At 50.9% G+C, this 271847-nt stretch overlaps 1 protein-coding gene across 2 annotated transcripts; it reads left to right on the forward strand.

The window, feature by feature from the left end:
- Positions 1-6244: 6244 nt before the first annotated feature.
- GLIS1 (GLIS family zinc finger 1) lies at positions 6245-237475 on the forward strand. Of its 2 annotated transcripts, none has more exons than XM_047873787.1 (11): positions 6245-6310; positions 7364-7664; positions 145860-146037; positions 152547-153429; positions 215359-215520; positions 220071-220181; positions 223928-224054; positions 228642-228798; positions 233681-233859; positions 234479-234646; positions 236945-237475. In XM_047873787.1, the coding sequence occupies exons 2-11, from the start codon at positions 7406-7408 to the stop codon at positions 237100-237102; spliced, it is 2382 nt and encodes a 793-aa protein (XP_047729743.1). In that variant the 5' UTR covers positions 6245-6310; positions 7364-7405; the 3' UTR covers positions 237103-237475. The 2 variants fall into 2 exon arrangements, with proteins under 2 accessions (XP_047729743.1, XP_047729744.1); XM_047873788.1 differs by having other exon boundaries at positions 220071-220169.
- Positions 237476-271847: the final 34372 nt, after the last annotated feature.

Consider the following 271847-nt stretch of genomic DNA (forward strand, 5'->3'; position numbering starts at 1 on the left):
CCTATCCATGTGTGCATGCTCTCTCTCTAATAATAATAATAATAATAATAATAATAATAATATAATAAATGATAACAAAGCATCTTCAAGTTAATAAAAGAAGTCTAGAAGTTGTAAAAGAAGTATGTTGGGTATTTCATTTATCATCATCATGACTTTTCATTTTCTTGTGATTTGATCTTTTTCCACCTTCTCATTGAGTCTTCACAGAAGCCCTGGTGAGTCAGGGACTGTCATCTTTATTTGGCAGATGCAGTGTCAAGGAACCGGGGATGGTGACTTGGTCAGGGTCCCTCAGCTTAATAGCACCAGAGCTACAACCACTAAAGAAGTCATTCTATGGACTGTCCTCAATGAAAGCCCCAAAGTGCAGTGAAGGAAACCCAAGCTTTGTACTCAGGCACACAATCTTTAATTTTAATTAAGTCAAAAGTTTTTATTGCAGTAAAATTCATGTAACATAAAATTAACTACTTAAAAGTGAGTAATTCAGTGGCATTTAGTACATTCACAGTGCTGTGCAACCATCATCTTTATCTAATTCCAAAAATTTTTCCTTAGCCTAAAAGAAAACCTGTAGCCATTAAGCAGATAATCCCCATTAGCCCCTGGCTACCACCAATCTGCTTTCTGTCTCTACGGATTTACCTATTAAGAATATATCGTACAGGGGGCGCCTGGGTGGTTCAGTCAGTTAAGTGTCCGACCTCGGCTCAGGTCATGATCTTGCAGTCCATGAGTTCGAGTCTCGCATTGGGCTATGGGCTGACAGCTCAGAGCCTGGAGCCTGCTTCTGATTCTGTGTCTCCCTCTCTCTCTGCCTCTCCCCCACTCACATTCTGTCTCTCAAAAATGAATAAATGTTAAAAAAAAAAATATGTCATATGGGGCACCTGGGTGGCTCAGTCAGTTGAGTGTCCGACTTTGGCTCAGGTCACCATCTCACAGTTCATGAGTTTGAGCCTGGCATTGGATCTGTCTGCCGTCAGCACAGAGCCTGCCTCAGATCTTTTGTCCCCCTCTCTCTCTGCCCCTCCCTCATTCGCGGCCAGTCTCTCTCTGTTTCTCTCCGTCAAAAATAAGTAAACATTAAAAAAAAGATATCATATAAGTGGAATCCTTTTGTGTCTTGAGGCTCATCCAGGTTGTAACATGTAACAGTACTTCATTCCTTTTTAAGGCTGAATAGTATGCCATTTGTGTGTGTGTGTGTGTGTGTGTGTGTGTACAGTTTGTTCATTTATCCTGGTGAACATTTGGATTGTTTCCACAGCAGTGTTCTTTTGGATAGATAGTTAGGAGTGGAATTTCTGGGTCATATGGTAATTCTATGTTAAAATTTTTGAGGAACCATCAAACTATTTTCCACAGTGGCTGAACCATTTTACATTCCTACTAGAAATATATGAAGGTTCCAATTTTTCTACATCCTCACCAACACTTGTTTTTTAATTATAGCCATCCTAGTGGGTGTGAAGTGATACCTCATTGTAGTTTTGATTTGCATTTCCCTAATGACTAATAAGGGTGAGCATCTTTTCATGTACTTGTTGACCATTTGTACATCTTCTTTGGAGAAATGTCTGTTCAAGTCCTTTGCCCGTGTTTTAACTGGATTGTCTTTTTGCTGTTGGGTTATATGAGTTCTTTATATACTCTGGATACCAAACACTTATCAAATGTATGATTTGCAAATATTTTCTCCCATTCTGTACGTTGTCTTTTCACTATCTTCATAATGTCCCTTTGATGCACAAAAGCTTTTAATTGTGTTGAAGTCCTTTTTTTCTTTTTTAAATTTTGTTGCTTCTGTTTTTGGTTTCACATCTAAGAATCTATTGCCCAAATCCAAGGTCACAAAGATTACCCCTACATTTTCTTCTAAGCATTTTATGGTTTTTAGCTCTTGCATTTAGGAACATTTGAGTTACTTTTTGTAGATGGTACGAGATGGGGATTCAACTCATTCTTTTGCATATGGATATCCAGTTGTCCCAGGACCATTTGTTGAAGAGACTATGTTTTTCTCAAATGATTTGTCTTGGGACTCTTGACTGAGAACTTTAGTAAGTCACTTAATTTGGAACTACCTACAAAATGGGAAAGAGACTCTCTCTCTCAGAGTTTTCAGGATAAAATGAGATCACATATGAAGAGTGTCAGCCATACTATCTGGCACATAGTAGGTTCCCCAGTGAATGTTAATTCTTCTCTTGCTGCAAGAAATAGAGGCAGGGTAAGCAGTGCAGCATTCATCACCTCTATTCCTTCTCCTTTTGCATATCTCCAGGACACAGGAGACCCTTAGATACACAGAAATGTCTATTTTTGCCTCAACCATTTGCTGAGTATATTCTTAAGACTGTGGACAAAGATGGTGAGTGGGGAAGTCATGATAGGTTGAAGAAGCACTTAGCTAGAAATGCAGTTAAGCCAATGGAGTAGTGGTCAGTCTTTAATAATTCAATCAGCATTCCATAAACATTTATCTAGTACTGACTTTGTGCTAGAATCTGTTCTAGGTTCTGGAGTTACAAAGGCAAAAGGCTGCCCCTGCTCTCAGAGAGGTCTCACTCTAGATGAAGAGAGAGACTGTTAAATAGGTAGTTTTAAAACAGTGTAAGTTCTGAGATGGAATGAAGTAGAGATTTCTGTAAGAGTGTATGGGAAGAAAATAATTGTAGCCAGAGGATTCCAACAAGGCTTCTGGTAAAAGTGACACTTGAGCTGTGTATCAAACAATTCACAGGAAGGAGTATGAAGAAGGACAGGAGGGAAAAATGTTAGCATAGTAAGCATCATATACAAAACCATGAAGACATGAGTATATGTTCTGGGTTCTAGGTGATGAAAAATATTCTAGGGTTCCTGGAACATAGGATAGGGCCAAATGGTACAGTGAGAAAATGGTTTGACTTTATTTAGATGGCTGTTGGGATCTATTAATAATCATTGCCCTAAATAGGGAAATGATGTGATCAAATCTGTGCCTCAGAGACGGACAGAGAGACCTGTAGGGAAAATGGATGCTAGGGAAGAAGATGAGGCTGAGGCAGGAAGAGTTGGGAAGAAATGTTGGTGTGTGTGTGGGAGGGGGCAGGAAGGGTGGGATTGTTAAGTGGATTAATGGCAAATCAAATATGGGAGTGTGGGAGAAGAGGGACCTAGGCAGGGTCTCAGACTTCTAACATGGGAGGCTTGACCATGGGGACATTCATCTAGGTAGTTACAGGAATGAAGACTTAAGTCAGAGAAGAAAACATGATGTTTGCTTTTGCAGATGGACCCTGATGGAGATATCTAGTAGACAGGCTGTATGTGGGACTAGAAGGGCAAAAGTGGGTTTGAGCTGGAACACTGGTGAGTATAAAAAACACACATTATTGTCTGGCCTGCTAAAAGGAGAAGTGGGTTTTATTTGTTTTGCTTGGTTTTGTTCTTGACAATTAAAATATGAATGAGTTTTATTTTCGTACCAAAACTATAAAGAAAAGAAATATAGCTCACACTCTTAATACTCAAATAACCCCTACTGAAAGAGAGGGAGGATAATATATACTGTTAGAAAATACTAACAGTTCAGAAGAGTAAAAAATGAAAAGTACAGGATTCCACCCCCCTTCCCCCCCCCCCCCCCCCCGTCCTCCATTCCCTTAACCACTGTTAACACTGCCTTGTATTTCCTTCTAGGAAAAAAACCGCATGCACCCACTGGATTCTGTATATCCCCAAAGGGCTCCTGCAGTATACAAGTGTTTAAGAGGCCTATTTTATTGAGCAGATTAACCTTCTCATTGCTTTGTCAGGCTTTACAAACCCATCTGTCCTGGTGGGGTGGAGCTGTGAGCTCACTGGAGGAAGGGCAGGATCTCCATTTGTCTACTTCAGGTGTGGGGGCTGGCTCAGGGTAGGTTCCCAATAAAGAATAAGTGAATGAGCTGTTGGTGCACCTTGGAAATTGGAAGAGCCTTTGCCTGAAGTTCCAGTTGATTCAGTGACTTATTCAGCAAATGTTTTCATCGTCCTAAGTGTGCGATGCTGTATGTGAGTGTGCGTGTGTGTGTGTGTGTGTGTGTGTGTGTGTGTGTGGTGAGGAGGGAAGGCAGAGGACTCGGCTGAAGGGCAGAACTGGAAAGGCCAGCCATCTTCTTCCACCTGTCTTGATTTTGAGGTCCAGAGTGAGATTGTGATTTGCGAAAGCCACGTGGCCTATTGGTGGCACTTCCGAAGGAGGGTGTGTGGAGTAGCACCTAGTGGTGTGTCGGGAGGGCTTACTGAGTTACTCTTGCTCCTTTCTACCCCTTCCCCTCCTACCAAAAAAGTAGCAACAATCCCTGACTCCAAATCCCTGGACAGAGGCAACACCTTGAGATGCCCTATACAACCCTTGGCCCTTGACCTATGTGTCACAGACAGGTTGGTTGACATCCTATACCTAATAGAGGCAACTGGCTGGCATCGAAGTGAGGAAGGCTGGATGCTGGTGCCACACCCAGTCACATCCTCTCTCCTTTGAATGTGGGGGTGGGTCTAACTAAATCTCCAAGGTCCTTCTTAGCGCTATTGCTCTCTAATTGTAAGATGCTATATTTAGTCAATTACAGGAAATCAGACTTTGGAATTCTAGGATTCTAAAATCCTGGTTTCCCAAGATTCCAGGGATGCTGCTTGAGGTCTCTTACTCTGTGCAGAATCCTCTATTGTGAGACCTGACTTGTGTCATAGGGAGGGGTTCCATATACATTTTTCAACTTGAGAGCCAAAGAGGTCAGACCGCTCCCTTCAGAGAGTGTGAAGCCAGACAGGTCCCTTGGAGCCTGCCCAGGTCCCTAGCAAACAGTGCAGAGGGGGTGGACTGAGATGAAATGCAGAGACCACCTCAGGGGCCCCACTGGGCCCTTCCAGTAGCCCTGGCAAATAGTCCAGTCCAGCTGAACAGCCCGGTTTTGTACAGGAGGAAACTGAAATTCAGAGAAGGGAACTGAGTCACTGCTACCGGTCACCCTTTAGTCCTGTTTGTGCGGTGTTCTTTCTATACATTGGACAGGGATCCCTGAGACACTACTGTCTGTGAGGAGCCCGGAATGCAGGCGAACCGGGTTCCAGGCCCGGAAGGGACTTAGAGGAATGCGTCTAAGCCTTTACAAGTCTGTGAAGATCTGGGAGCTTGCTAAAAATCTGGGTGCTGGGGCTCTGTCCCCAGACAGATTTACAGATTTAATTAGAAAATATCGGGGCACCTGATGTCTTAGTCGGTTGAGCCACCCACTCTTGATTTTGGCTTAGGTCATGATCTGGAGGTTAGTGGGACTGAGTGCTGCCTCCAGGTCTGTGCTGACTGCACAGAGCCTGCTTGGGATTCTCCCTGTTCCTGCTCTCTCTCTCTCTCAAAACAAATAAATAAACATTGTGTTTTGAAAAAGAAAATATTGACCTGGGCATCTGTTTCTGTTTGTCTTTTTTTTTTTTTTTAAACAAACATCTTTACCTTTCTAATTTTTTTAAGTAAGCTCTACGCCCAAAGTGGGGCTGGAACTCACCATCCTGAGATCAAGAGTCACATGCTGTACTGACCGTGCCAGCCAGGCGCCCCTGTTTTTGTTTGTCTTTTAACTTTGGAGTTTGAGACCCTCTAGCCTGGACTCTAGGGTGAAAAACACCACAGAAACGAAAACGTAAGAAAAGTGGTCTGAGATCCCTGAGTTTGCGTCCCAACGTTGCCGCTGACTGGCTTATGAAATGCGTGCCAGCGAGCCGCTTGGATCCTGCAAGAAAACTTTTAAAGCACTTTTCACATGTTACCTCCGCGTGTAGGTTTCGCCGGTCCCATTTGGTGAGGAGAAAACTGACCTCGGAGGAGGGAAGGGTCCTGCCTCAGTCGCTGGGACAGGCGGGGACACAGCCTGGCTCTCCTGACGCCCAGTGCACTCCGCCGCCCGGCCAGTCCAGCTCGGACGACAGAGCCCAGCCTCTCCCGCCTGCGGCGCCGCCCTGCCCGGCGAGGCGGCCGGAGGGCAGCGGGCAGCGCAGGGCTCCGGCAGCCGCCGCCTGTCAAACCCTCCGCCCAGCCCCGCGCCGGGCCCTGCCCAGGCCCCCCAGGCAAGGAGGCCCCGCCCTCGCGCCGCGATTGGTCTCCGCGAGGCAGCCGCAGCTAGCCAGTGGCTGGAGCGGCTGTCTGGCAGGTCGGGGCCCCGCCCCCTCCCGGGATGCCGCCCCGCAGGACGCGGCGGCAGCGGCGGCTGCGGGGGCTGCGGCGCCAGTGGAGGCGCGCGGAGCGGTGCGCGCCGCGAGCTACAGCCGCAGCGGCGAGGTGAGAGGGGGCGCGGCCCGTGACCCGGGGAGGGGGCGGGCGCCAGGGCCTGAGATCCGAGGCTGGGGTCCCAGCGACGCTCGAATCCCGGGAGCTTTGGAATGGCGCGGGGAGTGCAGAGAGGAAAGGAGAGTTTGGGGGCCCCGGGCCCTTGCTCCAGGAGGGATGATGGAGGGGCTGAGACTCTGTGGAGGAGGACGCAGCCCGCGTGTTTGTGGAGTGTGAGCCAGTGACGCTGCTAGTGTTGCTGAGTGAGCGGGTGAGTGAGAGCAGGACGTGTGGCACACTGTGTCCCCGGCGTGCATTTGCGAGGGTGTATGGTATGCGTTGGAGCCAGCGTCCATGGGCGTTACAGACTTTGTGCGGGTTTGCGCGTGCGATGGGTTCATTTTCTCTGCTGCGCGTGGGAGTGTGCGTGTCTCTGTGTGCTCGTGATGGGTTTGTGTCGCGGGAGTGAGCGCCCATCGTCGGACTCGCATTCTCCTGGCTTAGGGGGGAGGGGGGGGGTCTTGGTAAGTCTCAGAGGGTTTGCGCCCCAGGCTGGTGGGTGCACAGTCTGTGGTCCCTACGTGCAGCCGGGTCCCCGGAGCGCTCAGGAGGCGCGCAGCCTCTGACCCACCTGGAGTAGCCTCCGTGGCTTCGCCGGAGCCCTGCCCAGGGAATACTAGTTGCCTCCCGCTCCTGCCTCACTGGGTGTCACCGCACAGCCACTCTCCCTTCTCCAGGCCTCAGTTTCCCTTTTAAAGCGGGCTGGTACTGGTGGAGGTGGATTTGAGCTGGAGGATACACGGGCCCCTCGTAAAGCGCTGTGGCAGCGGGTGGCGGGGGCCCTGGACGCACCAGAGAAGGAAGTGTGAGCCACTCTTGTGCCTGGAAGGGGCTTTTGCGGGATCAGGTGGGTGCGTCAGGTTAAGGTAAGTGTGGTGGAGCTAACTCATTTTAGAGACAAGAAATAAACCGAGGAGTGGTGACCTGCCCAAACCTCCCCCGGGACACCATAGGGGCTGTTCCGTCCGTTCCTACTAATGCGCTGATGCTTTCTCCCCTCCCCAGGAGCCCGGCGCGACCCCCAGCGGCGCGCCCTGCCCTGGCGCCATGCACTGCGAGGTGGCAGATGCGCACTCAGACAAGAGGCCAAAGGAGGCCCTCGGCGCCCCGGGTTCAGGCCGCGGGCCCACTGGCCTCGGCGGCACGCACATGGCCTTTAGGGTCACCGTGAGCGGCGGCGGCTGCGTGGATGGGGGCCCGCGTGACCTGTTGCCCCGGCCGCCCGTGCAGCCTCCGTGCGCCCACGACCTCCTCCGACCACGGAGCCCCAGAGACTACGGTCCGTCCAAGGCCACCGCCGGGAAGGGTAAGTCTGCCCTCGCCAACGTGTCTGGCCGGAGGTGTGGAGAAATTCGGGCTGCCTGGCCTGGATACCGCACACCTTGGTGGGAATTCTCCAGAGAACTTGGTGGAGCTTTCAACAGTGCTCCTCAGTTTCTTTCTAGTTGTTTGGGACTCGGTTGTCATTATAAAATGATGCCTGTTTAGGAAGCATCTCATTTAAAATCAGTAAGCCTATTTTGGAGAAGTGTGTGTATAGAAAGTCCAGATTACATAATTTTACTTCTGTGTATTTCTGATAAAAGTTGTGTGAAACTTATCAGAATCTTATAAATTAGGGTGAATAGCAACTCGAGGATCTCTGAACCAGTTGCAGGCATATTTTGAGTTATTTCAATCTCCCTAAGTAACAAAAACCAGAAGGCTTCAGCAAGACCTCTCCCCTCTTGGAACCTCAGTTTCCCCATCTTTCAAGTAAGGAATTAACTACATCAGATGATTTCTGGATTCCTGTTAGAAAATTTTATGAATCTCTGATCTGTCCTGAGTCAAGTTCTGACTTAGAAAATGGCTTTTCTCAATTTGAAGCTTCAGAAGCATAATCTTTGGTCAGAAGTTCCTTTGCAATACCTTTCCTCCACCCAGTGAAGCTGGTGGGTATAAGGTGCAGGCCCAAGGAAGGTTTATGGGCTCAAAGTCAGCGATGATGTGGGGATTCTCATGAACCTGTTCTTCTCATCACAGTTAATTATTATTGAGCCATTATTTATAAGTTTCATGCTGACAGATAATTAACCAGAAATTGAGGAAATTGTTAAGACGCTGTGTGCTCCTCTCCCCCTGCCCTTTTTTTTTTTTCCTCCCTGAGAGAAACCAAGGCTTGGGATTTCATTATTTCAGCCTTTGGAACCTCTTGGTTCTATCCAGGTGCTTCTCAAGGAAGACAAAAAGTTTATTTGGCTCTATAGACATCACTTCTTTAACATCAACCCCAGCAACTTAGGTAGGGTGTCTTGCTTTTAGAGATGAGAGCTTCTTCAGGGTAGAAAATATCCAACTTCCTAATTCAGGGACTGGTAAAACGAAATGAACGCAAACTGTTTTTCTTTTTAACAAAAACATCAGAGTTTGTTAGAAGAGTGCTATTTCTTGTCTCATTTTCAATGTCAGTCTCTTCTCCAGCAGATAGGGGTCCTGTTTGAAAGGGTAGATATAGAAAAAAAAATGGCTTTAGAGTATTATTACAGGGATACACATATAAAGTTCTCTTTTGCTAGGGAGAGAGAAGTGGTGTGCAAGACATGAGTAATATTTGCTGCCCTGAACTCCCTGCCTTGCCTGGCTCCACGCATAATCCTCTCTTAAACAGATACCCTCCTGCAACATTTTAAGTTTTAAAAAATCATAGCTGTCAACTGAAGATCGAGTTCTCGGCAGACCTGGTGAATGGCTCTCCTAAACATAGTCTTTGTCCCGAGCCTTGGTTAGAGACCTTTCATCTGGATGCTTTGCCTACGATCTTCTTACTTCCATTCTCCCAACCCCCAATTATTTTTATACATACTCCCCCGCCCCCACCAATGTCTTATGTATGAGATGTTTAAGTCAGGATTATATTTGGAAAGGACAGAGGAGGATAAAGGGATGGGAGGAACAACTTTTTTCTTTGTACCCTAAGGTGGTTGTTCTGGTTAAGTGTTTGTAAGAGCCTTCTGAACTGTTTTCTTCACAGCCTTCAGCAAGGCTGGTGGGGTAGGATTTATCACACCCATTTGAAAGATGAGGAAACTGAGGCCTGAGAGTGGAGAAAGTGTCTCCCATGTAAAAGGGCACCCAGCAGGTCTGGGTGGGAGTTCTCTGGTCAGCCTTTGCTTGCTGACCTGGGCTTGAAGAGGTTTCCATCCTGGTTTCTCTCTTTCTATGCAAGTTCTTCTTCAAGTCAAGCACTTCAGTGGCCTGAGACAAAACCAACTTCCAGCAGAGTGTCAGCAGTCCTCCTATAAATGCGTAAGGAACCGGCACCTCTTACCCCTACTCCCACCCAAATATTCCCCAGACCACGTAACCCTTTGAATGTTTGGTGTCTAGCTTCAAATCTTAGGTTTATTGGAAACAGACATAATACCAATTGAAAAATATTTATTGACTATGCCCTGCCATCTATGATTTGTGGGAGTTTGGGGGAAGTTATTTCCCTCTCTGAGCGCTTTAGTTCCCCCATTTGTAAATTTCCTGTGACACTGACTTAGAAAGCCTCAGTGCCTGGTTACTGGGGGGATTACTCTTGTAATGTGTTTAATGTTCTCAACCTCTGGTTTTTCATTTGCATGAGAGATAATAATGTCTTCCTCTCAGGGTAAATCAAACAATGGTTGTAAGAATGCTTTATAAACTAAAAAGCTAGAAGGGGTCACTTTTACTAATTCATGCCAGGCACCATGCTGGGGTAAGTGATCCTTGAGATAAAGGGTGCAGGGAAAAGAGGGAGAAAGGTTTGATTTTTAAAATGTTGGATGTGAAGCGTACTCACTGGTACGCTAGCCAGAGGAAGCTGAGAGGAGCGAAGCTTCAGGTCTTTTGTGGCCACGGCTGCCCAGTGACTGGAGAGAAGACAGTATTGCTTGGTCTGGGGTCAGGTTTCAGATGATCTGCCTTCTGCTTCAGACAGACCCTAAGCCGAGAAAGGGAGCGAGCCCTTTAGTCCAGCAGCTTATCCGCAAATGCTAGGGTCCTCTGTGTTTCCAGATCTGGAGTCAGGAGGCACTGGGATGATGCGACGTCATGGACTAACATTGTCATCATTTACAATAAGAATCACGATCTGTTTATGGCAGAGTCCCGTTTATCCAGATTCCAAGCAGCTGGAAAGGCCAAATTACCAGATGCTGCATTTTTCTTTCTTCTTATTAAACACCCAACGCTCTGCTTTTGGAAATACTGACAAGGAAAGAAGGTAAACATCTGGGCTTTATGGAGGCAGACAGCTTTGTGGCGATGGCCCGATGACGCTTGTTCCCCGTGCACAGCGTTTTACGGTTTTCAACGTACGTTCCCACACATTCTCTCATCTGCCCTCACGCCAGCTGTGCTCTGCCTACCTCGTGGGCTGTTCGGACGGAACAGATGGAGAGCACTTTGCAGTTTTTAAGTGCTGGGCAGATACTGGCTCTTATTACTATGGTTCCCATTTTATAGATGAAGACGTTGAGTTTCAAGGATGTGCCCAAAGCTACAGACAGAAAGTGGCAGTTTCTTAGCCTTCCACTTCCAAGTAGCAGATCCCGGTGACACGGGTTGTACCTTCTACATGTGTGTGGCGGCGGCTGAGGGCTGGCGTACTAGATGGCTTCTGAACGTGCCCGGGGAACTTAAAATATTTTTGCTTTTGGTGTTTCTTCTGTCTTGAATTTTTGGAAGTAGTATCTGTGCCATAGTTAGAAAACTTGCTAGTTTACTGTTTTTCCAGAGTTGCTGTTCCCAGACTGAACCAGATAATGAGCTCACTATTTAATTCACAACGACTCTCTGGGCCCTTTCACCACGTACTGAGACTGGACACGTCCTAGCACTAAAAAGAAGGCTGATGATCATGACAAATGTGGACACTGCCATTAGTAAACAGCCTTCATAACATGGCTGTAAATGCCAAAAAGGAGTCAATCTTGTAACTTAAAATAATAGCTAGTATGTGTGTGTATGTATGTGTGTGTATATACATATATTTTTTTTTTCTTTTTTCTTTTTTTTTTCTTGAAGAAGGAAAACAAAATGCCATTCTAGTTTGTCCGCATGGGCATTAGGGGCTGGTGACAGTGGAGAGTAAACATGATGGTTTTAGTGGTCTTACCTGGTAGAATTTCTTCATCTGAATCAGAAGCCACAGAGATGTCCTGGGGAGGCCTTGCAGGGGCTAGCACATCCATAATAGAAAGGTATGAGTTATTTTGAAAGCATTTACCCCCTCCGGCTCTGGTGGGCAATTTGCTTGCATTTCATCCATTTTAAAGTGCTGGTCCTGCGATCCGGAAATAATCAGATCCAAATTTTTTCGGTGCTTGAGGTTTCAAATAAGGAGGGGAGGGAAACCTGCTGGCCAAATGTCAGGCTCAGTGAGACAAAGGGAGAACCGTGTATGTGTGTGGGTACACAAATACGATAGGAACATGTTGCGTCTACAGGCATGAGAGTTATGTATCCGACAAATCTTTTATAGACGTGTAGCGGAAATATAATTCCCAAAGATTCCCTAAGAATCTTGTGCGGCTAGAATTTCTCTTCCCTTCCTGCCTCCCAAGCTCTCCAGAAGCTGCTAGGACTTGGCGTACAAATGGAGAGGAGACCATCACATGAGATCGTAACTTAATTTAGGCCTAGCTGCCTCTGAGCAGTTTACCTGCCATACTTGGCTGGGCCGAGGTCTCAGGACTCTTCTAGCTGTGGAATCCTATCGATAGGCTGTCTTGCTCCATCTGTGATTTGAAAACATAAGTTTCTTTATATGCTGTGGTTTTCCTTCACACTTCTCCTTCTGAGAAAAAAAAAAAGCAACAACAACAAAAACCCACCCCGTCTTTGAGTTATTCATCTCCCTGCGTTACATTTGCGTGAGAAGCTAAATGAGCCAGCACACTTATTTTTACAGTGCGTTAAAATCTCATTACAGGCATAAGTGCACAATGAATCATTTAAAAAAATATATTCTTATGTTCTTTGTTCTGAATGTTGCATAATTATCATCATTTTCTTCGGTTTTATTTTGTGGAGTTTGGCCAGCATCCTAGAAAAGGGGAGAAAAAGTTTTCAGTCCTTTTTTGGATAGGATTAGGAAAAAACAACATCAACAACAACAACAACAACAACAAACAAACAAATACCAACTTTATTTGTAAGTTGACCAGACTATGGCTAACTGTGGCTTTTGCCTAGAGAGGGTCATTTCCCTTCCTTGTCTCAGTTTTCTTGGGAAAAAATTCCCCTTTTTTTTTGAAGCCGATGTGGTAGTATTTCAACAATCTCACCTTATATATCCACGATTGTATTTAAAATTAAATTATGTGGTTTGGTAATTTACTTTCCTAATGCAGATTTTAGTTGCAATTAGTTTGGACCTAGAGACTTGTGTTGTTTCTTTTGGTAGGGGGTAGTTTATTTTTGTGCCTAAAGAAACAAAGACATTCAGTTCAAGGGGGAGAAGAAATGAAACAAATTTTGCAGTGGGCTTTGAAAAATTCAAGTGCATTATGCAGAAAGCACAGCTGTAATACCAGGGCCAGGAAAAAAAGAGCAAACTCCTGAAATATTTGTGCCGAGCGCCTTCACTGTGCTAATGATTCTAGCAGTTTAAAAACGGACTTCTTGTTTATCAACAGTGGCTGCCCGAATTAATAGTTTACAATGAAAAAAAAAAAAAAAAAGTGCTTTCAGCATTCGAAGCAAAGTCCGGGCTGATAGCTGAGTTAGTAAGGAAAGCAGAAAAGGGGGAGGGTGGTTGTAGCTGATTTGGTCTCCCTAGACCTTATTTATAAGAAACTGAAAGGAAACAGAGACCTGGGGTGGGTGGGGGTGGGGAGAATACATCCCTAACCCAGTGATCTTCTAGTTTAAAGTCACTGAAAGCATCTGTTTTCTTCTTTTCCCCGTCTTCCCCTAAACTCCAAAGGGTTATTCCTTCAGAGGGTTTCCGGCGGATTGAGGCGGATTGTGTTAGCATTACGAGCTGTGTTTTTAAAGTCAGCATTTGAGTCAGATGCACTGAGAGGAGACCTTCAGTCCGCTAACTGAATAATGCATTTCCTGTATGGCCTGAATTTATTTGGTGGTTATGGTTGGGCCTGTCTGGAGCAAACACATGCACCATTGTACAGCCTCAATGCATGCAGGCCATGCTCTTGGCTTTGAGTCTGTTTCCCCATCTGTAAAATGGGAAGCAGTGGGGACTGGATGATCTATACATAGTCCCTTCCTGCTCTGATGCTCCGGGATTCCCCATGAACTGGACTGGGAAGTTTGGGAAGGATCTAGGGTATGGGAAGAAGGCACTTTTGTCTCAGGTCAGGTTTAGACTTGATTTCTCCTATGAACACTTGATTCCTGAAGCTGACCACAGAAGAAAACAGAAGAGGAGAATCAACTAATCTTTACTGAGCACCTACTCTGTGACAGGCTGGGTACATTATAGTTGTGATTGCAGTTAATGATGCCCAATAACCCTGTGAGGAAAGGAGGCATTATTTTGGTTTTACAGATGGGGCAGCTGAGGGTTGGAAAGGTTAAGTCATTTGCCCCAATAATAAGCTCACTATTTAGTTCACAGTGACTTGCTGTACAGGTAGTAAGTTAGTAAAGCCTGGGATTTGAACTCAGCTCTGTCTTACAGCAAAGCCAATGCTTTCCCCCTAAAGCACAGCACTCTCAAGGACAGGCTTTAAAACCCAGGCAGTGGCATGGAGTTGCTGTGGCTGCAGAATGTGCCCCCATTCCCGGGGGAACGTAGCGGAAGGCTGCGGGCTGGGCCAGACAGCCATTCCCGGGAGCGGCCCTTTCCGAGTCCTGGCTAACAAGCAGAGGTGTGACTTTATGGGGAGACTCCCTGCATCCATCCACCTCCCTGCTGCAGAAATGGGAGAAAGACAGTGGTTCCCAGCTATGACACGGGGTCCTCAGGCCAGGCCTCTCTGAGGCTGCGGAGGGATCCTCTAGAAGCACCTCCTTCTCAGAATTAGCGGCACACGCATTATGGCGGGTTCTAGTCCCTTTTTGAGCCTTTCACGCAGCTTGGGGAGATTTTCTTGCCCAGACCCTGGTTGTGGTCTTCCTTCCCCTGCTTCTGAAGGCATCTGTTGATGTTTGAAGAGAATTCCTCATAAGCCCCTCCATGCCTAGGGTGTAGAATGCATGCTTCACTGGACACGATGGCTCAAGATCTTTTAAGCTATTTCTTATTCAATGATGGGACAGAGAAGGGCTTGGTGGGGAGAACAACCCGGGATCAGGGTCAACTTGAGAGTTTGCTTGTGGGAAGCGGGTCTTTTGATTCAGATGATGAACACACCAACTGACCCCCACGGAAGGAAAAGTTCCCGCTGCTGGTTTGTGTCTGTGGCCTTGCACGAGGGTGCCTGCGTTCACGAGAAGGTGGACATTCTCAAAGAATCCTACTTATCCTGAGGATGGATTTGCAGGAAACCTTGTTGCCCCAGGCTTCTTTGCCTTCGGATGTTGACCCTGAGTCTGAAAGGGAGAGGAGGAAGCAGTACCAGGATGGTGCTGGTTGTGATGTGGCCCAGCCCCTTCCTACTTGTGTCTTTTTAACCACTACATTACTCTTTTAGATGTTGTTGCTTTTGTTTTTAAATAACAGGTTTGATGGAAAATAGAGCTTTCGCAAGAAACCAGGGAGAATTCTAAACCTGACTTTAAAAATACAGATCCCATTTGCTGTTTTAAGCTCTCCGGAGGGCTGGAGAGTGGGTTTGTTTTGGAACGTTGCTGGACTATATGAATTACTTCTCTGAGGCTTGGGTATTTAATACCTAGTAGAAGTTTGTATAAGAGCTGATGATGTATTTTGCCGACTTTCCAACCCTGTAAATAAATTACATGTGCCGGCAGAGGCTGCCAGGATCCACTGTGTCAATTGAAGCTTAATTTTTATCCCAAACCACTTAATACTTTTGTCCTAGCGAGTAGGGAAAGTTACCCCGTCTTGTCCAGCAGCGGGCCCATTCCAAGACAGAGACAGCTTTGCGAGACCGTGAATAGGCCTCCGTGGATTCACCGATCTTGACACAGTTTTCTGTGATTAAGTAGCTTCAACGCTCTCAAACCCAACCCTCCAGGCAGAGGATGATAGTATAATTTTAAGTGTATCGTAAAAATGAAACTCAATCGCTTCCACTCCCAAACCTGCCTAGCTCCCCTTCTCTCTGGAGAAAACGGCCGTAATTATGTGTTTAATCTCAAGACCGCCTGTGCATTTTATCTTATTTGAGTGCAAAGCCCAGGTAATAACGTTGGCATTTCCAGCACGAAACAATATAGGGTTTCTAATTTGGAGACGCTATTAAATATTTCATGCTTCAACCAAACGCAATTCTTTTTTCCTATAATAAGTTTAAATATTAATTCTCTGGAATGTCAGATGCCTAAAGCTAGGCATTTAGTGATCTGCAGTTTCAAGTATCTCGAAGAAGGTTTATGAAACAGGATATTTCACTGGGAGGGATGAGTTGTGTGTTTCAGAGATATCTGAATTCAAGGCAGCGTCTTCTGATTTACTTTTTAAAGGGAAAAGGTCATAAAATAAGTTGCTTTATGTGCTGAAGGATTAAGTGGCTTAGGCTGAAATAACAGCAGGGACTTTACTGTTTTTCCCCTTATATTTTAACAATGCTTTCTGGGGGAGGGGGTGGGTCATTTTCCCGCCTGCTTGTCTCCTCCCCCATCAATCCCCCCCCCCCCCCCAACCAGCCAGATGGCTTTAATTCTAACCAAATCCCACGCCGAGGCCAAATGATTGATCAAACAGTCATTTGTACTTACGTAGCGCTCTTTGTGAGACTATCTCTGCATTGGAGCTTCTCGGCCGGGTCGGCTCTTCTTCGGGCCTTTAGATAGTTGACTTCCAGCAGACTGAGGGGCTCGGAGAAGTGGGAGTGCAGGGGTGGGTGGGGAGCAGAAACCCCAGACCTTGCCATCTAAGAACTCCTTGCTTAGAAACTTTCTGTTACTTCCCATCTCTGACAACAGGGGTATCCAAGTTTTCTAAATACAAGGACAAAAAAAATCTTTCCCCAGTTCACATGACAGCAGTTATATATTTAGTGTCTGTTGATGGATAAGATGCCTAAAGAGGTTATTAGTTTTAAGAGCTCTTTTAAACAGATTTGTATTTTATCATTCACTTACCTATCTGTAGAGGTCTCCATATTCTCCAGTCTTTGGTACATGCTTTACAGGTGGCCTCTGATATTACAACTTGGCTTATAGATTGGCAGCTGTTTGGCCAATGGGAAACATCCAGGCCCTTTGATGTGATGTTCAAGGCCTTCCCCACCAGTCCGCCTCATCTCTTGCTGATGCCTGCTTTGCTTGTTCTCTAGCGGTGTCGAACTTTTCCTTATGTAGCTTCAGACCCAGGATTTTCTCTTTACTTGTCCTTCTGTCCTTATACACTGTGAGCGTCTTTTTATTCATCTTTGCACCTTTGTGTCCGGTTCCAAGTCTGGTACAAAGTGCATATCCGAGAAACATAGGGTGATTCTGATTGAGGTTGTGCGCATGGAATTAGGCCCCCAGGTTCGAATCCTAGCACTGGGTACTAATGTGGGGAATGTGGGGCATGCTGTGGAGCTTTCTGGGCCTTGGTGTCCTTATCTACAAAATGGGGATAATAATATCGATGATCTCAAAAGGCTGTTATGAGGATGAAACGAGTTAATACATGTATGGGTGCTTAAATATGGGGATTGGACCATGGTAGAATGCTCAATAAATGTTGGGATTATTATTGTTATTGTTACTGCTAATGTAAACGTTTGGTAAACAGAACCTCTTAGAAGGGCCTTCCTTCCCTTCCTTTTCACCAGACTGACTCCTACTTGTTCTTTAAGACCCAGCTCAAGAGCCACCTTCTCCCAGAAGGCTTCCCCTTCTCCCTAGGCTGGGTTTTGCTAGAGTTCTGGCATACACAGCCCTTCTCCTTCCTTCTGCTATAGCACTAGTCTGTGTGATTTTCTATTTACTTGTGTGTTCTTGAGGACAGGGGCAGAGTCTCCTTATCCCTGCACAGCTCAGGGTCTGGCTCAGAGTGGGTGTCTAGGAAGGTTGGGAATGGAGTCCAATGCAGTCTCTGCCCTCCAGGAGCTTGTAGCCTACAAAGGAGGAGCCACGTTGTATGTTCTTATTTTTCCCACAAGGTTGAGCCCACGGTAAGCTCTCAGTGCATATGAGAGTCTGATTAAATGTACAAGGAGTTTTCACATGCACACACAGTCACATTCTCTTTCCAGCACCTATTTGGGGCTCTTCATAATGAAGTCTGCCCCTAGCTTGCTAGGTGACCTTGGGCATGGCCTCTGACCTATGTGGGTCTCCCCTTCCTCTCTTTTCTGGGAAGAGTTGGCTTCGGTGATCACAGACTCTTCTAGGTTGCAAGCCTATGGAGTTGCCGGGCCACGGACCAGGTGGAGGAGCTAGGGGCCTGATGGCTGTGCCAGAGTGACTGGCCCAGAATTGGAGGCACCTCCTGCTGCACACCTTCCCTCCCTCCTGGGAAAAATCAGACATTGTCAAATGTGTCCCATCATGTGGTTTAAAGAGCAGATGGTGGTGGTTGTAACACCCAGATTTCTCTACGATGAAGAAGAACCTCGGACCAAGTATTGGAACTGAGGGCCAGGAACCAGACGATGGCTCTCCGTAGTCCTGCTGGGGGGTGGAAATTGATGTACATACGCTGAATCTCCACTCGAGGTCAGGCTTAGACAGAGTCCCCCGGGGGCATTGTACTGGCCTACCAGCTTCTCTCCAGGCATTGTTGTGGTTTCAGCCCTGTAAACTGGAAAGCTCTGCCCAAATCATTACCGTTTGTTCAATCTGCCTTTGAACAGAGGGGAAGACTAAGTTCAAAGAGGCCATGTTGTTACTTGTGCAAATGTGGCCACGTGGCTTTTGGAGTCAGAACTGGATTCAGATTCCTAGTATACCACTTGCTGGACCTTGGGCAAGTTCCTCGAGCTGTGAACCCGAGTTTTCCTCATTTGTACAATGGAGATAATTTCTGTCTCACCGGGTTGACGTGGGGATGAAGATGAGAAGTCTGTAGAGTACCTAGCTCAGGGGCTAGCACATAGTAGGCGTGAAACAAAGGTGAGCTGATGCTGTTGGTCTTGTTGCTATTATTTTTTTTTTAATATTTTTATTTATTTTTGAGAGAGAGACAGAGCACGAGTGGGGGAGGAGCAGAGAGAGGGAGACGCAGAATCCCAAGCAGGCTCCAGGCTCCGAGCTGTCAGCACAGAGCCCGATGTGGGGCTCAAACCCATGAACCATGAGATTATGACCTGAGCCAAAGTCAGGCACTCAACCGACTTGAGCCACCCAGGTGCCCCGATTTCTTCTTTTTTCTCAAGTTTGTTTATTTTGAGAGAGCACAAGTGAGAGAGAGCACATGTGAGTGAGGGAGGGGCAGGGAGATTTGGAGAGCGAGAAAGAGAGAGAGAATCCCAAGCAGGCTCTGCACTGTCAGGGTGAAGCCCCACGTGGGGCTTGAAACCCACAAACCTCAAGATCACGACTCAAGCCAAAATCAAGACACTCAACCAGCTGAGCCACCCGAGGCGCCCCTGCTGTTTGTCTTACTGAGTGCAGAACTGGGACAGGTTCCCAGTCCTGACTTCATCTGACGCTCCTCTGTGGCATGGTAGCCTATCCCCTTACTCTGATTCTTGTTTTACTTTTTTGGTGAAGTTAGAAGAGTAAGGACTTCGGAGTCTAAGGACTGAGGTTCTCATCGGAGCCCTGTGGGACACAGATCTGATCGGCTGGCATCTGGGCTTCGCTTCGAGCTGGCGGTAGGTGAGGAGCTGTTGTCCTTGCCGAAGTGGGTGTGGGCTGCCTCAGTACAGCTGTCTGACAGGTCCTGGCTGTGGGTCAGTCCCAAACCCTCACTCGGCCTGTGGTGGCTCTGGCGTCCAGCTGGAGCGGGAGGGTGTCTGTGGGCCGGGTCAGGAGGCAGAGCCACCCGCCCCCTGTTGATTGGGTTGGGATTCGCCTTCTGAACAACGCCCAGGTGAATTACTTCCATTCTGCTTCCCGAACTTGTGATGCCATTACTGTTCTGCTCCCTGCTTCCCCATGCGTGCAGGTCTGTGCATTACTGTAGTGGCTTCCATTTGTTGAGCCCTGTTGTGAGTAGATAGCCTGTGAAGCCATTTAATGCTTTCTACATTTACTCCGTGTGAGGGGGAAACTGAGGCCCAGAGAGTGACCTGCCCAAAATTCTGGAGCTGGTGGCTGCAGGCCTGTCTGACTCCAGGACCCAACCTTTCTTACACCTTGCTACCTCTCTGGGTCCCCCCTTCAGGTCCTCTGGACCTCTCTGCTGCTTCGGGTCCAGTCTTATCTGTTCATCAGGGTTGAGAGGCTGCCTCTTCTGGCCGGAATTACCATTTCCCTGCTTCGGCTCCTGACTGCCTTTGTCATTTTTCTTTCTCTAAACAGGTGTTATAGATGCTTGGGTCTGTGTTTTCCTCTGTGATGAGACCATGCGCTCCTTGGAGTTGGGTCCGTAATAAACACATCTCTGCCTTGTAGAGGGAGTGTGGCAGAGAACAGAGTGAGTGCGGAACCCCAAGAGAATTAATCTGCCCCTTTCCAGTCCAGGTTTCCCAGGGGAGTTCCTCAGGCAGATTTCCCATTTGTAAAATGGGGACAGTGATCCCTGCCCAGGCAATTGTCATGAGCATATGGGATACAGTGTATGAAAGTGTCCTGAAAACGGGAAGGGCTGTACCTGGGTTTGCTTGTTGGTTCGTTTGTTCATCAATGTGTATTGAATGGCTGCTGTGTCTCAGGTATTGTGTTGAGCCCTGGGACGCCATGGTGGTCTAACAGATGGAACCTTCGCTTGCACGGAGCTTGCAGTCTCGAGGGCAGCGGACAGTGGGCGAGTGTGTGCAGGACCCCTCCCAGTCCTCCTCTGTGCAGCTTCACCGCCTTATCACCTGTTTACCGTCCTAAGCAGACTCCTGGGCTCCAGCCAGTCTAAGCCTCATGACCTCGGACAGTCTCTCTGAGCCTTGGTTTACAGGCTTATGAAACAGAAATATTTGCTAGCTAGCTCCCCTTGCAAGGCTAGTGAGCGAATCAGTGAGGTCCATGGGAAGGGGCTGGACGCTGTTGGAGGGGGATAGTCAGTCCCTTTGCCAGCCCTTTCCTTGTACCAGTAGCCAGTTTTGCTTGCTTAAGCTTTCCTCCTGGAGGGGATGCCCTTTCTCATTGTCTCTGGCAGTATAGGCCAAGAACTTTCCTTTTGCAAAATCTTCAGTCCCTCCTGTCCCAGCTCACACCCCTCCTTCCCCACTCCTTTCAGTCTCTCAGTGACTCTGGCTACTCATATAGGAGAGCTCTTTGCTAGGGAGACCTGGAGGCATGTAAATTTCCTACTGTGTGATATTGGGCACATAGATGGGGGCACTGGGGCTATTAGGGGCCCTTCTCCCCTCCCTCCCCTCCTCATTTTCAGTGTGCCGAAGTACCCATTTATCGAGTCCTGCCAGACACTGGATTATCTTTTTGAATCGACTACCTTAATAAAATTCTCCGCCCCCCCCCCCCCCCCCGCCATTTTGCATTCCCACATCTTTGCCAACACTTGGTCTTGTAATTCTTTTTAAAGGTAGCCATTCTGGGGCGCCTGGGTGGCGCAGTCGGTTAAGCGTCCGACTTCAGCCAGGTCACGATCTCGCGGTCCGTGAGTTCGAGCCCCGCGTCAGGCTCTGGGCTGATGGCTCAGAGCCTGGAGCCTGTTTCCGATTCTGTGTCTCCCTCTCTCTCTGCCCCTCCCCCGTTCATGCTCTGTCTCTCTCTGTCCCAAAAATAAATAAATGTTGAAAAAAAAAAAAATTAAAGGTAGCCATTCTGATTGGTGGATGGGTGGTGGAATCTTACTGCCATTTTAACTTGCATCTCCCTAATGACCAGTGATGTTGAGCATTTTTCAAATGTGCTGACCGGCCACTACCGTACCTCTTTTGTGACATGCCTGTTCAAGTCATTTACCTATTTTTTTGTTGAATTGTTTTATTACTGAGTTTTTTCTTTTACGAATTGATTTTTTAAAATATAATTTATTGTCAAATAGGCTTACATACAACACCCAGTGCTCATCCCAACAAGTGCCCTCCTCAGTGCCATCACCCACTTTCCCCTCTCCCCCACCCTCCATTAACCCTCACTTTGTTCTCAGTATTTAAGAGTCTCTTATGGTTTGTCTCTCTCTCTTTCTACCTTCTTTTTTTTACCCTTCTCCTCCTTCATGGGATATTAGGGGAGTTTTAAATGTTCTTCATATGTTCTGGACAGAAGGCCTTTGTCAGATATGTGTATTGTGAATATTTTACCCAGCCTGGGGTTTGCCTTTTCATTTTACTAAGTCTTTGGAGTTTTCTTTCTCCTCTTAATTCTTTTTTTTTTTTTTTTTTAAAGATTTTATTTTTTAAGTAGTCTCTATACCCAACATGGGGCTCAAACCCACAACCCCGAGGTTGAGTCACCTGCTCCACCTACTGAGCAAGCCAGGCATTCCTTTCTCTTTTTCTTTATTTTTCAAATGTTTATTTATTTTTGAGGGAGGGAGAGAGAGAGAGAGAGGGAGAGAGAGAGAGTGCGCACAAGCAAGAGAGGGGCAGAGAGACAGAGAGAGGGAGACACAGACTCTGAAGCAGGTTCCATGCTCTGAGCTGTCAGCACAGAGCCCAACACGGGGCTCCAACCCACAAACTGTGAGATCGTGACCTGAGCTGAAGTTGGACGCTTAACTAACTGAGCCACCCAAGTACCCCTTTTGTGTGTGTGTGTATGTTACAATTTACATACATACAGTATATATACATATAGTATATATTATATATATATTATATATATATATTTAATTTAAATCCAAGTTAGTTAACATATGGTGTAATAATTATTTCAGGAATAGAATCCAGTGATTCATCACTTACATATAACACCCAGTGCTCATCCCAACAAAGTGCCCTCCTTAATGCCCATCACCCATTTAACCCATCCCTCCACCCACCTCCCCTCCAGCAATCCTCAGTTTGTTGTTTGTATTTAAGAATCTCTTATGGTTTGTCTCCCTCCCTGTTTTTATATTATTTTTGCTTCCCTTCCCTTATGTTCATCTGTTTTGTATCTTTTTTTTTTTTTAATTTTTTTTTTCAATTTTTTTTTTTTTATTTATTTTTGGGACAGAGAGAGACAGAGCATGAATGGGGGAGGGACAGAGAGAGAGGGAGACACAGAATCGGAAACAGGCTCCAGGCTCCGAGCCATCAGCCCAGAGCCTGACGCGGGGCTCGAACTCACGGACCGCGAGATCGTGACCTGGCTGAAGTCGGACGCTTAACCGACTGCGCCACCCAGGCGCCCCTGTTTTGTATCTTAAATTCCACATATGAGTGAAATCATATGCTATTGTCTTTCTCTGATTGACTTATTTTGCTTAGCATAATACATTCTAGTTTCATCCACATCATTGCAAATGGCAAGATTTCATTCTTTTTGATGGCTGAGTAATATTCCATTCTATATAAAAACCACATCTTTGTCTGTTCATCTGTGGATGGACATTTGGGCTCTTTCCATACTTTGGCTATTGTCAATAGTGCTGCTACAAACATCAGGGTGCATGTGCCCCTTTGAATAAGCACTCGTGTATCCTTTGGATACAGCCCCCCCCCCCTCTTTTTTAAAGGATTATCTTGTGTAATCTTAAACTACCCTATGATGTAAGTGTTTTTGTGGAATACTCTTAAAATGAAAATTTCAGCTAATTACAATTCAGTGACATTAAAAATCCAATCCCTCAGTCATACTAGCCACATTTCAAGTGCTCAGGAGACAGATGTGGCTAGTGGCTACCCATACCGGGTAGAGCAAAGATAGAACATTTCTATCACCACAGAACGTTCAGTTGGGCAGCACTAGTTCTAGAGTATCATTCTTTAATTTATTCATTTGTTCAGCAAACATTTTCTGGAGCCCTATCGTATGCTGGGCTCTGTATCCAGCCCTGGATAAGTAGATGTAACCCAGGCTCAGGCTCTGCCTTGGGGAGCATCTGGTCGAGAGGGCAGGCAGGTGGACATACCAGCTTGGAGGTAGGGCCAGCATGCTTGTTACTAGGCCTGCTCCTGTGGGGGATGAGATGTGAGTCCTAGGGTCTGTCCTGATCTCAGAGAACTTACGCGTCAGCACTGATAGGAGAGATATCAGAGCAGGTTCTCTTGAGAAGCAGCGGCTGAGTGGCTGGTTTCTGCTGGTTCTGCAGAGAAGCAGCCCGGAGAGGGCAGGTGGTTCATGCAAGTGTGTCTCTGCTGGTGGAATCAGCCCAGGGCTTCCTCAGGGCTCTCTGCACAGCCTCTTAGACAGCAGTGGGTTCTTGACTTACGACCCATTGCTTGATGTTCGTTATCATCCTTCTTTGGGAGGTGGATTACCCTTTAAAGATAATTTGGCTTATTTTTATTCTTAATTTTTAATTTTTTTCTTTATTTTTTCTTACATCAGTAGTGCATACTTTAGAAACATTGGAAACTATAGAAACATATAAAGATGGAAATAATATTTGCTTAAAATCTCACACACAATGGCCCTCCCACACAACGGCCACCATTTACATGTTGGTATATTTCATTTGTCTTTTTTTATACTTATTGTATATTAATGTATTTTTTGTATCATTGAGATCCTTCTGAATGTCTTGTGTACTTATTTTTAAACGTAACATTATAACATAATAAGCCCCTTCCATGCTGTTAACATTCTTTGTAAACATTCAAAAATACATGCATTTTATTAAATCTGTCAAATCATTTTAAATAGGTGATACATTAAAATAGTTTAAAATTCAGAAGATCCAGGGGCGCCTGGGTGGCTCAGTCGGTTGAGCGGCTGACTTCGGCTCAGGTCATGACCTTGTACTCCGTGAGTTCGAGCCCCACGTCAGGCTCTGTGCAGGCAGCTCGGAGCCTGGAGCCTGCTTTCGATTCTGTGTCTCCCTCTCTCTCTCCCCCTCCCCTGCTCATCTCTTTCACTCTCAAAAATCAATAAATGTTGGGGTGCCTGGGTGGCGCAGTCGGTTAAGCGTCCGACTTCAACCAGGTCACGATCTCGCGGTCTGTGGGTTCGAGCCCCGCGTCAGGCTCTGGGCTGACGGCTCAGAGCCTGGAGCCTGTTTCCGATTCTGTGTCTCCCTCTCTCTCTGCCCCTCCCCCATTCATGCTCTGTCTCTCTCTGTCCCAAAAAAATAAATAAACGTTGAAAAAAAAAATTTAAAAAAAAATCAATAAATGTTAAAAAAAATAAAAAAAAAAATAAAATTCAGAAGATCCAAAAAGGGTTCTTAGGAAAAGCCTTCTTCTTTTACTTCCTCTGCCCCATTCCCATTGCTGGCAATGACCAGTGATGCCTGGCTGCTCAGAGAGAGTTTATGTCCATACAAAAAAATCTGTATGTGTATTACTTGTATACTGCATAATGCTCAGAATTTTTCACCGCTTCCCCCAGTATAGATCATGCTGCAGTGGATAGCTTTATGTAATAATCCCTATTTGCATCTCTGATTATTTTCTTAGGATAGATCCCCAACACTGAATTGGCTGGGCTTTATTATTTTTTTTTTTAAGTTTATTTATTAATTTTAAAAGAGAGTGTGCAAGCGAGGGAGGGGCAGAGAGGGAGAGAGAGAGAGAGAGAGAGAGAGATTGATTCCCAAGCAGGCTCCACACTGTCAGTGCAGAGCTCAGTGTGGGGCTCGAACTCATGAACTGTGAGATCATGACCTGAGCTGAAATCAAGAGTTGGATGCTTACCCGACTGAGCCACCCAGAGGCCCTGCAAGTTGGTATTTAGGTTGGGGTCTGAATATTTTACTTGTAAAATTTAAACATTTACTCTCCATATACATAGAAAGTAAGCTAAGCATGTTAATTAATGCTTCGTGCATCATATTTGTTGCTGATATTTTTATGAGTCTGCTGCTTAAACAAGTTTTCAGCGATGATTTTAAAACAAAAATTTGAAATTTTTTGTATAGTCCTATTTCCAAGACATTCCTTTCTCATTTCCTTCATTGCTTTCCTTTTTGTCATTCGTCAAGTGCTGTTGTTTGCTGTTATTACTATTTTAGGGAGCTTGTTTTATTAGCATTCTAAAAATAAATATTTTTAGCAAAATAATGCTAAGCAGTTTTTAAAATCACCTAATACTATAAGACTTTAAAGAGAGTGGGTTTCCTTTCCTTCGTGGTCCCACACCCAGGAGGCAGCTGCCTGTAGCCAGGGCTGCTGGGAAGTGCACCTCCAGGGGGCGCCACTTGTCCCCCATCTATGTGAATGATGCTCCCCAGGTTGTGCAACACGGTGGTGGCCCTGCCTTCAACTTACTTGCTTATCTTTTTCTAGTATTTTCTTCCATATGTCTAGTCACAAAAACAAAAACAGTGGCTAAACAGGGTACTATGGTCCAGTCCTGCTCTAAGCACGTTTCAAACATAATTCCTGTAATTCTCCCAACAACCCTGTGAAGGCGTTACTATTATTTCCCCTGATTTGCTGACGAAGAGATAGACCCAGAGGAGGAAAGTGACTGGCTTGTCCTGGGTTACACAGCTGGTGAGTGGCGAAGCCTTCACCGCTGTGCGCTGCGGCCTCTAAGTAAGATTTGTGTGGCTATTTCCGTATCAGCTGTACCCAGTTGTCTCCTGGCACCTTGTTATGAGAGATGAGGATTCCCATCTCTTAGAGCCCTGCCTCCAGCCCAGGTCTTTCCCACTTGCACACCTGCCTTCCGGCTCCTGTCCCTGGGCTGCAGCACAGTCTTTGTGTGAGCCTGTGCACAGGGGGGACTGTGCGTAACAGGATGCCCTGTGGGGATTTTGCTCTCTTGGTTGTGGCTGAGCCCCGACAAGAGATACGATGGGCACTGGCGGCTACCTTCTAAAGCGGGACTTTACTATGTTCTAAAGTGGGGGCTTTAGGTGCCTAAACTAAACTTGGGTTTTGAGATCCTTACCTGGCATACACGTGGGTTGGGGTGGATTTCTTCAAATCCTCCAAAGAGGGGATTTCTTTGGAGGGAGTTGTTGAGAAAGCTGTGACGTTTTCTTCCCCTGTGTCAGGCCAGCCGGGGTGGGGTTGCTCTCTCCTCTCTGCCACTCAGGGAGAGACCCCCTCAGACAAACAAGCACAGCCCCTGAAGCTGAACAATTGTGTTTCTCTGTGCCTGACAGTGTGGAAGAGGAAAGCAGTGGCGGAGTGAAGAGGGGTGGCTGCTGTTGCACCTGTGACGGAGCAGAGGGTTGTGTTCCGGGGGATCTGCCTGATGATTGTTCTCCCACCTACCCTCTCTGTCCAAGATGGCTTTTTGCCAGGCAGAGGCGAGAGACACTGGAGGTGTCCTGTGGCACGCAGTGGGGTAGGGGGTGTCTGCCAACCAGGGGAACTCTCCCACTGAACATCTGAGTCCACAGAGCTCCCACGGTACTGGGCAAGTCAGCCCCTTCCTGCCACCGCGATAGAGTAAGAGGACTGGAGACATGGCCCCTCACCCTGCCCAGAGCCCACAGCCCACACTGGGGGAGGGGAGGAGCTTCACTGTAAATGAAGCTCAGGGTTGAGATTACTAATCTGGATGGGGCATCTTAATTACAACTCTGAGACTGTTTCGGGGACTGATGTGTCTGAAAGACGTTTTATGATCGAAGAATGATCCAGCGAGTTAAGGGGACTTCCAGAGACGTCACAGGGGAGGAGGTGGGAGTGGTGGGGAGCAGGTCAGCAGGTTGGGTTTTAAAAGAGACCGTTGTGGGGGCGCCTGGGTGGCTCAGTCAGTGAAGTGTCTGACTTTGGCTCAGGTCATGATCTCACGGTTCAAGGATTCGAGCCCCGCATCCGGCTCTGTGCTGACAGCTCAGAGCCTGGAGCCTGCTTTGGATTCTGTGTCTCCCTCTCTCTCCGCCCACCCCTGCTTGTGCTCTGTCTCTCTCTGTTTTCCAAAAATGAATAAACATTAAAAAAAATTTAAAAGGGACCTTCTCTGGGAGGTGAGACTCGGGGAAGGGGGAGGTAATGATAAATTGTTTCAATAGCTCTCTCTGGGGTCTGCTTTGTCAGCATAGTGGTTACATTTGGAACACAAGTCCTGTACTATGGGAACTTTAACCTTGGAGTACAGCATCTTGTTTTCCTGGGGTTAAATATCACCTCTTTCTTCATTTACTTAGTTTTATATTTGTGTATCTGTTACCATTTCTCCCTAAATATTGCATCAGTTTTGTCAAGCGCCTGTCAATCATACTTTCCTAAATGCTCAAACGCATCGGGTTGTCTTGGCTCCATGCCAAGCACCCCAAAAAAGTAGGAGGTATTTGTGCTGTACAGCTGACCTCTGGGATTCCCCCTTTGAAGCTCTCCTATGCTGGATTCCCCATTTCTTGGCTCACACCTATATCATACACCGCAGCTGATTTAAGCAGAAAAGAGATTTTATTAAGAGGGTGCTGGGTGGCTCTCATTATTTCCTACTAAGGCTGGAGAGCCTTACTCCAAATCCTGCCACAGGGCCGTGCAGTGAAAAGAGTGGGTGGCAGACATTGGTAGCAGAGTCATGACCCCTGGTCACTGGCTATCACTGACTCCTTGTTTTTATCTGTGCAGATGGAGGCCACAAGGGAGGCTGGGAAAGCATGTCTTTTCTTCATTCGACAAGTTTTCATTGAGCACCTGCTATGAGCTAGGCACTCTCCTAGATGCTAGGAAAATAAGCAAACAGGCAAACATTTCTGCCCTCATGAAACTTACATTCTAGAGAGGGGAAGACAAATTATCAAGTGAACTGGTTAAATGTAAAGTTTGCTAAATGATGATACATGGTATGGAGAAAAAGAAGGGCGCGGGGGGCCGGCCGTTTCACAACGTGCTCATGATAGGGTGACGTAAAGCAAAAGCAAAGGATGTAAGGGATCAGATATTTCCAGCTTCTGTATGTATTTTCATTGTGTGTGTTTGTGTGTATGTGTTGAAGTGGAGTGGGGGGTGGGGTTGCCTTATAAGCTGAGCAATTTTCCCAGTAGAAGAAAGGCATTCAGATGCTGGGCACTCCAAAAGAAAGGCAAATGCCCTTTGCGTTGTGTTTCCTTTTTTTTCTTGGTTTAACCCTATGATTTGCTGGAGCACATCCTCCAATGACTTTGTAGGCAAGGTCAGTAAAGATGTTTGTCTGAAAAGTCTCTCATTCCTGATTGTTTGGCTGGGGAATTTTGATAAGAGTAAGAACTAACACTGAAGTGTTTATTACTGTGTGTTAGGCATAGTTCTGCATGCTTGACGTGGATCCATTCATCCTTACAACAATGCATTGAAGTAGGTGGGAGAGACTATTATTGTGCTCGTTTTATGGATGAGGAAACTGAGATCCAATGAGGTTAAGTAATGTGGCTATGGTCACACAGCTAGCGAGTAGCAGGGCCAGGATCAGAACTCAGGCGTCTTGTCTTCGGAGCTGATCCTGTTAAGAATTTTGACAATATGGGGCGCCTGGGTGGCTCAGTCGGTTGAGCGTCCGACTTTGGCTCAGGTCATGATCTCACAGCTTGTGAGTTCAAGCCCTGCGTTGGGCTCTGTGCTGACAGCTCGGAGCCTGGAGCCTGCTTCGGATTCTGTGTCTCCCTGTCTCTCTGCCCCTAACCCACTTGCATTCTGTCTCTGTCTCTTTCAAAAATAAATAAACATTAAAAAAATTAAAAACAAAAAGAATTTTTTTTAATTTTCTTTTTCAACTTTTATTTATTTTTGGGACAGAGAGAGACAGAGCATGAACGGGGGAGGGGCAGAGAGAGAGGGAGACACAGAATCGGAAACAGGCTCTAGGCTCTGAGCCATCAGCCCAGAGCCTGACGCGGGGCGTGAACCCACGGACCGCGAGATCGTGACCTGGCTGAAGTCGGACGCTTAACCGACTGCGCCACCCAGGCGCCCCAAAAAGAATTTTGACAATACTGTCCCATTTTCTATCTTTCGGCTTCCCTCCTTGCTGTTGAGAAGTCTGGTGCCATGCTGATTCTGCAGGCTTTGTATAGATAGGTTCTGCCTGATCCCCCCTCCCCGCCCCCAGCTCCTACCATCTGTTTTCTAGAAGACTCCTAGATATACCCTCCATCCCTGATGTTGTGAAAGTTTCTAGTGATGGGCCTTGATGTGGAGTTTTTCCCCACTAATTAGACTGGGTGCTTGGTGGGCACTTTGTTTGTGGAGATTCAGGATTTTTGAATCATGAATCTGGAGATTCAGATTTTTTTCCGTACCACTTCTCTGTTTTTTTCTGGTTTACTTTCCGTATCGATCCTCTAATTTTCTTATCTTTTTTGTCTGTGCTTTTGATCTGTTTTCTGAGAATTTACTTTATCTCCCATTTTATTTTTTATTTTAGTATTTTTAGTTTGCAAAAGCACTTTCTTCATCTCCAGTGATTCCTTTTCATGCATTCTGTCTCTGTTTATGGATGTAATATCTTACCGTGCCTCTCTAAGGAGGTGGGATTTTTTAGGAGGTGACGTTGTTAGGATTTAGAAATTTTTTAAATTTATTTTTAATTTTTTACTATTATTATTTTTTTGATGGTTAGGATTTTAAACCATCTCCTCTCCTGTGCCTTGTGTTCCTGTTATCCATTTGATTGACCGGGTTCACACTTCCAGGTCGACGGCTTTCCTCCCATGGTGTGACAATTGTCTGACCTCGTGAAGACATCCCATTACACTAACCTTCCCACTTTTCGCTGCCATCACCACTGCCCAACTCACCTGCTCAGAGGCCATCATTTTATAATTACCGTTTCCACAAAGCTGTTCTTTGCACCGTCAGGCCCCAGCCGTGGTGGAGACCTACCTGCCCCCCCCACCCCCCACCCCAGGTGCTCCCGGTGCCCTGCTTTTTTCACAGGCCAACCCATTTGGGGGTTTCCTCTCCTGCAGGGTGAGTTTCGCCTGCCCCAGTGGTCCGTGCCATCGGCGTCCAGATGTGCTGCAGAACCTATGGCCAACATCCCTGCCTCGATGGCACTCCCATCCCCCGCCTGCTCCACCTCTGCTTCTGCTGAGGGTGAATGAAGCTTCCTAAGGGAGTTGCCTCGGTTTGCAGTCTCTCTTCCCTCAAGTTCATGTCCGTGCCCACCCCGCCCACATTTGCTTGTCAGGGTTCCCTGTGGCCTTCACGAGGCCCCATCTAGCCATCCTGCCTGCCTCCGTGCCACGGCCGGTGCGGCAGTGTTGGGCACAGGGACCACTCCGGGCTCTCTCTGCCTGCTGCCCTGCACTGGCCGCCACTTCCCTCGGCCTCCAGACCCCGTTCCACACGTGTCTACTGCCACCTGGCCCAGGCCGCTCTCCGGTACCTGTCCTGTGGTAGCTGCAGGAGTCAGCCTCCTGGCCTCCCTCACCACCCTTGCCTTGCTGTAGCTCATGCTGTCCCCAGCAGCTGGTGTAGGTATGATTTCAAGTGTAAATCATACCATGACACCGTTTAAAGCCCTCCTTTGGTTTTCTGTGCTCCTGCCCTGGCCTTGCCAGGCTGAAGTGATGTCCGCCCTCAGGTACCACATCACTCTCTGCGTCCCTTCTGGCACATCAGCCATGCTGACCTTTCTGTCCTCGGAACTCAGTAAGCTTGTCCTTTTTTTTAGGGCCTTTGCACAGCTTGTTCCCTCTGCCTGGTGTGCTTTTCCAGCTCATCCTCTCGTGGTGGCCTAGGGTGTCTGCTTAAACGCCCCCTCCCTGACCACCAGGTTCTTTTGTCTGATTTTACTCGGTTGCATTTTCCCCAGAGCACTTGTCATTATTGCCTATTCTCTCGTTCAAGGTCAGTCATCCTTCACTGTCAAGAACGGAAACTGGGAGCAGCAGGCACCTCGCCGGGGCCTAGAACAGTGTTTGCAAAGAGTAGGCTCCTGACCCCGGGTGGGCCAAGCGCTCTCCCGTTGCCACTGCCCGTCTCCGCAGCGGTCACACTGTGTCGTCTGTCTCCCAGGCAGGCAGGACTGCTCTTCGTCCATGTCTGTGCCCATCTCTGCACAGGGCCTGGCACAGCATCAGTGGAGACTGGGTCACTGTAGGAAAAAAGTGCATTTCTTGTTATTCTTCTGTAGGCCTTAGTTCTGATGCTGCCTGCAGCCGGTCTAGGAGAAACAGTGGGGGCCCACGGTGGTCCTGGATTTCCACACGATCCTGAGGATGAGGGCTGCCACATAAAATGTCCCAGTTTTCTCTTCTGTAAAACGGGATGATAATCCAAGCCTGGGTTCCTGTGAGGCTCACGGGAGACACAGGATAGGAAAGGACTTTAAAAGAGCTAATAAAGAGGGTATTTATGGAACCCACTCTGCCGTTCAGATGCAGTGACCATTTATGAGGCACCTACTGGGGCTAGAATGAGCTGCTGTTCTCATGTTACCATAACTCATCAAATCTTTCCAACAGTCTTGTGAGGCTCCTGGTGATTTTGCTCCTGAAGCAGCTGAGGCTTGGAGGAGGTGATTGACTTGCTGGTACCTCGGGGAGCTGGTCATGGCTCTGTTTTCTTAGGCTCAGCTCAGTCTCCTACTAGTTTTAGATCTTTAGACTGAAAAACGAACAAAACAAAACAAAAATCCAAACTGCTGGGTTTTTCCTCAGTTTCTTTCTCTTCTTTCTTCATTTAGTGACTTTGGGGGGAGGGCAGGGAGGATTGGGGAAGGTAGGGGACATGAAGACAAGGTCTTAGGACTCGCCTGGCCCAGCCACAGTCCCGAAGCCAGGGGTGTATGTAGGTGGCAGGCACAGCATGAAGAGGCTGAAGCCCTCAGGGGCCACAGCGCCCTTTGGTGGGGAGGCTGCCTGATACCTTGTGGATTAGTGGCTTTCCCAATAGTTAGCTGCGGTCTTAGACACTACCCCCTCTCCACTTGTAAAAACATCTCTTCTTCTCCCTCTCTCTCCTTTCCTTCTCTCTCACACTCTGGCGTGTACTCTGTCTGCCTTTATACTTGGTTCCTTTTTTCTGTTGGCATTTCTGATTCTTCCTTTTTGGTGTGTCTCTTTACACTGCTTCTGTTTCTTTCCCTTTTTCTCCTCTGCAGCTCTCCATGTCTTTTTATCTAGGCTTCTCTCTGCCTCACTTCCTGTGTTTTTTCCTTCCTTCTCTCTGTCTCTGCCTTTCTAGGTCCATATTCACACTTAGGTTCCCGCTACCTGCTGTTTCTGGCAAGTACTACTTTTGCGGTTGTGTTAATGAAGAATCATCTGTGTGGTGACCCATGACGGCTCTTCCCTGCACCTGAAGTGCCTAGAAACAGAGGTCTGGTAGAACGGGACAAGGCCTCATGCGGTCCAGTCCTGGGGACAAGGTGGGAGGAGGGTAGACCTCTGTAGGTCACTTTGGCTCCTGACCCCTGGGGGCAGGTCTGAGAATGACCCCACTGCCCGCGACCCTATTCAGTTAGGGGAGGCTCACTGACCCTCCCTCTGTGCAAGTTCTGTGCCCGGCACTGAGATACTGCCCTGCCCTCAAGGGGCTTTTGGCAGGGACACGGAGTCAGAAACGGTTTATTGTGGGGAGCGCTGGGTGGGTGATTATCAGTTATACACACAGGAGGCCTGCAGGGGCTTTATGAATCCTGCTGCGGGTGCAGGCTTCTCAGCGGAGGGGTTGCTTGAGCTAGGCTTGGAAGGATGAGGAGACATTTTACTGGGTGGTGAACAAGGATGAGGCATTCTAGGCTTTCCTGTTCGAAGTGCGGGTTGCAGCCCAGCAGCATGGGCATCACCTGGGAGCCTCTTAGAAATGCAAGAATCCCAGTCCCACCCCAGGCCTGCTGTATCAGAATCAACCTTTTTAAAAAAAAAATTTTAATGTTTATTTTTGAGACGGTGCAAGAGAGAGACAGAGCACGAGTGGGGGAGGGGCAGAAAGTGAAGGAGACACAGAATCTGAAGCAGGCTCCACGCTCTGAGCCGTCGGCACAGAGCCAAATGCGGGGCTCGAACTCACGAACTGGGAGATCGTGACCTGAGCCGAAGTTGGACGCTTAACTGAGCCACCCAGGTGCCCCAGAATCTGCCTTTTAACAAGATTCCTGCATGATTCGTGTGCACACCAAAGCTGGAGAAGGACTGCTCTAGGCCAAGACTGTGCAAAGGCCTGGTTGCAGGGAGAGCCTGTGTGCTGGGCAGCGGGGAGGAATTTAGTGTTGCAGGAGCAGAGAAGTGGCTGAAAGTGGCTGGAGTGAGGCAAGAAAAGAAGGTTGGACTCAAACTTTAGGGGGCCTTGAATGACCCAGTAAGGATGAGAAGGGAGCTGAGGCCATGCCTGCTGCTTCCCAGACCTGCCAGACCCACAGACCGACAGACTTCACCGTGTCAGTGAAGAACTTTCAGGATCAGGAGGTCCTGTCTTCCCCTGAGTTGTATGGGGGGAACTGAAGCCCAGAGACCTCAGGTGACTTGCTTAAGGTCACATAGCAAATAGGAGGGATGGGACAGCTGGCGCTGTCTGGGAATGTATTTGTTTGTGATAAGAATGACGGTTACTTATTGAGTTCACACTATAGGCCAGGTATGGAATCGGGTGCTGGCCATTGGACGAATGAACTAGGTCTTTTCCCTTTTGTGATCTGCGTTTAACCTGTGGGGAAGTTAAGGCTCTGTGAAATAAAGTCACTTGCCTGAGGACAAGTGACTAAGAACAGAGCTGGACTCTGAATGTACGTTTGGCAGACTCCAGGGCCTGCTGTGGCCTGTCCCCCCTGGACGACAGGCCAAGAAACTCAGGCTTTCTTCTAGAGGCAGTGGGAGGCCACAGGAGGCTTTTGAACAGGTAGGATCTGGTTTGGGGGAAGATTGCATTAGGGCAGGGAGCACTCGGCTCTTTTGGGTGGCCTCGGGTGAGCACGTTCCTTGTTCTTGGTTTCCTCACCCGCGGGGTTTATGCGGCGCTTCGAGTAGAGGGTCTTGGAGGTCCACTCTGAGTCTGGCTTTGTGTATGTCGTGCTGCGATGCGTATGACAGAGCTGTTGGAGGGTGGCTTGGCCCTGATCCCGTGAGGGTTTTCCCGTCGACCTGTATTAGGGTGCGGGTAGTTGCCGTCCTAGGGTGGGAGGTATTGAAACAGGGCTTCAGGAAGACAGAATGGGTGGCAGCTGTGTCAGGGGAGGAGCCGGATGGGCCCCTCCAGCTCGGCCACCATGGCTGACTCCGTCCCACATGTGATTCTGATTAGGCGGCCTGTGTAAAAGTTACCTAAACACCACTCTAATTACTCTGTTTAGGAACATTCACATGCGTGGGAGGGTGCCTGGCACTGGCTTCCCACATGTGCTGGGGGTCTGTGGGGAGTACCACGTTTGCACGAGCGTGACAGGCACCGTGTCGGAGCTTCGCAGCCACCCGGGCTCAGGGGCTCCTGCAGGATGAGCTCAGGGGGTTCTTCCCGGGGGCCTGGCAGGCAGTCGGGTGAGAGCATTTCCTCTCGGCACTTGGTTGCAGAGGAGGGCTTGTTTCGAGGCTCTTGTCCTTCCTGTGAAGTAGGGGGTATTGTCCCCACGGGGACTGATTCAGAGTCTCGGGGAGCGTTATCAGCTACACAGCACAGATTCGGATTCCGAGTCAGTCAGCCCGATCCTCTCACAGGTCCCTTTGCCTCTTGGAGCCTCAGGTTCCCCATCTAAGAGCGCCTGCCTCGCGGGCTCATCGTGAAGGTAAAATGAAATCAGCGTCACGTGAGGGGACTTGAAATGTGCGGCCAGGGCCGCCGTGTGGCACCGCGCCACTTGCTGTGAGCACAGCCCCTGTGCCACACACAATTCCTCACGGTTGACGTGTACGAGGCCGTGGGGCTGTTTATTTCACTTACAGTCGTGTGGGGGAGACGGCTCGGCTGGGTACGATTCAGAGTGCCCCTGGAGATGGAGAGGGAAGGCATTTAGGGGCCTGGCTGAGTGTCGGGCAACACCCAGCCCCTCTCCGAGCTGGGTGGGCAGTTCCGGCAGGGGTCTGCAGCTGGGGGACTGTCAGTGTTTCCCCACTACGGTAGGCCTGCGTGAGGGGGTGTGGGCAGCAGTCTGTCCTCGGGAAAATCGGGACGTAAGTGAAGGTCTCTTGTGCCTTGAACTTCTCCTGCCCAACCTTCCTGTTCTGTCCCCGTACTCCACTCTTGTGTATATCAGTGGCTATTCCCATGTGCCTCTGCATGTGCTCCCAATAACGCCTTCACCCATCCAGCCCCACAACCATCTTCGTGCCCGTTTGCATGAACGTCATCGGTATTTTCATACTTCTACCCAGTCACCCATCCGCCAACGTTTACCAAGCCTCATCATGTCCCCTTTCCTTGCGCTGTACTAGATCACCCTCAGATGAATCAGAACTACCTCTGGTGAGGATTCATTGGAGGTGGGTGTGGCTTTCTGTTTTCGACATCAAAGAAGGCTGTAAATTTCTTGACTCTGCTTCAGAGATGAATCAGATGAGAGAGTGAATCTGAAGGAGTCTTTCCTTCCCAGCTTTCCTTTCCCTCCCGCCTACTTGTCCGTTCTCTCATTCACCCATCTTTCCATTCATGTATCCATCCATCTAACCACCTCTCCATCCACCCACCCACCTACACACCCATCTGTATAACCAACCATGAAGGCCTCTAACTGCCAGAGACCACCCAACTACCCTACTACCCACTTAGCTACCCTGCTGCCTCTCAACTCATTCACCTGCATACCATCAGCAAACACATTTTTAAGATTCCAACATCTAAGAAGCACCGTATTAGATTCTGGAATAGTAGCCTGATATATGACCTGCGTCAGTTGAGTTACTGGGACTTGCTTTTAAAGCTCTGATATTCTGGAATACTGTACATGGAAGCCCAAGATAGGGGCCCTACTCTCATTTATTCAACAGATTCACATACACAGCAGCTACTGAGTGCCCACTGCTAGACACTTTCTACACACTTGGAATCCTGTGGTGAGCAAGACAGACAATCATTGACCTCATGGAGTTTACATTCTAGTAGGGGAGCAAGTAAACAAAATAATAAAGATTGGTGTATGTGTTCCTGTGTGCCGGGTGTGGGCTAGGTTCCCTGAGGGAGTTGGAAGTGAGGCAGTCTGGGATTCCCAGGCTCTGTGCATGTGGGCTGCGTTCCAAACTGGAGTGCGCTTAAACAGGGTGGCCAGAGGGGCAGTCAGTGAGGACCGCCCCAGGATGGGAGACGAGAGTTAAGCCTAGGAGGTCACAGTACTGGAAAACCTGCTAAAACATGAGACCAAGTGCCCCTTGACCCTGAGGGCCATCGAAGTGCCTCGGTACCAGTGCTGGCCTCTATACCAACTTGCTGGGTGAAACTAGTCCCTTGCCCGCACTGAACCTCTGTCTAGAACCATGAAATGAAGGGGTTGTATTAGACAAGCTATAAAATCTCCTGGAGCATGACTCCAAGATCTATGAATTTAATTAAAAGGGAGACATATTTATATTATGTTTTATGATGGCATTCTTGAATATACCATTTTATTTACTTGTTTATTTGTTTTGAGAAGGAGGGAGAGGAAGGGAGGGGCAGAAAGAGAGAGAGAGAGGGAGAATCCCAAGCAGGTTCTGTAGGCTCTGTACTACCAGCAATGAAGGGCTCGAACTCACAAACCATGAGACCATGACCTGAGCCAAAATCAAGGGTTGGCCACTTAACTGACTGAGCCACCCAGGCACGCCTTGAATATACATTTTGAGTAATAATCTTTGTAACATTCTTGTGAGGGAGGAGGTTGCTACCTGCATTTCACAGATGAGAAAATGGACTTTTCCCACTCTGTCAAGCTACCTTCAGTCGTTACTTTCCTTTCAAAGATTTGGGAAAAGCTTTTCTAGGGGTGGGTGGATGTGTGTGTGTCTAAAGGGGTACCCGAGCCTGTCTTTGTCCAGTACCTCATCTAAGATGGCAAATGCTATTTTCATTTGTTTGAGGGGAAAAAAATCAGTAAATGGTTTTGATGTCTTTTTTTGTCTTATTTATTTATTTAGAGAGCTCATGTGTGCGCACACGAGTGGGGGAAGGGCAGAGAGCAAGAGAGGAAGGGAGAGAGAGAATCCCAAGCAGGCTCTGCACCATCAGCACAGAGCCTGTTGTAGGGCTTGAACTCGTAAACTGTGAGATCATGACCTGAGCTGAAACCGAGAGTCAGATCCTTAACCGACTGAGCCACCCAGGCACCCTGGTTTTGATGTCTTCAATTGCAGGAACACTGCCACAGAAGGTGTTATAATTAACTGCTTTCCTATCAGACAAGACCTTGGCAGCAGCCACTTGGTCTTAAATGACATAGCTGGGGTGGGGGGGGGGGCACCCAGGTGGCTCAGTTGGTTAAGTATCTGACTCTTGATTTTAGTCATAATCTCATGGTTCCTGAGATCGAGCCCCACGTCGGGCTCTGTGCTGAAAGCCCAGAGCCTGCTTGGGATCTGTGCTGGAGCCTGCTGGGGATTCTTTCTCTCCCTCCCTCTCTCTGCATCTCCCCGACTCATGCTTGCTCTCTCTCTCTCTCTCTCTCTCAAAATAAATAAATTTTTAAAAAAATTGGCAAAGTTGGGACTCGAACCCAGGGTTCTTTGACTCCGCAATCCTCATCCTCTTTCCCCTATCTCCATTTCAGAGCTCTCTATACAGTCTGGAAGAAGGAGAGTGAAAGGGAAGAGGGAAGGCTTTTATCATACCATCTTCTCCTACATCCTCTATATGAGAAAATTGGGGGGAAAGCTCTTTTTTAAAAAAGTCTTTTTTGGGGCGCCTGGGTGGCGCAGTCGGTTAGGCGTCCGACTTCAGCCAGGTCACGATCTCGCGGTCCGTGAGTTCGAGCCCCGCGTCGGGCTCTGGGTTGATGGCTCAGAGCCTGGAGCCTGTTTCCGATTCTGTGACTCCCTCTCTCTCTGCCCCTCCCCCGTTCATGCTCTGTCTCTCTCTGTCCCAAAAATAAATAAACGTTGAAAAAAAAAAAATTAAAAAAGTCTTTTTTTAATTAAAAAAATTTTTTTTAATGTTTATTTATTTTTGAGAGAGAGAGAGACAGAGCATGAACAGGGGAGGGGCAGAGAGAGAGGGAGACACAGAATCTGAAACAGGCTCCAGGCTCTGAGCTGTCAGCACAGAGCCCGACGCGGGGCTCGAACTCACGGATCATGAGATCATGACCTGAGCCGAAGTCAGACGCTTAACCGACCAAGCCACCCAGGCGCCCCTAAAAAAATTTTTTTTAATGTTTATTTTTGAGAGGGAGGGAGAGAGAGCGAGGGAGGGGCAGACAGAGAGGGAGACACAGAATCTGAAGCAGGCTCCAGGCTCTGAGCTGTCAGCATAGAGCCTGACATGGGCTTGAACCCCCAGACTGTGAGATCATGACCTGAGCTGAAGTTGGATGCTTAACTGACTGAGCCCCCCAGGTACCCCTCTTTTTTTTTTTTAATTTAAGTTTTAGTTAACATACAGGAAATGCTCTCTTTAAAAAAAAAAGAAAGAAAGAAAGAAGGAAGCTTCTTGGGCTCTTAGAGTCTTTTTGCAGTGGAAATAGCCAGGTTTTGGTCCAGCTAGGAATGCTTTGTGATTTAGCAGGTGCTGTATAGGCAGATTCTTTTGTTGAAGGGCTGTGTGCACTCACACTCTGCAAACGGGACTAGCTCCGGCCTCTCTATTAATTATGAACATTTAGAAATGTTCCTGACTATACCCAGAGTTCCCTCTCGTGAAACTCCACAGGTCAGAGGCCACACATGTTTTGATTTTCTTATTTGAGGTATTATGTGTTCAAGGTAGATTTATGCTACAACCTTTGTTTATTGACTTGTACTTTTCCCTGTGAACCTAATGGAACATGACAGACGATATTTACAAGGCACGTGTTTCCGATTAAATCATGTGAGACATTAAAGCCCGATAAATGAAAGCCCCTTTGAAAGGCCAGGTTCAGAGAGAAGGAGGCAGTCCCTGGTGGAGCCTTGACAGTGGAGTCACCCCCTCAGCTGTGACTGTAGGAAATGCGGAAGGTGGCAGGCAGTCCTTTTGCTTGAATGGGACCCGTTTGTCGCCACTTCCCAGCTGGGGACCAAGGCTGCATAGAGGTCTGAAAACATGGACACGAAGAACCCCTCTTTCTCTCAACTGTCTGGGGAAGAGAGAAGAGAAAAGAACACTCCTTTTTAGAGCACCTACTGTGTGCCAGGCTCTGTCACATAAGTGCTTTCCTAGAGAGTCTAGCCGAACCTCACAACAGCTCTGAGGTTATTACCTTCTTGAAGGGGAGTCAGTATGGCATGGGTTAAGAGTGTTGAGGGGCGCCTGGGTGGCTTGGTCGGTTAAGCGTCCGACTTCGGCTCAGGTCATGATCTCACAGTCCGTGAGTTCGAGCCCCGCGTCGGGCTCTGTGCTGACAGCTCAGAGCCTGGAGCCTGTTTCAGATTCTGTGTCTCCCTCTCTCTCTGCCCCTCCCCTGTTCATGCTCTGTCTCTCTCTGTCTCAAAAATAAATAAACGTTAAAAAAAAAAATTAAAAAAAAAAAAAAAGAATGTTGACTCAGCCCGCAGGATGGCTTTTCAGGTCCCGGATGGCTCTGTCATCCACTTTCTGTGAGTCTGGGCAAATTCCTTAATCTCACTAGGCCTTGGTTTCTTCACCAGCAAAATGGGAACAATGATAGTATCCATTAGTATCTGTGCTCCATACATTAGCCAATGTCACTATCATTAAATGGAGGCACGGAGAGGCTGAGTAGCCACGATCACTGCCAGTAGGGGGTTGTAGCTAGAACCCAGGCGTCAGGTTCCAGAGCCTCTCCAGTCGTGCTGAGGGTGCTTCGGTGGGTGGGGCTGTGTGGAGCAGCAGATGACCAGGGAGGGCAGCCTTCACCAGGACATGGGGTATTCCCTCAGCCTTCCCCAGACTTCCCCGGAGCATTAATGGGAAAGCTCGGTAGGCAGGATTAGCCTAATCGGGAGTCTTTCCATGGAGGTCAATTAAAGGATTTGGGTAAATACAAAAAGTGGAAACAGCTTGGGATAGAAGGCTTCCCCCATCCCTACCTCCTGCCTTCTCTCTCCCTCCCACCCTTCCTTCTCTCTCCTTTACCCTCCCCCCTCTCCCTCCCTTCTTCTGCCCCCTGTTGTCTCAGAAGGGGTCTGGGGATGCTGCTGACCCATGGGACTGAGTATTGCCTGAAGACTCACCTTTTTTCCCTTATCTGGACACCTGGTGGCAGGTGAGAGAACTAATGAGAACAGGTTGGATTTTTTTTTTTTTATGCTTAAAATTTCTTTTTATGACCTCTGAGTAGTTTTACTGCTTTATAGGAGTAGCAGTCGACAAAGAGGAGGAATGATACCAACTGTCCCCCCACCCACACATGGCATAATGAAAAAGCTTGCTTTTGGAAACACTGACTTCTTCTCTACTCAAAAGCCTTTATAAGAATAACCATCACCTGCCATTTTCCAGGACATGGGACTTCTGATTTCCATCCAGCTGCAGGGGTATGGGAGTAATCTGAGGCATCCTGGGGAATATGGCTTTGGAGTTGGCTAGCCTGGATTTACCCTCTAGATTTGCCACGTGCCAGCTGGGTACCTTGGGCAGGTTGCTCTCTCCCTCTGAGCCTCAGTGTCCTCAGATGATAAATAGTCTCCTTAGTTGATGTGAAGGTTCTGGACCAGGGTTGACACCAATACGACATCTGCCGTATCTTCCCAGGAGGCACCACGGGGCCTAGGAAAAGCCCTAACAAGCAAAAGTCCTCCTTCCTTCATTGCCCAGTATCCTGTTAGGTTGTGTGTTGGGAGCAGGTGTGAGTTCATGCTCACCCTGCTCATTTCCCTTCCCTGGCCTCTCTTTGCTCATCTGTGGAATGGGGAGAAGAATCCTTTGTCGGCCTCATAGGAGGCATATGAAAGCACTTGAAAACTTGCAGACCATACAAGTAACAGTAATGATGCTTCATGCTTCCCGTGGAAGATTACGAAGGGGCATTGCCTCCTTGAAACTCCTAGCATTCCTCTGGGGGGCTGGGTGGTGGTGTCATCTTTCTCATCGTGAGGCAGCGTTGGGAGGGGGAGGTGATTTGCTCAAGATTTGGGAACTACTGGGTCCCCCAGAGCCAGGCTAACCTGAAGTCTGTCTCCCTGTAGGTCAGGCCTGCTCTGTCCCTGTTCTGATGTCCACTCTTAGACCCTGGACTCCTGGAGTTGGAATGGCTCCTAAGCAGGTGGCTCCTCTAGCTCTCTGTCCTAAACATACTTTCCTCCTCGCCCTCTTCTCTTCCCCCTATCTTCTCCTCCTTCTTTACCACAGTCCATCTGCTCGCCCACACTGAGGGTGATATGTGGCTCAGGGGTACAGGATGGGGGTGCCCATCGAATGGAAAGCTCTATGAACAAGTGAATGACCCCGCTACTGACTTTGTGTGTCTGCAGGCAAGTTACTTTTCCTCTCCGTGGCTGGATTTCTCCACCGATAAGACAGGCTAGATAATACCTGCTTAATCCTGCCACAAATTTGTTACAAGGGGGTAACAGCGGTCTGACAGTGAGCAGGTGGGACCCGGTGAAAAGTGCTGTTAGGCAAGGCACTGGGAATGAGCACAGCGGTCCTGGGAGAATACCCCATGTTCTGCATCCTCGGCTGCGTGCAAACGTTTCTTCCAAGTGAGAAGGATTTTTAAAGGCCACGTATGGTCTTAAATGCACAAGTGGGACCGAGGGAGAGGGTTTTGTTTCTTTAGTGGGTAACACTGATTCTCAGCAAGCCAAACAAATCCCCCCCTTATTGAAGAATGTTGCTCCGGGCTAGGCTTGATTAAAATCGGAAAATCTAAGAGGCTTAAATGTGTGCGGTTTGGGTTGTGGAGGGATCTGGAGTGCTTTGCCCTGCCCTGGGTCTCCCTGGCCATGGTTATAGAGTTGTGAGGCCACAGAGGGTCTGCGGTGGTGAGCGGCCCATCCGGGACCCCAGTTTACCAGCAGGGATCTGGAAAACCTTCTGGGCTCTGACTGCCTTGGGGTGGCAGGTTTGTGTTGAGCGCCGCATAGGGACTAGGTTGCTCCATGGATTCTTTGGAACAAGGGCCATCCTAACACTCTCAAAACCCCCAAGACCTGTTCCCACCTACTCAGGGGAAGGAGAACTCATGCTTTAGAGCAGCGTTGGGTGCCAGGGCCTGTACTAGGTCCCTGTAGGTGTGTCTCCTGCCCATCTGTCTGTCATTCTTCCTTCTCTGAAATGTGGGTAATAATAGTATTTATTTCCTAGGGTGATGGTGAAGGTAAAGTGAATTAATACATGGAAAGAGCTTAGAACATTACCAGGCACAGGTAAATGGCAGCTCCCATGTGGACTCTGCCAGAAAGGGATGGAATTGCTTTTTACGCTGGCTGTGGCTGAAGCTTACAGAGGTGAAGTCATTTGCCCACGCTGGTGAGCAGCAGAGCAGGGGTTTGAGTTTGAGTCCAGTTGACTTTAAAGCCAGAGAACGTCTTGGAAGATGAGAGCTCCTATGCCACAATGCTTTCCAGGCAGCGGGGGCACCCCTGCAAGGGGACAGTCTGCAGTGGTCTCCTGTGCCACTTTCCCCCCGAAAGCCCTGTGGGCAGGCTTGGCTTCTGAGCCCTGTGGGAGGGGCTTATCAGACTGGTTAGTGCTGAGTCTTTGCTTAGAGTTTTATGACCATGCAGAGAATGACACAGTTGCTCCTCGTTAATTGGGCAGGGTCAAGTTTCAGAGCCGACTGCAAAGTGGCAGTAACCCCAGCTCTGGAGAGTGGCCCCTAGCCTTGCACCCCTGCCACCTGGGGGTGCCATGAGGGGTGCCCTGGTCCTGGGCAATGAATGTGACTTGAGGGTGAGAAGGAAGCTCTGGCCCACAGCCAGGGGCTCAGGGTCAGCCACCTCTTTCTCCCCTGGTCCTATTCCAGCCGGGAGGCCTTGCCCTCCCACCCCACACGCCACAAATCTGTGCTCCCCACATTTCGGCAAGGGGGGAGATGCAAGGGGAAGGCTCCCTATGGGAGCTGACGTTTACTGTACGTTTATCCTGCACCTGGCACTGTTCTAAGTGCTTTCTTTATATTAACTCACTTAATCTTCACCATAACCCTATACAGTAGGTACTCATATTATCCCCAGTTTACAGGTGAGGAGAGAGCCTTGGTATCCTTCTGGAGAGGCAGCTTGGGGAAGGGGTGGGGGAGCATTGATCTTGGAGCCGGGACTGGACTTCTTGCGCCAGCCTCTCCTCCTCCCCCTTCTCTTCCATCTCCCACCCCCCCCCCTTTTTTTGTAGTCACATCTGTCACCACACAAAGTTATTACTATGTTATTGACGACATTCCCTATGCTGTGCTTTTCATCTCCAAGACTTATTTTATAACTTGAAGTTTGTACCTCTTAATCCTCTTTGCCTGTTTCACCCATCTCCTCACCCCCTTCCCTCTGGCAACCACCACTTTGTTCTCTGTATTTATGAGTCTCTTTCTGTCTTTTTGTTTGTTTTTCAGGTTCCACATATAAGTGAAATCATACGGTATTGTTCTTTCTCTGTCTGACCTATTCACTTAGCGTAACACTCTCTAGGTCCATCCATGTTGTTGCAAATGGCAGGATATCCTTATTTTTCATGGCTGAGTAATATTCCGGTGTGTGTGTGTGTGTGTGTGTGTGTGTGTGTGTGTGTGTGTGTGAGAGAGAGAGAGAGAGAGAGAGAGAGAGAGAGATACCATATCAGCTTTGCCCATTCATCTATTAATGGATACTTGAGTTGCTTCCCTATCTTGGCTGTGATAAATAATGCTGCAAAGAACAAAGAAGTGCATGTATCTTTTCAAATTAGTGTTTTCATTTCTTCAGGTAAATACCCAGAAGTGGGATTGCTGGATCATATGGTATTTCTGCTTTTACTTTTTTGAGGAACCTCCATACTGTTTCCATAGTAGCTGCACCAATTTACATTCCCACCAACAGTGCACAAGGTTTCCTTTCCTCTACATCCTCGTCAGCACTTGTTATTTCTTGTCTCTTTGATACTAGCCATTCTGATGGGTATAAAGTGATGTCTCATTGTGGTTTTGATCTGCATTTCCTTGATGATGAGTGATGTTGAGCATCTTTTCATGTGTCTGTTGGCCATCTGTATGCCTTCTTTGGAAAAATGTCTTTTCAGGTCCTTTGCCCACTTTTAGTCCAATTATTTAGGGGTCTTGTGGGTGTTGAGTTGTATGAATTTTTTATATATTTTTGATATTAACCCTTCATTGTATATATCATTTGTAAATATCTTCTCCCATTCAGTAGGTTGCCTTTTTTGTCTTATTGATGATTTCTGTCCCGTGCAAAAGCTTTATATGTTGGTGTAGTTCCAATAGTTTACTTTTGTGTTTGTTTCCCTTGCCTGAGGAGACAGATCCAGAAAAATATTGCTAAGATTAATGTACAAGAGTTTACTGCCTGTGTTTTCTTTTAAGAGTTTTATGGTTTCAGGTCTGACATTTAGGTCTTTAATCCATCTTGAGTTGATTTTTGTGTATGGTAAAAGAAAGCAGTCTAGTTTCATTTTTTCTTACATGTAGCTGTCCAGTTTTCCCCACACCATTTATTGAAGAGACTGTCTTTTCCCCAGTGTACATTCTTGTCTCCTTTGTCAAAGATTAATTGACCATATAAGTGTGAGTTTATTTCTGGTCTCTGTATTCTGTTCCTTTGATCTATATGCCAGTGCCATGCTGTTTGATTACTATAGTTTTGTGATGTATCTTGAAATCTGGGATTGTGATACCTCCAGTAATCTCAAGATTACTTTGCCTCTTCAGGGTCTTCTGTGGTTCCATTCAACTTTTAGAAGTGTTTATTCTAGTTCTGTGACAAATGCCATTGGTGTTCTGATAAGGATTGCATTGAATCTATAGATTGCCTTGGGTAGTATGCACATTTCAAAATATTAATTCTTCTGATCCATAAGCACAGAATAGCTTTCCATTTCTTTGGGTCTTCTTCAATTTCTTTCATCAGTGTTTTATGGTTTTCAGAGTACAGATCTTTTACCTTCTTGTTAAATTTATTCCTGGGTATTTTATTCTTTTCGATGCAATTGTAAATGGGACTGTTTTCTTAATTTCTCTTCCTGCTAGTTTTTATTGCCCTGGCCCCATCTTCATCCTTTAGTGGGTGGAAGGGTCCACCTGCTGAAATAGAGTAGAAAGGGGTTGGAAGTATAAGTCACCTATATGAGCAAATGCAGGGAAGGAGAAATAACATGAAGGCTCTGCCTGCCTCCTCTAAACATTTATTAAATGCCTGCTGTTTTCTGGGCATTGTGCCAGGGGCCGGGGCACTGAGCTGACTGTGGAGGAGGCTGGACTTTCTGATAGCACTGAGAGCTAATGGTGCTGTGCTTGTCCTTAAGTTGACAAGCAAAGTGTGTTTCCTGGTATTGTCTTTATTGACTTGAGAGGCAGAAGATCCTGGTAGTTAAGAGCCAGGGCTCTGGAGCCAGGCTCTGAGGTTTGAATCCCTGCTCTACCAGCTTAGGCAATCACTTCTTTCTATGCCTCAGTTTCTGCATCTGTAAAATGGGGGACAATACTAGGGCTTAGACCAGTACCTGGTGCATCATGAGTACTCTCAGTAAGTGTTCCTTTGGGCAGGCGAAGAGGGTGTGGGATGGGAGGGAGATGAGGTGGAGCAGACTCTGGGAGGCTCTGAATCCCAAAGTTCTTCTTTAAGGAAGAGTTCAAAATCCTGCCCAAACCGCAATGAGACGCCACGGCACATCCACTAGGATGGCTAGAATCAAAATGACAGACAATAACAAGTGTTGGAGAGGAGGTAGAAAAACTAGAACCCTCCCACACTGTTGGTGGGAATACAAAATGGTGCAGCTGCTGTAGAAAACAGTCTGGCAGTTTCTCAAAAGGTTAAACGTAGAGTTAACACATGACCCAGCAATTTCACTCCTAGGTATATACCTAAGAGAATTGAAAACCTACCTCTTTACAAAGCTTGCACACAAGTGTTAGTAGCAATATTATTCATCATACTCCAAATTTATCAACCCAGATGTCCATCAGCTGATGAATGGATAAACAAAATGTAATTATCTATGCAGTGGAATATTGTTCAGCCATTAAAAAAGATGAGATACTGATACATGTTGTAGCATGTGAGAACGTTGTGCGAAGTAAAAGAAACTAGACACAAAGGGCCACGTTATTACATGACTCTGTTTATCTGAAATGCCCAGAATAGGCAAATCTGTGGAGACAGAAAGTAGATTAGTGGTTGCCGGAGGCTGGAGGGGAGGGGGAATGGAGAGTGACTTCTGAGAGGTATGGAGTTTGTTTTGGGGCTGATGAAAATGTCTAGAAAATTAGGTAGTGGTGATGGGTATACAACTCGGTGAACATACTAAAATCCACTAAATAACACTCTAAACAGGCGAGTCTGTGGTATATGAATTATATCTTGATTTAAGAAAAACAAATACGAATAACAAAAGCCCTCCCTGGTCTGACCCCTCTACCTCCCCTGGGGACATGCATCTCACTGTGTGCTCTGGGCAGAAGTACCTGGAATAGCCAGATCTGTGCTTATGTGCTGCTCTGTCCCGTTCCTCTCTGGCAGGCTGTCCAGGGCCAAGAAGTAAACACGTCATAGATGATCTCACGGCAAGAAATCTGGAGCTTTGGAGCCACTGAACCTGGCACTCTTGCCCCTTCTTCTGGGTCTCCATTTCCTTACTGGAAAACATGGTGTAGGATCATTGGGAGGGGACATAAGGGCAGGCAGCAGCCCGGAATGGGCATGAAGAGCAGAGCATCTGGGTACTTCATTGTTCATTTGTTCTGCCAGGCCGGGTACTGAGTACATTGTCAATATTCCAGAATGTTTGGGGTAGTGTAGGACGATGGTGGGGCCGAGGCCCTGGCTGAGCAGGTAGCTGGGCTCTGCCATCACCCAATAGAAGCACCCTGGCTCCTCAGAGTCCCTTCTGTGGGTCAGGGAGGCCTGGATTTGAATCCCCACTCTTCTTCTAGCTGAGCATCCTATTGCATATCACTCAACCTCTCTGTGCTTCGGTGTCCTCTTTAGTAGACACAGGTTGTTGTAGGTATGCTCTGGACTGCATTGTGTGTCCCCAAGGCCCCCGCCTCTCAATTCATACGTTGAAGCCCTACTCCCCAGTGTGCTGGTATTTGGAGATGGGGCCTCCTCTGAATTAGGCTACGGGTCCTCATGATGCGATTAGAAGAGACACCAGAGAGCTTTCTCTTTTCTCTCTTTCTCTACAATGTGAGGACACATCAAGGAGGTGGCCATCCACAAGCCAGGAAGAGAGTTCTTACCAGAAGCCAACCATCTGTCCCCCTGATCTTGAACTTTCAGCCTCCAGAACTGTGAGAAATAAATGTCTGTTGTCACAGCCCCCCAGTCTGCGATGTTTTGTTATGGTGGTCCGGTCAGACTAAGACAAGGCATTAACAACAACAGTGGATGTAAAATGCAGAGCCTGGTGCTTGGCATGTGGTCAGCAAACCTGCTGTCACTGTTAGGTGGCTCCGTGTATGACTGTGATGGTCATTCATAGCTGTGGGACCCTGGACGAGTCCCTTGCCTCGCTGAGCTGTCTTCTCTTCTATAGAATGAGGTCAAGATGCTGCCCACGCAGGGCTGTGGCAAGGCTCAGGCCAGATAATCTAGGTCGAGGGGCTTGTAAACTGTGCAATGGCTTGCCTGTGGAAGGGGCTCGGTGTTTATGGAGTAGAGACGATGGGAAAGCCGACAGGAACGTGTGGGAGGAAATGTGAGCAGTGCTGTACTGGGGGCAGGTCTGAAAGGTGCTCTCAACGTGGTCCTTTTAGGAAGTGACCGTGTCGTAGCAGCACATCTGTCTACCTGTACCCAGGTGGCAGCACTGAATAGAGATCCCTGGGCTCGGCCCCGCCTGCGGGTGTTCTGGGCTCACAAGCACCTTGTCGCTGAACAGGGAGCCAGGCGGAGGGGAAGCAGGTCCCATGCCCAGAGGCAGGATGGGGCAGGGACAACCCACAGACAGCTCGTGACCTTGCCACTAGGCATTGCCTGAACCCAAGTGGGGGAGAACCTTGGCTTACAGAGAAGCCTTGCCGTCAGCGGCCAAAAGCTGCCTTTAAGGACATGAGTAGACCTGGAAGGGCTGGCTGAGTTGGCTCCTGTTTCTGTTCTGTGACATCAGGGACTCGGAAGTCTTTGGATGGAAAAGCACCGTCTGGAGCTTCTTCCGCGTCACCCTGGAGTGTGTCCCGAGGGGCCCTTGCCGGTCACATTTATCTGCAGAGCTGCGGGCTGAGTTGTCCTCCAGCTCAGACATCCCAAACTGGAGTGGCGGGAGGGGTGTGTTCCCGAGGGAGTTTATGGGATTTTCTGGTTGGTTCTTTAATGGAAGTCCTGTTTGTTTGCTGTCTGGTCTGGGCTGATGGGGTGGGTGGGGTGGGGAGTCCTCGGAATGTTGGCCTGGGCAGCACAGAAGGCCTCTTTGGGGCAGAGGAGGGCAGACGTCAGAAAACAGAGACGGGAGGTTTTCAAACGTAAGGGGTAAGGTTGCTGGAATAACTGGTCTCGCCCCACCCCATGGATCCTTGTATTTCAGAGAGGCGTTGGCTGCAGTGGTTAGAACCACTGGCTCTGTGCCCAGTTCTACCTCTGATGGGCTCTGTGACGTCAGCAAGTTTCTTAACCTCTCTGTGCCTCCATTCCCTTGTCTGTGAATTAATAGTAGCACCTACCTCATAGGTTATCGTTAGGCTGAAGTGAGGTGATGTATACAAAAGCATTGAGAACAGTGTCTGGCACAGAATTAGTGCTAAATAAACGTTAGTTGGACTGTGCAAGAGGCATGAGGACGGGGAGGTCCTTCCAGTAGAACCGTGTCTCCTTCTTCCGAGTTCCTGTTTAGTTCGGCTTCACCGACACTCACTGAGCCCTTAGTGGGGCCACGCCCTCCACTGAGAGTGGAGCCTGTTCTCTGAGCCAATCCATCCAGGGGTGCTCACAGACTGGGCAAGGGGAGGCTCAAGAACAGACAGCCCCTCCCCCCCTCCCCTGCCCCCCGCCCAGGAGGCAAGGATCAGGGAGGTAACAGTAAATTGTGGTTTGAAGGATGAATAGGGGTTCCTTGGTGGGGAGCAATTGCATGTGTCAGGTGACTAGATTAGGAGGTAGAAATGGAGAATGGGGTGACGAGGCTGGTGACCGGCTCACAAGGACCTTGAATGCCAAGCTAAGGAAGTCAACTCTGCCCAGTAGGCAGGGGAACCACTGAAGGATTTCAGACGTTGTCTTTCCACTCACCTTGCTTAGAGGGCCAGTCATTGCATCATTCTCGGAGTCGTATGCCATGTGACTGCCTTCCCCACTACCTGGGTAGTGTCCAGAGGTTCCTTGTCCTGCCTTCTCCCGGCTCCCTTCCCCGGCCTTGAGGGAAGCAGCCTCAGTAGTTACTGAGACAATTTATTAGTTCACCCCGTAAATCTGGAGGCACCTCCTATAAAATCCTGGGCACCATGCTAGGCACAACACGGGGGGGTGGGGCAGCATGGTGTACAAAGATGCGTGTGCATGGTGGGATAGCACATCAGAGGCCTTCTGTTCCTAGTCTAAGGTGCTTCTCTCATGAGGCTATCATCCAGTATCAAAAGGAAAGGTCTTCACGAGACCGAGAGTATCCTAGGAGTTCCACGAGCAGATGGCCTGTTCCAGCTGGGGGTGTTGGGCAAGGCTGTAGGGGGGCGGGGAGGCGGGGCTTGGAGCACTGGCGGGAAGGAGATGCCAGGCAGCACCATCAGCGTGGGCAGAGGCACAGGACAGGGAAGGCAGAGGGCGTGTGTGAGGAGCAGCCATGAGCTCTGCTTGGCTTGAGCAAAGGGTCTGTGGCGGGAATAGAGAAATATATTAGCTTGCAGGGTCTTGAGTGCCGGGCCAAGTGAGGCGGGGTGTGGATGGAGAGGGGAGTTTCGTTTCCCTGTAGACACAGGGAGCCATGGAGAGCATTTAGCTGTGTTCTTGTTACACAGTTTAGTTCTTTGGGGAAGGGGCAAGAAGTGAATTTATCAGTCTTTAAGGTGGGGATGGGTAGTGTGGATCCTTTGTTTGCAGAAAGGTAACTTGTTAGGAAACCATTATAAAAATCCTCAGAAATTTCTGCCTTAATGAAGAAGGCAGTTTTTTCTCCCACAGATTCTTTAATACTTGGGTTTCAAGCAGGGAATAGCAACACATAATTTATTTCTCCTGGTGCTTGATCTGAGATCCCATGGGAAAGAACAGGAAGGAATTAGTGAGCTCTATATTACAATTTAATTGCTTGAAGGAAAAATATTATTTTTTATTGTTAGCCATTAGCTGCTTCTAGTTTTATTAAACTCAACCCTCTGCCGAGTGCAGCATTAGCCGTTTGGAGCTCTCCAGTGCCCCGAGGGAAGGAAAACCCTCAGAATGGTCCCACCTTGTAAAGCAGGGAGTTACTGCTGGGATCTGAGCAGCCTGGGATTCTTGCATTTCTGGCATCTCTGTAGCTGGAGCGCAGCCTTGTGATGGCAGGTTTAGTCCCCATTCTGTCCCTGGCACTGAGACAGAGGCCAAGGAGGGCTGAGGAAGGGTCCCTGGCCAGTGCCTGGGTCAGGCCCGAGTCTCTCCTAAGATGTGTGAACTTGGCTGTATTGCTCTGGTTTTATACGCGGGGTTTCTAGGGGTAGTTGCTAGGCCTAAATGAGACTGTATGTAAACTGGATACCCTGGTATTCAGTAAGTGCTTGATAAATGCTGGTTAATGGGTCCCAGTGCAGAACACTTCTGGCCATTGCCCTTTCTTTGTTTTGACTCCAGGCTCCAAGCTCTGGCCTACTGGAGCCCTGCTTGAAGGGCTAGCCCCACCTCACTCCCTATGCACTGGGGAGAGAGAGAGAGAGAGAGAGAGAGAGAGGCTCCAGCTCAGCCTGACTCTTCCACGGTGTTGCCAGCTCTGTGCTGGCCGTGTGTCAGCACCTGAGAGCCATGCCTTAGACAGGCCTGGGCCCTCTGAGAGCTCCCAGCAGGATGGGTGAAGAAAGATGCGTGAATTGTGATGGTGTAACGTGGCCAGCGTGGGACCTCGGCCTCCCTGGGGGCCTGGGGGAGGCTTCCTATACATGCGCCAGGGGTAGTTCTGAGGGACCGGGAAGAATGGGCTCACTGCGTCGGGGTGGGGGTGGGGACTGTCTTCATTCCCTGTCACACGGGTGTGTGTCCTGCCGTGACACACACCTTCTCCTGGTTGGAAGGTCTCCACTCACCCAGCTCTGCAGTGTCTCTTTTTGATCTCTATATCCTCCCTCACTCTGTTCCTTCACTCTTTCCCTACAGCTCGTGCTTTTTTGCACCCATCTTCTTGGTGGACTTGCACCACCGCCTTGGAGGCTTGTCACTCCCTTTTACAGGTGAAAGGTCACCCAGCTGGGGAACCTGGCCAAGGACTGGTAGAGTGCAGCCGAGCAGGGGGCTTCCCTGGGCCCTACCTGCCCTGGCAGACCACACAGAAGGCTTTTGCAACAGATGGGGGCCTACTGTGCACTGTCACGTTTTCACTGACTTACCTTCCCTGACCTACTAGGAACCACTTGCCACTTGGCCCTGGTCCATCGCATCCCTCTGGGGAGGCAGTGAACCCTTGTTTTCAGAGTGGCCCTTGTAGCACTGCACTGAGGCTACCCACTCCCCCTCCCTACTACCCCGTGACCTTCGCTGCTCTCTGTGTCAGAGGTGTCGTCTGCACATTTCCTGCTCATTGAGTGGCCCTATGACCTAGGATCTTCCAAGATAGCCTTCATTTAGTATGATAGAATTTAGTTCCCGCTGTTCGATACTTAATGGTGCGTGCAGGATGATGTTGAGAGCCTTGCATAACCTGGTCTACAAAAACCCTTTTACTGCAGGTCCAGGGTCTGAGCCCTGGAGTGACTTGGTCACACAGCTATTAAGAGGCAAAACTGGGGTCCCCACAGTGTCTCTCCAGCCTGGGCTTTCTTCCTGTATGGTACTCCTGCCTCCTGATGTCTCCCTGTGGCTTGACCTTAATGGGCTGGTCCAGAAGATCAGGTCAGCAGAGCTCTCCTGGAACACTGGGTCCCAGCCCTTGAGAAGGAAGGCAGAAAGCGCCCATCCAGACCAGGGTCAGCCAGCTTGCCGAAAGGGAGTATGGAGTCCTGAGCTTGGACCTGAATCCATGGGGATGTGTGGGGACAGGAAGAAAATGGCCATGTTCTGCCCACCTACTGTGTGCCATGTGCCATGTTGCCTCTCCTAGTCACCCCTCCCCGCCAGCGCTCAACTACCCTTACCCTGAAAGCACATGCTCCCTCTGTCTCTGTGCTTCTCCCATGTTCTCTCTGCCTAGAGTGCCCTCCTTTCCTTCTGTATTTGGCTAAGTCCTGCTGGTCTTTTAAGACTCATTTCAGGACCAGCCTAGAAGACCTGCCCTGACCCCCAGGCTGCGTTAGGACCCCCTTCTCAGGCCCCCTGAGCACCCCTCCTCACAGCACTGACCACCTGTGTGCTGGTCGCCTGTTCACCATCTCCCCCACCAGGCGGTAGGTCTTGAGGTCTAGGATCATGTTCAGTCTTCTCTGTCCCCAGTGTCCCCCATCCAGCTTGGCTCAGGGAAGTCTTGTCCAATTTGATGAGTAATGATAGAACTGAAGCATGTTCACATCCATTGTCGCTTTGAGTCTCACAGCTGTCAGTCAGAGTTTGGTAAGGCTGTGGTGATAAGGTGAGGAAACTGAGGCTTAGGAATTTGCTCTGGGACTGAGCTCCAAGTCCGAGGCCTGCTGCGCTCTCCCCCTGCCTGCGCCATGCCGTAGATGGCGCCTGCTTATGATGCCCACACCCTTGGCGACCCCGAGACCAGGACTGCTTGTAATCAGATTGCCTTCCTCCCCACTGAGCTCATGCTGCTGAGAGAATGGAAATTTGTATCAGTGGGTGGGGGTGAGAGGCTGGGTTGGGGGCGGCTCTGGCTGGGGTGCCGGGAGACCTGGACGGGATGGGGGTGCTGGATGGACACACCAGGACCAGACTTAGTGGTTCTGGCCTCTGGGCCTGGGGCCTGCTGAACACCATCCCAAGTGATTGGCCAGATGCCTACACACATGTCTGAGTGTCCTGAAGGTTTGGGATGGTCAGTAGCAGCAGGGAGATGGATCAGACTTCTTTGGCCTTTTGAGGTGAAGCTGGCCATGATGGTGGCTTCTGGGCACTGACTGCTCCCAGGGAGACCTGGGTTCAAGTTCTCCCTGGTCATGAATGCTGCTGAGTTGGCATAGGGGCATGTAAGTCACTTGCCTTCTCTGTGCCTCAGTTTTCTCAACTGTGAAAGGGGAATAATAGCATTCTCATAGGGGACAGTAGAGAGAATTACATTCTTTTTTAAATTTTAATTTATTTATTTTTAAATGTTCATCCATTTTGAGAGAGAGCATGCGTGCACAAGCTGGGGAGGGGCAGAGAGAGAGAGGGAGAGAGAGAGAGAATCCCAAGCAGACTCTGTGCTGTCAGCACAGGCCCCAATGTGGGGCTCAAACCCACAAACTGTGAGATCATGACCTGAGCTGAAATCAAGAGTCAGATGCTCAACTGACTGAGCCACCCAGGCGCCCCGAGAGGATTACGTCATTACACAGTGTCTGAAACATACTGAGTGCCACGATTACTTCCTTCTCTGTGAAGCGGATACGTATGCTGCCCTACTTATCTCCTTGGGTTGATGTGAAGTCCAGACGAAGCTGTATACATACTATAAAGTGCCATACGTTCGTGTTTCCTCAGAAGGGAGGTGGACGTAGAGGAGAGACCCTGGCTGTTGAGCAGCTTCTTTGGAAGTCTAGGCCACCTTTCTGGGGTGGCTAGGCCACTGGGAGGCAGGCTGACAAATGGGCCAGTCCAGCCAGCAAAGAATGGGCATCTTCATCCAGAGTGCAGGCAAGCGGAAGGCGTGTTCCAGGAAGACCGTGGGGTTTATCTGATGGCAATGCCAGTGGTTTCAGCCCAGTGGGGAGAAAGAAGGTAGAGCTGGGGTGGCCTGGATTTCCCTAACTTGCCTTCCCAGCCCTTTCCTCACGCAACCCCTAATGCTAAATCAGGGATAATAGTAGCACCCACCTTGCAGGTCATTGTGAGGGTTAATATAACTCTGTGAGATAAGGTAAGTAGTATGTGTTAATATGTATGAAGTAAGTGGCAAATGCTCATTAACTGTTACATATTTTTATCGTTACATTCTTCACATTATTATGCCATTCTTTCCACATAGGTCCCAAGTACATTGGATATGTCTTGTTGTTTTATGGTTGTGCTGAGTACTTTTATTCTTTAGGCAATGGGGAGCCATGCAGGGCTCTTGAGCAAGGGTATGGCATAGAGCTCAGCTTTTAGATGATTAATCTAGCAGTGGGCTTAAGCCTCATTGTGAGATTTGGATAGTTCAAAAAAAAGGATTTCTTACTTTATGGACTTTTTAAAAATGACTTCTTGGGGCTCCTGGGTGGCTCATTCGGACTTCAGTTCAGGTCATGATCTTTCAGTTCATGGGTTCAAGCCCTGCATTGGGCTCTGTGCTGATAGCTCAAAGCCTGCTTTGGATTCTGTCTCCCTCTCTTTCTCTGCCTCTCTCCAGCCAGCGTTCTGTCTCTCTCTCTCAAAAATAAACATTAAAAAAAATGACTTTTCAAATCATTCTCTTTTAGTTGGGGGGAAAAGAGAGTTTGGATGGGAAGGAAAAGAAAGCTTGTGTTAAGAAAAACTGAGACGCGGGGCGCCTGGGTGGCGCAGTCGGTTAAGCGTCCGACTTCAGCCAGGTCACGATCTCGCGGTCCGTGAGTTCGAGCCCCGTGTCGGGCTCTGGGCTGATGGCTCAGAGCCTGGAGCCTGTTTCCAATTCTGTGTCTCCCTCTCTCTCTGCCCCTCCCCCGTTCATGCTCTGTCTCTCTCTGTCCCAAAAATAAATAAACGTTGAAAAAAAAAATTTTGAAAAAAAAATTAAAAAAAAAAAAAAAAAGAAAAACTGAGACAGGGGCGCCTGGGTGGCTCAGTCGGTTGGGTGTCCGACTTCGGCTCAGGTCATGATCTCACGGTCTGTGAGTTCAAGCCCCGCATCAGGCTCTTTGCTGACAGCTCAGAGCCTGGAGCCTGCTTCTGATTCTGTGTCTCCCTCTCTCTCTCTGCTCCTCCCCCACTCAAGCTCTGTCTCTGTCTCTCTCAAAGATAAATAAACATTAAAAAAAATTTAAATAAACGATGGCCCCAAGTCAGGTTGTGAGTGTGGAAAGAAATCCCCCTGCCCCATCGGCCTCATACGTGTGGCATTTAGGAAGAATTCTAATATACATGATCTCTGTGCCTTCAGGGATGCAGACATTGGGTGGATCTGGTCTGGTGGAACTGGTGGCACTGGTGGGTGCAGCTGGATTGGGGTGGGCATAGGAGGGAGGTTGGGACTGACCGAGAAAGGAATACAGAGGCCACTCAGAGAAACTGGAAGTTCGATAAGGTGAGCTGTGTGGAGATGAAGGACCCTTTCTTAGCAAATCCGGAGCTCAGCCAGTGTATGATTTGATGCTGGCTGAGTGGCTGCTGGGAGCGGCCAGTGGAAAAGCTGAGGGGAGGCAGGGAAGAAGGGGGAACTGAGGAAGGAGGGAAGTTCAGGGAGCTGGGGGGGGTGGGGCAAGGCACTCGGCAACTCTGAATGTGTGTGCATGGGACCCTGGGCCCAGGGGCCTTCCCAGGCTTCATACCTAGTGACTTTGACTCATGGAGTCCTGGGTAGACCCAGAATCTGCATTTTAAACAAGAGTCTGTGGGCAAAGGGCAAAGTCACAGGCTCTGAGGAATACTGATTTAGGCCCACCTTTGCTTCCCATAGTGTGTAGAGGGGATGATGTGACAGGCAGCAGGAGGTAAAGGGCTGGGCCTAGGCCCAAGGGACTCCTACTGGCGGGACAGAGGGAGGGGTGGGCCTAGCTTAAGGGGGTGGGAGCAAATGTTTTGGAGGGCTTTGGTTAGAGGCTGGTCGCAAGAGATGGCACAAATAGAGGGTATGTGGGGATCCAAGATCTGGGTGGGGACTGGAGAGGGGGTTGTCCAGGGAATCAGACTGAAGGGTCAGAAGCGGAGGTCCACAGCTAGGGAGACAAAGGAGGGCCAGAGCAAACGTGACGATGGTGTGGGTGGTGAGGGCGTGGTGGCCTTGCCCATGGAGATAGGGCCGAAGTCAGGGCAGGACCAGTAGCCGCCCTGAGTGCCTCGCTCTGGGTTCCTTGAAAACCCTCACAGATCTTCCAGCTGGAAGCTGTTTGGGTCCCAGAGCCTGGGTGGGGGACGAGCATGCTCTCCTGTGTGGGGTAGGTGGTCCCAGCCAGTGGTGAGGATCAGGGAGCTAGTATTACAGACGGGGAGAGATGCTGAGGCTCTCCATTCATTCATCCACTTGTTTGCTCATCAAATATGAATTAAGGGCCAGGCTCTGAATAGGGTGCTGTCACATGCTCCCTTACTTTTTGAGAGGCGGTGATGCCTGGTGGTTAGGAAAGAACATGCCCCTGGAGCCTGAGTGTGCATCACCCCTGCTCCTTCACCTGCTGGCCGAGCAACCTTGGGAAAGGTACTTAATCTTTGTGTTTCAGTCGCCTCATCTGTAAAAAGGTGGGGGGGGGATACTGCACCTGCTTCAGGGGGTCATCATAAGTACTTGCAGTTTAAGTACCTGCAGAGTGGCTAGAGTGGCACCTGGCTTTTGTTATCCCCGCTTCAGCCCCACCTTGGACAGTCCATGCAGCGTGGCCAGCGTGTGTTCGTGCGACGCCAGTCCCTCTGCCAAAATGCCCTTTCCTTCCGTCTTTGCCTTCTAAAGGCCTGGTTCGGATGTGCTGCCTCTCAGTCTCACTTTCTTAGCTGAGAATAGGAGTTAATCCTTTCTGCCCTGCCGGCCTCACTGGGTGACCCAGGGAGAAGAGACAGCCTGGGTGTGCTGGACCAGGCCGTGCAACGTAAGCCGCTCTGCCGTCTTGTCCTTGGTTCATCTACTAGATGTGGAAACTGGAACTGAGAGGTGCTTGTTGCATTAAAGGGTCCTTCCTTGGGGTGCCTGGGTGGCTCAGTCGGTTAAGCGTCCGACTTTGGCTCAGGTCACAATCTCACAGTCCAGGGGTTCGAGCCCCGCGTCGGGCTCTGGGCTGATGGCTCGGAGCCTGGAGCCTGCTTCCGGTTCTGTGTCTCCCTCTCTCTCTGCCCCTCCCCCGTTCATGCTCTGTCTCTCTCTCTGTCTCAAAAATAAATAAACGTTAAAAAAAAATTTAAAAAAAAAATTAAGGGTCCTTCCTCCGTCTGGGGGCTTGGCAGGTCAGTTCAGGCCAGAGCCTGACTGCTGTGTCCCGCACGAGGCCGGCTGAAGTGGTCACCACTGTGCCCTGCAGCACGGACCTTCAGAGCCTTGAAGATCACCCCTTCTCCATCATGTGGGGCTGGAGTGGCAAGATGATAGACAGGGCCCGTCTCTGCCTGGGGCCCTGAAGGTGCTCCACGATGGTGCTGAGCGAGTGCCTTCATTCTAGCAAGAGGTTCAGGCGACAGCTGGACCTGTCGCTGTTTGATTCCTGTTCTCTGCTCCTTCTGGTCTGTGCTGGATGGTGGGGACCCAGAGATAAATCAGGTCCAAGCCTGTCTGGAGGAGCTCACAGCGGAGGGGTTGGGCAGCTGGGTATGAGATAATGACCACACAGAGTGACTTCGGGTCCGGAGTCCAGAGGGAGCACGGAGCCCAAGGGAGCTTCATTCCTGAGTAGATGGGCTGCCCCAAGATCCAGAAACCCTCCTTCCTCCCTCCCTCCTGCTGATGTCTCTACCTCCCTGGCAGGGCCTGCCTCTGCTGGGCACTCCCTCTACCCCCTCCCCTTGAGGTCAGGACCCGGCCCGGCACACAGTGACTGCCCCCGGCATGCTACCACATCTGTCTTGCTGCCTTTACTCTGAACCACATGCTCCTTCCCCACGGCACTGTGCCTTTCCTCCACCTTTCCCTCAGCCTGGGCTGCCCTTCTTTATATTTTTTCCCATTTCCTCCCTGATTTACACCGTTTGGCTCAGGTGTCACCTCTGTGAAGCCGTCCCCGAGACTGACTTCCCTCTAAGGGGCTGTGGCCCTGTGTGCTCCATGCCCCCCTCCTTGTTCCTGTGTTTGTCTTCCCGAAGTCTGTTGAATGCATGATTAAGCCTGGGCAATCCGTGACTTTGGGCTGCTGTCAACCTCCCCCTCCCATGGGGGTGGTGTCTATGGACAATCAAGTAATTTGAGAGGAAGTACTCAGTTTTCCACAAAGTACTATTAAAGGCAAAAGTGGGATTACCATACCAATTACGATGACTGTTTTATCTCCGTATCGATGCCTGGCATGGAGTTGGGCCCTGGGCCGGGGGCATGTGGCTAGTGCAAGATCTCCCAACACCTGGGCCTCCAAGGCTCTGCCAACAGGTGCCTGTCCCCCTAGAGTTCTCAAGGTACTTGCCAAATGAATTCTCCACCATTCAGTAAAAACTTGAAAACTCTCCAAGTGAGAACATTGACTTACTCATGGACACGTTTAGCAGATTTTTACTGAGCACCTACCGTGGTTCATGACACTTTCTAGGTGCTATGGGGCTGCCCTTGGGGAGCTGGTGGTCTAGTGGGGAAAGCACGTGTCAGACAAGGGAGGAAGCACATGCTGTGGCGGCTCAGGGAAGGAAGGCATCCTTCCCAGTAGGGGTAAACCAAGGAAAACTTCCTGGAAGAAGGGTCTTTGTTCTGGGCCTTAACGAATGGAAGGGTTTTAGCGGTTAATGGGAGGGAGAGCAGAAAGAGTGGTTGGAAAGGCCGGCATAGAGGCGGGAGGCGGCCTGGGGATGGCAGGGCGGTCGGGAGTGCTCAGCTCACTGCCTGAGCAGGAGCTCACACATCTGCACGAGGAAGGAAGGGGATCCTTCTCCGCTCCCATGTCTTCCCTCTTCCCCACCTTTCCCTTGCGAAGTGCTCAGAGCACATGTTGTAGGGACTAGTCAAAATAGAGACTCAGACAGATTTATCCCCCGTGAGCCCATGGTCGCATTCCTGGGCACAGGAGGGGCGGCGGGCCCGTGGAGATGTTTGCAGAGAAAACAGAGCCTAATGAGAGTCTGATGAGGTGCTCGCCATGAACCGGGGACTGAGCAGGCGTCGCCTGCCACCCACAGGGCCGAGCTGGCTGTGCAGGAAACACTGCTTATATGACCCCCAGTGGGGCGGCCCCCAGGGAGGGCAGGGAAGCTGGGGTCCCACAGGCTTGAGATCACTGTGTGGCCTCTGGCAGCCTGGTTTACCTTTGCAGCCGCTTCCTCACCTGAGACGCGAAGGATCTGTGGCTTTCCCGAGCCAGAGTGAGAGTCAGATACAGGGGAGGCGAGCAGCCACCCCAGCGCCTGCACCCGCGAGCTTCCACAGGTGGGGGCAGTTGTCACCGTCACCTGGTGACATGGGGCTGCCAACCCCCATTAACTGGAATCCCCATTAGCCAGAGTTGCTGCCTCACCATCCTCACCTTGGAGAGCAGGTGGCAGGAAGGTGTAGGAGAGACCCCTGGGTTGGTTGACAGGAGGCAGGGACTTTGGCCCAGGGTGGACCCATCATTTGTTGAGCAAGTTTCAGGGGTTGAGGAAGAGAATAAGCAAACCCACTCTCCAGCTGGGTGACCTTTAGGAAGCTCCTTGGCCTCTCCTCCAGGTGAGGGTGACAGGGATATGATAGTATCTGCCATGAGGTGTTATTGTGGGGATCAAACTGGACAAGCCCTGACACAGGGGCTCAGTGCTTCAGATTTGGCAAAAGCTGAGTTCGACGGTTGGACCAGGTGCTAGGTGTTGCATCCAAAGTTTCCTTGGAATGGCGGGGAAGAAATAATTTGTAAAAGAACCCCACGGGAAACTCTTAGGAGATCCTTTTTATCCTCCTTCCTGTTACTCCTCGCCCAAGATGGTATCTGAGAGATCCAGGCAGGCAGCACCACGAAGTGTGTGAAAGGTGTTAGGAGCTGGGCCCGCTTCCCTCCCAGCGTCTACAGAAGAGGCGAGTGGCCCCCTTCCACGTCTGGCTCACCTGCCTGGTTTCGGTTCCAGCTCTCACCTCCCCTTGCTCATCTGCCTCCATCCTGTGAACATCTTCCCTTAACTCTGGACCTGCTAGGTTCCAGCCCAGGCTGTGCTCCTCATGGGCTGTGTGACCTTAGCTAAGTCACTTGGTCTCTCTTAGCTTGTGTTCTCACAGCCAAAGTCCTGGCATTGGGATTGCTCTCAAGAACTTAACAGAATCCTACACACAGCTCTGGATTCCTTTGCATGTCAAGGCAAGGGAAGGGCTCAACACTGTCTGGAAGTTCAGTCAGATGACAGACTGGGTGACCCTGTAGGACGTGGTCTGACCTCCCTAGCATGGTGGACAAGGCCCTTCAGGACCTGGCCCTACAAACATACCCCTCCGTCCTTCATCCGGGCCACGCTGAACGTTTTCATCCCCTGGACACACCATGTGTTCTCATGCTTCCGCGCCTCTGGATAGTTGCTCTTTCCTTGGCTGGAGAACTCTTACTTATTTCTCAAAACTCAGCTCAAATATCCCCTCTTTGAACATCTTCCATCTTTTGCAAACAGAGTCCATTATCCTGACTAAATACAAGCACCATTTACCCTGTGTCCTAGTATTTTGGCTCCGTTCTTTGGTTCCTGATAGGCTTTGAGCTTCCCAAAGGAAAGGAAAAGGCCCGATTCATCTGTGCCTTCAGTGCCCAGCTCAGGGTCTGGCACAGACCAAGCAAAGACCAGTTTCCTTCGCTTGTGAGTTTTGCTCCATTTCCCACCTGCTCTTCTTCTCCCCTTTGGAGGGAAGAGACAGTACTGTGAGTGAGAACAAAGCAGTGTCCTCTGTGGCAGAGGCATAGGAGCTGGCAGGAAGAGGGGTGGGGCTGAGGCAGGGAGGGGAGAGTTGTGCTTTGAGGCACTGAAAGATAAGAAGGGGCCATTATCTGACCTGCCGGTGTGCGGCCTCCATAATGGGCTGCAGGGCAATCTTCATTCATTCATTCATTCATTCATCCATTCATCCAGTGAGCATTTAATGAGTACACAGGTGCATGTCCAACTCTGTCTGGTTCCCAGGGAAACAGTGGAGAATAAAAGAGCCCCTGCCTGCAGGAGCTCACAGTCTGGTGGGAGAGATGGAGGAAGCAGTGACCATAGGCAGGACTGGGACAATGCAGGGAAGCCCTCAGGACGGTGACGCTGAGGAGTCAGCCCAGCAGCCTGGTGTGAACTTTGGGGAGACGTGAAATAGCTAAAGGGTCTGGCGGAGGGGAGGGCCTGTGTCTCACACAACCTGTGGATGAGAGTTGGCATGTCACCGGTGGGGGTGGGGTGGGGGTGGGGTAGGGGTGGGGTTGCAGGTCAGGCTGGAGGGGTCAGGGAGCAGTTCCTGAGGCCAGATGGTCGGGGACGCCTTGCTTCTGATCAGATGTGGATTGGAGGGCCGAGGAGGCTGGCGGCCAGGGCCAAGGCTGGCAGGGAGGGGAGGAATGGGTCAGGGCCGCTATTTGAGACTTGGCGACTGGCTGCATGTGAAAGATGAGGGTGAGGGAGACTGTCGCAGGCAAGTGGGGAAGTGACAGTTGTCTCAGGAAATAACTTGTTGGTAGAGAGGGGAAAAACACAAAGGGCTCAGCAGGGATCTCTGCAACTCAGGGTAATTTTGGCTTCGGAGAGCTAGCCCTGCTAATCAGATTGTAAAAATCAGGTACCGGGGTTTTTGCAGAAAATGAAGCAGATCAAAGCCAGGGTCGATTAGGCTCTGATTAAACATTGCCGAGGAGGGTCAGACTCATTACCGAGGAATGTACACAGGCCGGCAGCACTGACGGGGGATAATAACAGATCGTACCCGGCAGCGCAGACACCACGGCGCTCTGGGGACGCAGTGCTCCACGGCGGGGTGGCCACAAGGAATGGTATGTCCGCGGGCTCCGATGGGCACGAAGGTGGCAGGGGGTGCGTGTGGAAGTCTGGTCCCCCGTCTGTGGCCTCTGTGGATGGGGACTGCTCCTGGGAGCCGGGCATTGGCAGAGGTCGGCCAGAGCGTGCGCCTTGCTGTTGTCTACCTTTGCGTGCTTGCTCATGCCCTTCCTGCTGGGTGGAGAGCCTCCTTTACCCTTTTCCTCTTTTAAGCCTTCCCTCCAGGACCTCCTCCAGGAAGTCTTCCCTGACCCCCTAGCCTGGGTGAGGTGTCACCCCCTGGATCCCCACAGCTCTGTCATTCTGGGTTGTCATCATCTGCGTGTGTGTGTCTCCTCCCCCCTCCTGCCCCCCCCGCCCCCCCCCCCCACCTTGAGTCCCTTGATGGCAGCATGCCTCTCCATGACCTGTGTGTCCCGCTCAGTGCCAGACACCGAGTAGATGTCCGTTCACTCATCTGGGCAGAACCAAGTCCCTGAAACCACAGGAAAAGAGCAAAGCAGGGTCAAGCCCTGTTTACCTGCCTTAGGAGTAACCCCAGGACTTTGGCTGAGAGGTGCTCATGGGGGCGGGGGGGTGGTGCTGGGAGCCCGCTGGCCAGGGTCAGAAGTCCCTGAGTGTCTCACTCTCCTGCTGCCCAAATGAGGAAAGGCAGGTGGCTCCTCCAGCCTGGAGTCCACGGAGATTCATTAGAAGGGAAGATGGGAAGGAGTCCAGGCTGAAGAGCCTGGATTTGACGCTCAGAGCAATGGGGTGCTGCTGAAGGTTTGATCTGGGGCAGTGACACAAACAGAGCTGTGCTTCAGAAGACACCTGAGCTGCTTCTTCGTGAGAATGGGGTCCCTCTGAGCCAGCTGCCCAGGTAGATTGAGCTCCCACGGGCTGTTTCAGCTTGCAGTATAAAGCGAGGCACACGTGCACTGGTCCCCATGCACAGCCCTGAGGGACCCGGGCTGGTGTTGACCACGGAGAGCCCACATCCGCCCAGGAGTGAGAGGGAGCAGGGCTAGCCTGAAATCAGGCCAAATTTGCTTTACACCCTCCACAAACCTTCACCTACCATGTGGCAGCTCTGTGTTGAGCCCTGGGGGTCCTCTGAGGTTCTAGCAGCCTGGCTCCCTCCAGAGACAGGAGGAGGAGCTGGAATCCAGAGGTCCGGGAGGGGGCTGCCCATCTGAGGAGACACGGACACTCCCAGGGCTGGCTGGGAACGTTTGGGGTTTAGAAAGAAGGAACACGAAAGCCTGTAACCTCCCAGCTGGAATGTGGACACTTCATCCATCCTGCTCTCGCACCCCTCCTCCAGCCCCATAAATGTCCAATTTGGGGAAAGGATTCAGCTCTAAGCCCCAGCAGAGTAAGGTTGATTAAGGAACTGAGCTCCATAAAATTGTCCGTGCTCTGGCAGGCCGGTGAGTTGAGAGAGTCGCTGAACCTCAGGTTTGGGAAGGACTGTCCAAAGCTTCTCGTCCCTTCAGGCCAGGCCCTCCCCGGGCCCCGATCCCTTGTGCGGCGTCCCCAGCAAGTGACCACCCCACCCCGCGTGTGTTTGAGTATCCCTGCTACCCACCCTCCCTCGCCGTATACCCCTTCAGGGTGTGACACTCATTACCAGCTGAGCACTTACTGGGCACCTGGGTGGTTCCTCCATTCCACAAACCTGCCCCATGCCAAGCCTTCTGCCAGTGCTGGGGACACAGTTGTTGTTCTTACTGGGAGCCGGGCATGTTGCTGACGGATTTGTTTGATGCTCTTATTTGATCCATGTGGGGACTGTCCTTGGTAACTGGCACTATCATACCCCCATTTCACAGATGGGACCCTCAGAGGTAGAATAACTCACCCAGCGTCACCCACCTCTGCGCTCAGTCACCGTGCTCTGTGGCTCGTCGAGAGGGGGCCTTTGGTGCGGCTCTCAGGCTCTGGAGACTGCCCTCAGGGGTTCAAAGTCACAGCTACCCCTTCCCTTCCGTGATAGGGGACTTAGTGGGTATCAGTGCTCAGAAGAGGGCCTGGCTCTTGGTAAATGCTGAGGAGGTGTTAGCGAGGTCTGCCGGCAGTGCAGGTCGGGGAGTGAGGACACGGACCCCCAGATTCCACATGCCAGGACCGAGCTTGTCTGATCATTGTTCTCGATGCAGCCCCCTGACTTGCCACCTCCAGTCCCTCTGCCAGCCCTGTCGTTTTGACTTCCTGAATCTCTCTTGAGCGTGTCCACTTCCATGCATCTCCACTGTCGCCACCCCAGGGAGAGCCTGGCCAACTGCAGTGACCTCCCATCTGGTCTCCCTGCTTCCCCACAGACTGTTTCCCACCCTGCAGTCGGGGGGTGACCCTGTATAACACAGATCTGGTCGCGCCACACACCCTCACCTTGCTCACGGCTCTGCTAGGTTGCTCCTGTTTTTAGAACAGCACTTGCGTTTTGCACCTTAGCCCGCAGGGTCCTGGGCGCTCTGGCCTGTGGCCGCCTCTGTGGCTTCATTCTTCAGTGGCCTCCCCCACAGTCTGCGTATGCTAGCCACACTAGCCTTCTTTCCCTCCCTTCCAGGGCGCTGTTCCCTCTGCCTTGTGGCCTGTGCACGGGTCGTTCCCTGACTTGGACTGCTTTCCCTTCCTCTGCTGCAGCCTTTGCCCACATAATCTTTACTGCTCTGCGTGTCTCTGTTCAGATGCTGCTCCTGCAGTTCAGAAGCCTTCCCCGACTTCTCTCCTGGGCCCTCATAGCGCCCTGTGCAGGCCCTTTGCGCCACCTGCAGAGTTCATTTTGCATTTATCTGGGTGATTCTTACTCTCTGACCCTCTCGCTAGGCGCTAAGCTCAAGGCAGGGACATCTGTTTAGCTCATCATTATGTCCACAGTGTCTGGCATATAGTGGTCTGCAACAAATGCTTGTTGAATGAAAGTTCAAAGGAAAGAACGGGAAGGTACCCGGGGACCTTTAGGAGGAGAGGAGGAGAATCCAGTGGAGTGAGCCTGGGCCTCACAGGTGGTCAGCATCTCTGGGGACCTTCTCTGCAACAACTCTACCGCATTGTGACACTTTACTGGGAAGCTCACCGATTGTGGATTTCTTTGGGTGGGCCAGTATCCTCCTTGAGCCACCAGGACCTCTCTCGGGGAGGCAGGAGGAGTTTGGACTGATGAAGCCAGCATCGGCCTTTCTGCTGGGCATCCCACCTTTCTGAGCAGGCCCTGTTCCAGCCTTTGTGGAGGCCTGTGGTAGCTTCTTCTCTTTTTTTGGGCCTCAGTCTCCTCATCTGTAATATGGCAGGGTTGTCTGAGATGATCTTTGAGGTCCCTTTGTACTTTCTGGTAGTATGATTTAATGAATTACTGCTGCTCTTTTGTTTTTGTTTTTGGTTTTTTTTTTGGGGGGTGAAAATCCTCATAGATTAACCAGTGGTAAAAGGGCCTCTCCTAATCCTTTTCCTCCTTGCCTGACCTCCCTGGCTCTGTGGTTACTGCTCTCTCTCTCTCTCTCTCTCTCTCACGCACACACACACACACACACACACACACACACACACACACACAGAATCCATTCAGACAGGAGCGTAGAGGTATCCTAATGAGTGATGCCAGATCCACCCAGGTAAAAAGTTACCAACCTGCGACACCAGCACATGGGGTCACTGCCAGGGCCTTTGGCATCTGCTTGTGCCCCTGCATTCTTTCTGGGGACACATGTTAAAAGGTAACCCACGGAGGAAGTCCCTGTTCTGATTATGTTCAGTTTATTTCAGTCACATGTATGGGGTGAGAGGTGAGTGACCATTGGCCTGCCCAGACTGTGAGTGAGCTCCTCACATGGGGATGCAGGGACCATGCCTGATTCGCCTCATCCCCTGGCCTGGCCCAGGGCCCACCGCCAGGTGTCAGCCCTGTCAGTGACTGCTGGATGGCCAAAGGAGAAAAGGAATGGTTGCAGAGTGGGGACAGTTGCAGAGTGGGTCATGGGGTTGGGGTTGTTGAAGGGGTTGCAGAAAGGGAGAGAGGCTCCTCACCTTTACAACAGGAAGCATCTGTGCAGGGTTGGTGCTGAATCCGCCTGGAATGGCCCCGGCTGGCCAGATGCCAAGAGTTTATTGCATGCAACACAGCAATTTCAAATTTCTTTTATTCTCCAAGAGCCGATGAATTAGCTGAAAGATTAAGAACACTTGCAAAGTAGCCGACAAAGTGGTTTAAGTTAGTGTAGTATAAACTCAGCACAGGAGTGTATGTGTGTGTGTGGTGGGGGGGGGGGGTGCGGCGGGGGGTGGGGTGCGGCGGGTGGGGACAGGGAAGGTCCCAAGACAAGGAGCAAGTGGCTGGCTGGGTGCATGTGGCTCTATGGAAGGAGATAATGGAAGATCAGAAAACAGGGGTTTGAGACCCAGCCCTGCTGCCTATCTGCTCTGTGACCTTGAGTGTATCACTTAGCCTCTGAGCTATTTGGGAGAAGAAATTTCCGTCATAAGCTCCCGGAGGGCAGAGGCCGTGTCTGGGGCCTGTCTGTTCCAGGCGCCCACACCTGCTTGTGGAATGAGTGGTCACTGAGGGGCCACTTTACCCACCCATCCTTAGTGGTCCTTGAAAAGCAACCCCCCACCCCCCCCACCCCACCCCCACCCCACCCCCCCGCCGGAGCTGTGAAAGGAAGTCCAGTCCCTCACTTGGTCAGCCTAGAGAGAATGCGCGTGTTCTCTTTCTTGGCCGCCTTTGGAGACATAAGCCCTGGCCTGCAGCATCCATTTCTCTCAGTTTGCTCACAGTTTTACATGAATTCTCCCAAATCTCTTCTCGGATCCAGGCCCCTCTCCTGGCTCTGACCAGCATATTCCACCCCACTTGGCATCATCCCTTGAACAGTGAGGCCTATGAGGGTCTGTTGTAACAGCCCAGGCGAGAGGCGACAAGGCCCTGAAGCCCCGCCCTGATGGGCTTTGCCCACCACGGGCTGCGTTCCCGGTTCTGGGGAAGAGTGTGCCACGTGTCCCTCACCCCGTCCAGTGACTCACAGCTGGGCACATGTCATCACACAGCCATGGGCTCAGAAGAGAACCCTGCTCTCCTGATGCAAGTGTAGATCCCAGGACAGCAGTGGATCAGATATCTTATTCCTACTGCTTAGTTATTGGGGTGGATCAGTCTTAGAATACATTCAGGTGACCTGAACAGCTTTTGAAACGCCATTCGTTCATTCACGCACTCACCTGTTCAGCAGGTATCTGGAGCATCACAGACAGACATTTGCCTGGACCTAACCCCTCCCCAGATAGGGCTGATTTGTTTTCTGACCCTGTGAGTTTTAAAACCTTCTGTGATCATAAGAGAATGATAATCCTCATGTCTCCATGTTGTTTACAGTTTACAGAACACTTTCCCTACCATTGTTCCATTTAATGTTCATGAGGTGAGGGTGTTTCTTTATTTTTATTTTGTAGGAGAAGGAAACAGGCTAAGAGAGGTTAAGAATCTTGCCCCAGGTGACACAGCTCTAGAGGTCTCTGGCCGTCTGCTCTCCCCTCCATGTCCTAGTCTGGTGCTGGTGCCATCCGGTGGCAGGCCCCATGCTCGTGACATGGATAGAGCAGGGATTTCTGAGTCGATTTGGGTCTTGATGTTCCCATCCATTAAATGGATGGGATGGAAATCTCTCCCCTTGCCTTTCCTTATGAGGACATTAAGGACAGCCACCATATTTGATATGAAAAGGTTTTAAAGCTATTAGTTGCTAACATGTGATGGACAGTCTGTGCTGTCAGACCCTTCCTGAGGCCTCCCTCCCGCCCTGTCACCTCCCTCCTTCATGCAACACGTGGCTGGAAACCCCTGCTCTGTGCCCAGCACCGGGATGGGTACCGAGGACCCAGAGAATTCCAACTTGGTACCTGACCTTGAGGAGTTCACAGAGCTGAAGCACTCTTTTGGCCATCACTCATTTCTAGAAACCCAACGAGCTGGAGGGGGAAGTGGGGATGTGGGGCTGGCACTGCCATCACAGAGGCCCCTGAGGCCGGCGCTGTGCCCGGGGCTTTCCGGACCGTGGCCCGTTCTCTGCTCACAGCAGCACAGGAGGCTGGTGTGTGCTGAGGAATGGACTCAGACCAGCATAGTGACTTGTCCTGGGTTGCACAGCCAGCATGTGGATTTTCGTGTCTGTGATTCTGCGGCCGAGACCTCTTTCTGGGACTCCTTGCCTCCGAGTAGCCCTCCACGTAAAAGCGGGAAGTCGATGCGTGGAGGTGGAATGCTGGCTTTCTGGGTCCCGAATACCTTGAGTACCGGTTTGGGGCAGGAATCTGGGTCTCTGGGCAGCCCCTCCCCTCCAAGCATGCAGGGACTCCTGCCGAAGCAGCAGATGTGCAGGTCAGACGTTCAGCCTCCCATCTGGCCTCCCTCCTCCTTTCATCTGAAACCCAACTCGGATTCTCAGTAAACAAACAGTAAATTCAACAATACAATCTTCTTGAAATGCCTTGTAGTTATTTTAAGGCTGTTTGGGGGTTTATTTTAATTGTGGGCCCAGGTCCCACAGTCATCCAACTGCTGCTAGGATGAATGTGGCCGCCGCCTCCCTCCCTGCCCTGTGGACCCCGTCCCCTTCCAGCAGAGGCCCAGGGTGGCCCAGAGGTAGTGGAGGGTGATGAAGTGAGGTATGAGGCCACTCCCTCCCGTGTCCACCCACTGTGAGGCTGTGGTGTCCAAGAGACCAGCTTCGGATCCGGGCCTGGTGGGAGAAGGACATGGAGGTGAGGGGGCAACCTTCCAGGCCGAGGAGGGGCCGCTAGGGAAGGAGCAGCCAGGGCTGGTCATAGGTTCACACTCTGATTACCAGGATCACAGATACACCTCACTTTATAGCCAAAATGGGTTGAAAGTTGGGTCCAGATAAGCCAGATTTTCTGGCTTAAGAAGTGAACCTTGGGGGTCTTGTCCAGCGCTTTCCTCTTGCAGTTAAAGGAAACTGAGGTCCAGAGAGGGAGGGGCTCGCTTCCCCTCCTCACCTCCCCTAGACTCAGAGGTATCACCCTTGCTCTGCTCTCAGCTCACCTTGTGTCCTGGCTGACAGTTCCAGGAGGTATGACCTGCCCCCCCAACATGCACACCTTCATGATGTGCCATTTATTTTTAAAAAAATACTTTTTTTTAACATGTATTTATTTTCGAGAGAGACACAGAGTGCAAGCAGGGGAGGGGCAGAGAGAGAGGGAGACAAAGAATCCAAAGCAGGCTCCAGGCTCTGAGCTGTCAGCACAGAGCCCAACACAGGGGTCGAACCCACGGACCGTGAGATCATGACCTGAGCTGAAGTCAGACGCTTAACCGACTGAGCCACCCAGGTGCCCCTGTGATGTGCCTTTTAAGTCAGTGGCTGCAGAAGTCTGAAGCCTTTAAGTCTCAAGGGAATCGGGCACTTGCAGTGGGTGTTAGTACTTGGACAGGCTGTGGACTGTGCCGTTACTGCATCACTGCAGTAACCTTCTCGTCGTGGCCTCGGGTGGAAGGTACCAGCTTTGCAGGGAGTCTGGGGACTTGGTTTGCTGCATGACGCCAGGCAAGTGATCTGATCTCTGGGCCTTGGTTTCTTCATGTATGTAGTGGAGCGAAACAGCCTCAGCCCACTTCAAGGCAGCACCTCCTAAGCTGTCTAAGACGACTCTGGAGCAAGGCTTTGGATGACAGGCTCCCTCAGAGGGTATAATGTGCTGGTATGTGGTGTGGGTCTCCAGGAAGGGGTATTGGGGTATCTTCAGGGAATGGTCTGGTGGGGAACAGAGTTGGGACTGGTGGGGGTGCTCACTGCCTCAGGAGTATGGGAGGACTAGACTCAGCCCGTGTGTTTCCCAAGGAGCCTGATGGTGCCAGGGAACAGTAAAGGAATCCCACATTTGGGGGCCATTTTCTCAGTGCCAGGCACGATGGTAGGGACTTCAGGTTTTTTTTTTTTTTTAATTGATTTTGTTAATGTGTATTTATTTTTGAGAGAGAGAGACAGAACGTGAGTGCGGGAGGACAGGGAGAGAGGGAGACGCAGAATCCGAAGGAGGCTTCAGGCTCTGAGCTGTCAGCACAGAGCCTGACGTCGGGCTCGAAGACACCAACTGTGGGATCATGACCTGAGCTGAAGTTGGACACTTAACTGGCTGAGCCACCCGGTGCCCCCAGGTATTTTTATTTTTACAACAGCTCTGGCAGGAAGACCTCATTATCCCTATTTTATGTATGAGGAGACTGAAGCTCTGAGGGGAAAGTAATGCCTGAGGCCCTCACAGCAGGGAGGTGGGAAGCAAATGCCAGAGACCTTGCTCCGCCCCTGGCCTGGGGGAAGAGGACTGGGGGATCCCCACTAGATGGGCAGTCCTCCGGGTGATGACAGAGAAGAGGGAGAGGAGGTGAGGAGGCACAACAGACCCCAGAGATGGCGTGAGAGCAAGTGAGAAGTGAGGGTGCTCCACACAGCGCCTGGGGCCAGATCCAGTCGGAATGGAGCCCAGGCCCTGGGAGACGTCTGGTCTGGGCCTGGCTGAGGCCCCTCTATTTATTTGTACATCACCAGATGTAAACTAATTTGTTTAGCAAGAAAAAACACATTTTTATTGCCTTCCAAACAGGGCTGTTTTTCCTCTGGCCGGCCGGCGTGCCTTGAACGGCCAGGCTGGGGAGCAGAACTTTTGGGAACACGCTGAGGTGTTGGGGAGGCAGCTGTGTCACTTGCAGGGTGTTGGGCTCTAGAGCCAGCAGACCTGAATTCCAGCCCAGCTCTGTCACCGGCTTTGGCAAGTCCTCCTGGCTGCTCCTTTTCTTACCTGGAAGAGGGGGTGACTGTGCGTCCTGCATGGAAGGAGCCCATCTGGTTCCACCAAGCTCGTTTGTGGGGGAAAAGCAGCTTCAGTGATCACTGACTTTCCATACTAACTACCCTGCAGACCGCACCCTGTTGATGGAGCCGTGGACCCCAGCATGAAGCCTGTTCTGCTGCCATGCATTTGTAATTATGAGCTGTAGCTAGTGGGGTGCACTGACCTCACGGGAACTGCACCCTGGGAGTGGGGAGGGGAGGAAGGAGACCTTGGGTTGTTTCACTAGATGCAGTCATTAAGTGGTATCATATCACTTAATCCTTGAGACCCAGCAAAATAGGTATCATTGATACTCCTATTTTGTGGATAAGTCGCAGAGCAGCCTTATCAGCGTTGCACGAGAGGTAGGTGCGATTTGAAGGCCTGTTTGTCCAAAGCCCATGCTCCTTTGGGTATGAGGCAAGAGTGAGGGAGAAATTTTAATACCTTCAAGTGGTTATTAAAGTTCCCAGCCCCCGAATGAGGCCGAGGAGGGGGATACAGCCATGGCTCAGCCCTAGGCTGTGGGACCCTCCTTGGGACTTGGGAAGGATGGTGCTTCTGGCCCCAGGACACAAACATCAAAAACCGAAAGACTCAACCCAAGGGTTGGGGAAGGAATGGGCAGGGGTCTTGCTTCTTTCAGCCTTTCCTTAAGGAACTGTGACAGGCCCAGTGGGTGGGGGATTTTGGACTGAGGACTTGCTGTGGACGGGCCTGGGACTGGCATGAGGACCTGCCCGCAGGGTCCCAGTGCCAGGGGGGTGGGTGGGGGGGAGGTGGAAGGATCATCAGGAAGACCAGGGCAGGCTGAGGGAAGTGTAGTTGGAACTCTCAGGCTCAGAGGATCTAAATTGGGCGGCTGTGCCAGGGTGTTGGGGAGGGGGCCATGCTGGTTCCCTCCTGGCAGGCTGGGGGCTGGTCCAGCACTCAGCCGGGCTGGAGGAGGAGATGGCCCTGGGCAAGAAGGGATGGTTTTCAATCCAGGCCAGGACTTATTCCTGCCTGATCGTCTTTTCTTGTTCCCTGTTCCTCAAAGCCACTGAGTCCGAAGCCTTCGGGGCCTGAGGAATGAGGTGTCCCCAGTTTTTTCGCTTCCCACGGACTTGACCAAAACCTCAAACCCCAAACCAGAGCAAACGGTGCTAATTTGCTGAATCCCAAACCAAACCTGAGGATTAATTTTTTTTTTTCCTGAACTGTGAACCAAGTCTACGATTTCTTCCTCAAAATAAAAGAAGGTTCTGTTCAAGAAGTTTTAAATCTTAGTGGTGCCTCTTATTCCCCTTCTGCTTTTGCCTGGGGATCCTTGGACAGGGTCCTGGTGGCTGCTGGCTCCAGGTTGGACTCTGGGCCAGGTAGAGAGAGGAGGTGGAGTCGGGTGGCGTGGGGAGGGCCCCTGTTCCCGGGAGTGGTTGGAGGAGGAGGTTTGTTGAAGGAGGTGACAGGACCATGAGAGCCCTGATGGAAGGGACCCTGTCTAGGAGCCGGAAGACCTGGGTTCAAGTTCGGACTTGGCTTCTGTATGCTCTGTGAGAGCTACCCGTCTCTAAACCTCTGTTAAAACATTGCCTGCAGGGCTATGGGGAGATAACCCTTGCAGATGTCTGTGCCTTGCAGCCAGCAGTGAGAGGTGAGCAGACAATGACACCGCATGTTTGCACATCTCCTTGTTTCCATCTTCTCTTTAGATTTCTCTAGTCAGGCCTGGGAGATCGATGATATTTTCCCTGCTGACTTTGGGACATCTGGGTTCGCTCAGAGTGGGGCTGTGACTTGCCTGATCTGGGACCTAATTTTGGGGGGAGCCAGGCACAAACCCAAGCTTCTAATTCAGGGGAGTGATAAGAGCACAGGTGGAGCGTGAGTTTCGGTGTCAAACTACTCTACTCTTGAGCTGTGTGACCACAGGCAGTTCACATAACGTCTCTGAGCCTTGTCTCTAAAAGCAGAATAATAACCCAGATGAATGATTTTCTTGTCCTTGCTGGGATTAAAGCCATCTGAGCAGAGCCTGGCACACAGGAGGCACTCAGAGAGTAATTGTCAAATGAGTAAGTGAATGAATATGAGTTTAAGAGTCAGGACTGGGAAGAAGCTGTTTTGAGGGACCCTAGGTTGCTGGAGTGATCCAGACCCCCCACCTTTAATCTCAGTCCAACAAAGCAGGGGGCCCAAGAGAACCAACCTTCACCTTGGAGACACTCTGGCTCCTCACTGTGAATGTCAGCCCACATGAGGCTCCTGGCCCAGAGTGTGTTGGGAGTACTGAGTTGGCCCCTATTGTATGCGGGCAACCTGTCCCCGCTGCTCTTGGGCTGAGGTGAGTGCGGGGTCCTGCAGTGGGCACTTCTGCTTGAATCTACTCGAAATCTCCCTAAATCCCAGGCTTGGCTCATCCACACTGCCTGGGTGACCTCTGGCCAGTCTTGTCCCTCTCTGGCCTTCGTTTCGTCCTGTGTAAAATGGAACTTGCAGGTTCCAGTAGTTTCCTAGCATCCCTTATGGGGGCAGCTTCAGCTCAATCCCAAGGGCCTCTGGATCAGCCAAGAGATTCACTCACGTGGCCCAGCCACACCACCAAACACGTCATCATATCCCCTCAGGTGTACTGGGCTTTTATCCCGAGCGTAAGCCATGGGGGGAACAGAACTCTGGAGAGCAGAATGGGGCTGTACCTGCTACATCTGCATCCTTCCCTGCCCCTCTCTCCTGCCGGGCCCCTGGTGTAGGCATTTAGTAACAACAACACGCCTGCGACCCTCTGGAGCACGTTTATGGCCATTGTCTCCATTTTGCACAGGTGGAAACAGGGGCGTAGAAAACATAAAGAACTCAGACCTATGATTAAAATCAGAGTTTCTCAAACTTTCTCCGGTGCAGAAAAATCACCTGACAGCCTCGCTAAAATCCAAATTCCTGGGCCCCACTGCCCAGAGAACCTGTTTGAATAGGTCTGGGGTGAGGCCTGGGAATTTGCATTTCCAGCAAGTTCCGAGGAGATGCTGATGCCACCTGACTGTGACCCAGACTTTGGGTAGAGCTGTTAGCGTCTGCCTGACACCAGGCGTGGTACTTGGCATTAGGGTTATAGCGGCAGGAGACTTGAGTCTTATTCTAAAGGTGAACAGTAGGCCCAAAGAATCGAACTTTATTTGTTCTTTTGTTTTTCTGTCCATCCGTCCAGCCAACAAATACCCATTGGTACGCCTCTGTGTAGGCTGAGCTGGGTATCCCTGACTGGGAAGAAATCCCAGTGTCGCAGGACATGCATGAGAAGCTCAAGGAGGAACGGGGCCAGTGCAGGGAAGTCAGGGAATGCTCTCCGGAGGAGGTGAATTGCCCAGAACCACATGGGCTGGTCACCATAGCGTCAGGGCTTGAGGCAGGTCTCCCCTGCACTGTGCTGTCTCTATAAAACCCTCTGGCTCATTTTCTCCACGTGGTCTGACTGGAGGTATGGATTTGCATTGTTTTTCCCGTGTCTCTGGGGTTGGGTTTTCCCTGGGCAGAGGGCCCCAGTGCTGATCCAGGCCCTTTCAGAGGCCCTTTATCACTGCTATCTCTCTAAACCACTCCAATGTTCACTTAAAAAAAAAAAAAAATCTGTGGGGATGGTGCGGACAGGAGGTTAAAGATACAACGCTTATGGTCCCAAACTGAGCGTGGGCTCCAGGAGACAGAGGAGGCCTCAGGGGGACACAGACTGCAACGAGGCTTCCGTGACCGCTGGCGCCACTCTGCCTTTATAGACGTGAGATTGTGGAGAACAGGGCGTGCTTGCCAGCTCAGGGAATAATGTACCCAACGCTGGAGTGATCTGGCAGGGCAGAGACCCGGGGACCGTCTGGCAAGACTGGGCTTGGGGGAGAGCCCTGCATGGCCTTAACCTGGCGGGTGGGGTAAGGAGTGGCCGAGGGCCAGGCAGCACGGCTGGTCCCAGCAGAGTAGGGTGGGGCTGTAGCCGCTCCAGGACACTCTCCATGTCATGCGCGGAGAGATTCGCGGAGGTGCTGTCCTCTTACGTGCCTAGCCCTGAGCTGGGTACTGTGGGGCATAGGAAGGAAAGAGAAACGGAGTCTTCTAGAGGGAGGTGGGTGAGAGGAACAGGTAGAAGAGCTGCTCTCAGAGGCTGTAGGCAGACTTGACAGAGATCTGCAAATGTAAGCCCCTAAAGGCCACGCTGGTTTCGGGTTGGCACAGAGGCCTTGTCCATCCAACTCAGCAGTCTGTGCGCCTGGAGACGCATGGAACCTGCTTCAAGATCCACGGTCAAATAAATAGTCCAAGGATAGGGGATGTTCTGGGTACTAGTGACACAGAGTAACTCACTCTCGGCCCAAGGGTAGGAGGTGATCAAGGAAGGCTTCATAGAGCAGGTGATATTGGAGCTGGACCTCAAAGGGTGTGTAGGAGTTCCCTGATAGGCTGGTGAGAGGGCATTCTAGGTGAAACTCCACGCAGCTCTCAGCTGGACCAGGTGGATGGAATGGTTCCATTTTACACAAAAGTAAGCAGGGCTCAGGAAGGTGGAGAGGCTTTCCATAGGTGGAGGCCAGACCTCCTCCTGGTTCCTCATCTGCTGTTCTGTCCACTGCCCCACACTGCTTCCTAAGTCCACTCTCAGGCACCCAGCAGGAACCTTGGGAAGGCTTAGAATATGCCCTGGACTCCTGTGCCATTTCAGCACCTGGACTAGTGGGACTGGCTTGGTAGGGTGGCTTCAGGGCTGCCTGGAGGCAGGACTTGACGCCATTGGCCTTGGCCCTCCAGCCCTGCAGATGGGCCACTGCCAGTTTGGCTGGGGTTTGCTGCATTCTCCAGGCCACACCATAGCTCACGGGTGGAGAAGCTGAGAATTTCCGCATTCTACAGTGGGAGGAAGTCTGAATTAGAATTCAGAGTCCCTTCTTGCTCACGGATGAAATATTTAAGATAAAAGTAGGGGGTGAGGGAAAGGAGCTTTGGAGTTGGGCAGATCTGGGTTTGAATTCCTGCTCTGCCTTGGCTAGCTTTGAAAGCTTGAGCATACCGTTTCACCTTCCTAAGTCTCAGTTTCTTTCTCTGTAAAAAAAAATTCTATGAAAGTTTAATGAAATAATATGTATTGAAAGTACATTCCAGTTTATATAGATGCTCAGTAACTATGCGTTCCATTTCCCACAGCATACATGAGATTAAACTGCCTATCTCCTCAAAATATTCCCAGTGGAAGGTCTGCAGTCTGTCCCCAATTACTCCTAGTGATAGGGAGCTCTCTAGTTTCTTTTTTAATTTTTTAAAAAAGTTTATTTTTGAGGGGGGGGTGTGTGAGCAGGGAAGGGGCAGAGAGAGAGAGAGAGACAACAGAATCTGAAGCAGGCTCCAGGCTCTGAGCTGTCAGCACGGAGCCCTACACAGGGCTCGAACCTACAAATCGTGAGATCATGACCTGAGCTGAAGTTGGATGCTTAACCGACTGAGCCACCCAGGCGCCCTGTGAGCTCTCTGCTTTCAAGACAGTCCTTATATTACATGAAATCTGGTCCCTTGTTGCTTCCCCCATTGATCCTGGTTTTGTTCCATGAGGCCTCAGGCACTGGAGGCCAGTGAGCCTTCCCCTTATTCAGGAGCCACTTCCCTGGGCCATCAGCCGTGGGAACCCTTCTCAGAAAGTAGGGTACCCAAGCTCCTTTCAAAATTTGGTGCCAGGAGCTGAGTCCCCCAGGGTACTCCCCAGCTGGGTCTGGGAGGAGAGTTTTCACACCTGAAGGTTTCTGGCAAATGCAGCTTGAGTTTACCAACTTGTTGACTCACGGTATACAGACATCTCCATGCTTTGAAGCCCTCTCTGTCCTTTAAAAACATCCTCTGCTATTAAGACAGGCTTCCATCTCCTGTTCTTTGTATATTTTGAAAGAATTCTTTACCTAACTAAATCAAAATGAGATGCACTTTCACAAACCCGCCTCCTCCCCACAAAAAAATCACATTTCCCCTGCTCATTGATCCTTTCTGTTCACATGCATGGTTTAAAAATACTTTGGATCGGGGCGCCTGGGTGGCTCAGTCAGTTGAGCGTCCGACTTCGGCTCAGGTCACGATCTCACGGTCCGTGAGTTTGAGCCCCGCGTCAGGCTCTGGGCTGATGGCTCAGAGCCTGGAGCCTGCTTCGGATTCTGTGTCTCCCTCTCTCTCTGCCCCTCCCCGTTCATGCTCTGTCTCTCTCTGTCCCAAAAATAAATAAACGTTAAAAAAAAAATTAAAAAAAATAAAAATAAAAATAAAAATACTTTGGATCGTTTATCAGCTGTAGCTCAATAATAAAGAAAATACACTAAAAATAGTTTGAATCATGGCATAGAGGCTTTAATTTTTTTTATTTTTTTTAACGTTTATTTATCTTTGAGAGAGAGACAGAGTGCAAGAGTGGGAAGGGCAGAGAGAGAGGGAGACACAGAATCCGAAGCAGGCTCCAGGCTCTGAGCTGTCAGCATAGAGCCCGACATAGGGTTCGAACTCATGAGCCGTGAGATCATGACCTGAGCTGAAGTCAGACGCTTAACCGACTAAGCCACCCCAGTGCCCCTTGCTTTTATATTCTACTTTGACGTTTTTCTTCATGAGCCATATCTTCTCAGAGTAATGGCCACATGGTGTCTCATTACCTGGACACTACCTGGATCCATGGACTCTTTGCTCTGTTGCTGGACTTTTCAGTTGTTTTCTGCTTTTCTCTCACTATTGTAAATAATAATGTGAGGGACATCTTCATTTAACAAAGAACCAGTAAGCTCCTCCTGCAGGCCAGGGGACGTGCAGGGTGCTGGAGGGCAGAGATGAGCAAGGCACCTTGGAGGAGCACGGTTGGTCAGGGAGACGGAGGTATGAACAAATGATTAGACCAGAGTCTGGCTAGTTCTCTGCCGGGAGTTTACACAGAGGCTGGAGTTCAGCCTGGAGGACCCAGCATGTAATTTGAACCTCATCATGGGACTTGATATGTATCCCTTCAGGATTTCATCTGGCTTGTGTCCCAGGATTTGAATGGAAGGTGTCTTCCCTTTAGCGAATTGTTAAGATGTAGAAACCGTAAGTTTTTGTTAAGCACCTCTGTGTACTGGGGTCTGGGGCAGAGAAGAAATGAGTGGGGCTCGTCCTTGTCTTTGAACCAATAACAGTCTTACTGGTAAAACAGGTGGACATCCCAGAAGACGTGTTCAGAAGTTAGAGGGCTTAGAAGAGGGATCAGGTTGGAGGTTGGGGGTACCCTCACTTTTGGGGATTTGGGGGAGTTGTCGCCTCACTTGCAAAACGTGGCACCGCCTGAGCTATTCTGTCTGTGTTCGGCCAGGTGCTATGTGACTCAGGAAGCCATCTCCACACACGGGAGATGTGGGTTCAGGCTGGGGGAACGCTCAGTTCCCGTCAGCTGAGCCATTCATACCAGATTCTGGTTGAATCCAGAGAGAGAGCCAGTCCAGAAATAGGATTCCTGCCTGGGCTGGGGCTGCTGGGCCACTTTTGTTTTATGCTTTGGGTCACTTAGATAAAAGCGGATAAAAAGCCAGACCAATAATCTCCATTTGTTGTCATGCAGGCTGTTCCATTTCCAGTGCCTGCTGCCAGCCTGACAAAGCAATGCTGGGCTGCAAGCCCTGGTCAGGAAGCATACTCCAGACATCCCTCACCCCAGTCCTTGGATGCCCCATCTCTCAATTCAACCAGTAAATGGTCTACTCCGGGCCAAGCTCATGCTGGGGGCAGGGCGTGGGGACACAGGGAGGAGTTAGATCTGGACTCTACTTTCGGGGTGTGCTCAGTCTTTGTGGGACAGATACATACCAGGCAGTGATCATGTTGTGGGAGGGGCTTAGACCGAGGGAACACTGGGGCTGTAAAGCTCGGACATCCTGCCAGCCCATAGGGTACATGGGGGCTGGGTTGTATCTGGCTTGTTCTCCATACTACCTGTAGCACGCTGCCTTGGACAGAATAGATGCTCAGTAAATATCTGTGAAATGAATGACTGGGTAGTACCTAACCCAGCCTAGGTATGCGAGTAGAGGGGACCCAGTCATCACCTAGTCTTACCTGGTAGAAAATAATCTGTGTTCCCTCCTTCATCTTTCCTTCATCTATCCCTCACTGAGCACTTGCTGGGATCCACTGAAGTCATGTGAGCCTGGAAGAGACAAGTGAGAATGTTATTTTGAAGCCTCGCTTGGGTATCAGGGTTGAGAATGGACCATGGGGCCAGGTTGGAGCTGGAGGGTCCTGAACCATGGCAGGGCTCCCCCACCAACTGGCTGGGGGTCCCTGGGGATGTACTGCCCTTATCTGGGCCTCAGTTTCTTCATCTATAGCATGGGAATAATGAGGCCAACCTCAGGAGCTATGAAAGGTGGTTTGCATGGGATCTTGGCCATCGGGGGGAGGGGGGGGCTTATGTTCAGAGGAGGAGGGTGTGGGTTGATAAGCATCATACCTGGAGTGGACCATGTATTACTGTGGGTGGGGAAGATGCCACTGGGCTTATGGGGGAGGCTCAGGGTGGCACACGTACTTGATATGGTTCCCACAGTGCTTTAGCCCTTTGAATCTCTTTTATCCTCATTATAACACTGAGAAGTATACATTATTATCTGCATTCACTGTCCATTGAGAAACCGAGCCTCAGAGGTTCCTAGGAAGAGAATGGATGGATGAAGTAGTACAGGGATAGGGCAGCACAGGAAAGGTTCATGAAAGGAGGCGAATATGCTCTGAGGACAAAGGCCAGAGCGAGCCACATCTTGGGAGAGGACTAGTCCCTGGCTCTGGGGCAGGATGAGTCTGCAGGGAGAGGCAGCGTTGCTAGGATAGAGGCGTTGGGAGCGAGGCAGAGTCTGACTTCCTCACTCTTGCCCTGTGGCTCCCCAGCCTGGCTCAAAACCAGCAGAGGGGAAGGGGTTTGGTAAAGTGCTGTAGAGGTCGTGGGGACTGTGCCTGATTATTTCCTCCATTCAGGGGTGTGCCTGGGCTCTGTGCCTCTCTGTGCTGGACTTCAAGTGTGCTGGACCCGGGGTTTGGGCCCACAGGAGTGGCTGACTGCTGTGGGGTGGGAGGTGGGCTGAGGAGGAGGCTGGAGGGGAGGTAGGCCAGACCTTCAAGGACCCAAGAGCTGTCCACGGTGCTTGAGCTCTCTGTCAACTGGTGGGATTTGGGGACCCCAAGTCAGGGTGGTTGGCCTGGTCCCTGCCTGAACAGAGTACCTGATCCAGTGGGACCCAGGATGCCATCCTGGAAGCTATCAATGAAGGGCGCAGGCATCAGGGTCATCCTGACCAGGGCCCAAATGCTTGTCTCACCTCTTGCTAACTCCGAGCCCAGGTTTCCTCATGTGCCAGGTAGGGAAGTAACAGACCTGTGTAGTAGGTGAAGGGGAGATAATGCTGTTGGGTGGTGTTTGTGAGGGGCTAGCCCTGGCACACAGCAGGTGCTCCGTAAACAGGTGGCTGTGTGTCTATCGGAGTCAGCCGCAGCAGAGCAAAGTGGTTGGGACCAGCGGCCCTAGAGCCAGCCTGCCCAGGTTCAACGTTTGGCTTCACGCTTGCTGGCTCTGCTACCTCGGGCACTCCGGTTAGCCCTCTCCGTGTTTCTCTAGTTTTGTCGTTTTAAATTTGAAACTATTTGAAAAAAGTCATATTGACCTCCTAGGATTGTTGTGAGTAGGACATGAGTTAATGCTCACTTTCTGTCTTCCATTCTCTCCTGGATCTACTGTCACGCACACTCTCACCCCATCGTGGAGTCACCAGTGCCCTCCGGGTTGCTGGAACCAGGACTGGGTTCTTAGGTCTCAGTGTCCTTGGCCTTTCGGCACCATCTGACACACGATTGTTCACTCCCTCCTTGAAACATGTTCTTCGTTTGCTCTGAAGACACGTCTTGGTTCTCTTCCTGTATCCCTGGCAGCTCCTTCTTACGTGCCTCCTCCTCCCCACATCAAAATGTCTGTGTGCCTGGGGTTCTCGTCTCTGCCTGCATTCACTCCCTTGGTGATCTCCTCCGCTTTGTGCCTTTAAATCACGTCAGTGAGTCCCAATTTATACTTCCAGCTTGGCCCTCACCTCTGCACTCCATGCTGACCCCCTTTGCAGCTGCATGTCTAATAGCTAGCTCTACCTTGGCACATCCAGAGCTAAACTCCTAGAAACACCTCTGCAGCAACCTCTTTCACCCCCATTTCCCTACTAGTTGCTTAGGTCCAAAGCCTTGGAGTCCCCTCCTCTCTTCTCTCTCTCCCAAATCCTTCGGCAAACCCGTTTCCAAATCTTGTTGTTGTACCTTCACCACAGAGGCAGAATCCGACCCCTTTCCATCCTTTCCCTGCTGTTAGCCTGGTCCACACCTCCCTCAATCGTTCTTCCTTGGGTTGTTGCAGTCACCTTCGGTCTGGCTCCCTGCTCCTACCCTGGCCTCCCTACAGCCGGTGTCCTATTCTGACACAAACCCAGCGATGTCACTTTGCGGCTCAGAACTCTCCAGTGGTTGCACACCAGAACTTTGGTGGACCTGGGCTGTCTGCTGGACTGGGGACTGTACAGACCCAGTCAGGGTTATTTCAGACCTTCTAGCTAACAGGGGTTCAACTTGGTGCAGAACATGTTCTGGGTTGCCCTTCTTTTTCTGAACTGGGTTCCCTGCCACCTTCCCAGTCAGCTGGGCACAAAAAGCAAAAGGGAATTGAGTGATAGGGGAGGGCCAGCCTGGGATGGGGCTCTCTGGGAAGGGGAGGACCAGCCTGGGATAAGGCTGCCAGGGAGGGGAGGGCCAGCCTGGGAGGGGGTTCTCTGGGGAGGTGAGGGCCAGCCCGGGATGAGGCTGTCGGGGAGGGGAGGGGAGGGGAGGGCCAGCCTGGGATGGGGCTCCCCGGGCCCATCTTGTGCTGCAGTCCGGCTCCTTTAAGAGGTGTCTGGAGCCACATCAGAGGAGGCTTTTCCGGCGACATGAGCCCATAAATTGTGGCTCCTTATAAAGGCCAGGGCTTGGGGCCACCCAGCTGCTGGCCCAGAGGGAGCCACAGCTCAGCCTCAGAACGTTTTGTCTTCCTGACCCCTGGCTCCCCCTGAGAGAGACCGCCATGGAGCATGGGCAGCCAGCGTTTCTTGAACTCCAGCTACATGCCAGAGCTAGGCCACCAGTTCCCTGATAGCGTCACTCCTCTGGCTGCCCCAACCACCCTGCCAGGAAGGGGTGGCTCACCCCACAGAACAGACAAGGAAACTGAGGCATGGAGCAGTGAAGAGCAGTGAGGTGGGAGCACAGAGGTCAGCCTCACCTCTCATCTTGAACCGTGCCCATCGCTCAGCTCCGTGGTCTAAAGGGGGAATCTCCAGCTGGTGGAGCAGAAGGAGCCTTGATCCATCGAGTGGCACAGTTATACCTAGAAGGGTCCTGGTGTGGATGAAATGGGGTCATGCGTGAGAAGTGCTCCGCCTGTGCCTGGCACCCAGGGGCCATCCATTTGCTGCCCATGGCCCCAGCATCAGCTTCAGCAGCCCCCAGGCCTCCTGAGTGGGTTTGGTTTGGGTCAGTGTATTCGGTGCTTACTGATGTCTGCCTGCCTTGGGCCCAGCCTTGTGCCAGAATTTAGAAGCCTCGGAAAGAACCAGACAGGTCCAAGCCCTTGAGTTACTCGCACTTGGTGTGGTAGGCAGGTGGGAATAGAGGAGGTGCTGGTGGCCTGAACTAGGGTGGTGGCAGGTGTCACGGAGAAGGGTGGGGAGCTGTGAGACGTTCAGCACATGGAAGAGGCAGTTCATTGGCTATAGGTTGTCCAGGTTCAAACTCTGGCTCCAGTATTTACCAACTGTGTGACCTTGGGCAGGTTACTTACCTTTTCTGTGCCTCAGCTTCCTCATCCATAAAACAGTGTTTTCTAGGGGGATAACCTTAAAAGGGCTTAGAACGATCTCAGCGTGTATGTGGGGCTCAGTAAACATTAGCTGTCATTGTTATTATTGGTGACTGGTCAGCTGGGGGCCTGGGACAAAGGGAGGCATGTAGGATGATGCCCTGGGTATCTGGAGGTGGAAAGGAGGAGCAGGTATGGGGTTGGGGTGGGAGGGAGCTCGGCTGAATCTGGGTACCTGTGAGGCATCCCATGGAGATGGGGAGGCCTTTCTGGGGTTGACCAGGCCTGTCAGAAACTGCTTCCCAGCCGCCTCCAAACCAGGAGGCTGATGGCCCCACAGGTGACAGGTCTGCCTTTGGGATCTACGGCTTGATTATTTTGGGCCGCTTGGGATCCCCGCGGCAGGAGATGGGAGAATAGCAATGGTCATCATCACCATCATCATCATCATGATAATGGCAATGATAACAACTACCATTTGTGTGGGGATTTACATTTTACAAAGTGCTTTCTCATCCATTACCTCATTGGGAACACATGGTTCCAATAGAAGGCAAAGGATGCATTTCTCTCGGGTCCTGTGGGGCCCACTCCTCTGAAAGTCTGTTTCAAATGATAATAATGCGGTGCATTTTTATAGTGCTTTGTACTTTGCAAAGTGCCCTCACGTCCATGCTTGCATTTGGCCCTCGCTGTGGCTCCTCACAAGGCTCATCAACCAGGAATGAACATCCCATTTGACAAGAAAATCTGAGGCCCTGAGAGTTTCAGTGACTTGCTTGAGATGTCCCAGCTTATGAGGCTGGGACTTGAGTGGTAGAATGGGGGGCTAATGGGGTCTTCGTTTTTCAGCTTAGCTTTCCATACAAGGCAGGCCTCTCTTCTGTAGTAGCAGCTCAGCCACTTGATTACATACCTCCAGGGTCAGGAAGCTCACTACCTAAGTTGAACAGAGGTCTGTCCCCCAATCCATGGTCCTAGCTGTGTGGTCTGGTGATGCACAGCCTGGCTAAGCCATCAGGACAGGAGATTTGTCTCCTGATGTACAGCCCTTCAAATGACCTTTTAAATGACCTTTCAAATGGCCAGGTGGTTTCCAGCCCCTGTACCGACTGAGTCCTCATCTCTGTGTTGTATCTATCCTACTGCCTCTATCTTGACCCCCCGTTAGGGCACATCCTGAACCTACCCCAGAGAGGGGGCAGAATAGAGATCACACAGGGAGTGTTGGTGAGCAGGAGCCTTGGGCTGAGCATCTGGGGTTCTGGGCTCCACTTGACCCTGAGAAGTCAGCACCTTTTAGGCCTCCTTGAATTAGAAAGTCTTTAAGGTCCCCCAGTAATCGAAAAACTCAATCATGCCCTTACCAGCCCCTTCCCTTTAAGGTTCTTCCAACTGTGTGGGCCTGTGTGGAATAGTCTAGGGGATTTTAGACCAGACATTTGGGGGGGTTGATGCAAGAGTTGATGTTTGGGGATTGTTTTTGATGAAAGCAAATTGAGCTTTTGGAGGAATTTTATTCCAGGACAAGGCTCAGATGTGTATCTGAGCAAACAAGCCATCCATGGTGGACCCCCCCTTTTCCTTTGCCTGTCTGCCCCAGATGTGCTGCCCTCAGTCTCCCTACCCTACTCCCCATCCTGCTGCCCAGCTCAAATACCCCCTCCTCCAGGAAGTCTTCTCTGAATTTCTTGACTAGGTAAGGGGCCTTACCTAATGCTCCTGCAGTCCTCAGGCATCTCTCTTTTACCAAGCATTTGCTTTCTTGTCTTCCCAAAAGGCAGGGACCCAGCCTTGTCCCTAATGCCAAGGAGGTGCTAGCATTTCCCATTTTGCACCTCTCCCGATTGTGTCCCAGGAGTTGGACGACACCGAAATACACACACACGTATGTACACACACGTATATCTTCTTGCTCAGCCCTACAACCCTGTGGAGTGGGCACTGCCCAAGGCCACCCCGTCGTAGAGCCACAATTCAAACGTGGGTCTGCCAGCACACACTCCACCCCACGCAGTCACCTCCCCAGTGTATCCTGCTGTGACTGTCGACTGTGGTCCTCCCTGGCCTGCTGGGAGAGGAGCTCACTGGTGGATGTGCTTTGGTTTGCAGTGACCCACTCCTCTCTTCCTCTCCAGTGGGCCCTGGGGGGACACATTCCTATAAACCTGAGGAGAGAGCTCCCGCCTCCTCCGTCTGGCCAGATGAGAAGATGAGAGGGAGGAATGTCTAGGCTGGCCTGGGCTCAGGGGTCCCCTGGGACTGCTTCCCCCCCTCTTCCTGCCCTGCTCCAGGCCGGCCCAGGCTCTCCCCTCTCCCCAAGCCAGGCCAGCAGTCAGGTGCAGGGACGTTGGTCCACGCTCTCTCCCTCTTCTACCCTTCCTCGGCCTAGCGCCCCTGGAAGGCACCTGAGGATGGACTGTGTGCTGGAACTCTGGTGTCTTTTCTGTCATGTCCCCATGTGACCAGGGGCCAGTCACTTCCCCTTTCTGGGCTTCCTTGGCACAAATGGGGTATGCTGTCCCTGCCCCTGAGTTGCTGAGACAGGTGCAATTACATACGTGGAGGGCCTGGTACCCTACCTGGCACACAGGAGATGCTGACTAGATGTTAGTTTTCCTTACTCCATCCGTGAGAAACCAGCCCCTTCCTTGCTGAGAAGGGAGGATGGCTAGGGCAGACTGAGGCGTGGGGTGGGATGAAGTGAGCCAAGAAAGACCTTGCCAGAGATCTGGAAGAAGGAAGAGGCAGGGGATCCCTGGTCTCCTGAGGAAGGCCCTAGTGCCTTTTGGATGCTCCCCCACCTGAGGTGTCTGGAAAAGGGGTGAGGCTTCTTGTATGCTAATGAGATGGCTGGCCAACACTGGGAACACCTGAGAAAACCTAAAGTAGTTGGGAGATCTTTGGAGCCGCCCAGGACGTTTGCCATCACTCAGCCAAACTGCTCACTTCAGAGACACAGGGACTCAGAGAGCGAAAGAGGCCTCCCCGAGGCCACCGAGCCAGAAGGTAGCAGAGCTGGGTCCTATCTGTTTCAGTGCCTCAAATGGTCAAAAAAAGTCAACAGCTGACATTTACCACACCTTGCAATATACCAGGCCTGTTGTGAGTGCTTTTCGTATTTAATCTCGTTAATCCTCACCTAAAGCCTTTGAGGTAGGTCCTATTATTTACATTTTACAGATGGGCAAACTGAGGCTCAAAGTAGCTGAGTGACTTTCCCAGGGTGGCACAACCTTCCTGGTGCTGCAGGGCCGTGGGGTTAGGGTTCATCAGCGGGAGGGGCTTGGGCGGTGGGTGTCTGGGTGGAATTTGCCTGTAGGATCCCGCACAGATGCCCCGGCTCTGCGTCAGCTGAGAAGGGTGTGTGTAGAGTGGCGTCTTGCTCTACACTCTCTGAGCCTCAGTTTCCCTGTGTGTGTGCGGTGAGGAGGCGTGAGAGACCCTCCAGCCCTGACATTCTCTGTTCTAAGGGGTTACCCTATTACTGATCACCTTGTGATGGGCAGCTCACTACCTGTCTAGTCAGCCCGTCCATGTGCTGGACAGCTCTCCTCTGCAAGGAGCCAAACTCTCTGAGGGCCCAAGAGTTTCTCTGCTGCCTCTTCTTGGTTCCCCTGCTCTAGTGCTCCCTCAGTGAATGTGGCAGCCAAGCCCAGGGCCTGGCCCTTGGCTGCTGCTTTGGAAATGCTTCCTTCCCTTTCCTGGGCCCTTCCAGACGCCTTCTCCAGTGTTAGAGCACCAAAAGGGCTTCAGGGCCTGAGGTCATCCCCCAGCAACTCCCTGGTGCCCGGATTCCTGTTTACTGCACATCAGCACACACTACCCCATGCCAGAAACTTCTTTCATTCACCCTGCCATGATCCCCATTTACAGAGGGGAAGCCGTGGGGTCCCGTGGCCAGGACAGCGGTGCGGTGCCTGCTCCATGGCTCCTTGGGGCATTCTTTGGGCTGCTCTGAGCGTCATCCTGCCCACAATGCCTCCTTAACCTCCCCCTCACTCATTTCGACAACCGGCCTTTGTGTGTGTGCTCTGGGTGGGGTGCTGTGCTGGTCCCTTTCTCTCAGATGGAGGAGAGACAGCCCGGTTATGATGCCCTGGGAGAGATCAGCTTGTCTCAGAACCCCTGGCTGGGCACTGTGGATACGGCAGTGAGTGGGGAGTGGGGCACATGACCAGCACCTGTGATGCAGTCAGGGGAGTGCAGCTAGTGGGGGTCTGAGGGGCTGCCTCGACCCAGGGGACTCTCTGGGAGCTCCTGGAGGAGCTCATGCTGACACCAGTATGGTCCTCCTCCTCTAGGAAGTCCTCTCTGACTACCCAGGCCCTAGTGGCTTCTCCCTTCTCTGACCTTGAGCCAGTGGTCACTGCCGTGCTGCTTGTCAGAACTCTTTGTTGGAATTCAACTTTTCATGTTTTCCTTCCCACTTGACAGCCTGGGGCCAGGACCTGCACTGGACTTCCTGTGTCATGCATTTGTTATTGTACTAACTTATTCAGTCAAACTCTGTTGGACTCTATGCCAGGTACCATGTTAGTGCTGGGTTGATGAGAGCCCAGGAGCTTTTATGCTCTCCTCCAGCTGCTTCCCAGCCTTGTATATGATGGTGCAGGATGGTGAACACTAAAAAGGCCCAGAGGAAGGAGCCGATGAATATCCCGGATTTGAGCTGGGCACCGGAGGATGCGTAGGAGTTTGTCCAGGGCATTAGGCAAAGAGAACAGCACGTACAACAGCATGGAGGCCTTTCAGGATTGTACTCCATCTGAGGAATGGAGAGCATAGGGGTGGGGAATGGGAGGGGTGGGCAAGGTGATTGGAGAGGTGGTCAGGACCCCACAGGGCTTTGAGTTTGGGTGTGATCAGAGCCTCGGTGTAGCAAGGTCACCGGAGGCCAGGAAGAGTATGGCTGGTAAGGGACCTGATGGGAGGCTGGGAACCCAGTCCAGGGTGGCCCTTCAGGCAGAGACGATGAGGCTAAAAGGGAGGGAACAGTGAGGATGGGGAGGCAGGGGGCAAGGACGGATGACCTACATAACAACTCCCCCAAAACTCAGTGGTTCAAATCACCAAACATTTCACTATGTTCTGCAATTTTGTGGGTCAGGAATTTGAGGCAGGGCTCTTCTGGGTGATCCTTCTGCCCCACGTGCATCAGCGGGGGGGGGGGGGCATTTGGTGCTATTCAGTTGGCCTCAGGTCTGACTGGAGAGTCCAGGACAGATTGATTGTATGCTGGCACATGGCTGAAGATGGCTGGAAGACTGGGCTCAACTGGGTCCTGCTCCCTCTCATGTGGTCTCCATGGGCTGCCTCCTGCAAGGTAGTCAGACTTCTTCTGTGGGAGCTCAAGGCTCCAGGATACCAAGAGGCAAGTGGCCAGTCCTTAGAAAGGCAGGCTCACAACCAGGCACAGCATCACTTCCCCCATACGGCATTCGTCAAGGCAGTCACAGGCCAGCTCGGATTCAAAGAGGACACAGACCCGCTTCCTAATGAGAGGCCCGTCAGTGCACATGCAGCCCCCACCATCTCCTACAGAGAGATCTGAGCCCCTCTGAGGACTGGGAGGTGGAATCTTACAGATGCTGGGTCTCAGCCACTTGGTAGAGAACCAGAACTCTGGAGCACAGATTTGAATCTCTCACCTGTTAGCACACACCTCAACCGCTGCCCCGTGACACACAGCTGAGCCTCTGGCTTCCTTCGAGATCATTAAGAGTTTAACACACACCTGCTTCCTTCAGTCCGGAGCACACCATTGGCACCCCAGCCCTCAGCACACACCAGAAGGCCACCCGGCGCGGGAGCCCACGATTGGTACACAGGTTTCCACTTTTAGCCCAGCTTTGGCCACTCACTAGTACTGCCTGGAGAATGGTGTGGAAAAGGATTCTGAGCTTAGCAGAAAAGAGAGGGTGTGATCTATTAGTGATGTCTGCCTTGTCTGCCTGGGGAAGACCATTGCCACTATCCCTTGGTTCCCTGATTCTGCTTCCTCTTTCCCCTTAGCACCACCAGGACCGTTGCCATTATGAGGGTCCCTCCCCTGCTCGCGTCTAGCCATATATACCCAACGGGTCAGCAGATTTGCGTATACCTGTCCCTTCAGAAGCCCGTCAGCATGCGTCTTGCCCCCAACCCTTTGCCGCAGATTGGACCTCCGACCCAATGGCATGAGTTGCAGATGCCCCGGCACACCAGGACCATCTCCTGCCAGCCGGTACCTGAGCCAGGCAGACGCCCAGCTCTTTGGGTGCTAACACCAGCCTTTATCAGTCTCACACCACATTCCTTAACTTCACCATCTCCCTCCAGCCCCTCCAAGCCCTTTCTCAACCACGGAAGGTTTAATTGTTGCAAATGGAATCCGTGTTCTACAGAAGTCCAATAAATCTGCAGTCTGTCTTCCTGGTAATCAATCACAGATTGCAAATCGCACGAGGAGAAGTCTATAGATGTGTTCTTCACGTCTAGTATGTTGGGTTATTTTCATGTCTTGTGGTTTGAATTTGGCCACTGTCATTTTAGAGGAATTTCCTGCCATCTGCGTTCAATTGAATTTTCTCACAGATTTGTGCTTGCTTGTAAATACTAGGGGCTGGCAGAAAGGGGAGCTTTGTTCTTGGTGACATTTCAGAAATCCGTTAATGCAGCCTCGCCAGCCGATGTGCAGCCTGGCCTGCAGGGAGGTGTGAGGTGAAAGGAAGGTGCAGATTCCCAAATGGCAGAGATGCTTCTCTGGCTCAGGCCAGGCTCAGCTCTGGGGGGCTGGGGTGGGGTGGGGTGGGTGGGGCCTCCAGGTTAGGGTCTCTGCCTCTCCTGCCTTTCCTGCCTACGACCAGCTCTGGTTTCCCCTGTGCTTCTGCTAATTATGAGGGGTGTGTGTGTGTGTGTGTGTGTGTGTGTGTGTGTGTGTGTTTGCCCAGCTAATCCTTCCTTTTCTGCTGGGGGCAGGGTCAACAGTCAGGCTAAGAGCCAGTCCCTGCCCCATAGACCCCAGCAGTATCTTCTGGCTACACCTCTGGTGATGAGGCCACTAGCTGTGGGACTAAGGATCCAGATGCCTCAACGTGGACCCCAGCTCTGCTGTAGCTTGCTCTATGACCTTCAGCGACTCACTTTACCCCTCGGAGCCTCAGTTTCTCCCATTGTAAAATGGAATACTGATCCTCCACTTCAGTGGTTGTTGCAGGGATGAAGTGATGTGTGGCTCACAGTTGGGCCTCAACAAATGATGGTTCTTGATTCCAGCAGCAGATTCTTGCCCACCTGCTTCGTGCCAGGCCCTCTGCTAGACATCGGGAATGAAGGGATGAGTAAGAAACACGTGGTCCTTGTCCTTGAGGACCAGGATCGCTAAGGTGGCCACCAAGACCATCTATGAGTAGGGGAGAAACACCAGAATGGGGTTGATGTTTTATGACATATCTCGTTTTGGGTGAAGTAAAAGTAATGACGGTCATATGTGTCAGGCACTGTTCTGAGCGCTGAATGCATTTTTAGCGCCTCTGGTCCTCACAATGACCATATGAGGTGGGTGCTCTTATTATCTTCCATTTTATGGATGGGGAAACTGAGGCACAGAGAGGTTTTTTTTTTTTTTTTTTTGGTTTTTTTTTGGGGGGGGGCACTCAGCCGAGGCTGTATACCTAGCATGTGGTAGAATAGTAGTTTATGTCTATGATTGATAAATGAATACGTTTTCTCCCGTTAGGGATATGAGATCAAAAACATTTGGAGACTCCTTAGTGTGGAGCAGGGATTGTCAGACTTGAGCGTGCCTGAAAAATATTTAAGGAAAAGGCTGAGTGTGGCCTCCGGCCCCTCCTTGAGGGGCATGGGAGGTTTTTGAGGGGGCAGGTGAGGAAGGAAACTCCCGGTGACTGTCCTGGAGATGCGGGTCAGTGGTATTCAGCCTTAGGACCCTCATCTGAAAAATGAGGGCAGGCTGTCCTACCTGCCAGCGGTGGGGGGAGGGGGGGCGGGGGGAGTGTGGCACCAATGCACCAGATGCCCCTCACCTGCTCAAGGACGAGCCCCAGCAGTCTGGCTGGCCCTGGGCAGCTGCTTTTGCTTTCTGCTGAGTCATTCCTGTCTCTGCATAAGCAAGCTGTTCTTTCTACCATAGTGCAAAACAAAACAAACCTCTCGACCCACTCCAGCCTCCAGATCCCGCCTCGATTCTTTCCCTCCCTTTAGAGCAAAGCTCCTTGAAAGAGTGGGCTGTGCTTTTTGTTTCTCTTCCACTCCCTTCCGAGCCCACGCTAGGCTTTCACGTCCCAGCTGCACGGATGCAGCTCCTATAGTGGCCCCCGGGGCCTCTGTGTCACCCAGGCCACCACCGTCGTCTCTCAGTCCCCGTGCCCGTCAGCAGCGTTAGCCCGGGCTCGCTGGCCTCCTGACCAACACCACACTCCCCAGATCTCGTGGCCCTCTGCTGCTTCCAGCCCCCTTCCCTGGTCCCCCTCATCTCAGGGAGCTTTCTCTTGCATTCTGATTTTGTGTTGGTTGTGGCTTTGAGGAAAGTCCATTGCTGACCCTCTCATTTATGTGCCCAGCCCAGCCCCTCCCCTGGAGCTCAGACTTGTACATGTACCTAGCTGCCTTCCCTGCATCTCCCTGTGGATGTGTGGGTGACATTTCAGAAATGTCATCTCCCCGTGGATGTGTGGGCAGTGCCCCAGATTTAATGGTTTCAAAACCAGGCTGGGGATACTCTGGCCTCCAGACCGCTGTCACAGGGATGGAAGCTCTGTCGGCACTGTCCTCAGTGTTCAGGTTATGTATGTGGTCCGTCTCCCCCTCCAGAGTGTCAGCTCTGCGTACCCACCTTGTTTCCGCCCCATCGAGGCGCAGGAGCTAGAACTGTGCCTGGCACAGGGGGTGCTCCCTAAGTATCTGTTGAATGGATGGATGTGGTGTCAGGACCTTGGAAATTGTGACGTGCCGGGCCCACGTGGACACGCAACCCACATTGCTGTTGTGCTGAGGCGTCTTGGTCTCAGCCCACAGCCAGTTGGAATTTGGTGATGTCCCTCACAGAGGATCACCCTGCTTCTGTCCTGGGGCGGAGGTGGCAGTACTGTGGCTGGGAGACCCTTGGTGCAACCAGCTCAGTGGTCTCTTGGCACCTGTTCATTAGGGTCTGAGCCGGGTGGGGACCTCCCTTGTGTACGCTTCTTCCTCCTTGCCCCTGCTGGCATCCAGAAGGTCTCGGCCACGGGAGAGCTAGGGCTCGGTACCAGCCAAGACGTGAGGTACCAGGTGGGTGGGCACGGCAGGGACTCTGGTCTCCTCTGCCTGTGACCTGCCTCTCAGCTGGGCTTCCCCCTTTGATGGGATGTGTACTTCACCCTGATCCTCTCTCACCGCTTACAAGCAGCGTGTCCCGGGTCAAAGCCCCTGTAGGCACACCTGCGCCGGCTGAACTGAGGCTTTCACAGCAGGATTGGGAAGGCAGCCCGGTGATTGGGCAAGGGGAAGGAGAAGGAAGAAAGGAGATGAGAGGCCAAAAAACAGAAGCAGAGACAACAAGAGAAACAGAGGATACCCATTTCCTGAGAAAGCCAGAATGGGACAGAGAAAGTCAGAGACTTGGAGAGAGAGGCCAAAAGACAGAATGGCGCCTTCCCAGGAAGAGACAGCAGACACAATGGGAGGGCCGAGCGCTGTTCACAGGCACTTCCATGGGGGTCACGGCAAGAGTGTGGTTCTGGGTCTGGGTGTTTTGGGGGCAGAGCACAGCAAACCACCTCTGTGGGAGAAGGAAGAACGGAGAACTAGAGGTTTGAATCTTGCCCGCTCTGTTGATCATTCCTTTGTCCCCATCCGTATGTCCAACCATCCGTCTGTCAGTCCAACATTTATTAAGCTTCCATTTGAACCAGGCATCGGGTTCACAGCCACCTTTTCTTTCCCCTCCGCCTCTTCCAGCCCAGCTGATGCCCAGGACCTGCATTCTCACCCCCAGGCTGACCTCTAGCCTGGGCTCATCCCTGCAGGCCACAGAGCGTGGCCCACAGCAGGTGCACAGTCAGAATCTGCTGAGAAACAGAGACAGAGCAGAGAGAGAGGAATGGTGAGCCTCATGTGTGTCCAGCACCTCTCGTCCCCTTGTAATGTCGTTGGGTCCCGTGGGCAGCGCTGGGAGACAGAGTTGCTGCTTCATTATCCCCACCTGCGGATGCAGAAGTGGGATCTTGGGGGTGCTGCCTTCTCCTCTTTTTTTGGTGGCCTTGGGCTGTCCTTGCATCACCTTCCGTGACCCCATGAACATCAATTTTAAGAGGGGTGACCCAGGAGGCTGTATTGCACAGGGATCCAGGCTTCCACCCAGGATGAGCTTCCTCCTGAACCATAGGAACCTTATGGAAGATGTGGTTGAGGATTCACTTGCGTATCAATAACCTTCGCTGAGTTTTGATCTGTTGCCACCCAGACTGGGCACTGAGGACTCGGAAATGAGTCAGATGCTATCCTTGCCCTCAGAGGGCCGATGGTCACAGGGCCTGGGGGACGTGGTCTGGGGCTCCCAGAGAGTCCTTGGCCATGTCGCCCCAGTCTGGCTTCCCCTCTAGCCTGTCCCTGACACCCCCTTTCCTGCTTGGCACTGGTCTGAGTGGCCAGCAGCCGAGAGATACCCCTTCAGGAACGGCATAGAAGAGACTCCCCACGGGGACTCAGATCCCAGCCTCCTCTGCACCTGAGCTCCCACAGCATGCCGCACCTCCTGCTCTAATGAGCTGGCTTTCCACCAGGAGCAGTGGCCGTCTCTGCATCCTGAGCACAGAGCTGGCACGGAATGGGAGAAGGGGGCCCGACATCAGATGGCCACCTGCTGTGGTCTCTGTGTCCAAGGACACATGGAATTCAGAGAACAGCCCCACGCTGCAGACGAAGACACTGAGACCATCAAGCTAGGGGGTGGCATGTCTGAGACAGCCCTGCCGTCTTTGCCCTTCATCAGCTGCCCCACAGTGGGAGCCCTGTCAGCACTTGCTGACCACGTTCATCTGGAGAAGATCGGGGACTTTAATGCACCCCTGAGTCCCTCCCACCTTTTAGTACTTGAACGGAGCACTGCCCCCTTCCCCAGTCAACGGGTGGTATGGCAAAGGGAGACCAGCACTCCCTGCACCAGCCCCTGTGGCACCAGAAGGCGGCCACCCCACCCAAACCCACCCAAAGACAGTGTCACGGGGACTTGGGTCGTGGTTTGGGTTGGGTCTGCACACTCCTCCTGGTTACGTGTTTCAGAACTACAACACTGGGAAAAGGTTCTTGGAAATTCTGTGGTTGACCCTGTGTTTTTGTTTAGGCAGGACTGGGAGTGGGAGCCCTTATTAGTATCAGTTTGGAAAAAATACTGACGCATTCACGGCCAACTGCTTAATAGTTTTCATTGAATTAATTTTAAAATGAGAACCTTGTTTCCCTTATTTAATAGTAGAAAGCGACTTCCACATTCTGCCTAGTAACAGCCTCAGTTACAGGCTGTCCGCAAACAATGTGCACATTAAAGGCATCGCTCTGCCCATATGTGGAAGGAATAATTTTGTGCAAACTATTTATTATAAGCACACGATGCACTTAAACTTTTTTTTTTTAATTTTTGTTTTTTACTGTCGTGGTGACAGATCCAGCCCAGGACTGGACTGTTAAAAAGACTCTGGCTCTTTCAGGCTGTGAAAAAATGGACTAACATTTGAGAAACGCCATAGGGCTGAAAGGAAATTGTTAACTTATTTGGCCCAATGACCAGGACTCCCTGGGCCAGAGTGCATTGCCGGAGAGAGGGTGGTGAGGGGGTTTAATAGAGGCTGCGCTAATTAGGCCAGTGCCGGCCAAAAAGAACGTAAGCACCGGGAGAGGTTGCTGGTGGATGGATGGGGTGAGATGAGCCCTGGTGGGGCGGGGGTGGGGGCATGTCCTGCTTCCTGTATTCATTTGTCCTTCCAGCTCTTTTTCCCCCCTGTTTTATTGAGATATGATTGACATAACAGTGTATTACTTTAAGGTATACAACGTACCGATTTGACACATGAATGTATTGCAAAATGATCACCACGATAAATTTAGTTAACACCCATCGCCTCATATAGTTAGGCTTTTTTTTTTAGTGGTGAGAACTTTTAAGATCTACTCTCTCAGCAACTTGCAAATACACGATACAGTATTAACTCTAGTCACCGTGCTGTATCTTATATCCCCGGGACTTATTTATCAGAAATCTGCCTTGTTCTAGATGCTGAATGCATATCAAGACGATAATATTTATTTTATTCTGTCTTTGACAGGGCACTATACCACTCACTCGTCTCATGACCCTATGACGTGGGTGGTGGTGTTCTGGTTCCTGTGATTTCTTCCTGGAGCGTGGGTCCTTTTTACGTGCTTGTTTTTAATCTTACATGCTTAGAATTGGATTAAGCAGTGTCATTTGTGTCACTGTCTTCTTTGGCCCGTTAATGTGCCCACCTCTCTCTCTCTCTCCCTTCTCCTCTCCCTCTTCCCCGTTTGAACACTAACGAACAAGAAAATACGTTTACTTGTGTATTCTCCCCAACCTGGTCTCGCTGCCTCCAGTCTGCAGGTTATCACATCACTGAATTTTATTCCTGTTCTATTTTAATTACACTTTTTATTGAAGTAAATCTTATATATATAAAATTACGTAAATTCTAAGCACACAGTTCGGTGAGTGTCACAATATGAATGTAACTGTGAAATCAAAACTCAGGTCAAGAAATGGAATATTACCTTCACCCCAGAAAGTCGTGCTCACACTTCCTCCCAGGCACTACTCCCTGCCTCCTTCCCCAGGTACCCAGTCCTGCCTTCCAGGGCGAGTCGGTTTTGCTTGCTTTGGACTTCATATAGCTGGGGCATACAGTACCTGCTGTCTGTGTCTAGCTTTTTCTCTCAACATCATGTTTCTGAAATGTGGTCGTGTTTTTGTGGAGCTGTGGTTTTTTCATTTCCATCGATAGGTAGTATTACAAGTTTATTGATCTTTTTCCACTGCTGGTGAACATTTGGCTTGTTTCCGGGTTTTGACCATTAGCGGTGATATTACTATGAATACAAGTGTACGTGTCCTATCACGTACGTATATTTGCACTGACGGTTGGCTGTATATGAAGGGACAGGTGTGTTCACTTTTAGTATGTAATGCCATACAGTTTTCCAAAGCGACTGCGCTGTTTTAAAACTCCCACCTGCAGGAGAGCAGAGTTCCCGCTGCTGAGCATCCTTGCAACACTTGGTGTTGCTTGTTTTAAAAATTTTAGCCTTTTCTGGGGCGCCTGGGTGACTCTGACTTCGGCTCAGGTCATGATCTCATGGTTCGTGAGTTCGAGCTCCGCGTCGGGCTCTGTGCTGACAGCTCAGAGCCTGGAGCCTGCCTTGGATTCTGTGTTTCCCTCTCTCTCAGCCCCTCCCCCTGCCCACGTGTGCTCTCTCTCTCTCTCTCTCTCTCTCTCTCAAAAATAAATAAACATCATAAAAACCTTTGTTGTTTCATTTTAGCCTTTTCTGATGGATGTGTGGTGGTATCTTACTGTGGTTTTGGTTTGCATTTTTCCTGTTGACCTGTTATACTGAGCACTATTTCACATGTTTTCTTGGCCATTTGAATATTCTTTTGTGAAGTGACTTATTCAAGTCCTTTAAAATGTTCTTTAGGGGGATGATTTGCCTTTTTGTGTAGAGAAGATGTTTATTCGGGATCTAAGCTCTCCGTCAGGTGCCATACAGATAGCTTTCCCCAGGCGTCTTCATGGTGACCTTTGATGAGCAGACGCTCTTAATTTCAAAACAGTCTGCTTTAGTAATCGTTACTTTTGTGGTTAGTGAGGTCTTGCGTCCTAGGTAAGAAATCTTTGCCTGCCTCAAATTGTGAAAATAGTCTCTTGTATTTTCTTCTTGAAGCTTGGTCGTTTTACGCCTCCTATTTAGCTCTATAATCCATCTGGATTTGATTTTTGTGTACGGTGTGTGGTAGGGGTCAGGTTTCATTTTTGTCATATAGAAATCTGATTGAGCCAGCAACTTTTATTGAACACACTGTCCTTTCTCCACTCTCCCTTGTCATAAATCAATTAAGCAAGGGGGTCGATTTCTGAATTCTCTGTTCTGTTCCACTGGTTTATTTGTTTGTCTTTGTGCTGATTTCACAGTCTGCAATTTTACAGTAAACCTTGCTGTCTAGTTGTGGAGGCCCTTCTACTTTGTTCTTCTTCAGGATGACCCTGGCTCTTCTTGGCTTTTTGAATTTTCATGTAAATTTTAGGGTTCGCTTGGTGATTTCCTCACACAGAAAGAGCCTGCTGGGATTTTGAGCTGGATTGCTGTTAAATCTCAGGGTAAATTTGGGAAGATGAATTCGGAATTTCCAAATCCACATTTAGAATTTTTTGACCCGTGAATATACGTATCTTTCAATTCATTTAAATCTTGTTTTTCTCATAATGTTCTGTAATTTTCTGTGTGGTCTTGCACATCTTTTGTTAGATTCATCCCTACGTATTTAATGTTTTTGGATATTGTTATAAATGGCTAAAAAACTTCCTTTTCTGTTTACTGGAGATAGACATGCAATTGATTTTTGAGTATGCACCCTATGTGCATGTCTTGTGAAATACAGTTATTAATGGCAATCATGTTTCTAGATCATTTTTGACATCTGATTGTCATCAGTGAATAATAAGTTTTCTTTCTTTCTTTTCAATCCTTATATATTTCTTTCATCTCTGCCTACCCATCAGAGATAATTTTATGTTTGTCATTCTATTATTTTCTTTTAAAAATTATTTATTTGGTGGTGGGGCACCTGGGTGGCTCAGTCAGTTAAGGATCCAGCTTCAGCTCAGGTCATGCTCTCACAGCTTGTGGGTTCGAGCCCCACATGGGGCTCTGTGCTGACAGCTCAGAGCCTGGAGCCTGCTTCGGATTCTGTGTCTCCCTCTCTGTCTGTCCCTCCCCCATTTGTGCTTTCTCTCTCTCTCTCTCTCTCCCTCCCTCCCTCCCTCCCTCTCTCTCTCTCTCTCAAAAAAAAATAAACATTAAAAAGTTTTTTTAATTACCTATTTTTCATTTTAAGTTTTTATTTAAATTCTAGTTAACATACAGTGTAATATTCATTTCAGGTGTCCATTATACACTTATAACACTCACAACACCCAGTGCTCATCACAACAAGTGCCCTCCTTAATACTCATCACCTATTCCCCTATCCCCCCCACCTCCCCTCTGGTAACTGTTAGTTTCTTCTCTATAGTTAAGAGTCTGTTTCTTGGCTTCTCTCTTTTTTCCCTTTGTTCATTTGTTTTATTTCTTAAATTCACCTATGAGTGAAATCATATGGTATATGTCTTTCTCTGACTTACATCACTTATTTAAAAAAAATTTTTTTTAGCGTTTATTCATTTCTGAGAGACAGAGAGAGACAGAGCGTGAGGGGGAAGGAGCAGAGAGAGGGAGACACAGAATCCAAAGTGGGCTCCAGGCTCCGAGCTGTCAGCACAGAGCCTGACATGAGGCTCGAACCCACGAACTGCGAGATCATTACCTGACCTGAAGTTGGACACTTAACCAACTGAGCCACTTATTTCACTTATTATGATAAGCATTATACTCTCTAGCTCCATCCATTTGTTGGAAATGTCAAGATTTCTTTCTTTTTTATGGCTGAGTAATATTCCATTGTGTGTGTGTGTGTGTGTGTGTGTGTGTGTGTGTGTGTATCTCACATCTTCTTTATCATTAATTGATGGACATTTGGGTTGTTTTCATATCTTGGCTGTTGTACATAATGCTACTATAAACACAGGGCTGTATGTATCTCTTTGAATTAGTGTTATATTCTTTGGGTAAATACCCAGCAGTGCGATTGCTAGATCATAGGATAGCTCTGTTTTTAATTTTTTGAGGAACCGCTGTGTCGTTTTCCAGAGTGGCTGCACCAGTTTGCATTCCGACCAGACCAGCAGTGCGAGAGGGTTCCCCTTTCTCCACATCCCCGCCAACACCTGTTATTTCCTGTGTTGTTAATTTTAGCTATTCTGACAGGTTTGAGGTGATATCTCATTGTAGTTCTGATCTGCATTTCCCTGATGATAAGTGATGATGAGCATCTTTTCATGTGTCTGTTGGCCATCTGGATGTCTTCTTTGTCATTCTATTTCTTTAAAACAGCTTTTATCAAAAAGTTTTTATCGTGTGTGTGTGTGTGTGTGTGTGTGTGTGTGTTTGTGTGCATGGACTTAAACAATGTATTGTTTAGTTTTAGTTAATTTAGGGAATTCAGGAACTCACTTTTTAACTTCAACATTATGTTACTGGTCATTGCAGGTGCCTCTGGTTCATTTATTTCCACTGCTGTGTAACATTCCATCCTAGGAACAGAACACAGTTGTTGTTATTCACTCCAGTTGGTAGATATTTGGATTGTTTCCAGTTTTTTTTTTTCTTTTTGCTATTGCAAGTGGGGCTGCTACATGGACTGTATGTATTTTCTGGTGCACATATGCAAAGGTTTCTCTAGGGTGGTAGTTCAAACATTTTGGTCTGAGGATCCCTTTATAGTCATAAAAATTATTAAGGACACCCAGGGCCCTTTTGCATACATGGGTTATGTCCAATAATTTGCTAGTAAATGTTTACCAACTGGCTCTCTGGGGGGGGGGAACCCTGATTGTAGTGTTTACTGATTTCTGTGGTCTGCAGACTGCACTTTGATAAACAGCGTTCTTAAGTATCACTGAGGTACGGAATCTCTGGGCTGAAGGGCATGTGGATTCACCTTTACAAGATAATGCCCAGCTGGTCTCCAGAGTAATGCACCAGTGTGAACCCCACGAGCAGAGCACGAAGGACGCGGCGCCTATAGCTTCTCCTACACCTGGTACTGTCAGACTCACTAATGTTGCCTGTCAGACAGGTGTAAAACGGCACCTCATTTGGTCTTGACTCACGTTTCCCTGCGGTGCCAACTTCCTAAGGCATCTCACGAAGAAGGCCTTCTGTGACCTGACTCCCGCGCCCCCTCCCCTTTCCGCCTCCTCTTACAGCTGTCTATCCAGACCATACCGCTCACCTCCAGGCATTTGCATGTGCTGTTCCTTCTGCCAAATGATCCTCCTTACCTCAGCCTCCAGCCTCTTGTTCGCTGCTGCCTCCTGTTTACTTCCTCAGCACAGGGCGGGCATGGCCTGGCAGGTCTGTAGCCTTTGATTGAAAAAAAAACTGGAAGGAGCCCAGTAGGCCAGCGTTCAGATCCCAGTGCCGCAGCCTCCTAATGTGATCTTGGGAAAGGTGCTTACCTTCTCTGAGCTTTAATAGGTTTTCCTCTTGAGTAAAACGTAGATGATAACGGTTTGTGTGGTTACCCTGTGCTAACTCGCCATGAAACAGCTTAGCGTGGGTGGCGACGCCCTACCTTTTGCTCTGGCCTCTGTATCCAAGGCTGTGGTTTGCAGGGGGTCTTGCTGTTTGGCAGGGAGGCCACAGCCAGCCCCTGTTGCCATACTGCTCACCGAGGTTGGACAAAACAGCAGGCAGAAAGAGTCGCTCGGTCATTCAGCAAGCATTTACTGGAGTCCTGGTGTGTGTCAGCAACTGTCCTAGATGTAGGATTTAATCAGTGAATATAAGAGAAAAGTGGATGGAGACAGATAGTAAGAAAGGAAAATGTAGAGTATGTCATTTGGTAACAGTGCAACAGAGAAAAAAATGAGCAGGAAAAAAATGTAGGATGTGTTAGAGGGGGATATGTGGCATGCCCCTCTTAAACAGTATGTCTAGGAAAGGCCTCAGTGTTCATGTGACATTTGAGTAGAGATCTGAAGTGTAGGGCGGCGCCTGAGTGGCTCAGTCAGTTAAGCGTCCGACTTCGGCTCAGGTCATGATCTCACGATTCGTGAGTTCGAGCCCCACGTTGGTCTCTGGGCTGACAGCTCAGAGCCTGGAGCCTGCTTCAGATTCTGTGTCTCCCTCTGTCTGCCCCTCCACTGTTTGCACTCTGTCTCTCACATTATCTCAAAAATAAATAAACATTAAAAAAAAAAAAAAAGATCTGAAGTGTAGGAATAAACCCTGTAGATCTCTGGGGGAAGAGCATTCCAGATAGAACACACAGTAAGTGCAAAGGCCCTGGGGCCAGAGTATGTTTGGCATGTGTGAGAAATAGCCAAGAGGCTGGTGTGGCTGGAGTGCATGTTTGTTTATTTGTTTGTTTACCCAGTCATTCATTTCACAGACACTGTCAGAGCACCTGAATGTGCCAAGCCTTGTTCTAGGCCCTGGGGATAATGAAGATCAACTCAGATCAAGTGCTACTCTGGTGGATCTCACAGTTTTGTGGAGGAGACAAACAATAAACCGACTGACAACTGAGACAGCTCTTCTTTTTAAAAAAATTTTTTTAATGTTTGTTTATTTTTGAGAGAGACCGAGCACAAGTGGGGGAGGGGCAGAGAGCGAGGGAGACACAGAATCCAAAGCAGGCTCCAGGCTCTGAGCTGTCAGCACAGAGCCAGACGTGGGGCTCAAACTCATAAACCATGAGATCATGACCTGAGCTGAAGTTGGATGCTTCACTGACTGAGCCACCCAGGCACCCCGAGACAGTTTGCTCTTAACACAACAGTCCGAGTGATCCTTTTATACTCTCACTTCTTTGCCATTAATACTTGCTATTATGAAATGATACCCTTTTCACTCAGAACCAGCACCTGAGTCCTCACGGTGGCCTACAGGGAGGCCTGGGGTCCCTCTGACCACAGCATCATTTATTCCGCCCCCCCCCCCCCCCCACTTACTTCCCCCACTCCAGCCAAGTACACTCCTTCCTCTGGGCCCTTGAGTTACCTGTTCCCTCTGCCTGAATGCCCTTCCCTCTGATAGCTGCTGGGCTAACTACCCCCCCTTCTCTATGGTGCCCACCTCAACGACCTAATCAAGAGTACAGCCCCTCTCCTGACCCTGGCACACGCATTCCCATCACCCTGCTCAATTTTTTTCAAATAACTTCTCACAGTCTAACGTTTGCTATATTGACCATATTTATCAGGTTTATTACTTATGATTTATCTTCCTTTGGTATGTAAGTTCCACGAAGTCAGGGACTTGCGTCTGTTTTGTTCACTGTCATTTCCCAGATGTCTATAACAGCTTCTGGTAATAGGTGCTCAGTTAATATTTGTTTAAAGAAAAAAATTCATATTGTGTCCAGTAGTATGCTATATGGTGATTTAACAAAAGAAAGGGTAAGAGGCTGGCGGGGTGGGGCTGCTATTATGGCTGGGCAGGGAAGGACTCTCTGACGCAGTGGCATCCAAACACAGGCCTGGTGGAGTGAAGGAGGGGGCCCAGCGCTCTGCGGGGAAGGGGGTCCATGCTTCTGACCACAGTGGGAGCTAGTGATTGGGGCTGAGGTGAACAGAAAGAAACAGAGGCAAATCAGCTGACCCTAAGTGGTGTCTTTCAGACAGATCTTCTGGTATCTGTGAGATAACCCTAGCTCTACACTATGCCCCGCTCTACACTGCCCCTTCTTTTTAAAACAAGTTGGCCCAGACCATCCTCTGTCAGGGAAAGAAAGAACTCTGGGCTTGGCATTGAGAGTCCAGGGCCAGGCTCCCAGCTGGCTGAATTACAGGCAAGGTAAGGGCCCTCTCCAAGCCTCATTTCTCTCATCTCTAATGGGGGGTGACATGTACCTCCTAGCTTGTCTGAGGGATGACTTTGGACAATGGATTTAGAAGGGTCTTATTTCCACTTGTCAGCATCTGATGGCCGAGGGGGGTAGGAGAAGACCCAGGGGCATAGTGGAGAGGCTCCGCTGTGTGCCAAGTGCTAGTCTAGACCCCTCTCCAGCATTAACCCCCTTAGTGCTCACACTAGCCCTGGGAGGCGGTTGCCCCATGGTAGAGGTGTACAAAGCGGGGCAGAACTTCCATAACCTAAGTCACAGTTGGCGAGATTCGAACCCACAGCTGCTGTGCTTCAACATTAATGCTGGCTGGGACCTAAACTCCTTCCCCATGGCACCGTCCAGAGGGGGAGACTGAGGCCACACCATGTACATAGCAGAACCTGTACTAAACCCAGGTGTCTAGGCCTCCAGCCTGTGGTTCTCTCCAGGCCCCATCCTCTGTGCCTTCTTCAGGTGACTTTGACCCACAGGGTTGCCCAGAGGGCAGGAGCATCAGAGACCCCCCTTCCCCTCTCCTAGTCATAATGGGCAGTTTCCTGTTGCTCTGAAGGTTTGTTCTCAAGGCTTGCAGGGGCAAAGGTAAAGCTTTATAGAGCTTCTGGAAAGAAGAAACCTGAGTGTAAATCAGGTTTATGGCCTGGATAATAAAGTGTCTATTCCAACTGATATTTTATTCCTCAGTCCCCTTGATTCCTTCCATATGAAGCCCTCTGCATTTGGGTCATGGCAGCCCTTGGTGGTTTCATTTGTTCAGTTACTAGAAGCTGGGTCTTCTGATCAGTCTTAGATGCAATAGAGAGGACTCAAGACAGAGTCTGTGGGCCTCGGATTGCCCTGCCCCTTGGCTGTTTGAGAGTGATTGAACTTACTGGGTGCCAGGCCTGTGCTGGGCATTGGGAACAGAGACTTTCTAGTTTGCAAACACGCAAACTGCCAATTACAGTACGGGAGGGGGGGGGCAAGAGCGGGGAGCTGGGAGGGATGGGGCAGCATCCATGGCAGCCTGGTGGCAGATCAGGCAGAGTTTCCCAGAGGAGAAGGAAGACACCTAATCTGAGACATGAAAGGGGAGCTGGAGTTACAGCTGCAGGGGTAAGGCAGAGAGAACGATTAACATGAGAAAAGATGGAGCTTAGCTCTGTGTGAGACTGGAAGAAACCCCTATAGCAGGAGGGAGGAATGCTTTACTGGTGGCATGCTCAGAAGGCTTCCTGGAGGAGGTGGCATTTGAGCTGGATATTGCAGGATGGATCGGCACATAGAATGACCTTTGCAGAGGCCTGGAAACGTGAAGTGCTGTGGTGAGTATGGAGCGCAATAAGCAGTGCCAGCAGGGTATTACAGAGGTGGGGACCGGAGGGGTTGGCAAGACCCCACGGAGCAAGGCCTCATGTGCCGTGCAGCGACTTGAAACTCTAGCGGTGTGCCGGGAAGACAGTGCAAAAGGACCCAGACTCCTCCGGCCTGCAGTGTCCCGAATAATCTAAGTCGAGCTGCTCTGCCACTCGTTCCCCCATCAAAGAAAGGCGGCAGCCCTGATCCCAGATTGCCAGGCAGCTGATGTTTATAATTTCAGCTCCTACCGTCACAATCTTTGTTCATCAGACTTCATAGGCTTGATTTATTTGACGGGCACTGGTCCTTGCTCATAATGGGGAACAGAAGCAGGGCAGCAGGCTGCCTGGGGATTCATCAGGGTGGGTGTGCCCTGGCCCGAGGGGCTCTGGGCCTGCTGGGCCACTGAGGCGTCTCGGCCCTGGCCAGCTGGCCCCAGGAACAGCCTGTGAGGCTCGAGGCCTGGCGGCGCCTGAGGGTGGGGTAGACGCCGTGTGAAGGAGAGTTTTGCACTCAGCCTAGGGAGGGCGGTATGCAAAGGACAGGCTCTGGGGTGGGGCTGCCCTGACCATGAGACCTGGGCCAAGTACCTCACCCTTGGCATCAGTGACTACCTTGTGAAAGAGAGGTAATACGCACCCACCCCTCCTCAGGGCTGGGGAATTAACTGCGGTGCTGGCCGAGGCAATTCTCAGTTGCGCAGAACAAGTGCGCAGCGGTCATTAACTCCTCTACTTTTTCCCAGCACAGATGGGCAGACTGGCTCTTCCTTCCCGAGAGGAGAGGTGGCCACATGTCAGGAAGACGTGTTAGGGATCTCACCCTCACTCCACCAGCGAGGTTGCCTGTCCCCAGCATCCAATTATCATCACCACCCCTCCACTGTCCTTATCAACTCAAAGCTACATAATTCACAGGGTGCCTCCATATCCTCAGTCTCATTTGATCTGTGTGACAACCGCACAGGGCAGAGTTAAGACACCCACAGTTTTTCAGGTGAGGAGCCCAAGGCCCAGGGGGGAAGTGAGTTCCCCAAGGTCATGCAGAGTCAGGACCTGCACCCAGGGCTTTACCTGGAGTGCTGGGACTCCTCTGGCTCCCCCTGCCTTCCTCCTTCCTCAGGCACTACTGGAGCTCCTACTGTGGGCACCAGGAGGTTGCGATAGGAAAGCTGTTCCTGCTCTGGGGGAGCTCGTCTGTGGGAGTCACCAGATGGGCGGAGTGGTTCTGCACTGTGCCAAGCAGGGCACAAGAGGGGACAGCACAGGAGCCCAGAGGCATCAAGGAGCATGCCCTGGAGGAGGTGAACACTGGAGCAAACCTTGTTGGAGTATGAGTTCTCCAAGGGGAAGGGCTTTCCAGGCTGAGGCACCAGCATGTGCAAAAGCCAGGAGGCCAGCTTTTGTTGAAGGATGCTGGTCCTTTTCATTTGTGGAAGGACAGCTGACATTTCCAGGACTTTCTGGTTTTGCTGCTCATAGATCCCTTTGGGGTAATGCTCAGGAAGGCAAGTAAGGCTCTTTGTCTGGACGGATGGGTTGGTCCAGGGAAATGGGGGCAGGACTCACAGTCAGGTCTGGGTTTAGACTCTGCTAACTCTAGGGCTGACGTGTGTCTTCAGGCAGGTCCCTCTGCCCCTCTGGACCTCAGTGTGAGACATGAGGTAGAAAAGCCTCCTATAGGAGGAGGGCTAATGGTCTGAGCTGTCATCAGGTGAGGTCCCTGGATTTCCCTCGAGCTGGGTTGCTGGGATTCTTGGTCCTTTGGTTAGGTGTCTCTAAGTAAAAAGTGGGAGAAGGGATATTTGTTTCTGAGCTGCCGCAGAGAGAAGCCATTGGCCAAATGCTCTGAGGTCAGGCACGGGAAGAGGCGGGAGGATTCACAGGGCTTGATGGGGAGGCATTTCTGACTGTGTTGGGAGGAGAACAGGAACAGAAACACTGTCACTGGCAGAGTAGGGAGGGACATTGGGCAGGATGTGTGAGACAGTGGGTACCTAACCCCATCAGGATTTCTACTCTCAGAGCCCACTGTGGTGGAGCACACTCCTGGAATTTGGTGCTTGAACCTGCTGTGGTTCCCTACTGCCTCTGAAAGCCACAAGCACCTTGAGAGGCAGGCAGAAAAATGGCAAAATGACAAGCACTGAGGTCAGACATACCCGGGTTTGAGCCTTGGCCCGACCTGTTTCCATGGAAAGCACTTCACACCGGGTCTGGCTCCAAGTGTTCATTTTGCGGGTCCCAGTGCCCCATTTTCCATCCATCTGTTTGTCCATCCAGAGCTCACACAACCAGGGCGACCCTCTGGAGCCGGGAGGCCTGGAAGCTGCTGGTTGTGGAGGACCAGCTGGGCTGCTGATTGTTCAGAAGAGCTGGGGGCTCTTTCAAAGGAAACTGCAGTCAATTAGTGGAGAGTGGAATTTGAAAGGCCCAAATCCCTTTTTTCCCCAAAACTTCAAATCTGGTTTTCGTCAGTGGCTTTGAAAACAAATACCAAAAGAACCCTTTTTTATTATTTTTTCCTTCTCCCCTTTTCCCTTCCCTCCCTTATGCACTCTTGTTTCTCAGGCTTTTTTATCTCTTTGCAGAGTCAGCTTTGGCAGCCTGGCCTGCCTGGCCTGGCCACACCGTGGTGCTGAGCAGGTGGCCATCGGACTGTCACAGCCTCTCCCTTTCCAGAGCTCGTGCTTGGCAGGAGAACCTAATGGGACTGTATTGCCTGTGATTTACGGTCCCTTCTGAGTCCCTCGGGTTCACCTCCATGTTCCCTGGGCCCATCCCAGAAAAGGAGTCAGTATGGGTGCCCTAAAGGAGAGGTGTAAGGGGAGGTGGATGGACAAAATGCTTTCAGGGCACAGAGAAGACACGGTGGGGGAAGCACAGAGCCTGGTCTTCAGGGAGGTGTTCTGGCTCCCCATCCCTGCCTCATCCAGCTGTTGAATTACTAACTCACTCATGCCACAAATGTGCACTGAACACCTGTTCTGGGCCAGGCCCTTGGCTGGGGGCCCCAGGTGAATAGACACAGCATTAGCCCTGGAAGAGCCCAGAGTCTAGGAGAGGGGAGTATGTAAAGCTGTGTAACCCAGAGTGAGCATGGCTGGGGTGGAGAGAGGCCAGGAGCAGCCAGAGCCAGAAAAGGCTCTAGCCTAGCTTATAGTAGTCAGAAAAGGCTTCCTGGAGGAGGCGGCTACTGAACTGAGTCCTGAAGGATGAGTAGGACTTTGCCAAGGAAAGGGGTGATGGAAGACATTATGGGCAGAGTGATTCCGAGGGCATAGGCCCAGAGGTGGCGAAGAGCCAGATTGCTCTGAAAGATGTTGGGTATAGCTGTACCCTAAGAGCAGGTCATGGGGAGAGGTTGGCCGAGGCCAGGCTGCGGGGGCCTCGGGAGCCAGGTTGAGACCTGTGCCGTGTGCATCGTGTCATAATTCTCTGTTCTTGGCTGTTCCGTTATAAGGGCAGGGAGGCCGTGTCAGCTTGACCTCTGAAACTGTATGTCATCTGGTGTTGTTTATTCTCTAAAACAACCCTCTGAGGTACGTGTTGTTATTCCCTTTTTACAGATGAGGAGACTGAGGCTCAGAGATAATAAGGTCATAGTCCTGCTGTGACTCTCAGCTGAGCCTAGACTTTGACAGCTGCTTCAGCATGTACATGAGAGAAAGTGTGTGTGTGTGTGTGTGTGTGTGTGTGTGTGTGTGTGTGTGTAGGGGAACAGGGTAGGGGTAGGGCCAGTAGAATGGCTCAGACTGCCTGGGTTTCAAATCCTGCCTTTACATCTTTAATGATTTTGGGCCAGTTATTTAACCTTTCTGCACGATAACGCTCCTCTGTACGGCAGGCACAGTGATGGCGCTCCTACCTCGCAGGGCTGGGGTGAGGCGTGGGGTGGTCTGGGTGCTCAGCATGGTACACGCTCAGCAAATGGCCGTGGTTGTTAGATTCCACACACCCAGCCGGCGGGCGGCTGCCGATCCAGACCCCGCAGAAGGGCAGAGTGCCGGGGACCGCAGACGCCCTGCCATCCGATGAAAAACCGAGACCCAGGGAGGGGCAGGTCAGGATTTTAGCCAAAAAACGTGTGGAATCACTGGCCTGCTTTTAAACCAAGACTCGTGGCCTAAATTTTATATTCCTCCTATTTGGTTACAACAAAAAGTAGTTGAATCATTAACTGGTGCTCAGGTATTTTTCCTTCTTTCTGGGCATTCTTCATACAGGGTGTCTGTGGGACCGTGGAAGGGGGAGTCGGTGTTTGCCCTGCCTGAAGCCTGGCTGCCTGGGACCCGGCTGAGTGGTGCTGGGCACAGACTCTGTCTTCTGGGTGTCCCATCCCTGCTTCGTGGGGCAGGGGCCCAGCACACAGGGGCACCCATTGTGGCGTATTTTCCTTTCCTTTTCTTCTCCTTGACCGGCTGCCCCGGTGCCCCCTGTGTTGAAGGAGGGACCGGTCCGTCCAGTCGGCTGCAGAGGAAGTTGAGAAGGGCTTGGACTCTGGAGCTAGCCCGCTGAACTTTGTGCCGTGACCTTGTCACAGGTGTTGAGCTGTGTTCCTTTCTGAGCACTCATCATCATATAGTGACAGTTTATCAAATATATAAAATGTGCTGGACTCTGTGTAAGCTATTCCTGTGTATTATTTTCCTTTAGCCCTCGCCTCACTATGATGTGTTAAGTGTTATCATCCCTGTTTACAGAACAAAACGGAAGTATAAACTGAGCCTCAGGGAAGTGTCAGACCTGGGCTTAGAACCCAAGACCACGGGCAGGAAAGCCACAGCTTTCGCTGTTGGTTTCCTCAGGCAGAGCCCCATGGGTGGCTGTGAGGAAAATGGAGTCCCGTGGGAGAAGGTGTTCGCACGCTGGGAAGCCCCACAGCGGTGCTGGCTGTCCTGGTTACTGGCTTCCCCAAGCCCAGGGGTCTATAAATATGCACTGAGTAAACCTGGGTTTGCTGTCGGCCCAGGAGAGAGGGCTGGAAAAAAAAACCCCACCCTGTCTCCGAGGTAAGACAGGAAAGAAAATATTATCGTCACCCGCTGGTGGATCCAGGCCCGGCCCTGTCAAATTCTGAATCACCTGAGAGAGTCTGGTTTCACGGCAACCGCAGAGAAGGGCCAGGGTTCCAACTCAAACAACTTGTGCGCATCTGCTTGGAATTTATTGATTGATTTATAGGGCGCCTCCTGCCAGTCCTGAGGAGATGGACAGGCCCTCTCAGAGCTCCTACCCTGTGGGACGAGTGGAGAGGGAAGGCGAGTGGCCCTGGGGGCCAAGGAAAACTCTGACTGAAGCGGGGAAGCCGAAGAGGTTTCCCCGGCAGCCAGGCACTGACTTGGTGCAGCTGGGAGGAGCTGGGAGGAGCGCAGGGGCCTGGTGGAGGCTGCTGGACCCCCCAGCCTTACCAGGCTCTCTTGGTGTAGATCTGGAGAGTGTGAGCGTTGTCACATGGCTGCTCTGTGTCTCCTGGTATGGTTCAATCTCTAGAACAGCCTTATGAGGTGGTGTTATTATACCCAGTTTACAGATGAATAAGGACTTGTTCCAAGTTGCTACCAGAGGCAGATCCTGATATTGAGGCTTGTGCTGTCACTATGAAGCTGAAGGGCTTTGGAAGCACCTGGTCCAACTTTCTCCTTCTGCCCTCCACACCCTGACCCCCATTTGTGGATGAGGAAGTCCAGACCCCAGAGCCCAGTGGCCCTCTTCCCACTGGTTCTGCTTCCTGTGTTTCCCAGTCACCCGGTCAGGTCCCACTTCCTTCTTCCAGTGACCTCCCTAACCACGCCCCTTCAGGGTCACTGCTGGTTTTATGTCCGTTGGCTCCTTCTCCACATCCCTCCTTTGGCCTCTGGGTAAGTGAATTTTTAGTGTTGGAAAGGGGCTTATTGACAGCCGTCTGGCCCAGACTGGCCGTGACAGGAGCTGGCCAGGGACACACAGGGGTGTGCAGCTAGGACGTGGACACGGGACTCCCTGCTCCCAGGCTCCTGAGGTCTTGCTGTTGCTCCCTGTTGCCTTGGTGGCTCTGCTGAGGTTGGGAAGCTGCTGGGCTGGTGAAAGAGAGAGCTCGGATCACGTTCAGGACTGGCTTGGCCATTTCTACACTCTGACTCTGTGGTGGCCTCTGGTTAACCCCCTGTGGGTCTTGGCCTCATCTGTCAGCTGAGGGAGGGACCTGGACTCCTGACCAGCTGGGCCTGAGATGACCTGGAGGAAGCCTGTCCTTTTGAGCCAGTATCTGTTTTGCTCAGTCTTTCCTTCCTGCAGCTGACACCCATTATAGTCGCTGTGATCGTAATGAGTCGGCGGGCACCCTTGCCTTTGGATTTCTGGTGTGCGGCACCAAACAGGCCTGTAGTTATTATCTGTCAAAATGAAAAAAAGGGGGGGGAGGGGAAACTTCCTTTCCCTAGAGATACTTTCCTGGTCTCCCCAGACCCCTTCCATATGCACTGTCTCTCTCAAGTCAGGCCCCGCCTTGAACATGACAGTTACCTCCATCATGTTGGATCTCTCTTCACACCCAACCAGAGTGATCGCTCTAAGCCCAAATTGGATTCTGGCTACCCTCTGCCTTCGGGAGAGCACCCAGGCTCTGGGATCTGGCCCACAGGGGCCAGGATGTTCAGTCAGTGTCCTGGCATCGGATCCTTCAGCCAGGCCCCCTGAGACACCAGGCTCTTTCAGGTGCACATCCTCTACTCACAGGTGTCCTGTTTCAGGAGCAGCCTTCTCTCCCCTGCCTGTTTGTCATATGCTTATCCATTATTGCTTAGCACGTGGTAGGCGCTGGGCAATTTTGGTAACTGTGATGGTGCTCACGAGGCAGATGGTGACATTTCCCTCGCAGTGATGGAGCCACTGCAAGGCCTGTGCTGGACACACTCTGCTCAGTGCCATGGGCCAAGGCTTGCAGGACCTTTGCAAACTGGAAGTAGAGTGTCTGTTCCAGCTGGGAGGTCAGCCTTAGCCTTGGAGGGATTATTTTGAATCTTGGCCCACGTCACGGGCTAACATGATCAGCAAGTGAAACTCAGTTGTACTCTTCTTCCCTAGGTCTGGACCAGTTTGATCTTGCCATCCTCAGGAGACCGTCCAGATTCTTAGAACCTAAGGGTCCAGGATGGGCTTTAACGTATGTGCACAATCTGGTGACTGTGTCCATGCATTTTTCTGGTGGGGGGGGGGGAGAGTCCACGGTTTCATACATTATAGGAGTGACCTCTCTGGTCTCAGTGCCCCCCTTATTCCTCATTGATGCTCACGGCGCTTTACCCTCAAGAACCTACCTGTACCTCCTCCTCCTGGGAGACTCTCCTGACCTTACAGGCTGGGTCAGGCACCTTCTTGTTCCCACCATCCCATGTGGCCACTGTCAGCTCTCCGGAGAGGGGCTGGTCTCAGTGTGCCCTCTTTGTGTCCCTAGTAGCCACCCAGTGTAGGGCCAGTATAGGGTAGCTGCTCAGTGCATAGCAGCAGGAATGTTCTCTTAAGGAAGAAAGGCAGAAGCTGATGTATGTTGGTAAAGTAGAAAGGCCCTGCCTGGGGGACAGAATTCTGCAGCTGCAGTCACAGTCCATTTATTCATTCATCGTTCAGCAAGCACTAGCTGGGACCTGCTGCATGTGCAGGGCTAGGGGCATAGGTAAAGCAGACCTGGTCCTGCCCACAAGGAGCTAAAGAAGCAGAGGGCAGGACAGTCCAGCCTGCAGAACAATACAAGAGGGGTCCCGGCCCCCAGAATGCGGTCTATGAGGAAGGGAAGTCTGAAACACACCATAGGTCCAGAGCAGCGGTAGGCAGAAAATATCAGGTGATGAGTGGGTTCACAGACAGCCCAGCAAACATTTGCTGAATGACTGAGTGAGGGAGTAGGGGCAGGATTAAAGACTGATAAAGGAAAACAGAAACAAAATCAGAACAAAGAAAAAAACAGGTAAAGCTCAAGTTGGAACCAGAGGTGGGAGCACTCAGTGTGGGCTAGAAACAGAGAAGCCTGGGCGTGGATGTCAGCTGTATTCATACATTCTAAATCTTGTCATTTCTTTTTCTTGCCTTTCCATTCTGGCTAGGACCTCCTTCTGACATTATTATATAGAGTATGGTATAGAATGTAATAGGAGTGGAGGATGGGGGATGAAAGACAAAGATGAACATCCTGGTCTGCTTTCAGTATCAAAGGGAAAGTTTTCAACATTTTACCACTGTCTGAAATTTACTTGTGGCTTTTTGTAACATACTCCTTATCATATAAAGAAAGTTCCCTTATTTTCCAGATTGGCTAATCGTTTTCTTTTTAAATCACAAATGGATATTGAATTTCATCAAATGCTTTTTCTGCAGTTATTGAGATGCTTTTATTATTTTTTGTTTTTAAATCTACTGATGTAGTGAATAATGTTACGTGACTTTCTAATGTTAAACCAATTTTGAATTCTTTGGATATACCCGATCTGGTCATTATATATTTTTTTCCATTTACATACTACTGGATTAAATTTGTTAATGTTTTATTTAAAAATTTACCATTTATGTTCACAAATGGAATTGACTTGTGATTTTCCTTCCTCATACTGTCTTTTTTGAGATTTAATAGCAGGGTTTCCTTAGCCAAATGAATTGTGCATTATTCCCTTTTCTAGTTTCCAGAAGAGTGAGAGTTAGATTAGGATTGTTTCTTCCTTGAATGTTGGGTGTAAATCACTGGAAAAGGCATCTGGACCTGGCATTTTCATGGTAGGGAGATTTTAGACCATTTACTCCATTACTTTAGTGCCTATAGGACTATTCAGGTTTTCTATTTCTTCTTTAATCAGTTTTGGTAAATTACATTTTCCTGGGAATTTGTCCATTTTGACTACCTTTCAAAATTGTTGGCATAAAGAAATTCAGAATATCGTCTGAACATTTTTAAATTGCCTGTAACATCAAGCGTTGTCTCATTTTTCATTCTTGATATTAGTTATTCATTCCACTTCTTCTCTCTGGTTGATCTGTCTTGTCAGTTGTTTGTTGATGTTACTCATCTATTCAAAGAACCGACTTTAGACTAATTTACCGATCTCTATTATGTGTGTGCACATGTGTGAATATATTTTCTATATTCATGATTTCTACTCATATCTTTATCATTTATTTGTGCTTTATTTTGTTCTTTTTAAGGTTAATGTTAATTTTTATTTTTATTTGAGAGAGAGAGTGAAGGAGAGAGGCAGAGGGGGAGAGAGAATCCCAAGCAGTCTCCATGTTCAGCACAGAGCCCGACACGGGGCTTGATCCCACGATCCTGGGATCATGACCCGAGCCAACCAAAATCAAGAGTCAGCCACTCAACTGACTGAGACAACCAGGCACCCCTGTTCTTTTTTTTAACATCTTGAAATGGATATTTAACTCACGAAATCTCAACATTTCTTTTCTAAAAAACGCACTAAAAGACATTAAAAGCCATAATTTTTTCTGAAGCATTGCTTTAGCAGCATCCCACACGTCTTGCTATGTAGATGTTTCATTATCAATCATCCAAAATATTTGGTAGTTTCCATTGTGTCTTTGAGCTGTAGCTAAAGGGGCATGTTTCTTCTAAACCTAGGAGATTTCTAATTCTCTTTTACATTGTGGCCAGAGAACACGTTCTGTTCATTTCAGTCCTTTGAAATTTACTGAGGGTTGCTTTGTGGCCCAGTTTTTGGACCCTCCTCTCACTCACTCAAGGACACCTCTGCTCCAGTGTTTCTCCCCTTTCCTGCATCATTTTTTGCATCCCTCCTGGATCGTTGCCATCGGCACACAAGCCTGCTGTTATTTCTGACATCTTTAAAAAAAAAAAGCAAAATCCTCTCCTGACTGCATATCCATCTCCAGTCCCCTTCTCTTACCCTTCCCATCTGTCTTACCCTGTCTTCCCCTGAGGCAGAGATTTTCATGCTCTGGTACAGGTAGTTTTCTTGAGAGGTAATTCCAGGGATCCCGAATGAGAGACGGAGGAGTCAAACAAGGCAGCGGGGAGAGCCTGTCAAGAGAGTCTTTCGCATGCCTAGCGGAGCGCTGTCTGTCAGGGAGGAAGTACTTACTCATGGGTGCCCATGCCTGCTGGCCAAGGGTGCTCCAAAGCATTAACCCCTTCCCACGTTAGGGTTAGGTGTGTGGAGTTGCACCGCACACACTTGTTCTGTAGGAGGCGCTGGCAGGCTGCCCCTGCCTGAAGCCTGAAGCCTGCCTGCACCTGGCCCCTGCAGCAGTGAGAGGCAGCCGGGAGGATGGCAGAGGAGCATAAGAGAAGTCTGAGGATACATTGTAGCAAACTGAAAGAGCTGCCTAGCTCAGCATCTGGAGTTTCTCTCCTCCTGTTCCTTCATGAATGAACTCCAACTACCCCTTCACTCCCTGCCTACCCCCAAGCAGCTCTGTTCAGGGTTTCTAGCGGCTTCCACATGGCCAAATCCAGGGGATAACTCTCAGTCCTCATTTTGGTTGTCTTCTCAGCAGCCTTGGACACGGTAGATCACTCTCTGCTCCTTGCAACACTTCTTTCTCTCAGCATCAGGACTCTGCTCAGACGTGGCTTTCCTTCTGCGCCTCTGGCCGCCCCCATCAGCTCTCTGACCTCTACACATTGGTGTGCCCAGGCTTAGTCCTTGGACTGCTTTCTTTTCTGTTTCTTAACTCACTCCCTTGGTGGTCTCATCCTGTATCACTGCATTTCAAACACCATCCATCTGCTCTTGGTCCAAAGTTATGTCTCCGGCCCTGATCTCGCCCCCAGACTCCACACTTGTCAATCTAGTTGCTATTCAGTGTCTTCATTTACATGTCAAAAAAGTCTCTCGGGGGCGCCTGGGTGGCTCAGTGGCTTAAGCGTCCTCTTGTCCCACTCTGGATTCCTCTTGATTTTGGCTCAGGTCACAGATCTCATGGTTTGTGAGATCGAGCCCCATCTTGGGCTCTGCGCTAACAGCAAGGATCCTACTTAGGATTCTCTGTTTCCCTCTCTCTCTGAACTCAACAACGACGACAACAACAACAACAACATTTGTTTTAGAAAGTCTCTCAAACAGACTAAGACTGAGCTCCCAATGATCTCCCCCAAACCTGGTCCTTCTATGTTTCTCATCTCCGTAAACAGCAGCTCCGTCCTCATAGGTCTTGAGGATATAAAACAGACTCGTCTTTTTCCTTCATTCCCCAAAGGTGATCTGTCAATAGATCCTGATACCTCTGCACTCACAGCATATCCTCAATCGAGCCACTTCTCACTGCCTTGGCTGCGGCTGCCGTCATCTCACTGATTGATTGCAGTGGCCCCTTAGCTGGTTTCTCTGTCTCCGCCTTTGCCCCATCAGCACAGCGGCCAGAGTGGTCTTGTTAAAGCAGTGGTTCTCAACCAGGGCCATTTTGTCCCGTAGACAACATTTGGCTACGTCTGAAGACAATTGTCACAACTGTGTGTGTGCACGTGCACACACATGCACGCTCACGCTGCTGAGGATGCTGTTAAACATCCTGCAATGTAGAGACAGCCCCTCAGAACGAAGAATTATTTGGCCCGAATGTCAGTAGTGCTGGGGCTCAAAAACCCTGTGTGAAAACATTAGTAATGTTGTTCCTCTGCTTAAAACACATCCAAATCAATCATCCCATCCAGATGTGGAGGTAAAGCAAGATCTGTATAAAGCCCTGTGAGGCTCTACGTGATACGCACACACACACACACACACACACACACACACACACACACACACACACCTCTCTTGTAACTCTGGTCTCAGCTCCTCTCTTGTGCCTTCAGGCTTACTTACTCCTCTCCAACCACACTGGTTTGCTGCTGATCCTGGAACATGTTAGGTCTCCTGCTGCCTCCGGACCTTGGAACTGGCTGTTTCCTCTGCTGGAATGTCCTCCCGCAAGCCCCAACATCTCATGGCTCAATCCCTCACCTGCTTCAAGGTTTTAGCCAAGTGACACTTCTCCGTGAGGCCTTCCTTGAACGTCCTATGCAGAAGTACATGTTCCCCTCAAATACTTTCCATCCCCCTCCTGTTTTATTTTTCTCCTTATCACTAACATTCTGTATAATTTACTCGCTTATTTTACATCCCCTATTAGAAGGTGTGCTCCGTGAGAGCACGTATCTGTATTATTCCCGGCTCTATTCCTAGCACTTAGAATAGTCCCCAGTGCATAGCAGGCGCTCGACAAAAATGTGATGAATGAATGAATGATGAATAACGTTTTGTAAAGCGTAAGTACATACATGTGATATCTGTGATGATTATTATTACACTGTGGTCGCTACTAAGGGAGATGGTAGAAACTCTGCCATAAGGTCTTGAAAAAAAAGAACACAGATGGGGACAATTGGTTAACTATTCGGGGAAAAAAATAAAGTTAAATCCTCACCTACATTATCCTGCAAAATACATTCCAGATGGATTAAGGAGCTAAGTGTGAAAAATGAAGCCGCACAAAAAATTAGAAGGTATTATAGGGAAATATTTATCTTATGTCTGGTTGGAAAAGGGCTAGCTTTACATAAAGCCCGTGGAAATGATCTCAACCAAAGCCCTGTTACATCGGACTGTGTGAAAATTTAGAAGACTTTTCGGTGTAAAAATGGATAAACAACAATAAAAGGCAGTCAACAAGTTGAGAAAAGCATTTGCTACAGAGAGCAAGCCTGTTGTCCTTAGCACATAAGAAAGCCACCCCAAAGCAATGAGAACAATGGAGGAAGGACAGGAGCCGGCAGTTGACTGAAGAAGAAATACAGAGAGCCAAAAAGTGTATCCAGTTATTTGCCCCCTTTGGTATTCAGCTCCCAATAAAAATGAACTATCGCTTCAGTCTTGCAAAGTAGCAAACGCAAAGGAAATCCTGCCGCTCCTTGCTGCGATGTGCAGTGAAGTCACTGGTGTGAGTATAAATTGGGACGATCTTTCTGGAGGGCAATCTGACCATATTTTCCAGGAACCTGGAAAGTATTCAGTCCCTTTGACTCAGGAGTTCCTCCTTTGGGAAATTCTCCTGAGGAAGCATTCAGAGATGCAGACAGTCATTTATGTCCAGGGGTGCTCATCACGGCATTATTTATAAGAGTAAAAAATTGGAAACAACCTAAATGTCTAACAACAGGGAATAGATAAATAAATTATGGTGTGATCCCATGATGGAGTACTATGCAGCCTTTCAGAAGGGAGTTTTTGAAGAATCCTTCATGACAAGGGGAAAATGCTCATGGTTTGTGTAACAAATACTAAATAAATGTCAGTATGTAATAAGATGCTGAATATTTGTATATATATTTGTATGTGTGGGTACCTATAAACACAGACACATTCACACACGTAGGTGTAGTGAAAAAAAAGGAGTGTGTCAAAATCTAAGCAGTCTGAGAGATGAGATTATGGAATTATTTTTAATTTGGGGAGATTTTCCTCTGAAGGTTCACCATAAATGAACATGCACAGTTAGCCATGAATGTATCTCAGGAGGGAAAGCCCAAGGCTCACACACTGCACGGTCTGTGATGGCTTTTTCAAGGCTGTGTGTGTGCGGGAAAGAAAAAGAAGGCTCTCCAGGCTTTTCTAGAGTTCACTTGGTGTAGCAAAAATACGTACTGAGGCCAGAGAAACTCCCTGTCCTCATGGAGCTTGTGTTCAAGTGGGGCAGACAGACAGCAAATAGATGATATGTAGGTAGCGGCATGTGCTAAGAAGAAGATCGAAGCAGGTGAGGGAATAGTGAGTGGTGAGGAGGGCAGGGAAGGCCTCTCTGGGGAAGCGAGCTCTGAGTGACAAGAAGCAGCCATCCATGAACTGTCTAGGGCAGCGCACATCAGGCAGAGGAAACAGCTAGTGCAAAGGCCCAGAAGGGAAAGCAAGCTGCTGGTGTGGGATGGGGCCAGCGTGTCTGCGCCGTGGTGGGGAGAGTGGAGTAAGGCTCCCAGTGACGCTTCTCCTTCTCCTCTTACCTTTGGGGGGAGGCCTTCTCTCCAAGACCACCTCATGCCTCATTTGTTTCCAGAGCACCATTCTGAGCCAGGCACTGGGCCAGGAAGTGAGGCTAGCGGGAGAACTAGAGAGAGGACCTGAGGTGCCAACCTCACGGGGGCAGCTGGGATCTGGGGGTGCATGTTTATGGGGCTCTGAGGCACAGAGGGGATCTGGGAGGGCATAAGCAGGAATGAGTTCGCCACGTTGAAGTGGATAGAAAGGCATTTCAGGAGAGAGAAGGGCACGAATCAGGACATAACAGGGGAGTGGGAAATAGCTGTTAGGCTATGAGTGTATGGGGGTATGTGAGCGTAGGTGCAGAGAATCCCGGAAGATCAGACCAGAGAGGTGGTTCGGAGCCAAGGGCCTTGAACGTGCCAGGCCAGAGGTGAGACTTGCTACTCTTGAGGTTTGGTGGTGGCCAAACACTAGGTAGGGCTGGCACTAGGCTGGCTGTAGCAGGATCCTCTGTAGCCCTCATAAAAGTACAGTTTCCTAGCCCATCACCCCTGAGGTTCCGATCTGATTTATCAAGGGCAGGACCCAGATATATTTTTCAGGTCCCCCAGGGTGATTCTGATGTGAAGCAGAAGTTTGGAGCCTACTGCCACGGATGAGGAGTGGCTGAGAAGTGTAGACGGAAAGAGTCAGGACTCTGCCCTCTGCCCTGGAAGTCCTCCCTGATGGTTGCCCCTTCTGACCTCTCAGGGTGGTGTTTCCTGTTCCTGTATTTGAGCCTTTGGTCATTAAGTCCATCCTGTCCCTGCATTTTGCACCCCTGGCTGCCTGATGCTCAGCACATAGTAGACTGCACTTAGACCCACTACGTTGGCGAGTGGGGTGGGGCTCTGACGGGTAAGGGGGACCTGACGGGTGGCCTGGGTGCACATCCCACTTGATCATGGCTGAGCTGCCACACCTTCTGAGCCTCAGGTCGGGGTAGTTATCCCTTCCCCTAGGTTGACAGGGTTAAATTAGTATATAAAGTGTCCGGTACTTAAGCTCTGGGTAGACTGTAAGTGGGCACCATGTCCAGTTCGTGGTTCTATCACTGGTGCTGGTACAGAGTGGGCATCAAAACGGTGTGTTGAATGAGTCAGTGAGGTGCTCTAAAATATCAGCTTCCTCCCCTGGCCATTCCCCTGCCCTTGGTGGATGTGATCCTGGTGTTCAGGTGCTGGGCAACAGAGAATTCAGTAGAAACAGCATCGACCATCTCCTAGGTGGCCGTGGGAAGATGCAGGGATGGATAGGGTTATATTTATTTGAGGCAAGCCCTCTGGGGATCAATAAGGCAAACACAAAAATGCTGTAATTGAGCACACTCTCTTGAGGACAGAGACCCAGGCCAGGTCCTGGCCTGATTATGAGCTCAGGAAATGACTGCAGAACACAGCCCAGGTAGAGAGCACAGGAAGGCTAAAAGGACCGGTGGTGGACAAGTACAGGAGTCACTTGGGGAGATGGCCCCTCAGGGTGCCAGAGCTCATGCTCTTGCTGTCTGCTTCTCTCTTCGGAGATCTGTGCTGTCGTTTTGGGCCATCTCTTTTCCTATATCCTGTTAAGTAGAAAGAGCAGAGCTTTTGAGGCAGGGAGGCCAGGCTGTGTGGCTTGGAACAAGTTATCTTGGAGCATCTTAGAGTCCTCTTCTGTAACGTGGGGACAGTATCGTGTTCTTCACGTGGTTGGCATCGTGGCTTAGATAAAACAAGTCATGCCAAGCCCAGTGCCTGGCACACGGCAGGTACATAATTAATGCTGGTTCCTATGTCCCTCCTCCCTTCCTGTCCCACCTCTCCTCTGGTTGATAATCAGCCTTGGGAAGTCCCCAGTGGATTTCCCAGCCAGGCACATTGGCCCTGCGTTCTGCTATCTCTTCAAGATAATAAATACGAACAAAACCGAAATCCATTATTAGCTTCTTCTAGACTGTCTGCATGATTTATGGCTTCAAAGTGTCTCTAGTTAATCTGTCGAAAGGGATTTTAAATTTCATCCGTCTTCCCTGCTGGCAGCCTCCTCTACCTTGAACTCAGCTGTTTGACATGGCTAGTGCCGGGGTCCCATTTTAGAAACATTACAGTGGGCCGGCAGGAAAAAAAAAAAATCTGAGATGGAGAGGCAAGTAGGAGGCTCAATTTGGCACATCTGCTTTTAATTCCACGCATCTCCAAAAGTGCAAATAACTTGAAAGTTCGCCCAGGGAAGAGGTCCGCTGTGCCCACGAGGGCTGCCTTAGGTGACTTTAAAGGAGAGAGGGATAATTACTGAAAATGAATTGTCACTGAAATAGAACTCTCCGACTGGCCAGGCTGACCATCTGCTGCTCACATGTGCAGGCGGCCCTTTGCGCCTCCCCCTCCCAGGCTTGCAGAGCGCTCAGCGCTGGGGTTTTCTTAACCTCTGCCTCCCAGGCTGCTCAGGTAATTGTTCAAGACTCATGCCAACCGTGGTAGTGGCTGCGCAGTTCCAATGCGTGGCTGTGATTATGGGACCTGGAGTTAGGGCACAGGCAGAAACTGCCCAGAATTCAGTTCAGCAGATGTACGGTAAGGCCCTGTGACCGTCAGGCCCTGGAAAGTGTGTGTGTGTGTGTGTGTGTGTGTGTGTGTGTGTGTGTGTAGTGTGTGTGTATGAATGCTCGTATGCATGTGCACGTGGCACTCCACAGTTTGCAGAGTCCTTCCACATATATCACAGGTGGTGAAGCTGAATTGCATTCATTTATTTACTCAGTGAAATTGTATTCAGCCCCTGTGGCGGGCCAGTCCCTGTGTAAGGTGCCGGATGTGGAAGTGAATCAGCCACAGCCGTGCCCTCGGGCACCTGGGGGAGAGACTGCGAGGTCTACACCTCTGAGGGAGCTGAGCAAGGGTGTCCAGGCAGATTTCACTGAGGAGGCATCATTGAAAGCTGGGCCTTCTGGGATTCATGCATGTGACAGGTATTTGTGAATTCCTATCGTGAGCCAGGCTGTGTTCTCTAACCTGGAAAGTGATCAACACAGACCAAGTCCATGACCTCAGAGAGTAGAAAATCCAAGATGTGAACAAAGAAACAAGATGCTGTTAAAGAACACAAAAGGCCGTAAAGGTCAAACAGGACGGCATGACCGTGAGGCTCCCAGGAAGCAAGGGAAGGCTTCCTGGATGAGGCGGCGTTTGTGTTGAGACTGGAGTGGTGATAAGAAACTGCTGCGTAGACCTGGGAGAAGAGAGGCTAGAAAATGCAAAGCTCCTGAGGGGTGTTTGAGGACGAGGCAGGCATCTTAGTTGGTCCAGGCTGCTATAACAAAGATACAATGGGCATTTCTCTCTCACAGTGGTGGAGGCTGGGAATTCCCAGACTCCATCTCCAAATATACCATCACCCTGGGGATATTCAACATGTGGGTTTGGGGAGGACATGAACATTCAGCTCATAACAGTGAGGGGCTAATAAGGAGGCAGAGAACTTAGCCCCCAACTAGTTCAGGGCTTCCTGATACAGGTGGGGGACCATCAGACTTGGGGAATGGGGGTCCCTGAAGAAGGTTTGGAGCAAAGTTGGGGCTTCCCGGAGTGAGGTGGCAGTATGTAGAGCCTGTGACTACTGGGCTATCGAGGTCAGACTTGGCAAGAGCTCCAGAGGGGAGGTAGGGGAGGCTGTCTCCCGGGGAAGTAATGGGTTGTCTGTTGTTTGTTTATGTGACTTGCCTGTGATTGGATTCGTGACCCCACTAGCTGCAGTAATGGGAGCTTCAGTATTTGGCCAGGGTCTGGTCATACCAGAGGTGTGGGCTCGGAGCAGAGGAGGCTAGACCTTGGCACCATGCCCTGCCCCCCATGCCATTCCCAAGAGCAGTCCCCAACTCTGGGCCTGGTAGTTCTACCAGGAGGCGAAGGGATAGTGCATCCACTGTTGTGAGTGGCTAGAGAGGAGAGCCAGGGAGACTGGGTCAGTGTCCTCATTACAGCTCCAAGGTCACTCAGCCCGGGCATCTGGGGGCCCACCTAGATCTCTGTGAGGGAAGGTGGCTCCACCTCTGATAGGTGAGGCAGTCGTGGGCAGGCAGGCGTGAGCTCTTCAGAGGCAGCATTGTGGCCACCTGTGTCCCCCACCTGTCTCCCTGGCCTACAGCATGCACTTGGGCACCATTTCTGCACAGATGGATGGATTGATCTGAATAGAGGTTTGGGAGTCAGATAGGCCTAGGTTTAAATCAGTTTCTGATCTGAGCTTCTCATTTCTTCATCTACAAAATGGAGAAAACACGAGGATTAAATAAGATTTTGCTTAAATAGCATCAGGCCCAGCTCCTGGCGTATAGTAGGAGCTTACTCTATAGGGGCTGCATTTCCCAGAGAAAGAGTGTGGGCTGGGAGTGAGGGAGACAGGAATGTTAACAGTAGGTGCACAGTTAATGTCTGTTGAATGAATACTTAAATAAATGAAGAATGAATGGCTAATAATATGGCGTGCATATTGGGATTTGGTCCAGACCTGGGCCAAGTGATAAATCTATGACTCTGTCATAATAGAGGATAAAGTCCAAGGTTACTGGAGTGGCCCACCAGGCCCCACCTGCCCCAGCCCTGCTCGTCTTACTTCCTGGGCTTCTTGGTCCTAGTTCTGAACACTCAAAACCCCCACATGCCTCCTGCCGTTGCATATCTCTAGCTAGTTGGTGGTCCATGCACTTTTGATGGTCTTCTTGCCCTTTCTGGAAAATAATCTTTCAGGATTTAGCTCGAGAGTCATCTCCTCTGGAAGGTTTTTCTGACTCCTTCCTGCTCAGAAGCAGGAAAAGAAGCTTAAGGGGTGCCTGGGGTGGCTCAGTCGGTTGAGCGTCCGACTTCAGCTCAGGTCATGATCTCACGGCTCATGAGTTTGAGCCCCGCGTTGGGCTCTGTGCTCATAGCTCGGAGCCTGGAGCCTGCTTCGGATTCTGTGTCTCCCTCTTTCTCTGCCCCTCTCCCGTTCATGCTCTGTCTCTTCTCTCTCTCTCAAAAATAAATAAATATTCAAAAAAATTAAAAAAAAAAAAAAGAAGCTTAATGCCAGGTATGTGATCCAGACCTGAAGCTGCCAGAAGCTGGGCTTACATTTTGCTTTCTGTTCAGAACTGTTCAACAAGAAGACAGTCCAGCAGTAGGTGTGCAGGTCCAACCTTCCAACAAGCCAAGGTTGCTAGCACTGGCTGTCTCCCCGTTTTAATTTCCCTGGTGACTAAAAATGTGGAGCATCTTTATACCTTCTCGTGTGCATATTGGCATGTGCATATCTTCTTTCAGAGTCTATTCAAGTCCTTTGTCCATTTTTCAGTTGCGCTGTCTGTCCTGTTACTGAGTTGTAAAAGTTCTTTATATCTTCTGGATACAAGTCTTATTAGATATATGTGTTGGGAATATTTTCTCACATTTTCTGTCTTGCCTTCTCATTTTCTCAGTGGTGTCTTTTAAGAACAAAGATTCTTAACTTGGAAGCAGTCCAACGTATCAACTTTTTCTTTGAGATATTTTCTGCTTTTTGTGTTCTGAGAAAACTTTGCCTGTCCCAAGTCATGCTCTCTTCTAGAAGTTTTATGGCTTTAGCTTTATGTTTAGATTGATGGTGTACTGTGAGTTGATTTTTGGGTATGATGTCAGATAAGAGTCAAGGTTGTCTTTTCCATGCAGTTATTTAGTTGTTCCAGAAGCATTTACTGAAAAGACTTCTTTCTCATTGGTTTGTCTTGGCACCTTGGTAAACAATCAATTGTTCATAGGAGTGTGGGTTTATCTATAGACTTTTCTATTTGTTCCATTGATCTATATGCCTATTCTTCTACCACCACTACACTGTCTTGATTACTGTAGTTTTATAAAAAACCTTGAAATCAGATAGTCTAAATTCTCTCACTTTGTTCTTCATTTTTAATATTTGTTGGCTATTCTAGGTCCTTAATATTTTCAGATGTATCTTAGAATTAACTTGACAAATTTTGCCAAAAAGCCTGTGGGAATTTTTATTAAGATAGCATTAAATTTATAGTCCATTTGGATAGAATTGACATCTTAACCATGTTGAATCCTCCATCCATGAACATGGTATCTCTCCCCATTTATTTAGGTCTTCTTTTTTTTTTTAATGTTTATTTATTTTTGAGAGAGAGAGAGAGAGACCAAGCGCAGTCGGGAGAGGGGCAGAAAGAGAGGAAGACACAGAATCCAAAGCAGCCTCCAGGCTCTGAGCTGTCAGCACAGAGCCTGACCCGGGGCTCTAACTCACGAAATATGAGATCATGACCTGAGCCAAAGCCGGACGCTTAGCCAACTGAGCCACCCAGTCTCCCCTATTTAGGTCTTTTTTTACTTTCTGTCAAGAGTATTTAGTAATTTTCAGGGTAAAGGGTCTTATACAACTTTTGTTAACCTTATTCCTAAGCATTTTATGTTTTTTGGTGTTATTATATATGGTATTGTTCCTTAAATTCCATTTTTGCCTCATTTTTTCTAGTATATAGAATTATAATTTATTTTTATATGTTGGCCTTGTGTCCTGTGACATTGCTAAATTAATTTATTATTTCTGTGTTTTTGATTTTGGAGATTACTTAGGACTTTCTATGTAAACAGTCATGTCATCTGGGAATAAAGAGTTATGACTCTTTATTTTCTTATTTTCATGCCTTGCCTAATTGCACCAGCTACAACCTCTGATAAAATATTGAAGAGAAGTAGTGAATGTGGACATCCTTACTTTGTTCCCAATCTTAGGGAAAAGCATTCAGTTTTTTGTGTTGTTGGTTTTTTTTTTGTTTTTTGTTTTTTTTGTTTTGGCCATAAAGCATAATGTTAGCTATAGTTTATCATTGATTTTATTTTATTGTATTGAGGAAATTCTTTTCTATTCCTAGTAAGCTGAGAGTTTTTATCATGAATAAGTATTGCTTTATTGCTTTTTTTTTTTTGCATCTGTTGAGCTGATCATATGGCTTTTCTTTATTTTTTTAATTTAGTGAATTATGTTGATTGATCTAAAACCTTGCATTCTGAGGATAAACTTTACTTGGTCATGATGAATTATCTTTTTTATATATTGCTGGATTTGATTCACTGATTTTTTAAAATAATAGATAACAAACTTGATATCTTTAACCATAAATATGAAATTTTATTTTATTTATTCTTTTTTTTGAGAGAGCATTCAGATGGGGGAGAGGGGGAGAGGGAGGGAGGGAGGGAGGGAGAGAGAGAGAGAGAGAGAGAGAGAGAGAGAATCTCAAGCAGGCTCCACGCTCAGCACAGAGCCTGATGCAGGGCTGGATTCCATGACCCTGAAGTCATGACCTGAGCCGAAATCAGGAGTCAGACAGTCAACCGACCGAGCCACCTAGGTGACCCATAAATATGAAATTTTAAAGAAAAAAGTAAGAAGTTATTTATAAGCCATAAAAAGTCCTAAACGATGGGTAAAGTAATAAATAAACTAAGAAGTCATGTACGCAGCCCTGTCACAGCTGTGTGTTAATTGCCAGAGATAAACAAACTCAAGTCACTAGGTTTCTTGAGAAGTTAGCAAAAGAATCCCTTAAAAAGAAAAGAGTTGGCAAAATAGGAAATGGCATAAAATAATGATTTAGAAATATGTATATTAGATTCTTGAGGCTGCTGTAGCAAATTACCGTAAACTTTGTAGCTTAAAAACAACAGACATTTATTCTCTTACCCTTGGGGAAGAGTCTGGCATCAAGGTGCTGGCTTTGGAGGCTAACGGATAGAATCCGATCTTCACCTCCTCCAGCTTCTTGTGGCTGTTGGTGTTCCTTGACCTGTAGTTGCACTGCTCTAGTCTCTGCCTCTGGGGACACATTGTCTCCTCTCCTGCGTGTGTCTCTCATGAGGATGCTTCCCATTGGTTTTAGGGCCCCCAGGATAATCCAGGAAGATCTTCCCATCTTAAGACCCTTAACTTCATTACATCCGCAAAGACGGTATTTCCAAACAAGATCACGTTCACACATTCCAGGGATTTGATGTGGGCTTATCTTTTCGGGGGCCACTCTTCAGCCTATTACACAGTGTAACTTTAAGATTTCCTGTATGAAACAATGGTACTTGATTTCTGATAATGAAATAAACTGAATAAATACTAAATAAGAAGACTAAATCAATCTATGATCCTTGATTTTGACCAATTTAATACTTTTTAAAATGCTACTCTGAACACAGAATGAAAACTTACTAAAACTAAAACCGTCTCCTCCAACACAAATTGTCATCGTTATAAATGGTTAAAATAAACAAGTTTTGGGTAACTGTTTGGGTAATTTGGGATTATTGCCATTTGGCAAAGTAATTTGTGGCTAATTGGCTTTTGATAAATTGGTCATTTGACATGTTGATTTTTGGCCAACTGGCTCTTGGAGAAGTGATGTTCGTCAAGTTGGACTGCCTCCCACATGGGCCTGGGGCTTGATGTCTGGGGCCAGGCTGTGAGGCCCACACGGGCGCCTGGCAGGCTGAGCGCCTGGTCCAGGATCCAAAGATCATCTTAGATCAGGAGGGGAGAATCCCAGAAGACCTGGCCACCCCCGCTTCATCGTGAGACCCTCCTCCGGGAGATTTAGGAGCTACAAATAATTAACAGAATGAGAGTGACCTTTCATTGACTGTGTGCTGGGCCCTGGGCTAAGTGCCTGTGGCATTTGACCCCTACAGCAAACCTGTGCAGCAAGCATGATCGTCTGCATTTTACAGTTAAGGGAGGGGGAGGTTCAGAGAGTTTGGGTTACCTGGCCATGACCACACTGGCAGATGAGTGGCAGAGTGGGGATTCCAGACCAGGTAGGTTGTCTGCCTCTAAAGCCCATGCTGTTAACCACTTGGTCAGAATGAATCAGATACAGTCCTTGTTTTTAAGCAATTGCTGGTGCAGTCAGCTCATTCAGAAAGAATTTCTGTGGGCCTCATTGCAACCTGACAGTGAAGCCCTTTCCTGTTTCTCCAGATGAGGAAACCGAGGCCTGGATAAGGTGTGAGATTTCTGGAAGGTTGCACAGAGGATCAGCGTCAGAGCTGGGATTAGAACCAGGCGGGGCCTCATTCCTCGTCGCTCGGCCACCTCCACCTCCAGCCCGGCTCCTGGATTTCTGCTCCTTTGTGTCCTTTGTGTTGTCTCTGAAAGTGGGACAGACCCCAGAGGCCTCCCTGCCTTCCACCCCCCAGCCCTCCTTGTTTATGTCCATGTTAATGGGCCTTTGCAGGCTGGTCCAGCTGCCGGGTGTGAGCCAGCGAGCCACCTGGCGCTGCGTCTGCCACAGAATGTTTACGGTGCGTGGAGCCGGAACGAAACAACATCCATCTTGTTGACTCTGCTCCCAAACACTGCACTCATTCATGGCCGGCCCAGTGACAGGGTCCCTGTGCTTGGCAGTGAGCTGCCGTGGCTCACCCGGCAAAACCTGGCAGCCAAGCAGGGTGAGGAGGAAGCAGGCAGGCTTTGGGGACCTCACATCCTGAGCCCAGGCCCTCCTGCCCCTTTCTGTCCCCACTCTTCTCTAGCCAGATGCCTGCATTAAGATGGTACCCTGCAATGTCAGGGTTGGCCTGAAGAAATGATGCCATGACACTGAGCTGGCATCAGAAGCACAGGTCAGTGATAGCCATAGGCTTCGGTGAGGCCCAGTAGGGCCATACAGGTTACCGTGAGGTGCCATATGGTCAAAGCCAGCAGCCTAGCAGCCTGGCATCCTAGAGAGAGCCTGGGCGTGACCCCAGGCAGTTTACCGGCATGGTCCTCATTGCCTCCCAGACTTAGTTTCTTCATCTCTCCAGTAGGGTTAACGATGACCTCTGCTTTCAGAACTGATGGGAGAATCCTTGAGACGCACTCATAAACCAAGTTGTGCCTATGAATATCTTATCTCTTCCAGGAGGCTAAGGAGAGTGTTACCCCCTCCAGCTGCCATTAAGAGGTAGAAGTGAGGCACCATGGAGTGAGTGCCTCATGGGGACTGCAGAGAACTGGGTCTGATCCTGACTTGGCCACTGTCTGTGTGAACGTGGACAAGCCCCCTTGCTCTCTGTGGTCCTCAGTTTCTCTTTTCTGTAAAACAGAAGGCTGAGATTAGATGATCATTGTAATAGAGTTTTTAGCCTGTTTTAGCCCTGGCATCTTAACATCAGAATGACTGAGGTAATGCTTCTTAGGATGTGTGTTTGTGGTCCCACTGGGAATGGCCTCCCTGGGCCTGTGGGTTGTCCTGTGGGTGGGGCATGGGATGAACACTATAACCCTGGCTAAGGGGTTATTCCAAGTCTAGAATCAAGTCCCAGGTCGGCTTGTTTCTAGGTGTGTTACTCAGGAGAAGTCATTTCACCTTTCCGGGCCTTGGTTTCCTCACCTGTAAAATGGGCTAACTGATCTATCTAGCAAGACTATTGAGAGGCTCACGTGACCCACTTAGCATAGTACTCTGCCCTACCAGGTGCGGACGTAACTTATGTCACGCAGTAAGGGCTCAGGAGTGGGACTCCCAGCATTCCTGGGAGCAGCCAGTCACAAGGCAGGGTCAGGAGGAAGTGGCCACGACGCTGGAGAAAGGATGAGTGTGCAGGTATGCCGCCTCATCCTTGGGGATGGGGGGCACTTCAGTACTGGTACTGATCCGTCCTGATGTCCTTCTGTATTTAAAGGTCCATGTCACTCACCACGGACTGGCTCCTGAGGGCATCACCAGCGTCTGACTCATCTCAGTGTCCAGTACCCAGGCCTGGCTCAGAGTAGGAGTGTCGGGGAGGGATAGGTGCTGTTCTCAGCACATTCCAGAGAAAGCCTTGGGTTCTTTTGGGAAGTGGCAGGCCCCAGGGTAGTGAGGAGCCCCAAGTGCTAGGGCCTGGGTTGGGGCGGGGGAAGCTGGGGCCTATCCAAGACCAGCCCCTCCTCTGGGTTGTGAGGCCTTTTGACAGGGAATTCAGTATGGCTGTGTGGGTCTAGAAAGAACACGAACATTTAGGGGCACCTCCAGTGCACTTCCTTTATTTTATAGGAAAGGAAACAGGCCCAGGGGCTGGGAGCTGCTCAAGACGTGCAGTGAGTCTTCAGGGAAGCCTAGAATGCCAGGCTCGGCGTCCCTGCCCAGGGGGCCTTTCCTCAGACTCTTGACCCCAAGTGTGAGATATGGGGTCAGCACTGAACGTGAGGGCCACTGGACCAAAATACACCATTGATGCGTTTACTTTTAATGAGAACCTGCCTGCCTCCCCACGGAGGTGAAATGTGACCTCGTGGGCAGATTTTCTGCAATCACAGCAGCCACTCACAACAGCCACGAGCATCCTCGAATGGGCTGTCCCTCATCAGCTGCGTTTCCTAGAAACCTCTTCCTTGCAGCCTGCAAAGTCCGGGCGGTGCAGCTGGGAGCAGAGCCCGGGCTGGGCCAGGGCTATGTCCACCCACACTTCCACCGCCTCACAGAGGCCTGCTGCTGTTTGGAATGAAAACACTGCTAGGTGCTGCTTCCCAGACCCTCAGACACGTTTGTGGATATGTTCGCTGCGTTTCCATCCCCCACTTCTCAGGGGAATCCGTGGGTTTCGGTCAGTAAAGCTGTAATGGCTGGAGCGGAGTCTGCGCCTGGCCGGCCACCCCCAGGGGCTGAATCTTAGAGAAAAGGCTTCTTGTCTCTCTTGCCTTTCTAGATCTGCCTTTCCTGGCAGCAGGGGTTCACGAGTCATCCAAGGCCTCGTTCGTGGATGTGTTCGCTTCCGCATTTCTTCTTCAAGTTTCCACCTGAGCCACACTGCATGGTGCACGGGGAGCTCTGACGGGGACCCAGGGCCGGGGCGGGTGGCGGCACAGAGGGCATGCGTGGTGTGGGGGGAATGGCAGGGACTCAGAGGAACAAAGAACAGGCCAGGTCTGTGAGCAGCTGGCCTCAGCTGCAGCAGGGAGCATGTTGGGAACGGCAGGAGAGGGGCTGGGGCCAACAGAAGGTGCTCCGTCTTGTTTTCCTGGCTTAGACATTCAGAAGCTATCTCATGGGTTGTGGGGGCCTTGGAGGGTGAGGAGCAGGGGGGGACTGGTCAGACTCTCGTGCTTTGGAAAGATCACCTGGCTGCTGTGGGGTGCAGGGATTGCATTCAGGGAAGAGGGGAGACTGTCGTCCAGGTGAAAGAGGTGGCTGTTTGAACTGAGGCAGAGATTGAGAGTGGTTAAGTGCGGGAATGGGGGGCTGAGGGAGAGAAGAGAGCTGAGTTGGGGAGCATTGCAGGAGAGTGGGGAAGGTTTGGGGTGGGGGAGGAAAGGGGTGCGGAAGTGAGCTCAGTCTCAACCCCCCAGCCGCTGCTGATCAGCCAGTGCCGGGGACTGCACCTGCCAGAGCCCCTTCTATGGCCTGCCTCTCTGGGGGCTTCCCACAGTCATCGTGGCACAGCCCACCTTGTGTCCCCAGGTCCCTTCCCTGGGGACCCACCTGGGAACCATGCACCTGCCTTCTTGACGGTCCTTCTGGGTTCAGGGCTCTCTCTGTGTCCCTGAATCCAGAAACAGACCATGAGATTCAAAGACCTCAAGACATGGGCCCTCCCTCTGTGTGTCTGAGCACTGTAGAATCAGACACACTTGGCCAAAAGGCTCTCCGGTACTCCCCTCACTATGCGACTGTGGAGGAGGCCTTGCTTTCCCCATCTGAAAAATGAGTTGGCTGCGGTCGGGGGTTCACATCAGCGCTTCCTTTTTCTAACAGGGCCCTTCTTGTCCTGCCTCCTTTACTCTCCTAAAATGAAATTCACAGATAATGTAACCCGCCTACACCATAATTCTTAAAAATTCCATATAATGTTTCAATTGTATTATAAAAAAGAAATGAAAGGGAAGGAACTCCTAAGTAACGTGCATTTCCCTGCGTAAGCTGAGGCACAGCCGCGCCAGGAGACGGGATGAAGTCGTCAGCTGCCTGCACCTGCGTGCGGCATCCCCGAACCGGCCAGCTACAGACACACAGACATCACAAGCTGAGTGACCGAGGGTGACGTGATTTTCTGAAATGGTGAACAACTCCTGGGCAAGTTCCAAACAAAACACAAGCCAGTCTTTCCTCAATTTACATGGTAGTTCCATTCCTGGAAAATTCAGTATATGTTAAGACCATGAAAAAGCTATTTATATGTAAGATGGAGCTATGTTCTAGGCATAGGTGACGAGGTTGCTCATTTACAGTTCTTTTAAGTATCTGGAAAGATATACAAAAGTTAGTGGAGAGCTGACCCTCCTTGGGGCCCATCCCTGACTCCTCCCCACTAAATGACAGTGACTTCCAGTCCTTGTGACCAACAGAAATTCCCCCAGTGATTTTCAGCATGCTCCCTGGGGTAGAACATACACCCTGGAGAGTCCCTGTTGCAGTGATGCCCCTTGGGCCTGGTGGGTGACAGTGCAGACTGGAACACTGGCTGTAGTTCCTCGACGAGGGCAGAGGAGGAGAGCAGAAAGGCTTCCTGGAGGACAGGCCCCGGGAGCTGTGTGGATTCAGATCTACCAAGGTCGGGAATTTTTTCAGAAGCCAAAGCAACTTCTATGACTTCTTCAGTAGGCTTTGCCAGCCTTTTGTGGCCTTAATACGAAACAAACCATCTTTTCCAGAGTCTGAAACTCTGATTCTCTCTGAGGGATGAGGAAAGGTTCCCTCTGCCTGCTCTGGGCTGCATCCCAAGATGCACCCTTTCCTGGAGGTCGAGGTGTCTTCCTGCAGGTGGTGGTATTTTCTCAGTCAAAACAACTGATCCTTCCCAGGGAGACCGGAGAGGGAGGATGGGGATTTTAACGTGCTGGCATCTCACATCCTACCCCACATTCCCCCAGCTGCCTGGAGCTGGGCATTTCTCCCTCTTGTTATGTCTTTCTTCTTGTTTCATATACTTTTGAGCACTTTGGGGGAATATTTCATCGGTTAGGGGGAAGAGCCAGCATGAACATAGGGGTTAATTAGCCTGATTTAAAGGGAAAGAGGTTTTTTTTCTTTTTTTAAGTCAAGCATGAAATAATAAATATATGCCTCACATAAACATTTATGGTCCTGTATTTACTGAAAAAAAAAAAGACAGATGGAATATGTTTGCCTTTGAGAAGTTTTTATAGATTCAACAGTCATTTCCTCTGAATTTCTTGTCATCCTATGACTCTTGGGCTGTTTGGGGCTTGGATAAAAAGTGGTTCTTGGTGATCATCACTTTTGCTCCCTGATGATTTGGACCAGCCAGGGTCGTCGTGCGTGGGCTCAGGGCACTCTAGGTAGTGGCAGGACTTCTGATTAGAGACATGTGGGATTTTACAATCCCAGAACCAGAGAATCTCCTCGTGTCTCATCTGTGACATCACAGAATCTTAGAACCGTAGTAATTGAAATGCGTAGCTTTCTAAAAATCTCAGAAGGAGAGAACTGTGGAATTTTAGAATCCCAGATGCATGGAAATTTCTCATTTTAAATTTTGGAATCTTGATGGCTCAGCATGAGAAAGTGTAGAAAGAGAATTTTAAGAGAGACCAGTTTATTAGCCCTCCGCCGCCCCCCCCAATATATTTACATATGCTAAATACACATAATGCTTTCTTCAGCCAGCCCCTGGGTTCCCTCCCCACTCAGCCTGGAATCTCAGTCACTCCTGGGGAGTGGGGGGAGCACACTAGCAGTCATTTACAACCAATGTGGTGCAGGCTTTCAGCCTTTCCCAAGGATGGAGCTGGGAGGGGGACGGGAGGAGTAGGAGGAGGGGGTGGGGAGGAGGACAGGCTAGGAGGCTGTGAGACAGCAGGGGGAGGGCAGAGGCTCCTCTTGAGGAGAGGAAGCCCTGAGTCCTGAGGACGTACTGGGCAGCGCATCTTTCGAATCAGTTCCCTTACCTCATGTGAACATGCCTATGTCCTTTAGGGCTGTTCTCTTCTGTAAGCCATTAAGAGGACAGGTACCCAGAGGTCCCCCGGGCTGGTGTCTGGGCGTGCTCACACGTACCCTGCCCCGGAAGTGCTTGTGGTGGGCTGGGAGGGAAGGGTATGCTGGAAGATGGTCTGTGCCATGTTAGGGACAGCCAACTCCATCTTGGGTCTATACTCAAGGATGGATTTTGGCACAGATTTTTATTAAAATAATAGAAAATATTTTGGAATGTGTAATACAGAGATTTTCAAAAGACATTATTTTAAAATTTGTGTAAGGTAAAATTCACATCACGTGTGAGTGTGAACAGTTCCATGAGTTTTGACAAATGCATAGTCATTACGTCAGGAGTGCAAACATCATTATAGTCAGCAATTGAGACAGTTCCCTCACCCCCCAAAGGAATGGCGAGTTTAGAAAACATTCCTATGATGAAGCCACCGCTCTCCCTGCATCATCTACTCTTTTCCTTCTAAGGTCTGTTTTCAACACAAAACTCAGATGTGATCCCACACCATAGGTGAGATCTGGTTGCTCCTGCTTTCCCCCTCTGATGGCTTCCTGATGCATCAGGGTAAAACCCAGATCCTCACCAGGACCTTCCCAAGACCCTGCCAGTCAGGTTCAGCTTGCTCATCACCTGTCCCTTTCACCCCTGCTCGATGGGCTACAGCCACCCCTGGACTTCTTGTGTTCCTACTCTGGAGAACACTCCTACCTCAGGGCCTTTGTACTTGCTGCTCTCTCTGTGGGAATGCTCTTCCTCCTGGTTCCACCTGGCTCTTTCCTTCTCTTAAGTTTCTGTGCAGACCCCTCGGAGACACCTGTCCTGACCATCTCCATCTCTGTATTTTCTAGTTTCTTACCCCTATTTTAATTCACAATGTTTATCTCTACCTGATATCGTAGGATATATTTGTGTGTTTGCCTTTGAAATTGTCTTCTTCTCTCTTAGCAGAATGAAAACACTGTGAGAATAGGGATTTATCTTCCTCATTCATCCCTGCATTCCTGGTGACTGGTACCTAGAACACTGCATTTCTGGTGCCTAGTGCCTGGTCCTGGCACATGGGCATTTATGTACATGTGTTAAGTGGGTGAAGGAGTTAATAGCATTTGATGTACATTTTGCATTTGATATTAAAGGAAATTTTGCATTTTTTTTACAACCCAGGTTATTTTCATGTCTATGGAATTTTGAATCCTGCCCTTTCCATTGAATATACTTCTCATAAATATTTTCCCTTCTAATTAAAGCCTTTGATAAATCCAGCAAAACGTATCAGATGCCTCGTGATGAGGCAAATTCATATAAAACATGATTGGCCGTTGCCTCTGCCCTCCATCCCTTCTCTTCACAAATGGGGCTGTGAGATTGTTCATTTCTCTGGGGCTTGCAAGGCATGCTGGTCTTAGGAACTGACCGCCTCACAACCACATGAGACTTTCTCAGTTCCTTGTGTGCTGTGTATTTTGTGGTAAATGGGCTATTCCCAACATATCTAATAACTAAGAACTTTTTTCCCACATATTAGCTGGAAAACCACCAAAAGTATAATTTTTAAATTATGTAATAACATAACTCTGTACTTCTAACTAATTATAGTTTTTGCGCCACGCTATTGCATTATGGTGAGATTTTACTGTATCATGTTTAATGGGCACGTGAAATTTCTGAAGAACCTTACTGTAGTTTACCTAATAATTGTTGTATTATTAGATACACAGGCTGTCTCCTACTCTTTTCTGTTATAAACAACCCTGAAATGGTAAATTAAGAGATTTGTTTGTTTGTTTTAACAAGAATACCAGACTGGCGAGGGTACAGGGAAACAGGTATTTTCCTATACTGCTGATGGTATCAAATGATATATTCATATTCCTTTTGGAGAGCAATTTGAATTGCAGGTAGCTAAATTCTTAAAATTTTGCATGTCTTTTGATTCAGCCATCCCACATCTAGGAATTTATCTTAAGGCTGTAAATATGGACGGACATGAAGACAGGTCTATAAGGACATTCATTACATGATGGTTTCTAGCTTTAAACTTTTCTAAACAGTCTTAATCCCAATTCTGGAGGCTAGGTTAAATAAAGTATGTACAACCATATGATGGAATACTAGACAGTCATTAAAATTATTTGCTGGAAGGGGCTTTTTACATTTGGCTATACCAAGTAAGTTTGTATAAAATATAAAAACCAACTGTTTGAAGACATCAGAGGACTACCAAGACATCAAGGGCTTGAGAAACCAACATTCTGAAGAGAAAAGAAACACACTGATGTGGATTTGACACTCTGTACCACTTCTTCCTTTCAGGTATTTGCCAATTTGCAAGTAGTGTAGGACTAAGAGAGAGCTGAACAGCTTTCTACAACCTTACTTTGCTGGAGAGACAAAAATTGGAGTTTAGGGTTACCAAGATAGGCAGTTCTGGAAGGGCCAAGATTCCATGGAGACAGGAAGTGGCAAAATGCAAGCCTAACATTCAGTGTGTTGCTTTTCCTTTCAAAATATTTGTTGGTTCTTAAGTGGCTCAGGCTAAGTGGCTGAGAAATCAACAGAGTATGGCAGTTAAGAGGTTGAGAAGCTAAGCAGAGCTTTCAACAGCTTCAAGTTCTAGGAAGACACATACTGAAGTTTAGTGTCAACCAAGGAAGAGGAGCCCTGGCCTCCCAAGCTTTTAATTGGGACCCCTGAAGGGCAGCATCCTAGGAGAAAGGATGAGTAAGACATAGAGCTACTTTTACAAAGACTTAAGCCCAGCTTTAAAGCAGCTAAAACCTAAAGTGGATAAAGACGATCTTCCCCTCTTTTAACTACTTATAAAAAGCAAAAGAGGGGCGCCTCGGTGCTTAGCTGTTTAAGTGTCTGACTCTTGATTTGGGCTCAGGTCATGATCTTATGGTTCATGAGATTGAGCCCTATGTCAGGCTCTGTGACAGTGTGGAGCCTGCTTAGGATTCTTTCTCTCTCTTCTCTCTCTGTCCCTCCCCTGGCTCACACAGACTCCCTCCCTACCCGCTCTCTCTCTCTCAAAATAAATAAACTTTTTTTTTTAAGAAACAAAAGGAAATTCTCTCTTAGGAAGATAACATCATCTGAGGCCTGTAAAAATTTCATACACAACATTGGGAATTTAGTCAAAAATTATCTGGGATACAAGGAAACAGGAGCAAGAGGGGGAGAATCATGATAAAAACAGATTCACAGGTAGTCCACATTTTGGGGTTATCAGACATAGCATTTAAAATAACTGTCATGAATATGTTTGAGAAAATAGAGAAATGGAGAATTTCAACATATCTGAAAGCTGTAAAAATCAATGAATTGGAAAATTAAAAGATACAATAAGCTTAAGGACTCAAAGGTGGATTTAATAGATTAGATATGGCTAAAGAGAAGATTAATGGATTGGAAAATAGATTAGTAGACAATATCTAGACTGAAGCTTGAGTTTAAAAAGATGGAATACAGAAAAGAGCATAAGAGGTTTATAGAACATGATGAGAAGGTCTAACATACATTGTTTCCCCAGGAATGTAGAGGAAAGATAATGGATAGAAGTAATATCCACAGTGATAATGGCCCGCAATTTACCAAAACTGACAGAAGACATCAAGCCACATATTTAAGAAGCCCTATGAACTTCAAGCAGAATAAATACAAAGAAATTCACATCTAGGGGTGCCTGGGTGGCTCAGTTGGTTAAGCGTCTGACTTTTGATTTTGACTCAGGTAATGATCTCACTGTTTGTGAGTTGGAGCCCCACACAAGCTCCATGCTGAGAGTGCAGAGCCTTCTTGGGATTCTCTCTGTCCTCTCTCTTTGCCTCCCCCCCAAATCACTCTCTCAAAATAAATAAATAAACTTAAAATAAAAGAAAATCACATCTAGGCACATCTTAGTCATAGTCAAACTGTTGAGAATGAAACATGAAGAGAAAACCTTAAAAATAGAGATGGGGGGCAATGTAGTATCTTGAAAGACTTAAAGATGACTTTTCAGCAAAAATGATGAACTCGAGAAGACAGTGGAATGAATCTGTAATGTACTGAAAGAAGGTGACCGCCAACCTAGAATTCTATACCCAGCAAAAATATCACTCAGGAGTAAAGGGGAAAAAAGAATGTTTTTAGACAAACAAAAGTTGAGAGAATTCTTTGTCAGCAGACTTAACAATTTTTTAAATACCTTCATGTAGAAAGAAAATGACTCCCATATGGAATCAGTAGAAGGTAAAATATTTGAATAAATATAGACGATATAAAACATTGATAATGTCTGGTGAGGTTTAAAAATATATGTAGAATTAAAATACACACAAGAATAACTCAGCGAGAGAGCAAGAGAAAGAAAGTGTGTGTGTGTGTGTGTGTGTGTGTGTGTGTGTGTGTGTGTGTGTAGAGTCATGAGGTTCTTGCCCTTTACAGGAGATAGTAAATATACTAGTCTGTATTAGACTGCATGCAATAAGTCTACGATGGAGACTATAATTGCTAGAAAACCACTAATAATAAAAGAATGTGTGTTTAGTAAGTTAATAGAGATAGAAACTGGTATGATAAAAAAAAATCCCTGATCTGAAAGAATGCAAGAGAGAAAAAGAATATAGAGTAGGTGGGACAAATAAAACACAAGTAGTAAGATTGTAGATTTAAAGCAAAATATAAGTTACTTACATTAAACATAAATGGTATAAATGAACTACCCAACAACAAAAGTTGTCACAGTAGATAAGAATTATTTTCTAGAAGAATATTGTATTAGTAAGGATGCTTTTTGTTTTAAGTAACAGAAAACCCATTTGAGATAGGCTTAAAATTGTATTGGAACTTCACTCTTCACACAAAACGTTCTTAGCGCCACCAATGCTGTGATTTAGTGTCTCTTGGTTTATTGTTCTTGCCTTCCAACCAACTTCCCGTGGGAAGACAAGATGGCTCCCCCTAGCTGTCAGGGCCTCATGCCTCCTCACTTGCATGTAAGGGAGGAGAGGCTGCTCTTTCCCCAGTTGTCAACAGAAGTTCCAGGACTCTAGTTAAACCAACTTGCATTGTGTGCCAATCACTGTGGCACTGTGGCTGGCAAGAGAACGTCATGCTGATTGGTTCAGGCTTCCACAGCCCCCTCTGGAGTGGGTTAATGAGAAAACAATGAGGCAAACACTCACATGGGGTCTACTGTGTGCCAGGGGTACTATCTATCGTAGGCATTTTACGTGTGGTATAGGAACCCATTTCAACTTCATAAACCGGCACAGAGATGTTAAATAGTTTGACCCAGACAAGGTCACAGCTAGTAAACGGAAAAACCAGGATTCAAACCTAGTTAGTTAGGCCCCAGAATCTGCATCCCACATGCTATCTATACTGAATCTCCTTCTCAAGCCCCATAGATATAGGAAATATGGGACTCTGTTAAGGAATGAATACTATGTGTTATGGACTGGATGTTTGTGCTTCCCCAATCCATATGTTGAAAGCCTAACCCCCAGTGTGACTGTAATTGGAGATGGGGCCTCTAAGGAAGTAATTCAGGGTAAATGAGGTCATAAGGGTAGGGCCTGATCCAATACAATTAGTGTCCTTAAAAGAGGAGATACCAGAGGGTATGTGCATTCACTCCATCCCTCCTTCTTGCCCTCTCCTCTTCTCCTTCTCCTCCCTCTCTCTTTTCTTTCTCTTTCTCTTTTCTTTTTGCATACACTGAGGAAAGGCCATACGGAAGACATAGCGAGAAGACCACCATCTACAAGCCAGGGAGAGAGCTCTCACCAGATACCAAATCAGCAGGAATCTTGATCTTAGACTTCCTGCCTCCAGAATTGTGAGAAAATAAATGTCTATCGTTGAAGCCAGCCAGGCTGGGGTGTTTTGTTATGGCAGCCCAAGTGGACTAACACACTGGGGAAGCAATCACTGCATTGCCTCTAAATCCCTTCATGATGGGCAACAACATCAGGCCAATCCTGCCTTCCAAGTCCAAGAGAGCTGGGCTTGCATCTCCCGACTCCACCCTCTGCCAGCTGCGTGACCTTGGACAAGTCAGTTACTCTTGCTCTGGAAAATGGCATTGGTAATTCTGGCATGGAAAGAGCCTAGTACTTCTCAGGTTTCACTAGTCTGAGTTCCCGTAAATAAATCTAGCTTAGCTTTAAAGGGGGAGTTTATAGAGTTTGGGGGATGTGGGATAAGAGACGATGGGCAGCCATAAGCCCGGTGTGAGGCCTTGAGCATTAGGCTCTGCGGCTCCAGAAGCCCTGACAAGGTTACAGGCCCCCTGATGGCTGTGAATGCCCCAAGGTGGCTCCAGCATGGGTGAGTGGGCCTTGGCTAGCTCATCCCACCTGGTCTGTGGACATGAGAATGAATCTGGCTGTGTGCCTTCCTGCTTCTCCTCTTTCAGAAGGCCCCACCTCCTGCTGTTTGCCAGACCTTTGGGTTTGGTGAGGAGAGGGAGGGGACGGTGCAGCCTGGTGAGGCCAAAGGGGTCCTGCAGGGTGGCAGTGCGGGCCCTGCTTCTGCTGTGTGTCCTGAGAGAACCACTCGCCCTTCCTGGGCCTGTGAAGTGGAGCTCTTGTCTCCCACTCTGTGGGATCTCTAGTGTTCCTCCTGCCCTGGCCTGGCACTCCCACTACTCAGAGGGGAAAGCTGAGGCTCAGAGAGGGGGCCAGGGCCCTGCTCTACCCTGACCGAGCCTGCAGAGCCCAGGCTCAGACTCAGGACCCCATTAGCCTGAAGTTGCCCTTCTTTGGCCATTAGTGCTCACTACTTGGGAACACGCATTTCTGTCCCAAGAGACACAGGTCACCCTGGAAGGCGATTACTCTATCTCCTCAGCCCGTCAAGAAAGTAAAACAGAGGGACCTTTTCTAGGGTGCTGCACCCACCGTGCCTCTAAATACATTAACTCATTTACTCCTCACTGCCTTTTTCTGGAGCTGGGATTCTTATCCCTGTTTTACATATGAAGAAACTGGGGCTCGGAAGGGTGAGGTAGGTCATCTAGGGTCACGTAACCAGAAAATTCAGGGTAGGGCCAGGGCTTCAATCTGGGTGGATGTGTCACAAAAACAAGTGACAGTGACAGTCCTTCCAGCCACCCACCTTCCCAGGGTTTCCAGGCACCTCCTGCGGGTCCAGCCGTGTGCTAGGAATGAGGGGAATATCTCCAAGGGGGCCTTGGTGACTAAAGAACCTTACTGTGTGACCAAGATAAGCCTGTCCTTCATCTAGGTTCATGTGTTCTGTATGTGAAGTAAGTTGGACAAAATCATGTCTCAGGAGGCATTGACATTTAGCAACTCTGGGGCTCCACAACTCTTGTCCCGAAGGTTTTTATAGACTTGTGGGGGAGGCAGGGTTCTAACTGCACTTAAAAGCACCGGTGTGGTAGTACAGAGTGGTGTAATCTTGATTTTGTGGTGACATGGTGGAGATTTAGAAATAAAATATTTCAAGTACTTGGCATGCGCTGGGTGTGCATAAAGTACACCTTGAATGGTAGCTGTTCACAGAGACTGCTGTGAGCTGAGGTAGGGGAGCTCGGAGGGCAGGGAATATCCTGGAAGGAGATGCACTACTCCCAAGCTCTGAGGGCCCAGAGGAGTTTGGGAGGTGTCAGGCTGTCCTCACTGGGTGGGTGAGGATGTGTGCAGCATAGCAGCAAAGCACTATGGGAGTGCAAGGTAACGCCCAAGTGGAGGGATGAGCCCAGGCTGTGAGGGCCCCCCATCCAGGCCAAAGGGACTTCATTTATTGAATGCCTGCAAGGGGCCAGCCCTGCATTCAGTATTTTCCAGGGGTTTTCACATCAACTCCACCTTCTAAAAATCTCCCCATGTTACAGATGCAAGAAGGTGCGATGGTTTCATATTTTGAATCTCTGTCTTTCTAACTGCAAAAACCCTATCTCTAAATGCTGCATGAGCTCAGGGGTTGGCAGATTACAGCCCCAGAATCAATGAGCTGTTTTTCTAGATAAAATTTTATTGAAACAAAGCCCCATTCATTCATTTACATATTGTCTGCGGCTGCTTTTCACTGTTGAGTAGTTGTGGCAGACTGTGACCTGCAAAACCTACAATATTTGCTGCTTTGCCCTTTTTTAGAAAACATTTGTTAGAGTAAAAATGTTTGCTAGACTAGATAGCTGAGTCAGAAGATTCAGTGTATGTCTGAGCCCTACACTTGCTGTGTGAGCTTAGGCAAATTGCTTGCCCCCTCTGAGCCTGCCCAGCCAACTCTTGACGGTTGTGGTGAAGGTCATAGGTGATGGCTGCAAAATGTTTTCTATACTGTGAAGTGTGGTACCCTATCGCCAGCCTGGCACCTGGTGGACACTAAAACTCTGCTTGTTGGTGAACGAGGAACAGTCATTGTGCAGGCCTTCCTAGACCCAGCTGCTGGCTGCTCCTGGGACTGCAAGGAGGTGGCATCTGGGCCTGAGATGCTGAATGCATCATTGTTCTTCTTGTGCAGACTTGGCAGGTTTGAGCATAAATTAAAATTCTTGTGGGGAGTCACCTTATATGTGGTACCACTTTATAGCCAAGTCATTACGGTAATTTGCAAAACTCTCTGGTGTGTAACTGGAGTCATTTGCTTCAGATTTGCTGGCTGTGACCTCATTCAGGCTGCCCGGTCCTGCATTTGGTGACCCTTGAGTCTTGGAGACTTGTCCTGAGTCTGGCCTCAGGGTTAGCCAGACCTGATATTCTGGGGCTAGAATACAGGGGCTTTGCCTCCCTCATGGATAAATAGGAGAAGAAAATGATTATTGTTATCATCCTCATTTCTTTTCAAGTGCTGTGAGCTAGGCACCATGCCAAAGGCATTGTGTCCAAAATCTCGTGTGATTGTCCTCACAACCTTGTGAGTAGCTGTTAGCACCATTTTACAGATGAGAAAACAGAGACTTAAAGAGGAAACTAAACCAAACCCTTACCTAGTCCCGGGGGTGCCATCCAGGCTGTGCTGTGGATTTGCTGTCTGACCAAGGCAGGTCCTTTCCTTCTCTGAGCCTCAATTTCTTCATCTGTTCATTAAATGAGTGGGCAGTCGGTTCCAGCCCTAACATTCTAGAATTTCTCCCTAACTTATAAAAGCGAATATAGGACTTCCTCACCCTCCAAGTCTCCAGTGAAGCTTCATTTACATGGAAACCAGGTCCAGGATCTGCTCTTGGCTCCAGTGGCACAGAGAGAGACATGGCTGCGGGCACAGCCCTTCCCAGGGCACCTCCCTCCCCCAGCCTGCCTCAGGGCAGCAGGGCCAATGTGCCCTTCTCATTCCCCTGCCTGTGCAGGAAAAGACTCTGCCCTTGCTCCCTGGAGATGAAGAGTGAGCAGGGGTGGTTCTTGGGATGCCTTTGGGGACGGAGAAGCAAGATACCAGTAGGTGGGAGGGCAGTGGGAGGCCCCCTGGCTGACTGGGACCCGTGGTGGGCAGTGGTAACAGCATCTCTGGGACACACATTATAGTCTATGGTTTAATTTCCAGCCTTTGAGAAAGCAGGTGGCCCAGGGAAGGGTCTGGCATGGGCTTTGGGAGACCTGGGTTTGGGCCCCGACTGTGCCAGCAGTTGCCACGAGACCTGGGACATTGGCTTGCCAGCTCTGATGCTCCCCTCCCTCTGCGAGTTAGGGAGGCTGATGCATTTATCCAGAGTGTTGTGAGGGTCACACAAGACAAGGGCTTGGATGGGCTTGGAGCCCTAAACAGTGCCAAACTGTGACCTGAGGGGCTCCTTCTTTCCTCCCTCCAAGAGCCGGCTTCTTTGTTTATTGTAGGAAGACATCTTACATATCCAGTGGAGAAGAAGCCAACGGGCCTTAATTATTTGTCGGGTAATAACTGTTTTTTCCCACGGAGGTGATGGGTTTGCATCTCAGCAATGCCCTTTACTCCCTGTGTGACTTTGGGTAAACCACTAGACCTCTCTGAGCCTTCATGTGCTTGTCTGTAGATGGAGTGGTCCTATCCTATGACAAAGACTGAAGTTCAGGAGCCATTGGAATGGTTGTACTTTGACTTCCCCCAAGACTCCCCAAACATGATCTTCATTGGAGTCAAAGATGGGGATGCCTGTGTGGGGGTCCTCAGTTGTTCATCGGTTGGCTGAGAAGCAGCAGGACTGAACTCAAGCTTTGAAGTCTGAGAGAGCTGGGTTTGAACTGTGACCCCCACCTCTTATTCCCGAGCCTGGTCAGGGGCACTTAATCTCTCCAAACCTCAGTTTTTCTCATCTGAAAAATGGTTCCTTGAAGGGAACCATGTGCCTCATGCCTAGGAGGGGCTTGATAAGCGCTGGGCTCCCCGGCGCCTTTCTGGGGGCCCACCTTCCATCGCTCCACACATCCTCCTTAAGTGAAGGGAGGGTAAGCAACCCAGGCCCCCAGTGGGTCTGGTGGGTTTTTGGAGGAAGCTCAGAACCACCTCCCCAACCCAAAGACTGGGAGAAAGACCCTGGCAAAACAGCCCCGTGTGATGATTAAGCTTTCTTTGCTCCAAATGCTATTAATGGTCATAAAATTATCCACAGTTTTCTGAGGCCCAGGCCCAGGGTCTGCCTCAATGGGACAATAAAATCGCATGCAGAAACGATTTGGAAAAGGGAGAGACCGCCAAGCAGAGCTGGGGCTAAACGAGCGGCAGCCTGCTCTCATTAGCTCAGGCCATTCACATTTGTTACCAGGGATTTCTTTTTAATTAAAAAACAACCAAGTTATTAAAAAATAGGCTTGTGAGCGGCTGGCCCAGCAGCAGCCGGAGCCAGCGGGAGTGAGTGTTCCTCGCAGCAGGAATGAGCCCAGGGAAGGTGACAGGCGCTTCTGAGCAAATCTTCATGCGTGCCCTCTCCAGCAGGCTCGCCTGTGCTTGGGAATGCAGAGGCTCAGCTGAGCCCCTCCTCAGCCCTGGGAGCATTGCTTCCGGGCTGCAAACTGCAATGTGCTCGGCAGGTGGATGCCTGGAACCTGTCAGAGCTGTAGGCACTCGGCAAGTTAGCACGGAGGCTCCAGTCCCCCTTCGGGTTGGGCGAGGGTTAGGGTTGGGTGAGGTGGATCCTTGAGGATGGGGTTGCATTTTTGTCTAAGAGGCTACTTTTTGTCACGTAGCGATTCAGAATTGGGGTTTGGGTGCGACAGACCTGAGCCAGAGATCCAGCCCAGACTCTTACTAGCTGTGTGATCTCGGGCAAGTGACATAAGCTCCCTGAGCCTCTGCTTCCGCTGTGCCTCTCCTCATCCTCAGTCTCGGCGGCTAAAATCAGGACCTGGGGGCAGCTCCCTGCTCATCTTAACGGCTTGTCTTGCTCAGAGTTGACCGTACTGGACAATACCTGGGCCTGCTAATAATGCTTTATCATAGGGGCACCTGGGTGGCTCAGCCGGTTAAGCGTCCGATTTCGGCTCAGGTCATGATCTCACGGCTCGTGAGTTTGAGCCCCGAGTCAGGCTCCATGCCGACAGCTCGGAGCCTGGAGCCTGCTTCGGATTCTGTGTCTCCCTACCTCTGTCCCACCCCTGCCAGTATTCTGTCTCTTTCTCTCAAAAATAAATAAAACATTAAATAAAAAAGAATAATGCTTTATCACATCTGTAGGACACTTCATGCTTTTCAGAGTGCTGTTTGACCATGAGAACAATTTCCATTCCTGGAGCTCACCCACTAGGTGCCAGCACTGTGCTGGGGGCTTTGCACCTCAGCTCTCAAAACCTCACAGTCATCTCTGGAGAGCTGGGAGCGGAGGGTCAGCCTCGGGGAGGGATGTGTCCAAGGCACAGACTTGGTTAGGGGCGGTCGGGGTTCACCCCGAGGTCCATCAGGCCCCAAAGGCCGTGTCTTGTCCTCCTTAGGGTTATGGCTGCCAGGTGACAGGACAGAAAGACTGAGAAGATAGCTTCCAGATTAACCCTCCTCGTGCTGTAGAAGAGAACGCTGAGGTCCAGAGAGAGGAAGTAGCTTCTAACAACTGCCTAACAGTTTTGTTACACTGTGTACAGTTTTTTTTTTTTTTCCAGAGTTTTCATATCTTCTCCCTCAATTAGTCTTCATAAAAACCCAGTAGCTGGGCAAGGCGGGGCATGTGACAGTGAGGCTGTCAAAGAACTGTGGAGAATCGTGACGTGGTGCAGTTTGGGGAATAACGTAGATTGAGTTTTGGTGAGAACAAGAACAGATGCTGTTGAGTGAGCACCTGCTCCGGGACGTACGGACATCAGAGCTGCTCACCCGGCCTGCCCGGCAGCGCAGCCCCAGCATGCATCCGTGCACCTTGTCACATGAGCGCTCGGTGACCAATGTGAGGGTCATAGATGGTTACGTTCCAGGAGGCAGGAGCTCGTCTGCCTGGTTTGCCACTGTTTCCTGCACCTGGCAGGGTGTTGGTACGTCGTCAGGGCTCAGCGCTTGTGTCAGGGTCCTTCGACTACTGGAGCTCGGCATCCGCATCTAAGTATTGGGGATTTTATTCCCGATCCTGCTGCTGATTATGGAAATTAAATAAGGGATCCCCAGTGCTTTGAATGCAGCAGGGGTTCAGTTAGTGTGCTCTGTCCCACGCTGTGCCCCGGAGACTGCCCTCTCCCTGCACCCCTCTGCATGCTGTCTCCACTCACGTTGTCTCCTCTTCCTGTCTTTCTTTGCACAGTGAACGGGAGCTACGGCCACTGCACGCCAGGCTCGGAGAAGAGCCTGCTGGACCTGGACCTTGTGGAGGGCCCCGGCCCCACCTGCCGCCAGGGCCTTTTCCTCCCCGCGGGCACCCCACCACCCCGGGGCCACCCCCCAGCCTGCGAGAGGCTCCTGCACTTCCCCCACCCTAGCAGGTAGGTGCTCTATCCTCGCCCATCAGCTGCCTTCTGCGGACACTTCCTGAAGGTCAAGGACCTCACCTGGTCTGCCCGGTTGTGGGATACGCAGGGGAACTGTTGCACGGGAGGGCCGGGGACCAGCCAGAGCCCGGTAGCACAGTGGTGGCTGCCTGGTCTAGGCCTTGAACCTCTTGCGTCGCGTTGCCTCATGAGAGACGGAGATGGTTTTCTTGGGGTGTCTTTCCCCATTGCGGAAGCCGAGGTGGCTTTTCACAGAGAATCAGTAATTTCAGAAGAGGACGATGCATGGTGGGATGGGGATGGAAAACCCAGCTCAGGGTTTGTGTGCACTGTGCTGTCCAAACCCTGGACTACTCCTGGAGGGAGGGGCTCCTCCGCCTGGGGCCATCTCCTGCCCCAGGAGGCCATACCTCGCAGAGCCCTCCTGCCAGGTGACCTTCATTCAGTGCTTGCACATCTCCAGTGACGTCCACTTGTGGACAGATGTTCTATCAGATTGCGTATTAGGCTGGAATCTGCCTCCTGGGGTCCCAGCGGTGCCTCTGTGCCCTCTGGTTTGTGACCTCTGACAGGCAGAGGTCAACCGCCGGCAGGCCGCTGTTCCCATAGCTCAGCCCCAGGGCCTGCACCTCACCGCCTGGGCATGCTGGCCGAGGCCTGCTTCACAGATAAGAGATGCTAAAACCTGGCCCAGTTGCCTGTTCGCAATTCATTCTCTTATCATTTATTATGTGATGTGCACCGGGCACTGTAGGATGCTGGAGATGCCTTGGCAAAAGAAGCGGAGGGGCGCCTGGGTGGCTCAGTCGGTTAAGCGGCCGACTTTGGCTCAGGTCATGATCTCGCGGTCCGTGAGTTCAAGCCCCGTGTCGGGCTCTGCGCTGACCGCTCAGAGCCTGGAGCCTGTTTCCGATTCTGTGTCTCCCTCTCTCTCTGACCCTCCCCCGTTCATGCTCTGTCTCTCTCTGTCTCAAAAATAAATAAACGTTAAAAAAAAAAAAGAAGAAGCAGAGAGTTCCTCAGTGGCGTTGACGGTCCAGTAAGAGCTTCAGGTGAGAGATATTACTAAATAGCAGGATGCTTATTCTTCCACACGGAGCCCTGTTTTTTTTGTTTTTTTGTTTTTTTAGCATATAGAATCCCTGTGGCCTTCATTGGTATTAGTGAGACTTCTGATTTCTAGGAGTGTGTTAGTCTGCTTGGGCTGCCCTAGCAAAACACCACAGCCTGGGTTGTTAAAACAACAGAAGTGTATTTCTCACAGTGGTGGAGGCTGGAAGTCTGAGGTCATGGTGTCCCCTCAGGGTTCTCTCCTTGGCTTGCAGACGGCCACCTTCCTCACATGGCCTTTCCTTTGTTTGCACGCCCTTCGTCTTCTAAGGATGCTAATCATATTGGATTAGGGCCTCACCCTTACAACCTCATTTAACCTCATTTACCTCCCCAAAGGCCCTGGCTTCAAAGACCATCCCACTGGGGGTTAGGATTTCAGCATGGGATTTTTGGAGGGACGCAACTGAGTACGTAACAAGGAGCAAGCATCTTTTCAACTTCGAGCCGCGTGTTGGTCGGTGACAGGCCAGTGCGTTTATCTGCTTGATTATTCACTGATGCTCCCCCAGCAGCATCTGGTTTCTCCAGGGAAGTTCTTCCTATCTCAGGGTAGAAGCTATGCTAACTTAGGGAAAGCTAAAGCAGGTGGAATTTTTCTTTTATTTATTTTGATACAGATGATCCAAAACATTTGTCATTTTGAGTGTCATTTTGACGATTTAGAGCCTGTACCTAGAACCCCACATACGCATTGATCTCAGGGGCTGCCATTTCTTCTGCTGATGTGACAGCATCATACCCCCTCATTTTCCTGAAGCAACAGAGGGCTCTAGCCCCTGTCCCACATCCAGTTGGATCCTCTCCCTTCTTCCTCCCATTGGACTGCCTTATGTTAGGGACCCCTCCCCTCCCTTCGTACTGCCCCCTTCCTGTTCCCTGGCTCCTTGACCCACTGCTTGGGTTCTGGGAGGCCTTCTTGCCTCCAGCCCAGCTTGCTTGCTTGCTTGCTTGCTTGCTTGCTTGCTTGCTTTTTTTTTTTTTTTTTGCTTTCTTAATTTTTTAATGTTTTTATTTTATTTTTGAAAGAGACAGAATGTGAGTGGGGGAGGGGCAGAGAGAGAGGGAGACACAGAATCCAAAGCAGGCTCCAGGCTCTTAGCTATCAGCACGGAGCCTGATGCGGGGCTTGAACTCACGAGCCACAAGATCATGACCTGAGCCGAAGTTTGGATGCTTAACCGATTGAGCCACCCAGGCACCCCGGGCCCAGCTTTCTAATACTAATAAACATGGCTTCCGCTTTCTGAGTGCCTGAAATGTGCTTGTGCACATCTCTCATTTAATTCTCGCTGCTAATGAGTGACAATCCTGGAGTACTTGCTATGTGCCACACACTAGGCCAAGCACTCTTCATGTTGTTAGCTCACTCAATTCTCGTCTGCCAGAGGGTGGGGAAATTGAGGTTAGAGAGGCCACAAAACCAGCCTGAGGTCACCCAGCAAGTGGTGAGAGTATTAAGTAATGTCAGCGATACCTTGATTTTGTCATTTCTGTGCTAAAAATGACTACCCACCACTGCTGTGGTCAAGAGAATGTATTCGTACATGCAGTTTGAGGTCTAGCCCCATCACTGGCTTTCTGGGTAACCCCGGGCAGGATGCTACTCTTTCTGGGCCTTGTTGCCTTACCTGTAAGGTGAGGATAGGAACAGAGTGCACAGGCCGCCAGTAGTGTGGGAAGGCGCCCTGTGATCTGGCCGCTGCCTGCCCACCCATCACGTTGGCCTCCTGGCTTTGGGACCCGTGGGCTGCACACTTTCCCACCTTCATGCCTCAGCCTTCAGAACTCCCCCTTGTTTGCTTATGTTTGCCAGAACTCTGTCCGCCTCTTAGCAGAGTTTAAATGTTCCCATGAGAGCCGGTCCTCGGTCTCCCCTGTGAGAAGGGAAGCTTCTCGAGGGCAGGGACCTGGTTTATGAAACATCTCGTGTCCTCAGCATCACAGAGCACAGAGGGAAAAGCCTGCAGAGCGACCTCACTGGCCCCTAGCCCAGGCTGTAGCCCCTGAACCAAAGGGTGCATGGACCCCATGAGATCCAAAGACACCCTCCTTTCCGCTTGAACCTCTGCCTGAGAAACACTAGTTTTCCCAATTTCAGCAGCTCCCTTCCAGGGACCAGGATGACAGACAGAGTTGGAGTTCTTGATACTCACAACATTGAAGCTGCCAGGAAACGTAATGGTCATCAAATTACATCATTTTATATAAGAGGAAGCTGGGGCCCCTGGCAGTACATTGTTGTGGGAAAATCCCAGGCTTCTGATTCAGACAATCTAGGTTCAGATTCCTGCTCTAACACTAACTGCCTCTGAGGGCTTGGGCAAGTTGCTTCAGTTTTCCGAAGTATAAAACAGATGGTGGTCTCTCCCCCGAAGAATTCAGTTATGCATTCGGCAGATACCACGCATCGGTTCTGCTGGGGTCGGGTTGCGTGGGACAGCCTTCAGGAAGGTTCCTGGCATGCAGGGCTGCTCAGCAGTTGTTTGCTCTGTCCAGGGACCCCTGCTCACAGTTTCCAGAGATGTGATGGGAGTTGTCTGGGGAACCCAGGGCTCAGAGGCAGAGCAGGGCAGGAATCGCTGCCGGCCTTCCAGGGACTGAGGGACCCACGAGGACAAGCAGGGGGCTGTCTCAGCTAGCATTTGGAGCCAGGAGACACCACAGCCTGAGCTGTCCCCTCCCCACCCGATGCTCATAGGTGCTATAACTGTTCTCTTGATTGCTTCTCCTGTTCCCTTCTGCTGATTATTTAGCCTGATGCTAAGCTGGGTTTTTTTAATGTTTATGTATTTGTTTTGAGAGAGAGCGCGAGCAGGGAGAGAGGCAGAGAGAGAGGGGGGGAGAGAGAGAATCCCACGCAGGCTCTGTGCTGTCAGCGTAGAGACCAATGTGGGGCCCAGTCCCACGAACCACGAGATCATGACCTGAGCTGAAATCAAGAGTTGGACGCTTGGGGCGCCTGGGTGGCTCAGTCAGTTAAGCATCTGACTTCGGCTCAGGTCATGATCTCACGGTTCGTGAGTTCGAGCCCCGTATCAGGCTCCATGCAGAGAGCTCAGAGCCTGGAGCCTGCTTTGGATTCTGTATCTCCCTCTCTCTCTGCCCTCCCTTGCTTGTGCTCTGTCTCTCTCTCTCTGTCTCTCTCTCAAAAATAAATAAACATTAAAAGAAAAGAAAGAGTTGGATACTTAACCGACTGAGCCACCCAGGCACCCCCTGATGCTGTCTTTAAAGGGATTATTCCAAACAGATGCTTACCTGGGGCCCACCCCTGCCACGCCCAGGATGACAACCATATGGAAAACAGCTATGCTTTAATTTTTTTAAGCTTCACAAAGTCACAACTTTCATATCAGCTCTTTAAGCTCCTCAGAGCTTTCTGCTGGCAGTGGTGGCCCAGCGTCCCAAGGCTTGGGGAAGGGGGGAATGTGCATCTGCTGTCCACCTTGGAGTGCAGGATCCTTCTGATTCCATCTGGTGGCCAAGCTCTGGGCAGGGAAGGGAGGTCTTTTCTGGGTGAGGCAGATAATTATTGGTCAAGTGTAGCTGAGAAACAGAAGGGCCTTCCCACAAGCCTTTATCCGGGGAGTGCTTCGGGTCTACAGTGAAGAAACGCACACCTCCAGGAGAAGGGGGGCCCGGCTCCTGGCCCAAGCCCCATCACTGGCTTGCTGCTCCTGACTGTGGGCAAGCCCTGTGCCTTCTTGGCTCCTTTCTTGTCTGTGGAGTCATGAGGTTGGAGCCCATGCTCTCTGAGGGCCTCTGGGCTCTGCCTCCCTGTCTCCCCTGCCCCTTCGTTCCTTCCCCTCCTCCTGAGTAGTGCTGGGGCTGCTGCAGCTGCAGGGAGCCAGAGACAGAGGGCCTGGGGCTGCCGGGCAGCTTGGAGCACAGGGACAGGTGATGACCCCACAGCCCGTCTGCAAAGAGTTCCAGAACACTGGCGGTGATATGGCGGTCATGAAGGCACCATTCACCCTGCTGTCCCCCTTTCCAGAGGACTGTCACGGCACCTGCCGTCCCACTTGGTCCTGGTACCCACCCTCTGAGGTAGTGAGGGTTAGTCCTTGCTTCACAGGTGAGGAAACTGAGGCTCAGGCCCAAGGACACATGGCGTGTCCTAGTCAGGACAGTGGGCCCATCGGCAGGCTTCCTGTTCTGCCCAGCCAGCCAAGGGGCTTCTCTGACCCTTCATCTACATCCCCTTGCTGGTGGCTGGAGGCCCTGGTGCCTCTATCTGCACTTACTTGTCCTGTGTTTGGGAAAGGCCCTCTCTACAACGCGTGCGCCACATGCCTAAGGAAGACAGCACCACGTGCAGCCCTGCGCGTCACACCGTAGTCACGCTCGGGAGAAGAACGTGCGATCAGGAAAGGGGCCCAGAGTGCCTTGCCCAGCTTTGTGCAGCTGGGAGTGGCCGAGCCTGGTCTCAGACCCCGGTCTCCCACCTCCCCCGAGCTGCCCTCCCAGCCCGCCCGCCCATAGCCTTACCCCAGAATTGAGTTTCATGTGGTCACAGTGTCTGGGCTTGAAACCTGGGACCACCCCACCTGGCTTTTCCTCCGTCATTCCTAGGATGCCCCCTGTCGTCGTGACTTGTGTTTCAGACCCCCAACTTACTGATATTCACTGTGGAAAAGACAGACTGCTTGGGGCAAAATGTCACATAATTAACATTTCTAGAAATTAACAAAGATTACAAAAATTAAGAAAGATCTAAGGGACAAATAGGCAGAATTTAAAACATACTGGACCTGGGGTTCTTGGGTGGCTCAGTCGGTTAAGCATCCGACTTCGGCTCAGGTCATGATCTTGTGGTCCCTGGGTTTGAGTGCCACGTCGTGCTCTGTGTTGACAGCTCAGAGCCTGGAGCCTGCTTTGGATTCTGTGTCTCCCTCTCTCTCTGCCCCTCCCCCACTCATGCTCTATCAAAAATAAACATAAAAAAAATTTTTTTTAATTAAAAATAAAACATACTGGACCTGGATGTCCCTCAAAATGACCGCCTCAGCCTCCTTCCTCCAGAACTCACTAGAAGGTCACAGGGAGAAGGTCAGGGGAGACCCTAGGGAAGCCTCAGCAATTGGACGGGATCGCATCTGGGGCTGGAGAGGTAAAAGGATGAAACGGTGGTCTTTCCTGGCATCCTTTTCAGACCTCTTCCCTTTCTGGAACCTCTCTCCAGCCCCTCCCCTTTCTCTCTCCCCCATATTCTTTCCTGCTGACCACATCCAGCCTCTGCTTTCTCTCTCCCTCTGCCTCCAGCCCTCAACCTTCACTCCTGCTCTGGGCTTCTCCATCCTTTGGTCCCAGGTTCCCTGCTGTCTCCTGCCCGGGTCTCCCCACTGTGAAGTGCCCACCCTCTCACAGCTTCTCTGGTCACTGTCTTTCAGGTCGCCCAGACCCCAGGCCACGTATGTGAATGGTGGCCTTCCGGCCACACAGCACATCAAGCAGGAGTCCCTGCCTGACTACCGGGCCATGACGGAAGCTCGCACACCCCTGTCTGCTCACTGCCGGGCCCCGCCAGCCACTGGCCTGCACTCGGATCTGGACCTGCCGGGCCGAGGCCTCGCCAACCCCGCACCTTCCTGCTACCTTCTGGGCAGTGAACCCAGCTCTGGCCTGGGCCCCCAGCCCGAGGCCCACCTCCCCGAGGGTGGCCTGAAGCGCTGCTGCCTCCTGGGCCTGCCCTCCACCTCTGCAGCCTCCCCCTCCCCCTGCGCTTCCTCCGATGTCACCTCCATCATCCGCTCTTCCCAGACGGCTCTGGTCACCTGCGTGAATGGACTCCGGAGCCCCCCTCTGCCGGGAGACCCGGGGGGGCCCCCCAAGCGAGCCCAGCCTGGCCCTGCAACCACAGAGAGCCACGAGGGCGGCTTGCAACTTGAAGCCTGCCGGAAAGCGGGCTTCCTGAAGCAGGAGCCTGCGGATGAGTTCTCAGATCTCTTTGGGCCTCCCCAGCAAGGCCTGCCGCCCCCCTACCCCGTGTCTCAGTTGCCGCCCGGCTCGGGCCTCGGAGGCCTGGGTCTGGGCCTGGTGGGCAGGGGGGTGGCCGGACGGCAGGCATGCCGCTGGGTGGACTGCTGTGCGGCCTATGAGCAGCAGGAGGAGCTGGTACGGCACATCGAGAAGAGCCACATTGACCAGCGCAAGGGCGAGGACTTCACCTGCTTCTGGGCGGGCTGCGTGCGCCGCTACAAGCCCTTCAATGCCCGCTATAAGCTGCTCATCCACATGAGGGTGCACTCGGGTGAGAAGCCCAACAAATGCATGGTGAGTTCCCACGGCCACCAGGCCGTGCCCCTGCCTGGCCAAGCAGAGCAGCCCCCACCTCCGTGCTAGGAGTGGCCTACCGGGGGCTCCTTCCCTGGGGGCTGGCTGAGATCCCCTGCGGTCGAGGAGGGGAAGGATCAGTGCTGTGGATGTGGTCATTGGTCAAGATAATCAGGGCCCCTGTCACCGGGAATCTTTGGCTCCTCTGCTCACCGGGTGCCCTTCCCCCACCCCAGGGCACATGACCTGGTCAAACACACTTGTTCAGGTGGTGACAACACACACTCTGAAGTCAGAGCAGGCCTGGCCACCTTCTGTATTACACACAGATACTCAATGTCTCACCCACCACTGGTCGGGCAGCCTTCCCAGGGAGGCTCTCCGGGCCTTGGAGCGGCCCACAGGCTTGACTTCCTCCAAGGAGCACTGTGTCCTCACAGGCATCTGGCTTGAGAGCTTGGGTCCCTGGAGCAGGTTTGGAGGTAAGGGGAGGGGTAACAGATAAGGCCCTGGATGGCACCTGCAGTGCCATGGCTGGGGTTGAGCCTGAGGTTTCCAGGGAAACACACACACACACACACACACACACACACACTAACAGTGGGCACCGAGGCCTCCAGCCCTTCTCACTGGTCATTTCTGTATTATGCTCTCACGGTGGTAGAAATCCCTAACAGTCTTAGTCCCTGATACCCTCCACCGAGCTGCTGTGCCTAACCCCAAGGCCCAGCTACCCCACCGGGAGAGGCTCCCACCTGGGAGTGGAGAGGCTGGAGGAGCCACCCAGTCTTCTAAGGCCCAACTCCATCTTCCAGCCACTGGGGCATTGGTGAGGCAGAAGAGAAAGCAGCGTGTCTGGTCTGCAAGGCCAGCGTCATAGCCGACGTCAGGTTCCCCCACACGTGCATGCTGTCACTGATGCTGGGCCCCTCTTCATGAAGCCCTCAGTCTGGGATGGAGTGCCCCTCTGTCCCTGCTCAAGGCCCAGGGTAGTATTTACAGGGGCCGGGGGAGGAGGAAGCTTTGGCAACCAGCAGTATAAACTCCACCTTCCTGGGACCCGGTGGTCACCCTTGGGGCCCCATCTGCTTGTGGAGCTGTGGCCTGGGCATCTAGCTAGACCAGCTTATTCAGCTCAAGGGGGCCGGTTCTTGAAGAGGAGGAGGAGAGGCAGTGAACAGCCTCTGCAAAAGGACAGCCTCAGATTAGGAGGGAGCCTGCGGTTGGCGTATTAGTGTTGTGGGGAGAGGCTGAGCTGGGCAGGCTGAGGATTTGACTTCATCGTGTGCCTTGGGGCTAAAGCCATGCTGGGAAGGGCTTGGGGGCCGGGCCAGTCCCGGGCATGCCCCTGTTCCTCTGGGGTGTTGTAACACAAGTCTTGCTGGAAGGCATGCCTCCCCCATTCTCCCCGCCGCCCATCTCTGGAAGGAGATGACCAGCAGACTACTGGAAGACAGGGGGTACCGTCTCTGAGACCCTGGAGCTGACAGCTGTTGAACGGCGGTCCCTGATGTCTTCTTTCCTGTGGGGGATCCTCCTGTCTGTGGGGGCCGGGGCGGAGGCCCAAACCCTGGCGTGGTGCGGTCCGGGGCCTCCGCCCACCAGGGCCCCTTGTGTGGAATTACGGCATCCAGTAGTGCCCGTTCTGGACGGCAGGGACCTTGAGATAATCTAGCCTTCCCTGCCCATTTGCTGGGAAACAGAGGCCTCGTAATTGGGTCAGAGAGGCCCAGCTTACTCAGTGCGGTCTGGGGATCTTTCTCTACGGTTCTTTTTCCTGGGCCTTCCAGGATCTCATTTGGTTCAACGGACTCCACAGAACACTGGCTTACACCTGGCTCGTGCCTGTCTCCGGCGACCCAGACGTAGACTTTCCAAGGTCTTTGCCTGCAGGCAGTTGTGGTCAGCAAGGGGTGGGAGATGGGTGTGGACAGGTTCTGGATGGAGTTTGCATAGACCCAAGGACAGGAGGCCCACAAGGGCTTTGTGGAGGAGGTGACTTTCAAGCTGACATTTAAATCTTTACAAAAACCCTGTAAAACCAAGGTTTTACAGATGAAGAAACAGCGCTCAGTGGTGTCCAGCCGGCCTTCTCCCTGCTACTATGAGAACACTTTATCTTGCCTCCTGAGGGGTTTAGGATTTTGATGATAACACCAACAAGCAGTCTCTGAGTGTTGACTGCGTGCAGAAGTCATTCTAAGTGATAACTCCATGCAATCCCGGGAGCAGTTCTACAGGGTGGAAACTATTAACTCCCATTTTGCAGATGAGGAAACTGAGGTTCAGAAAGATTGCTGAATTTGCCCCACGTCACACAGCTAGTTAGGAGCACACAGTAACAACAACAATAATAACAGAGACTGCTAATCATCGTGGTAATAATAGTGACAACAGTAAAAATAACTTGCCTGAGGTTACACAGCTAGTAACCGTTAGCGTGAAATCTGAACCCACATCTTTCTAAATTGTGATGCTTTTGTTTGTGTAGATTGTCCCGTTACACTCCTCATTCTCTGGGGTCCTCGGGCCAGCCTTGCTGGGTGCCATCATCTGGAGTGGTGGGAGAGACCTCCTCTGAACATCTCCCTGCCTGCCGTGGGAGCGCTCCCCCTTCCTGTGATGCTGGTGCAGTAGGTGACCCAGGGGAAGGGGCAGGCCCCAGCCCGCACCCAAATAAGTACAGTCTCCCTTCCCTGTAAAATTATTAATTTCTCATGACAGGCCTCTGCTACCATGTGCTGTAATAGACAAAGGAATTTTGGGCCCAGATCCTCTGGAGAACAGGAAATAGATGAGACACTTTGATTGAAGAGTAAATGGCCCACTAAAATAGCAGTTAATCCTTTTATTATCTTTCCAGCAGCCGTTTCCACAGTTCTTTCATGAGGTAAGCCTTCCCCGCCCCATCCAACTGTACCACTCCGGTCCCTGCCAGCTGGTTTACATTTAGCCCGCGGAGCCTCCGCTCACGCACCAGGCAGGCCCGGAGGCGCGGCGAGGAGCCGGCTGCCCTCTGCCCAGGTTCTCAGGTCCGCCCCGGGATCGGGCCTCGGCTGGCGGGGGCCCCCGGGGTAGGCCGCGCCATCCATCCCCCCGCCCCCCAGCTCTGCCCTCTCCCCGGCCCATCCACGCCATCCAGAGGAAGCTCCCTAATCTCTTTGCAATATCCTGTTATGTTTCTTATGTTGTCCGAGTTGTCTTAGCCTTATTAAATTTGGGGTTTCATCTGCATTAGGATAGCGAGGATACGTCCAACCCAAATACTGCCGCGACGCCTCGAAGACGTTAACTTTGAAAAGATTAATTTCTTGCTTTCTTAGGTTGGCTCTCCCAGACAGTTGGAATCCTGATTGTCTGAGACTGCAGAAATTAGCGGGCTGTGTAGTTTGCTTTCCTCCCCATCAAGAAAAAGAGAGGCAGAGTGAAAAAGGAAAACCTTTCATAACCTTGGGTTTCATAAAATAACAATAATAATGACAGCAATTCCTGCCTTTGTGAAGAGCTTTAACCGAAGCCGTGAGTGCAGTGTGGACGGTATGTGTAGGCAGGTCTGGAGTCACACAAACCCAGTTCCCTCCTGGGCCAGCCACGTAGCAGCTGTGTGACATCAGGCAGGTGACTTAGCCTCTCTGAACCATAGTACATTTGGTGGTAAAATGGAATGATAATCGTACCTCCCTTTTAGGAGTTTTGTCATGAGGGTTTAAAGAGATGACACAGGGAAGTGCTTCGTTAGTTCTCTCATCCCCCATCACGCTCCGTCACGTCGACCATCTCAGGAGATTAATACTGTAGCCCTGAGAGTTACAACAGGATCATTTGTGGCTATCTTACAGATGAAGAAACCCAAAAGAGCCAGTCAGTAGTGGAGCTTGGACTTGAGGTCAGCCAGTTCCAGCGGCCTTCACTGTGGGTGAGGTGGACAGGGCCGTCACCCATGCCGGTGGCCTGGTCAGGTGTCTGCCAGCAATGTGGAGCACCTGCTCTGTGCCAGACGGTGTCTGCTCCGGGTGACTGGAGCTAGAAGGGGAAACCGGGGTGGGGACATAGGGAGGAGGCTCTGGTCCCTGCCTTCCCAGGCCCGGTGTGCGGCTGGAGGCTGGGCTCACGTCCTGCCTGGGTTCCCCTGGTAGCTGCACCTGCTCTGGCCGCTGGTCTCCATCCCTTACACCCCTCTCCACCACTGGACCTGGCACCAGGGAAATACAGCCCACTGAAAGCCGAGCATGATTGATTGGCCGTAACCAGCCAAGGAATCAGACACGAGCCACCTGGCTGGGCCTTTTGGGACGGCCTTGCCCACCTCCTAGAAGGGCCAGCCTGGGCCAAAGCTTCTCTCCTTTCCCATAATCCTGGGGCTTCCGGCTCTCCCTTTTGGCTTTGCCTCAGTCCCCTAACCCCTGAGAAACAAAACGCAGGGTGCTGGAAGAGGTGAGGGAGGCGGAAGGAGGTGCTCTTGGCTGAGACGCCGAGATTCTAATACCCGGGCCCAGGGCTAGCCATGTCCTAGTCCATCTTCAGAAAACCACTGGTCAAAACGCTGAGGCCCAGAGAGGTCAGATCAGGTTCCAGGGTCACACAGTCGGCCAAGTGGCCGGGCACAGCTACACATCAGATTTGCCCACCTGCCCGGCCAGGCTGTGTGTTGGGAGTCAGAGAGAATCTTGACTGGCGGTGAGATCATATCTCATTGGAAGTCCTCCGGGAGAAGAGAACTAATACATTCTGAGGTATGCTAGGTACAGCCATGCATCACCATGCCCATTCTTTCAGGAGAAATTGACGTTCACGGAGGAAATGGCTTGCTCTTTGTCACCCGGCTCAGCTGCCTGGGCCACTCCACGGGCCACACGGCCCCCCACCCACCTGCCTTTGCTCAGCCTCTTCCACACAGAGGCGAGTCGGTGCTTCTTAAACCACAATGAGTGGGTCCCTGGGCATTGCTCCCCCCGTGTCCCACGTCCTGAGACTGGCCCCGTGGGTTGGGCATGTTTCTGGGCCAGCGGACACCCCTGACTCACGTCAACATCTCCAATTCATTCTCGGGAATTTTCCTAGAGCCCAAAATGCATGCGCAGGTGGGTCTTCTGTCCATCTTCATCGTTACGGAGAAGAGACAGGGAAGACAGATCCTGAGAGGACAGTGAGGGGCCCAGGATCCCACAGCAAATGGGGCAGCTTCAGTGGACAGGGAGTTTCCTGAAGGGGCTAGTAACCAAAAGTTGGGGAAAGTTAGACCGTGGGGAAAGTGACCGCAGATGAGGGAAGAGTCCTTCCCAGAAACACTTGCCTCACCCAAAAGATGGGTGCCCCCGTGTGCTCAGCCTCATGCTGAGCTGGGGGTCCTGAGACAAAGATGAGGTGATAACGAGACTTCTGGCACCTTGGGGAGGACACCAGCCACCCTTGAGTCTCATGCTGTTATTGCTGGATGAAGGAGGGAGGGGAGCCAGACGCTGAGGATTTGAGGCCTGGCTGCCTAACCTTGTCTAAGTCAGTCAAGGCGGCTGGAACATTATTGGGAATTTTTCAGCTTATATAGGGCTTCCACACAGGCATTCCTCAGAGTGGAGGAGTAATTCCTGGGGACTGGATCATTATCCCCATTTTACAGATAGGGAAAGGGTAGTCGGGTCCATGCCCCAGTTTAGGTCTCAAGTGCATCATAGGGTGAGATTTGAACCCAGGTCTCAGCCTGACTCCAGAGACTGTATGCTAGCTGTGACCTCAAGCCACTTCCCAGGCAGAGGACCATCAGTCTGCCTGTAAATATGAAGAAAATATCCAGATTTGAAACTCATTTCAGCAAGCTGTCAAGGAGCACGCACCTCCTGTATGCCAGGCCCTGGTGGACCCAGGGGTCACAGAAGGGAATCAAAACCAGCTTTGGTCTGGGGGAGACTTTGTTAAGCAGAGAAAACCAATAGACGCTTGCATTTTTGCATTTAACTGTTTTCCCACACGAATCCCCACCCCACCCCACCCCCACCCCCACCACCTTGAGAGCCTGTCTCAGGCCCCCTGCCCTGCTGATATGATGACTCCTTTGTTCTATCTTGGACGAGAGGGCCCTTGTGGGATGAGGGGGGAGACATTTCACCTTCTTTAAAATAAATAAATAAGTCACCCGAAGACAAGCTTACTTTCTGGTGAGCTAAAAAGCTACAAAGTGGAGCATGGTTTAAAACCCCTGCCCTTGAAAATCCTGCTGTAAATGAGCACGGAGAGGTCAAGCTGGCCCAACCAGCTTAGGTGACAAGTCCACCCACTTTGGAAATGGGGTCTGAGTGTCACTTTGTTCTCAGGTGGGAAGGGTCTGGGTAGAAAGACCTTTCTAGGCAAAGGAAGCTTTTAAGTTGGCATGCAGATGTGCCCTTTTCAATGACCGCGACTGGGGTGCCTCCTGGGATCATAGCAGTTCTCGTGTCTACTTATTATCAGGTGGGAAACCCGAAGCCCAGAGAAGGTGCAGAGTGGCCCATTGTCACCCAGCAAGTTAATGGTAGCCGTGGGATGCCTGCTTTATTTCTCCCTGCCCTGAGGTTTCCTCTGCAACCGAACTCCTAGAGAGTCTTGGCACACTCCAGCTCCTTTCACTCCTCTGGGCCTTGGCTTTTGCTGGTCTCTCTGTCTAGAATACCTTTCCTAGCCCAGCAAACTCCTAACCATCCTTCAGAACCCAGTCCAATGTCCCCTCCTCTGCTTCCCCCCTTTCCATGCCTCCTGCTCTCCCCACACATATTGCCCCACGTAGAGCAACATTTCCTGGTATGGCCAAGTGTCTTGGGGACCGTGTGCTCTCTGATGTCTGGCTCAGCCTTGAGGCAGAGGGGCTAAGCCTGCCCTCTGTTGCAGAGGCTCTGACCAGCTCTGTGCATGAAGCAGCCTGGACACTGTCCTCCAGAGCAGTTTCCAGTGAAGTCACAAGATGGGCAGGGCCCTAAAGATGGGCACGTCCACCCTCTAGTCTGGTGCTTAAAGTTTTTCTGCAAGAAAGCCTGAACTTGACACGTGGCTTTGCTACCTGACAGCCTGTGACCGTGTGTGAGTAACCCGGCTTCTGTAAGGCTTTGCATTCTTACCTGTGAAGTGGAGGGAGCAGGACAGCTGGGAGGCTCCCATGAGATGCCGTATGTGAGGTGCTTCGGCAGTGCCTGGCACGTAGTAGATGCACAGCAGATAGTTGAGACTGTTGTGGGCAGGTTGTATTAGGAAAAGAGAAAAGGGAGAGTCTGAAACGGATAGTAGCTATGCAGTCGTGAACATCCCCATAGGAACAGAAAGGGCTGGTGTAAGTCCCAGCTTGGTCACCGACTGTCTGTGTGACCTTGGCTGTGCTGAGCCTCAGCTTCCTGAGCTGTGAAATGGGATAATGTCTAGCACTCTGTGTTCAGTGGGAGCCCAGTTTACACTAGTGCCTTCCTTTTTACCCTCTTGGACCCAACGCTCCAGCTCCACAGAACTTGGCTCAAACTGGGCTGCCTCCCTTTCTCCTCTAGTTTGTAAAAATCAAACTCAGGGGACTTCCTAAGGAGAGGCTTCCTAGAAGCTCTGGCCTTGTGATTGGGTCAGAGCCCTGTACAGGAGGAGAAACTGAGGCCCCCGATGGAAATGACTTGCCTGGGGGAAGGGAGAAGAACTGGAGGCAGGTGTGGGGGCTCATCCCAGCTCTCCTGCGTACTAGCTGTGTAACCTCGGGCAAGTCATTTCGCTCCCCAGTCTCTGCTTCTGTGTCTGTAAAGTGAGGGCTCTAATGCTCGCCCCAGAAGAGTGTCTGTGAGAGCCAGAGGGGCCGTGATCTACAAACCGCAGAGCGCCCTTCAGGAGGGAGCCAGCTGGGTTCCCGACCCCCAGGCCTCAGAGGACATAGGCACCCTCATAGGCGTGTTCCTCCCAGATAAGCCTTCCATCAGGCACGGTGCTGGTTAGCCGCAGGCTCCCCAAATGCAGTTCCTAGCCTGCAGCTCTCCAAGGCCTCCTCCTTCCCTGCACCACAGCCCACCCTCCTCACTTCCACCTCCACGGCCCCATCCAGTTCCCCACCCCCTCCCCTACCTCATCCCCATCCCTGCCCACCCCCTTCTGCCTTATTTAAATTCTGAGTCAGGAATCCATGAGCCAAGTGGAGGCCTAACCAGCCCTGGGACCTCAAACAAGCCACGTGGCCTCTGGGAGCCTCAGTTTCCTGTGTGTGTGTACAGGGGAGACAGTTGTGAGATTAAATGAGATCATGCATGTGGAGCACTTACCTCATGCCTGGCAAATACTTGGCACTTGAAAACAGGAGCCCTTGTTCTTTTTTTTTTTTTTTTTTTTTGAGTCATCAAACCCAAGGTCTCGCTCGCATCCTAGGAGCACCAAACTTGAGGGTATGGGAACGCTGGCCAAGTTTTGTGAACTCAGCACTGCTTTATGGAATATGAAAAAAATTAAGGATAAAAAAAAAACAACCTTCTGAATTGAATTTAAAATAATAAAAGGGGGGGAAAAAAGCTTTTTAATTTAATGTAAATGGCATTGAAATGATTGTCTTATTAGAATGAGAAAGTCAGATAAAATCAACAGTGACTCTAAGAAAGTGTCCAGACCATGTTTTCTGAGAGGAACATCCTGGAAATGGTAAACTTCATGATTGAGCCTTAATAGGCGCTGTCTCCACTGGATGGCAGATGGGTTAGCTGAGCTGACTTCCCGAGCCTCACTTGGACTGCCACAGTGATGGACCTCAGGATCCTGCCCTCATCTGTGAGACGGGTCATGGTCTCACCACCCTGTGGCCTCAGTCACCGAGGACACTCTAAGACCCGGGAGACTCAAGACTCCTTACCTGTGCCCCTCCCTCAGGAGAGAGCCTTGTGCTGTGTTATCTCTTTCCTCACCCCTGCCAACCCTTCACCAGCTTTATTGACACCCATACCGTGGCAGGTTTGATGCTAGAAGCGTGGGGTGCAGCGTCAGTAAGGAATGGTGAAGGAATTAACAGAAGAGGGAGAAGGCTTCCCCTCAGGATGTCATGAGAGCTGGGCTTTGAAGGGTGTGTAGGAGCTTTTGAAGGGTGTGTACAAGGAAAGGCTTTTCAGGGAAAGGGAACAACACATGCAAAAGTTTTGAGATGTGACAGTCTCGGCCCTCGGGGGGAACATAGGTGTCTCCTTGTGCTTGGGGTGTGTTACCTGCACGGCGCTGGGAGCAGAAATGGTAGTTGGAATTGGACCGTAAGGGGCATCCAAGTTCAGTATCGGGAGCTTGGCCTGTGCCCTGAGGGAAGTGGAGGGAGTGGTGGAAAGGTTCTGAGCAGGAGAGCAACGCAGTGAGTGTTAACATGGAGAAGAACGCTGGGCATGCGGTGGGTACACAGTCCTCGGAGGGGGAGTGACAGCAGGCAGATGAGGACACGGAGGCAGGAGAGAGCCTTCTTTCCCGGGTCCACCAGCGCAGCCCAGGTCAACTGTGACCCCCAGCCAGCAGAGCTTGGCTGTCAGCCAGGGCCTGGGCACCGCGGGCCAGGCCGGCTCAGCCCAGCAAGCCATGCAGGGGCACTGTGTCCGTAAGGTTGGGTAACCGAGCTCAACTCCCTTTGGAAGCAGCGTCCAGCACATTCACCAGTGGGAAATGGGAAAGGCATTTCCCATAATGTGGCTCTGTAAAGTTTGCACAACTGTTCTTTGTTTTCCGTCCATCCCCACAATAAATCTTCCTCCACTGCCAGGACCGGGGCCTCCGTGGTCTGTAAGTGATTACAGCACCGAATGGTGCAGCACTGCCTCCTCACGATCGTTCTTCTGACGTGGGTAGTGATAAAATGGGAGCCCATCACTGGGACTCTGTGGCTTTGTACGTGGCGATTTCCAAATAGCTAGGAGGTGGCCTCCTGAAGGGGCACAGCCCACGCCTGCCCTCCACGTGCCCCCGACCCCCTGGACGAGTCTGTCACATGAGCCCGAGAGGGCAGACATGCACAGGAGTACCGGACTGTGCATTTCTTGCAGATGGGACAGTGGGACTGGAGGTTTCTGCAGGCCTGTGCATTCCTGTGGGCAAGACTGGGAAGTCTCTGCTGGGCCCGGCACCCAGTGAGTGTTCGATGAACCATCCACCAGCCTCTTTGTTTTATCAGAGCTGAAACGCATAGGATTTTGAGCTGAAGGTAACATTTGCACCTTCCCAGGGCCCTGGGATGCAGAGTTTTGGTGGGTTGTTCCCATGCAGGACCCCGGGAATGCACAGGGCAGTGGCAGAATCCGTTTTACAGTGAGGTCACTGAAATCCAGAGCTTCTGCCCCCTGGCCAGATGTCCCATCTGGGACTCCGCCTCATGTCCCCGGCTCCCTGCTCTGTGATCTTCCCACTGCCCACAATTGCCTCTGTACCCCCATTTAACCATAAGTCCGTGCTTCCCAGAATCTTCTGAACCCACGTTTCAGGAGTCCTTTTGGCCTGTGGGGTCATTTCTGACCAGGTTTAGTTGCCAATGGTCACAATAGCAATTGGAAGTCAAGAGGGCTTGGCTCCAGGGAGAAAAATGAGTCTGCCATTCTCAGATATTTCCTGGAGGTCCTCCTCCCCTTCCAAACCCTGCTCCCTGCTCCCATTCCTTCTCCCCAGGCATCCAGGGGAAGAGGAGGTGGTTCACTGAGGCTGTGAGTCCCAAGGCCTGTTTGTACTCTTGCTGTTTGCTTATGTGGACACAGGCCTGTAGAGAGGATTTGGCTCATTGAGGGTCACAGGGCAAAGGAAGGAGAGCTCAGCTCCCTCGCCTCCCAGCCCGGTGCCCGTCCCACGCCACAGAGTCACTAACTGTTGAGAACCTACTACGCGCCAGGCCCCCGTGTTGAGGGCTTTTGTGCACTGTCTCTGTCTGTACCATCTTTCCCTCCTGTATCCTGAAAGAACACAGGCTTGTGTTGCGTTTGCACCAGGGCATCTCATCGGATGCTGCCCGCAATCCCTGCAGCACCCTCTGATGGATGGGGACCTGATGACCCGCTAGAGGTCACACAGCGGGAGATGACTTGCGGCTTGTGCAGCTCATGCCTGTCAGCATCACCTTCCCCTCCCGACAGGGTCTGGTTTGTGAAGCACTGCCCAGCAGGCTCCAGGGAGACTCTAGCTGGCAGTAGGTGTCAAAGCTCACACCTCTTTACGTGCTCTGGGAAAGCATGATGATTGATCACTGGGGGTGTCAGGCCCCGAGGAAGCCTGGCTTCCCTGCAGAAGCCCGCAGGCATGCTCTTCCCCTGCCTGCCCCCACGCTTTACTTTCTTCAAGCACACAGAGCCACCTGGCCTTGGGACCTCACTTTCTCCACCTGGGTGATGAGGTCTTTGCTTAGTTCAAAGCTTTTAGGACTCAGGACCCTGATTTGGTCAGTAGAGGTGGAGCATGGCCCACGAGTTCAGAGCTCAAACTGGGAAAGTCACTAGACCCCTTTGGGCCCTCAGTGTTCCCATCTACAAAATGGGAGGCAAAGTCTCCAGGACTTCTAAAAATCCTTTGGACTCAGATGTTCACATATCCATCTTTATCATCCCGGGGGGAGGAAGGAGAGGGAGTACAAAGAAAGGGCAAGTGTGGGGGCCCCCAGTGAGCCCTCTGGTCTCAGTTCCTTCCACGCTTTGCTCTGCTCCAGGCACCCGGCTCCTGACTATTCCTCCAACATGCCAAGTTCATTCCTTCCTCAGGCTTTTCGCTTGGCTGTTCCCTGTGCCCCAAATACTCTTGCCCAGCCCACCTCTGCCCACTCGGCCTCTGCCCCCACGTGCAGCAGCTGCCCACTAACTCGGTCTCCACAGGTTCTGCCGTTATGACCGTGGGCCCAGAGCTGGAGGAGAACAATTTTGTATTAATTGATGACCAAAACGCATTACAGCCAAGAATGCGACAAGGGAAACGATTAAACTACCCAAAAGCAGCTACTTGAAAGTGTGAGGAAGGAAGGAAAGTGGTATTTGTTAGGAATGTGCTCTCCTCCAGATACCAGGTTCATGTTTTCTCAGTAAACTTTTGATGTTGGCTTTAGTGCCCCATTCTATGGATAAGCAGACTGTAGCTCAGAGAAGTTAAGTGCTGGGGTATCAGCCCCTGGCCTCCCACTGCTCCAGCTTACTCTCTGCATCCACACAGTTTTCTGTAATCAAGCATGAGCTGATTATTCCTTGTTTTCATTGAGCTCACCCCAGGGAACCCCTAACAAGGAATCTTAATTCGTTACTGGGACTCCTCAAAAGCAATCACATGGAATCTGGGCTTTTCATGGATCTGGAGCTGATCCTTCCATTTAACCTGCACTGGATGGCAGGGAGGGGGTGCTGGATCAAGAATCAGCACCATGAGTCCAAGGACTCTTCATGTCCCACTGTCCTGGCTTCTACGTGCAAAAAGATAGCTGGCCTCACAGCTCAGGGTGGCCTTGCAGGCGTCAGAGGAAGGAAGAGGTTGGGGGACAGCTGCCTGGAGCTCCAGACCCGAGAAGGGGTGCAGGAACCAGGTCAGGATGGAGGGGCTCTGCAGCTCATGACTGCATACACCGGGACAGAAGAGAACGTGGGGAGGTCTTACAGCCAGGAAGAGTCAGACTTGAATCCAGGTAAGCCTGCAGGTGGAACCACTCCTTGGAGAGATCTAGACCCTGCCCTCAAGGCTCCTGGAATCCAGGTTCCAGGTCCAAGGCCTTGCCTGACCCCTAATTTACCATAACCTTGGCTGGGTAAGCTGTTTGCTGGTTCTGGCCCCAGTTGCCACCTCTGTTCAGTGGGAATGATAATCCTGCCTTATCTGGGTGCAATTGCTTAGGGTTCTTTGCTCCATATCATCCTCATAATGACTTCGTGTCTTTGAGAACATTGCCCCATCTTCACAGGAAGGACGCAGGGGCCTGAACAAGCAGGGTGGTCAGCAAAGGGTCACACACGGGACCACAGTCATGCCCAGAATCACACAGCAGGTCAGCAGCCTTGCCCAGAGTCTTACAGCAGGTTAACAGCCAGTCCCAGGGTCACACAGTGGGTCCGCAGCCAGGCCCAGGGTCACACAGTGGGTCTGCAGCCAGGCCGAGGGTCGCACAGTTGGTCCGAAGCCAGGCCCAGGGTCGCACAGTGGGTCCGCATCCAGGCCCAGGGTCACACAGTGGGTCCGCAGCCAGGCCCAGGGTCACACAGTGGGTCTGCAGCCAGGCCTAGGGTCGCACAGTTGGTCTGAAGCCAGGCCCGGGGTCACACAGTGGGTCCGCATCCAGGCCCAGGGTCACACAGTGGGTCCGCAGTCATGCCCAAGGCAAGGTATTCCCCTGCCACACCTGTCCTTTGAGTTCTGTCAGCTGTTGTGCCCAGGGATTATATGGTGTCTCTCAGCCCAACCCTGCTGCTGCTGCTGCTGCTGCTGCTGCTGCTGCTGCTGCCCGCACAGTGAGCCCAGCCCAAGAGCTGGGGGAAGACGAGGTGTGGTCCTGAGACCTGAGGAACAGAGGGTCTGCCGCCTGCAGTCAACACCTCTGTCAGGAAGTTCTCGGCTCGTGCCTTCAAAGCGCCAGCCTTTAATTGTCTCCACATTGTGAACCCAGGAAGGTTTGTCCTGACAAGTGGTTGGTGAAATCAGCCAGGAGATCCCCCTCCCACAGCTTTTCAAGAGCTGTCTGAGGTGGTTACCGAAGGGTATAAATTAGATTCACCTGGCAAGGCCCCACTTCCCTCTGGAATATTCGTAAAAACACTCCCATTGGATCCTGTCAGACAGAGAAGCATGGATTAGGCCTGGGCCCCCAGGAAGTTGGGCAAGTGAGAAGTAGGAGCTTCCTGTATTCCCTGGTGAGGTGGTAAAGTGAACAGGGCCTCACCATGGCATTTGCCAACCCCAGCACTTCTGGCTTCAGCTTCTCCCTCCATAAAAACACTAAAAACTACATTTTATGATGGCATTGGCATAAAGACACATATTCGTATTATGTATTAAAACATTTTCTTTGACCTAGAAGTTCCTTTTTTTTCTTCCTATTTTAAATTAAAACATTTTCACGAGGCCCTGAAAATTTTGTGGACTCTCGCCACTGTGCCTGAATGCCCAATGGATAAGTCAACCCAAAAGCCAAGCCCTGCAGAGGCTGGAAACGCTTGAAGTATGATCCATGCCTCGCCTTTCCCCTTCCTTCCTTGGGCTTCAGCTGCATCCTCTGTAAAGAGGAATAGATAGAGGAAACACCAGAAATCCTGTTGTGATGTTCTAGTCTCTTCCCTTCTATTCTAGTCCATCTTTTTTTCTTTATCATCGAGTTCTTGGCTTCCATTAAGGATTCATGGACATTTACAATAAGAGATCTATATGTAGTTAAACTGACAGTGAGAGAAAAGGATGTAAATACATGAAAAACCTAAGTTCGTTTAGTTATTGTGTGTTTTCTTGGAGCTTCCTAGAAGCCAAGGCAAAGAAGGCAACTTGCTGAATTGCAGAATTCTGGCTGGCTGGGAAAGGAAACAAACCAGCCAGCTTGTGTATTGGGACCAGTTCTTTGCGCTCTCAGATCCTTTTGAGGCAATGGTGAGAGTCACCTGGATTAAATGGCTGGAGGAAGGCTGTTGAATTGATTGTTGATAATGCAGAGTCACTGAACAAAACAGTAGACCTTATTTTCACCAATAACTTTGCTAACATTCTTTGAGAAAAGCCGAGGCAAGTAAATACTGGCAGTGAAGGTACCTTACTTGTGTTCTCTAGTCTGTGTCCTGCTTTTAGTCTGTCCATCCCCCTTTTACGGATGAAGAAACTGAGGCTCAGAGAAGTTAAGGAACTTGGCCCTGATCATCCAGCGGGACCTGAATTTTTTGGCAAGTGGCCTTTCTCTGCAGATGTCACGCTTTACTACTTGGGACATACTCGGTCCCTTCCTCGAGGTGCTCATAGCCTAAGGGGGCTCTATGGATCTTAAAATGAGGGTAACATTGTATGCTGTGTGCTCTGAGGGAGCTCAGGGGGTTTGGGGGGCTAGGAAAAGGAGTAGCTATCAGCCTGGGCCTAGGGGAAGGCAGAGTCAGAATAGCATCATGGAGGAGGTGAGAGAGGGCATCCCAGGAGGTGGTGCTAGCATGGGCCAGGACATGAGATGGTGACACCTTGGTCAGAGCTGTGGCAGAGTGGAGAGAGGCGGCTGCTCTGGCCGTAATGAGCCCTGTGTCCCCCCTCGCCCCCCCACCCCCTAGAATTTATCGGCAGGCCCTTGTGAGCACAGACCATCTGTCTAAGGAAAGAGGAGCAAGGCCTGCAAGCAGGGAGCCTCCACCTGCTTCTCTAAGAGACCTCTGTGCTCTAGCTGCAGGGCCAAAGCTGTAGCAGGACATCCCAGTGGCCTGGCCTTTCTCTAGTCTCCCTCAGGCCACCGGAATATCGCTTCCTCCTTTGTGGAAGGCATAAGGGCCCTCCCTGTTCACACCTTCACCTCCCACACTGAGGGACTCTTCAGTGTGGGGGAAACTGGGCTGCCAGTCAAACCAGCACATCTGTCAGCTACAGAAATGATTGGCTCTGAGAGATACCCAGGAGAGACGGTGGGCAGAAAAGGATGAAGCTGTTAAACGAGGGATTGGTGCTTCACGCTGGCCTGGGATCATCGAGAGGATGCTGGTACAGCCTTAGCAGCACAAGAGAGGAGGGTGTGAGCCGGTTGGGTCCATGCTGAGTAGGGAAGTGCCAGCCGGAGAGTCCCTGGGGTTGGGGTGTGCAAGAAGATGGGCGTCATCAGCCTGGGGGCCGACCTGGTCAGTGATATGGGAGGGGCTGGAGTGAGCCTATCGGCCTTTACAGGATGGGGGAGGCCAAGGCCAGGGGGAGAGAGGTAAGGCGTTTGGGTGGTAGGGTAGAGCAGGGTGGTCGGTTGAAGAGCCAAGTGATGAACTTGGTTTCAAGAGAGAGAATCTTGGACTTGCTGGAAGTTGGATGAGACAGGCTGGAGGAGAGCAGGGGAGTTTTGGAGAGGCAGAGAGGGGCGTAGGAGGGAAACTGTGCACTGGGCTGGGTGGCTCCGACAGAGGAGCCGAGTCCATGCAGGCAAAGCTCATCTGTGGATTTGCCCCAAGAGTGGGGTGATGCTGGGCAGTAGCCGAGAAGCTTGGGAAGACAGTGAGAGGCATCTGAGCTGGGCAGGGAGGGAGATGGAGATCCAAGAAACCAGGACAGACAGGAGGCCCGTGGGTGAGCTAGTTGGAAGGAAAGGTAGCCGTGGTAACAATGCTTGAGCATTTTACATGTGTCATCTTAAACTGGGAGAGACATGTTATTACCTCTCTGTTGTGGATGAGAAGACTGAGGCACAGAGAGGTTAGGTAACTTACCCATGGTCACACAGTGCCAGAGCTAAGTTTGTCCCTGCAGTCTGGGGCTACACTCAGACTCCCACTCAGATGTGCAAGTCTGCAGCCGGCACCCAAAATGTGGTGGGGAGAGGGGGCGCGTTTGAGGTGAGCAGAGGAGGGAGGATTGGGGGCCCAAGACCAGCGCAGGGAGTCACTAAGATGAGGCCCTGGGCCAGGGAGCGAGCCTGAACTGGGAAAGAGGGACTTTGCTGAGTATGGAGGGGGAGGTGCCCAGGGACCACTTCTCTAGGAGCCAGGGAGGAAAGGGGGTGGGCGTCCAGAAGGTTGGGAAGGAACAGTGGCGGTCCAAAATGAAGAGGCAGAGAAAAGTGGGCTGTTCCCACTGAGAGAGCTTGGTGGAGTCACAGGGGACAGCGAGGGCAGTGTGGCCGTGTGGGTTGTCTTGCCTAGTGAATCGGCTGGATCACATAGTACAGGATGCTTTGGGTTGTTCACTCACCTGGGCCCTCTCGGATTCTCATCCACCCCCTACTGACTGGGCTGGCCTGTTCTCCAGGAAGAGATAGCAGTGGGCCGGGGTACCTCTTCATTCTGCTGGGATAAGGGGAGTCCTCTGTGCATCAGCTCCTGCGCCGTCCCCAGTGCCTTGGGCAGGTGCATGGGCCGGCTCAGAGCAGCTTCTGTGTGTGTCCATTCACCGCCATGTGCCCGCTCTGCGCCTGCTTTGTGCTGAGTATTTTCCACACAGCATGGAGTCCTGCCCTGGAGATGCTCATGGTTAGAGGGGGGACAGACGAGGGCCCAAGTTACTAGACCCTGTGATGAATTCCCCTGGAGGAAAATAAATGGGAACCGAGAGGAGAAGATTTAATCCAGGGGGAAGAGGCTTCTGGAAGAGAGCTAGGTAAGAATTATCCAGATGCAAAAGGATGGGAAGGGTGTCCCAAGGACAGGGAACAGCAGGGAGATGAGAGCTGCAAGTGACTCAGAACATGGAATGGGGGAGAGGTGAGTAGGGCCATATCAGAGGACCTCGTGTGTCAGATGGAGGAGCCCAGGCTTTGCCTACAGGGCTGCAGAGACCCGAGAGTAGGTTGGAGCAGGAGGGGCATGAGGTGTGTGTGAACATACACGTGTATACGCTTCTTGTGCCTCACGAGAGCCAACATGCAGACGGTCATGCCAGGCCACTAACCAAACTCTCTGCCCCACTCTTGTTAATTAATAGGTAACGACTTGATTTTGGAGACTTCTCCAAGAACGTAGTGTCTTTGGTTGCGGTTTCTCAGGGTTTAATAAACCCTTTTCTCCAGATTTATATAGGCTGCTGGAGAACACTGTGCTTGCAAGCAGTTTTCCAACTTGGCCCAAGAACCCTCGGTGCCGGGCCAGGGTGTCCAGTGAGGAACCCTTATGAGATGTCAGGGCCAGACAGGGCCGCCTGCATTGCGCCTGGAGTAATTGCACTGTGTGTCTAGAGAGGCCCTTCAAAGGAGCCCGAGCTTTGGGTCAGGTGGGCATCCCCCCTCCTGCGGGACTGAGGTCAATCCCTGGCTGCACTCAGTTCTCCTTTTAACTATATTCGTGTCTAGACCCCAGAGCTAGGCGAGGATCACAGTGGCCCTCGTCGATGGTACAGCTGGAACCACGAGTGTGGCTCGGACACGAGGGCAAAGTGCAGCTGCTTTCTTTATTGGGGACCAGCAGCCACCCCAGTCAGATAAGGTCTGGGGAGCTGCCTCCCCAGAACTAAACCTCAAGGGCTGGCTATGCTATGTGGCATGGGGAAATTTTCTTTACCTTTCTGAAGCTTCCGTTTCCTCCTCTGTAAAATGGTGCTTAGGTGGCTGTCCCAGAAGCAGACCCTGAGAGGAAGATTTGTGTACATGGATGGGAGGCAGGGTCTGCCACATATGGTAATGTGCCTGTCTTGCAGGGTGGAGAGGGGGTTCATTCATTCCTTCAACAGTCTTTTAGTGATCCTTAGAATATGCCCAGCAATGTGTGAAATGCTGGGGACACAGAGGTGAGTGGGGCCTACGAGAAAGACAGGCTAGGTGGAGAAGTTGCAGGGGAAGCCGACCAAAGGCTCAGTAACACTTGGGGAAACTGAGGCTCAGAACTGTGCTTGACCGGGGCCTTACAGAGAGTGACCTCGATGGAGCTCAGAGCAGGACCGCAGAAGTGGAGGTCAGAAGTGCAAATGGTCTGGAGGTGGGTGAGGCCCTGTCCCGGATCAACGAGTCCTGCTATCTGGAGGGGGGCGTGGGGTGGGGGGAGGCGGGCTGCAAGGTCTGTGTGCACGGGCTGACTGGCCTGCAACAATTGCTGCTCTAATTGTCATTGTCGTGTAATTTGTCCAACAGCTTGCGTGGCATGGAGTCGAGCAGAGGCTGTTTCTGCCATTTCTAAAAAAAAAAAAAGCCCCTCCCATGCCAGGCTTGCTGCTGAGAGTGGCCAGAGGGAGACCTGTGGTCTCTGGCATTAGCCTGAGCTGCCCCCAAGGGATGAGTTCAGGGTCAGTCAAGTCCATCTCTAGGGAAGCATGGAGCCCTCCTGCCCTGAGGTAGCTCTGACCCTGGCCGTCTGGCTTCTGAAGTTTCCACATGCCTCTGAGGGCCTGCATTTGTGCTTGCTGTCTCTGGGTGCTTATCACCATGACTACATGTACCTGGTGTGTGTGTGTGTGTGTGTGTGTGTGTGTGCGCGCGCGCGCACGTGTGCACGTGTGACTGCATGTTAGTATCTGTGGGCAGGTTTGTATGGTTGAATGTGTCTCATACAGGTGACGTGTATGTTCCTGTGAGTGAGTTGGTTTGTGACTATGTGACTGTATAAGGGGTGGGTGCCTGCACCTGTCTTGTGTATCTGTATTCTTCCTGGCCAGAGTGGCCAGGGGAGGACCGCTGAGAAGAGCAGGCTGGATTCGGGACCTGGAGAGTGGGTACCAGTGGGGAGTGGGGAGGCTTCTCCTCCCCACTGCCCTTCCCCCATTCTCAAGGCTCAGAGGAGGATACTGTCAGGAAGCAAGTTCAGCTCGGTACCAGGAATGACTTTCTAACGGGCAGGACCTTCCCCAGTGGAGGGAAAGGGTGAGGTTCTCATCCCAAAGTGTGGGTGCAGAGGCTGGCCTGCCGCTTGGCGATTTCAGTCAGCAGACATTCCCTGAAACTTCTGTACCAGCCCTTGCTCTGAGCCCTGAGAATAATTAATAATAATAATAATAATAATAATAATAATAGGGGTACCTGTGTGGCTCAGTCAGTTAAGAGTACGACTTTGGCTCATGTCATGATCTTGTAGTTTGTGAGCTGGAGCCCCGTATAGGGCTCTGTGCTGACAGCTCAGAGCCTGCAGCCTGCTTCAGATTCTGTCTCCCTCTCTCTCTGCCTTTCCCCTGCTCATGCTCTGTGTCTCTCTCAAAAATAAATAAACATTAAAAAATAACTAAAAATAATGATAATAGCTAAAAGCGATGGAGTCCTTACTGTGCTAGACATTGTTCTAAGCCTCTGATGCACTTGAGCCAGGTGCTGTTTTACAAATGGGAAACTGAAGGCCGACTGATGAAGCAGCTTGCCTGGGGTCTGTACAGCAAGAAGAGACATGGAACCCGCTAGGCGTGGAACCCGCATGCCCGAGTCAAGAGGACCTGAACTGCCAGCCCCCCTCCCTTGCCCCAGCTCCAGGCAATAGTGCCACCCAGGGCCTGGAAGAGGCTCATTTCTGTCCCCAGAGCTCATGTGCATCCAAGAGGTGCCCGGGCCATCCCGCCTGTTCCCTGCCAGCCATCCTCTGAGAGCTCTTAGCACTAGAGCCAGGTTATTAATCACCAGGGCCCCGAGGCCGCCGCTGCAGTGCCGGCTGAGGATTTTAATCCTCCAGGAATGTAAACGGCCCGTGACTGCATGGGGGCTGTTGGCCACTGTGCTGCCCACTGCAGCTGCTCCTCTGACAAGGCCTGAAAACTCGCCCTGCTGCAACCCCCAGCGGCCTAGGGACACCAGGCAGAAAGGGCAGCATAGAAGGAACATTGGAGTGGGAGGCGGGGGTGGCCCAGGTCCCTGCCCCAACACTATGTTTATCGTTATCACGAGCCATACAGGTTTCCCCCACTATTGGAAAATAGTGAAAACTTTTGCGAAGCCAAAATGCAGGTCTTTGATAAATGCCAAGGGTCATGATGCAGACTTTCGGAAAGCGGGGGATACCTGGCCATAAAAATAGCAAACGCTTATTGCTTCATACATGCCAGATACTGTGCTGAGTTAGGATTGGCTCCCAACACTCCAGGAGGGAGGGAGGCGTCACTATCCCTGGTTTACAGATGAAGAAACGGAAGCTTAGGAAAGCGAAGAGAATTGGCAAGGACACACGCTAGGAGGTAGAAGCACCAGGCTTTAAACAAGCGCTGATTAGCCCCAGAGCCCTTACTCATGTTTACATTTTAAAAAATTACATCCTATTTGATACAGTCAAAAGAATACATGCAAATATGTGTACCTAATAAAGCGTAGCAAAATGAACATCCATGAGTTTCTGGAACCCCTGTTCTTTTTCTGCTTAGCATTCTCTGCTTTTCTGTACGTAGTTTCATCACACATATTTATCCATAAACAGTGCATTGTTTAGTTTTGCTTGGTTTAAAACTTTATAAAAATAGTATCGTACCGTATGTGGTCTTTGCGATTGTTCCACAGAATATTATGTTTTTAGGATTTTATCCTTATTATTGTATGTGGCTGTCATTCATTTTCACTACTGTGTAATATTACATTGTGTGAATAATCCAAACTTTAATCATTTTCCTGTTGGTGGACATTTTGGTTGTGTCGGTTTCCTGCCAGTTCACAGTGCTGCTGTGAACGGGTGTCTTTATGTGTCTTTCTAGGCCAGTGGAAGAGTTTCACTAGAATGTGTGCCTAGAAATGGAATTGCTGGGTCAGGGAATGGGAGATAGTGCCCGGTTGTTTTCAACGGTGCTTCTATCAATTCACACTTCCGCTGGCAATACCAGGCCCCCCTGCTTTTCAGAAGTTCACGTTATGCCACTTTACTTTTATAAAAGACTTTATGTTAGTACCTGTTTTCGCTAACCAGAAGAAATCGGAAGACGATTTTCACTTTTATTTTTTCAAAAAGCTAAAATAATCACCTCACGCCAGTCAGAGTGGCCAAAATGAACAAATCAGGAGACTATAGATGCTGGAGAGGATGTGGAGAAACGGGAACCCTCTTGCACTGTTGGTGGGAATGCAAATTGGTGCAGCCGCTCTGGAAAGCAGTGTGGAGTTTCCTCAAAAAATTAAAAATAGACCTACCCTGTGACCCAGCAATAGCACTGCTAGGAATTTACCCAAGGGATACGGGGGTACTGATGCATAGGGGCACTTGTACCCCAATGTTTATAGCAGCACTCTCAACAATAGCCAGATGATGGAAGGAGCCTAAACGTCCATCAACTGATGAATAGATAAAGAAATTGTGGTTTATATATACAATGGAGTACTACGTGGCAATGAGAAAGAATGAAATATGGCCCTTTGTAGCACCATGGATGGAACTGGAGAGTGTGATGCTAAGTGAAATAAGCCATACAGAGAAAGACAGATACCATATGGTTTCACTCTTATGTGGATCCTGAGAAACTTAACAGAAACCCATGGGGGAGGGGAAGGGAAAAAAAAAGAGGTTAGAGTGGGAGAGAGCCAAAGCATAAGAGACTGTTAAAAACTGAGAACAAACTGAGGGTTGATGGGGGGTGGGAGGGAGGAGAGGGTGGGTGATGGGTATTGAGGAGGGCACCTGTTGGGATGAGCACTGGGTGTTGTATGGAAACCAATTTGACAATACATTTCATATATTGAAAAAATAAATAAAAATAAAAAAATAAAAATAAAAAAGCTAAAATGGCATTCAGGGTTTGTTTTGCAGCAAGCCATTATATGGGCAGCGTGCGCCCCAAGCAGCCCACATGGCATGGCCACGCTCCTTCCCTGGGACCACACTCAGCATCTCAGCATCCAGCGCATGGCTTTGAACTGTGTCTGTGAGCATCTGTGTTTTATCTCCGTTTATTTTGTGCATCTGTTAGCAGAAGGTGTCCTAAGGTACCAGAAAAACCTAAGAGAGTTTATTTTTTGAGTCTGGAAACCCTCAAAATATTTTTCTATTCATGGTAATTGCTTCTTCACTTTATGCCATTTGGGCTTACAGAAGTCTTCACAGGAATGCTCTATTTTTGCATAGCAGGGGAAACCTGTGTATAGAAGTTCTGTTGTTCCACACCCTCAAAAACACTGCACCACTTTATCAGTCTGGTGGGTGTGAAATGGTATCGGGTGGTATTCTTAATTTTCATTTAGCTGATTACTAATGATTACTAGTACCTTTTCATAGTTTGTGGGCCATTCACGTTTTCTCTTCTATGAAATGCCTTTAGTGTCCTTCCCCATTTTTCTATTGGCTGTTTGCTTTTTTCTATATTAGTTTATAGGAATTCTTGATACTTTCTGCCAGCTTAGGACTTGTAATGTCTCCTTTTTGACGGTGTTTTTCTTGAGCAGAAAGTCTTAATTTTAATGAGTTGAATTTATTAGTCTTTCTTTTCATTGCTTTTATCTTTTGTGTCTGTTACAATAAATCCTTCTCTACCTAGATGTTGCAAGTAAATCATCTTGTATCATAATGAGAGGATTTATTTTCAAGTTTTTCAAGTTTTAAAGTTTAACTCTCATTTAAGGTTTTAATCCAGTGGAAGTAGTTAGGGTGTATGGTGTGAGGTAGGGACTCAATTTAATATTTTTCCATGTGGTTAACCATTTATTGAATTGCCCATCCTTTCTCCAGTGATCTGCAGTGCCATCTGTCATATATCAGTTTCTTACATTTGAGTCTGTTTCTAGGCACTTTTGTTCTATCAGTCAACTTTTCTATCCTTGTACCAATATCATACTAACTTAATTACTATCGTTTTTGTAAGAAGTCTTTGCTAATCTAATGGAAAAGTCCATCCCCCACCCCACCCCCACTCCCACTCCAGTCTCTTTTAATGTTCCTCTACTGTTGTTGGGACTTTAACCCTAGCCATTCCATTTTTATTTTAGAATCAATTTTAAAATTTCCACGAAAGGGGTGCTGGGTGGCTCGGTTAAAGATCCAGCTTCAGCTCAGGTCATGACCTCATGGCTTGTGAGCTCGAGCCCTGCATCGGGCTCTGTGCTGACAGCTCAGAGCCTGGAGCCTGCTTCAGATTCTATGTCTCCCTCTGTCTCTGCCCCTCCCCTGCTTGTGCTTTTCTCTCTCTGTGTGTGTGTGTGTGTGTGTGTGTGTGTGTCTTTCTCTCAAAAATAAACATTTAAAATAAAAATTTAACATTTAAAATAAAAAAATTTTAATTTCCATGAAAAAAATCTTGTGATTTTGATTGGCATTCCATTTACTCTATAGATCAATTTGGGGAAATGGATCTCTTTATGATATTAACTATTCCTGTCTGTAAACATGGTCTTTGTTAATGATTTTCTGCAAGGTTTTATACGTTTTCCATACATGTTTTACATATGTTTCTTTTAAATATTTATTCATAGGTTTCTTTTGTTCTTTGTTGCTAATGTTAATTAGATCTCTTTATAAATTACCTTTTTTTCCTGGTGACTAGGAATATAATTGCTGTTTTGTATATTGATCTTACACCCAGCCATCTTAACAAGTTCTTCTGTTATTTCTGTTAATTTTTGATGTAGATTCTTTTGGTATTTCTATATAGATTTTAATATATGTGAGTAAGGATAATTTTATTTATTCCTTTTCCGTATTTACACTATCTCTTTTATCTCTTGGAAAAGAAACAATGATAGTGGACCTCCTTGTTTTACTGCTGATGTTAAATGCGTCTAACATTTTATTATTGGTATAATGCTTTCTGTAGGATTTCTGTAGATACCTCCTACAAGATGAAAAGCACTTCTTTTTTTTAAATAGATTTTATTTTTTTAGAGAAGTTTTAGGTTCACAGAAAAATTGAGCAGAAAGTACAGAGAGTTTCCATGTATCCCCTTCCTTCCCCAGCCCCCTGACTATCAACATCCTGGACTCAAATGTGCGTTTGTTACAATCAGTGAACCTACACTGACACATTATTATCATTCAAAGTTCATAGTTTACATTAGGGTTTACTCTTGGTGTTGTACATCTGTGAGTTTGGCAAAGGTATAATGACATGTATCCACCATTATATCATACAGAATGGTTTCACTGCCCTAAAAATTCTCTGTGCTATATTTATTTCTCCCTATCCCTTAACTCCAGGCAACCAGTAATCTCCATAATTTTCCCTTTTTGCAGAATGTCATACAGTTGAAATCATAAGATGTAGCCTTTTTCGGATTGGCTTCTTTCATGTAGCAATATGTATTTTAAGGTTCCTGTATGTCTTTTCATGGTTTGATAACTCATTTCTTTTTAGAACTCAATAATATTCCACTGTCTGGATATATACCATAATTTATTTGTCTACTGAAAGACGTGTTGATTACTTCCAAGTTTTGGCAATTATGAATGAAGTTTCTGTAAACATACAGTGCAGGTTTTTGGGTGGACCTACGTTTTCAACTCTTTTGGGTAAATACCAAGGAGTGCAGTTTCTAGATTATATGGTAAGTGTATGTTTAGTTTTATAACAAACTGCCAAACTCTCTCCCTGAGTGGCTATACCATTTTGCGTTCCCATCAACAATGAATGAGAGTTCCTGTTGCTCCACATTCTCTCCAGCATTTGATGTTGTCAGTGTTTGGGATTTTAGCCATTCTAATAGAATGGTAGTAGTAGTAGTGGTAGTGGTAGTGTAGTGGTATTTCCTTATTGTCTTAATTTGCAATTCCCTAATGGTATATGATGTGGAACATCTTTTCATTTGCTTCTATGCCATCTATATATCTTCTTTGGTGAGCTGTCTGTTCAGGAAAAGGTTTAGACCTTTTCCCCATTTTTTAACCAGGTTGGTTGTTTTCCTATTGTTTAGTTTTTAAATTTTTTTTTCAACGTTTATTTATTTTTTTGGGACAGAGAGAGACAGAGCATGAATGGGGGAGGGGCAGAGAGAGAGGGAGACACAGAATCGGAAACAGGCTCCAGGCTCTGAGCCATCAGCCCAGAGCCTGACGCGGGGCTCGAACCCACGGACCGCGAGATCGTGACCTGGCTGAAGTCGGACGCTTAACCGACTGCGCCACCCAGGCGCCCCGTCTTATTGTTTAGTTTTAAGAGTTCTTTGTATATTTTGGATAATTGTCCTTTATTGGATATGTCTTTTGCAAATATTTCTTAGTCTTTGGATTGTCTTCTTGTTTTCTTGACAGTGTCTTTTGCAAAGCAGAAATTTTTAATTTTAATGAAGTCCAATTTGTTAATCATTTCTTTCATGGATCATGCCTTTGGTGTTGTATCCAACCCAAAGTCGTCAAGATTTTCTCGTATATTGTATTCTAGGAATTGTATAGGTTTTCATTTTATACTTAGGTCTGTTATCTGTTTATAGTTAATTTGAGTGAAGAGTGTGAGGTGTGTGTCTAGATTTTTTGGTTTTGTGGATGTCTGGTTGCTCTAGCACTATTTTTTGAAAAGACTACCTTTTAACCATTGTATTACCCTTTTTCCTTTGTCAAAGATCAGTTCATTTTATTTATGGGAGTCTATTTCTGAGCACTTTATTCTTTTCCATTGATCTATTTGTCTGTTCTTTCACCAGTGTCACACAGTCTTGATTACTGTATTGATATAGTAAGTCTTGAAGTCAAGTAGTGTCAGTCTTCCAACTTTGTTCTTCTTCTGTATTATTTTTGCTCTTGTGTAGATTTTGCCTCTCTGTATAAACTTTCATATCAGTGTCAGTATTCATAAAGCTGGATTTAAATTGGGATTTTGTTGAATCTGTAGTTTAAGTTGGGAAGAACTGGCTCCCTGACAGTGTTGAATCTTCTTACACATAAACATGGAATATCTCTCCATTTATTTAATTCTTTGATTTCTTTCATCTCTCTCTCTCTCTCTCTCTCTCTCTCTCTCACACACACACACACACACACACACACACACACACACACAAACTGTGTAGTTTTTCTTATAGATCTTGTACTTGTTAGGTTTATATGTAAGTATTTCATTTTCAGGGTGTATGTGTGTGGTGATGTAAATATTATTGTGTTTTCAGTGTTAGTTCCATCTGTTCATCACTGGCACATAAGAAAGTGATTGACTTTTGCATGTTAACCTTGTATCCCTGTAACCTTGCAATAGTCACTTATTAGTTCCAATAGTTTTTTGTTGGTTCTTTTGGATTTTCTACATTGTTGTGTCACCTGCAAAAAAAAGATTTTATTTCTTCATTTCTGATCTCTTCTTTTTCTTTTCTTTTCTTGTCTTACTTCATTAGCTAGGACTTTCAGTGTGATGTTGAAAAAGGAAAGAAGGAGGACATCCTTGTCTTATTCAAGGCACTCATTTTTATTTCTAATTTGACAAGAATTTTAGAAAATAATGAGCATTGAATTTTATCAGATGGCCTTTCTGAATCCATTGAGGTTCTCATATGTATATATATGTATATTTACTTCAATTTGTAAATATGATGAGTAAAATTTCTAGATTTTTCTGTTAAATCATTTTTCTGTTAAATCAGTCTGACAATTCTTAGGATCCACCCTACTTGATTATGTGGTACTTTTTTTTTCTATTACTAAATTCAGGATTTTACATCTTTATTCATGAGTGACACTTGCCTGTAGTTCTATTTTTGCATACTTTTCTCATTTTGGTATCATTTTTTTTTTCCTTTGGCTTCATAGAATGAGTTGGGGAGTGTTCCTCTTTTTTCCTATTCCTTGAAAAGTTTGTATAGGATTGTAATGATACGTTCTTCAAATATTTGGCCAAACTTGCCTGTAAAACTGACTTGAGTCTGGAGTTATCTTTGTGGGAAGATTTTAAACTACTGTTCCAGTCACCTCAATTAGCATAGAACTAGTAAGGCTTTCTATTTCTTCTGAAGTCAGTCCCCCCACCCCCGGAATTTGCCTATTTTGTGTATGTTTTCAAATTTATTGGCATAAAATTGGTCATAGTGTTCTCTTTTATTTTATGGTCTTTGCTGGATCAGTAGTTATGTCTCCCTTTTTGTTCCTAACATTATTCTTTTTTTTTTGTGCCTGCTCTTTTTTTTTTCTTGATTCATTTCACCAGAGGTTTGTCTCTGTTGTTAGTCTTTCCAAGAGCTAATTCCTGGCTTTGTTGATTCTTTCTATTGTGTCTTTGTTTTCTACTTTATTAATTTCTGCTTTTGTATTTATCTTTTTCCTTTCATGTTTTTTTATAGTTTATTTTGCTGCCCTTTTTCTAATTTCTCAAATGGGTCGCCTAGCACGTTAATTTTTCAGACTTTCTCTTTTTCTAGTATAATCATTTGCAAAATAAATTTCTTTTAATACTACTTTTACTGCATCTCAGAATTTTATATGTAATGTTGGTATTATTGTTGAGCTCTGAATAAGTATTTTTAATATCCATTATGATGCTTTGATTTACCCAGTCAGCCTTAATTTTCCAAACATAGGGGAATATTTTCCCTTTTTGTTATTGACTTCTAATTTGATTTCAGTGTAGTTGGAGAATATTTCTTTATAAAATATCAACCATTATGACTTATGATGCAGTTTTTTATGTGTTCCATATGTACTTGAGAAGAATGTGCACGTTTTATTTTCACTCAATAGATCAACATTTTGATAGCCTTGCTAATTTTTTCTTTGTGAGACCTATTAATAATTGAGAGAAAGGTGTTGCAATCTCCCACCAAGTTGGTAGGCTCCGCATTTCAATCAATATTTGCAACAAAATTAGGTTCCTAGAAGTTTAAAACTTTTATCATTTAGATAACTCTACTCCTAATAATTTTTTAAGTTCTACTTTATCTAATATTAATATGGCCATTACAGCTTTGTTTTGGATAGCATTTGCATGATCTAGGTTTTTCAGTCCTCAAACTTAACTTTCTCATGTGCTTATGCTTTAAGTATGTTTATTGTAATTAACAAATAGTGGAAGCTGTGGTTTGCTTCTTCAGTTCATTTGGACGTATTCTCTTTTAATTAGAGCTTCGTCTGCTCTCAATTATTGTGATTACTAATGTATGTAGATATGTTGCTGGTATCTTACATTTTGCTTCTACCTCTGCTTTTTCTATGCTAACTTTTTTTGTTCGTTTTGGGCTTAATTTTTGTTGTTTGTTTTGTTTTGCTTTTTTGATTGATTAAGAGAGGGTTTGTTTGCTTTTTTTTTTTTTTTTTTTCTCTTTATTACCTTTCTCCCTCTGCTGGTTTGGAAGTTATATACTCTAATTCTTTTGTTTTAGTGATTACCTTAGAATTTCCATCATGCATTCTTCACCTAAGGGAGCCTAAAGTGAATACCTTAATCCCTTCCCCAGTAACAGAAGGACCTCAGAACACAACCTCTAATTACTCCATCCAAGTTTATATCCAGTTGTCATACAGCATTCTCTTTCTGTCCTGGTTTCAATGCCACAAATTAGAGAATGTTATTATTTTGTAAGACAATGTTTGTTTAGCTCCACCTCCATATTTACCTGTTTACACATTTATTTGCCCATGATTATTAATTCTTGAACATTTTAGACCCTCCTTCTGCAATCTTTTTACTTCTTCCTGAAGTTTCATCCTTTAGAGGTTCCTTGAGTAAGTCTCTCTTCCCCTCTCATTTGTTTATCCGAAAATGTCTTTTCTTTCACCATTGTTTTGAAAGATAGTTTTTGAAGTGCCCCGTTCTGGATTGACAGTTACTTCCTGTCAGCATTTTGAATACATGATTCCATTGCCTCTGGTTCCCATTCTGTCGTAGAGAAGCCTGTTGATAGAATCGTCATTCTTTCGTGGGTTTATCTATATTTTTTCTCTACTGCTTTTATGATCTTGTACTTTGGTGCTCTGCATTTTCACTACTCTGTGAGTAGGTGTGACCTTGTTTTAATTTTTTCCCCCAGCTCTGGGAAATTCTCAGCCATTGTCTCTTGAAATACTGCTTCTTTTCCATTCTTTCCTCTTTGCCTTTGAGGCTTTGATTAAAGGTATCCATGCCTTCTTCTTCTGGCCTCCACACCTCTTATTTTCCAAGCTGCACATCTCCTTGGTCTGAATTCCTGAGATTTCTTCAGCTCTTCCAGTTCAGCTGTGTCCGATCTGCTGTTTCACCCATTTCAGTTTTTAAACATTTATGTCAACAATTATATTTTTAATTTCTAAAAATTCTACCTGGTCCTTCCCAAATCTCATTGGTTGTTTTTGACTCCGTCTTATTACTTGCTCATATTTTGTCATTCCAGCCTTTATTTCTTTCAACATTTCACCCATAGCAGTTTATATGCACAGTCTGATAGTTTTAAACTGTGAAATCTTTGGAGGGAGCATCTAATTTTGTGCTTCTTTGTCTCCTCAAGTTCTCCCTGTGCTTGTCCCCTAGTTGCTGGGTAATTTTGAGTGTGAGGTCATGTAGTTGGTCTTTGTCTCTGGGCACGCTTGAGGCGTGAGTTGACCTGCTTTCCTCTCTGGAAGATTAGTGTTTGCATTTGCCAGAAGCCAGGGAGCACTCAGAATCAGGTCACTCCAAACTCCAGCCAGACCCCAAGCTCAGTCTAGGAGTCAAAGGTCCCCAACCCTGCTGCTGTCCTGATGTTAACGGGACAGCTCCGCCCCTTAGCTGTCTAGTCTGAGCTCATGGCTTCTTGCTTTTGTGTCTCCCCGAGCCTCTGAGAGTCTTCTTACCTTCTAGGATACAAACAACTCAACAAAAACTCTTTTATGCATAATCTGATTCTTTGCCCAGAAGCAAAACCTCAGTTTCCTCGTCTGTAAAATGTTCACCGATACGAAGAAGGAGAAGGAAGAGCTGTCCCACAAGTTGTTGTAGGAATCATAGGAAATGATATATGGCAAAGCACCGTAAAAATGTTATTTGAAGTATAACCACCATATGTTGTTGATATTTTACGGTGCTGAGTGCTTTACATGCATTATTTCATTTAATCCTCCGGCAGATCTGGTTCTGTCATCACCTCCATTTTACAAAGGAGGAAGTTGATGTTTTAAGTGGTTAAGGTTCATTTGCATCACTGTTATTATCATTGTGTTGTTGTTGGAGGAGAAGGAGGTGAGAGTACCTGTGGGTGTCCTAGGGTCTAAGGGAGTGGGGTGGGCCCCCCACCTGTTGGTTGAGAGGCAGTGTGGTGTGGTGGGAAGTTACGCAGCGCAGCTTGGACTCAGGAGGAATGGTGGCGTTGTGGCTCCGACAGGTTTCTGCTGGGTGATCTTGAATCAGCTCAGCTCGTGGTCTGGGGTGCTGGCTCATGCCTTAGGAGCAGAGGGGTGAGCTGTGGGTGCAGCAGTGTGTTTCAGTACATCGTGAGTCACCGCAGAGGTGTGGCTCCGAGTGTTTCACTGGGAGAGTTGCACTTCTCAGATGTTGCCAGGTTCCTTGTCTGTCTCATCTCTGTGGCCAGTGGAATTCTTGGTGCCCTGTTTTCTGCTTGCGTCTTAGCTCCTTGAGTGGCAATGCTTAAAGTCACGGATTCTGCTTGGCTCTTTGTCACCTGGCAAGGGCCTGGTGCACCGGTGTTCAGCCGACGCTGCTTCCGGGAATGGACAATGGCTCTTCTCTACTGCATCATGCAGGGACCCCACCCACATCTACAGCGTCTTCATGAGCCTCTGCTTGTTCATCTCTGGGAAGCTCCTTCCCTCCCCCCGCATGGTGTTCCGGCATCATCTTACCTTCGATCCGTCATGTTGCCCTCATAATCACCCTGGCACTTGTCATTCCTAGCGGATAGATCTTCTGGTTTGGCAAGTATCTGTAACCCGTTTGCCCTCCGAGTGCCACACACTCTGTTCCTGTGTGACATGGAAAAGGGCTCTGGAACTAGTCAGCCCTGGACCCACGCTGTGGCTTCTACAGTTGCTGGCTCTGCGGACAATTAACATAACCTCTGGGAGCCTCTGTCTCTCTAGCTTTGAAATGGGGATAGTGAGGCCGGCCACCCAGGAGTGTGGAGAGATGTGCATGCTGTAGGTTCATGGTAAGGGTGAGTTCCCTCCAGTTTCCCTAGCTGGCCTTTGGCCCTGCTATTGGCCAACATGTTCCACCTGACCAGAACACTCTGGCTCACAGGGGCCTAAGTTCCTTTGGTTCCACTCCTTAGGATGACTGCTCCATGGGCTGCTGGGCCCATCAGCCCCTGCCAAGCCCAGCATGTTCTGAGGCTTCCCATGTATGAGCCCAGCCCCCACCCCAGGCCCTTTGCTCTGTTCTTGACTGGCTGGGAGGCAGCTGCCAGCCAACTGTTTACCTTGGGAGTGCGATCGCCTCTCCTGCAGCATTTGCCAGCCATGGAGCGAGGGCAGATTTATGAACTTGGTCACACAGAAACTATTTAAGGCCCTGGTTGGCCAACAATAATGTAAAGACATACAGTACTTGTTTGAAAAAAGATTGCATTTAGGTGCCCACACTCTGGTCTGATTTACAGCGTAGGCTGACGATCCAATTAGCAGTCACAGTCGTCTTTCAGCTGAAATCCAGCGCCTTCCAGGATTATGCAGACTTTCCAGGGTCTGTGCTATGATGAAATTATAGCTGGAGGCTTGTAAAGTTGCACACCATTTATAAATGCAGTATATTCTTAACTGTTTTGCTGCTCTGCTTACCTGCAAGCCTAGAGCCCCTGTGGCCTAGCTGCTTGTTAAAGTGACCCTAGGAGATTATTAGAAAGGGGGACCTGGTTTCAATCCTGGCTCTCTACTACTTGCTGTGTGACCTTGGGCAAGTGGTTTAGCCTCTCTGAGCCGAACTCCTTCATCTATAACTTGACTAGGGTGGCAGAGTGGGACTTGGGAAGAGTTAAGTAGATAGCTCTGCCTTGTGGGAATCAAACAGATGAGCAAGGGCAATAGGGAGCCCATCACAGTTCTAGCACATAGGAGGTGCTCAGTGATGGCATGCACGTTCGGGCTCTTGAAAGAACCACACTTCTGGCATGGGGCTGGCCTCTTCTCTGGTACTCTGCCTGGCTGCCTGAAGCCGGATGGGGCAGGAGCAGAGGCAGACGTGGGAGTGGAGAGCAGAGTGTAATATACTGCCTGTGGTCCTTCGGGCAGCAGGGCCTGGAGTCCTAAAGTCACGAACCTGTCGGGGTGGCTGCTGCAGGGGCTGAGATGGGCTGGAGCTGGGCTTGCCGGTGGAGGTTTAGCAAAGGGAGAGACTCACAGGGGCCTCAGGACCAGGACCCTATGCCTCATTAAGGCAGTTGGGCTTGACCCTGAGGACAAGGAGAGCCACACAGTGAGAGAATGGATGGGAGGGGCAGGCCTGGCAGCCAGATAAGAGTCAGAGCCTGCCAGTCAATATCCCAACCTAAAGTGGCATGGCAGGATCAGGGCAAGGGCAGAGCAGATGGAGGGATCTTCAGAAAGACAATCGCCAGGGCTGAGGGATTGACAAGCAGTCAAGGGAGAAGTCCTTGGTGAGGGCAGGGACCCAGAGTCCATCTGTCTCAGAGAGTCCCAAGTTCTGGGCCAGTTCTGGGATTGAACGCGTGACGAGGCAGGGTTGTGACTTTGTGGTCTTTGGGGCCCCGAGGTCCTCTCTCCAGTCAGCAGCCCCAGTGCCTGTCCATTCTGTGCCAAGCTGGGCTCTGAGAGGGATGGGCACAGCCAAAAAAGATTTAGTCTCTGCCCCTAGAGAAGCCAAGATCTGAAAAGACAGTGTTTATACAAATGGCAGAGGCCAGCAAAGCCTACTGCATTATGGGTTACCATTTCTACGAAGCCCCCCGGGTTCAAGACTAGAACGTTTTCTAGGCTCTTCTAACTGTGCGTCTGAGTCTTCTCTCAGCTGTGGCACACACTTAACTAGGTTGGGCTTTGTGCCTCTCAGCTTTTTGGTTTCTGGGACAGCCCAGATGAGTCCAGGATTGTGCTCCGTTTACCTACAGGCCTTGTTGGCTCTGTGACAAATTCTAGGTGGCCTAGAGTCCTACAGAGTCCTAGGCCTACAGAGTCCTGAACTGTGCAAGTTAATTGGCTCATCCCAGGGGAGGATGGGCATTTGTTCGCTCACTCATTCGGCCTTTGCCAAGAGTTCCTCTGGGCCCGGCTCTGGGTTGGTGCTGAGCACCACAACACGAATGGAACACCCTTGTCAACCTTGCCCTGAGTCTTGGCGGGTGGAAGCCAGGCAACTGGAACAAAGGGAGTAGACGTGCAGATTGGCCCAAGGGGTGGGAGTTTGCCAGGAAGAGAAGGAGGGACAGTGTGAGCTAAGGACGGTCATGTTCTAGGACTGACTGGGAGTCTGCTGGGGCCAGAGTATAGGGCCTGGGGTGAAGAGCAGCAGATGGGGACTAGAAAGGTCTCGCAGGGCTGGGTCACACAGAGGAGCTGGGACACGATCTTGGAGATCCAGAGGAGTGATATCATCAGCTTTCAAAAGATCGCTTTGATAGTGTCAGAGCAGTGACTTAACCCCAGGGGATGGCGCACGGTATGACACTCAACCTGCCTCCGGGGTCATTAAGCTACCTTCTCTACATTGGACCCTTTGAATGTGTCCCCCTGCCCCACGGCCCCACCCATGTGCTGTTCCATTTCCTGAGCCCAGGCTCCCGGCACATTGTTTACACATGTGTGCTTTTGACCGTGTGCCCTTCTGCCTGACAAGCATTGCCCACTGCAGGGCCTCATCCCTCATCATCTAGAGCCCTGTTCCCAGTCTAATTAGTGGCTCCATCCTGCTTTGATTGGGGCTCTCCTAAAGACATTTGATTGGCAGTAACTGGAGTCAAGCATAAGCTCATGCGGAAAGGCAGATTCTTTACGTGTTTTCTTCTGTTCTGTTAACAATGACTTCAGAGGGGCATATGGAACAGATAAGAGATTATTTAGAAATCAGAAATTTGCAAGAGACTGGAAAGAACTTGATAAAAACCGTTTAGGTACTATAACGTGCTTCATTTGAAAAAGATACATATTTACCTAGTCTGTCTGATTTTACAGGAAGTGAATTGGGAGAGACATTCAGAAATGTAATTGGAGTGACAAGATATTTCATGGTAGCTGCTCGTCGGTGCCACGCACCCATGCTATCTGCATGCACTTTGTCTATCTCAAGGCACACCTGATGGGGTCACAGGCTCTGCTCTTCCCAGGCTGGCCTCCGCCACAGGGTGTGGTGCCTCTGCCTCTGGAAACCCACTGGTGCCCCCCCATCCCTTTCCTCCAGGACCCCAAGAGGCTTTCTGAACTCTTCCTCACTTCCTTACATCTAGTGCATCACCGAGTGCTGAAGACCCGGCCTCCTAGACCTTTCTCCCGAGCCAGGCTGCTTGAGTCAAATCCCAACAGCAACTACTTTCTCTGGGCAAGTTAACGAATGCTCTGTGCTTCAGTTTCTTCATCTGTAAAACGGATGATGGTGATGCCCACCACTGAAGCTGATCTGAGGACGCAGGCGTGGCCAAACGGATACAATTTGTTTCTGGTCCCAGCCCTGGCCTGCGGGATCACCCTGGGGTTTGGGGAAGTGGGTGGGTGTGCTGTGCACAAAGCTTGCTGAGCCCCAGGCTGCTGGCTCTGAGGGTGGCTGGCTGTGAGTGCTGGGTGAACACGGTCTGTAGCTTGGCATTCTCCTCCCAGAGCCGGGAGTGAATTCTTCACCTCATTTTGACTAAGTGCTGCTCCCCGATGTGCCTGGTGTTGAGGAGCTGAGGGGTTTTGTTCCTTAAACCTCTCCTGAAGCTCGTCCCTGGGGCCACAGTCCTGCAGCCTACACGCACACACGTGCTTGCAGTAAACCTGCACGCGGCCAGGGGAGCCATGCCCTGTCTCTTTCAACAGCCTTCAAAGCCACAGACAAGGTCTGGAGTAGAGGAATTAAGGAATCAGGGTGGCCCAGGAGCCTCTGTTGTCCCAACACACTGCTTTGTAGGGAAGGGAATGGAGCCACCTGAATGGAGAGGAGGGGTGGCCAGGCTTTAGACCTGAGAGTCCCTGTGGAACTTTCTGGAACATGCCAGCTCTGTGGGTTGCTGAGCCTAGAGAAGCCACCCAGTGGGCAGCACACATGTCTGCCCAGAGAGAGAGCTTCAGGGCCCTGGGAGCTGCCAGTCCTTCTCAGATCCCCAGGTCTTCTGCCCTTCTTATGAGGTCTTATCCATTCTGCACCTCAGAGAATGTCCCCTTCAAGCCTCATAGGCCCTGATGGAACCTGAGAGGATGACACAGTGTCCTTCATTGGTGGCTTCAGCAGGACCAGAAGGAATGTCAGGGTGGGAAGCCCTCCTGAACCCCCGAGGCAGTGGTTCTTAGGTTCTTAGTGTCCCTCAGTTTCTCAGAAGTGGCCAGTGAGGCCCGATGACATTTGCATTTGGGGACCCTCTGATTTTCCTCCAGGGTGATTTACACCAGGTGGGGCCTGTGTCACTGCCTCCCTGAGGTGACCCCTCACCATCTAACCCCACACTCTTCTCCCGGTGACCCTGTTGCCCACAGGCTCAAACCTGAGTCCAAATCGGCATCAGAAGAGGAAATTTGCCTGAACAAGCTGCTTGATAAGTCCTTTGGTGCCAGACTTGAGTCAAGTCCTGGCCCCTCCTCAGATTTGCTCTGTGACCTTGCCCAGGTCGCTTCACCTGTCTGAGCTTTGGTTCTCTTAATTTTATAAGCTAACGTATGTAAAGGGCTTGGCCCCTACTGCCTGTTACTACCTCAGTTGCCCAAACATTACCTCATAGGGCTGTGGTGGGATTGATGGGGTCCTCTGGACACCCCAAAGAAAGGGCTAGGGTTCAAGTCCCACTCACCAGGTGACCTCAGATGATTGTCCTAGGTCTTTGTGCCTCAGTTTATTCATCTGTTTAAAGGACATTGTCATGCTTGTCCTCCCTTCCTTGACTTTGGAATGCTCAGATGGGATTTCCTTTTTTTTTTTTTTTTAATGTTTATTTTTGAGAGAGAGTACATGCAGGGGAGGGACAGAGAAGGAGAGAGAGAGAGAGAGAGAGAGAGAGAGAGTCCCAAGCAGGCTCCGAGCTGATAGCACAGAGCCCGATACAGGACTCCAGTTCATGAGCCATGAGATAATGACCTGAGCCAAAGTGGGATGCTTAATCAACCGAGCCACCCAGGCACCCCATCAGATGGGATTTCAAGTGTGAAAGTCTCACAGGGCATGTAATGGAAGGGGCTGCAATAAGGTGGGGTGTGGGTTAGAGAATGCGGGGTGGAGTCTTGAGGTCTCATGGGTTCAGGATGGCGTTCTCTGCACCGAGAAGTGGCCCTGGCAGGGATCCTGGAGCCAGACTTTGGTGAGGTCTAGTGTCCTCTTTACTGTTTAGGAACACCCAGGGAGGCTGTCAAGGCTGACACTACACTGTCTTAGTGGGCCCTGTCTCCCAGATCATTGGCCAGACCCAGCAAAACAGGCTCACTCACCTCTCTAGACCCCTTTAGCTATCTTTCCCCTTGCCCAGTCTGCTCCAGCCATGCTGGCCTCCTTGCCCTGCTTCCTTTCCTGCCTCAGGGCCTTTACATTGGCTCTTCCCCCTACCTGGGATTCTTTGTCCCGAGAGCTCAGTGTGCCTTGCACCTTCTCATCCTTGAGGTCTTGTCTCAAATGCCACCTCTTCAGAGAGGCTTTCCCTGACCGTCTCTTCCCTACCACAGCACTCCCATCACATCACAGGGCCAAGTGCTTTTGCCCACTGCACTCACATGGTCTGACATTATCTTATTGGTTTGCTTTCTTGGTTGTTATCTGTGTCACCCCACTAGCATGTGAGCTATGAAGGGCAGAGGCCATGTAGTGTCTTGTTCACCACTATGTCACCAGCAGCTGTGACAAGGGTACCCAGCATTTTGTAGGCACTTAACATTGGATGGGTAATGGATGGATGAGCGTGTAGATGCATGAGTCATGGTTGGATGGAAAGGTGGTAGATGGATAGGAAAAGGCTACCTCGGGTGGGGGGCACTATCTCAGCAGGTGTGTACGCCAAGGGAATGGTCCCTGGCAAGGAGGCCATGGAGTAGTTTCCTATCCTGGGGGAGGGTTGGGTGAGGTGACCCCACAAGTCCTTCCAGCCCTGGCTGTGCTTTCTTGGTGTCCTCGGGATCTGAAACACAACCTGTGTTCACCAAGGCTCCCAAGGGTGGGGCTGACTACAGCTGCCTGACCGGCCCCTGCGGGCCAGCTGGGTAAGGTGAAGTATCGTAGAAAGGCAGAGAAGGTTGGTGGTCTCCTTCCTCAGCCTATGGAATCTGCTCAAATAACGGCTGTGTATTGCTTTGTCTGAGCCCTGCCACTAGTTGAGGACTTGAACAAGTTACTTATTGCCTCTAAGCTCAGTTTTTTTGTGTGTGAGATGGAAATAACAGTAGTACTTACCCTCCAGGGGGTATTATTTGTTTAAAAGGTCCGATTAAATAAATGGCAGCTTCCTTCTTTTCTGTCACTGAGGTGGTTGTCTCTGCCTGCCCAACTCCTCCCTCCAGGGTTGATGATAAGACTAAAAATAGGAAAAGGCTCGTAGAGATAGTCCCACAAGGGGCTGTGGCCTTGGTGTGGCCGGATCCTCCTCTGGGCCCTCAGCCTCCAAGTGGGGAGCCATCCCTGGAAATGAGCCAAGCCTGCAGAGGAGAGGAGGGAGGCAGGGAGGGAATGTTTCTATTAGGCCACGGGAATGTTTGCTTTTCTTCTCCAAGAACTGGTTGTGGTCATGTAAATCACCCTGGAGGAAAATCAGAGGGTCCCCAAATGCATCTGTTGGTTTTTATATTAAAAAAAAAGAGAGAGAAAGAAAGAAAGACAAAGACAACAATCTTTGTGGTTGGCTTGAAAGTATTTTAATCATCAATGAACAAGGGAAGAATAAACCTCTGGAGCAGGCAGGAATGTAGCCAGGGGACCTGTGGATGAAGGCCCAGTGGGGGCTGCCAGTCTGCGAGCCACCTGGGCCCCGCCGTGCAGAACTGGCCCAAGCATGCAGTTTGTACACAGGCTCACAGGGACCTGCCTGTCCCACTCCCATGGGGACACAGTCTCCACCCGTAGAGGTTTAAGGTTGGGGTGTGTGGTGAGGCCTGGGGAGCCAGTAGGGGAGAGTCTGGGGGGAGACTCCTTCTTGGGGCCTGGGGAGGTGGTCTGTGAAAGTGTGTATGTGTGTGGTTGGCTATACCCGGGTGTGTGTTAAGCATTGCAGGGATTAGGAGAGAGGGGGTACACGTGTTTGTATGATTAGATCTGTGTGGGTGTGGGGGTGTTGTTTGCAGTAAGATTGGAGGTATATGATTTCAGATTATACATTTGGGATTGTGGTGGGGGGGTGTAGCGTTTGCTGTGGGATGGGGGTGTTATGCAGTTAAGTGTGTATATACTGGGGATGTGGTCGGGGAAATATATGGCTGAGACAGACATATACCATTGCACACCCCATCTGTCCCTACACATCAACACCCAGAGCATACCCAGACATCCCTAATACCACACCCAGCACCTAGTAAACACACACATCCGGCCCCTAGTGAACACCCCCTCACCAGCATATACTCACATGACACCCTCCCAAGCACGCTCCTCCAACAGACGTACATCTGTGTGCCTGCGGGTGAGTAGAAGCTTGAGTTTGTGTTTGGGAGGTGTGGTATGGTCTTGCATGTGCTTATGTTGGGGGAGAGTAGTTTGCGAGTGTGGTTGAGTGTTTGGGTGTGTGTTGCATGTGCTGTGTGTGTGCATGTGTTGAGTGTATAGTGTTGCATTGGGTGTTGATCATATGTTGGGTGTGCATGTGCGCAGTCAAGGCACGCGTGTGTTTGGAGGAGTATGTTTGAGAATCTGTTTCCTGCGCGTACGTATGTATCGGGTATGGGAATGTATGTTGATGTTGGTTTTGTGTGTGTGTGTTTAGGCGTGTGATGGGATGCTGGATGTGCGTCGGGTGTGTGTGTGTGTGTGTGTGTGTGTGTGTGTGTGTGTGTGTTAGGTATAGAGGCGCCGGAGTAGAGCTCGCACTGGCTGGGGGAGATGAGTCTGCCGGCTTGGCCCAGCTGCAATTTGAACCCAGGAACCTGTAGCCCCCACTCCTTCCTCCTCGAGTCAAGGACCATGTGAGGTATTAGAGGGGGCATCTGGGAAGATTTCTTGGAGATGAGCGGAGCTTAGGGTGCTCGGGAGAGCACCGGCACCCAAGGACGTTCAAGGCCAAGGGGCCAGGAGGTGGAGGTCATGCAGTGCATCCAGGGAAAGCAGGTGGGCGTGAGAGTGAGTGTGAGGTGAGGGAGAGTAGAAGGAAATGGCGCTTGGGCCATGACGCGGTGACTCTGAATGTCAGGCCAACAAGCAGAGACGTGATTCCATGGGCAGCGGAGGGAGAGATGGAGCAGGCTACTGCAGAGGTCCTGGGAGAGGCCCTGGGAGGGCCAGTGTTGCCAGCGGTGGTTTCTGAAGTGCGCAGAGGGTCCCTGAGAAAAAGGCAGCCACTTCATGAGGCTTCCGTTGGTCTCCAGGGCTCTGCCCAGGTGCCTGTAGAGCGACTGTTTGACCTGGCACCCTCCCAGCACGCACGGAGGCAATAGGCCAGACATGATTGCCCCACTGGACAGATGAGGACACGGGATGGGAGGGAGGAAGCAGCCTGAGGCCTGGACGTCTCCCATCGTCTATGAGAGGCCTCCCTCCTCGGCTCAGATGCTGAGTGTAGGTGGGCTGCCACAGTTCCCAGAACGCCACCTCATTCGTGACCTCCCCAGGCTTTGCTGCAACCCCAAGAGGCCGGGGTTCTGCATTTCTTTGTATGAACGTGACATAATCGTATGCTGGAAATTTTGCGGAACCAAAAAGAGAGAGCGGACCACTCTGGACCAGCACGGGACGCAGTTGCCTTTGGGCCTGCTCCCGTCCATGTGTGACATAGTGCTTAGCGCAGCATCTGGCACACAGCACGAGCTCAACAAGCGGGTGGCTTCAAATTCATTGCTGGGATTTTAGAGTGAGAAAAGTCCAAGTCCCAGCCCAGCCCTCATGTCGGATGAAGTATTCACCGCTCTGTGCCGGTAGGAGGATTATTAAGAATCAGCGTTGAGGGGCACCTGGGTGGCTCAGCCGGTTGAGCGACCGACTTCGGCTCAGGTCATGATCTCACGGTTTGTGAGTTCGAGCCCCGCGTCAGGCTCTGTGCTGACAGCTCGGAGCCTGGAGCCTGCTTCTGATTCGGTGTCTCCCTCTCTCTCTGCCCCTCCCCCAATCATGCTCTGTCTCTCTCTGTCTCAGAAATAAATAAACATATAAATAAATAAATAAATAAATAAATAAATAAATAGAATCAGTGTTGATAAATTTAGCATTGTGGCTAAGGAGCTTTCGTGATTCCGTGGCACATCATAGCCATCATTTTTCATGGCAGTATTATAGTCCATCGCGCAGATGGTGGTACAGTTTACTCCGCTTTGCTCGCGTTGTTGGATCTAGGTTGTTCCTGAACTTCCACTATTCCTACTTCATAACAAGAAGGTTTCATTAACTATCATCCGGCATAAAGCTTGTCTGATTGCCAACCTGCGTAGGTGTCCAGAACCCAGATGGCAGTAGGGCAGTTGGAACGTGGCACTGTGTGAGTCTGTGTGCACCCTACACACAGTCACACCTAATCCTCCAACCCCTGGGGCAAGACTCTCCCATCAGGCTCGCTGCTCCTCCAGCATTACCGCCTGCCTCCTTCCCGCCCAGACTAGAGAGAAAGGGCACGGATGCTCGCTTGCTAATGTGTTAACGGGCGAGGTTCCCTCTAGCACTGACGGCTCAAAACCTCATCATTTGTGATTTTTGCAGTGATTTGATTCCTGGACAGGAGTCTGAAACCTCCTGGGAGAAAAATCCCTTTTCCACCCAGTTTGAGCCTGTATGGCTTATAAGGAAACTGAATCCTTCCCGAATAAAATTGAACCCAGCTCTCCCGAAGGTGGCAAAAGAGACAGAAAATCTCCTGGCTCTTGTCAGGAGCATCGGGTCTACTCTGAGGGTTCTCTTGCCACTCTGCCCCATATCAGCCCCAGGGGCACCACGCCCTTCCCTTAATGCCCCAAAGCTTCCACTTTGCCACTTCCTAGATGGGCGACCTGAGCAGGGTACTGCTTTATGACTCTGTATACTCATCTGTAATATAAGGATGATGATAACACAACAACAATAATAATACCTGCCTCATGGAGTTGTTGTGGGGATGAAAACACTCATTACATGTAAAGCACTGGCAACGGGGCCCAGCACATAGTAAGCACTCAGTCAGTGTTAGCTGTTGTTGCTTTAGCTTGAAAATGGCTTTACTTTTGCAATCACTTTTCTGATAAGGGACTTGTACCCGGAATATATTAAGAGCTCTTACGATGCAATCGTGAAAAAGATAAATAATCCGTTGTAAAAGTGGGCAAAGGATTTGAAGAGACATTTCTCCAAAGAAGATACACCCATAGCCAAAAGCGCATGAAAAGATGTTCAACATCGTTATCATTAGCCATCAGGTTAATGCAAATCAGAACCATAATGAGATACTAGTCCACATCCACTGGATGGCTACAATAAAAAAGATGGGCAATGGGGTGCCTGGGTGGCTGAGTCAGTTAAGCATCCGACTCTTGATTTTGGCTCAGGTCATGATCTCATGGCTCATGAGGCTGAGCCCTGCATTGGGTTCTGCGCTGACAGCCGGAGCCTGCTTGGGAATTCTCTGTCTCTTGTCTCTCTGCCCCTCCCCTGATTGCTCTCTGCTCTCTCTCTCCCTCTCTCTCTCTCAAAATAAATAAACATGAAAAAAAAAGATGAGTAATAACAAGTGTTGGCAAGGACGTACAGAAATTGGAGCCCACATGCACTGATGAGAGGAAGGTAAAATGGTTCAACCACTTTGGAAGTAGTCTGGCAGTTCCACAAACAGTTAAATATAGAGTTGCCCTAAGATCTAGTAGTGCCATTCCTAGGTATTATACCCAGAGCAAATGAAAACATATGTCTACACAGATCTTGTACACGAATGTCCGCAGCATCGCGATTCCTGGTAGACAAAAGGTGTAAACAAACTGACCGTCCATCAACTGATGAATGGACAAATGTGGTCTCTCCATTCAATGGAATGTTACTTGGCCATAGAAGGGAATCAAGTATTGATTCACACTAGAGCACCGATGGACTTTGAAATCATTATGCAGGGGCGCCTGGGTGGCTCAGTCGGTTAAGTGTCCGACTTCAGCTCAGGTCACGATCTCAAAGTCCGTGAGTTCGAGCCCCGCATCAGGTTCTGGGCTGATGGCTCAGAGCCTGGAGCCTGCTTCCGATTCTGTGTCTCCCTCTCTCTCTGCCCCTCCCCCATTCATGCTCTGTCTCTCTCTGTCTCAAAAATAAATAAACATTAAAAAAATTTTTTTGGGGGGCGCCTGGGTGGCGCAGTCAGTTAAGCGTCTGACTTCAGCCAGGTCACGATCTCAAAGTCCGTGAGTTCGAGCCCCGCATCAGGTTCTGGGCTGATGGCTCAGAGCCTGGAGCCTGCTTCCGATTCTGTGTCTCCCTCTCTCTCTGCCCCTCCCCCATTCATGCTCTGTCTCTCTCTGTCTCAAAAATAAATAAACATTAAAAAAATTTTTTTGGGGGGCGCCTGGGTGGCGCAGTCAGTTAAGCGTCTGACTTCAGCCAGGTCACGATCTCACGGTCCGTGAGTTCGAGCCCCGCGTCAGGCTCTGGGCTGATGGCTCAGAGCCTGGAGCCAGTTTCTGATTCTGTGTCTCCCTCTCTCTCTGCCCCTCCCCCGTTCATGCTCTGTCTCTCTCTGTCCCAAAAATAAATAAAAACGTTGAAAAAAAAAATTTAAAAAAAAAAAATTTTTTTTTGAAATCATTATGCTTACCTGAAAGAAGCCAGTCACACTAGGCGTGGCATGCCAGAGCCAGAAGGGGCGGTGGGATTATCTTCAACCCTCTTCCCTTTATTTAACAAATGGGGGAAACTGAGGTCCAGAGAGGGAAAGTGGTATAGTGGAAAAGAGGAATCAGGCAGACTTGTATTCAGGTCTTAGTCAGCCTGGACTCCTGGGGTGGCTTTGAGCAAGAGTCATCTTTAAAATGTAGAGTTGTTGAGGTGCCTGGCTAACTCGGTCGGTAGAGCGTGTGACTCTGGATCTCAGGGCTGTGAGTTTGAGCCCCATGCTAGGCATGGAGGCTACTTTTTAAAAAATAAAATAGAACGTGGAGTGGTTGAGAAGGTAAAGTGAGCAAACCCAGGGTCCAGGTCGAGCTTGGCAACTGGAGGGGAGAGATTCATCCCATTTTAGCAGAAACTGCCCCAGTGCAAAGAAGCAACAAGGGAGGCAGGCCATTGGGGAGGAGTCAGAGACGCAGGAGGGTCTGTCCTTGAGTTTTTTTTTAATTTTTTTTCAGGAGGATTCTGTCCTTGAGTTTTTTTTTAATTTTTTTTTCAACGTTTTTTACTTATTTTTGGGACAGAGAGAGACAGAGCATGAACGGGGGAGGGGCAGAGAGAGAGGGAGACACAGAATCCGAAGCAGGCTCCAGGCTCTGAGCCATCAGCCCAGAGCCCGACGCAGGGCTCGAACTCACGGACCACGAGATCGTGACCTGGCTGAAGTCGGACACTTAACCGACTGCGCGACCCAGGCGCCCCTGTCCTTGAGTTTTTAAAAACAAGTATTTGTAGAAGTTTTATACGCATATTGCGGAAAACATGGAAAGCACAATAAGCATAGATTTATAAGAACATGAAAGTCCTCCCTGCTCTCCCCTCACAAAAAGACTCTCAAACTGGACCTCTCTTGGCTGCTCCTGGCTCCTTGAGTCAAATAGAAATGGACTTTATGAACCATATTTCTAATGAGAAATTACCGTCATTCTGCTCTGGTAATCCCTGGCAGCCCAGGCTTGGCTCGGCACGAAGGGAGAGGCAGGGAAATAGAGTTTGTCAGACCTGGACTGAGCCAAGTTCGCCAAGTTTGTGTTCCAGAATGTACAGTCATTCCAAAGATGATGAAAACCCACTGTGGTGCTTGCAGTTAGCAGATACACTTTAAAGCAGGGCCCTTGTGGATCCAGGCTTGAGTGGGCCTGGAGCGGCCCACCGGGGAGCCCTGGCTCTTGGTGAAGTTCTGGGGGGCTAGGGGTGTCACGGGGGCTTGGCCTGGGTCGGGGCCTGAGACATGGAACGTTGCAGAGATAAGTAGCACCGTCCATCCATTAAAAGGCAGGAGCAGGCGGTGAAAAGTGGAATAGAGGTCAGGGCCCAGGAGTCAAGAGCTAGTTCTGTGAGCATGCAAGAGGAGATGACCTTGACGTCCTTTCTCTGGGTGAAGGAGGAGAATACCCTTGAGGCCAAAGGTCAGAGAGCGCTAGGCTGGGAGTCCGAAGACTTGGCTCCCTGTCTTGGTATCACCACCGACTTAATGGACAGCCTTGAGCCAATCTTTTCTCCTTCCCCAGCCCCAGTCTCCCCATCTGTAAAATGGGGGCAGACTTCCCCTAGCACTCCTTCCAGCTCGGACCTTCTGTGATTTTAAAAGAGCCTTTCTCCCTACCCGAGGGTGGGACTGGACAAGGGTGACTAACAGCGACTGAGCAGATTGTTCCAGTCAGCAAATGTGCCCTGAGCCCCCGCTGTGTGTCAAGGCCGTTGCTGGGCTCTGGAGTGAGACCAGTCAGTGGACCATCCCCTGTCTGACTCACACCCCCAGCTGGCAGGAGGAAAGGGTACAGAAGCTGACAGTTATAATCCTGAGTCCTGGGGGGCTGTGATGAGGTGAAGGACAGGGCTGTGGAACCCCAGAGAGGCCTAGCTGTACCAGTGGGGCAATCAAAGAAGGTTCCCTGGAAGAGATAGCATAGGAGGTGAAGCTTGGAGGATGAGCAGGATTTTGCCAGGGGCAGGGGCAGAAGGGCACTCTAAATAGACAGTGATGGGAGCAGTGGCACTGGCTGCATGGAGTGTGACTCCCGTCATTGTCATGTTGTATTGCTGGGTGGAGCCCTGTCCCAAGCCCAAAGATGGTGGGGCCCTGCCACCTCTTATCTCATTTGGCCCTTACAACAAACCCACAAAGAAGGCTTGTTGACTCTTTTCAGAAGATAGTTCTGGACCAGAGAGGCTAATTACATGCCTAAGGACACAAGCCAGTAAGCAGCAGAGCTGGGACTTGAACCTTGGTCCGCCTGACCCGAAACCCACACCCCATCCGGTTGGCTCAGAATCGTGTCCCCAGACACTCAGCCGAGGCTGTAGAGATGGGTGTAGAAGGAACACTGTCTCCTCCCCAGTGCTCTGAGCTCTTGGCTGCTGCCGGGAAGTGAACTGCAGCCTTGCTCTCCCTCATCTGGGCTTGTGGCTCAGACTTGCCTGTGTGTCCTCTGCCCTAGGAGTGAGGCCGTCTGTCACCATTATTTAATTAAACTGTCCACTCCGTCTCCAGAGACTCTTCAGTCATCATTGGCCACTGTGTATCTAACAGCTCAGTGATATCATCCTGTGAGGAGGCATCTGTGTCCCTCAGGGCATCCAGGGGGGTGGGCCTTGGGTCCCCTGATGCAGGTACACAGCTGTCATTGTCATGGGCTTCCTCTCCCGTCGTTTGGAAAGTTGGTCACATCCATGTCTTCCTTGATCCTCAGATCCCTTCTAGAGGTCATCGTGTTGCCCCCATATATTAATGTGGAAGGAAACTGAGTTCAAAGCAAAGTTCTTTGCCCACATCACAGAGGACGGAGGGAGCACATGTCAGGTCTAAACCTGACTCAGTCTCTCTGGCTCCACATTGAGGGTGGGAGCATCCTCGGGTCCTATTCCCCAGGACGACTCCTCCAAAGCCCCATGGAAAACTGAGAAGTCTGGTTCGGCAACCTCAATCTGGCTATGAAAGGATTACACTGACCACTGTGATTTTCTGTTTTAACTTCCAACAAAACAGAGTAGCATAAAACATAAAGTAAAAAAATGTAAAAGTATAACCTATCAAGGAGCACCTGGGTGGCTCAGTCGGTTAAGCATCCGACTTCGGCTCAGGTCATGATCTCACAGTTTGTGAGTTCGAGCCCTGCATCGGGCTCTGTGCTGACACCTCGGAGCCTGGAGCCTACTTCAGATTCTCTGTCTCCCTCTCTCTCTCTCTCTCTCTCTCTCTCTCTGCCCCTCCCCCGCTCATGCTCCGTCTCTCTCTCTCTCTCTCTCTCAAAAATAAACATTAAAAAATTTTTTAAAAAAGTGTAACCCATCAAGAAGTAGAAAGTAGACAGTGAAGTACAAAGAAAAAAAGGAAAAGTTACTCCTAACTACACCACTCAGAAATACCCCTTGTTTAACATTTTAGAGTATTTTTCCAGACTTTTCTCTGTACATATGATAATTATACTCTTTACTAGAATGGAATCATGCTGTATTTACTGTTTGGTTACTTGCTCTTTTCCCTACATTATATTTTGGACATCTGGTTCTGTGCACTTAGCTGAGTGAGTGAGTGAACGAGGAAATGAATGAATGGCTAGTAAAGAACTGAATGAACTGCTATCTTGTGTCACTGAAACAAGTCAGGCTTTGTGAACTGCACTCAGACTGCCTTCCCAGAGGCAGGAGCTTCTGACTCTATCCTGTCACTGATGCCCCATCCTCTGTAGCCTCAGACCTCAGTTTCTCCATCTGCACAGGGGGGTGATGGTCGGTGTTGCAGCAGTATCCGATGCTGACTCTGCACAGCCCTAGGAGGGGGTGACCCTATGCTATCATTACCATTCTTGTAATACCGACAGACGCGGAACCTCAGAAAGGTTAGATGGTTTGCAGCTGTCACGGAGCTGGAGGGGAGTTGCAACTTGAACTCAGGCCTGGGTGACTCCAGGGTACTCTATACGCCAGAATGAGCCTGTGGGAGCAGAAAGAGCCTGCCCTAAGAATCCAAGGGGCCAAAGCTAGGGCGGGGGGGCCAGGGAAGCCTTGGTCAGCCCTGCCCTCTCTGGTCTGCTTCGATGTCCCTATCTGTAACACAAGGGCCTCCAAAGGCTGGCCAGTCCTAACACTGAGTCTTGGGTTCCTACATAGTCTGGCCCAGCCATCCTGCCTTTATCCCAGGACCAGAGTGGACCCAGAGAGGTCTCTGGCCCAGGGCCTGCCTCAAAGCCCAGAGCTTTTGCAGAGGAGCCACTATTGGAGTTTAGCCCTGATGCCTGAGGGAATTCCAGGCTAAGGGAACAGCATATGCAAAAGCTGAGAAAGTACAGGAAGTTCTGGAAGCCCAAGTAGTTGGTGTAACTGGCACCCGGAGAGGAAACAGGAGCTTGGGGAGCCAGCCACAGCTGGAAGGCCTGCAGGGTCAGATGCTGGGAGGCTGGAAACACCAGGCTGAAGGCCTTGGGTCCTATCCTGAAGGCAGTAGGGAACCATCACTGGGTTTTGAGCAGTGATAAGGACAGGCTTGCGATCTAGGAATCTGTCCGACTGCAGGATAGGTGATGGATTTGAGCACAGTGGTCAGGGAGGTAAGGAGGGGCCAGTGAGGAGAGCGGCAGGGTGGGCGCGAACCTGGCACTGCCGTGGGGAGTGAGCAGTGGGAAAGCCTCACCTGGGCCCTGTGCCCCCAGCCGCCCCCTCCGCCCCCCGGCTCCCAACTTGGCTTGCCCCAGGACAGAGCTGCAGACTCATCGCTCAGTCCTCAGTCTTGGGCTGGGCCCAAGTGCAAGGCAGAGATTTATATTCTGTAAATTATGGGTGCCCAAGTCATAGCTGCATGGCTCAGCACAATGGCATCCTTCTCTTTTTGTCCTCCTTAATTTTAGAAGCCAAAGCTAAATGTTTTAATTTTACATTATTCCTGACATAATGCTAATGAGTTCCAGGCGTCCCCCTGAGTTGGGCTCAGCTCTGCAGGGCCAGGCTTCTGGGAGGGGCCCTGCTCCCCGGAACGCCCCTCCAGCCGCCCCCCTTGGTTCTCGGCCAAGTGCCTTGCAGCGTGTTTCTCCTTAAGGACCCCTTTCTGTTTTATCATATGGTTACACTTTTTTTCAGTTCACTTGGTCTTCTTTCGTGGGGTGACCACAGGGTGTTTCCCTTTGTCTGAGGGACAGAAGGCTCCCAGGAGAGCCGGACAGCATGCCTGACCCAGCAGAAGCCACATTTCTCCTTCAGAACCGTGGGGCATTCGAGGCTCAGGTGAGGGGTGGGATGCCTCCCCCAGACTCTTCCAGAGTTTTCCAACCTATGCTGGACTGAAGAGCGGGGGGATTTGGGTTTTAAGGGCAATCAGTGCTCTTAGGGAATCTGAAAAACGGTGTGGTGGCTATTATTGCTAGTACTGCTGTTTTCTGGTAAGGTGAGACACTTAATGTTTTTTCCCATTTCTTTCCCACGGCCTAGTGTTTTCCTAACCATTCTGCTTTTTGTCGAATGCAGTGTGAGAGCAGGACCAAGGGCTTTGCCCCACAAATCAGTCCCGATGCTGCCTCAGTTCAGTCCCGATGCTGCCTCTTTACTCCACGGGTGCCCCGAGCTCAGGCTCTCTGGGATGGCCTGTCTCCTTATCTGTGAAAGATGGTGATATGGCATCTTGTGTCCAGGGTGCCCTGAAGGTCAAAGAAGGCAGTGCACCGAAAGGGTCCACGGCTAACTTATTTACGTCGGGTTCAAACATCAAGTCTGAAAACTCCAGTGAGAGAGAAAGGAATGTAACGTGGACATTTTCCTTGAACTCCCTGCCCATTCTGAGCATCTACATGCTTGCATTTCAAGAACACTGCCATGTTTCCTCTTAGTTGTATCTAAGTTCTTGGGGGTGGGGGCATACACTGAACCGAGGGGTCCTCAGGGCCTTTGTCATGCTGGCACCTGCTGAGCTGTCCAGCATCCTGCCCCATCTTTGGCCAGACTCTGCCTGTGCGCCGTCCGTCTGAAAGGCTGCCTCAGGGCCAGCTCAGACTGTCTCCCCCACAGTGCAGGGTGTGGGACCTCCTAAACATCTGGAGCCCTGCCTGTAAGGGGGCCTGGGCCCCCGCCTGGGGAGAGCCCTGCTTCAGGTCACACAAGTCTAGCTGGGGGTGCTGTTGCATACCCAGGGGTTGGCCCCAGAGGCGTAAGAGCAAAGTCCAAAGCCTCTCCACTTCCAGGGACTGCAGCCATCTACACATCTTGCTACCCCTCCTCTGTCCCTGTCGCAGCTGGAGCGCTGTCTCAGGAGCAGGGACACAGGAAGCTTTGCTCTTCCGACAAAACCTCTCCTGACCTCTACTAATTAGGGGTCTCCCTGCCCCTCACTTCCCTCGAGGCTCAGTTGTTTGTCGCTCGAGGCTCAGTTGTTTGTTGCTCGGTTCTTTCGTTCATTAACAGATATTTACGAAAGCCCACTCGGTGCCAGGCGCCGTGTTGGGCACTTTTAGGTTTATGGCAGAAAAAATCGTTTGAAATATTAACTGTGCGTGACTCATCTCTGTCTCCAGAGATCTTTCCATTCGGTCCCTGGGATGGTGAAACCCAAAAGCCAGAAATTCACTCCTGTCTGCCCTGCTTTCTACTAAGTTATCTCCTCCCTGAGGCACCTGAGTAGAAGCATAATGCTATCCCACACATACCCATTCAACAGATGAGAATTGAGGCCCAGCAGGGAAAGGGACTTTCCAGGGATACCTGGCCCAGGGGGCTCCCCTGTGGCTGACCGGTTGGGTGCCTGGCTTGTAGCTGGATGTCACTGTGCACAGTGGGGCAGTTGGGGACAGGGCGGAGGGGCCCTGACAGCAGTCCCAGCTACAGAGAAACCCCACAACGCCTCTCACGGTGTCGCTGTGATGCTGGTGGAGCCAACGAAAAGAAGTGTTCTGCCGACTGAGGCACTTGGCCACCAAAACGGTTTGCTGTGTCTCTTCTTGAGCTCTCATCCCCTCCATGGGTTGGGTTTCATTTGGGGTTTTTGCTTGGGTAATTTGTTCCTAATTGTAAGTGACCTTCCTTCACTAGCTCAAGTACAAGTGCAAGACTGCCACCTCTCCTTCCATCCACTGTTACTAAGAACCCATTACGAATCCATGGCAGGAGGATGTGACATGGGCCCGCTTGGCCTCATTCAGAGTGTGGCCCTACGTCACCTGCACAGGGTCAGCCCACCTTGGCGCCCCTGAAATGATCAGTGATGGGTGGCTAGATGAGGGAGTGGTAGTGGTGCTGAGGCGGGTCATCCTGGCCCGTTTATTCCGCTGGGCCTCGGGTAGCAGGTCCATCCCAGTTTAGAGCCGGTAGCTTTGGGAGCCATCTTGTACCGTCCAAACAGCCCCAGTGAACACAAAGTTGCCTGGTTTTGTTCCTGAACATCGGGAACAGGCCACTCCCCTCCTCCCTGCTAGGGTTCCTCCTAACATTGATCAGGGCCTCTGTGACTCCTCCACCGACCTCCGTGGCCCTTGCTGCCCCCAGAGCTGCCCGTGCGGGACCTAGTCTGATCCAGCCTGCTCCTGCCCCTCACAGGCCTGGTTCTGAACACTGCTCCCACCTCAAGGTGGGGGCCTGGAGCCTCATAGGACATCTTCAGACGATCTAAATCCCAGGTGCACACTGGGCAGCTTGCTCCCCCCCACCCACAACCTTAGATGGGAGCTTTGCATGTTGTACATTTGTAATGTTTCCCGGTGGCCTGATGTGAGGTTTTCTTTCAGGAGATGGGTGGGAAGTCTGGGGTCTCTTTCCCCCCTAAGCAGTCCTAGGACACTGGGAATTATGCTGCTGCCACCTGTATGACCCTGGTGGACATTCACACCCACTGTCCCACCCGTCCTGGGCAGGCAGCCTTGGGGTGATTAAGCCCAGGGAAGGCAAGTGACTGGTCTAAGATTACATAGTTGGCCTCGGGTCTTCAGACCCTGATGTTTTCGCATCTGGACCCATCCCTGCTGTTGCTGTTTGGAATTTGAGAGAGGAGCCAAAAAGGGGACTAACATTCCTGAGCACCTGTCCTGTATTCAGTACCAAAGGCATGGCATTCTGACGTCCATCACATGCATCTCAGGCCAGGAGCGTCACCCCATTTTGCAGTGGGAACACTGAGCCTCACAGGGGCCAGCAGGAAGAGGAACCGGCCCTGAACCCCAGCTGTGCTGGTGGTGGGGAGATATCCTGCCCAGACCGGGGCTCGAGCTTATTTGCGGGAAGGCGGTGGGGTTTGGAGCTGATGGCTGGAAAGGATCCTTTTGTTCACCGTGGTCCCTCTCCCTCCTCCTCCCGAAGCAGCTCTTCCAGTTGGACACTGCAGCCGTCTGCAAAGGTGTCACCTCAGTAAAGGGGACCAGGCACTCCTGCTTGGTGGTTGGCCGTGGAGATGGGGTCGGCTGCATGTGGCTCTCTGGCCTGTGCCTGCCTGCCTCCCCTCCTAGGGGCGAGTTTCTAGACACCGGGCCCAGCAGCAGGCAAGGCCCCAGGGCATGTGTGGTGTCTGCACCAAGGGTGAGCAGTGAGAGGTGGGCAGTCCTGGCCTCGGCACCAGGATGGCGGCCCGGCAGAACTCAGTCCCAGGTGCTCAGAGAAGGGCGGAAACAGGGAGGGTTAGGGAAAGACTGGGGAGAGGAGCAGGCGTGAGCCTTGAGCCAAAGCCTTAGAAGACAGGGAGGACGAGACAGGCAAGTAGATGGACCTCATGTGAAGAGGACACTGCATTGCCAAAGGCTTGGAGGCAGGAAGGTGTGGCTTGTGGCTGAGCACGGGGAGGAGGAGGGAGCATTGGGCTAGAGGTCAGCACAGCCAGAGGGCGTTTTTGGCCTTGTCTTAGGGTTCTTTAGGTCATGTGTGCCCTCCCCAAAGCCAAGCCAGTCCATCCAGCTGCCATGGGAAAGTTGGGAGATACGGTGGGCCCCTGAGGGCTGCCTAGAGCCATGGAGAGAGGCGTGTGGGAGTGGGAATGTCCACAGGACTGGCTGGGTTGGGTGTTAAGATGTTATGAGGGCATGTCTTTATCTACTGACCTCTTGGAAGACTTTCTGGATGTTGTCTCTGGGTGAGTGTCTTCTCCCTGTGCGTACAAACCATCATGAGGCCGTCCTGTGCCGAGATATGGGCCGGTTCCTGCATGTGGTGTGCTGTGCGTGGGGTTGTCTGCCAGTATGTCTGGGGTCTGGGGGGGTTGTACGTTTGAGCCTGTGGTGGGGCCTGGAGCTCGGTCCTTGGTTCACGTGTGAGCGTGTATGTGCTGGCCTCTGCGTCTCTGTGACGTGAGTCGTGTTTGTGTGGCCATGTGTTTAAATCGGTGCTGTGTGTTGGTGTCCTGGGTTCTGTGTCTTTGATGTGGAGCTTGGTTGGAAGGGGAGGTATCAGGCAGAGTGTGTGTGTGTGTGTGTGTGTGTGTGTGTGTGTCTCCAGGTCTGCGGCTGGGGGCTTAGTGTGTGTGCGTGTGCTAACCATTCCGTGCTGTCTCCTTCTGCTGGCCCCTGGCCCCTAGTAGGGCCTCTTTCCGCATCTCCAATGATGTCTGGCCTTCTCTTGACACCGGGAGCTTCCCCAGATCCCACCTGTCTATGCAAGCAGACTCTGAGCCCCTTCGCTTCTCCTATCCCGCCTGGAGGGGTGGCATAGTCCTCTTGGCCCTTGCTGCCTGGGAATAAGAACCTGCTTCTGGCCCAGAGACCTTCTACTGGAGAGTTCTCAGCCAAGAGCCTCCAGTGCAGTCCTGGTGAGGAAAGACAAGGGGTCTGCAGCCCTCATCCCGACCCTTGGAAACCTGGAGAGCCGTGGTGCCTCTGGCCCAGTCTCCCTTTGCCTTTTGTGTGCCACGCCCCCCACCCCCACCCACCCTGCCGCCTCTCTGGATGATTACGAAGACGCAGAGAGCTGAGCAGTTGTGAAGAGACCCCCACCCCGGCCTCGGATCTCAGTCCTGGCTGGCCCAGGGCACAGAGCTCAGGCGCTGGAGGCAAACCCAGGCTCCCTCCCTCATGAGCTCTGGGAATCTGACCCCTAAAGTCTCTGGGCCTTTGTTTCTGCCTGTATAATGAGGTAGGGGGGGTGGTACACTGTCCTAATGGGACAAAGGAGATCGTATTTAGGAAGAGTTTGGCCCAGTCCCAGGTACAGAGTAAATGTGATAGCTGCTGTTAGGATCATAGTCTCCCTCGTACACACATCTGCCCACTCCTTCATTTATTCAGACGGCACTGCGTGCCCAAAGCTAGACCAGACCCTTGTGGGCTCACAGCGCACAGAGTCCAGGCTGGCCCTCCAGCCTCACCTCCCAGGGATCCTTCCATATCTGTTCCTCCCCTTCTTGCCCGGACCCCCTGAGGACTGGCGAAGCCCAGGCTCTGAAGAGACTTCCATGGAAACCCCAGAGGGCCTCATAGGACAGTAACCTCGGGGCCAGAGTCCCCTGCAGGGGTGCGGGAGTGAGGAGTAGACCTCAGCTCCCGGCTGGCTGGCCTTTCAAGCTGGCCAAACACAGAATTATTTGACATCTTGGAGAAGAATCTGGCACTGCACATCCAAATCATTGTTATAAAGTAAGTTAAAAGTTTGCACAAAAATGAGAAGTTGATCCCCGAATGGCCTGCCAGACTGTTGTAACCCAATATATTTTACCCTTAAACCAGAAATGTGTTTGTTTAGAAGCAAGTCACTGGCAAATGCCAAAAGTGGAGGCATTTCCTCCCCTGCCCCCACCCATGCCCTGTTCCCCCAAAACTCCCTCCTTGCCCTTTGCGTCCAGATTCTTAGCCAGAGCATGAGAAACCAGGCCCTCGCTCCTCTTCGGCCACAACAGCGACAGGGAGGAAACTTGACGTTCGCTAGACGCCTACCGTGTGCCAGTTGCAACAGTAGTTAGTGGCAGCCCCGTTTTAGAGAGGAGAGAAATGGGGGCAGGGATGGGACACGATTTGCCCAAGTTGGTGACTCTCGGTGGTGGAGCCCCCGGGAACAAGCCTCTGTCTGCGCAACCTTGGGGTCTGTGGCATGCGGCGCGTTGCCCTACATGTGGAACGGCACTCTTGCTCCTTCCCCAGGGGCCAGAGGGAGAGAACGGTCGTGCTCAGCACCAGAGGTGTGTCTGGCACCGTGCTGGGGCTTCCCCGAGTGATCTTGCTTAGCCATTCGGCAGATGAGGGCGAGGCTCAGAGAGGGCAGATTGCTGAGTGAGGGGAGCCCAGGCCTGCAGATTCTGACAACTGACCCAGTGCCCTCCCCCCACCCCCAGCCAGAACTTAAAGGGCCCTTTGGCTCGGCCTCCCGGGCTCCTGGGATGGCTCCCCCGTCTTTCATCTCCTGCCCTTGGTTCTGTGAGCTGCACGCAGCGGTAATGGATTGCAGTGGACTTTTTTCAATTAGGTTCTGATTCTCCCCTGCCTGTTACTATAAAACTCCAGATGGTCTAGGGCTTCACGGTTCCCGGGGTATTTTCCCCCGTTATTTTAATCTTCTCTTGTAACACGCCCCACATGTGGAAACTGGGCCTTTCAAGACTCTGTGCTCTGTGCTCTTTCTTCTCTGCTCTGCCGCCTTGTTTTTCCTTTCTGTGCGGTGGTATCTCCTCTCTTGGAGGGCGTCCTCCTCTCCCAGCGTCGGCTCTACATCCTGGGCCGGGCCTGGCCTTTGCCTGGGACTGGAACCCAGGATGTGGGCCCAGCTGGAAATCCTAGTAATAGCTGCTGAGTACAACCCCGTGGTTGGTGCTTTACTCCTGAAGCAATGGCCAGAGTGTTTAGGGACACATAGGGACAGACTGGCACATCAGCCATCGAGATCAGACCCCAGCTCCGCCGGTTACCAGCTGTGAGTTGAGCCAGTGGTGTCATCATTCCGAGCCTCAGTTTTCTCATCTGCACAGGGGGGCTAAGAAGGAGGCTTATCAGCACAGCATGTTGTCATGATTAAATGACACAGCCCGTGAGACACACACAGCAGCCGGCCCTTGGTAGGTGTCCGAGAGGGTGTCCCCCAGTCACTTACATCATTCTGAATTCACCTGTTTTGTCTTACGATATATTTTACGTTTATGCATCATAAAGTAAAGAAGAAATCCCTAACACCCATTTCTTCGCATTTTTTAGACAAAAGTCCTTTCTGTTTCTTCTCTCCTCTCTTTGTGCCTCCTGCCCACAGCAGCTACCCTCTCTGCTGCCCATGGCGTGTGAGCCTTTGTTTCTGGCCAGATAAATGTGTTGTGTGTTTGGTTATGTGAGCTGGTGTGTTTCACATTCACCTCAAATAAGACGGAATGCTGCATGCACCCTGTGGTTCACGGAGACCACCCACCTACTGTGTGCCCAGGTGTGCCCGAGTGGTGCCCCCACTTATGGATGAAAAATCTGGGCTCCGGCAGAATGAAGTGAACTTGCCCAAGGCCATCCAGCTGGGAAGTGTGGATTTGCATCCAGGCTGCTCTGATACTGAAACACGCCGGTTTGGAGATGGGAGTTGGAGGGGGCGGGCACCACCAAACTGTCACCGGGGACCAGATCACACCAGCTGGGATGCCGTGGTGAGGATTTGTACTCCCCAGGCACTAGGGAACCCGTGCAGGGTTTGAGCAGGGAGGCACTGGGACAGACCTGTGGGCTTCAGTTTTCGTTCTAGATCCCAGATATCCTGTGGGAATGAGTTGAGAGAGGAGGGGCAGGAGGCAAGATGGTGGCTAGTGCAGTCACCTGGGTGAGAAATGCTGGGGGTGTGGACCAGGGCAGCGGGGCAGCGAAGAAGAGAAGAGGGTGCACGTGAAAGATGGTTTAAGAGGTGGCATTTCCCTGACCTGGTGGCCGATCAGATACAGCGACCAGGGAGGAGGGAACAGGTTCCTGGCTCAGGCATCTAGGTGGAAGGTGGGAGGTCCAGTTAGTGGGGAGTCTAGCCAGCAGCAGTGGCACCGGAGTCCCTCCAGTGAATAGCCTCGGGCCACCCCATTTTCTGGGCCACATCAGTGAGTGCACAGGGCAGTTTCTGTGGTGTCTTAATGGGATTGAAAAATCCCTAAACTTACCTGCTCTAGAATGGATCACCACTGCATGGGTGGGAATGAAGGGAGCCCCCGAATTCCCATTTCTACATCCACCTCTCCTTCCCTGCTCCCCTTAATCTCCAGAATATTCAGCACCCCTCCCAGTCTCCCTGTGCTTCCCACCCTGTTTGTCCAAACCCTGCCTGGGCGTCAAGTCCCAGCTCCTCCAAGAAGGCTTTAGCGACCCCCGACCTCCCCAGCTAGAAGCCCCCTGAGATTAACCCCTTCTTGGGGCTGAATACATGTCTTTCCGTTGGACTTATGGGTCTTTTGTGGTCTTCTTTGCCCTGAAGTCTCAGTTCCCAGCGTGCCGCCAGGCACAAAGGGGCAGCTGAGTGAGGCAGAGGATATGAATCAATGTGCAAAAAGATGAGAGTGAATTCCAGAAGTGAATAGGTGGAAGCCTGGGCAGGTGCAGATGGGATACCAGCAGTGAGGGTGAGTGATAAGGTCGGGGGCAGGTGGATGGGGTGCATGAACAACTTTCAGAGTCAGGGGGTCTGTCTGACCTGCTAATCTCGGGTTGAAGATTGAGGAGTCCCTTCTTTCTGCGAGAGAGGGCAATTCTGACTGTGGCTTGGCCCTTCTGGTACAGTAGGGACAGTTCTCCCTGTGCCCCCCTTGCAACAGGGTGAGGGATGCCCCAGGAGGTCTGCTCTGCAGGGTTATATACCTCAACATTGACAGCCGGGAGGAAGGGGTCTGTCTGTCCAGGGCAAAGTCTGCCTTTGAACCCCAGGGGACCGGAGTGTTGTGGGAGGAATGTCAGGAAGGCCCTTATGTGTACCTCCTGGGGGACAGACCCCATGGAAGCATCCTTACGTCCTTGGGTCACAGTGGCATTGCCTTAGGACCCATCTTCCACCCCACTCAGGGAAACCAAAGCTCAAAGCCAGAAACAAAGCCAAGACCCATGCTACAGGACCCTTCTGCTACAAGATGCGTGTGTCTATTCCAGCAGCATCTGCACCCCCACAACACAACAGTGGTGGGGCACCTCTCCATGCTGACCTCCCAGCCCCCACACGGCCAGTAGATGGGGCCCCATCGGGCCATTCCCACCCCCAAAAGGCTGCCTTGCTCTCATTAGAGGCTGTTGCTGGCACCCAAAGGACACCACATGGGGTTGTCATGGTAAAACCTGACCTAGGCTGGTGTTTTTTTCTGAGGGCAAGATAGAAAGAATCACCACCACAATAACAGTGATGACATTTACAGAGTATGTCCTGTGTGTCATGCACACATGCACATCGTCTCGCCCCACAACCAACTCCGTGAGCTGGTTTCTGTCTTCGTTTTACCGAGAAAGACACTGAGGCACAGAGGGGGCGCTGACTTGCTGGACTTTCTGCTTTCCAAGTCTGGACCCTTCACCCCAGGCTGTGTGGCATCAGACCCTAGAAGGCCTCCAATGCTAAGGGGATTGACTGGCTGTGAGAAGGCATGATGAGCCCTAGAGAGTCTTGAGTGGAGGTGACCCACCTAAATGTGCAGCGTAGAAATAGACTCACAGAGCGGGAAGGGCCGTAGGGGTGTCTGGTGAGGCCGCTGGCTGTAAGGCAGCGGGGAGGGGCTCATAGGAAACTCAGATGGGCAGGCTTCAGCTTTAGGCTTCCAGATCCTGGATCCCCAGGGTAGAGAGACAAGGGGAGACAGACCTGTCCAGGATGCATATGCTCCTGTAGAAGTGGAACCAGGACAGCCCTGGACACCTGCCCCTCAAGCCCCCATCCTGTTCCCCAGTCCCCATGCTGCTCCAGGCCCCAAGCCCAGGCTAACCGCCCCCTACACCTGAGCCAAGGGGTTTGAAAGCACAGGGTGTGATGGGATGGTTAGTCCAAGCTGCCAGGCCGGAGGAGGAGGATGGGGAGCAAGGTAAGGGGTGAAGGAGTGAGAAGTGGAAACGGGACATGGGGAGATGCGGGAGCCCACCGTGCCACACACACACACACACACCCTTCCACTCTACAGAGGGGCAGGCCCGGGGGACGCCACCCCAGCAGAATGCCACCTGCTGCTTACCTGCTTGGTGACCTTGCCCGGGAGCAGCAGTGACAACACTAGGTGGGAACTTGGTGCTGAGCTAAACACTTAACCTGGCACTCTTTCGTTTCACCCTCACAGCCACCTTCCACAGTTGGAAGGACTCACCTAGTTTTACAGATGAGGAAACTGAGGCTCGAAGGCTTGGAGGGACTCCTCCCGGAGCACTCAGGGAGTTGAGCAGCCAGGACACAAGCCCAGGTTGTCCCACGGCAGAGCGGTGTCTATGACTGCCGTGCTGGTCCCCTGAGCCCCAGCTCCTGGCAGGAGGAGAGGAATATTTGCCCCTAGGGCTGTGGAGGGATACGAGGGCACCCTGGTGACAATCCTGGGCCCAACAGAGAGGGTGCACATAGGTGTGAACCCACAAGTGTGCCATCCTCCTCTCTCTGCCTCTGTGGGCCATCTGTGCGGTGCTTGAATGGGGAGGACCGAGTGGACCTAGGCAGCTGCAGACAGAGCCCCCATGGCCTCAAGGTCCCTGGCATGTCTGGGTGCTGGCCTCATGGGGGAGTTATTCTGCCGTGGTACTTGCAGCATCCTCACCCTGGAACAGTCTTGATGGGGCAGCCACCTCTCCCCACCTACTGCTACTACCTCTGGTCCCACCTCGGGGGTTCTACCCCGATAGCTGCTTGCCGCACCCCAGCCTGGGACTCAGCTCTGGGAGGTTCCGCGGGTGTGGGGTTAGGACAGGGCTGGGCCAGTGTACGTGGGCGTGACACAGACATAGGGCACAGGTATCAGGGTACTTCGATGGACACTGGAGGGAAGGGGGTGCACTCATAAGGGCACGTATGTCCCCAGGCCTGGGAATTTCTGTTCGTGCTCCCATTGGCTCAAGTTTCTAACCCACCCTTTGTCCCGTGAATGAGATGCCAGCCCTGCCGTCAAAGGAACTCCCAAACCCTCAGCCTAGAGGCATGGTGAGAAGTGAATGTGCAGCAAAAATCTTCTAACCCCTAAGCTCAGGGTGTGACCAAGGAGGGGCCACAGAGGTTGGGGAAGCTTCTCAGAGGAGGTAGTGTGTAGCACCTCTAGTAGACGTCTGCAAGATGAGTGAGGGAGGGAAAGGCATTCCAGGCCCAGGGAAGAGCTCAAGCAAAGGCCCAGGGGCATGAAAGTTCCTGACACATTGAGAATCACACTCCCATGCAGCTATAGCAGGACACACGGTGGGTGTGCAGACAGGAGAGGCATCGGGGCTGTGGTGGAAGGCCATGAACACCAAGCTTGCAGATCCTAGGCTTTTGAAAAATGTATGAATTAGAATATCAACGAATTGGAAGGGAAGGTGGGGTACCCAGGAGGGGTACAGCTTGAACGAAGCAACACTGCCGAGACGGAGGCTGGCCAGTGGGGAGAAGATGAAACACCGGTCTCCAGGGTCTGGTGGACGCCCCCAGAGTCAGGAAAAGCACACAGCACATTAGGAGTCACTGCCCCTCGGCCTTAGATGTCCACCCTTCTGGCATGGGCCAGAGGAGGAACAGAGGGACCGGCTGAGTGCCAAGAGGCAGCCCGCTTTCCAGCTGTGGCTCCTCCACCTCATTTCGGGGTGAACTTGGCACAGGGCCATTGCAGGAGAGCAAGGGAGTAGTTGTGGCCTATTTATTCCCCAAACAGGATTTCCTCCTGGTTTTGATGCATGGAAAAGGCGCACCATCTGGGCGAAGGGGGCGGGGCAGGCTCTGAAACCCGGCTGCAGGCGGCCTGTCCCGGATGAGCCCCAGTAGAGCGAGGCCTGCCGTTGTGGCCAGGCCTTCAAGGGAGAGACAGACGTGAAGGGAGCTCACCCGAGAGAGAGTCATGGTCTCTCGAGTCTCTGTCCTCGTGTCTGTCCTGAGCTGGGGGATGAAACTAATGATTTGGGCAAAGGAGCTGGTTCCTCTGGCCTCGTCCTCCTCAAGGGTCACCTCCCCCTGCCCACCTGCAGGGAGTGGGCGTAGCAGAGCCACCTGGCATCAGTCGTGGCCTGCACCCTGTCGTTGCCATGTCACAGCCCTGTGATCACCACACGAAGCCTCTGTCCCTGAGGTGTTGAGGCCTCACACTTCAGAGTGATGGTGTGGTTCAACACCTCACACCACGCCTGGGTGAACAGAGCAGGTTCGGGTGCGTGTCGGTTCCTCTTCCCACCCCGTGGTGCCCACCACAGGAACACCGGCCTGGCTGGGCCCCCCAGACACTGAGGAGAAGCAGGAAGGAGCGGCCAATCACACGAGGGGACCAGGGAATGTGCCATGGGGCAGCATTCAAGCTGGACTCTGAAGGCTGAGGGGAGATTGGATGGATGGTTATGAGAAAGAGGACGTACCTTGCTGAGCAACTTGTGTGATCTAAGGCTTGAGATTGCCTGGTGGGCTCCTGCCGTGTTGAGGGTGTGGGTGGGAGTCGGGAGGGGCAGGAAGGTGTGGAGGGTGCAGGGCTTAACATTTTTTTTTTAACGTTTATTTATTTTTGAGAGAGAGAGACAGAATCAGAAACAGGCTTCAGGCTCTGAGCTGTCAGTGCAGAGCCCGACTCAGGGCTCAAACCCACAAACTGTGAGATCATGACCTGAGTCGAAGTCGGACACTTCACTGAGCTACTCAGGCATCCCAGGGCCTCAGGCGGAGCAGCGGGGTCCTGTTGTTACCTCAGAGACCTCAGGTGGTCACGTGGGGAGGAGTGAGCAGTTAGAGGATTCTGGGGTGGCAGGCGGGAGGTGGACAGAGGCTGTGGGACGGAGATGGGGTGGCCTGAGCCATGGGAGAAGGCAGTGCATTTGTTGCTGTCCACCCCCACTCCGGCCAAGGGCATCGCTAGGTCTGTGCTGTACCCGCTGCATGCCCACCGCCCAGCATGGGGCCTGGTACATGGTGGGCACTGGACAAATAGCCAAATGATAAATCAAAGACCCTGAGTTTACACATACGGTTGTTACTCTGACAGCAATCAGCACCGATGCCGCACTCCAGGTGGACAAAGCCCTTTGACAGTCATCGTCCCCCCACCCTGAGGCCCTCATATCAGCCCTGGGTGGTGGCCACAGGGTCTCGAGTTTGTAGGCAAAGAAATAAGGGACAGGGTGGGCCAAGGGACAGGCACTGCCCAAAGCCTCACTGGGACAGAGCCCCACTCAAATCCAGGCCTTAGGTTCCGAATGCGGGTTGTCTGCACCTGCTGTCCTGTCTGTCCGTTCAGGGTTGCCAACAGCCGTGTGTCCTTTCCACATGCCACTGGGATCCTTCCAGATCCAGAGTTGGAAAGACCGCTTTCTTTTCTAGCACCGGGAGCCATCTCTAAGTCAGGGGAGTACTTTTTCTGGACCCACCAGGGCTTCCCAGATATAGTCTGGGTCCTGATCACTTCACGGGGAGCTGAAACAGGGCACCTGGAGGCCTTGGGCAGGACTGGGGGCAGAGGAGACGGGGGGCCATTTCCAGGCTGAGTAGTGGGCCCTCCGGGGGCTGCAGAAAGCCCCTCACCAGCCTCTTCTGCAGTTCGAAGGCTGCAGCAAGGCCTTCTCACGGCTGGAGAACCTCAAGATTCACCTGCGGAGCCACACGGGCGAGAAGCCATACCTGTGCCAGCACCCAGGCTGCCAGAAGGCCTTCAGCAACTCCAGCGACCGTGCCAAGCACCAGCGTACCCACCTTGACACGGTAGGCCCGAGGGCAGAGGCCGAGGGGGAAGGGGTGTGGGAGGCGTGCACAGTCCCTCACTCGTCTGATGCAGGGTAGCACCCAGGGTCCTCGCAGAAACCCTGCCTTCGTCCCAAGCGCTGGGCGTTCTGGGCAGGATGACGGCATGCAGGGAGAGGGAAGTCTCATCCTTGTAGGACAGTTAGTAGTATCCCTGGCGTCCAGCCAGTAGACGGGCAGGAGCAATTTTCCCTCTCCCAGTTGTGGCAGATGTCTCTCAACATTGCCAGATATCCTGGGGAGGAGGAAGCAAACTCTCCCCGAGTTGAGAACCACTGCTTTAGTCTGTGGATACTGGCCCAGGCACCAATGGCCAGGCATGTCCCCATGGAGAGAGTGGGCTCACCACCCTCTTCCTCTCCCCGGGCCTGTCAGCCAGCCCCAGAGCAGGCCTTCCCCGCTCCGCCCACCCCACGCCCTCTGTGCAGAGAGTCCAGAGCCTCTCCAGAGCTGTCCTTTACCCCCTGAGCGTGGTGGGTGAGGGGTTGAAGTGAGCAGGGCCTGAGACTCTAATTCTGGTCCCCAGATACCTATATGTCCACCCCCTTTCCCTTGTTTGGGCCAAACTGTGACAACCTGCAGCTCTATCAGGGTCAGTCTCCCCGTTTTCTCCCATGCCTACAGACCTCAGAGGTTAACAGAGCACTTTCTAGAACATCGTGTCCACCATCTCATACTGACCAGGCCAGTCAGTCACGATGCCATTTGACAGATGGAGGAAGCAGGGCTCCAGGAGGTTCAGTGCCCCGAGCTGGGCCTCACACCCCTCTTACAGGGCCTGTGTGAGGGTGTGTGTGCAGCCTGGTAGGAGCCCAGCCCCCATGTACAGCAGGAGATAGTTCCACAGCCGGAGTCCATGTACCTGTGCTCTTTGGGCAGATGTTTGGGGAGCTCTACTGGTCGGGGCTGGGAGACCCGAGTGGCCATCCGGCCCAGCCTGTCTAGTACCAGATACACAGATGAGGAAACAGAGGCCCACAAGGCCGACTAACCCCTCCAGGGTAAGTTGGAGGCCACAAGACAACAGCGGTCAGAGCTGGAGGCCCTCTGATCCAAACCCTTTATTTGGATGTGAATAAGCTGGGAAAGCCAAGATCCAGAGAAGATGGTGGGGAAGGGGGTGGCAGAAAACATAGGGAGCTCAGTGTTTTGGGTCCCAGCCAGGCCCTGGGCAGAATGTTCTATACATTTTCTTCACAATCAGTATCACGTACGCTCTCCCCGAGTTTAATGTTGGCAACAACCCACAAGGTAAGGGCCATTATCCTCATTTTGCAAGGAAACTGAGACTCACGTTAAGTCACAGACTGTCACACAGCTCCTAAATGGCAGAGTCCAGTGGCCCTTGCTGGAAAAGCCAGTGTATCGGCCACCCTGGAGAGGTGGAATGGAGTACAAGGGACAGGGTAGGAAGGAGGAGCCCTGTCCCCGGCTGAACCCGACCCTTCTCTCCACCCCTCCCCTCTCAGGCTGCATTATCACAGGCTTTGTTGGAGACACAAGTGAGGAGGCATTCTAACAAACCCCTGCTTTCATTACCTTCTCACAAGCCCAGCCCCTGGGGCCCATGGCCCCCACCCAGGTCCTGAGGGGCACAGTTTGTGCCCAAGCCTCCTGGTTACATCTCCCAGAGACCACAAGGCAGCACCCACAACACCAGGCCTCTCTGCACGCCCCACCCCCAGCCTGAGCAATGTCCCTCCAGGCCTCTCAGGGTCACCTACTCTGACTTACTCCCTTCCTCCCTCCCTCCTTGCTACATTTCCTGGACCCAGCCCCAAAGCAACAGGCCTCTGGCCCCCACTTGGTGTGTGAACAGAGCTCTGAGGACTAGGTCAGGTCAGGCCCAGAATGAGCCCACGGGGTTATCTCAGGCCTTCATCTCCCCAAAGGTCCTGGTGAAGCCTGTAGGTACAGCCGCCAAGCCCTGCACCCACAGCCCAGAGGCCAGTGGATCAGGCCCATGCAGGCTGGGCCTTGTTTTCCAGAAGGGACCCCGTCATGTTCCCAGCTCCCCTCTGGCGCCAGAGATCGGAGGATTCTCCCCACGGGCAGGAAAGTGGAAGAACAGACTAGAGAGAGCCAGCCAGGTTTTAACTCTGGCCCTCCACCTGGGCTCAGAGCTCGAAGAAATGCCCCTAGCCTCTCTAGGCCTCCATTTCCTCAAACACCTACATCATAGGGGAATCAACTGAAATGATGCAAAGACAGGCTTGACACACGGTCTGCACGGCAAATGTGAGTCCCTCCTTTCCCTCCTCTGACTCGCCGACTGAACGCTGAGCAAACCCTGCCGCACGCATCCCCAGGCACTCAGTGTGGGCTTTCAGTCCTGACTGCCACGGCCCCAGGGGGCGATGGTCTCTCCTTTGCCCAGACGAGAGGCCTCCTAACAGAGTGTCACTGGCACACTCTTACTGCGAGATCTTGGACAAAGCTTCAGCCTCTGTTTCCTCATCTGTGCTTCAGCCGTGGCACTGTGTCCTTACTACACCATCACGAGTGTCCTTGTTACTAACAAGGCTTCAGAGCTGGGGCAGTGACTCTAGGCCTGGGGCTTGGCTGCTGCTTGGGACAGCCACAGGGTTTCCTGAGGGCTCACGGAGGAGCGGGGCTGGAGGAATGTTCTGCACACGTCAGGCCCTGGAAAAACAAACACAGAGATGGGCCTCGCGCCCTTTCCAGGCAAGCGCGCCTGCACACATGGAGCTCTGTTTGTTTGCTTTTTGGCAAAAACGTGTGGATTTGTATCAGCATCCCCCGGGGACGGGGCCTGGGGCAGGACAGGGCAGGGCCCATGAGAGAGAATGTCTCTGTGTATGTACGTGCATGTGTTGGGGTGGGAGCAGGCCCATAGCGTTGTGTGCATGTGTGTGTGCGTGTGTGTGTGCACGCATGTGTGTGTGTGCAAGCATGTCTGTCTCACGCGGCTGGGGAGGGCACGTCTGAGTGTGCCCTCCACCCTCCTGCCCCACACCTTCCTTTCAGCGCGGCAAGCCTCTCACTTCACTGTCTCTTTCTTTTTGCTCTCCTCCGTTTCTTTAACCTGGCAACTGTCCGTGGCAGCACCAAGGTATGGTCATCTCTTTCTGCTTGCCCCTCCCCATGAGGTCCCTGGGTCTGCAGTTGGAGTGGCCTGTCCTCAGGCCAGCAGGGACAGAGTTGCCTGAGGTCTGGGGTGGGGGAGGGGGGCAGTTCCACAGGGGCATGTCTGACAGGGACATAGTGGTCCCCGGTACTTAATGTGAGAGGCACCACATCCTGCAGACACCCTCCCTGCTAGTTGCTAGAGGCCGGAGGGCCCTGAGCAATCAGGACCACTAGGTATAGTCAAAAAGGGAGGCCTTAGGGATGGACTGTTTCAAGCCTCAGCAGGAGCCCCTAAGGGAGAGCTCAGAATTCAGTTGGAGCAACTTCCTGGGTCAGTCCCTGGGACCTGAGATGAATCCGAAGGGATCATCCCCTGAGGAAATGCACCACCTGGTAGAGAAGGACACTGAACAAACCCAGAATTGCTGGGTGCACAGTGGTGCCCTTGGGAAGATCAGGAGGTAGAGACAGAAAGAAGATTCCAGGAGGGCTGGGTGGGTGGGCACACAAGGACAGGGGCAGGAGGAGAGGTGAGAATTTCAGTAGGCCCAAGTCACAGCGCGCCCTCAGTACCGGGAGATGGGCTGTGTCCGAGGGCACGAGGGAGCCATGGAAGGATTTTTCAAAGGTGAGAGCATGGCCAGGTCTGTGAGAAAGGCTCTCTGGCTGTGGTGGGAGGGGAGATTGGAGGCAGGGAGAGCAGCATGAGGCCCAGGCAGGAACAGGGGAACAGGGGAGGTGGTAAAGGGTATGGATTGGTTCTACATGAGCAGTGGGGGCCCCTAAGAGGAAGTACACAAAGGGCACAGACCCCCAGCCTCCCCAGGCCTGTGTCTGAGATCCACCTTCCCCCAGCTTCCCGTGATCATCAGAATGAGGATCTGGTTTTCTCATGGTCCAGAGAGCAGTCTGGCATCTCTGGACCCACTACAAGGTGTGATTAGTCACTCCCAGCCTGGGGCCCTGCCGTACTCCAGCTTGGTCCTGTGCTGTCCCCTCTCTTCCCCTGCCCCTCCTCTTCCTCTCCAAGGCCGCCACCTCACTGTACTCCTTGTCCACTCGCACCTTCTCTGCAGCCGTGGGCTCAAAGGGTGTACTCTTCTCAGAGCCACTGTCAGAGCTGGGAGAATCCTTAGAACTCAGTTGGCCCCATTTTGCAAGGGAGAAGAGTGAGGCTCAGAGATGGGAGGCGACTTATCTGAGGTTCCAGCACGAGAGTAGAATGGAGACACAACCCCTCCTTCACTACGAGGCTGTGGGCAGGGCTGGCAGAGTTGGATCCTTCCTGGCTGGGGACAGAGAGGGAGGGACAGGGTGTGAACCTGCTGCCTGCCCCCTCCCAATTGCAGGTCACACAGTATGACCTTGGGGCCTGGCAGATGGCCCTGACTCACCCCACCTCTGCACCTCTGATGTTACAGAAGCCGTACGCCTGTCAGATCCCTGGCTGCTCCAAGCGCTACACGGACCCCAGCTCCCTCCGAAAGCACGTGAAGGCCCATTCAGCTAAAGAGCAGCAGGTGCGTAAGAAGGTAAGACGGTCTTCGTTCCAGGCCCACCTCTGCAGATGCCCCGCTGGCCTCCCAGACACCTGTCCAGCATCAAGCCAGGTGCCCGCACTCCTTACGTGCATTCACCCACACGTCCGAGGATGGTCCTGTCCATCGTCCGGGATCTGCCTCCCACCTGGCCCCAGAGTTCACTTCCTTACCTCCAGCCGGCCAGACATCTATCTGCCCACAGACCATCCACCGGCTTCTCTGTCATCCATCTGCCCACTCGCCATGGCTCGTTTAGTAATACATGAGGTAGGGCCCCATGTAGGCACCGAGGATACAAAAATGGAAAACCATGGTGTCCTCCTCCAATGGAGACCTGGCAGGCAGAGATAGACATAAAGAGATAATTCAATATAATATAATAAAGATGGCAATGGAAGGATGCAGAGAATAGTCAGGGGCACAGAGAAGGGTGGGAGCAAGAGGGTCCATGGAAGAAATGACATGGGGGACAGTGGACTGCAGTTGTGTGTGCTCTGGAGCCAGCCTGCCCGTGGCCTTGGGCACATCTCTTAGCGCCTTTCTTCTTCATATTCCTCAACTGTCAGATGGGGGCAACAGAGGACTTGTGTAGAGGGTTGCCGTGAGGCTTAAACTAGTACATCTACAGTAAGGATGTAGAACAGTACTTAGCCCAAAGTAAAAGCTCCGAGAAGAAGTTGGTGCATGTTGTCATTAAGCACTGGGCAGGCCAAGACAGTAAGGAGAGCGTTCCCAAGAGTGACTAAAGCTTGAAACAGCAGGCACCTTGCCTGTCTCAAGGCCAGGCAGCTATGCAAGGAGGAGAGGCGTCCTGCGGGGAGCAGACGTGACAGGCCCAAAGCTCTGCCGAGGAGTTTGGGCCATCCTGAGGACAGTGGGTGTCATCAAGGGGTCTTAAGCAGAGAAGGGATGTGTCACCTTGAAAGATGGCTCTGGGGGCCATATGGAGAATTGGTTGGGGCTGGTTGGGAAACCTGAGGCAGGGAGGCCACTGCTGGGAAGCAGGAGAGGTGGGGGGGGGGTGGCTTGGGGCAGAGTGGGAAGGCGGGCGGGGGCGGGGGAGAAGGGGGTTGGCAGAGGAGTAGCAGAAACAGATTCTGGGGGACAGGATGGTAGTGGCCCCCTTCACCAGGACAGGGGGTCTAAGGAAGAAGCAGGCTTGTGGGAGAAAGCATTGAGTTCTGTTTGGACAACAAGTGTGTGAGCCACAGAGGGACCCAGTGCAGCAGGGGGATGGGACAGCTACTTGGTGCAAAGCCCACCTCTCGGTTCATCCCGCATCTCCAGAAGAGCACCAGGGCCATGTGCGGTGGGTACTTGAGTGCAAGGGAGGACGGGGGCGGCGGGGGGGGTGGGGGTGAAGAGAAAACCAGGGCCAATCCAGGGACATCAGCGTGACAGTGGACAACAGAGCAAGGAGAGCCTGTTAATTTGCCCTGCAAGATTTATGGAGCACGTACTGTTTTCCGAGATACAGCTGCAAATAAAGCAGAGAAAGTCTAGAGGCTGGAGAAAGAAAACTACTTCAGTCCTGTGGGGTGGGGGCGTACAGAGATGGGTCTGGGACAGGCAGGCCTCAGCTGGGAAGACGTTGCAGGGGCACAGCCAGGCTTGAGGCTTTGGTCTTCATCCTGCAGGCAATGGGGAGCCACTGGAAGCAGAAGAGGAGAGGAGGGACACCGTCAGAGTATGCACATGAGCTTGCTGGTGAAAACACCACATCTGTATTCACTCTGGTGAGGGAGGGACAAACCTGAACCTGAACCTGAACCTGAACCCAGCGCTGAGCCTGGTGTTTCACACACTGTATCTCATTTAGTCTTCTCTATGAATCTAGGGGGTGGGCAGTTTTTAATCCCCCATCTTAGACGTGGAAACTGAGGCCCAGAGAGTTAACAAATCTGCAGGGTTGTGCAACGCAGGAGCGACGGAGCCAAGGGTCCCACCCCAGACCTGCCTGTCCCCGGGGCCTGAGCTCTCTCTACTGATCTCAGGTTAAAGGGCCTGAGCAGGGACAGGGAATGGCCCGGGCTCCATGCCAAGGAGGCCTCTATCCCGAGCAGACTGGTGCCCGAGGACCAGAATCCTGCCCTGGTTTTCCCAGGCCCCATGCTTGGCTCGCACTGAGCCCCAGGGACCTGGGGCCGCAGATCTGCAAACTTCCCAACCATAAGCATCCATTAGGAGCCATCGGGGACGATGTATCTTTCTGGGTAAAGCGACCCTTGTATTATGACAGCTCCTTGGCAGCCCTGCTGCGTTTCAGAGAGAATTAGAAATGCTTTTCTTCCTTAATTCTCCTCTCCTGCTGCTCCTAATCCGATCGACATTGCGGTCTGCAAGAACATGCCTTGGCCCTCTTTTGCCAGAAACTTAATTTACATGGAAAACAGCTGCTGGGTCAGGGAGCCGAGGGCCCATCGGGAGGCTGGGCACGCCTTCCCCAGGCCTGGGTGCTAGCCCTTCTGGCCTGGGAAGGTGGAAAAACCCTTGGGGCTGACTCTCAGCTGCTGTGTGACGTGGCACAAGGCTCTCACCTTCTCTGGGTCTGTTTTGTCCCAGGTGGAATGAGGATCTGGACAAAATCTTCAGGGCTCTGAGAGTCAGGCTTGGGGACTTCCCTAGGAGAGGGGCCCCTTCCCTTCCAGATGAGCTCCTGCCTCATGGCCCGATGTCCCAAGGGCCTCAACTGGCCACTCCCTGTCCCCATCTGGCCTCTCTGGGAAGGCGAAGACATTCTGGGCTATGGAGCTCGAGTCTACCTTAAAGACGGCTAAGGGTTGTTGGCCAAGGATTTGCCCACCCAGGCTTGTTCTCAGCCAGTGACCTCAAGTCCATATATGGATCCAGCATGCCTACTGTCACATGACCATGTGGGACACGGCCAGCTGGGGTCAGCCAGCCCTTCACACAAGCTTGTCCATACCTGTCATCTCCTTACTCCACCTAGCAGCCTGGGGGGGGGGGGGGGTGGTGATTGTCGTTGCTTATTACAGGCAGGGGAGAGCCAGAGAGGTTAAGGTATTTGTCCAGTGTCACACAGGGAGGAAGAAGAGATGAGAGTGGAGTTTGAACTCGGGTTGCCCTGGACTATTTCCATCATGCCTCATACCAGGAAGAAAGGAGGATGGGGGCAAGGGGGAGAGAAGGAAAGACACTCCCTGGGTGCCCACTGTATGTTACTCTGCCCACATGAATTCATTGTGGCGCAGCCCCGAGAACGGGCCACACGGAGCTCTGGCTACCTGCGGGAGGCCCCAGCTGCTGTACTTTGACACCCTTCTGGGCACATGTGTGAGGCCATGGCTCCTGTAGGCTGCTCCCAGCCAAGGACTGAGTGTGGCAGGCCCTGCAGAGATGCTGATGCCTGGGAGACACAGGACCCCATGACTTCCAGCACACTTCAGCTCCCTGAGGACTCCTAGTCTAGAAGCTTCCACCAAACTCCTTCCCCACTCTTCTTCCCTTTCCCAGACTGCCCAGCTCCCTGGTTTTCTCTCACGCAGGCACTTCCCCTGTTAAAATCCTTGCATGTTCACTCCTAGTGTTTGCTTCTCAGACCTGAACTAACCCAACGTATACAGTTCGCTCCGTTTTACAGATGAGGAAACTGAGGTGCAGTGAGGTGAAGGGTCTTGCTCTGGAGCCACCATCCTTGCCCTGTCCCCTAAACCGAGGGTTGCCGGTGGGAAGATGGTCTCGCGCTAACACCCTCTCTCCCTCTGCTTGTTCCTCAGCTGCACACAGGCCCTGATACTGAGGCTGACGTTCTGACCGAATGTCTGGCCCTGCAGCAGCTCCACGGGTCCACACAGCTGGCGGCCGGCGAGAGGAAGGGTGGCCGCGCCCCGGAGCTGCTCCCAGGTATGCGTGTGGGGAGGCAGGGGCCAGGTGAACAGCCCAGGAGGGCTCTTTCACAGCCAGCCAGCCCTGCAGGAAGACAGTGATGCTCTGTGGGTGCCCAGGGGCCGGTGGGGGGCACCCGCTCCTCTGACATACCTTCCTTCACACTCTCGTGTGGCGCCAGTGCCCAGGGGAGGAAGCCCAGGATCCTTTCAGCCTGGCCTTCGGGGCCTCACGGGGCCGAGGCACTCCTAGTGGCCTCCCACACCAGCCTTGCTTGGCACGTCAAACATAGTTCCTTGGACATCCCGTGCTCCCTCTTGCCTCTGAGCCACCGTATACGCCCTGCCGGCCTCCTCACCCCAGCCCTTCCCCGAGGCAGCTCCTGCGCTTTCTTCAGGCCCCACCTCAGGGTTCAGGCCTGGGCCTCAACCTAAAGACCCACGTGCTCCCCACCAGGTCTCCATACCACAGCTTCCGGCTTCAGAGGAGAAAACCGAGACTCAGAGAGGATGGGCAAATTGGTCCAGATCACTTCCAGCTTATTCAATTCTGTGGCCTAGAGGTGGAGCCCCTCAACCCCCGGGACCCTTCCGGGCCATCCAGCTGGACACTCAGAGCCACTGGTCCAGCCGACATAGCCTGTCTGTCCTCCCCAGGAGGCCGCAGGCCGGGAGGCGGGTCTCGGGTCCGGCAGGAACGCTTCACTGCGTGGCTTGCGATGTGGCCCGCGGGCGGATTCCAGCTGACAAGACTCGTGCTCTACCCTCCCCATCCCACAAAGAAACCACAGTATCAGAGCAGAAAGCTCTTCCCACCCTCTGGGATTTCTTGAATTACTCTAACCATTTTAGACATTTCTTATTTTCTAATTTTTAATGCTTTCCCCTCAGGGTTGAGGTAGCAACAGATTTAAAACTATGTCGAAGCATTTACCAAACAGCCTCAGGGAGAGAAGGTGTTTACACTTTTTCTGGGTTGCCCTATCCTCACATAGGTCCACAAGGGCAAGGACACCCCGGGAGGGTGGATCTATGGAGAAGGGATCACACCCTCCTTCCTCCAGCTAGAGGCCCCTCTGCCGTGGCTGTTTCTCACAGCGTCAGATTTGCTAAAACAGCTGGCGACAAAGAGACCCAAGGGATAACAGGGATGTGTTGAGGATACTGAGGCTCGGCAGAAAAGAGGGCTGTGACTGATGAGCAATGGCTTCCTTGGGGAAGAAGTCCTGCAGCCCCATCATTTTGATCCTGGGAGGATTCAGGATTGGGCAGGAGGAGGACTGACCCAAGGTCATCTGGAGAAGTCAGCAGCAGATCCAGGCTAGAAGCCTGTTCTCCCAGATACCAGGCCAGGGCGTATCCCAGGGAGAAGGGCTAGGCCAGCAACAGCCACCTCTTGAGCGCCCGCATGGGCTGGTCCCTAAACAAACATCATCTCGTTCAGTCCCCATGAGCCCAAGCTGCAGATGAGAAACAAAGTCACTGAGGCCGCAGCATGGATGGTGGGGGCGTTAGGGTAATACGCCTATGCAGGCCTGCTCCAATGGCAAGCGAGTGGTGTCCTCCTTGCCTCAAGCCTCAGTTTCTCCTCCAGACCTGCTGTGACAACAGATGTGATTGTGACGCGATCACTTATATAAACCCGCTGTGACTGATAATTTTTGTCATCATTATTATTCTTGCTCATCGTGAATGAAAAGAGGAACCATTTATTCACCCATCTCCTAATAATTTACAGCCAGCATTTATTGAATATTTTTCACCCCAGGAAGCCATTCTAGGGGTTGTACAAGTACATGTTCACAGAATCCTCACGTCAGCCTTATAAAGTACATGCTACTATGCTCTTTCTTTTCCAGATGAGGAAACTGAGGCCTCGAGAGGTTAAGTAACTGTTTGCTGATGTCCCACAGCCGGTAAATGGCAGAGGCCAGGCTTGAACCCGGGCCGTCTGGCCACAGGCCCTGCCCTTAACCAGAGAGTCTGCTGCCTCCCTGATGTTGATGCTAGATCTCACCATCCTGGGCACCCGCTGTGTGCCAGGTCCCTGTCCTCAAGCTGCTTCCAACACAGCAGGGAGACAGGGACCAACCAGGAGAACCCAGAAGTCCTGGATCCCTCTGGGTTTCAGTGCCAGGTTCTTCCGTAGGCAACACTGCAAATGCTTGAGGCACAGTTGGGAACAGATGTTAGGGCCAGAGGTTAAGCGCTCATGGCTGATGATTGATGATGCTGATTTATAGCCTTAAATGGTGCATTTGGGGGAGAGGCCAGCAGGCTCCATAGCGTCCTCCTCCTGCTGCCCCTCATGATGACTCCCTCCTTGCCATCCACTGTCTGTCCACTGCTTAACCTGCCTCGTTCACACACTCAGTGGCCCACCCTGTGTCTGTCTGCGTGGCGTTGGACAGTCAGGGCAAAAGGCAGGGGGAAACGGGACAGATTCAAGGAATGTTAGGTCAGAGAAGTCCAGAACAGAAGAGTTGAGGACAAGGGAGGAGCTGGCAAGGATGACCTCAAATTTTCGTTGTCTGATGGTAGGAAACTCCCCAAAACCTGTCTCTCATCAGGAAGGACGAACTCACCTCACAGGAAACCCTCAGGAGTTTTTCTGGCAGGCTCCTTTAGCAGACCCAGGTAACGTGATGGGCAGCGAGGATGTGAGAAGCACGAGGTCGGCATGGCTGAGGGAGAGAAAGCAGGATTTATCAGGATTCTAGGCCTTCCTAGCTGTCAGGCCCCCAAATTGGTTCAAGATGGCAGGTGAGGAGGTGCTCCGAAAAGTGGTGAGCAGAGCAAGCCGTGAGCAGCACCCAGCCAGGCTCCATCCACAAAATCTTCTCCAGTGCCTTCCTGACAAAGCCGGGGGGTGGGGGTGGGGGGAGGATGGGTGGTAAAGGGTGGTGGTGGATAGATGGATGGGCAGGGCTGTCCGTGGGCAGAGTTCCCTGAGACAGAGGGGTAAGGACTGCAGAAGGGAGGAAGGCCCCCAAGAGCCCATTTAGAGCACTGGGGTCTCACAGCCCAGTGAAGCCTGGACCATAGGACCCTACCTGGCTATCTAGGACGTAGCCTGAGCCGGAGCCCCAGGCCATTTCCTGGGCCTCGCTTTAAACAGACTTTCTTTTGGTATCACTTGGGAGGCCTGATTAGCTGCGGTTGAAGATTTGAGCTTGCAACCCCTGCCCTGGCCTCCTCAATCCCCGGTCGTAACTCCCTGAATTGCAGGCCTGGGTGACAGGGGCCAGCCTGAGACAGGCTAGCCTGGAACGGCAGCCATCTGACAAGGTGAAACTTCCTTCTTTATGTGGTTTGTGCTCAGATGGTCCTCGTGATAGGGAGCCTTGGGTCTCGATCCGTGATGACCAGAGTAATATTCAAAATGTAACAGCTGGCCCAGGTGAGCTCTGACTAATCAGCATGGACACCGCATCAGGACGGCTCTGCGTGCGGCCCCCCGGTCTGCAGAGTCTTCCCAGGGCATCAACTTGATGGGTTGATTTCTAGGAAAAGGATGTCAGTCTCTATTAAAATGCAAATAAACGTGGCCAGATTTAAAAAGGGGAATAAGATTGGCCCCATTTTTTTTTTCAGATAAAATGGAGAAAAACATGGAACCCTTGCTGAGTCCCTCCCAGGCTCCAGTCCCAGAGTAGGGGTCCGATCTCCCCTCTAATTGGGGTTCCTTGGTGAAGGCATTTGGGAAACACTGGCGTCAGTAACTGCTCTCAGACCGTCAGGCCCCTGGAACGACATCTGACTATGACCTATTGTCCCCCATTTGATTCTTCCCCCACCTGTCTTCTTAACAAGGGTAAGGCGCTTAGGAGTAAGAGGTGACAAAAGGTGGTATCACCCTGCAGGTGTCTTCTAGAGGTTTAGAATCGTAGGCTAGAGCATGGCCGACTCCTCTCCTCAGTCAGGACCTTTGTGCAGTGTACAGCCTGTGCAACCATCTCTGGTTGTACAACCATAGGTCTCCTAGGCCGGCCTGCCATCTAGCTAGCACAGCCATCCTCTATTTGGGGTCCTTCACAGTGGACATCCAGGCTGTGCTTGCACATCTCTGGGGATGGGTAGTTCATTTCCTCCAAAGGCGGCCCATCACCCTCCAGCGGCTCTGCCCGTGAGAAGCCATGGCCAAGCCCTGAGTTCCTCTCAAGCTTCTCTCCATTCCAGGATCCATGTCTGCCTCTGGGGCTGCACAGAGCAAACCTCTTCTTTCTCACAACAGCCCCAGAGACTTGAGGCAGCTTGCTCCATACAACCCTCCTCCCCCAAAACACACGTGTGGGCACACACACGCGCACACGTGCACACGCACATGGCCTGACCACCTAATGCCTCTGACAGCCCCTGGTAGTCCACCACCTACCCTGCTTTCAGGGTAGGCCTCAGCCCCACATGCAGCCCTTCAGCCAGGGTATGAACCGCAGCGTGGAGCCATCGTCTCCCCGTTTGGGCCCCTAACCTTCTGTTAATACAACCTTGATGGTTTCCTTTTGTGTCTTTCTCTTTCTGTCAGCAGGCACACAGCTCCGGGGTCATTCACAGCCACCTCTCGGGAGTGGCCGAAGCCCAGTGATATTTGTTTGCTTTCCTTCAGGCGTATATCCTGGCTCCATCACCCCCCATAATGGGCTCGCATCAGGCATCCTGCCCCCCATGCACGATGTCCCTTCCAGGCACCACCCACTGGACGCCACCACCAGCTCCCACCACCATCTGTCCCCCCTGCCCGCGGCCGAGAGCACCAGGGATGGGTATGTACAGCCAGCCAATCCTCCCCCGGCATAGCGAGCAGGCACCTGCGCGGGACGAGGGCGAGGACAGGCGTCCCGCGCGCTAGATGGTCGCTACTGACCACGAAAGTAGCCAGCATTTATGCGGCACATACTGTATACCGCACCCTGTACCAAACACTTGCCGGGCACCATCTCATTGGCGCCTCACGGCGACCCTAGCAGGTAGATGGTATTGGCATCTGAACTTTGTGCCGCCTCCCCTCGTGTGCGCCTCAGCTGTGAGCGCAGCCGTGGGAAGACGCTGTGCACCCGCACCGCATTCCAGACTGCCGTACCAGGCCTCCTTGGGAGTCTCACCCTGGCTTCTCTTCGGCTCAGACCATGCGTTTGGTGAGCAGACTGCCCGCTGCCCACACCAGAGGTGCTCATCCTGTCCTCACCCCCACTTCTGGCCGCTCCAGCTGTGATCATGGTTCAGCCTGCCGGGCTGTCCCGGGGCCCTTGCTGTAGGATCACTGCAGAGAGGAGTAGCCTTTTCTGTATTCAATGTGGTTCCCATTGTGGCCGCTTAATCGGCTGGAAATGGTAAATGTGCTAATTGCTGGTCCCTAATGCTGCCAGAATCTGTTTTCCTTGCAGATGGGCAGAGGGAGGTCACATAGCCCCACCTCCTGCCTTGCCTGCCACTTTCACTTATCGCTAGCAGGACTTGATCAGACTTGGCCCCCAAGGCCTGACCTCAGTACCTGCCTCCTCCTCTGCCCCTCCTCCCTAAGGCCACAGCCTTAGCCTTGGCATTGGCCTGGCTGTGCCTGGGACCAGCCCGGCTTCATCACCAAGTTTGTGGCCCAGGGCTCCGAACTAGGCTCCTTCTGCTACTCACTCATCCATTCATTCGGTGTCCGGTTCCTGCGTCCTTGGTGTGGGCAGGCCCTGGGCCCGGTGCTGGAGCCGCCGATGAGCCCAGTCCTGGAGGAGCTCACCATGAGGAGGGGAGATAGAGCCGCAGGGATTGACCACGTGGGACAAGTGCTCTGAGGGAAGAAGCAGAAGGGGCTGTAGAAGCCCAGAGGAGAACCCAGTGAGCTGGAGGACGTCAGGGAAGGCTTCCTGGAGGTGATGCTAAGCCGGGCCTCTGAGGTTAAGTAGGAGTTGACCGAGTGGAGAGATTGGGAGGGACTAGCAGCGAGAGTGTAGACATGGTGAGAGCTTGGCGTGTTCTGGGAAACATGAACCTTCGTGTGGGGTGACAAGCTCAGGAGGGAGGCCGCTAGGGACAGATCACGAGGCCTGCGGCAGGAGTGTATCCGAAGGGTGCCGAGCAGGGATGTGGTCAGTCCAGGGAGGAGGGTGCAGCCTGCAGTGTGGGGCTGGTTGCCAGGGCAGGCATCAAATGTGGGTGGATGGCAGCCTAGGCCAGGGCTGGTGGGTGGGGAGGAGGAACACCAGGAGGCATTAGTGAGAGAGCATAAGCAGGGCTGGGGAAACTCCCACTGGGCGGGGAGAGGAGGAGGGAGGAGCCACCAGAGATGAGCCCCTGGGGAGGCAGAAGTGCTGTTCACGGAGCAGCGGGGAAAGTGGGAAGACTGTGAGTGGGGGGAGAGGCACGAAGAGGCTGCCTGATGGGGCTCAAAGGGGGGCCCAGAGAACCAGGCCTCCCTGAGCCTCAGTTTCTTCCCCTATAAAATAGGTATTAAAATACCCTCCTCTAAGAAGGTGGTGAGGATCAGCCATGCCTGAAATACACATGCCTGGCATTGTATGTGTCATCTGGGACAGGTTCCACGGACACTACCCACCTCCCCACCCACCGGCTCAGGCCACCTGCTCACCCACCAGCCGGCCCCAAAACATCTCCAACCAAAGAAAAATAAACCACAGAGGCCTTTCCCTGCTCAGGCCCGTGCTCTCTGCTCCGCCTCATTCATCACCCGCCTGCCGCCTGCCTAAGTGCTGGTCAAGAATTCCTACAGCGAGAGGCAGAGTGATGACAAGACCAGGACAGCCGGGCCCGCCATCCGCCTGCCCTTGCCTACGGGAGTGGGAGCGAGGGCTCGGGTCACCCCAACAGCCAGGCGCCTCGGCTCCTTGGGCTGGGCTGCAGGAGAGGAGGGCCCTCAAGCCCGACACCAGGCCCAGGCCCGGGCCCGGCTTGAATGGGTTTCTTTTTTCAGCCCCTGAGAAGAGAGGCAAGGCGGGGAAAAGGCCTTCAGCCTCCCCTTCCTGCCAAAGTCAACAGGGAAGGCCACTCGCGGCTCCCCGGTGGTTTGCTGGGACGTTTAAATAGCTTGACAGAATTATCTGATTCACTCAAAAATATGCTAAGAGGGCCTGACTTCATGACCAAATTTATTTACCCTGGCTCAGAGTAGACGCCGAATAGGGCAGTTTTTTTTTTTTTTCCCCAGCCCCATACGAGGTATGAAGCCCTCAGTCTGCCAAGCCAGTGAGGTTTTATATTAATTTTTATAGGTTCCAATTGAAGCAAAAATATTTGATTTAGGAATCATTTGCATGACTCAGAAGAGGAGCTCCAGATGATCTTTTTTTCCTTTTAAAGAGTTCAGGTAGAGCAGCGTAACCTCAGCCTTCACGTCTGCTGTGGAGAGTCGTGTTCTGTTTAATTTCACTGGCTGTGAAGGTGGCAAATGTGAATTTATGGCAGGTTTGAGACAGGAAAAACAAACTTTGAGAATGCGTGGTTTTTTTCCCCCTTCAGATCTGGTTCTCCTTAATTCTGCAATGCTGTTAATCTCTGGGTTTTGTAGCCGAGTGATTAAGGAACCCATTTGTTAGTATTTATCAGCTGTTTGCTGTGTGTCAGGCCCAGTGCTAAGCACAGAGTGCCTCAGAGGCAGAGACCTGGCCCTCCCCACGAGCTCCCAGGGGAGGGGACGATCAGGAAGTCAGGGAAGAGCTGTGTGTGGGTGCCAGGATGGGGTGGGTGTAAGGCCAGTGGACCCCATGAAGAGGGCTTGAAGGAGGACCCACCCCCCCGGCCACGCCACGGCCCAGCCTCTCTGGCCTCAGCCAGAGAACTTGTTGTGAGGACACACAGCTCGTGCACAGCCCTCTACAGTTTACAAACTGCAGTGGTAGACCCTGTCCCACTTGACGGCCCTGTGAGAGAGGCCTAAAAATGTTAATGATGACGATAATGAGAATTTATGGAGCTTCGATGAGGATTCAGTCCATTAACTTGAGGTTGAGGGGTACCTAGAGTGTGTTAGATGTTGGGCTGGGGACTAGGGACCCAGGCCTAAGGCCCTCCCTCTGTCTTCAGCATGCTCACAGTGGTGGGGTTCCAGACATGTGAATGATGGCAGTGCAGCCAAGGGGCAGAAACGGCAGGATGCCCAGGCTGGAGGGAGCAGATGGGGACCCAGCAGAGTTACAGACGTGGAGCCCACTGGGCTGTCCCCAAATCTTTCTCTGTTTCAGAGAAAGGCACTGATCTGTCCCTTTAACCCATCTTGTTTTAGAGGGTAGGCAAGGGTAATATTCCTGGCCTGAAAAGGTCACCTATAGCTGTGACATTGAATTTATACTATATTTTAATGTGGATGGTCCAAAATCCCAAATGCCAACAAGAAGATGGACTCTTTGAGCCACCCCCCACCCTTTCTGCAATGCACATAAGTGCTTTGTAGGCTAGGAGCCTTCAGCCTGGTCCCAAGAGCCCCTAAGTCCATCCGACCTCAGGGCCATGTTGGTTCCTGTGAACAGACTCCAGGGGCTTAGGTGGCAGCGTGAGGAAGGAACCTAGTTCACAGTGATATGCAGTCCAGTTAGATGACCCACATGGGCTCAGCTGGGTTCAAGGTAACTGAACAGCTCTACACTACTACAGCCGCCTTTCAGAACATGAGCTTCCAGAGAGCCCAGACTTGGGCCTGTACCACCTCGGGCTCTGTATGAATGGAGGTGGTGAGCCCCCCATCACAGGATGTATGCAAGTGGAGGGGAGATGTCCAGGGATGGAGACAGAAGGCCCCTGAAGGCAAGGCACACTGTGCAGGGGAATAAAGCCCAACTTGGACATCAGACCTATCTTCTAGTTTTCTTTCCCACATCTTTAGAATAGCGATGATGATTGATGGAGTGGCTGAGAATACCTCTGATGTCATCTTGGGTGCTTTGTCTGTTTTGATTTATTTAGTTTTACCCTTGTCATAACCTGTGAGGTCAGTGCTGTGCGGCCGGGAGTTGGTGAGCAGCCTCTCTGAACCTTGGTTTTTTGATCTGTGAGGTGGACACAAGAACTTCTCTCATGGGGCCTGAGGCGAGACAGATGCTCAATAAGTGGGGACTGGAAGTGCCATGGAATGTTCTCCTGCTAAGGAAGCACGAGAGCTTTCAGTGCACCTGCTCCTGGGCTTGTCCTCCAGAGGCGGCCGGAGCGGCAAACACAGAGGGAGAGTGTCAGGATCCAGTGGGGGAGGCTGGTGGTTAGCCCTGGGTGATAATAGTAAGTGCACCAGGGGGAGACACAGCCACATTGTGAGGAAACCAAGGCTTTAAGAGACATTAAGCAACTTGCCCAAAGTCACGTGGCCAGTGAGAGCAGATGGGTAGAAAACAGTTTTGTCAACTCCAAGGCCCATGTTTATAACCAGTGTTCCTTGCTGATTTCCAGTCCTAAATGCCAGATAGAAGTTCTTTACTGATTCCTTTGGATCTGAAGCTCAGAGGACTTAACATTTAATTCCAGTTTGAACATACTCAGAAGTAAAAGCTTCCTCTTCTAACTGCACTGTCTTAAGTCAGAGCGGAGCAGGTAGTGAGCTCAGCGTTGCTAGAGGGAAGCAAGCAGCAGCAGCCATGCCTCTGGCCCCCACTCCCCACCCCACACACTGCCCCCAGAGCCTCTCCTGCTGATGGCCATCTCTGTTCTCTCCAGGTTGGGACCCGGCCTCCTCTCACCTATGGTCAGCCCACTGAAGGGGCTCGGGCCACCACCGTTGCCACCATCCTCCCAGAGCCATTCTCCAGGGGGCCAGCCTTTCCCCACACTCCCCAGCAAGCCACCCTACCCGCCTTTCCAGAGCCCTCCACCCCCGCCTCTGCCCAGTCCGCAAGGTAAGCTCTGGCTGAGGGCCTCTCCATATACCTCCACTGACTCCTCCAGGGTCCAGGAGGAACAAGGCACTGACCTAGGGCAGGGAGGCAGGGACTCGGAATGACGGAGGGCACTGAGGGCCACCGTGAGAGAAACCAGGAGTCAGGTGACCCGACATACCTCGTCCGGGGCACTTCCTGGAGGAAATTCCACCTGAGGGGTGAGGAAGCGTTTGTCCCATTGACAAGGCATCGCAGGGCTCTCCCAGCGGAGGGAACAGCATCTACACTGACAGGGGGGTGGGTACAGCCTGCTGCTTGGAGGAGGTGAGTGAGCGGGCATCTCAGGAGGTGGGGATGGAGGGCCAACAGTCCCCTCCCTCAGAGCACTATGTCAGCCACAAAGTCCAGCGCAGCCACGTGAGGCCGCCTCACCCTACCCCCTCCGGTGCCAGACAGAGCTGGGAAAGGGGCCCAGGACCCCTGGCACCTTCTCCACCCTGGGGCTCTCTTCTCTGCTTTGCACCCACCGTGCCTGGACAGGACAATGCGGGAGGCTGGACAGTGCAGCGGGATGGTCCCCTCTCTGCCCTGGGCGGTTTTCCTTTGTTAACGCATCCCCTGCCGCCTCCCTTTGCAGGGTACCAGGGCAGCTTCCACTCCATCCAAAGTTGCTTCCCCTATGGTGACTGCTACCGGACGGCCGAGCCAGCAGCCAGCGGGGACAGTCTGGCCGGGGAAGCCCACGGCTTCAACCCCCTGCGGCCTAATGGCTACCACAGCCTCAGCGCACCTTTACCTGCCACAGGTGAGCCCCACTTGCACGCCTCTCTTCCCTGGCCACCTACCAAGGCCCAGCCCTGTGCTGGGTACATGTGCACATTGTCCTGAAGCCTTGGGACAGCCCAGAGGGGCAGAGTCCTCTCCATTTTACAGAAAGGGAAATAAAGGCTCACACAGGTCCCAGGACCCCACAGAGTTGGGATTTGCACCCTGTCTACCTCCGACATCCGTGTTTCTTCCACACTGTCGCACAGCAGGTGTGTGATACATGTCTGGACTCTGGCAGGTTTCTGAAGACAGAAGACTCAAACTGGACGCTTGCAGGCTAGTTGAGGTTTCCCTTTAAATATTTAGTGAGCACAGAGTATGTACACAGTTGTGGACCCTGGGGAGACAGCAGGGAAAGAGACAAATACTGATCTCTCTTTAACATATAAAGAAAATGAGGCCAGAGAGGCCACCCTACCGGGAAAGACAGGACCTAGAGGTTGTGCTTGTTCCTTGTGCTGCATCCGTGTCCCCTACAGGGCCCTGGGCCTTCCCCATGTAATGCCCCTGGCTGGGGTGGAGAAACCCAGTGAGAGGGAGGGCTGTGCACAGCCCAGGGTGGAATCAGGCTCAGACCAGCGGGGCCAGTGCTGATCAGAGCAGGGGCATCGGATGGGGGGCGGGGGGGCAGACCCTCCCTGAGTTCCCCAAGCCCAGCTCTACCCCGAGTCAGCCTCCAGGCCTGGGTCCAGCTGGAAGTTATAAGTTCTGGGCAGGCTGGGGGCCCCAGACAAAGGGGAGCCTGAGACCCTGTGCCAGAGGCCCCTTGGGCAGCTCTGGGTGTGTGCAGCCGGGGATCGAGGATTAAGGACATAGGGACAGTAATGAGGCCACAGACAAGCATGCAGAAACCTGTGGGTCCATCTGCGTGAGGGCCCATGTGTTCCTGTTCACACACAGGTTCTCACGTCCACGTACGTCTTCTTTTGTCACGTGTTTGTGGTCCCTTCTGTGTGGACACATTGTGTGTTATCCATCCCATGACCCCTGTGTGCACAGACTGTGTTCAACCGTGGTGTAGGTGTGTCTGTAGGTGGACGCGGGTCACATACATGCACCATAGGCAGATGTGTGCCGATCACAGGGTGCGTGCGGGTGGGTGGGGCGTGTTCCGCGTGTGCACATGCGTGGGTTGGTGTGCGATGAGGCCCTGGCTGCTGTTCCCGGCACTGCTGGCTCACCACCTCATCCTCCGCCTGCTCCATCCAGCCTGCGGCGAGCTTTCTTGGGGTTTAGCAGCAGAAATAGGTAACTCTGATGGGCAAGAGGCAGCTTCCATGCCCCCACACCAGGGTGGTGGATTCTTCCGGCCTCCCGTCTCCCCTGCTATCTGGGTGGCAGCCCGGCATTCAGTGCCCGTCCCAGGCCCCGTGCATCTGCCTGTATGTCCTCTGCCAAGCTGAGAATAGACAAGCTGGATTGATCCAGACTGATAGGGTGGGGCTGTGGGGCCTCGGGGTAGTAGTTCGTCGTGATCCCACTGCACAGATGGGAAGACTGAGGCCTGCCTGTCATGGGCTACGCGGATTTGTGACAGCAACTCAGGGACAGAGCTCTTAGGGCAGGGACTGGATAAGACAACCTCTCCAGGCCCCTCCAGGGTAAGGGCCTCTGAGCAGCGGAGCATGTCCAATGGAAGAACCAGGTGTCTCAGCGTGTCCAATGGAAGAACCAAATGGATCTGGGTTCAAATCCCAGTTCCCCCACTTACTGGCAATATGACCTCAGGCAAGTGTCTTGGCCTCTCTCAGCCCATCTTCTCGGTTATAATATAGAATAATGACTCCTACCTCACAGGATTGTTGTGACTGAAGGGAGATAAGACTTCAGTGAAACCTTGGTAAGAGCCCAGTCAGTGCTGGTCCCTTCTTTGGGCTTCTCGTGTCTGGTGGGGTGAAGGAACCTGAAAGGGTGGGGTTGGGCTGTGCTGCTCTGCCAGGAGGGGCCCAGCCCCCGAGGACAAGAGCTGTGATAGCCCATCCCACCCTCCCCCACATTCGGCCCTACAGTCCAGCGCTGGGTGACGGACTGCTCTAAGCCAGCCGGCTGTCTGTCCAGCTTCCCCGGGTCCCTTGGCAGTGCAAGGCCTGGAGCACCTCCTCCCACCCAGCAGCTCCCCTGTCCGGAAGAGCAGAGGCTCCGAGCAGGCCCCACTGAAGGGATACCGTGTGAAGGGACCCTGGACAGGAAGGTGGGGTCAGGGGGCTGGGAGAAGATGACAAAGCATAGCCCTTGCATCCTCCAGCCCGGACCCTGTTCCCTCCCACACCCACAGGCTACGAGGCCCTGGCCGAAGCCCCATGCCCCACAGCACTGCCACCACAGCCATCTGAAGACATTGTGTCCAGTGGCCCCGAGGACTGCGGCTTCTTCCCCAATGGGGCCTTTGACCACTGCCTGAGTCACATCCCGTCCATCTACGCAGACACCTGAAGGAAGGCCCAGCCTGCACCTGTCCTCCCTCCATCGCAGACACTACCTTGCCCACTCGCCATCTGTCCCCACCCTCTGTGCACCCAGCCTGAGCCGCCAGGCCAAGGCTCCCCACAAACTCAGGGTGCTGGGTCTGCGGCGGCTGCCCTGCGCTGTCCAGGGACAATCGCCTGAGCCCGAGCTGGGTGCTCAGAGGTACCCGTCAGGATCCGTGGCCCCCGACATTCCCTTGACTGTGCCTTCCTTTTTTTCCTCCCCAATGGTTTTCAAATCACAGACCTCGTGTATATAAAATGTACAGAACTTGTTTTCCATTCCCCTTCCAGTTTTATATTTTGGGTTTTACAAGAAAAACATTAAAAACTGGAAACGAGTCATGGGGGCCTAGTTTTGCCTGTGAGCCAGCAGAGTAGAGGCCGAGACCAGCGGTGGGGCGGAGGGGTGTGTAACAGAGCCGGTGTGCGAGGCTCAGAAACCAGCCCAGGCCCTGGATTCCGTCAGCGGGGATGGGCGCCCACCTCACGCGGCCCCCACCATGTGCTAGTCCCAGGACCCCGCCGCAAGGCAGGTGAGCCGACCAAGGCTAGGGCTAAAATTGGAGCCCGGATCACCTGACTAGACCTTTGTTCTCTGCACTGACTTCTCAGCTGGCGGAAGAACGCACTTAAATTCTGGCCCGCGGTTGGGCCAGGCTGCAGACAGCATCCCAGGTACACAGAGATCCACCCCGCACCGAGAGGTCTGGGAGGGGGGAGAGGAAACCACTTCTGAGGGCACCAGGGCTCACCCCCTGCCCATCTCCCTCCCCATCATCCAGGCCTGTGCAGATGGCCTGGACGCTGTCCTGCATCTCACCGTGTCCCCCTGAAGGTCACCTGGTAAAAGAAAAGTCCTCCAGGAAAATTTCTGCCTCGTCGCCGCCGAAGTGAAATGAAACAAGGGAAGTCACGTGTACTGCATGCCTACTGCGTGCCGGGCCCTCCTCCTCCAGCAGCTCCGCGAGGATCTTCCTAGCCCCCTTTAGCTGCGGGCGAGCAGTCAGGATTCAGAGCCGGGTCAAAGGAACACCTCTGTGTTCCGTGTGGCTGGGTTAGGTAGGCAAACCAGATGGAAAGATCTAGCCAATCCCTCTTTACATAGTGGGAAACTGGGGTTCAGAGAAGCCACCCAGTCAAGTGGTGACAGAACCAAGACTGCACCCTGTGTGCGTGCCTGCTCTCTCCCCGCGACCGAGGGAGGCCGCGAGTGCTACTCTGTGTCTACAGCCCTTCCCTCTGGCTCCCAGCTGGCTCCAGCCAATGAGGAGCCCAGCTTGGGGTGCGGGGGGAGAGCAAGAGTCCCTGGGCAGGCCCCATTCTCACTCAAGGTCCCGGCTCCAGTCAGGTGGCCCTCTCCACACTGCAGGTCACAGCAGCGGCCCCCTGTCCTCCCTCTTCAGGCATGGGCTGGGGCTGGAGCTGCTCCCACTCTTAGGAAAGTCAGACCCCGCACTGTCCCTCATTTGCCTGCCACCGGCCCCCACTGTTACACGGAGTCCTCTCCTTAAACCCTCCTCAACCGCCCCACTCAGAGGGTCATCTGTTTCCTGCCAGGGCCTGACGGTTACCCCACTTTACAGATGCAGAGACTGAGGGACCGTGAAGGGAAGTAACGTGTCCGTGCTGCACAGCCAGTGGGTGGGAGAGCAGGGATTCACACCTGAGGATCAGGCCCCAGAGCACATGCTCTCACCCACCGCACTTCCTACCCTGGAGGACTCTGGGCACCTGGCTCCCACCTCTGGCTCCCAGAGCAGGCCAAGTCCAGGCCCGCAGTGGGGAGATTCTGATCTCATGTCACACAGCATCCCTAATGTCATCAGGGATGAGGACCCAGGACTCCCGACTCCCAGGCTCCCCTGGCCCCCTTGTCCCATCCTCCACTGGTTTTATGGAACTAATTAGGTCGTGGCAAAATTCCTTTAACAGGGATGCTCAGGAATCAATACTGCATGTCATTGTAAGCACTTAATCCACTCCAGATAAGCAGAATTAAGCTGTACAATGAGGACATATTTCTATTAATAATGAAAGGGCTGAGCCGTGAGCAGGAGAACACACAGGGAGCCAGCAGTTGGATCCCATTTAGTTTCTGAGAGACAGAGAGAGGGAGAAAGGGGGACAAAGGCAAAGACAAACAAAAGAGAAAAAGACAGACAAGTGAGCTGGAGACAAAGGCTCGGCACACAGTAGGGATTCAGTAATAGCAGCTTTTATCGTGCCCCTGAGCTGTAAATGTGACTGTTCCCTTCCCCTGCTGGGGTCTCCTCTGAGCCTCCGCTCCTCCTCTTGACGCCAGGAGGCCTTCTTCCCAGATGCCTGCAGGTCTCCATCCTGGTCGAGTGGGCACAGCAGCCGGTGGGCCCCTGGGGCAGGACCCTCCGAGAGACTGGATCCGAGCTCCCTTCCCAGCCATGCTTGCTTCGTCCCTTGTTTAGAAAACACTGAGCACCGAGGCCCCTCCTGAGCTCTGCCCGAGTGCCAGGGACTGCAGCCAGGAGTGCGGTGCCGTCACAGGGCGGGGTGATTACTGCCAACCCTCACACAGGGGGCGTTGGGTCAGGTGGCACTTCTTACCTGGAGAGGCCCCGGGGGATGGGCCAAGGCTTTGGGCCCTGCAGGGTCTGTAGGGCAGTGGAGCTAAGTCTGCCCGAGAGCCCCTAAAGGGGGACCCAGGGTACCGGCACGGTGCCCAGCCCTGCCAGGGGACCACACTGCTCTTCCAGCCCGGCCACTCCAGGCAGCCCCTGCAGCCCTGCCCTCCGTCCAGTCCAGGCTCATATTGGCCTGCCCCCCACCTTCCCTGTCCCCATCTCCATCAGAGGCCCTCTGTCTTCTGTCCCCCTGTCCCTCTATCTTCTATTCCCTGTTCCTCTGTCTTCCATTCCTCCCTGTTCCTCTCTGCTTCCCCCTCACTGCTACCCCTGGTCCCCTAGCAGCTCTCTGCCCCTCCAGCCCTCCCTCTGTCTCCCCATCTCTGCTGTGCCCTTTTGTCCCCCTCCCAGTTCTCTCCTTCCCCCCTTCCTCTGCCCCTCCAAGTTCACTCCCTGTGTCTCTTTTTCTTCTGTTTGTCTTTCCCTTTCCCTCTTTAAACTGCAGGTCTGTCTTCTGTGCCCCTATTCTCTTTGTCTTGTCCCCCTCCTCACTGACTCTTGCCTCATTGTCTGGGGCCTAAGGCAACATAGAGCCCTAGTGGTTACAAGGAGGGGAGGCCAAAAAGGGGAAGAGTGCTGGTGAGACAGGCCTTTGGGGCAGGGGTCTGTGGTCACTTGACCCCCTCCTCAGCCACCTGCCAGGGGTCTCTGGGGAGAGTGGGTCTCAAGACCTCCCCTTCTGCCCTTCATGACCAGGCCCAGGGTCCCTTGATGCTGGGCACAGGGATTCCCCATTCCTGGATCTGCCTGGACTCCCTCTGCCTCCAGAGTCTCTGTTGCTGCTGGCCATTGGGGTCCCCCGTGACCCAGACCATCAGAACTAAGAAGCCCACTGAGGCCACCGGCACCGCCCCCTCTCACTCCATGGATGGAGAAACCCAGGGGACATGGAGAATGGGACACCAAGCAAGGGGGAGTTGGGGTTGCTGTGCCCGCTTCATCCCTCAGGACGCCCTCCGCCTGCTGCTGTGAAGGGAGCGGGCAGGGGCAGCTCCCCCTGGACCATGGGCCCCGGGAGGTGGATCCTGCTCTGCCCTCCTCACCGCTGACTGCCCAGCCCCCACAGCACATAGTAGGTGCTCCGTACTTGTTTGTTGAATACATCAGTGGAGCATGAGAGCCGGGAGCAAGGGAACCGGGGCCCATCTGCACAGAACCTCGTGCAGATTAGGGCCACAACAATCATTTTTGAACTCCCCACCCCGTCCAACCCCTTGTTTTCCAAGTGAGAAGACAACCCCGAGAGTGTGACACAACCAAAGTTACAGAGCAGGTCAGTGACCCACAGGGGACAACCCAAGCTCCCTGGTCCCCAGCCTACACTGTGTCCACCACCTCCTGTCAGCCGGCCTGAAAAATGACAGCATCCTGTGCTTTAAGGCTCCGAGAGAACCTGCATGACATCATCATGACACTCCACAAGGTACGTGCGATTAAGCCCATTCTGCGGAGGAAAGAACTGAGGCCACCAAGAAAGTGAGGGCAGAACTGGAATTCCAGACCAGGTCTGTGGCACCAGCGCCCGGCCCACCCTCCGCTGCTGACTGGGGTCCAGGGGAGCAGCCTGAGGAGTTTTGGCGCACTCCCTTCTCTACCGTCCGGGGGGAATCATTAGGCTTTTACAAGTCCTGATTTATATACTCGCCTGGGCCGTCAGCCCTGCCAGGGATTTATAGGTTTCTCAGTGATCGTGTCTCTGAAGGGAAACGCAATCGGAACGTGAACCAGGAAGGAAAGGCCCGCTCTCATCAGCCCTGCGGCTCTGGAGCCAAAACTCGACTTATTCCCAGGGGCCCCAGGCCTGTGGTGCAGCAGGCCGAGCAGAAGGCCTGTCAAGGGGCTGGTGAGGAATCAGGCCTCCAGGAAGCCACGTGCCAGGCTTTACCACCCAGGAGATGTGTCCCAGTCTCTGCAGGAGGGAGGGAGCTGCTTGAGCTCCCACAGGGCCAGGGAGTGGGGGATACGGTGGTGGATTTGGTCCAGGGGGTGATTTTAGGGCAGAGCAAAGAACTGGGGCAACCAGGCTTCAGCATAATTTGGAAGAGAGTGCGTGGAGGGGATGGAAACAGGCTTTGCCTCGAGTTGACAATGCTAAAGCTGGAGGACGGGCCCATTATACTATTTTCTGTGGCTCGTTATATTATATCCTCTGTACTTTCAAGTATGTTTGAAATCTTCCAGAAAAAAAGCTGACCCAGCCCCAGTGTGGCCAGGCCGGGGTTTTCTTGCTTGTCTGGCAGCCTAGATGGGTACAGGAGGCAAATTCAGGCTAGCGCCCTGGAGGACGGTCTGGGGCCCAAATTCACCTTTGCCATAGGACTGTCTTGTCACAACAGGACCTATGTTGGAGGCCTTACGTCCCCAGGGCCCAGCACAGGGCCTGGAACGCAGTTGGTTCTTTGGTTAATTTGCCAGGGACAAATGAAAGTCTGTGCAGAACAAGGGCCAGGACAGGGAGAAGTCTGCTCACCTCACACCTGAAGGTGGCTGCAGAGTACGGGAGACTCGGGGGCGGGGTGGGGGGGGGGGAACCTTGAACACAACCCCAGAGCTCAGCAGAATGCCCTGAAGAGAGGGTGCTGACAGTACTGGGAGACCCCCAAGTAGGCTGGGACCCCAGGGAGTGGGGCTGAGGGGCAAATCTCAGATTTCTAAAAGGCAAAACCCTCTAAAGTAGAATGGACTACTTTGGGATGAAGCGAGCTCCCCATCCCTGGGGGTGTGCAAGCAAGAGTGGGCAGGATGCTATGAAGCAGTCCTGTCCCTGGGTCAAGGGCTGGGCTGCACAACCTCCAAAGGCTTCTCAGGCCCAAGCTGAGACAGCAGCTGTCTCATGCCCACACAGGCAGCAGTGGGGCCCGCCATGCCGGCATCGTTCCTGAGACTGGACATAGGGCAGAGCGTGTCCAGGTGATTAATTGCGCATTTGCAGGGAAAGCAGGTGGCCAAGGCTTGGGTTACTGCGTAAATATTTTCTCAGAGGTTCAGGGCTGGCAGACCTCACACCCAGGCAGCTCAGGACAGCAGGAAGGGGCAGCCATGATGGGAGCCTCTGTTCTCATGTTTCCCCAACAAGGAGCCCATGCGTTAGGAAACTAAACCTTGTCTGGAGACTGCAGGGGAAGAGCGGTGTTGATGTAGGGCTGCAGGCTGGAGCACGTGAGCTTCTGTCAGTCTTTGGAGTCTGGAAGGCGGCCAGTCCACAGGTGGGACAGCATCTCACCGGCATTTCTCCTCACAGATGGGGAAACTGAGGCTCAAGAGGTCAGACTGGCCCCAAAGGGTGGGGGCAGCGAGGGACGGTGGTTATTTACAAGAGAAGAAATTAAGTCGCAGAGAAGGAAAGGCTGTGCCCCGGACAACTTAGCTTACCCATCTGCAGGACGAGTAGCTAAAGCAGAACCGTCTTCTTACTTCTTACTACACATTAGAATCATCTGGGAGTTTCCACACCTCCACACGCAGATCCTGCCTCTGAGCAATGGAATCTGCTCTCTGAGGGAGGGCAGGGCTCCCCGGCAGGTGCCCAGGGAGGGCTGGGAGCATTGACTGGTTCAGAGGCTCCACCTGCTACGGGCCAGGCAATGTCAGTGCTCTACACGTGCTAATCATTTAACCCTCACGCAGCCCTGCAGGGAAGGTCTTGTTACCGTCCCCACTTTACAGATGAGAAAACTGACGGCCAGAGAGGTGGCCAGCCTCACACACTGCCCAGCCAGGCTTCGGACTCCTGTCCTCCCGACTGCAAAACCCTGCCCTTGGCCAACCTCGGAGCCCCAGCACTTTGCTGTCCCTAGACTCCCAACAGTGCACTGGGATGCCAAGTGGTGACAAGTTCCCAGAATCGGGCGACAAGTTCCCAGTTACGACCTGGGGGATCAAGAGCTCTAGTGGAACGGGAGCCATGGCCTTGTGGGCCGTGCAGGGCTGTGCCCAGGCGAGCTGGTGTTTTCACCCAAGTTTGGCACTTCGCCCTCACCTGAGGTTTCCTCCGTGTTGGTCATGCCACCGCCAGACAGTGAGCAACTTGAGGCCACACCTGGAGGGGGAGTAGAGTCTGATCACCCAGAAAAGAAGGGCAGGGGGGGATCAGGTCTTCTGCTAGGGAGCAAAGGGGGTGAAGTCACTAAGTCCTGCACCAGGTGTCTGCCAGGCCAAGCAAGACGCTGGGTGTTGTGCAGCCATCTCCATGGAGATCGGCTTTACTAGGTGGTTCCGTGCCCCAGAGAGGTCTGGAATGTGACAGGCAGATGCCTCTCGATTTTTATTGATGGAGAAACTGAGGCTCAGGAAGCTTGTAGCTCTCAAAAGATGGTGAGGCCCAGAGTGCTGCCAGCAGGGATTCCGATGTCTCCAGAATTGCTCAGAATTGTAGACAGGTCCCCTCGCTGAGTGTGTGGTTCTGCTCTGTAAGATGAGACAATGGCCTTCCCTCAGGAGGCAGATTAAATGGGACAATACTGTCACATAGTAGGTGCACGAGAAATATAACCGTGTTGCTTCCGTTTTAGGACTGCCCGTTAAGACAAACGCCCCAAGTATTTTCCCCATAATTCTAAATCAAGCTTCATGTTGCAAGTAGGGAAACTGAGGCCCAGGAAGATGGTCTGCTTGGCTGGGGACATGTGGCGATTTGGCAATGGATCTGATCTCAGGATTCCCAGGGCAGTGCTCACAACATCCCATGCTATCTTGGGCAAAGGCCTCGAGGGTCAGAACACCCCAGCCTGTCTAGTCAGGTCCTGCAACCTTGATTCAAATTCTGACTCTGCAGCCTTAAGCAAGTCACATGTTCTCTCTGGGCCTCCGTGCCCTCACCTGAGAAATGGAAAACCATGGTTACACACAGGGCTGTACTGAGGACGAGATAAGAAACCAGATGTGGCAGCATCTGGTGACCATGAAGAACCACAGTATTGGGGGAAGGGAGGTGGCCTTCATTTATCAATTTATCAATTCAGCAAGTGAGTAATTCATTCTACCTCACTTCGTTCTAAAGAAGAATTTGAGGCTCCTTCAAGAATTCATCTACCTGTCCAACAAGGTAGGCTTCTCTAAACGTGTTTCAGGGCCCAGCACCCAGAAGTGCCCCCAACACGACCTGCCTTCTCGTAGCTTGCGAACGTCTGCCTTCTCTCTCAATTTCTCTCTGTGCATTTAATGTGCTCTTGAAATAGACTTTCCTCCATGGAGCCCTCTTGATGGCCATTTGGACATATGCCCAGAAATGGGCACTGCTTTTAGCATCTCCCTGCATAGGCTGATAATTGGGGAGGGAAAAACCATGCCATTGCAGGAACAGATAGAATGTGACCCTGCCCACCGACAGGCCGGGGCTGTCTAAAAGCAAAGCCGTCGCTCCAAGGTCAAGACATCTTCTACAGTCCGTGCCACCTACTCCCTCCCATTGGCCAAGAAAGTGCCTGCCTCGGTCTCGATAACTTCCAAGACTTGCTCATTAGAACCGTTTATTAAGTACCTCTGTGTTCCAGCCACCTACCTATGTTAACTCATTCTCTCTTCAAACAACCTAGAGAGAAAGAAAGAGGAAATCCAGGCTCAGAGCACCAGACAGACAGGCCCACTGGACCGTGAGACCCCTCTTCTTTTTACCAGGACAAGCTGCCTCTCTGAATCCTACTTCCTCCAAACTGACCTTCATTATTTCGTCCAGTTCTGCAGCTACGACCACCAGAGCATAGTCAGTGCTCAGCAATCCACTTGGATGGTGTGCAAGGTCTCAGGATGAGCTCATAGGGTCACAGGCTCGGGACCAGGAGAGGCAGAGAGGAGTGGGGCCTGCCCAGGCCACTCAGCAAGTGGAAGAGGGGTAGAGGCTGGATTCACAGGTCTCCAGACACCTAGCCGGGGCCCCAGGACTCCCACGGCCCCACCCAGCTGGTCAGCCTTTCCCTAACTTTTTTTTGAGGTATCTCATCTCCCAATGACAGGGAGTTGTTCTAGGTCGAGTTACCCAAGTCTCCCATCCACACCACACAGCACTCAGTATGTCACACGGCGTAGATGCCAACAGGTTGGCTGGAGACTCCCACACAGCTGTCGTCCCCTGTCTGCCCACCCCCGCCCTGGGAGATGGCCCCAACTCCCGAGTCTTCAGTCTCTAAGGTCCATCTGTCAGCAAGGCCTAGAGTTGCACCCAGGCCATCTCAGAAAGGCCAACCCCCATTTTACAGAAAGGGTAGGTGGGAAAGTTGCCCCTGAGTGTAGAGCCCAGGTCGGGACACTTCTGTCACAGATCCTTTTCCTGAAGAGATCCAGCCCGGAGAGACTTTAGACTCAGCTGTTTCTCATTTCCCTCTTGCGTCCCTTGGCTCGTGCCGATCAATTCATCAAACTGTCTCCACGTCTTCTCTGAGCTGGGCACAGGAAAGTGGGATTCGTCAGTCTGGTCCCAGCCCTGGGCGGCCTCACAGTCCCGGGGAGAAGACAGGCTCATAAACAGCCCATTAGAGTCCTTGTCCCCGTGTGCGAACCAAGTGCTGTGCTCACACACTCCCACTGATAAGGTGCTTACTACCAATGAGGGGGTCTCTTTCATCTTTGTTCAGCTCCAACTGTGAGGAAATCCTTCCTTCAACATTTTGGGTACATTATACAGTGAAATAAGGCAGTATATGTGGTGTAAAAACAATTTCCTAAAAATATATACGCACCCAGAAGAAAGTTTAGACAAATGTACTTCCAAAGGTTAAGAGTGGTTTATCTTTGGAAGATGGGGTTGATGGTGACATTTATTGCTTCTTCATGCTTATTCTTATTTTCCAAATTTACTCCAGCTTTTTTTTTTCAGCCTTCATTTCCTAAGCTATAAAATAAGGACAAAAATGTCTACCTTCCTGGCAGTTATATAAATGGGATGAGACATCTGAGAGTGCTAGAGATAGAGTAAGCATTTAAAAATAACACAGGAATAATACTAGTTACAGAATGCTAGAGTCCAAAAAAGGCTGAAGAAAATCTTAGCGACTCTAGGTCCCAATCCTCTCATTTTAAAGGAGAAGACACTGAGGCTTGGGAGCTATTGCTCGAGGGAGAAGGAAAAGGGGAGAGTGACCCTTTGACAGAGGCTGAGATAGGCTTCTTATTTTCCTTGCCTGGAACCAGCAGGAGCCCGTGGAAGAAGTTGCTGTTCTAACGTCTTTTTTGCATCTGTCCAAAATCAATCTTAAAACAAAATTGAAAAATTGTTATTAGAGACAAAGGGGTACATGTGATAAAAGAGTCAATCCATCAAGAAGATATAACAATTATAAACATATATGCTCTGAACAGCAAAGCCCAAAATACATGAAGCAAAACCTGACAGAATTAAAAAGAGAAATAAATTCAACAATAGGGGGAGACTTGACTACCTCACTTTCAATAATGGATAGAATTAGGCAGAAAATCAGCAAGGAAATAGAAGAATTGAAGAATACTATAAACCAGTAGACCTAACTGACTTCTACTGGATATTAGAGGTTCTAGCAAGGGCTATCGGGTGAAAAAATAAAAGGCATCCAGTTTAGAAAGGAAGTAAAATGACTTCTATTTGCAGATGACATGATTTTGTATATGGAAAATCCTAGGGAATCCACCATTAGAGCTAATAAATGAGTACAGCAAAGTTGCAGGATACAAGATCAATGCACAGAAGTTCATTGAATTTCTATGCATTTGCAATAAATAATCCAAAGATGAAATTAAGAAACAAATGTCCAATAGCATTACAAAGAGCGAACTGCTTAGTAGCAAATTTAACAAAAGGACAAAATGTGTATTCTGAAAACTACGAAACATTGTAGAAAGAAATGAAAGGAGACCTGAATAGATGGAAAGACAACCCATCATCATGGATCAAAAGACTTGATATTGTTAAGCGCAAGACTCCACAAGTTGACCTACAGATTCAACACAGTCCCCTTCAAAATCCCACCTGGGTTCTTTGCAGAAATTGACAATCTGATTATAACACTCATGTTATCGTCCAGGAATCCGAAACAGCCAAAATACTCTCAAAAAATAAGAACAAATTTGGAGGACTCACACGTCCCAATTTCACAATTTACTACAAAGCTATATAGTAATTGAGGCAATGTGGTACTGACAGACATACAGATCAATGGAATTAACTTGAGGGTTCAGAAACAGAGTTTCACATTTATGGTTAGTTGATTTTGGGCAAGGATGCCAAGACAAATGAGGGAAGGGATAGTCCTTTCAATAAATGGTGCTGGGACAAATGGATATCCGCATGCAAAAGAATGAAGTTGGACCCCTATCTTACATCATATACAAAAATTAACTTCAAATGAACCAAACATCTAAATGAAAGAATTAGAACTATAGAACTCTAAGGAAAAAATATGTAGAAGTAAATCTTCATGAGCTTGTATCAGGCAATATTTTTTTAAATATGACAGTAAAAGCATAGCAACATAACACAACAAAGATAAATTACACTAAAGTTAAAAAATTTGTGCTTCAGGGGTGCCTGGGTAACTCAGTCAGTTGAATGTCCAACTTCAGCTCAGGTCACGATCTCACAGTTCATGGGTTAGAACCCCACGTAAGGCTTTGCACTGACAGCTCAGAGCTTTCTTCGTATTCTCTGTCTCCCTCTCTCTCTGCCTCTCCCCTTCTCTCTCTCTCTCTCTCTCTCTAAAAATAAATAAACATTAAAAAAAATTTTTTTAAATTGTGCTTCAAAGGATACAATTAAGTGGCGTCTGGGTGGCTCAGTAGGTTAAGTGTTCGACTCTTGATTTGGGCTCAAGTCACGATCTCATAGCTTTGAGATCGAGCCCCGCATCAGGCTCTGTGCTGGGTGTGAAGTGAAGCCTGCCTAAGTTCTTTCTCTCTCTCCTTCTGCCCCTCCCCTGCTCATGCACACTCTCTCTCAAAACAAAAACAAAAACAAAAACAAAGGACGCAATTAAGAAAATGAAAAGACAATCCGTACAATGGGAGAAAAGACTTGCAATTTGTATACCTGGTAAGGGTAAGGGACTTGTGTCTAGAGTCTATAAAGAACTTTTACAGCTCAGTAAGAAACAGACAACCCAGTCAAAAAATGGGCAAAAGATCTGAAGCAACATTGCTCCAAAGAAGATTTACAAATGGAAACACACACACGCGCGCGCACACACGCACACACGCACACACGCGAAAAGGTGCTCCACATCATTAGCCACCAGGGAAATGCAAATCAAAACCACAATGAGATACCACTTTACACTCACCAGGATGGCTCTGAAAAACAGTTTGGCAGCTCCTGAAAAAGTGAAACCTAGACTTAACATATCACCTAATCATTCCACTCTCAGGTGGAATAAAAACCCAAGGGAAACTAAAACCCAAGCCCACAAATGTACAAAATGTACAAAATCTCGTATGTGAGCGTTCACAGCAACATGACTCACGATGGCCGAAAAGTGGAAATGACTCAAATGCTCATCATAAACATAAAATGTGGTATATCCATACAATGGAATATTATTCCGCAGTGGATAGAAATGGAGCATTAATATTGCCACTGTATGGGCAACCCTTGAAAACACGACGCGAAATGAAATGAAGCCAGTCACAAAAGATCATGTGTTGTGTGATTCCATTTATACACAGTGTCCCAACTAGGCAACTATATAGCGGTAGAAAACAGATGCAGGTTTGTCCCGGAATGTAAGCTTGAGAGGGAATGGGGAGTCATCACTAATGAGTATGGGGTTTCTTGTGGGGGTGATAAAAATGTTCTAAAATTGATTGTACTGATGGTTGCACACCCCTGAATGTGCTAAAAGTCAGTGAGGTGGGGCCCCTGGGTGGCTCAGTCGGTTAAGTATCTGACTTCGGCCTACATCATGATCGCACAGCTCCTGAGTTCAAACCCTGCCTTGGTCTCCACACTGCCAGTGCAGAGCCTGCTTGGGATTCTCCCTCTCTGCCTTTCTCTCTCTCTCCCTACCCCCCTCGTGCTCTCTCTCTGTCTCTCTCAAAATAAATAAATACATTTTAAAAAATAAAATAAAATAAAAATCAGTGAGTTTTACACTTCAAATGTTTATTTATTTTAGAGAGTGCAAGTGGAGGAGGGGCAAAGAGAGAGGGGGACAGAGGATCTGAAACAGGCTCCACACTGTCAGCAGTGAGCCCAACGTGGGGCCCGAACTCACGAATTACGAGATCGTGACCTGAGCCCCTCAGACACTCAAGCGCCTGAGCCCCCCAGGCCCCCCAGTGAGCTATACACTATAAATGCGTGAATTGTATGATATGTAAATTATTATCTCAATAAAGCCATTATTTTTTTAAAAAGAGAGCGTCTGTGTGCTGAATTTCTTACAAACCTCTTAATGGTGACAAAGTCCATGCGGTCTAATAAGTGACTGTCTTGGCAGCAGCAAATGACTAATTATGACTTTTCCCACTGGCACTGTGTTTCTCATCAGTATGTAACCCTTCCCTTGCTTGGTCAGCTGTCTCACCTCAGAGACAGAAAACTAACAGGTCCGGCACAAATTATTTTAAAAAAAACAACTCTTGGGGCGCCTGGGTGGCTCAGTCAAGCGGCTGACTTTGGCTCAGGTCATGATCTCACAAGTATGTGGGTTCGAGCCCCGCGTCAGGCTCTGTGCTGACAGCTCAGAGCCTGGAGCCTGCTTCACATTCTGTGTCTCCTTCTCTCTTGCCCCTCCCCTGCTCACACTCTGCTCTCTCTCAATAATTAATTAATTAATTAATTAATTTAAAAAATCTCTCCTATAGTGCAAAAAAAAAAAAAAAAAGAGGAATCACTAGGAAGGGTATACAAACCTTTTATACAAATCAAAATTATTATTATTATTATTAAATGTTTATTTATTTATTTTGAGAGGGAGAGCAAGCAGGAGAGGGGCAGAGAGAGAGAAGGAGAGAGAATCCCAAGCTGGGATTCAACCTCATGACCGTGAGATCATGACCTGAACAGAAATCAAGAAATCGAGAGTCAGACGCCTAATTGACTGAGCCACCCAGGTGCCCCACAAATGAAAATTGTTAAAGGAAAAGGTTTTATTTCTAGAGAAACCACAAAAAGGCTGTGGAGAGGTGCTCCTATAGACACAAAGGATCATGGGAGGTGTGTTGAGGGCTTTCACCCCTGCCTTAGGAGGTAATCTTTATTCTTACAAGCAAGCTATCCCCCAATGTCTTTTGTTCCTTTTCCAGGGGAACCACCTGTGCAAAGGTGTGGAAGTGAGAGAGAGAATGTGGGGTGAGCAGAGTACTGGACATGGTTCAGTCCAGTGCAGTGGGGAGGGGTGGGGGGGGTGGGTAGGAGGCTGGAGAGGTCGGCAAACCAGGACCCTATCCAGGGCTCTGACTCTGGCTGAGGAATTTGAATGGCCTCACTGGGTGACCTTGGGCAAGTCCCCCACCTCTCTGAGCCCAGCTTCACATGTATGATTTCCCTCCTAGGGGTTAGTAAGAATCCCATGAGACAATAAATGGTCACATACTTCATAGTGCTCTTGGGATGGAGCAAGCTCTGGACAAACATTGGCTGTTATAATGACAATGACGTTTCTTTGGCACCTCTGATTGCCTGACACGAGCAAAGTCTAACTGAAATAATGGGGAGAAATTAGACATAAGTGTTGATCTCATCTCCTTCTAAAACGCCCTGAAGGTGACGGCACAGAAATCAAAAAGACCATGAGAATGGGAGAGTTGCCAGTGGAAGAAGCGTCTGGTGGTGAGCAGAGCCCGAACCAGTGGGCCAGAAGCAGCTCCATGTCTGTGGGGGGAGCATTGCCAGACATGAGCAGGGCTGCCCACAGAGCCCCAGAATGGCTCAGGACTCACAGGCACCAGATATTGAGGAAGGGGGAAGGGGCAGGATTAAAAAGAAGGGGGCTGATGGCAAGTCAGTGTAGGAGCACTTAGACTCCCTGGTACCTCGTTTCCCAACCCGCACAGCCACTCCCAGGAGACTGGCAGATGAAGGTCATTCTCCAGAGACCAAACCAGAGGGGATCCTGGCCCAGAAACACCCAAGCAGCCGCAGAAGACAGGAGGATGGAGAATCTTCTCTGGAGTAATTGGCCTCTGGAAATGGGCATTTGGAGCCCTCCTGAAAAAGCTGACTCACCACCAGTTCACCCCAGTGAAGCCCACAGCCAACAAGCCGTGCTCCTCCCCCACTGAAATCAGGTACAGTTTCCTATCGGATTTTTAGTGCCTGCAAGAACACATGGGGGGAAACCCTGGAGGAAACAGAGTCAAGCAGGCAGAAGAGAAAAAACAAATAAACAAACAAGATAACTGAAATCAAATCTCTGATAGACATTTTGAAAGGTAACATGAAGGAAATTGCTCAGAGAGTATGTAAAAACACATAGAAATCAAGAATAGGAAAAAATAAATAAATAAGAAGGATTGAGGGTCAACCCAAAGAGTCAATATCTGACTAATAAAGGTCCCAGAAAGAGAGAAATGAGAAAATGAAGGAAGTAATCAAAGAAACATAAGAAAAATTTCCAGAACAGAAGCATGTGAGTGGCAGCTTAAGGGGTTCACTGCATGCCCAGTACAATGGATGAAAAAGCCCCTCACCAAGGCACATCATTTGAAAACTTCAGAAAACCAAAGATAAAGGGCATAACCCTAAAAAGAGTAGATGGAGAAGAAACAGAAAGCCCCATACAAAGATAAGGAATCAGAATGTCATGGAATTTCTCAGAGCAACACTGGAAGATAGACAAGTGGAAAGCAAAAGTCTGAAATATTCTGAATGAAGACAATTTTCAACCTAGAATTCTACACCCAGCTAAACTATTAACCAAGGGTAAGTGTAGAACAAAGATATTTCCAGACATGCCAGGACTATTTTTCAAAAAGTTACTGGAGAATGAGCTCCACTAAACTGAGAAAATAAAACAAGGACAAGAAGACATGGGATCTTACCAAGAGGGGGTCCAGTCCAAGTGACTGTCAAGGAGAAGGCCAAGCAGACAGTAGTGCAGCAGGGCTGCGGGGGGAGTCCCGGGCTGAATTGGGGCTCTGACACGTGATCAGGAGAGGGGGTGTGTGTGGCTATCAGAAGGGTTAGGGAAAGGGGTACCTGGCTGGCTCGGTCAGAAGAGCCATGTGACTCTTGGTCTCAGTGTTGCGATTCAAGCCCCACTGTTGGGTGTAGAGATTATTTAGATACATAAAACTTTTTTTAAAAGGAGGGTTTGGTTTGGGAAGAATTAGCACTAGTAACATAGAAAACCAGGGGCGCCTGGGTGGCTCAGTCGGTTAAGCGTCCGACTTCAGCTCAGGTCACCATCTCACGGTCCGTGAGTTCGAGCCCCACGTCTGGCTCTGGGCTGATGACTCAGAGCCTGGAGCCTGCTTCCGATTCTGTGTCTCCCTCTCTCTCTGCCCCTCCCCCGTTCATGCTCTGCCTCTCTCTGTCTCAAAAATAAATAAACGTTAAAAAAAATTAAAAAAAAAAAAGGAAAACCAGACAAATGAGAAAACAAGGCAGTTATTCCAAAAAACGGTAAAAGTAGGAGAAAAAGAAAGCAATCAGAGTACAGCACTTGGAGGAGCTGAGTACAGTTACACGGTCATGATTACATAAATCCAGAATATCTATTTAATGAAAATGTATGTGCCCCAACTACTGGGAGCCTGGGGACAAGGGAAGTGGTGGGAGCACCAGAAGAAAGATCATCACTGCCCTCCCCAGGAAGGCAATAGAAATACCTCAAAGTGAGGAGTCAAGAACAAGCAGTTAACATTGCTTGTATTGGTACATGTATAAAATGTATTGAAGTTATCAAAGTGAGTAAGAAAAAATGGCATCAGGATTTGAATGGAGCTGCCTCTGGAAAGTGGTGGTACTGGGATCGGGGCTGGGCGAGCGGGATAATGTGGGGACTGGTGATTTTTGTTTGCAGCCCATACATGGTATGCTATTTGGTTCTTTGAAACAATGTGTTCGTATTACTTTGAGAAAAATAAAAGTGAATGAGCAGGAGGTATAATTAATCCCTGTTGGTAGGAGAAGACAATGAAGCTTAGAAGACACTGACACTTGGGTAAGGAACTAGCATGGCCAAGTTAGGGCAGGAGCCAGGGCCTCCTCTTCCAGGCAGCCCTCGGGTGCCCATGACTGCAAGTGATGGTCACAGGAAAGATGAAAACTGGAACGTTACCGCACTTGAATCTGGAAGCGAGTCTGCTTGACCCTCCAATGCTGGAAGGATGGTTTGAAAAAAGTTCAATCCACTTATGTTATGGCTAGTGAAGTCAGTTGAGTTCAGAAGAAACGTAGGACCATAATTTACATTTATTTGATCCATAAGCTTTACTTTCAAAAAAGGGGAAATATGGGACCAGGGGAAATTCTTCTCAATGACCGTGAATTCCCAGGCCACAGAGCAGAGGAGACCATTTCCATAATATTCCACCTTATTCTATACACGTTTCCAAGCAGCCTTTGATGCTGAAGTTTAGGAAAGCAGCACAGAGCCTCCCGCTCTAAAACAAATCAGCTGCTCCCCACCCTCCCTCCCCACTTCCCCCTCCACCCCCACCTCACTGCCTACTTGGCAGCCCCAGCTCCCACCCACCCCCAACTCCACTGCCCCCTCCCAGCCTGCATTCCAATGGGGACAGCTCAGCACTAGGGGGCAGAGTTTTGGGGGTGCCAAGGGTGGGCTCACACAGTTAGAAATGGGAGCCCCCAGGGTGGCGGGAGACTTCCGAGTGAAAAGACAATTGCAGACCAGTGTGAGAGACATCCAAGCTCCCCTACCCCCAGCTGAAAGTTCAGAGGACTTCGTGAGGCCTCGGGGCCTCCATATCAGAGGTCCTCCTTGGCCCTCTTCCCATCACACTCTCCCCTCCCGTTCTTTCAGTTCTGTCTCTTGCTTCCAGGCACTTGTTCGTGCTGTTCCTCTGTCTGCAACATTCTTCCCTGGACTTGCCAGATCACGGCACCAGTCACATTGCCCTGCATTGTCTGTAGTAGGCGGGCGGCTCCCTCCTAGGCTGTGCGGGCAGCGGTTTCTCTCTGAGTGCGCTGGCACGGGGGTGGTCTCACCAGGGGCCGGGTCAGTGGGGGAGTGTCAGTTAATGCTTGTTGAATGAAAAAAGAAAGGAACTGAAGTGTGACTGCTGAGCTTGGAGGTGCGTCCGGCCTGGTGCCCGTGGACAAGTACGTCCACCTACGCAGTGGTTTCTCATTCGGTGGCCTTCAGTCCTCTGGTTCACAGCCACTTGGGGCAAGTGCTACAAATGCAGATTCCCGGCCCCTCTGAGGCTCTCTAAGGTTGACGGTCATGTTCCATGTTCCAGGGCTATGTCTGGGCTCAGTGCCCTTCCTTGGGGCAGCCTTCTCCTGGTGTGATGAGCATCTTTGTGGCGCCTAACCCTGGTGCTAGGGGATTCCTGCCTCCTGGGCACTCCGAGCAAGCAGGGAAGAAACAGAGCCCACCCTGGGCCCAAGGCCCAGAGTGCAAAGCTGTGGGCATTTTCAGGCAGGTGAGCTTGAAAGCATTCAAGCTTCAGTTCCCTGCGCCTCAGTTTCCACACCAGCAGAGTCAGGACTCCTGCCCTGATTTCCCAGAGGGTTGCGAGGGTTGGGCCAGTGTGGAAACATTTTCAGCAAACCCCAGAGCCCTACAGAGCCTGAAGACACCCTCATAACCAAGAACACAGGAATGGAGGCCTCCACAAGCAGTGGGTGGGTGGGGCCAAGCACAAGATCACTGCAGTGTGTAGGGCGGCGAGGCACGGGCAGTTCCGGGCCCTCTCCTTCCCTCACCCACCCAATTGAGTAAGATACTACCATAGACCCAGGGGAAAAAGGCGCAGAGAGCACTCAGTAGGACTGGCACGAAGCCTCTGGCAGAGCTGGGAACGGAGCTGGGCCCCCTGCCTCCTCTCAAGGACAGGAGAAACCCTACACCATGATAAAGTTAAGAATTCTCATTGCAGCTAACAGCCCCTTCGAAATATATAATATAAAGACCACAAGCACTCTCGCTGGAAGTAGCTGGTTGGCTTGGGTCATGGCGCCCCCTAGTGGCTGTTCCTTCAGCTTTTCCCACAGGCACTTTCCCCACTGGAAGCGCTGGTGGCAAGAGACTGGGGGGCCCAGACAGGCTGCGGGGTGCTGTTCCTGGTGGAGGAAGGGGCCGGAGGACTGGACCTCCTTGCACTCACGCGGAAACCTTGGACAAGCTCTTGGACACAACCAAACCAATTCATCAGAAGGGACTTTGGAGATTACTAATCTCCCCCCAACTCAGGACTCCAAGAACACAGGGCTGCCTAGAGATGCCAGGCAGGTGTGACATGTGCCCGGGGAGTAGATGCAAAGGTGCTGGGGAGGGTGCAACATCCTGCACTGGCTGGTCCTGGAGAGGGGGTTTCCAGAGCCAGGGAAACCAGATGAGAAGCCAGAGCCACCCTCACCAACCCCCTACCCCTGCCCCAGGGGCCTCAGAGTCCTCTGGTCAGCCACTCCCCTCTCCCCCCTCTCCCCCCACTGCCTCCACCATCCTCCCTCCCCACAGCCTGACTGCCAGCTGCTCCTCCTGCCCCAGACCCCCAACACCGCCAGGATGGACACTAAGGCTGAGGGCCAGCTGGGATTCACATCCCAGCCCCAGGGCTGCCCCAGTCTTGGGGCCCGGGGCCCCTCCCCCAGGTCCACACCCCTCCACCCATTCAAGGCTCACACCGCAGAGACCCCCACGGGCCAACCCTGTCTAGGTGCCGGCGACAGCCTCTACTGGAGCTCACAGCAAGCCTTCTTCCATCTTCCTTCTCTGTCTCCCAGACCCCCGGCCACAGGCCTCTCCTCCTGCTCCCCCAGACCCACCATCTGATGGCCCTCTTGTGACAACTGGCCACAAAACCTGGTCCTCCCCTTCCTCCACGCCCTACCTCCCGCCCCCTCCATCTGCAGCCTTTCTTCCGCCCTTTTCTGATCAGCACTTAGAGTTCTCAGCTCATCTTCACACACACACAGACCCCCTGCCCTCACCAGCTACTTCCTATCTCTGTCCTCCCTTCAGAGCCCAGTTTTTAAAAGACAAGTGTTCACTCACTAACCCTTCCTGCCTTACATTCACTCCATCACCTTTTTTTTTTTTTTGAGAGAGAGAGAGAGAGAGAGAGAGAGAGAGTCCCAAGCAGGCTCCACACTGCCTGCATAGAGCCTGATGTAGGGCTCAAACTCACAAACTACAAGATCATGACCTGGATGGCAATCAAAAGCTAAACAGATGCTTAACCGGGTGGGCCACCCAGGCGCCCCACTCCATCACCTCCTGTTCCTGAGCCCAGTAGACACTTTTGATCCCATTCACCCAATGAGCTAGCCAGGCTCACACCTCACCAAGCCCTGCTCTCTTGGGTCTCCAGGACTTTGCACATGCTGTTCCCTCTGCCTAGAACACCCTTCTCTCCTTTCCTCACGAACTAATACCTTCTCATTCTTCAACACCAAGCCTGAGTGTCGCTTCCCTTAGGAAGGCTTCTGTGATGCCCCAGGCTGGTTCTGGCAACCTCTAAGGGCAGCCCATGATCCTTGTGACCTGGCTCCTGGATGTCTCAGGCCCAGGGAATTTCTTTTGGTTTCTCAAGTGTGAAAACCTCTTTCCAGCCTCAGAGCCTTTACATGTGCTGCTTATCTGCCAGGTCCCATCTCTGTCCACCTTGTCCCCATTTTATGTGTGGAAAACTGGTGTCCTCTCCTCCAGGAAACCTCTGTCTGTCTTCAAGCCAGCCAGTGGCCTCCCCGGGTCCCTCAGGTCCCAGCTTCCTCTGTCATAGCACTTATCCCTCGAGGCGTCACAGAACACATACATGCCTGTCTCCTGTAAGAATAACAGCTCACTCTTCCTGGGCACTTTCTAAGCCCTATGCATATATTAATCCTACTGTGTATAGAATAATCCTATTGTGATCCCTGCTTCACAGATGGAGAAAGTGAGGCCTCGCGTCCTTCATCCAGGGCCAGAATCAAGCACACAGGCTGTACCAGGCAGGGCTTCCCAGACCCAGAGCTCTGCAAGAACAGATGCCTCCAAATCTGGTTTAAATGGAAACCAGCCTCCGAGCCGCTCCCCGCCCCACCACCAGCCCTGGATGAAGGCTCTGCACCGCCCCCCCCCCCTTCATGCTGTTTATTCTTTTGAACAAATTGTGAGTTTTATAAGACATTCAGGGCCTGTGGTGGCAAACACATGTTCCCATGGAGAGACCTCTCGGACCTGCTGGGCCCCCAGCCCCGCTCCTGCCCCTGTTCTTCCATGCACTGAAGATACGCCCGAGCAGGCCCCCACCCTGCCCCTCGGACTGCTGGAGACAGGGGCCACGGCTTCTTCACCCAGCGTCCCCTCAGGTCCACAGCTCCCCACCCTGCAGAAGCGGGGCCCTCACGACATCCTAGGACAGGGCATGACCATTGTGTCTGTTCAGCAAAGGAGGAAACTGAGTCTCCAAGAGGGAAGCCAACGTGCCCACAGTCACGCAGCTGGGTATCGAGGAAGCTGGGAATCAGAACTCAGGTCTCCTGGCTACAAAGCACACAACTTCATTCCTGCCTTCAAGGCCAAGAAAGCAGAAAGGTTTTGCGTCCCTTGTGCCTGAGATGCTGTTCTCCATCCAGACTGTCCTGGAAATGCCTGAAGGTCTAGGAAACAGGGATGTTGTATTCTAGGCCTGGGTCTGCACTTCAGGAAGTCACCCACCTCCCCCAGCCTCAGTTTCCCCTCCTGAAGATTGTCAGGTCACACCCCTCTGAATGGCACTCTGCCAGTGATAAGGTTCTCTCCATCTCTCTTTTCTACCGCTTCTCCAGATAATCCTCAGAACGGTCAGAAACGCTGGAGCTTGTTTAGTCCAATGTGCATTTCGCAAGTAAAACCTGCGTTTTCAAAATAAAGTAATTGAACAAGGGCCCCATAAGTGTGAAACTACGTAAAGATGCAAATATGAGGCAGCCCTCTCTCTTCTGAGGGATAAACTTGGGGGGAAACCCACTTGCCTTATATTCGAGTATATATATGGTAGCTGCCCCTCCTCAGAGGCCTGGGGGAGGACCCTAGCGGCCTTCCTGCATCGCTCTCAAACAGCGTCTGTGGCCCACCTCTTACCCCAACACTGTGCCCCCATGCTCCAGCCATCCTTCCCTGAGCTGCCCAAGACTTTGGGCCCATGGGGACTATTCCTGGGAGGGGAGGGCTGTAGACCCAGGTGAGCCAGGGAAGGCATCTGAGAAGGTAACATTGCACTGAAACCAGAAAGATAAAAAAGCAGGGCCAGCAAAAGCATTCCAGGACGAGGGAACAGCAGGTGCAAAGGCCCTGGGACAGGGATGAGCTCAGAGTGTGTACAAAGAGGCCAGCATGGCTGGCATGTGGTGCGGGAGGGGAAGAGCGGTGAAAGGGGAGGGGAGAGGTAGACCAATAGGGGCCTGGGTGGTGATGTCCTCAGCAGCACTGCCCCACAGCCGAACCCCCACGCCCGAGTGCCAGCAGGAGGGAGAGTGTGAGAAACCTGGGACGCCACACAAGAATGTCACGCGGCGGGTGAAACAAATGGGCCACAGCAGCCCACAACAACATGGATGAGTGTGAGCAATATAATATCCAGTGAAAAAAGTTTGCTCCAAAGACAATAGCCTAAAATAACTTAAAAAAGCCAACCATTTAAGAACACATATGGATGTGATGAAATAAAAAAAGGAAAGCGAGCAAATGAGGCCCTGGGATTCAGGATGCTGGTGACCGCGGGTGGGGGAGGTGAGAGCAGGATTGGGGACCAGATGGCTGGGTGGAGGGCTTTTGTCTGGAGCAGTGGATTCATGGGTACTTATCACATGATTAAAAACAAGCGAGCAAATCAGAGTGGCTCATGCATGGACCAATGATGAATTTGTCTCGTGGACCAGCCTGGGTGGGAGCCATTTGATCTAGAACCTACCTCGGAGACCAGGCACGGGGGTTGGGGTTTTACTTGAAGACCAACGAGAGCCACCGTGGGGTTTGGGGCAGGGGAGTGACTTGAGTTGATTCCTGGTTATAAGGATCACTCTAGCTGTGTATGAAGAACACGGTGAGGGGTGGGGAGGAGAAGGAGGCAAACCAGCCAGTTAGAAGGCCACAGCCATTGGGGGGGGGGGCGCAATCTGGGGGGGTGGGGGCAAGCAGTGCTTGTTAAAGTGAGAGCTCTGTTTTGCCCCTCAGGTTTGAGATGTGGGCTGGTTGCTCTCCCTTTGCCTCTCACGCACAGATCCCTTGTCCACCCTGCTTTGTGTCCACAGGGGCTGACCCCTGCAGACAGCACCTCCTGGGCTCCCTCACTCTCTGGCTTTCAGTAGGAGACCAGAGGCCAGGAGGAGATAGGATCTGGAATATCACCTCTAAAATGAAAGACCTCTAAAATGAAAACTCTTTTTGGATTTGGGAAGTTGTCTACACCATACCTGGGGGCCAGCTCTGACCCACTGACTGGGGAATTAGCAAGCTGCCAGTTTGGGATGGGCCTGAAGTAGGAGAGGGCTCTGCATTTTGTCCAGATTATGGTACTGGCTGCCCTGCCACACAGGCCTCATGGCCCAGCAGATCCGGCGGGCCGTGGAATGTGGGGGTGCGGCGGGGGTGGGATCCCCGGCATGTCCCACAGCATCAGCACAGACCGCTGAGGTCCTGGAGCCCAGCCTGCTCTCCTCTAGTGGCAGTTCTTCCGTATTAGAAAAGCAGCCTGGCCACTTGCTCTGGGAGAGACTGGACCCCACAGCCTCGGGGCACCAAAGGGCTATGTGACCTGAGCTGCTGGCTGGTTGTCCTCCTGCTGCCCACGTTTCCCTGTCCCCTGTCCTCTCTCCCCTGCTCTGTGCCCCAGGAGGCCGACCTGTGGGGACTGTATTAAGGGGCTCCTTTGCCCTCTGGCCTCTGGCTGAGCTTACCACTGAGGAGCCCCGGCAGGAGACTGGAGAGGGGAGTGGGGCTGGCGCGGGGGGCACAGCAGTTATTCTCCCAGCTCCCTTCCTCCAGGGTGTCTCTGGGAGAGGTCACTGCTCTGTCATAGCAGACTTCGCTACATGACTGTCTCCTTCCAGGTCCCACTAGCTGCTCTGTCCCTCATTCTTTCAGCCCTAGGGATGCTAATGAAGCTCCCATTCATTGCACTAACCTATGCACTTTCCTACTGCCTACCAGATCTTTTTATGAGTTCCCTTATGGACAACTCCCCCTTAAATGATCTCAGTTTGAGCATGCTGTTTCCAGCTGGAACCCTATGAAATGATAGGTGTGCAGGCAGATTTCTTTTTTTTGTATTAATTTTTTTAGTGTTTACTTATTTTTGAGAGAGAGAGAGAGAGAGACAGACAGAGCACGAGTGGGGGAGGGGCAGAGAGCAAGAGAGAATCTGAAGCAGGCCCCAGGCTCTGAGCTGTCAGCACAGAGCCCGACTCGGGGCTCGACTCACAGACTGTGAGATCGTGACCTGAGCTGAAGTCAGATGCTTAACCAACTGAGCCACCCAGGCGCCTCCAGAATTCTTAAATGAGCCCAAGAATCCTGCCCCCTAGTGTATGTTTCCCATATAATCCCCTTTGTTTGAGTCTAAGTATGATGCAATCGTCTTTCCTGTGATTGCTTTATGTAAGACCCTGTCCTAGCTGACTGAAGAATCTCCTGCTGGCTTTGAAGAAGAAATTAGCATGCTGGGAGAGACCCATGTGGCTAGGACCAGAGAGGAGCCGGGAGGAGCTGAGAGTGATTCCCAACCAACAGCCGGCAGGAAGACGGGGACCCCAGTCCTGCAACTGCCAGGAACCAAATTCTGCCAACAACCTGAATGAGTCTGGATGGGAACCCTAAACTTCAGATGACATCGCGGTCCTGGCTGTCACCCTGATTTCTGCCTGGTGAGACAGCGGGCAGAGAACCCAGTTGTGCAGTTACCCAGTTTCCAACCTACAGAAACTGTGGGGACATAAGTGGGTGTTGTTTTAAGCCGCGAAGTCCATAGCGATTGGTCACGCTGCAGCAATAGCAAAGGAACGCACTGGTGTCGATCTGCTCCTCCGAACTGTAAAGCTAGGTGCAAGCAGCAGCATTTCTGCATTCGATGCAGATGCGTGTCCAAACTGAGACAAGTCAGTCAAAGAACACATGGCTTTGATGCCCATGGAACCTCGTGCCGCTGTTCTGACAACCCCTTGGGGGAACTCCCTTCCACCAGTTAGCAGAAGAGAAACCACTAGGAGGCAGGGTCACAAATTAGTGTGCGTTGGAGTGGGTGGAGGCTGCATTACAGCCCCAACTCGGGGCTGCCTCAAAAGAGAGTTGTGAAGGGAGAGCTTCCCGCGGGCAGAACTTCAGGTGGTACCTGACCGCCCCCTCCAGTGGAAAAACAGAGAGTCCGAGGTGTGGGTCCACACTGATTCGTGGGCAGAGATTCCTGGGTTAGCTGACTGCACAGTAACTTGGAAAGAACAAGATTGGGAGGCTGGGGACAAGGAGACAGGTATGTGGACCAGCCTCTCGAAACAGGCCGTGCGTGAAGACATCCATCTCCCATGTACATGTAACCACTGCGGAAGAGGCTTTCACGAACTAGAGGAACAAGATGGCCCATCCTCTGGATGTCAGTGAATCTTTCTCCCCAGCGAGTCCTGTCCTCGCTCCATGGGCTCATGAGCAAAGCGACCATGGCAGCAGGTGTATTAGTCTGCTCGGGCTGCCATAACAGACTGGGTGGCTTAACCAACAGAATTTCACTAACCATAGTCCCGGAGGCTGGGAAGTGCAAGATCAAGGTGCCGGCAAGGCGGGTTTCATTCTGAGGCCTCTTCTCTTGGCTTGTAGGTGGTGCCGTCTTCCTGAGTGCTTACATGACCTCTCCTCTGTGTGCATGGAGAGGAAGAGAGAGGGAGCTCTCAGTGTCTCTTCTTATAAAGACACTACTCCTGTGAGATCGGGGCTCCACCTGTATAACTTCATTTAACCTTAATTTCCTCAGTAGAGGCCCCATCTCCAATATGTAAATTACTGGGGGACACAAACATTCAGTCCATAATGGCAAGGGTAGGGGCTTTTCATAGGCTCAGCAGCATGGACTTCCCCCTACCAAAGCTGATCTGGCGACTGCCGCTGTTGAGTGCCCAGCCTGCCGATAACTCGGGCCAACGCTGCCCGCTTTGGGCACCGCTCCCCAGGAAGCCATGATGATGGCACGTTGATCACATTGGGTGTCTTCCATTATGAGGAGTGCATCCATGAATCCTCATGGAATCTGGGTATAGAGTCGCCTTCTCTCCCGGACACAACTGCCAGCACCACCATCTGTGACCCTGCAGAATGCTTTATCCGCCACCAGGGCCTGCCACATTGTATTGCCTCCAACCCAGGATTGCAATTAACAGGGAGAGGAGCGTGGCGGTGGGCTTGCACCTAGCAGCTAGCCTGCAGGGGCGGCGGGGCGGCCTTCTGAAGTTTCCTTTACAGCACCAGCGGGAAGGGAGCACCCGGGGAGGTAGGAGATCTGTCACATAGGATGGGAAGTGTACCTTAATCAGTGACCAGTGGATGGTGCTGTCTCCCGCCAGGAGCATCCCCGCTCACTTTGTAATTGAAATAACAGCTTTCTCGTATGGAATTCGCATGCCGTACCATTCACCCATTCAATGTGCACAGCCCGATGGTGTTTAGCGTATATTCCCAGTTGTGCAACCATCACCATAGTCCGCTCACTCTCACACCTCCATAACTCTCTGCCATAACTCGTTTCCCATCTTTGCAACACAGCAGATCGTATTGAACCCTGCCCAGATTCCCTCAGGTTCCTTTTTTCCATGTTTGGGCCCCTCCTGGCTTCGGTGTGTTTTTGCATCTGACAGATGGATCTGAGGCTGTTTTGCAGAGACCATCCCCTGGGCTCCCAGAACCTGCTTGGCCCACAGGTCAGACGGTTGGAGGTGCCTGGGCATGTACATCACCCCCCAGGGCAACCCTTAACCAGTGACTGAGGGCAGAGGGGCGCAAAAGCCCGATTCTCTGACCTCATCCAGATAACTTGGAGGCATAATGTGTACTCCAGAGCTGTCACACTGAAGCTGAGCGCTTACCTGAAATGGCATCAGCCTGGCTTCTCTCTCTTCCCTGTCCTGCTCCCCACTCACCCTTCCTGGCCTCCCCCAAGAGTACTTCTTTCATAAATTACTTCTCCCCCAAACCTCACTTTGGTGGGGGGTCTGCTTTTGAGGAATCCACACCATGACAGCAGCTTTTGGCTCAGCAGGTTTGGGGGAGCTATTTCCCAGTAGCCTTTCTCGGCGGTTTCCACTGGGAACCACAGCCATGATTCCACTAAATTAGGAGCTAGGCTTCCTCTTAGCCACCTTGACCCCCGCGATCTACAGAACTAACAGGCAGAGTTGCCATACTGGCCTGGGTGGGGGTGGATGGTGGTCCCGATTCCCGACAGGCAACCGAGCTCTGCTGCACATGGGGAAAAGGAACGTCTGCCTGCAGCCTGGGTACTTACTGCGGTCAAGGAGAGATGCTTCCATGTCCTCTAATGGCAGCTGGGGGGAAGCTGCAACATGCAACGAAGACAGGATGACCGAGGACTCAGGCCCCGTGGAGGGGGGGAGGGGAGGCGGTGTATAGAACCGGGTCACCCTACCACATACGGAACTCCCACCAGCCCTTACAGAGCATAGGGGAACATAGAATGGGGGCTAGAAGAAAGTAGTAATGATTCCTGACTTCTGCCCCTCAATCCACTACAGACATGGTGACTGCAACCACTATCTATCGTACGTTGATCGATCAGTTTCCTTCCCCTTTCTTGCCATCTAGCTCGTGCTCTAGCTTAGCTTTCAGGTGGGCGCATGACCGAGTGACAGCACTCCGTGGTGATACAGCAGCTGATGCGCTTCCTGCCTCGCCCCCCCCCCCCCCATTTTGAAGATGAACGTCTCTTGCCCTGAGAGAAGAGCAAAGACACGGAGGGGCACAGGGGTGGACTGCAATAGTGACTCTCTGATTGCCCCTCTCCAGCCTATCCTCTGCCCTTCTCTGCCCTATTCTGTGCTGAGGGGCCGAGCCAGATGGCTGCAAACAGCATCACGCGGGCTCCTTTGCCCTCCAGCTTCTGGCTGGGTTTGGCCAACGGAAGACACTCGCAGGAGGTCTGAGGGCGGGAGGAGAGCAAAGCAGGGCTGTTTCTAACTAGTCCCTCTATGGTCTGGGCTACTTTTTTGGGCTGAAGTTCTATCCCTTTATGACCACAGCAGGCTTCGGTGCACTCGGGGAACACTACTTGTGAGCCTTCCAAGTTGACTTCTGTTTCCTACCAGAGCCCTCACGGCCAGGAAACCTGTCAGACATGCAGTTAGAGAGGTCATGTAGATAAAGGTGTCACATGTCCGCAGCCCAGGCTAGCCCTTACCACGTACTAGATGGAGGGTAAGGACACGGACCTGCATGAGCCACTCTAGAGAAAGAGCACTGACAAGCAGAAAGGAGGGTCCGGGACCCACTGGGGAGCACCAGCCTCCAGAAGGCAGGCAGAGAAGGGGCAAAAGTGGCAATGGGTGGAGGAAGAGCAGCCATGAGACAGGAATGAGGAGAGAAGAGTGTTCCGGAAGTCTAGAGAAATGGGTGAAAACGTGTTAGGAGGTCAAGGGAGCAGACGACAGAGAACGGACCACAGGACTGGCCAAACGGTCATCACTGGTGACCTGAATGGGTGAGCTAGATGTCATCCTTACCTGTGACGAACCCAAAAAAGAGACAAGGAAGTACTGTGAAGTCTTGGAGGGAGACATGCAGGGCACATCAGGCATCAAAGGAGAGCAAGGCTGGACCCCCTCGCAGGGCTCTGAGCAGGCTACTCAGAGGTGTCCATGAGCTCGAGGGAGGGCTTGCCTAGGCAGGGGACACTGCACAAGCACAGCCTAGAGGCATTTTGGGAAATTCCAGTGCAATGAGGACTAAGAGGCATAGAAGACTCTGGAACAATCAGTTGGGTTGCAGGTTTCAAAGGCCTTGCAGGCCAGCCTGGGGAGCTGGGCCTCGGTCCTGGGGCAGTTGGGAGCCAGAGAAGGGCTTAGGTGGGGGAGTACTCAGATTGCGGTGTTAGGATGCCCAGGTCAGGATATGGGAGGGAAACACCCATCTCATCGTAGGCGCAGTACAAGGCCAGGCCCATTGTAGGTGCCTGACGAATGCTTGTTGACTCTGGGAACAGAACATGGGCTGTTGCGAATATTGAAGATGGTGGCTGACATCACCCCATGACTGATGTTAATATACTGCGGTAGTAAAAAATTTACTCCAAATTGGAAAAAAAAAAAAATCGAAAAGCCAGATGTTCAAAAGCACTGACTTAATTAAAGACTGACAGTGAAATGGCCAGGGTTTCAAAACCAGGTATGTTTCACACATTTCACAACGAGGTGTTATCGCTTATTTTCCCAAGTGGGGGGATGTGGGGGGGAGCAATTGCTTTAGCAAATGGCTGACAATGTTGGGAGGTAACTCAGGGTTTGCCGGGCAACTGGCTTATAGCTGGGAATTAATTGCCCATGAATGTGGAAAAACAGCCAAGTCCACACAGAGTGTTCCATGGACTGCATCTACTACCAAGAAGAAGAAAGAAAGAAAGAAAGAAAAAAGATGTTCTGATTCCAATTATAAAAAGAAAAAAGATGAAGAAAAGGCACCACCCAGCAGCTAATTACTGACAGGCCAATGCCTGCACTAGCTCAAATGCAAGAGCTGACATGATAGAATGTTCACGTCTTACTATCTGCTGTTAATAAAATGTAGCACAAAGGCTCAGAGGTGCTGTGCATCTGCTCACAGGATGCCGCACAGCTTGGGGAACCCTCCCCAGCCTGCCTACCTGCTGATTCACTGAGGCTTAGGGTGGAAACCCTAGCCTGGGCTTGAGGGCAGGGGCAATGGATGTCCTCGGATGGAGAGTGGTCAGCCCCAGAAGGAGGGGAGCATGGGCTGGAGCCTGCTGGCCAAGATTCCCGCTGCAGATCCGCTATGGATGCGTCACCAGCCAAGGGTCTCTGAAGGCAGAGGGGTCCTCTGGATGGCCCCCAGTGGGGCCAATGTTGAGAAGAACATTTCAGTAGGAAAAAACACTTATAAAAATTAAGTGAACACTCATAGCAAAAGATTGGAAACAACCTAAAAGTCTCATAGCAGGGGGGCGCCTGGGTGGCTCAGTCGGTTGAACATCTGACTTCGGCTCAGGTCATGATCTCACGGTCCGTGGGTTCGAGCCCCGCGTGGGGCTCTGTGCTGACAGCTCGGAGCCTCGAGCCTGCTTCGGATGCTGTGTCTCCCTCTGTCTCTGCCCCTCCCCCGCTTGTGCTTTGTCTCTCTCTGTCTCAAAAGTAAATTTAAAAAATTAAAAAAAAAAGTTTTAAAAAGTCTCATAGCAGGGCCCTGTGAAATAAATTAAGAGGCATCCATTCGATGAAATACTACACAGCTGCTAACAAGAATGAGGCAGCTGGGAGGCCCTCCAAACTTTAATGCAGAAGTTCATGATTGGGGTTGGGAAGAGAATTAAGGGCTCTGTGAACTTGGCTGGGGAAGAATTACATCTTGATTTTCACTAACCTCTAACTGTAATTTAGTGTTTCCTTCAATTAGGAACGTAGGCCACAAAGCCCAGAAGAATTAGCAGTGACATGATCACCAGAGAAGTCACAGATTTTTCTCATATCACTTTACAGTTGCTGCAGGTATCTCAAAAATATCAATTACATCACGACTTTGAAACTATTCATAATGATTACACCCACCACTAGATCTTGTTATTTAATGCATTAGTAAAGAAATACATGTATTACTAAACCACAAATGTATTTCTCTATTTTGACAAGTATATTAAACATAATTGGTTTCCTCTGTAACCTTGTGTTTTATTTTATCCATTTAAAGCACTGCTCTGAAAAGGGGTCAGAGGCTTTCCCAGACTGACAAAGGGGTCCATGGCTCAAAAACGACTCCAAAGCCCTGATCTGGTGTTAATGAAAAGAGAAATGTGCAGAACAGCGTGGCTCATATGCTACCATTTGTGGGGTTTGTTTAAAAAAAAAAAAAAAGCAGATCAATGGAACAGATTAAAAACTCCAGAAATAGACCTACACGAGTAGGTCCAACTGATGCTTGACAAAGGTATAAAAACAATTCAATGGAGGAAGGGTGGTCTTTTTAGTACGTGGCGCTGGAGCTCATGGACATCTATGGGCAAAGGAGGAAAAAACAATGAAAAACAAAAAACAAGAAAACAAACCCTCAACCTAAACTTCACACCTTATTACAAAAACTGAACGTAACATGTAGAAGGGAATCTGAATAAGTTGAGTGGACTGTGTCAATCTCAATATTCTGGTTGCGATCTTATACTATAGTTTTGCGTAAAGTAACCATTGGGGAAAACTAGGTCACGGGTCCATGAGATTCCTCTGTATTATTTCTTTTTTAAAAAATTGTTTTGGGGCGCCTGGGTGGCGCAGTCGGTTAAGCGTCCGACTTCAGCCAGGTCACGATCTCGCGGTCCGTGAGTTCGAGCCCCGCGTCGGGCTCTGGGCTGATGGCTCGGAGCCTGGAGCCTGTTTCCGATTCTGTGTCTCCCTCTCTCTCTGCCCCTCCCCCGTTCATGCTCTGTCTCTCTCTGTCCCAAAAATAAAGAAACGTTGAAAAAAAAATTAAAAAATTAAAAAATTGTTTTAATGTTTGTTTATTTTTGAGAGAGAGAGGCACACACAGAGCGGGAGCGGGGAGGGGCAGAGAGAGAGGGAGACACAGAATCCGAAGCAGGCTCCAGGCTCTGAGCGGTCAGCCCAGAGCCTGGTGCGGGGCTCCAATTCACTAACTGTGAGATCGTGACTTGAGCCGAAGTCAGATGCTTAACTGACTGAGCCACCCAGGCGCCCCTCTGTATTATCTATTACACCTCCAAGCGAATATATAATTATCTCAAAATTAAAGATTCATTAAGCAAAATAAAGCTTGTACAAATTATCTCTGGAAGGAGACACAAAAAAGAGGGGACATCACCGAGGAGAGAAATGGGAAAGGACAACAGGGGTGGGGGAAAACTCTTGTTTCTGGCTTATGCTTTTAAATTGTGTACAATTTCCATGAATTCCTTATATTCACAATTAATTGTTTTTACTGTTTATTTATTTTGAGAGAGAGAGAGAGAGAGACAGTGAGCTGAGGGAGGGGCAGAGAGAGAGAGAGGGAGAGAAAGAATCCCAAGCAGACCCCATGCTGCCAGTGTGAAACCCAAAGTGGGGGCTCAAATTCACCGCAAGATCATGACCTGAACCAAAATCAAGAGTCAGGCGCTTAACCGACTGAACCACCTAGGCACCCCTCACAATTAATTATTTTCAAAGCAAAACAAACATCTCCTGGAGAGAGATAAAGAAAGGAGCATGAAAAGAAATCAAAACTATTCCCTAGGTTACACTTGAATTGCAAGCATTATGATTGATCAATTTCCCAGCAACCTTGTAAAAGGATTTCGATTACAATTTTAATATGCTATTAATACTCAGCTCTTTAAAAACTGACTTCACGCTTCTTTGTTCATTTTCAAAATGAACTTAAAGGGTTTGGGGGGAAAAAAATTAATGGTTTCATTCCTTGTGTAAGACCTGAGCTGGGTTGCTCTTTGTATTCAACCTGTCCACGTCTTGAAAACCAGCTGCACTGGGGGGACTGCAGTTAGGCAGCAAGCCCCAAGACGCACCACGACTTCTCCAAGACTCATAGCCCTCCCTTTCTGGGAAGCAGGAAAGCACAGTGTGGTTAGGAACTTAGCTCTAGACTCAGGTGGAACTCGGATTTAATCCCAGCTCTGCCATTTATAGGCACTATGGCCAAGTACAAGAACTTAATCTCTGTAGGTCTCAGTCTTGCCATCTGTAAGTCAGGGGTATTATGGTGCCTGCCTGGAGGCGTCACTGCGAGAATTCGCAGAAAGCATTTGTGAAAAGTGCTCAGTACAGTGCCTGGCACATGGGGAGCGCCCGGCAGTAAAGAGCCTCAGCTATTGGGCTTTGCAATTCTTAATCTCCTGACACGGTTTCAAAGAAGAGGCTTCTGTCAACCATCCAACGACGCAGGTACCATATACTGTACATTAAGAGGTGGCATTAGAAGTGGCATTTCAGGGACGCTTGGGTGGCTCATTTGGTTAAGCGTCTGACTTTGGCTTAGGTCATGATCTCACAGTTCTTGGGTTCAAGCCCTGCATCGGGCTCTGTGCTGACAGCTCAGAGCCTGGAGCCTGCTTCGGATTCTGTGTCTCCCTCTCTCTGTGCCCCTCCCCACTCATACTCTGTCTCTGTCTCTCAAAAATGAATAAACGTTTAAAAAAAATGACAAAAGAAGAAGCATTTCATACAAGAGCTTCCTGTATCCTCAGCACACCCCTGAACCAATGTTACAGGGGCCAAGGGAGGCTCAGGGAAGAGATGCGATGTGCCCAAGAACACACAGCTAAGAGGAGGCAAGGGGTGGGGGGCTTAGCTGGGGGTGGAGCCCCTGGTGTGTGGCCAATGAGAAGAGGCTGTGACCCATCTAGGGTCTCTGAACAGCCCCCCAGTAAGAGGAACGTAGGCCCAGGTCCACAAAGACCACAGCACCCAGGAGTGGAAGGAGCTGTGAGGATCCCCAGAGCTGTAGGGAGAGGGTCTCATCCCCTGTGCTGGGCCCAGAGGGGTGTGTTTCGTCTCCAGGAGGGTGCAGAGCACCCCCACCCGACTCTCCGGGAAAACTGGGGGCATCACGGTGGGAGAGCTTCTCTCCAGTAAGGTTTGAGGAACCAAACCTATTTGTGCAGACTTAGAAGACACAAGGGCACAGACGTCCTTGCTCTGCACAAGCCACAAGAACAAGCGTTCCAGCAATCCTGGCTCACACAGTGGGGCTTAGGTGAACCCCAGGCCACGATGGGAGCTCAGGCAACGGGAAATGCTGACCGCCTTCTGGCTCAGAGGCCCGGAGGGCCCTTCCCACACCCATCACCATGATGCCTACTTTAGCATTTTCTCAGGAGGCTCTGTGTACTATGGTCAGTAGATTGGGAAGTGGTTTCCAGAGGCAAAGATCCTTAGGCTATTCTCCCTATACTATGCTAGAATCTGCTCAGAAACTAGGGAGCTTTCATATGGTTAAAAAAAAATCTGAAGATAGGAACTCAGGGGAAAATGGGTATTAAAAACTCTGTAACTGGTGCCCATGGATGGATGTGGCCCTTTGCACACCCTTAGAAGCTGTGTGACATTGGGCAAATCGCTATCCTTCTCTTTGCCTCGCTTTCCTTCGTGAAATAGGGATGATAACGCACCTCTTCCCTGGATTGTTGTGAGGATTAAATGAGGGGAGGGGTGCAGTGCTCAGCACACAGCATAGTTTCAGTGAAGGCTCACTCCCTGTTCGTCTGCTCCTGTGTGGGACCCCAGCAGACAGGGCACAAATGTAAGGCAAAAGATGCTGCAGTGAGCGGCGAGAGCAGGGCATCTCAACTCTTCACCCCCAAATCCCCAAGATGGCCCTGAGATGCAGCCATTCATTCTGTAGCAGGCACTCGGTAACTACTTGCCGAACCAATGCTGAGCCCACATTGGGAGCTGGGGACTACAGGGACAAATGAGACCTTGTTTCTGCCTCCGGGAAATTTGAAGACTTGGGAGAGGGGCATCTATTCAGTGGGATGGGTCATGTGATAGAGGGCTACAGAGAGCCAGGACAGGCTGAGTTGGCCTGGAGGAGGGAGCAGGTGAGCTAAGTCTGAAAGGGTAAGTAGGAGATGAGGGGGTGTACGTGCAAAAGTGCAGAAAAGGAAAGAGAGAGAGGAATAAGCCATGGGACGCTGGGGTTGGGATTGGGGCTGGTGTCTGAAATATAGGAGGGTATCTATTTCACAGGCACAGCAAAGATGATTGCTGAGCAGCTGGCAATCACACAGCCCAGCCTAGAGGCTCATCATTCTGATTTCCCAGGGAGATCCC

The sequence above is a fragment of the Prionailurus viverrinus genome, chromosome C1 (assembly GCF_022837055.1).
Source record: "Prionailurus viverrinus isolate Anna chromosome C1, UM_Priviv_1.0, whole genome shotgun sequence".
NCBI classification, from domain to species: Eukaryota; Metazoa; Chordata; class Mammalia; order Carnivora; family Felidae; genus Prionailurus; species Prionailurus viverrinus.

Excerpts from the sequence above, each read along its gene's own strand:
- GLIS1 (XM_047873787.1), top strand. The coding sequence starts at position 7,406 with ATGCACTGCGAGGTGGCAGATGCGCACTCAGACAAGAGGCCAAAGGAG. Across the intron at positions 7,665-145,859 it reads CAAGGCCACCGCCGGGAAGG|TGAACGGGAGCTACGGCCAC; the intron begins GTAAGTCTGCCC and ends TTCTTTGCACAG. Across the intron at positions 224,055-228,641 it reads CGCCCCGGAGCTGCTCCCAG|GCGTATATCCTGGCTCCATC; the intron begins GTATGCGTGTGG and ends GCTTTCCTTCAG.